Source organism: Aquarana catesbeiana, linkage group LG04 (assembly GCF_042186555.1).
Source record: "Aquarana catesbeiana isolate 2022-GZ linkage group LG04, ASM4218655v1, whole genome shotgun sequence".
In the NCBI taxonomy this organism is placed as follows: Eukaryota; Metazoa; Chordata; class Amphibia; order Anura; family Ranidae; genus Aquarana; species Aquarana catesbeiana.
The window spans coordinates 433631417-433883204 of NC_133327.1; the positions used below are offsets into that span (position 1 = coordinate 433631417).

The 251788-nt window shown below is 43.2% G+C and overlaps 1 protein-coding gene across 3 annotated transcripts; it reads right to left on the minus strand.

Moving 5' to 3' along the window:
• Positions 1–112248: 112248 nt before the first annotated feature.
• On the minus strand, positions 112249–222778 carry RSPH3 (radial spoke head 3). 3 transcript variants are annotated; one of them, XM_073629142.1, is made up of 10 exons: positions 189699–189835; positions 173628–173792; positions 168473–168560; positions 166157–166298; positions 164777–164922; positions 161868–162071; positions 161575–161737; positions 144690–144776; positions 129602–129687; positions 112249–112666 (listed from the first exon to the last, which is right to left on the minus strand). In XM_073629142.1, exons 2-9 carry the CDS (start codon positions 173738–173740, stop codon positions 129608–129610), a joined length of 1023 nt encoding a protein of 340 aa, XP_073485243.1. In that variant the 5' UTR covers positions 173741–173792; positions 189699–189835; the 3' UTR covers positions 112249–112666; positions 129602–129607. The 3 variants fall into 3 exon arrangements, with proteins under 3 accessions (XP_073485243.1, XP_073485242.1, XP_073485241.1); XM_073629141.1 differs by lacking the exon at positions 189699–189835 and adding an exon at positions 222627–222778 and having other exon boundaries at positions 112250–112666; positions 129580–129687; XM_073629140.1 differs by lacking the exon at positions 189699–189835 and adding an exon at positions 222627–222778 and having other exon boundaries at positions 112251–112666.
• Positions 222779–251788: the final 29010 nt, after the last annotated feature.

The window sequence follows — 251788 nt, forward strand, 5'->3', positions numbered from 1 at the left end:
TGTGGAGAGAATCACTCTATCCACAAGTGCCAACAATTGAAGGAGAAATCCCCAAATGAAAGGAAAAAGTTTGTACTTGATAACCAACTGTGTTTTAGGTGCCTAAGAAAAGGCCATATTACTAAGGAGTGTAAGAAAAGGGCCACATGCAGCATGTGCAAAGGACGCCATCCTACACCACTACATGAAGAACGTCCAAAGAAGGATAAATCCTCAATACCTAAAGATGCTGAGGAAGAAAAGAAAGCATCGGTATTCTCTTGCAGAGTGAGGGAAAGCAACGGCACATCAATGGTTGTACCAGTGTGCATTTCAAATCCTAAAAGGAAGAATAAGAAGGTATATGCCTATGCACTACTGGATGCCCAAAGTGATGTCACCTTCATTGATCAAGAAATCTGCAAGAAATTACAAGTGGCTACAGAACCAGTGAAGCTCAAACTCACCACAATGACGGGGAGAGACACATTAGTGAACAGTCAAAGGGTCAAAGGATTGAGAGCTAGAGGACTTCATTCAAACCTCACATTGGATCTACCTCCAGCTTATACAAAAGACGATATACCTCTAGATCGGGATCGCATACCTACCTGTGAAACAGCCAATAAATGGGAACACTTATCTGTCATATCCCATGAAATGTCCCCGCTGAGGGAGTTTGGTGTTGGACTGTTGATAGGTTATGATTGTCCCGAAGCTTTGGTGCCAGGAAGGGTAATCACAGGAGGAAAGGGTGAACCCTACGCTGTTCAAACTGATCTAGGATGAAGCGTTGTAAGAGGAAAATAGCAGACTGCAAACTCAAGACAGGCGACAGGATTGTGTCATCGAATATCTGTCCAAGAGTTACCAGCTGTAAGTTCAGCGGCAGTAATCAAGATCCTTGAATCTGACTTTGCAGACATAAGTTCTAAAGAAAAGAGTGTATCCCAAGAAGACATAAAGTTCGTACACATTCTAGAAGAAAGTATTCAGCAGAACCAACGAGGTTATCTTGAAATGCCCTTACCTTTTAAAGAACGACCTTGTATGCCAAAGAACAAAAATCTTGCCCTAGCGAGATTGAAATGTTTGAAGAAAAGGATGGGAAGAGATCTCAAATTCAAGCAGGATTATTTGAAATTCATGGAAGACATCCTTGAAGAAGGACATGCAGAAAGGGTTAATAACCAACCTAAAGAAGGAGAAGTGTGGTACATCCCACATCAAGGTGTTTACCACCCAAAGAAACCAGATAAGATTAGAGTAGTATTTGATTGCTCAGCAAAGTATGATGGTGTTGCATTGTCGATCATCTACTAAAGGGACCAGACCTTACAAACACTCTGCCTGAAGTACTCTGTAGATTCAGAAAGTATCCCGTAGCGGTCATATGTGACGTTGAAAAGATGTTCCACCAGTTTCATGTGAAGAATGAAGATAGAGACTTCCTGAGATTCCTATGGTGGGAGGACGGAGATACAGAGCCAGCAGAATACAGAATGAAAGTACACTTGTTTGGAGCAGCGTCATCTACAGGTTGCGCCAATTATGGTATGGAGTACATAGCCAATAAAAATTAAAAGAATTGCCCATCAGCAGTGAATTTTCCTAAGAAAAACTTTTACGTAGATGATAAACTTATAAGTTTAGAGTCCTTAGAATCTGCAATCAAACTAGTGAAAGAAAGCCAAGAGTTATGCGCAAGAGGAAACTTGCGCCTTCACAAATTCATCTCAAACAACAGAGAGGTACTGGAATCCATCAGTGACACTGAACGTGCATCAACAATGAAGAATGTAGATCTCAATTATGATCATCTTCCAGTTCAGAATGTACTTGGATTAGGATGGAATGTAGAGAATGACCTGTTCTTCTTTGAAACATCCTTGAAAGAAAAGGTTGCAACTAGACGTTCCATTCTTTCCGCAGTGGCCTCTATATATGATCCATTGGGATTCTTGGCACCAGTAATCCTCAAAGCAGGAGAAATACTACAAGAATTATGTAGACGGAAGTTGGGATGGGATGAACCCATACCTGAAGATTTGAGGCCAAGGTGGGAGGCTTGGATAAAAGACTTACAAAATTTGAAAGAAGTTCGGATACCTAGATGTTTTGTACCTCATGATTTCGGAAAGTACAAGAAAATAGAACTTCATCACTTTATAGACGCCAGTAGTTATGGTTATGGACAGTGCTCCTACATCAGAGTGATAGGAGAAGAAAAAATACACTGTGCCCTGGTTATGGGAAAGACCACAGTCGCACCTACCAGTATTCAGACAATACCAAGACTTGAACTGACAGCAGCTGTTGTTTCAGCATCAGTAAGCAAGTTTCTGAGAGAAGAATAATGCCGCGTACACACGATCGGACTTTACGGCATACTTGGTCTGGCGTACTGGATTTCGTCGGACAATTCGATCGTGTGTGGGCTCCAGCGGACTTTGTTTTCTCAAAAGTTTGACAGACTTAGATTTGAAACATGTTTCAAATCTGCCCGAAGGACTCGAGTCCGGTCGAAAAGTCCGCTCGTCTGTATGCTAGTCCGACGGACAAAAACCGACGCTAGGGCAGCTATTGGCTACTGGCTATGAACTTCCTTGTTTTAGTCTGGTCGTACGTCATCACATACGAATCGGATGGACTTTGGTTGATTGTGTGTAGGCAAGTCCGTTCATTTGGAAAGTCCGTCGTAAAGTCAGTCGAAAAGTACGCCGGACAAAGTCTGCCGTAAAGTCCGCTCGTGTGTACGCGGCATTAGAGTTAAAAATAGATGAAGAATATTTTTGGACAGACTTGCAAGTTGTCCTAGGATACATAAACAACAAAGCTTGAAGATTCCATGTCTTTGTCGCAAACAGAGTTCAGAAAATTTGGGAAATAACACTTCCGGAGCATTGGCATCACATTGATACAAAGCATAACCCGGCAGATCATGTTTCAAGTGGCCTGAATGTAACAGAATTGAAAAATTCAAACTGGTTCACTGGTCCAGAGTTCCTTTGGGAAAAGAAAATCATACCCAGTGAAAGTCACACAGAATTGTCTATAGGTGATCCAGAAGTAAAAATTGTACAAACATTGAGCACTGCTGCCAAGTGTCAAGATGACATACTTGAAAGACTAGCCAGATGTTCAAATGGAATACAGTCACAAATATGGTAGCTCAAATTCAACATTTGGCAAAGGGAATCAGAAAGAAGGAATCATTGAATGTAGAGGAAAGGATGAAAGCCGAAGAAACAGTAATAAGACTCATTCAACAGAGATTCTATAGTGAAGAGTTAAAAAGGCTTAGTCAAGAACCCAAAAGGCTTCCCAACAACCATCCATTGTACAAGCTTAATCTTGTTCTACAGGATGGTATACTGAAGGTGGGAGGGAGACTGGAAAATGCATCGTTACCCAGCAGAGTGAAGCATCCAGCAATTCTACCCAAAAATTCTACCTTCACAAGATTGATTATCGATCACTACCACAACAAATTCTTGCATCAAGGAAGAAGCTTTACCCAGAACTGTTTGAGAGAAGGTGGTTACTGGATAGTAAAGGGAAGCAAAGTTATAGCAAAGTATATAAGTAAATGTGTAATCTGTAGAAAGGCACTTAGACCTACCGAAGAACAAAGAATGGCAGATTTACCAGTAGATCGTTTAAACCCATCACCACCATTTCTTTATAGTGGAATGGATTGTTTCGGCCCATTCATCACAAAGCAAAACCTCAAGGAGTACAAGAGATATGTACTAATATTTACATGTCTAAGCTCCAGAGCAATTCATCTGGCAATGTTAGAAGATATGTCAACTGACACATTCATTAATGCCTTGAGATGTTTCATAGCCATTAGAGGTACTGTCAGAAAGCTTAGATTTGACCAAGGATCTAATTTTGTCAGAGCAAAGAATGAATTGAAGAAAGCTCTAAAAGAGATCGATAAAGAAAAAGTAGCTGAGTATTTGTCACAGAATCAATGTGATTTTTATATGAATGCTCCGCATGCAAGCCACACAGGAGGAGTTTGGGAAAGACAAATCAGAACTGTAAGAAATGTGTTAAGTTCAGTGTTGAGAAAGAACTCCGGAAGAATAGATGATGCTTCACTTAGGACCTTATTCTATGAAGTAATGTCTATGGTTAACAGTCGTCCACTTACAGTTGACAACATCAATGATCCAACAAGTTTGGAACCTTTAACTCCCAACTATCTACTTCACCTGAAGTCTGATTACATCGAACCACCACCTGGCAAGTTTACCAAAGAGGATTTATATGCCAAAAAGAGATGGCGAAGAATTCAATATCTATCAGAACAGTTTTGGAATATATGGAGGAAAGAGTACTTAGCCAATCTTACGTTAAGAAGTAAATGGCAAACACCCAGAAGAAATGTACAGGTTGGTGACATTGTATTAGTGAAAGAAGAAGATTTACCTAGAAGTCAATGGAAATTGGCCAGAGTTCTAGAAGTTCAAAAAGATAAAGACAGACTAGTAAGAAGAGCATTGTTACAAATAGGAGACTCAAAACTTGACAAAGAGGGAAAACGTCTCACTATTCCACTCAAGTTGGAACGTCCTATACAGAAGTTAGTTGTTCTGCTTGAAAGTGATAAAAGACACTTGGAAGTTGAGAATCTGATGGAAAATTCCCTAAATTCATGTTCAAACCCTACTATAGAGAACATAGAATTATAGGTAATTTGATGGGAGTGTAGCTGGCCAGCTAAGACCTGTCCTAGGTTGCTAATGTGACTTACATGCATATACAGCTAGACCTGCTAATAACCTTAATACAGTTTATATGCTCACATGTGAGAGATAAAAAGCAGAGTTATTTACTGTGACTTTATATATGGATGTCATATAACAGTTGCATATTGTGTTCACAGAAGCAAACCAGAAGGCATAGAGTTAAGTCTTTGTGACTCTCAGGAGTTTGGCCAGTCACAGCCAATCTCACACCGAGCAAGAGTTTAGGCCAATCACAGCCAGCCTTACACCTATTATTTTGTCTAGAAATTACCCAGCACATTGCTAGATCTCACTATATCAGAGAGAGTGGACCTGAACAGATTGCAGATCCAGCCAGAGTTCAGTTTTATGGAAGCAAGTGGCCAAAATAGGTATTTAATACAGTTATATATGTTACTATTGTTATATAATGTGATTAGAACTGTATACTTAACTAGTTATGTGTTCACTTGTAGTTCCACCAAACAAATCAAATCAAGCAAACAAACCAAATCAAACCAAACAAATCAAATCAAGCAAACAAATCAAACCAAACCAAACCAAACAAACGTTCAAACATCATAGCAAACATTCAAACAAGCGTGCAAACTGCAAATTGCAATATCAAACAAGTAAAACTATTTCTTAAGCCTCAGATATACCTTTCAGAGAGATCATAAAGTGTCTAAGGAACTTTAAAGTGAAAGTACAGATACTGAAGAGAGAAATACATCTACCATTTTATGTAAAATGACAAGAATGAACAGTTGAATCGCCATTTTGTTATACTTTATTCAACACGTTTGTACATGCACTGCCTGCTGCTAAATTGTCAGTGTTATATATGAAGAAAAGCTGAAGTTAATAAAGAAGATATCATAGAGGTTTGGTGTGCTCTTTAAACCTACTGCTTCCATAGAACGGCACTAGAGGAATTATAAAGTAAAAGATAGTCTTGTTTGGACTAAAAGGTCAGAGATTACAATTCTTCTAATGCCACAGCGCATAAGGCACTTCATAGTGCTGCGCCTGCCACAGGATGAGTCTGGCAGCAGCATTCATGATGGACTGAAGGGGGGATAGTCTATTTAAAGGTAAGCCAATGAGGAGGGAGTTGCAGTAGTCAAGGCGAGAGATAACCAGGGAGTGAATCAGGAGCTTTGTGGTTTCATTGGTTAGAAAGGAGGTTGAGGCGGCAAGCTTTGGAAAGTGATTGGATGTGGAGCCAAAAGGAGAGTTCAGGTTTCAGGATAACACCTAGCACGCTGACATGTGGGGATGGGTGGATGGTTGTGCCATTGCTCTTGACAGATAAGTCAGGGGAAGAGGCACGTGAGGGAGGAAATATTATAAGTTCGGTTTTGGACAAGTTGAGTTTGAGGAAGTGGTGTGACATCCATACAGATATGTCTTTTAGTAAGTTAGTGATGCGTGAGGAGACTGATGGAGTGAGTTGAGGGGTGGAGAGATAGATTTGTGTGTCGTCAGCATAGAAATGATATTGGTCAGCTGACCCAGGGAAGAGGTGTAGATTGAAAATAAAAGAGGTCCAAGAACAGAACCTTGGGGGACCCCGATGGAGAAGGGAAGAGGAGTGCAGGAAGTAGAATTGTAAGGGACACTGAAGGTGCGTTGGGATAGGTAGGATGAGAGCCACTGAAGAGCACAGTCATGGAGACCAAGGTAGTAAAGTTTTTTGAGGAGGAGGGAGTGGTCAACCATGTTAAAGGCAGCTGAAAGGTCCAGAAGTAGGAGTACAGAATAGTATCCGTTGGTTTTTGCAGTTAGTAGGTCATTTGTGACTTTTAACAGCAGTTTCTGTGGGGTGTTGAGGGCGAAATCCAGATTGAAGGGGATCAAGAAGCTTATTCTTAATGAGGTGGTCACTCAGTTGGTTGTAAACCAGGCGTTCATGGAGTTTAGAGGAAAAGGGGAGCAAGGAGATAGGGCGTAGGTTGTTAAGATTGGTCGGGTCCAAGGACGACTTTTTAAGTATGGGGGTGACCAGTGCATGTTTTAGAGCATTGGGGAAAATGCCAGAGGTGAGGGAGAGATTGAAGATGTGAGTTAGAGAGTGTAGGATAGAGTCAGAGGGCAACCGTAGTGTTTGAGAGGGAAGAGGGTCCAGGGGGCAGGTGGTTAGGTGGGCGTTAGAAAGGAGTTTAGCAACTTCGTCTGTAGTAGCAGATTTAAATAAGGGGAGTGTCAATTGTACCTGTTGGTATGGGGTCTTAACTGGGGGAGATACCTGTAGAGTGGAGATTTCATCACGGATTGTATCAATCTTGTTTTTGAAATGATTAGCAATCTCCTGGGCAGTGAGTGAGTCAGTGGGTGGAGGCGGTGGAGGACGAAGTAAAGAGTTGAAGGTAGAGAAAAGTTTACGGGGACTGGATGAGAAGGTGCTAATAGGAGTTGTAAAATAGGTCTGCTTGGCAGTGTGGAGGAAAGAATAGTATTTTTGGAGGGCAGGGTTGTATTGGTTGAAGTCTTTGATAGACTTTGTCTTGTGCCACAGATGCTCAAGAGCGTGACTACGTTTTTTGAGAATTTTAGTTAATTTGCACTGTTATACAACATGTACACTCACTACTTTACATTGTAGCAAAGTGTCATATCTTCAGTGAACACAAAACGAGGAAAATCTTGCGAGCCACAATAATCCAATGCTCAATGTGCATCAATGTGAAACGTGAAACTCAGAAAATCAAACATAAACGATTATATAAAATATATAAGCTATCTAGCCGCAAACGCAGTTCACGCATTCATAATCGTGCAAAAATATAGATAGAAAATGTTTGCTCTGCGCTTGATAATTTTATAAAATGGTGTCCAAAATCCCTAATATAGAAATAAACAAACATATAACCACTTAAGAACTTCCTATATATACTGTGTACATTAACTTTTACAATGTGCTTAAATATCGAACAATTAAAGTGCATGTACAATAACGCCAAATCAAAATTGATCAATTTGGCGTTATTGTACATGCACTTTAATTGTTCGATATTTAAGCACATTGTAAAAGTTAATGTACACAGTATATATAGGAAGTTCTTAAGTGGTTATATGTTTGTTTATTTCTATATTAGGGATTTTGGACACCATTTTATAAAATTATCAAGCGCAGCGCAAACATTTTCTGTCATATCTTCAGTGTTGTCACATGAAAAGATATAATAGAATATTTACAAAAATGTGAGGGGTGTATTCACTTTAGTGAGGTACTGTATATGAGCCCAGAATTTATCGACTTTTGGGCAGTTCCACCAAATATGGCAAGTTGTACCCTCTTGAGCACAACCTCTGAAGAAATTAGAAGAAATTCCAGAATCACAAGAAGATGGCTTTGACAGGACCATATACTGAACCAACGTAACATAACTTTGTAATTTGCTTCAACTATCAAGGTATATATATGTTTTAAATGCACAGGAAGCTAATTTATACCAGCATTCAATATCTATTTCTATATCCAGATCTCATTTGATCATTGAAGATAATTTGTGTTTATTTAGTATTCAATATGGAATAACATTTCAGAAATATGAGCGGTTATTTTATCTATTTTTCAGCATAAATACTCTATAGGTGTCCTAGTCATTGAATCTGACTGACATTGTAAAGAATTCAAGAAATTTTTTATTTGAGAATAATGAAGAATTCCAGTATTAGGTAATTCTTATTTATCTTGCAGGATTTGTTTTGACAATATATCTTTGTTATAAAACGTATTTACCCTATACTTTAAAGTAAATAGTGGCGCTTTAAGGTATAGGCTAAACACGTTTTATATTTGTTTTATTTAAAGTGGCAGCTTTCTTCATTTCATTTATTTTTCCTGGCACAGTGGTGGGACTTCAAGTGTGGGCATGGCAGTCTTGTAGACCATCAGTTTTTAATATTATATATTTGTTATTGCATATGTCTGCTATTCTTTTCAAACCTTTGTTAGTCCACCAAGTAAAACTGGAGAGAGTGAGACCATGAATAAAAGCTGGATTATAGCAATTATGGGGGATAATCATCGGGTTGTGGGAGGAAATTTGTGGGTTTTGTGGAATCTATCCCATAAACTCAAAGAGAATGATAGAGTCGGACATAGTATAGTAGGTCTATCTTTTGCCGATAACCACGGTAGGTGAATAATTGGTTTAGGGGAATAAGGAAAAGGTTCCAATTTCATCAAGTAGGGGTAAATAATTGTGTATATTTAGCTACCTGTCCTAATTGCACCACTTAAAAATATGAAAAAGTTTGATAGTCTTAAACCTCAATTTTTTTGGAGGTGTATAAGTGTTTATTCACTCGGGTGTTTTTTGACTCCCCAAATTAAATTGGGTACCTTTTTTTTAAAGGTCAAAAGATTACATGTGTGAATAGCTACTGGTAGTTTTTGAAATAAGTATAATAATCTAAGAAGGATACTCAGCTTTATATCATCTATTCTCCCAAACCAAGAGTAAAGATGCATTTTCCAGTTATTTAAAGCGGGGGTCCACCTATCTATCGTTTTTTGTTTTTTTGGGTTCATTCACAAACTTTTCTTCTCAGCATTACATACTCACACATCACATATTGTGTGTAATATGTCCGCCTGTCTCAGATTTCGTCGGAAAGAATAACTTATATTATTCACTGCAGGCAGTTTTCATCTTCATTGAGGGCATTTGAAGCCCACAAGCATTTATTTCCTGGATGTGGTGAATTCTGTGCTCCCAGCATTCACCGCTCGTTCCCGCACATGCTCAGTGGCATCCTGGGAAGTCTGACACTAGCTCCCAGGAGTCTGGGAGAGGCTAGAAACACGCCTACTCCCACGGGGGGAGAACCAGGAAGTGCAAAGAAGAATAGAAAAATAAAAGGTAATTACGGCGATTTAAATTTTTTTAAACGGCATGTCAGCATCTAGGCAAGGAAGAGAATACATACAGATATTGTTCAAAATTTGGGTGGAACCCCGCTTTAAACTGTTTGACAATGTTTTATATAAAGAAGAATAATTCTTTTTGTAGAATGTATGGAGGGAAGGAGTCAAATACATGCCTAGGTAGGGAAGAGGATCAGGTTGCAATTTGAATTGGAAAATTATTTGAATAGTTTGATGGATTTCAGGATCTAAGATGTTCAAAGCCTGAGATTTTGAATGATTTACCTTAAAGTGGTGTTCCGGCCAAAATTATACTTTTTAAATAAAAAATACCCATATAATACACAAGCTTAATGTATTCTAGTAAAGTTAGTCTGTAAACTAAGGTCTGTTTTGTTTGTTTATAGCAGTAGTTTGTTATTTTATAAAATTACAGCAGGCAGTGGCCATCTTAAGTCTGGGCATCTGAAACCAGACTGTATTTCTTCCTGGATCTCGTCCTTGCAGATCTCGCAGATGCTCAGTGCAGCACAAGCAGTGTAATAGGTTTCAGGTCAGGTTTCCATAGCAATGGCAATGTCAGAGGAAGTTGCCGCCCCTTCCCAGAAGGCATTGCAAACAGGAAATGATGCGATGAGCCACGGCTAGGGAGGAGGAAGTAAAAAATAAATACAGCAGATATACAGTAGGTGCTGAGAAAAAAATTTAAAAATATCCAATTCGTTTGCAGTGCACAGTTTAGTGAGGGATGCTGAAGAGTTGTCAAAGTGGGTGGAACTCCACTTTAAGTCCTGAAATCTAGGAGAACTGTTGTATTATACCATTTAAATTTTGATTTGTAGTGATAGGAGTAGAGATAAACATTGAAATATCATCAGAAAACAAAGCACATTTATGTTCATGTCCTCCACTTAATATTCTAAAGCCAATGTATATAAATCTGGGGATAACTGGCAACCTTGGCAAGTACTCCTATGTATAATAAAGCATTGAAACTGGTAACCTTTAATAGTCAACGATGCTATGGAGTCTTGATACAATGTCTGCAATAGGGAAATAAATCTAGGTCCAAAGTCATATCTCTTTAAAGCATACAAGAGGTAGGTCCATTAATAGGAATCAAAAGCTTTTTTCCAAGTCAAGTGATAGGACCATGCCAGGTCTCGGACCTTGCAGGTCCCAATTTGATTGTATTGCAGAAATAATATCAATAACCTGTCTGGTTTGATCTGATACTCGTCTGTGTAGGACAAAACCCACCTGATCAGAATAAATATATTGGGATAAAAAGGAAATAATTCTCATAGCTAGTATTTTTGTCAATATTTTAAGATCTAAATTTATTAAAGAGATGGGATGGTAATTTGTACAGTACCCATGATCCTTGCCTGGTTTTGGAATAACACGTATAAAAGCTTTATATTAATGCGGGTGTAATTTCATACTGTCTCGCAAACGATTAAAGAAAGCACATAAGTGAGGGGCGAAAATATTAGCTTTTTTTTATAAGAATGGAGTAGTTTTTGATAGCTATCATAATTTTACTAACTGTGAAATCTCTTTCTAGTAAATCAATGTATTCCTTTGAGAATATAAGAATATTTCCATTGCACATTTTTGTGAGTCTTAATTAAATAGAAAAGGGTACTTTTCTATGTTATTACATTGGTCAAGGCGCTTACAGAAGCCTGGAAAATGCTTTGTAAAAATGTTACAAATTAGTTTTATTTTAACTGTGGGATAAAACTCTTCTTATACACATGAGCGGATTTTCCGTCTGAAAAAACTTGGATGGTTTTTCCGACGGAATTCTGCTCAAGCTTGCCTTGCATACACTTTTGTGGTCACACAAAAGTTCTCTGAACTTTCGACCGTCAAGAACACATTGACGTACAACACTACGACGAGCCGAGAAAATGAAGTTCAATGCTTCCGAGCATGCGTCAAATTGTTTCCGAGCATGCATAGGATATTTGCACGTCGTCATTTGTACAGACGATCGCATTTTCGGATAGGAACTTTTTCCGACTGAAAAATTGAGAACCTGCTCTCAATGGAGCTTACGCACGGTCGCATTTTCCAACCGAAAGCTCTCATCGGTCTTTTGCTGGCCGAATTTCCGATCGTGTGTACGCGGCATTAGATGATATCCAAGGATCAGACACAATCTTGGCCTTACATATGATTCTCTAATATTATTAGCTCTAGGCAAACTCCCTGCTATCCCTGACATACTTTTTTAAATCCACCTTCACCTCTTTCCTTTTTCTAGTTTCTCATTGGAGAAAGGTGTTTGCTTTGATTCACCCACACCATATCTAGTTGTTAAAACTTTACTTCAAAGACAGAACTAAAGCACTATAACGGTATAGACAGGGCTCTTTTTCAGTGGGGATGTGGGGGAATGGAGTTTCAGAACTTCCAGCACTGAATGTTTGTAATGGCAAGGGGTGCTGGAGAGTCTATGATGCTGGCTGCTGGCGGATCTATTTTTGCATAGGGGTGTCTTTTGTTATTAGGACGTGTCATATTTTGCTGAGAGGTCAATTGTTGCTTGCTGCTGAAAGGTGGTATTTTGTAACAGGGGGCCTATTATTGCTGAGGGGGTATAATGTTGTGTGAGGGATCTATTGTGGTGGGGGATCTATTATTGATGGAGGGATTTATTGTTTCTGAGGTGGGGTCTTTTGTTGCTAGGTGGATATAGTGTTGTTACATAGCTAGTAAGGTTGAATAAAGACACCAGTCCATCCAGTTCAACCTGAGTGAGTGTGGGTGCATGTCTACAATTATCCCTATTCATTTAAGGTACCCATATAGCGCTGTCAATTTACGCAGCACTCCACACATACATTGCACACTCACATTGGTCCCTACCCTCAAGGAGCCCACAATCCAAGGTCCCCAACTTGCATTCATATACTAGGGCCAATTTTTTGAACAGAAGCCATTTAACCTACCAGCATGTCTTTGGAGTGTGGGAGGAAACCGGAGTACCCGGAGGAAACCCACACAGGCACAGGGAGAACATGCAAACTCCAGGCAGGTAGTGTTGTGGTTGGGATTCGAACCAGCGACCCTTTTTACTGCTAGGCGAGAGTGCTACCCACTACACCACTGTGCTGTGTTGGGGGATCTATTATTGCTGGGAGGATCTATTGTTGCTGGGACGGGGTCTATTGTTGCTGGGTGGATCTGTTATTGCTGGGGGGATTGAGTGTGGCTGGGATGGGGTGTATTGTTGCTGGGGTGGGGTCTATTGTTGCTGTCTGCAGGGGATTTTTTACTGCTTTTTTCTTATCATTAACAAATTGCATACAAATGACTTAACACCACAAAATAATACTTGGTTCTGTATTCTCTAAAAGGGTTGGTACTGGGAGGTGGGTGAGGGGTGGAACCAAGGCATGATGAAGACAAGGGGTGACTCAATCGGGGGAGTTCCTGCACCTATTCTCTGAGAAAAAAAGATGTTGTTGCATCCTCATCCATCTTTATTGCCTAGAGTAGTTTTTAGTTTTCACTGGAATCAGGACAGTGTCTTTCCTTTATTTTTCTAATCCACAGTCGGCAGGAGAAAGATTGCTACACACACTCTAGGGGTAGTTCAGGCGCTCAGGATCTACTTGAGTTGTTGGCACAGGTCAGGAATCCTGGTTTGTGCTGCTAGAAGAGCCCAGGAAGGGCAAGCAGCATCCAGGTTGAATATTTAGCATTGGATCTGCCAGTTTATCATTGATGCCTGTGGTTTAAAGGGCAAAATCCCATTTTATCTGGGGAGAGATTCTCTACCAGGTGTGTGGGAGTATCTTGGGCCATCAGGTGTCAGTGGCCCAGGTGTGCAAGACCACTATTTGGTCTTTGGTTTATACATCTCCAGAGTTTTTACCAAGTGGATAAAAAACGTGGAGGATAGTGCCTTTGGCCTCAGCATATTTCAGTCTTCACTTTTCGAGGGGGACACTTTAAAGAAGGGCAATAAACACTGCTGCTAGTGTGAAAGCTATGTTTCACATTGAGAAGCCCCTATTTACTGTAGTTCAGTCTCAGGCTGCCTTGGTCTATAAATGCATTGGAAGAAAAAATAAAATAAATGAGATCAGAATAATTCAGGAAGCACAAATTATATGAAACTGGCCTTCTAACCCTTTATTTTTTTTATTCCATCCCCCATCATACTATACCTAAAAAGAAAGTGCCTATGTGCAAATTCCCAGCAATGATTTTCAAACATAATGCACTGATTAGCCTTTGAATCATTATCAGCAGACTATAAAAAGGCCAATAGGGGAATAGCCAGCCCCTCACTATATAAGGGAGGGCTTAGAGCAGCCATAGGGGGTTATTTACGAAAGGCAAATCCACTTTGCACTACAAGTGCAAACTACAAGTGCAAAGTGCACTTGAAAATGCACTGAAAGTGCACTTGGAAGTGCAGTCACTGTAGATCCGAGGGGGACATGCAAGGAAAATAAAAAACAGCATTTTAGCTTGCACATGATTGGATGATACAATCAGCAGAGCTTCCCCTCATTTCAGATCTTCCCCTCAGATCTACAGAGACTGCACTTCCAAGTGCACTTTCAGTGCAATTTCAAGTGCACTTAGCACTTGTAGTTTGCACTTGTAGTGCAAAGTGGATTTGCCTTTTGTAAATAACCCCCATAGTGTCAGTGTGTTATAAAGCTGCTGTAGGGAGAGGATAGGGAAACTGCATATGGGGAGCTTAGTGCCAGTTACTAAACACTGCTTTACTTCTGATTACTATCTCTTTGGGAAACATCCCATTTACTGCTTTCTTTTTATTTTTTGTTTTGTTATTATTGATGGCTTTTTGTCGTTAACCACCTGCCAACAGCTCACAGTAAATATACTGTGAGCGGGCGGCAGGTACAGGCACAATCATGGGTTTAGGGTGTGCATGAGCGTGCACGCCTTATGATTGGACACAATATTTTACAGCGCACACAACTAGCAACTAGCCCTGCAGGAAATGTCATTCTTGTATGTGTGCGCTGTAAAATATTTTGTACTGTTTGTAAGTCTTATAGCAGCACCATCTTGAATTTAAATGCATTGTATGGTCTGCCCCCCAAATATGTTCTTGTATATTGTAATAGGCCCTGACCAGGTTTTTTGGGCTGGAGCACCCCTCCCCCTCCTCATTACCTCTTATTAGTGGCCACCAGTGTTTAGGATGTATCCCCTTCAGTTCTCCCACATAGAGGAGTTCAGCTCCCATGGTTGAGACAAAGGATCTTCCATTCTATTACTAGTGTAGGACCCACTAATTCGGGGTACTTTGTCGCAGTAAGTGGGCTTAGCACTATATGACCATATAGTGTGACCAAATTTTAGAATATGTTCAGGTGTTTTTAACTAGCCTTGCAGGAAATGTCATTCTTGTATGTGTGCCCTGTAAAATATTTTGTACTGTTTGTAGGTCTTATAGCAGCACCATCTTGAATTTAAATGCATTGTATGGTGTGCCCCCCAAATATGTTCTTATGATTGGACACAGCTTGAGTTTGGCAGCAGATTTCAGCCAATGGTTTTGGCTGAAATCAGCTGATAGGCTGTGTCCAAACACACACAGAATTCTGTGTTTACAAACACAAAGAGCTCTTTGTTCATAGGAAGAGGGATCTGGCTATTTCTTCTCACTAAAAATCAGAGAGAAAAACATCCAAATAGTAAAGTAAAAGCAGCGCATATTACACATTGTTAGGCACACAGCCAATCCCTTGATTGCCCCTGTATTAATGTCACTAGCAACGTCAGTGTCAGTTTACATTATAGTGTCTGTTAGCACCACCCTATCACAGTCCCACTATAAGTCACTGATCACTGCCATTACCAGTATAGCATCTATAGCTGAGTAAATTCCAAGGTATATATACGATAGTTTGTAGTAGACATGTGCAATACCTTTTGGTCCGAACGTAAATTTGGACAAATTTTTGGTTATTTCGGAGATTTAGATGTATCCGAATCTCCGAATTAAATAGTAATGAATTTTGTTTACATTTCTTTAACTTCATTTTCTAACGAATTCCAAATTTTCAGAACGTCGAAAAATGATCAACCGATTCAAATTCTGTGTACCCCTACCCATTCACCAAAAAAGTGTAAAAAGTCAATAAAGACACAAGACAAACCAAAATGAAGTGCTGTCCAAAACTCCAAATCCAAAAATATGAAAAACCCTTAATAAATACACAAGTAATACAAAATTTGACAAACAAAATAATACCCACCTTCCGCAACAAAAAAGAAAAAACACAAAAAAAACAATGTTGTCTAAGGAAAAAAAATACATCTAGATGTCACACGCACATTCATACGATCCACATAATAAATGTATGCCATAACTATATGGAAATAACAAGATGGATATGTATAAGGAATCCTCCCAATAGATTATACTCCACGTAACACTACAGGGCCATTGTATATGCCAGATTGATGCCGTAGGGTGTAAATCATTTACCCAGTACTAAAATTGCAACCATGGCACATGTTTCAATTGGTTACCTATTTGGATAGCCCACCAACAGTTCTCTTCATTCCTGCTCTCCCTTCCAGATAAGACCATATCGACTTCACCTGTTTTGAAAGTACTATTGTACATGATTCTCTGCCTTCTGATATAGTCTCACAACCAGAGGCGTCGCTAGGGGGTGGCTATTGGGGCTATAGCCCTGAATCTGGGGCCCATAGCCCCGAGTCTCTTGCCGCAGGGTCTCTGCCTAACCAGTAGGCCACATGAGAGAGGCAGAGAGGAAAGAAGTGAGTGGGCGGATGGGCAGAGATGACATCTTCTCTCTCCGACCTCTCCACATCAGCGCTCTTTACAGCTATACCTCTTCAATGTGGGAGCGAGGTGCAGAGAGATACCATCATCTCTCACTGCCCGCCACACATCAGTGTTCTTCCACCTCACAGGGCGGTGGAGTGGAGGTCACGTGCATCCTGTCATCGGTGGAGCTCCACTCTACAGCCAGACCCCCTTGCTTCAATGTCGAAGGTGGAGCCGGGAGCAGCGAGATGACATTATCTCTCACTACCCACCCGCATCACCGCTTTCCTGCCCTCAGTAAATGGACCAGTGCTGCCAGCCTGCCGCCAATGCAGCGACAATGCACATTTGGTGGCACTGGCTGGCATGGCAAGTGACAATCCACATCTGGTGCCAGATGACGTGGCAAGTGACAACCCACATCTCGTGGCAGGTGACATGGCAAGTGACAATCTGCAAATGGTGGCAGGTGATGTGGCAATCTGCAAATGGTGACAGGTGACGTGGCAAATGACAATCTGCAAATGGTGGCAGGTGACATGGCAAGTGACAATCTGCAAATGGTGGCAGGTGACGTGGCAAGTGACAATCCACATCTGGTGCCAGTTGACAGTGGCAAGTGACAATCCAAATCTAGTGGCAGGTGACGGTGGCAGGTAACAAGCTGCATCTGGTGACAGACGAAGGTGGCAAGTGACACACTGTATCTGGTGACAGGCGACAGTGGCAAGTGACACGCTGCATCTGGTGGCAGGAGATGTGGCAAGTGACACACCCAGGGCTCCCACTGCTTCTGCATTATGGTGAATTGAACCACTTGCTTACCACCAGTGTGCCCCCCCGCGGACCTGCAAAAAGGTTGGTGACCGCTGCTATGGGCTCTAGCCCCAGATCTTTTGCAGACCTAGCAACGCCCCTGCTCACAACTATATGATAGTTTGATTCAACAGGCCCACCCTGACCTACCTAAATACACTACAACCTGGGAAAGAGAGGTCAGGACTAGCATAGTTCCAGAAGACTGGATTATTTCCCATACACTATCTATAGCAAGCAAGGTGCAAGTGGAAAACTTTACAAAACTTACTTGCTAGTATAGATGCCCAGCTGTCCTTCATACTTTTTACTCCTCTGTTCCAGACAGCTGTTGCCAGTGTTTTGCCATAGTTAGTAATATGACCCACATTTGGTGGGCATGTGCTTCTAGCAAACAATTCTGGGCAGGGATCCTATAGATCTCTGCTAAGGTGACAGATACCAGGGTTCCAAATACCCCTGATGACCACCTTGTTGTTAATTACTCCACGCACAATTAATTTTATTACGAAGGACAATTTATGCCATTTCCTTACTGCTGCAAGAACATTGAAATTATCCCTAGGCATTGGTGATCATCCCAGACACAATCTCTAGCAGAATGGGCTATGAAATTGGATTGGGTGAAGGCGGGGGGCCACCCCCCCTGTCAGAACACAACAGCTTAGCGGTTGAGATCCTACATTAACCTTGCATGGTTAGTACAGTGACTCCGACTGGAGCTGACAAGTTTTTTTTATGCAACCCCACTTGGTTGCACGAAAAAAAACTGTAGTGTGTACCTGGCTTTACTTCTGGAAGAGACCATGAGGAAAAGTTGACTGCAGGGGGTCCATCTGAAGTTTGTGCACTTCAATTTTCTTTGATTGGAGAGAAGAAAGAGGGGAGAGAAAAGAGGGAGGAGAGGAAAGAGTGAAGAGGAGAAAAGGGAGTATGAGGAAACAAAAAAAGGGGGTGTGATCCTGTTTTTGACAGACTTTCACCGTGATTGATCACTCCCTGCCTAGCAGCTGAAAGCCAGCAAACTGGCCAGTGAGGCTGACTGACATCACTGACCAAATACAGTCATGAAAGGAAAGAAAGGAGGGCGCACCAACCTAGTGCATTACCACTGGTAACGTTTATTAAAAAAGTAAAACAGCAAATGGATACTCACAAATGAGCTTGAAATATCAGACATAGACAGTAGCTGCAGGTGAGCAAAATCAAACATCAAAAAACCCTGGACCGGACATCGGGTAGATGGGGCAATGGCTGACGCGTTTCTGGGGAGAACCCCTTTCTTCAGAGCCTAGACGGGTAATGGCTGCTCATATGTGAGAGCTCCTCTATATGTGTGTGTGTGCAACTGTGCATCCCAACCCCCACCTGCACCCGCCCACCCAGGATACGCCCACCTGCACAGGGATCACAACCTCCTATTGGGGAATGGTAGAGCACTCACTAGTGTCACTCAGTCGCCATAGTGACACCACAACGACATTCCCCCAGTGACCCCGCACGTCCATGGCCAAAATACACCAAAACTCAATTTAGACAGATGTATAAGATGAAGGAGCGGTTGCATCCTGATGTCATTTATGAGCTATATGGGCTGACCAGCGAAGGTGGTCAGGCAGAGACACTAACCGTACCACCTCCACAGTTGCCACATGTTGAAAAGTGTTCACTCAGTCACCATAGTGACACCACAGCAACATTCCACCAGTGACCCCGCACGTCCATGGCCAAAATACACCAAACTCAATTGGACAGATGTATAAGACAAAGGAGCGGCCGCATCCTGATGTCATTTATGAGCTATATGGGCTGACCAGCGAAGGTGGTCAGGCAGAGACACTAGCCATACCACCTCCACAGTTGCCACATGTTGAATAGGTGTTCAGGACATACAGCATACTAACTTACATGTCCTGGGGTCATCGGCTGTTGTCCACCACCGGTGGAACGCACGCCGCCTCGATACCCAGGAAGTGCAGGTCCGTTTGCGCTCCACCAGGGGCTTCTGGCTGGCCCAAAGCGTCACTACCGCTCGCGCATGCGCACAAGACGCGGCCCGGAAGTGCGGGTGGATATGCGTTCCACCCCCTACCTCCAGCTGCTGTAGCAGCTGCGCTCTCTAGATGCAATGCACATATGAACGCACACGCATCCATAATAGATGAAATCGTCCCAGGCACTGTGCGCATCACACTGGTCACTCCCCTATAGGGGTGCCCATAGTGGATGTAATAGAAATGGATGGGTAGGCTAGAGGAGAGGGAGGGACCAAAAGGGGAAAGGGGAGGAGGGGGCCAAACCCGAGAGGACTGATGCTGCAAGGCGGCAGGGACGCACAGAACCCCACACAACAAAACACACAGAGGAGACCAGCCTTAAAACAGTTGGTCATTAGAAAGTCCCCAAATTTAAAAACAGTGGTAAAAAGTGTTAAAAGAAATGTGGTCTTAGTGATCAATACAAACGTATTGGACCAAATTAAAGATCATAGCCGTATAGGCACTCCCCATATGGAGAATATACATATGTACATATATATATATATATATATATGTGTGCACCCCCCCAAAAGTACATATACCTATGGGAACCTGATGTCCACACATATACATATATAGATAAAAATAGGAATTAGAAATACAAATCATGATGATTCCCATTAGTAATTAATAATATCAATAAAACGTCATTATCAATAAAAATAAAAATAAAACGGTGAACCCACCTCTGGGGTGTCCTCCATTCTGAAACAGGTATCCATACAGAGTGGACTTATAAAAAATGGGGCACCTAAAATTAGGTGCTATAATAGCATCTTTCCAACGCCAAGTACCCGCTGAAATCCGATAAGTCGCAAAGAGTGTAAACAATGAACATAATGAAATTGAATATATACTGTTGCAAATACACATACACATATCCCACATAAAAAACGTCTACGCTAAAATAATTTAAGGCCTAACTCTATCTTAACCGGGGGATCCCAGTGAGGCAGGCGGGGACCCTTCCAATATAGCTGTAGGTGCTCTATCGCTCCCACAGCCATAGATGATATATATGATAAAGGTACCTCCATAAAGGGGGAGAGGGGGCCCAACTATCACGAACAATAAAAGAAATGCCAAAGTATCAATATTTTTGCAAATTTTGGTGGACCTAGATGGATCTCCCAGGGAAGAAATTGAGGGCTAGCAGAAATTGCACATGTCATAAGACACTGTGTAGTTCAATTTCTTCGTTCAGGCCTTTTGGGGCCAAAGTTCCCAAGGTGAAAATCCAATAAGCCTCTCTGGTGCACATTAGTTGGTACTTTTTACCACTATCTAGATCGTTGGGCATAGCTTCTAAACCGAACACCCTAAGGCCATCTATACTACTGTCATGGAACTCCAGAAAATGTCTTGGTAGGGAATATTTGTCCTTCTTTGTCAGGATATTGCTTCTATGTTCGTTCATTCTGGTTCTGGATGTACAAAAGGCCACATGGACAAAGGAGACCATACACCACATAAGGGGTGCCACAGTTTATAAATTGTTTGATCTTATAGATTTTGCCATCAACTCCTACTACCTCTTTCTTTCTATGGCACATATGAATGCAATTTCCGCAGTTGGAGCTCCCACATCTATAGCTGCCTTTTTGGTCGAAGATGGTTGTCCAGGTACTATTGAGTCCTCTATTTTTGATCTTCTTCACCCTACTTGGGGCAATTAAGCTCAAGTCTTTGGGTCTCCTGAAAACAAGATTAGGATGTGAAGGAAGGCTAGTCTTCAGAATTGGATCTGATTCTAAGATCTTCCAGTTCTTTTTGAAGATTTTGTGAATAAGGGGAGCCTTATTATTGTACCTCGTGCAGAACCGTACTTGTAGTTGTTGTTGTTGTAATACATCTTCATGTGGTCCACACCTTCTTTCGCCCTCACCATCAACGTTATCGTATAACTCTAGATATTTCTGGAAAGCTTCCTCAATATGTTCATCCTCATATCCCTTTTCTTTAAATTTAGTCTTCAAGACAAGGCTTTGTTCCTCATAATCCTGTTTCAGGGTACACGTCCGCCTGAGTCTGCAAAACTGACCATATAGAACATTGCGAATCCATCTAGGATGGTGGTGACTGCGGGCATGGAGGTAGGAATTCCCAGCACTTGGCTTAAAATGGGTTTTGGAATAGATACCTCCAAGCTCGTCTATTCGCAAACGTTTGTATTGCATACGTTTGTATTGATCACTAAGACCACATTTCTTTTATCACTTTTTACCACTGTTTTTAAATTTGGGGACTTTCTAATGACCAACTGTTTTAAGGCTGGTCTCCTCTGTGTGTTTTGTTGTGTGGGGTTCTGTGCGTCCCTGCCGCCTTGCGGCATCAGTCCTCTCGGGTTTGGCCCCCTCCTCCCCTTTCCCCTTTTGGTCCCTCCCTCTCCTCTAGCCTACCCATCCATTTCCATTACATCCACTATGGGCACCCCTATAGGGGAGTGACCAGTGTGATGCGCACAGTGCCTGGGATGATTTCATCTATTATGGATGCGTGCGCATTCATATGTGCATTGCATCTAGCGAGCGCAGCTGCTACAGCGGCCGGAGGTAGGAGGTGGAACGCATATCCACCCGCACTTCCGGGCCGCGTCTTGTGCGCATGCGCGAGCGGTAGTGACGCTTTGGGCCAGCCGGAAGCCCCCAGTGGAGCGCAAACGGACCCGCACTTCCTGGGTATCAAGGCGGCGTGCGTTCCACCGGCGGCGGACAACAGCCGATGACCCCAGGACATGTAAGTTAGTATGCTGTATGTTCTGAACACCTATTCAACATGTGGCAAATGTGGAGGTGGTGTGGCTAGTGTCTCTGTCTGACCACCTTCGCTGGTCAGCCCATATAGCTCATAAATGACATCAGGATGCGGCCGCTCCTTTGTCTTATACATCTGTTCAATTGAGTTTGGTGTTTTTTGGCCATGGACGTGCGGGGTCACTGGTGGAATGTCATTGTGGTGTCACTATGGTAACTGAGTGAACACCTTTTCAACATGTGGCAACTGTGGAGGTGGTGTGGCTAGTGTCTCTGCCTGACCACCTTCACTGGTCAGCCCATATAGCTCATAAATGACATCAGGATGCGGCTGCTCCTTCATCTTATACATCTGTCTAAATTGAGTTTTGGTGTATTTTGGCCATGGACGTGCGGGGTCACCAGGGGAATGTCGTTGTGGTGTCACTATGGCGACTGAGTGACACTAGGGAGTGCTCTACCATTCCCCAATAGGAGGTTGTGATCCCTGTGCAGGTGGGCGTGGCCTGGGTGGGCGGGTGCGGGTGGGGGTTGGGATGCACAGTTGCACACACACACATATAGAGGAGCTCTCACATATGAGCAGCCATTACCCGTCTAGGCTATGAAGAAAGGGGATCTCCCCAGAAACGCGTCAGCCATTGCCCCATCTACCCGATGTCCGGTCCAGGGTTTTTTAATGTTTGATTTTGCTCACCTGCAGCTACTGTCTATGCCTGATATTTCAAGCTCGTTTGTGAGTATCCATTTGCTGTTTTACTTTTTTAATAAATGTTACCAGTGGTAATGCACTAGGTCGGTGTGCCCTCCTTTCTTTCCTTTTTTGTAGTCTGTGAATACCCATTATTCTGAGGAGAGCTGCAAGACGGCAATTACCACTGAGGCATTCGGTCATACCACACATTGAGGAACCCATTACCTGAGCGCAGGAGAGATTTCTGTTTTTTTTTTCTTTTTTTTTTTTCAAATACAGTCATGACCATATTTGGTCAATAACATTTAACGGGATTCTCACTGACTTGTTTACTTTGTGAAACAAGTTGGTGGGCGGGTTGGAAAGTCATTCATTTAGTGGTGGTAGTGATACCGCCAGCAAATGAAGAACTTCCAGCTGTAGCAGCATCCAAAGGTTCCACGGGCATACAGGCCAAATCTAGCCATCTTGTTTGTCTGTTCAACAAACCTCAAACAGCTAAAGTTCATGTTGAACTCTCTGTCAACTCAAACCTAAAACTCATCCCTAATAATAACTTTCAGGGCCACAATTACTAAATCTAATAATTTTAAGGGGTAGTTGGTGACTAATATACAGTATGTGCATGACTCATGGTTATACCTCAGAACTGTATGCATAGATTAATTGTGAGCTTTGTTTTGCAGGCAGAGCAATACCATGCACACGTTGATAAATACACGCTTAAGATTGTGAAAGAAGACTATCTATAAATCTCCAGTAACCCACTCGAATCTATGGATTATGGGAGACTGAAGGGAAGAATCTGATCTGCTTTTTACACCCATTTGATAAATGAGCCCTTGTGTTTATATCTGCCTCTAGCCATACTACACCTTTTTTTTTTTATTCGATGCCAAATATCACATAACAAAGATTTAATTTGTTTTTCTCTCATTTAAGCATGCAGTTCTCCATGTGGGAAAAATTACCTGCTCAGTTAATCATGGTGGTAAGTTATCAGAGTTTAAAATCCTTTAAATCTGCATCATATAGATTGAGTATTTTTCAGAATTAAGATGGCAGATATTAAAATTTTGAATATGCTTAGAAAAGTTTTAATGCCTTCTGTAAGTACCAAGGCAATAACGTTACCTGGGATTTATCTAGCACCCCAATGTAAACTTGATCTCTATTGTTCCTCTTTATGCTAGGCAATCACCCCCACCTCCACTGGCAGAATTGGGACGACGGGCAGTGATAAACCTGAAAGGCTTTTGTAGTTTGTATACAAGGTCCAAGCGTCTGCAACTGCATACTATTAAGGCTCTTTACACTATTGTGCTGCGGTTTGACCACTACAGTGCAGTGTGCCAGCGTTTTTCGTGTGGGTTACTTGCGGTTTCCCATAGACTTTTATTGGATGGTGTGTTGTTGGTGCATTTTATGAAAGTGCATCAGAAGTCCTGCTTGCTGCATCATTGGCGCACAAAAATCACGAGTACACTGCACTGCACTTGCGCTGCAGCCAAACCACAGAGTAGAAGTGTGAAACCACCCATAATCATGTGTGGAGCACCAGCCCCAAGGCCTCATGCACTCAGGACTCCCCCCCCCCCCCCCCCTGGATGCCTTCACTGGAGGAGAAAGCCGTATAAAAAAGTCTCATTTTGCAATTGTGTTTAGGTACGACAAGTGTTTTGGTGTTTATTCATTCCATTGGCAAGAATGGTAATTTATTCCGGCCATAAGAATGAATGAACGCTCAACCACTAAACACACCCTTTGTTTAGGCGCGTTTAAATGCACTTAGGCGCGTTTAGGCGTGTTCAGCATTTTTTTCCACCCTGACCTATCCTGAACACACACATGATTGGGGTTTTTCTCAGCCTTTAAGCCTAGGTTCACATATATATGCTTTGCAGGAAACGCAGCGAATCCTGTGCGTTTCCCACACCACATTGAAATCGCGCTGTGTTCATGCGATCTGCTGCGGGTGTCAATGTTAAATTAACAACACGCCAAAACAGCAGTGCGATTGCCTGAATCGGATTGCAGGGCATGATCACCCCTGTGACCGATTCGGGTGCGGCACAAAAGAATGGTCCTGCAGATGCGGGACGATCTGAGCCATACAAAATAAATGGCTCAAATGGCACCGCAAAGACTGTGCATGTGATTTGCACAGGAATGTGGTACGATTCCCATCAATGTGAAAATCAAATGCGATGTGCAGCACCGTGGCAGAGTGAACCTAGGCTAAATGCTCTTATGTGTTTTCTTATGTGTGCATGACCAAATAGGCTAACATAGAGGTGTGCTAGCGGCTGAAAAAACACCCCCAAATGCCTGTAAAAGCGTTTTTTTTTTTACATCCTGTGTATATATTCAATCTACCGCTTATAGGTAAATTTAGTGGGTTACCTGTTCATAAATAGTCAGATTTAGCCTCTGTTCCAGTTTGGCTGTGTTGCATGTAGTTTCACACTGTGCCTGTGGGTGTCGTTGTCACCATTGGTCGGTGTTGGAAAGGCAACACGTTGAAGCGTATGAGTGCTCTTCTGTCCCAGAGATAACTCGGTGGAGGTGGTCCTCCGAGTTGCATTCTGGGAGAGGGTATTTATGGAACAGACGCCATGTTTTAGGGGTCTTTCGTTCCACCCGCTGGCCCTCCTGGCCGACAGGTATGTGTTAGGAGTACTACCTGCTGCAGCGTGTGGGTGGGCCCAGAAGCCTGTCTGGGGCCTACCACAGCGGCAAAGGAATGGTCCTGTGCTGTCTGTCCTACGGGAAGAAGCTGGACAACTGAGAAGATCCCAGGGGAGGACCCATCATGGAAGGATCATGCAGAGTGCTGGTCTGGAGAGGGGCCTGGTGACTCAGTTGGAGGACGCATCCTAAAGTTAACCTACCACATAGTACTGCCGGGTCGGCTTAAAGGTTCTAGTGCTGTGTTTGCTATTCATCGTAAACCATTACATCCTGTGGCAGAGGATCGTATGTGTTTCTATTACATTCAAGTCTGTGGCAGAGACTTTTGTTCGTGCTGCGTACCGGCTGCTAGGTTAGTGAGAGAAACCTATCCGGGCGGGCAAAGATTCAACTCTAAAAAAGAGAGTAAATTCATCTACAAGATTCCAATTCCTAGTGCTACACTAAGAAAAGGTATTTGAACTTCCCTGCAACTCTTCTTCTACCTCTTTCCTGCTACTTCCTTCAGTTACTCTTTATTAAAACCTTGGAAAAGATACTCAAGTGTCCAGTGCCTACATCGTCTGGTATTAAGCTCAACGGGACTCTAGACCCGGTTCTGGTGAAATTGAGGTAACGAAGGTGACGGTAACAGCCCGCTTTAAACCAGCAGCTCCACCGTGAGCTAATGCTACATATATAAGGCCTAAAGCAGGGATACTGTAGGCAACCTTAAAGAGGTAATCCATAATGTAGAGGTGGAAATCTACCTGAACAACATGGGAGAAGTCAAAATCATTGGGCACAGTGTCACCTCCTCACACTGTAGTACTGTGTTGCAATAACGTGCATTGCACGGCAATCATGGGTTTAAATCAGGTGGTGAGGAGGCAACATATCCTCACCACCTGTCAAACACACTCGGATCATTTTTCAGAGGAGCAGCAGTGTCGGCTGCACTTAAATGAGCCCTTAGTTGCATTTGGCAGCGGCACCCACAGGGCTCATTCACATGTAAAGTTGGGGGTGGTGAAACGCAGTTGAGTCACGGCTTTACCGCCCCCAATCCCTACCCCCTTTAGCCGCTGAAGCAGCAGCCAAAAGGTATACACATGCTGCAGCAGGAATTAAGCCCCCTGTTGCTTTTGGTGGGTGCTACCGCCTTCCAATTGTGACCCATTCAAATAAACGGGGCTTGCAAGTGCATGCTTCTGCGGGTTCCAAGGGGTTAAAGCAGGTGGTGAGAAAGCAACACAACGCTGCCTGCTTTAACCCCTTGTTTGCTGTACTTCATAAGGTTGCAGGGCACTTGCAGAGTGGCTTCATTCACTTGAATGGGTCATGCCTGGTAGGTGCTACATCCACCAACCATGAAAGGGTGTATAACTCCTGCTGTGGCATGTGTACACCCCTGGCCACTGCAGACAAAGGGGTTGCGTTTGGGACGGGGGTGATAAAAACACGGCTTAACTATGGGGTTTTTCCATCCTCCAAACTGCAAATGTAAATGAACCCTTATGCCGCGTACACAAGATCGCACATTTCGACAAAAAAATCCATGTTTTATATTTATTACAAATGTTGGCTCAAACTTGTCTTGCATACACACGGTCACACAAATCTTGTTGGAAATTCCAATCGCCAAGAACGTGGTGACGTACAACACGTACGACGAGCCGAGAAAAGATAAAGTTCAATAGCCAGTGCGGCTCTTCTGCTAGATTCCAAGCATGCGTGGAACTTTGTGTGTCGGAATTGATCCAGATCTCAAATTTTGTTTGTCAGAAATTCCGACAGGAAATGTCTAATGGAGCTTACACACGGTCGGAATTTCCGACAACAAGCTCCCATCGAACATTTCCTGTCGGAAAATCCAACCGTGCGTACGCGGCATTACTGTTCTGAGCCCCCTATAAGGCTGCTTTCACACTGATGTGCTGCAGTTTACCTGCACTGTAGGTGCAGCACAGTGCATCTGCAGCCTCCCTGGGTTAGCTGCGCTTTGCCATGGACTTTTATTATATCCTGCAGGTGTGGTGCACTTTCTGAAAGCACACAAAAACATCTGCATTTAGAAAGTGCACCCAACCTGCAGGATATAATAGAAGTCTATGGCTAAGAGCAGCAAACCCTCAGGAAAACTGCAGGAAAACTGCACCTGCAGTGTGGGTAAACCGCAGCACATCAGTGTGAAAGCAGCCATATACTATTATGCCCGGTGTATTACTTCACACTGACCTAAAGATCTCTTCTTTTGTACTGCTGGCACCACTCTGGAGACTGTTAGCCGGAATAAGAGGAGGAGTGCAGTTGGTATCACTCCACATGGGACAGGATAACTAATGCTGCGTACACACGAGCGGACTTTACGGCAGACTTTGCTCGGCGGACTTTACACTGGACTTTGTCGGCTCCTTGCGCCGGACTTAAAAAGGGACGGACTTGGACACACACGATCACTGCAAAAGTCTGGTGGTTTGGAACGCGGTGACGTACAGCACGTACGACGGGACTATAAAAAGGAAGTTCAAGCCCCACTACGGCACCCTTTGGGCTCCTTCTGCTAATCTCGTGTTTATCTCGTGTTAGTAGAAGTTTGGTTAGAGACGATTCGCGCTTTTCACACTTCAGCTTATTTCGATCTTTTCTGTGGTTCAGTTTAAGCTTGTGAGGTTTGTATCTTCTTTTCAGTGCATGTTGGTCAGTTCGTAACCTGCCTAGCAGGCCGTTCTGGTCCGCTCGTTCCTGATTTCAGGTTGTTCTTCATAGGCCTTGCTGTTCTTCAGTGCGTTTGTTATAAGTTTGTTTGTTTGACCAGCCGACCGTTTTGAAGCCATGTCGCGTGGACGTACTCATTCTCGAGTTCGTGCTGCGTGGGGACTTGGTGTTGGGGTTAATACTTTGACCCGAGTCCAGTCCATGAACAGGGTGAGGAGGAGTTCATGGATGAAGAATTGGTTGCGCCAGCCTGACCAATTCTCGCATATGCCTTTGCTCCGTGAGCTCCGTGAGAATAATCCTGAGGATTTCAGGAATTATCTCCGGATGACGGACCCCGTTTTTGAGCGTCTGCTGACTATGCTGACCCCCTATATCAGCAGGCAGGATACCTGCATGAGGCAAGCCATCAGTGCGGAGCAGAGGCTAGTTGCCACTTTACGTTACTTGGCTACTGGGAGAAGTCTTCAGGACTTGAAGTTCTCGATAGGCATCTCCCCCCAGGCTCTGGGGATAATAATCCCAGAGACTTGTTCTGCCATCATTCAGGTCCTACAGAAGGACTATATGAAGGTAAGTTTTATCCTTTAACATTACATGATATGTATTAAATGTTTGCTAATGTATTTTTAAAATGTTCTCCTTACCTAATTACCATGCTTGGAATATGCTGGGAATGTCCCCTTTATCTTCATGCATGCCTGTTTTTTGACATTAATCATGTTTTGCCCTACATGCATATTTACCTTCAGTAACCTCCCCACCATGCAATCCTGGGTCCATTTATATCTCTAGCCTATAGTCCCTTGAACAATGTATATTGTCAGCTCCATTGTACTGTTTGACCCTCCCCCACCCCCTCAAATGTTTGAAACTGTCAGGTGTGTTTTTGACCCTAATTAGAACCCCTCCCCCACCCCCTCAAATGTTTGAAACTGTCAAGTGTGTTTATTAACCTAATTAGTACCCCTCCCCAACCCCCTCAAATGTTTGACACTGTCAGGTATCTATAAAATTAATCACGTCATACTGGCTTGCTGCATACTCCATAACTTTTTACGAAGACATTCGGCTACATATATTACTTATATTCGGCTCCTTGCGCCGGACTTAAAAAGGGACGGACTTGGAAACACACGATCACTGCAAAAGTCCGCTGGTTTGGAACGCTGTGACGTACAGCACGTACGACGGGACTATAAAAAGGAAGTTCAAGCCCCACTACGTCACCCTTTGGGCTCCTTCTGCTAATCTTGTGTTTATCTCGTGTTAGTAGAAGTTTGGTTAGAGACGATTCGCGCTTTTCACACTTCAGCTTATTTCGATCATTTTCTGCGGTTCAGTTTGTGCTTGTGAGGTTTGTATCTGCTTTTCAGTGCATGTTGGTCAGTTAGTAACCTGCCTAGCAGGCCGTTCTGGTCCGCTCGTTCCTGATTTTCAGGTCGTTCTTCATAGGCCTTGCTGTTCTTCAGTGCGTTTGTTAAAAGTTTGTTTGACCAGCCGACCGTTTTGAAGCCATGTCGCATGGACGTACTCATTCTCGAGTTCGTGCTGCGTGGGGACTTGGTGTTGGGGTTAATACTTTGACCCGAGTCCAGTCCATGAACAGGGTGAGGAGGAGTTCATTGATGAAGAATTGGTTGCGCCAGCGTGACCAATTCTCGCATATGCCTTTGCTCCGTGAGCTCCGTGAGAATAATCCTGAGGATTTCAGGAATTATCTCCGGATGACGGACCCCATTTTTGAGCGTCTGCTGGCTATGCTGACCCCCTATATCAGCAAGCAGGATACCTGCATGAGGCAAGCCATCAGTGCGGAGCAGAGGCTAGTTGCCACTTTACGTTACTTGGCTACTGGGAGAAGTCTTCAGGACTTGAAGTTCTCGACAGGCATCTCCCCTCAGGCTCTGGGGATAATAATCCCAGAGACTTGTTCTGCCATCATTCAGGTCCTGCAGAAGGACTATATAAAGGAAAGTTTTATCCTTTAACATTACATAATATGTATTAAATGTTTGCTAATGTATTGTCTAAATGTCCTCCTTACCTAATTACCATGCTTGGAATATGCTGTGAATATCCCCTTTATCTTCATGCATGCCTGTTTTTTGACATTAATCATTTTTTGCCCTACATGCATATTTACCTTCAATAACCTCCCCACCATGCAATCCTGGGTCCATTTATATCTCTAGCCTATAGTCCCTTGAACAATGTATATTGTCAGCTCCATTGTACTGTTTGACCCTCCCCCACCCCCTCAAATGTTTGAAACTGTCGGGTGTATTTTTGACCCTAATTAGAACCCCTCCCCCACCCCCTCAAATGTTTGAAACTGTCAGGTGTGTTTTTGACCCTAATTAGAACCCCTCCCCCACCCCCTCAAATGTTTGAAACTGTCAGGTGTGTTTTTGACCCTAATTAGAACCCCTCCCCCACCCCCTCAAATATTTGAAACTGTCAGGTGTGTTTATTAACCTAATTAGTACCCCTCCCCCCACATTCAAATTGATCAATGGGCCATCAGAGGGGGTGATTAATCTTATAAGTGGGCCTTATGTTTTTATAATTAAAATTACAAACACACATTTTAATAATGTTTGACTGCTGTTGTTCAATAATGTTTTTGTGTAATCTGATATCCAAGTTATGTTTAAAAGTACTTATCTTAATTTTTTTATTTTTTTCACTCCACAGTTTCTTTCCAGTACACAGGAATGGCAGACTGTGGCCTCCCAGTTCGCTGCCTGTTGGGACTTTCCCAACTGTGTCAGGGCAATTGACGGGAAGCATGTCCGCATTGTGCCACCACCGCATTCGAGGTCTTATTTCTATAACTACAAGGGGTTCCATAGTGTAGTTTTGATGGCGGTGGTCTTGGCACATTTGGACTTTCTGTTTGTGGATGTGGGGAAGAACGGCCGGATGTCTGACGGAGGAGTGTTTGCACAGCCCGAGCTGTGCCAGCATCTCCAGACTGGTGGCCTGGGATTGCCACCTGATGACCAGAATGTGGATGGACTCCCCTCAGTTTTTATCGCTGATGAAGCGTTTGCTCTCGGTGAGCACTTGATGAGGCCGTTCCCCCAAAGGACACTCACCCCTGAGAGGAGGGTATTTAATTACTGGCTGGCCAGAGCAAGAAGAGTTGTGAAGAATGCCTTTGGGATTCTGGCCAGCCGGTTCCGTTTGTTCCTTTCAGCCATAAATCTGGCGGACTATAAAATTAGTCACGTCATACTGGCTTGCTGCATACTCCATAACTTTTTACGAAGACATTCGGCTACATATATTACCTCTGTTGGGCCTGGGGCCGGACTTGTACAAGATCAAACACTGACAGGCCTGGAAATTGGCCGTATTGGCTTGGCCCCCCAAACCGCAGGTCAAGTGCGTGAGCAATATGTGAATTATTTTAATGGTCGGGGGGCCATTGCTATTCAACAAGAGCTTTAATTTTTACAAAAAATAAAGAAAATAAATTTTGGATAAAATATCTTGTTTTTCTTCTTGTTTGCATTTAGTTTGGTCTGTCTCCTAGTGCACTTGTAGTAGTGGCAAGTGCATTTACCTTTAGTTAATAAGGCCCTTTGTCACTGTAACCACACAAAAATTTGCAAAACATATTATTGAGAAATAATCAGCCACACACATTGTAGTAGTAAAAACATTTTACTGTGTGCACATTGAAAGGTGCATTTTGTGATACTTTTTTTGTTTTTTTGTTTTTTTTTAATATTTTATTTTTTTGAAGGTTATTAAAGCCATATTTAAACAAAAATAGACCTTGTTTCAAATATTAAAATTCACAACAGTGTTTTGAAAAACATACAAAAAAATAAAAGAACTTACAAAGTTCAACATTTTAATAACGGTGCTGGTGATGTCACCCTTGTAAATCGTTAATTTTTAAGATGCTCAAAATTGAGCATTAAAAAAGGGTCAAGTCAACATGTGCTATCTCCCATCATGGGGGAGCAATGTACGTGTTTTGTGTGTGCAATCCCTTTGTTCCTCTCACCACAAAAAAATTTTGAGGATGAAGGGATTGCAAACACAAAACAAGTACATTGATATCCCATGATGGAAGATAGCACATGATGACACACCGTGTGCATCATCAAAAATATTTTTGAAGGAGAAAACTAAAACAAAATTGGAAGAAGAAACAAACTTGACAAGGAAATGAAGAACATGATTGATGTTTTTAGGCAAAACGTTATTATATTCTGCCCAAAACATCAATCATGTTCTTCATTTCCTTTATGCAACAGGAGTCCAGGCGAAGTTTCATGCTGTGAATTTGGTCACGCATTTGATCAATTTGGCCATTCCACAACATTATCTGGCCAATCAGTCTTTGGGCACTGTCTGTGCTGAATGGCTCTGCCGCTTGGCCTTCCACAACCAGAAGCTCACCTAAAATGTGTGTAAAAAAAAATGGGTTAAAATATGCACGCCTAAATACATTACCTTAAGCTGGGGTGTCAGTCACTCACTTGGTGGGGTTGAAAGCTCGCACACTTCCTCCACCTCTCCTTCCTCCAGCTCGTCGGGTGGGCGTGGTCTTGGGCTTGGGCTATCTTCAGCCTCAGGCTAGTGACTTGGGGGGGTCCTGGGATCCTTGGACTGTTGTCTGAGTCTTTTCTCCCCTATGATACTTCAACAAAAGGTATAGTTAAAACACAGTGATATTTTATATTTTTAAAATTAATATAAAACGTTGGTTATGAGTTGTGGACAATTGCCTTTTTTTGTCCTCAAAAATTTAGAAGACAGGATGAACACTACCTATGAACAACAATTATAAACAATACACATTTTCAGGCAAGTTTCACAGATGCAGACACCTCAATGATCTCCTATGTGTATTACCCCTCAAAAATTTTATTATGGTCACATAGTACACTAGTGCTGGTGAGTCCAGATGCGGAACCAGCAGCTGTGTCCTGTCCTTACATTACACTGAATCATTTTTGAAGAAGCATTATATTTTCCAACACATCTACACCACATCAACAAATTTTGGGAATACGAAAAATGATCAAGACCTAAATGTATATGTCCAACCCTGTACCATCGTATTTGGCAAAAAAACCCCGTCATTTTCTTTAGTGTCATATGTCTTTTACAAAGAACGGTCTTTACGAACGATGCTGTATAAACGAAAAAAATATGGATCAGCATGCAAGTTAAGTATCTCAATAGGAAAACACAACAAGTACTTACTTTTTTTAAGCAGCTTCTTTATTCGCCAATATTGTTCTGGCTCCCTACTTTTGATGTCAAACCACCGCTTCCTCAATTGTTCTTTCGAACGTTTAGTGCCAAATTTACTTTCTAGAGCGGTGACAACTGAGGACATTATTTTGTCCTTATGCATATTTGGTTGTGTGTATGGTCCTTTTTTGCCATCGTAGTCCTCCCTTCTCAATATGGACACCATCTCCACCATCTCTTCAAAAGCCATGTTGGTGGCCTTATATCTCCTCCGGGATGTGGATGGTTGTGGCTTCGGGCTTTCCTGCGCGCTACTTCCACTGATTCTCTCCGCCATCTTTCTCTATCTACTCCCACTGCGCAACGAAGGGTGAAGGGGCGGGGACAAATCGTACTAAAGAACGTCAGGGGCGGGCAACGCAGGCGGAGCATGACATATGCGCAGTGTATATAAAGCTATTATGATGGCCTACGTATGTCCGTGCGGAAGTAGTGAGCGTCAGAAACGAAGGTAAGATTAAACGTGGGTGTGTGTGTGTGTACATGTGTCCCCTAGATTCTTCACAAAATAATCCTGGGGGTTCTGACTGACATTACAGTTTTGATCTAGTGTCTTGTCTTTCAGCAACAATGAATCCCTTTAAAGAGGCTGATTTTTTGTCGAGATTTATTGATTTATATCAGGAAAACAAAAACCTGTGGGAGGTCAAACACCCACTATATTTCAATCGAGCTGTAAGGAAGGCAACACTGGGCACACTTTTAGAATTTGTGAAGACTCGAGTCCCCCAGGCAGACCTCAAGTTTGCGGACAAGAAAATTGGTATCTTGCAAAACATGTATAAGTGGGAACACAATAAAATCCAGGAGTCGCTCAGATCCGCAGCAGCAGCCGATCAAGTTTATGTACCCAAGTTGTGGTACTACCACAAAATGCGATTCCTGGATGACCAGACAGAAGCCAGGCAATCACTTTCGACCCTTCCCCCCCACCCTTTCCTCCAGCATTCCCCCACTCTTCCCTCCAGCCTTCCATCCACCTCCACCCCAGCTGAGGAGTCCCAGGAAGAACTGGGCCTTTTCATCCTTGATGAAGTGGATGCGCCCAGCTTCAGCCAGGTATCCTTTTTTGTGGAATTTGTGATTGTGTAAATGTTATTAATGATGTTAATGTGTCAAATTTGTAAGTGCTTCATAAAAAATGACTTCATCACAAATATTAATATGTAGACATATCACTAGACAGTAGTGGCCAAAAATATACTTCTGCATAGGTGTGCGCAGCCTCTTGCATTAGGGTGTGCACTAAACAGTGTATATATACATACTGCGCTGTCAGACAACAAAAAAACAACAAAAAAAACAACAAAAAAACAGCAGCTAGCATTAACAAGTGATCTGACTTGTGATATAAATGGAAAAAGGTGAATGCAGCGCTAAATAAAATAAAACATAAATAAGTGATAAACAGTGTCAAATTGTACACATATGATATGTGTATAGAAGAAAAAAGTCTGCATAAATTGTGTGCCCAAAGACTATCTGAGGAAGTGAGTCCATATAACCGAAACTATTATGTGTATGCCAATAGTCCGCAGGATTAACGTGTGTAATCACACATATATAAGTCCATAGGGGAATATGGAATAGTCCTACACCTAAGGTGTGGGAAACACTGTTCAAATATTGATAGTAGGTCCACGACCATGTTGAAAATGTGGGGGGGCTTACCAGAGACAGTGGACACAGGTGGGTATACACTCACTGTTTCGATAAGGCTGATATAACTGTAGATCTCTGCAGATGGAATGGTATTAGTAGAGATGCTTGTAGGGATGGTATACGGCAAAGGTGAGTCACTCGAATGTTCCCAACGTGTAAGGAGAAAACATGGAGGTACATAGCATAATACAGAACTCGTGGACACAGATGGGTATACACCCACTGTATCTATTGAGACTTGTATATCTGTGGATCCCTGGAGACAGGACGAGGACAGCCAAGGTGCTTGTAGGCAGTATGTGATAACGATACATAACATATCCACAGCATAAAAAAGAAGGGTATGAGGACACATAGTGTGATACTGTATAAAAGGCTGTAAAGCGTATTTATTGAGATAAAACACTCACATTTGTGTAGATAAAAACAGCGCTGAATCAAAGTAAAAAAGTGGCAGTGTAGTGGTGTCAACAAGCGTTCCCGACGCGTTTCGTCCTAGGGGACATCATCTGGGGTGCTGCACCACTCACACACTGCCCCTTATATAAGATAGGTGACCCCCATGTTCGAATGTGGCTCCAAACCCCGTTACAGAAAATACCTTGCCACTTCCGGGTATTCGGGAAGATGGCGCAGGTCGCGTGAGTTGCAAGCCTCATTTTGGTAAGGTAAATGGAAAGCAATCCTGTGCGTCGTCATGGTGACGCATCACGTGTTTCCCCTGTCGGCCCGCATAGCATAGTCCTACTTGAGGCTAGGAGGTACGTACTTTCCCCTAAGAGCCATAATCCCAATGAGGCCTTTAAATACTCTATGCTGACGTCATTTTCATCTCAACATAGGGATATTAAGATGATTATAGAGCGTCATTGGGGGATATTAAGAAATGACCACATATTGGGGAACATCTTCCCTGAAAAACCAAAAGTCATTTACAAAGGGGCACCTTCATTACAAGGTAAAATTGCTCCTAATGTCATCGACCCCCCCAACGTCCTACTTTTTTTCATAATTTAGTAGGTTACTTTCCATGTAAAAAATGTACTGTGTGCCACTACAACGTTAGTGGCAGACATAAAACTCTAGAGTTTAAATCTAATGTAACTAACAAAATTTACCCTATTAAGAAATTTTGCACCTGTACAACTAAAAATGTAGTGTACATGATTACCTGTCCGTGTGGAAAACACTATGTGGGTCGTACCACCAGGACTTTTTCCACACGAGTCGGTGAACACGTGGCCAAAACCCTAGGAGGTGACACTAAACATACTGTCCCGAGACACTACCGAGAGTATCATCATAGAGATCCTTCAGGATCACAATCTCTTATCATCGATCGTTATGTCCCCCCTTGGCGTGGTGGGGCAACAACTCGCGGGGTATCCCAACTAGAAACGTATTGGATATACGAGATACAGTCCCACAAACCATTGGGACTTAACGTCGAATGGGATATCAACGCGTTTATTAACCAATCTTAAATATAGTACCTCTTTCCTTGTCTTTTTACATATTATCATAAATTCCCTCTCCATTAATACCAATACTAGATTTACACCAGACTTAGCTATATAATCATGATTACTGTCAAGTTATTCTACTCAAATTAGAATACCATATGTACATTTTTATGTATTTTTTAGATCTCCATGAGACACTGTGGCTCCATTTATCGGAATATTTTCATTATAATTTTTTTTTTATTTTAACTCAAACTTTTTATTCTCTATAAAATTCTTCCATTTATTTGGATGAAGTTACCATACCACTGTAGTCCTACATCATAACATTCATATTCAGTATATATTTTCCCCTCCCCCCTTCAGCTGAGTAATTGAGCAGCACCGCTATTAGATGTCTTTCATCTCTCCCCTATGCGGTGCATCGGCTGGCCAGAGCGAGGCTTGATGCGCGGCGTCATGACGCTTGTCATGACGACACGCGACGCACAGCCTAGTTTGGCTATTTACCTCTTGCAGCAGGGTGTGATGCGCGGCGTCATGACGCGCATCACGTTTTGTGGCTATGTACCTCCTAGCCTCAAGTAGGATTACGCTATGCGGGCCAACAGGGGAAACACGTGATGCGTCACCATGACGACGCACAGGATTGCTTTCCATTTACCTTACCAAAACGAGGCTTGCAACTCACGCGACCGGCGCCATCTTCCCGAATACCCGGAAGTGGCAAGGTATTTTCTGTAACGGGGTTTGGAGCCACATTCGAACATGGGGGTCACCTATCTTATATAAGGGGCAGTGTGTGACTGGTGCAGCACCCCAGATGATGTCCCCTAGGACGAAACGCGTCGGGAACGCTTGCTGACACCACTACACTGCCACTTTTTTACTTCGATTCAGCGCTGTTTTTATCTACACAAATGTGAGTGTTTTATCTCAATAAATACGCTTTACAGCCTTTTATACAGTATCACACTATGTGTCCTTATACCCTTCTTTTTTATGCTGTGGATATGTGATGTATCGTTATCACATACTGCCTACAAGTACCTTGGCTGTCCTCGTCCTGTCTCCAGGGATCCACAGATATACAAGTCTCAATAGATACAGTGGGTGTATACCCATCCGTGTCCACGAGTTCTGTATTATGCTATGTACCTCCATGTTTTCTCCTTACACGCTGGGAACATTCGAGTGACTCACCTTTGCCGTATACCATCCCTACAAGCATCTCTACTAATACCATTCCATCTGCAGAGATCTACAGTTATATCAGCCTTATCGACACAGTGAGTGTATACCCACCTGTGTCCACTGTCTCTGGTAAGCCCCCCCACATTTTCAACATGGTCGTGGACCTACTATCAATATTTGAACAGTGTTTCCCACACCTTAGGTGTAGGACTATTCCATATTCCCCTATGGACTTATATATGTGTGATTACACACGTTAATCCTGTGGACTATTGGCATACACATAATAGTTTTAGTTATATGGACTCACTTCCTCAGATAGTCTTTGGGCACACAATTTATGCAGACTTTTTTCTTCTATACACATATCATATGTGTACAATTTGACACTGTTTATCACTTATTTATGTTTTATTTTATTTAGCGCTGCATTCACCTTTTTCCATTAGGGTGTGCACCCCAAAGCTCAAATTCATATGCATGTGTATATGTACTGATGGTGTCAGTAGGGCAGTGGACAGTGTCATTATTTTTATTTTATTTTTAAATAAATTATTGTATTTTGTAACATTTTTTTTGTGAATGAAATATCAGTGGTCTAAACAGGGGGAATATGCACCACACAAGGCGATTAGGGTGTGCCCAGGCACACCTGGCACACCCTGTGCGCACGCCTATGTACTTCAGATATTGTTGATCAGCTGGAATAATGGTGGGGTCAAATAGATAGCCTTTAATATTTGTTGAGAATTATATTTGCAAGTCATGAGCTGAAAATTGTGTGTGATTGCATAACACAAAATTACAAATATGTCCCTTTTTTTGACACAGGATGACCTCAGCGAGGAGGAGGCCTTGACCAGTGGGAGAGAGGAGGAGGCCTTGCCCAGTGGGAGAGAGGAGGAGGCTGAGGCTGGGCCGAGTAGAAGCCGCACGGAGTGTCAGGTGCCTCCCCTCCGCATTCTCACCAAAAGGCCCAGAAGAATGACCCAAACTGAGGAGGAATCCCTAGCCCTCATTCGTGAAGCCAGCCAAATCCTCAGCACACCATCCAATGCAGAGGAGGTGTATGGGACATATATGGCCACCAGATTGCTGGAATTGGAAAAGAGGCAACGCCTCCTCTGTGAGGGTTTGATTTTTCAGACCTATCAGAAGGGCTTGAGAGGGGAGCTTACTGCTACAACCTATCTAGCAGATGAAGCCACTCCTCCTCCTCCTGCCCCAAGTACACCACCAGAGGCCCAGCCACCGAGGAAGGCTGCAGAGAAGCGTGGAGGGAAGGCTGCAGAGAAGCGTGCAGGGAAGGCTCCACGGAAGACTTGAAAGTGATTGCTTGGTTTCTGTCTGGTCTGACTGTGCTCCCTGTGCTCCCTAGTCGCAAGATACCAATTTTCTTGTCCTAAAACTTGATGTGTGTCCTGGGGGACGAAAGGCTTCACAGATTCTAAAAGTGTCTCCAGTGTTGCCTTCCTAATTTTTGGGTAACCCAAATAAATGGATTTTTTAGTTACCTTACATTATTGACTATGTGTTTTGATTCCAAAACGACATTTTGTTTGGGAGTAGGCAGGTACAGGTCAAAAAGACTATGGGGTTGATTTAATAAAAGCAAATAGACTGTGCACTTTGCAGAGGGCAGTTGCCCTCTGCAAGTGCAATTGCTCCAGAGCTTCAGAAATGCGGTAAGGCTTGACTTTGCAAAGAGTACCCAATCCTGTGCAAGGAAAATTCAAAAATCAGCATTTTTGCTTGCACATGATTGGATGATGGAAGTCAGCAGAGCTTCTGCTCATTTACTAAGCTCTGGAGCAACTGCTCTTGCAGAGGGCAACTGCACTTTGCAAAGTGCACAATCTTTTTCCCTTTAGTAAATCAACCCCTATGTGTGTTTTTTCCAAAAAGCTAAATCATTTCTAAAATCAAGTGCAAAGTACTAGTGAAAAGTGCACTTTAGAAATTGCACTGCAAGTGCACTTGTTGAAAGTGCAGTCACTGAAAATCTGAGGGGAAGAGCTGAAATGAGGGGAAGCTCTGCTGATTTTATCATACAATCATGTGCAAGAAAAAGGTTTTATTTTTTTGGGGTTCCTTGCATGTGCCCCTCGGATCCACAGCGAAGGCACTTCAAAATGCTCTTTCTGTGCAATTCCAAGTAGAATTTGCACTTGTAGTGAAAAATAAATTTGCCTTTCGAAAATAAACCCCCCTATGTCTAATTAACAAGGGACACCAACCTCATTAAGGTTCATTAAAACAACACAAAATATTAAGGTTATTGTGGTAACTTGAAACTACAAAAAAAAAAAAAAAGTTTGTATAATTTAGCACACATTGTAAAATAGATAGTGTTTAAATCTAAAAAAGAAAAAAAAAAAAAAAGAGTCCAAAATCTAATTTAATACTTTATTTATGGAGATCTGGCTTTTTAAAAATATCATATTAGTCATGGCATGAGGATAAATCATGAAGAAAGTAATTTGTGAGAACTCTGTGTGAATAAAAAGCACCAAAACAACTTCATTCCTCTCGCATTATAAAGATAAAAAAAAAAAAAAAACGCTGTATTAAAAGATCACAGAAGAGGAATGTGCTAGCTTCAATACGAAGGCTAGTTTTACCAGACCGAGCGCTTCCGTCTTATAATTGCTTCAGATCATGCGTCAGTTTGAGTTCGTTGGACTAGCACACAGACGACCGATTTGTCCGCTAGAAAGAAGAGTCCGTCGGATAGATTTAAAACATGTTTCAAATCTAATGCCGCGTACACACGGTCGGACTTTTCGTCTACAAAAGTCCGACAGCCTGTCCGACAGACTTCCTGCGGACTTTCGGCGGACTTGCAGCAGACTTTCTAACGAACGGACTTGCCTACACACGACCACACAAAAGTCCGACGGATTCGTACGTGATGACGTACACCGGACTAAAATAAGGAAGTTCATAGCCAGTAGCCAATAGCTGCCCTAGCATGGGTTTTTATCCGTCGGACTAGCACACAGACGAGCGGATTTCGGGGTCCGTCGTAGTTACGACGTAAAGATTTGAAGCATGTTTCAAATCTAAAGTCCGTCGGATTTGAGGCTGAAAAAGTCTGCTGAAAGTCCGGAGAAGCCCACACACGATCGGATTACCAGCCAGCTTTAGTCCGTCGGCGTCCGTTGGACTTTTGTAGACGAAAAGTCCGACCGTGTGTACGCGGCATAAGTCCGTCCAACTTTTGAGCAAACAAAGTCAGCTGGAGCCCACACACGATCGAATTGTCCGACGAAATCCAGTACGCCGGACCAAGTCTGCCGTAAAGTCCGCTCATGTGTACGCAGCATTATTCTTACCGAACTGTGTTTGTCAGTATCCCAGAAAAGAATAATTGCAATTTGCAGACATGTTGTTTCATTGCAAGCCATTGGACAAGCATATAGTTTCATTATGTCTGCAGTAAAATAATCCATTACCTGTACCCAACTCTTGTACCATCCCTCTCCATCTATGTTTTACATATACAATATACATTTTATTACTTTATAGCACTTGGATTGCTACATATACAAAACACTTTAAGTGTGTTTATGAATGAAGTACAGTACATAACAATGAGAAGACCTTGAATCATTTGAAGTAAGACAGATTTGTGTTAGTAAATAATTTATATGCCTGCCCTGCTCATTTGCCTTTATAGAATTGAGCAGAGTTTTTTTGTGAGCGAATTGGTTGTACCCACTTACCTTGGGTCAACCTTTTTTTCCACCCTTTTCTTAGTTCTCCTAAGAGCAAAATTGTGGCAGATGTAGAATGCCACGGTGAATGATAGGTGTGGCTGAATTGCACTGTAAGTGTGCTTAAAGTGATTGTAAACCTTCACCTTGTAAACAACCCATTTTAAAATAGAAATGAAAGGCAAAACAATTGTGCATATATATAAAAAAAACATTATAGTACCTTTTTTGTGAACACATTCCCTCTGTTCTCTGCTGCATAAGAGCTGGGGGGAGGAGAAGCAGCAGTACACTGATCGTCCCAGTGAATGGCTATGCAGGGGGGCATGTCAGGACAAGTATGATCATTGGAGGAGAGCAGGAGTTCCCAGCATAGCTAGAGCACTGAACACGGTGTGCTCTCCTGCTCAGTGTGGTCAATTTTTAATAGGAATGCAAGGAGACTAGCAGGAACAACAGGGATTTCACATAAAGGAAGGAATTCAAAGAGAACAGAATACTTTCTCATACAAGTACATGGGACAGCAGGCACATATCAGGAATACGAGGTATTGGGGTAACAAACGCTTTAATGCATAGAGTGTCTCCCAAGCATGGATTACCCCCCCCAATACATTCTTCCTCACATTCTTCATTTAAATGTTACTTATGCAGCTGCCAGACAGTGGTAGGAACCCAGGGCGTACACATACAGCCCCCCCCCCCCCACCTGTACATAAACAAGACACACACACTCACACACACACACACACACACCCCCTCCAGAATGTATCCACAATGTACTGCTGCTGGACACACATCCTTAACTAAAATTCTTTAGTAGAGATTTATGCAGATATACTTTTGTGCTTTAATTTATCACCTGAAATGACCATACGGTGCTTTGAAAAAGTATTCACACCCCTTGACATTTTCCACATTTTGTCATGTTACAACCAAAAACATAAATGTATTTTATTGGGATTTTATGTGATAGCCCATCACAAAGTGGCACATAATTGTGAAGTGGAAGGAAAATGATAAATGGTTTTAAAAATGTTTTACAAATAAATATCTGAAAAGTGTGGCGTGCATTTGTATTCAGCCCCCTTTACTCTGATACCCCTAACTAAAATCTAGTGGAACCAATTGCCTTCAGAAGTCACCTAATTAGTAAATAGAGTCCATCTGTGTGTAATGTAATCTCACTATAAATATAGCTGTTCTGGGAAGCCCTCACTGGTTTGTTAGAGAACCTTAGTGAACAAACAGCTTAATGAAGGGCAAAGTTGTGGAGAAGTTTAAAGCAGGGTTAGGTTATAAAAAAATATCCCAAGCTTTGAACATCTCACGGAGCATTGTTCCGAAAAAAAATCCCAAAATGGAAAGTATGGCACAACTGCAAACCTACCAAGACATGGCAATCCACCTAAATTGACAGGCAAGGACAGCATTAATCAGAGACGAAGTCAAGGGCCCATGGTAACTCTGGAGGAGCTGCAGAGATCCACAACTCAGGTAGGAGAATCTATTCACAGGACAACTATTAGTTGTGCACTCAACAAATCTGGCTTTATGGAAAAGTGGCAAAGAGAAAGCCATTGTTGAAGGAAAGCCATAAGCGCATTTGCAGTTTGCGAGAAGCCATGTGGGGGACACAGCAAATATGTGGAAGAAGGTGCTGTAGTCAGATAAGACCAAAATTGAACTTTTTGGCCTAAAAGCAAAACACCATGTCTGGCGGAAAACTAACACTGCACATCACCCTGGTGGTGGCAGCATCATGTTGTGGGGATGCTTTTCTTCAGCAGGGACAGATAAGCTGGTCAGAGTTGATGGGAAGATGGATGGAGCCAAATACAGGACAATCTTAGAAGAAAACTTGTTAGAGTTGACTTGAGACTGGGGTGGAGGTTCACCTTCCAGCAGGACAATAGCCCTAAACATACAGCCAGAGCTACAATGGAATTATTTCGATCAAAGTCCAGACCTAAATCCAATTGACAATCTGTGGCAAGACTTGAAAATTGCTGTTCACAGATACTCTCCATCCAATCTGACAGAGGTTGAGCTATTTTGCAAAGAAGAATGGGCAAACATTTCACTCTCTAGATGTGAAAAGCTGGTAGAAACATCCCCAAAAAGACTTGCAGCTGTAATTTCAGCGAAAGGTGTTTCTACAAAGTATTGACTCGGGGGGGGGGGGCTGAATACAAATGCACGCCACACTTTTCAGATATTTATTTGTATTATTTATTTGTAAAAAGTTTTGAAAAGCATTTACCATTTTCCTTCCACTTCATAATTATGTGTTGGTCTATCACATAAAACACTATATAACACTATACTTGAAAAAGTATTCATAACCCTTGAAATTTTCCATATTTTGTTATGTTACAACCAAAAAAGTTAATTACATTTACTTTTTTGGTTGTAACATAACAAAATATGGAAAATTTCAAGGGTTATGAATACTTTTTCAAGTCACTGTAGAATACAGAATGCTCTGCAAAATACTCTAACCAAAAGTGGTGAAATGGCAGGGATTTTCAGCAAAAATGGCAGGGATTTTCAATAATATTATTATGTAGACGTAATCTTATAGGATTAGTTCACTTTTAAATTAGCCACCCCACTTGATTATTCTAAATTTAAAGCCACTCCCACCACCAACCAGAGGCTTTCTAACCTGGTCCCCTACAGTGGCAGCCTCCTCTGGTGTTGCATTCCTTGGCACAAAATCGTTCCCAATGCTGGCCCGCAGCGGAATGCCTCCATATAGATCTCAGTGGGGCCATACCCATTAAGTCTAGTGATAAATAGCGATAGATTATTGCTCAGGCATGGTTAGTGCAGATTTGGGGTTAAGAAGGAGTTTAAAGGAGTACAGTTAAATAAAACCTTTGCCTGTTCACTTTATAAACAGCACATATGCCACTGTCCTTCCTCAGGCTGTGTCATGTGAGTGGAGCTGAGGAAAAGCCCGGCGTAAGCCGGAGCCACGCACTCACGCTACTTCCGGTATATGAGTGGGGCACTGGAACGCATTTGGAGCGCACGCTGCGAACCGGGCCCTGCACACACTATCTATTTGTGGCAGTTTTTTAGGTCTTACCCACATGATTGGAAGCTTATTGTTTTTATTATTATTTTTAATAAACTACCTATACTGCACTATGGGAGCCCTATTTCTTTTTTATGAGGAGTAACCCCCGGATAATTATTTGGATTCTTTGTCCTGGATACTGACATTGGAGAACCCTGACTGGGAGGACGGACTAGAGGAGATACCGTGCCAGATGAATCGGGTGAGGATACATCAGGAATGACTAAACCCTTCAGCTACCTCTATATGCCCATTACCCCTGCAGGGGTGCAGAGAGCTGGTGAGTGGGAACCCTTGAGGGGGAGCACAAGAGTCACCTGATCTGCTGAGCACTGTGGTCACTTTGGAACTCTGACATCCTTTACAGCACTTTATGGGACTATTAATTAATTTATGTATTTATGGAAAACCATTTTTTTGCTCTTTATTATTTGTTAGCACATTTTTATGATCTACATTATTTGTTTACAGTACTTATGACACACATATATTTTTTCAGCACTGTTATATGATACTTTTCAACCTATCCCTGGTATCTATTGATACACACGAGTGATACAATTAGTCACTTTGCTTATGTGGTATTGTATTTTAACCTTCATTCACTGTTTATGTGGTGCTGCATCTTTACTTTGTAGATGCAGATACCCTTATAATCAGATGGTATCTGATAGATTGATGTGCTTATTTGCTATACTATTGTTTTAACACACATGTTTACACAGTGCTTTGGGTATAGTTTAGGTGTGGTAACACACTAGGGTGTGTCACTATTACCCCCCTACCTGCTTGCAAATAGGGTAGCGCCATTTACCCCACTTTTTGGTTTTATCACATTCAGTTTGATTTGCTTAAACAATGTTCAGTCTCTGGTGGAAACTTTTCTAAACACATATCATTGTTATATCAAGAAACGTGTTTGCACGTGACTAGTTGTGCTGTCCTGTAAAACAATGAGAAAATTGATACTACTGTGGTATATTTGGGCAATGTGCACTAGTAGTCAAGAAAGTATACATGTTTAGCTTTTGCTTCAGAGGAGCTCCTGTCAAACACTTGACCCAAGCAGTGTTAATAAAAGTCAACAATAGCCTAACTTTTGACCCATGGCATGTCTAATACTATCCTGTCATCTAGAGTTTGGAGTTACTTCCCTCAAAGAAGCCATGTAGAAATGGCTGCAAAACTTTCTAAATAAAAGGCCAGAAGCTCCAAGCTGAAAAGGGGACTCAACAAGACCAAGGAAGGGCTCTGCTAGGTGTATAACACTAGAAGTCACACTACAAAAGAAAAACAATACCAATAACCTTCTTTTCATGCAGTGGCTTGAGATGCCTAAAGTCCTGTTTGCTGCAGAAAGCGCATACCAGCTATACCTGAAGACTTTTTAATGTATCCCCATAGCATACAGAACATTGTCAATGTTCATTTATTAGCAAAGTTAAGTAGTGTGTGCATGTGTTTTGTATACATATTTGTAGCCCTATGTAAGTTTTATATTGTATTCCTGAATCTGTAAATAGTTTGTATAAGCAGCAGTCTTGTTTAGCAAATGTACATAAATACAACTATTGGGTCAGCGTCCTTGGCTTTACTGCAAGAATTTGACAAACATCAACAAACAGGATTTGCATTCATTTCCAATTGAAAACAATTATGGCTCTTACAGGAAACTTCAGGGAATACAGTTTTACATAACAAAGTACCTATCCCTGTGCACTAATGCAGAGCATTCCGTATGGGCAATACATCAGACTACGTCACAACTGCTTCTAAGATGGGAACTGTCAGGCCAAACAGTTAAAAAAAAAAAAAAAAACTCCTAGCAAGAGGTTACAGTAAAACCACACTCAAAAAGGCATACCACAAGGCTGTGATAGAAAACAGAACATCTCTATTGTACAAGGCAAAAAAATGGTGACGACCAGGTTACAGTTAAAATAAAAGTTTTCTTCATAAAACATTTACAAATTCGCACAATTATTTTGAAATACTGGTGTTTATTGACAGGTGATGATATTGTATCTACAACCCCAATTCCAAAAAAGTTGGGACACTTTGTATAATCTACATAAAAACAGAATGCAATGATTTGCAAATCTCATAAACCCATATTTATTTACAATAGAAAATAGAAAACATATTAAATATTTAAACTGGGAAAATGTACCATTTTAAGAAAAAAATAAGGTCATTTTGAAAGTGATTGCAGCAACATGTCTCAAAAAGGTTGATACAGAGCCATGTTTACAATGGTGCAGCATCTTCTCTTCTTCTAACAACACTGTAAATTTCTGGGAACTGAGGAGACCAATTGCTGGAGTAATGGGAGAGGAACTCCTTAACAGTCCTGGGTCTTCCTCGTCATATTTTTCATTTCAAGATGCACCAAATATATTTATTTGGTGAAAGGATTCTGGAATGCAGCCGGGAGTCTTCTACTACAAAGTCATGCTGTTGTCATAGATGCAGTATGTGGTTTAGCATTGTCCTGCTGAAATAAGGCCTGTCTTAAAAAATACGTTCTCTGGTGCCTTTCCAGGTATGGTATTGATTATGGGTGCTATGTACGAATATGCCAGTTTGACTTACCGGGACTGATCCAGATGCAATACCATTGAGCTTGCACTGTTTGGATATACAGCAGATAAGCAGTGGGGTCTCCTTCATCTGGTTATTCATTCAAACACTAGCCGACCTGCTGCCGTCATTATACTGCGGCAGGTTGGCTCTCCTAGGTAAATCCCCGTAGCTGTACATTGGCCCTTTAAATAGACTTAGCAGGCGCGTGCGCCCGCTGCGTAACGTCGGCGCTGATGCACATGCCCGGCAGCCTCGATATCCGCCAGGCACCCTCGATCGCTCCTGAGAGAGACAGAACGGGGATCTGTCAGTGTAAACAGACAGATCCCTCGTTCTGTCAGGGAAAGGAAACACATCTGCTGTTTCTAGACATTAGACACACTTAACCCCTTAATCACCCCTATTGTTAACCCCTTCCCTGCCGGGTGACCTTTTTACAGTAATCAGTGGCTATTTTTAGCTCTGATCAATGTATAAATGTCAGTGGTCCCAAAAAAAGTGTCAAAAGTGTCCGATCTGTCCGCCGCAATGTCGCAGTCCCGCTAAAAATTGCAGATTGCTGCCATCACTGGTAAAAAATAAATAAATAAAAATGCCATAAATCTATGCCCTATTTTGTTTAACTTTTGCGCAAACCCATCAATATACGCTTATTGTAGTTTTTTTTTCAAAATATTCAGTCTTTTTTTGTTTATAGTACAAAAAATAAAAACAGCAAAAGTGATCAAATATCACCAAAAGAAAGCTCTATTTGTGGGAAAAAACACGACCACGCAATTGTCAGTTAAAGCGACGCAGTGCTGTATCGCAAAAAATGGCCTGGTCATTAAGGGGGCAAATCCTTCCGGGACTGAAGTAGTTAAATATGTTTTTTTGTTTTACAGTTGTTATGCAGTACCTATCTACATCCTGGTGACATACATACTCACACAACTGTCCATTTTATTATAAGCTGCGGGAGGAGAAAGTTTAGACCAGTGGCCTCCAAACTGCAGCCTAGGGGCGGGATGCGGCCCTTTGCCTGCTTTTTTTTTCTAGCCTGTGACGGACCCCCGTACCCAACAGGACTATGTCTACCGTAAATGGTTTCTTTGTCCAGAACAGCATTATCCAAGACCCCTTAGCTCACCCAGTCATTAGCCATAACTCAATGTAGGGTGTAAAAGATCAAACTGTTTATTCAAACACAGGTACACAGGTATATACTCAGGTAACAACTCCCCCATCCCTTTGATTCAGGGTGGAGTAAACTGTCCAATCAGCAGGGAGAGTTGTTGGAGGAATTTGCCCCTCTCCTCTCCACCCTACCCCCAGTCCACATGCCAGGAACACAAATACAAAACATCCATCCCATAATACACTTCTTCTAAGGCAGACAGACACAGCAGAACAATGGGACACAGCCACACCCCAAACGATCCCAGCAAACAGTCCACAACAGCATGGGACAACATACAATATATACATATATACATTATTCCAGTGTGGCTGCACAGCCAGTCCGAGTAGCACAGATCACACTGGGAGTTTTCGGCCACCCTGTGCCCCTAATGGACCCAGGGAGATTTACTCATTGGAGAGACCGGGGGAGCTGGACACAGAGTTTCCAGAGCTCCCCAAGGTAAGCTGGGCTCCACAAGCCCCCCACCCAAAGTGACTCCTGTCACACATCTCCCCTTACGGCAGGGGACTAACACAGGAAGAGACCCCAGACGGGTTGACTCCGAAGTTAGTCAGTAGTTCCAGTCCCCAATGCCGTTATACACACAGTACCCCAAATAAATTGTCCCACACGTAAACTTCAATCAATTTTAAATATTTTTAGACAGTGATAAAATACTATAGTACATAGCAATATAACATGACATATATGTGCTTACCTAACTTAAAATACTGGATGCTTAACTGAACATTGGTGACATTGCTTGTCTAAAGATAACTGACACATAATGACCGCCCGCAGCAGCTGCCCTGTGGGAGTCAGGTCCACCAGGGTTGGTCAGTGGAGGTATCAGGTCGTGTTAATTACCAAGGGATTATTCAACACCGATGGTCTATGGAGTTAAAGATGCTAATATTAACTGATTTACAGTTAACTGGTATATGGCTCTTATCAGAAGACAAAAAAGCCAATTATACTTCAATATAATAAAATACCTACATACAGACAAGTAGGGTGGAGAAAAGCTCTTTACTTTATAGAGTTGGCCAAATATATTGAGTTTTATGGTGACATCTAATCCCATATTATAATACCCAGATACTGTGTAGTAGAATGCAAGGACTGAACCTTGGTGACACGCAGTACCTAGGTTTGGCCATCTGACTCCCTGCGGCTGGTAGTTAATTAGTGGAGCTATTCGCGTGCCCCTGGTGGTGAGGTGGGATATCGTTCCCCTCCTCAATCCCTTTGCACGCCTTCAGCGTGCAATTGTGGCGCCTGCGCACTGGTGACCACGTTTTGGTCTCGGTGCGCATGCACATCTCCAGGGGCCCCCTTACTGGAAGCGATGTCAGGGGTCAAGCCGGACCTATCAATTCCAGTGGGATCATGCAAATTTAAGATGGTGGTGACAGCTTGCACACCAACACACACATCTTATCATCACCCAGTAAAGTGCACTATATGCACCTGTGTATTGATCGGAACTGGGATGTGTCGACGCCTCAGTATATATGTGGAACTGGTAAGAACTATCTAGCCTTATGTATCCTAAGATGTAGGAATTTTTAGTTATATATGTGACAATATAGATCTGGTTGTTGGATACTCACTTTATGCGCTACATAATGTGCGCCTTTTCCTTCTCCCCTCCCTCCATAGGAAGCCTGGATGAGCAATAGAAATATGTGCTGTTATAATACATGTTTACTAAACTAATATACACAGGCCTTTATGGGCGTAATTCATATGCATATCACCTAATATCACTGTATTGAGTATCATGTTGACCAACTCATACTCATAAACACCCATGATAATTACTGCTATTTTAAAAGAGCACCATCAGACGCAGCATCCCTGCACCAGTATTATAATTTACTTCCACACTACAGAGGGAGTCGGAAATATTATACATCTTTAAACATAGATACACATATTTAAATAAGATTAATTATTGGTTCCTTGTTTCTCCCTTTTCTTCCTATTCTCCCTCCCTCTCCCTTTCTTTTTCCTCCCCCTCTGTCACTTCACTCTGTCTCCCCCCCCCCCCTTTTCCTTTCCTTGTCCTTGTTCTTTCCTCCCCTCCTCTCCCTCCCAATCCTCCCGTTCCCTCTCAATTTTTCCCTCAACTTACCCTCTGTTCTTCTCTTACCTCCTTCCCTTTTCTTTTCTACCTCTTTTCTCTTTTTCCCCCACTCTACTACACAGTATCTGGGTATTATAATATGGGATTAGATGCCACAATAAGACTCAATATATTTGGCCAACTTTATAAAGTAAAGAGCTTTGCTCCACCCTACTAGTCTGTATGTAGGTATTTTATTATATTGAAGTATAATTGGCTTTTTTGTCTTCTGATAAGAGCCATATACCAGTTAACTGTAAATCGGTTAATATTAGTATCTTTAACACCATAGGCCATCGGTGTTGAATAATCCCTTGGTAATTAACACGATCTGATACCTCCACTGACCAACCCTTGTGGACCTGACTCCAACCGGGTAGCTGCTGCGGGCGGTCATTATGTGTCAGTTATCTTTGGACAAGAGATGTCACCAATGTTCAGTTAAGCATCCAATATTTTAAGTTAGGTAAGGACATATATGTCATGTTATATTGCTATGTACTATAGTATTTTATCACTGTCTAAAAAAAAATTAAAATTGATTGATTGTTACTAGACTAATGATATGTTCTATGTAACCTAGATGAAACTGTAGATGCATGCGGTGCCTTGAAGAAGCAGGAATCTGCAAAACATGTCGGCCCCTCTGCATATCCAAGCATCTTGTTTCACGTATTAAGTATTAATTCCTGGTCAAAATGTTATGATGACTATGGGATTTTTATCTGATACTATGTAATAAAATGTAATATTTTTTTAAATCACATTGTGTGCGTGCTTACCTGGTAACAAACATACATATCTCCAATTAAAGTCCCATTATTCTTGGGAGAGCATTGCCTCTCTCTTATTTCCTCGTTTTATTCTTCACTAGGGATTGGGAGATAACTGTCTGTTTCTGGAAATTGTCCAACCACAAACCTTCTTTATATGTGTATTTTTATTCTGTTAAGTAAACTGTGGTGTTCTAAGATCATGAAAAAGCTTGTATCTGAATCATTTTTTTTTTGTTGCATATTTGCATATTTATTGTTCTCCCCTATTCTCCTGAGAATTATATCATGCGAAATATGTTGAGGAAATAGCATCCCTTGGATATTTTCAACAAGATAAATTTGTTTTTTTTTTCTCGGCGCCCGGTGATGACGTCACACGCATGCAACGCGTTTCAGAATAGGCTTGCCATTGGTGGACGAATGGCCGCATTCCTTTGTCAAGCATAGGGAGAGGAGGACACAGTGGGCTTATATAAGCTGAAAAGAGGGGGGGGCGGGGCCGGAAAGTCAGTGATTTGCATAAAAAATAGGTAATGGGCGGCATTAAATGGCAGGGGGGATAAAAACAAAAGGACCTTACAATGACATAGTGCAGAAAAAATAAAAGGGAGAATATATGTATATAATTTTACAACAGGGCTCCAATTAAGACAAAACATTGTGAATAAAACCAGATAAGGTAAGATAAATTCAGGAACAAGCATTTAAAACATCATGAGGAAATAAATCATAAGGTACAGTGCAATAAAATAGATCAAATAAATATAAATAAATATACAGTAAATACAATAGACTGCCATAAGATGTTATGTATAGAGAGTGGGAGATGACTGTCAAGGATAGGGGATTAATAGTTGTAGTCTGCACCGTCTGGTGTGCAATATGGAATAAAACAATGTCAATTTAATTAATAAATTATAAATTGATCCTGGGACTATGATTACAGAGAATATGGAAATAAACACTGATGGATTTTAGTATTTCAGGGTAAGTGGGGGGAGGGGGGGAGGGGAGATATGTACATATATAAATGTGTGAGGGGGAGATGCACATATATAAAAAAAAAAAAAAAAAAAAAAAAAAAGAAAGAAAAAATAGGGGGGGGGTAAAAAAAGGGGGGTAAAAAGAGGGGGAAAAAAAAAAAAAAAAAAGGGGGGGTAAAAAAAGGGGGGTAAAAAGAGGGGAAAAAATAATATAGCCTATATATAACCTTTCCTCTTACCACTTTACAGCTACCATGAAATTTTGTCTTTTTTTTTTTTTTTTTTCCTTTTTCCCTCTTTTTACCCCCCTTTTTTTACCCCCCCCTTTTTTTTTTTCCCTCTTTTTACCCCCCTTTTTTTTACCCCCCTTTTTTTTTTCCTCTTTTTACCCCCCTTTTTTACCCCCCCTATATATTTTTTCCCCTCTTTTTACCCCCCTTTTTTTACCCCCTTTTTTTTTTTTTTTTTTTTTAACCCTCTTTTTACCCCCCTTTTTTTACCCCCCCCCTTATTTTTTATTTATTTATTTTTTTCCCTCTTTTTACCCCCCTTTTTTTACCCCCCCCTTTTTTTTCCCCCTCTTTTTTTACCCCCCTTTTTTACCCCCCCCCCTATTTTTTCTTTTTTTTTTTTTTTTTTTTATATATGTGCATCTCCCCCTCACAACATTTATATATGTACATATCTCCCCTCCCCCCCCTCCCCCCACTTACCCTGAAATACTAAAATTCCATCAGTGTTTATTTCCATATTCTCTGTAATCATAGTCCCAGGATCAATTTATAATTTATTAATTAAATTGACATTGTTTTATTCCATATTGCACACCAGACGGTGCAGACTACAACTATTAATCCCCTATCCCTTGACATGTCATCTCCACTCTCTATACATAACATCTTATGGCAGTCTATTGTATTTACTGTATATTTATTTATATTTATTTGATCTATTTTATTGCACTGTACCTTATGATTTATTTCCTCATGATGTTTTAAATGCTTGTTCCTGAATTTATCTTACCTTATCTGGTTTTATTCACATTGTTTTAAATGCTTGTTCCTGAATTTATCTTACCTTATCTGGCTGTTTATTCACAATGTTTTGTCTTAATTGGAGCCCTGTTGTAAAATTATATACATATATTCTCCCTTTTATTTTTTCTGCACTATGTCATTGTAAGGTCCTTTTGTTTTTATCCCCCCTGCCATTTAATGCCGCCCATTACCTATTTTTATGCAAATCACTGACTTTCCGGCCCCGGCCCCCCCCCCTCTTTTCAGCTTATATAAGCCCACTGTGTCCTCCTCTCCCTATTGCTTGACAAAGGAATGCGGCCATTCGTCCACCAATGGCAAGCCTATTCTGAAACGCGTTGCATGCGTGTGACGTCATCACCGGGCCCCGCCACGCTGTTACTTTGCTCTCCAAGGCCTCGCTAGAGATCTTCGGAGCTCGGCCGGCCTTTTTCCCTTCCTAGAGGCTTCACACCATTCTATCAGTGAGCAGCAGCACGGCTGAACGGATGCTCTGGCGTCCTACACATCTCTCCCTTCCTTCCCTGGAACCCCTATCTGTGCATCTGGGACATAACCTGGCTCCCAACCCAGCAGGATTTGTGTTGGACTGTTCGCTGCAAGAGACTGAACCTGGCTGCAAGAACTAATCCTCTTTGGACCTGGCATGCCCTGCAGGAACCGCTGTGACCTGTAGTTCCACCGCATCTCTCCAGCCCAGGCCAACTGACCCTAATGCAACTTCTCCAACTTCCATGTGAGTGGATATTGTTGTTTTAATAAAATGTATTTATGATTTATACTCAGAGGCGCCCCTCTCCTTGTTGTTTCCTTGAATAGGAGAAAGTTATAAAATCTTTTAGTAGGTGTTGAAAAAGTTGTTAATAAATTTATAGCTGTTTTTTGACAATGTGTGTGTAGTCTTTGGGCACCTTAAACAAACATTTTCAAGTAGTACAGAGTGTTGTTCTTCAATTATTTCTCTTGTCTGAGATATCTACCCAAAATAAAACATGATATAATTGTTCCTACTGTAATTTTTAGATTTATCACGAGTGACAGTGGCATTTAGAAGACATTAGGAGGACAGATTTACATTACTGAGCTGCCTTGATTTTATGATTCCCAAGATGCTGTAAAATAAAAGCAAAGGTATATACAGCTACCTTATTACTGGGTGGAATTATTCTATAACCAGTTTCTTAACCTTAAGGCCCACCCCAGCTAAGCACAGGCCTACACATGTCAGTTTGAAAGCTGAAGTCCCAGTTTGTTTTGTAGAATTGCAATTGACATTTGTTTCAGCACTGTTTGGCAAAAGCATGCTTCTCCTCATCATTTGTTAAAATATAAACAAAAATTGATTGTGGTGTCTTTTTGTTAATGAACATGAATTTCTTAAAGTGTTTGTAAACCCTCTTTTTTTAAAAAAAATAACAAACATGCCTATACTTACCTGCTCTGTGCAATAGTTTTGCACTGAGCAGCCCCAATCCTCTTTTTCTGGGTCCCCTGCTAGCGCTCCAAGCCCCTCCTCTACATCGGGTGCCCCATGAAAAGCCGCTTTCCGTGGGGGCACCTGTGCGGGCTCACTCCCAAATCCTGCTGCTGCATCCATTGACACAGCCCCCTGCTCCCGTGTCACAGCTTTTGGCCCCTGATGCTATCAGTCTGTCCAATGAGGTGAGCAACAGCGGCTGGAGCTTGTGCACATCGCTCAGGTAATAAATAAATATATAAATAATAAAAAGGGGGAGGGGAGCTGCAGCACAAAAGGTTTTTCACCTTAATGCATAAAATGCATTATGGTGAAAAACCTTAAAGGCTTTACAACCACTTTAATTACTTGCTGACCACCCGCCATCGTTATACGTCGGCACTTTGAGGAGGGATATCGTTGTTATGGCAGCAGCTATCCTCTTCTTCAGCGGGCGGTCGGCTTTCAGATAAAAGTGGTCTCTGCGGCAGATTCGCCGCAAGATCACTTTTATCAGTGGCGGGAGAGGGGCCCACCCCCACCGCGTTCTGGTGTCCTCCGCCGCTTACCGGAACCGTTGGTAGCAGCGGAGGCAATCGGATCCTTCTCCCTGTGTGGTATGGAGCTGAGTGAGGGGAAGATGGCCCCCAGCCGGCTCCATACCATTGCAGGGCAAAGACAATGTCAAAACGTCACTTCCGCCCATAGCTCTTAAAGGGACATTTTTTTTTTTAATTTTTCAAACAACATTTTTTTTTTTATATTGCATTTTAGTGTAAATTTGAGATCTGAGGCTTTTTTGACCCCAGATCTCATATTTAAGAGGTCCTGTCATGCTTTTTTTCTATTACAAGGGATGTTTACACATTTTTTTTAAAGAACAGTGTAAATATAAATATATATATATATATACATATATATATATATATATATAAAAAGATAAATAAGAATTTTTTTTTAACGCACCCGGTCCGGCCGAGCCCGCGTGCAGAGGCGAACGCATACGTGAGTAGTGCCCACATATTTAAATGGTGTTCAAACCACACATGTGAGGTATCACCATGATCGTTAGAGCGAGAGCAATAATTCTAGCCCTAGACCTCCTCTATAACTCAAAACATGCAACCTGTAGAATTTTTTAAACATTTCCTATGGAGATTTTTAAGGGTAAAAGTTTGTCGCCATTCCACGAGCGGGCGCAATTTTGAAGAGTAACATGTTGGGTATCAATTTACTCTGCGTAATATCATCGTTCACAATATAAAAAAAAAATTGGGCTAACTTTACTGTTGTCTTATATTTTAATTCAAAAATTGTATTTTTTCCAATAACAAAGTATGCTTGTAAGACCACTGCGCAAATGCGGTGTGACAGAAAGTATTGCAACAACCGCCATTTTATTCTCTAGGGTGTTAGAAAAAATATATATATAATGTTTGGGGGTCCTAAGTAATTTTCCAGCAAAAACACTTTTTGAAACCAGTAAACACCAAATCTCAAAACGAGACTCTGTCCTTAAGTGGTTAAGAAAACCTGAAATTATTTTTTTAACAAATATCTTTCTTATTAAAGGATAAGTTCACTTTTGGAACATTTTAAATGCTCCCCTAATATCTATGGTGGAACATGTTCCAGCTCCTTCCCCCCCTCCCTGAGTCCCCCCTACCCTATGTGACAGCAGGCAGGGGTTCTTCTCCCACACCCACTGTGACTTTTTAAAAATAACACAGTTGTGCAGGGTTTCGCCCACACAGCCACATGATTGATTCACAGATTCCTGAGAATGAATAAACTGCAAGTACCGTCTTCCACTGCAGCAAACTTGTGGTGTCAATGGCCTGCGGGGGCACTGATGAGCACTCTCATAGTATCCTGACATGTCCTTCAGCTTTCAAACAGAAAGCCTGTACAGAGGAATGGGCTGAAAACCAGAGGATGTGTCTACAGGAGGACACATTGCACTCATGATCTACTAATTGCAGATGCAATGCTTTCTGGGCTCCTGCTGGGAAAAAATAATAAATGCACATTTTTTTTGCTCTGCAAAAATATGTGCATTGATTATTATTTCTGTAAGGGTGAACCTATTCTTTAATTAATTTTTGACCCTAATTAGTCTTAATTAATTCCTTTATTTCCCTTCTATCTTTGTGTTTTCATTGAATTCAAATGTTCATTTTTTTGTGGTGTAATGCCCTGTACACACGGTCGGACATTGATCGGACATTCCGACAACAAAATCCATATGTTGGCTCAAACTTGTCTTGCATACACACGGTCACACAAAGTTGTCAGAAAATCCGATCGTTCTAAACACGGTGACGTAAAACAGGGCAGTAGCCAATAGCTTTCGTCTCTTAATTTATTCTGAGCATGCGTGGCACTTTGTGCGTCGGATTTGTGTCGGAAAATTTTATAGCAAGCTCTCAAACTTTGTGTGTCGGAAATTCAGATGGAAAATGTGTGATGGAGCCCACACACGGTCAGAATTTCCGACAACAAGGTCCTATCACACATTTTCCGTCGGAAAATCCGACCATGTGTACAGAGCATAACTGTGAAAAAACATGCAAAGTTTACAAAAATAAAGCATTAAAATAATTTCTAAGTGACTTCATTGCTCTTGGTACCAAGCACATCATTTTGTTGTAATGGCATGAAAACTAGGACAAAATAAAAAATTGGAATTAACACTTTATATCTATATACAGAAAAAAATGATTACCCCTCCAGCTGGTATACTATGATATTAATCACCCTAAAGGGGAAGTTCCGCTTTATGCCCTCCTTCACCCTCCTCTTCTAATTTTGGCACTTTTTTAGGGGGTTGACAAGTACCCACTCCTATTTCTGGTCAGATCGCCACGACAAACCCACCAGAAGTTCTCCCCGACCCACAACTTTCTGGGACACATCAAAGGTCTCAGAAGTCTACGGGACCATTCACAAAGCACAGCGCGGCTTGCACACATGGACTGGACAGCCAGCTGTTAAGCCGCAAGGAGTCACAGACGACTGCCCACAGCAAACACACCGGTGCTGGAGACCTAAAGACCGCCGAAGAAGCGGTTTTAGGTGAGGACAATCCTGAATCCCTGGACAGGTAAATGTCCTTTTATTAAAAGTCAGCAGCTACAAATACTATAGCTACTGACTTTAATTTTTTTGTAAAAAGGCTGAAGAACTGCTTTAAAGAAACTGCAATGCATTTCAGACAACAATGCCCTTTATTAAGCAGTTGCATTTTGGTTTCTAAAATGTGTACCAGTTGTTGCCTTAAAAAAAAAAAAAAAAGTTTTTAGCACCGATATTATATTACACCAGTTTGAGTACTGATCAACTTAACCACTTCAATACAGGGCATTTTCACCCCCTTCCTGCCCAAGCCAATTTTCAGTTTTCAGCGCTATCGCACTTTGACTGTTTTTTTTTTGGTAAACACATACTTCTCTTGCGCGGTCGTGCGACGTTGTATCCAAACAAAATTGACGCCCCTTTTTTCCCACAAATAGAGCTTTCTTTTGGTGGTATTTGAACACCTCTGCGGTTTTTATATTTTTCGCTATAAACAAAAGAAGAGCGATAAGTTTAATAAAAAAATCTTTTACTTTTTGCTATAATAAATATCACTATTTTTTTTTTCCTCAGTTTAGGCCGATATGTAGTCTTCTAAATATTTTTGGTAAAAAAAATTGCAATAAGCGTATATTTATTGGTTTGCGCAAAAGTTATAGCGTCTACAAAATAGGGGATAGATTTATGGCATTTTTATTATTTTTTTTAGTAGTAATGGTGGCGATCTGCGATTTTTATCGGTACTGTGATACTGCGGCCGACAAGTTGGACACTTTTGACACATTTTTGGGGCCATTGACAATTATACAGCGATCAGTGCTATAAAAATGCACTGATTACTGTATAAATGTCACTGGCAGGGAAGGAATTAACACTAAGGGGCGATCAAGGGGTTAACTGTGTTCCCTAAGTGTGTTCTAACTGTAGTGGGGATGGGACTGACTAGGGGAAGAGAGAAATCGGTGTTCATACTTAGTTTGAACATACAATCTGTCTCATCTCCCCTGAGAGAACTGGGATGTGTGTGTGTTTACACACACACATCCCCCTTCTCGTTCTGTAACGAGCAATCGCGGGTGCCCGGCATTCATCGCACCCACGAGCACTCGCACCGGCTCCGGGGAAACGCGGAGGCGTCTTAAAAAGCCGATATACAGCTACGACGTTTCGCGCAGGGGAGCCAACCTGCCGCAGTATAACTGCGTTTGCTTGTCTGGAAGCTGTTAAAAAAATATTTCAATTCAGGGTGAATGCTAAGTTTTTAGCTGACTCTAGCGCAAGAGTGTATTGTTCTTGAATGCAAAAGCGGCCATGATTCACTTCCAGCAATGACCATGCTGGCCAAGGGCCTCTCCCACAGTCCACTTGCAACAGGATTGCCCGCACCTGTAATGTGTAGAACTTCACCATTAGGGATAAGCTTCGAGTTCGAGTCGAACTCATGTTCTACTCGAACATTGGCTGTTCGCAAGTTCGCCGAACAGCGAACAATTTGGGGTGTTCGCGGCAAATTCGAATGCCGCGGAACACCCTTTAAAAGTCTATGGGAGAAATCAAAAGTGCTAATTTTAAAGGCTTATATGCAAGTTATTGTCATAAAAAGTGTTTGGGGACCTGGGTCCTGCCCCAGGGGACATGGATCAATGCAAAAAAAAGTTTTAAAAACGGACGTTTTTTCAGGAGCAGTGATTTTATTAATGCTTAAAGTCAAACAATAAAAGTGTAATATCCCTTTAAATTTCGTACCTGGGGGGTGTCTATAGTATGCCTGTAAAGGGGCGCATGTTTCCCGTGTTTAGAACAGTCTGACAGCAAAATGACATTTTGAAGGAAAAAACTCATTTAAAACTACCGCGGCTATTGCATTGCCGACAATACACATAGAAGTTCATTGATAAAAACGGCATGGGAATTCCCCACAGGGCAACCCCGAACCAAAATTAAAAAAAAAAAATGATGTGGGGGTCCCCCTAAATTCCATACAAGGCCCTTCGGGTCTGGTATGGATATTAAGGGGAACCCCAGCCAAAATTTAAAAAAAAAAATTGACGTGGGGTTCCCCCTAAATTCCATACCAGACCCTTCAGGTCTGGTATGGATTTTAAGGGGAACCCCGCGCCAAAAAAAAAAAAAAAAAAACGGCGTGGGGTCCCCCTAAAAATCCATACCAGACCCTTATCCGAGCACGCAACCTGGCAGGCCGCAGGAAAAGAGGGGGGGACGAGAGTGCGGCCCCCCCCCCCTCCTGAACCGTACCAGGCCACATGCCCTCAACATTGGGAGGGTGCTTTGGGGTAGCCCCCCAAAGCACCTTGTCCCCATGTTGATGAAGACAAGGGCCTCATCCCCACAACCGTGGCCGGTGGTTGTGGGGGTCTGCGGGCGGGGGGCTTATCGGAATCTGGAAGCCCCCTTTACCAAGGGGACCCCCAGATCCCGGCCCCCCCCCTGTGTGAAATGGTAAGGGGTTACTTACCCCTACCATTTCACTAAAAAACTGTCAAAAATGTTAAAAATGACAAGAGACAGTTTTTGACAATTCCTTTATTTAAATGCTTCTTCTTTCTTCCTTCATCTTCTTCTTCTTCTGGTTCTTCTGGCTCTTCTGGTTCTTCCTCCGGCGTTCTCGTCCAGCATCTCCTCCGCGGCGTCTTCTATCTTCTTCTCCTCGGGCCGCTCCGCACCCATGGCATGAGGGGGGAGGCTCCCGCTCTTCTCTTCATCTTCTTCTTCATCTTCATCTTCTTCTTCATCTTCTTCTTCTTCTTCTTCTTCTCTTCTTCATCTCTTCTTCATTTCTTCTGCGGGCCGCTCCGCATCCATGCATGGAGGGAGGCTCCCGCTGTGTGACGGCGTCTCTTCGTCTGACGGTTCTTAAATAACGGGGGGCGGGGCCATCCGGTGACCCCGCCCCCCCTCTGACGCACGGTGAATTGACGGGACTTCCCTGTGACGTCACGGGGAATGCCACAGGGAAGTCCCGTCATGTCCCGTGCGTCAGAGGGGGGCGGGGTCACCGGGTGGCCCCGCCCCCCGTTATTTAAGAACCGTCAGACGAAGAGACGCCGTCACACAGCGGGAGCCTCCCTCCATGCATGGATGCGGAGCGGCCCGCAGAAGAAATGAAGAAGGAAGAAGAGATGAAGAAGAGAAGAAGAAGAAGAAGAAGAAGATGAAGAAGAAGATGAAGATGAAGAAGAAGATGAAGAGAAGAGCGGGAGCCTCCCCCCTCATGCCATGGGTGCGGAGCGGCCCGAGGAGAAGAAGATAGAAGATGCCGCGGAGGAGATGCTGGACGAGAACGCCGGAGGAAGAACCAGAAGAGCCAGAAGAACCAGAAGAAGATGAAGGAAGAAAGAAGAAGCATTTAAATAAAGGAATTGTCAAAAACTGTCTCTTGTCATTTTTAACATTTTTGACAGTTTTTTAGTGAAATGGTAGGGGTAAGTAACCCCTTACCATTTCACACAGGGGGGGGGCCGGGATCTGGGGGTCCCCTTGGTAAAGGGGGCTTCCAGATTCCGATAAGCCCCCCGCCCGCAGACCCCCACAACCACCGGCCACGGTTGTGAGGATGAGGCCCTTGTCTTCATCAACATGGGGACAAGGTGCTTTGGGGGGCTACCCCAAAGCACCCTCCCAATGTTGAGGGCATGTGGCCTGGTACGGTTCAGGAGGGGGGGGGGGCCGCACTCTCGTCCCCCCCTCTTTTCCTGCGGCCTGCCAGGTTGCGTGCTCGGATAAGGGTCTGGTATGGATTTTTAGGGGGACCCCACGCCGTTTTTTTTTTTTTTTTTTGGCGCGGGGTTCCCCTTAAAATCCATACCAGACCTGAAGGGTCTGGTATGGAATTTAGGGGGAACCCCACGTCAATTTTTTTTTTAAATTTTGGCTGGGGTTCCCCTTAATATCCATACCAGACCTGAAGGGCCTTGTATGGAATTTAGGGGGACCCCCACATCATTTTTTTTTTTTTAATTTTGGTTCGGGGTTGCCCTGTGGGGAATTCCCATGCCGTTTTTATCAATGAACTTCTATGTGTATTGTCGGCAATGCAATAGCCGCGGTAGTTTTAAATGAGTTTTTTCCTTCAAAATGTCATTTTGCTGTCAGACTGTTCTAAACACGGGAAACATGCGCCCCTTTACAGGCATACTATAGACACCCCCCAGGTATGAAATTTAAAGGGATATTACACTTTTATTGTTTGACTTTAAGCATTTTTAAAATCACTGCTCCTGAAAAAACGGCCGTTTTTAAAACTTTTTTTTGCATTGATCCATGTCCCCTGGGGCAGGACCCAGGTCCCCAAACACTTTTATTGACAATAACTTGCATATTAGCCTTTAAAATTAGCACTTTTGATTATTCATGTTCGTGTCCCATAGACTTTAACGGTGTTCGCGTGTTCGAACGAATTTTTTTCCTGTTCGCATGTTCTGGTGCGAACCGAACAGGGGGGTGTTCGGCTCATCCCTATTCACCATCTTGGACACTCACATCCTTCTAGCCCGAGGCCCATGTCTAGAAACAAGGAATGTCCACATGTTCAGCCTCCTAACCTTTTAATGTAGTAGAAACATAATGTACAGTTTTTTGCCACAACACCCTTTGCCTCTGGCTCCTTATTCCCAACATCAGTACACTACACATTTTAAGTTCAACCCTAACAAAGAATTGTCCACCAGCTCTTCCAGTTTCCTCACTGTAGGTCCCCAAAGGTGGGTTCTCCAACAGAGCCTACCCCAAAAGGTTCACTTCCTAAGGCTACAAGATTACATGACAGTATACTAAGTGTAGCCTCTTCCCATCACCCTCTGCCTTCTGACCCTTTGGCTCTTCTGATTCTAGATTATAAGGGACTGAACTAGTGCCTTCCACAATATCCACCCAGAGAAAGGGACTCCCTAAAAAAAGGGACTAACCCCTGCTAGTTGGCATTTTGGTGGGCACGCAAACTAGCACTTTTACCCAGTCCCAGTCTAGAGTGAGTGTTCCAAACCAAACCCGGGACCAGTTAAGCGTACCGTGCCAAGGACCACTTGGATCAGGTGGTCCTGGTGTGGTCCACTTGTGATCTAGTACAGTTTGCTGCAATGTGAGCACAAACCATGACACAGAAGTGAAACAGGAATCACTGGTTTCGTTAGCGGGTGGGGGGGGGGGGGACGTGCCTGGGAACACTTTTAACTGTTTGAGTGTGAGTCAGTTCTGTGCTGGAACTTAGCCTGCTGAACAGTCATTTGCTGAGAAGACTAGTGTACTGCTGTTTCTCTACCCTCACCTCTCAATGCAAAGAAAACAGATGGCATGTTATCACTTATATAAAAGGAAAAGAAAGGTATTTACGTATAATGTTTTTATATGTATACACATGGGTGTAGCATAAGGGGTTGCATGGGGTCACAATTGCAACCCCGCCCCTAGCTTCAGGGGGCCCCTGCAGCCTCCCTGTCATATTATCATATCCTCCACAAAATCCAGCTCCGATCTGCCCTAGGACCCCACAGACACGTTCCAGTACTGGGCTTCTACTTTACCTTCCACAGTCCACACCCCCCTGTTCCCATTGGCTGGGGAGAAGCTGTGAGCCATTTCCTGAATGGAGAGGAGCAGGAGGTGAGAACAGCCCAGGGTGGGGAAGTGTCTGTGCTGTGTGCTGGTAACATGGAATGGTAACCGAGCTCAGCGAGACAAGAGGAGGAGAGTGCCGTCCTGTAGCCATGATGGGACTGATGTCACTGGTGAGGTATGACACTGCTTAGTGTCTCCTAGTCACCGGCTGGGATTCTCTGTACCCCCCCACCCGGGGATGTCTACTTGCCCCACTTTCCTGACAACTGGGGAAAAGAAACACATATCCGGGAGGTGACCTTCCCCCAACACTGATAGAGAAACCTTCAAACCTTCAGGGGGCCACAAGAGGGCTGCAGGCTTCAGAATTTGTGTCACATTGCTTTGCCCTCCCAGATCTAAGTTGCCCCCTCAAAGCCCCCTGACCACCCCCTCCACCCTGCATGCTATGCCCGGCTGCTGAGCTCCTTTCCCAGTACAGCAGTCTATACTGTTCCTCTTCCACAGGGCTGAAATCACATTCCTTTACAACACAGCCAGTTAGCCATGATCTGCACAGGGTGTATCTGCCTACTGCAACTACACTGCCGTTCCGACCAGAGAATTTCACAGGTGAGAATGGTAACATAAAAGCCAGATACACCCTGTGAAGACTGACAGACTGTGTGTAAAGGAATGTGATTTCAGCCCTGTGTAGTGTGTGTGTATGTGTGGGGGGGGGGAGCTGTATACAGTGCTGGGATGGGAAAGTAGCTCAGCCAAGTGACCTGCAAGGGGTCCCTGTCCTCTGATTCTCCAGCGGTGATCCCTGTCCTCTGATTCTCCAGCGGTGATCCCTGTCCTCTGATTCTCCAGCGGTGATCCCTGTCCTCTGATTCTCCAGCGGTGATCCCTGTCCTCTGATTCTCCAGCGGTGATCCCTGTCCTCTGATTCTCCAGCAGTGATCCCTGTCCTCTGATGTAAAGAGGAACTCTGGGAACTCAAAACTCTTAAGCCACTTTGAATATCTTGGCGTGCGGTGGATGTTTCAGCACGCACGTTGGAAGTAGTGGGGGAGGGGGCGCAGATCAACTTTTGTATCAGGGCCCACAAGCTTCAAGCTACACCTCTGTGTATACATAAATGTTTAACGTTTCATTTCTATTGTAAACTGAATGAGTTGTTTTACAAGGTTTACATATACTTTAACCACATGCCGACCAGCCGCCGCAGTTGCACTGCGGCAGAATGGCATGGCTAGGCGAAACGATGTTATGTAACGTCGCTTCGCCCTGTGGTCCCCCCCCGCTCTCCACCCGAGCCAATGGGTTGCCCAGTGGTCTCGATCACCGCCGGGCTCCCGTGATCGCCGCTGAGACACGGAGAACTGGGATTTGTGTGTAAACACAGTTTCCAGTTCTCTGAGGGGAGAACAGAAAGATCGTCTGTTCATACAGAGTATGAACAGACGATCTGTTATCTTCCCTACACAGTCCCCTCCCCCCTTCAGTTAGAACACAAACTAGGACACACTTAACCCCGTCACTGCCCCTAGTGTTAACCCCTTCACTGCCAGTGACATTTTTACAGTAGTCAATGCATTTTTAATCGCACTGATCGCTGTATTAATGCCAATGGTCCCAAAAATGTGTCAAAATTGTCCAACGTGTCCGCCATAATGTCGCAGTCATGATAAAAATCGCAGAACACCGCCATTACTAGTAAAAAAAAAAAAATAATAAAAATGCTATAAATCTATCCCCTATTTTGTAGACGCTATAACTTTTGCGTAAACCAATCAATGTACGCTTATTGTGATTTTTTTTACCAAAAATATGTAGAAGAATACATATCAGCCTAAACTGAAGAAAAAAATAGTTTTTTTTATATTTTTTGGGGGGGATATTTATTATAGCAAAAAGTAAAAAATAATGTTTTTTTTTTCAAAATTGTCGCTCTTTTTTTGTTTATAGCGCAAAAAATAAAAACCGCAGAGGTTGTTAAATACCACCAAAAGAAAGCTCTATTTGTGGGAAAAAACAGACATCAATTTTGTTTGGGTGTAACGTCGCACAACCGCGCAATTGTCAGTTAAAGCGACGCAGTGCCGAATCTCAAAAAGTGCTCTGGTCAGGAAGGGGGTAAAATCTTCCGGGGCTGAAGCGCTTAAAGGTACAGGGTGGCTGGTCATGTTACATTGTATAATCATACATAGCGGTATGGCATAAAAATAGTACAAGAATAGTAACATATATTTAGAGAACTGTTGGCATATAATGTCCGGTGAATCATCTGTTTTAAAAATTAGTTGTGAAGAATCTCGGAGGATTTAGTTAGGGGAGTAAGATCAGAGGGGGTGGAAGAAATAGGGGAAGGGGGGATCCAGCCCAAGGGGTTACAGGAGAAAAAAAAAAGGGGGGTTGGGGTGGGGGGTTTGGTTTGCAGCTGGAACTATCCTAGGCACACATCAATATGTTCTTATTGATACTAGTAATATCCATAAGGTTAGGATACAGTAGAGGAGTTGTCAGTGCATGTATGCCCCGTACACACGACCAGAAAATTGTACCAAAAATACCGCTTTTGGAGCAATCATACGATAATCTGATCCTTTGTGCACAGCTTTTGAGAGCCGATCATGGCATTTCATCTAATATTATCTGATCGGACAAGCAGGAAAATATTTTTCGTATGATGCCAGATTGTACGACTTTCATTTAATCAGTACAGTTGTCGTTTGAAAATACAATACAAATACACTACAACACACTACATCACTTCTGAATTTTTATTCTGTCGTATGAGAATTCCTGTAACTTTAGTAAACTCTTCAGGTTCGATCTGAGATTAGCATGCAAAAAAAAAAGGACAATCATTCATCAGATAATCTCATTGTGTGTACCAGGCATTAGTTGAGCATTAAAATTCTTCCAAATAATAACATTTTTTGGTCTGGTCAGAAGTCTTGCCGTGAGAGCCGGGGTGAGGTCCTCCATGTCTTGGCATTCACTCGCTGTTTCCAGGATCTGGGGTTAAAAGCCCTGGCAGCATTTAATAAGTGAATTAACAAAGATTGCTTATATTTTTTTTCGGAACATGGGTGTAAGACTGAGGAGTACGGCCTCAGGTTTATCAGACAAGGAAGAACTTGCTGAATTACCTCCAGAAGGATTTTAGTGTAGGGCAGTCCCAAAAAAATAAGTATATATACATTTAATACACAGCATCCAATCAGATGGCGGCTTTTACAAACCTAAAAAAAGCAACCATAATTGATCATATAAAAAAAACGCTGGAAACAACTGTCCAGAGTGCCTTTTATTATGCATCAGATTAATATGCATACAGTACAAATTACCCAGCATTAAACTCTTCTAAGGGGGAACCCTTGCAGACATAATTTTGTGAGCCTGCTATTTCTTCTCCTGGAAATGCTAACCATCCTTATCTATTGGCTTCAGAACTTTACCAGTTCAGGAGTAGACATTTTTGACTTCACTCCAACCCATCTAGCTGGATGCCTGTTCCACGCATAGGCGTGTGCAGGGGGGTGTGCCAGGTGTGCCTGGGCACACCCTAATCACTGTGTGTGGTGCCGCTTCCCCCATGTTGGCCCCCCGCCCTGCAGTCCTGCTGTCTTCCCTCCTCTCCTCTACCCCCAGTTGCTGCGGGGGATGTTTCAGAATGGAGAATGGAGGAAGGGGCTAGTACATGTGTAATTTACCAGCACCTTTCTTTTCTAAATGAACACAGAAAACACACTCACTGTGTTCATTTATAACTGAAGCATAGTAAACTGTTTAATATGCTTCAGTTTGTGAATGAACAGGAAGCCGCTCAGCACAGAGCTCTGCCCATTTATTCACTGTCCCGTGCAGCTGAGGCTGCAGAGAAAGGCATGTGTGTTTGAGCTTTGGGGTGCACACCCTAATGGTTCCACGTTATTGGTTCATAAAGCCAGAGGCAGCCAGGCAACTAGCATTTTTAAAAGGTAGACCACAACAGCCTCATTTCACTGCTGAACTCCTCTAAAACAAAATACTGCTACCTTTTTCTCTTCTAGCAAACAGCAGATTACTTAACTGCATGTTAGCTATTCTGTAGCTTGGGGCAAATCTACTTATGATTAATTACTGGGGGGGGGGGGGGAGCCATCCTGTTCTTCATTGTTTTCCTGGTTCAAATGCAGCCTGACAATTTAGCCAGCTCAGGACTGTGGAGCTGTGGATGAGTTAAATCCCCAGGGCTGAGTGTGTTATTGCTGTGACACATTGTAGTAATCTGCACGTCGGGTATTACGGTAATCAATACACAGTTCAAGCTGTCGGTTTTGCTGGTGCTTTAGTGGATGATGTCAGAGTGACAGGCAACCAATTAGGGCCCAGGTTATATATAGCTCATATATAAAAGACTGCTGTGCCTCTAGTATGTGTCAGTGCAGGTAGAGCTGTGCTGGGCTGTGTACACTCCTACCTACATGGACAGGGCAAGGCTCCAACTTTCTTTCAGGGCAGGGGAAGAATGTTCTCAAGAAACACTCGCTCACTGGTGACGTCCTCTCTTTATTGGTACTTCAGAAAAACAATAAACACAAAACAAATAATGCAACTCAGTGATGGCGGAACAATTTGCTCTATGAAAGCTTATACTTAAAGACATCCTGATATTTTTTTTATTCTTTCTTCTGTCACCATAACATTGATCAGAGCTAGGACTGGAAACAAATTCTAATAGGTGAGTCACCTAAAGGCCAGGGGGCACGCAGGATATTTTAGTAGAGTGACACCGCTACTAAAATTGCTAATGATTAATCACTAATCACTAGAAGTGACTGATTTCTGCACATAGAGCACAGATGACTCCCCATGGAACACAAGTTGCATGTATTAACAGTTAGCTGCACACATTTAGATCATTTTATGATCATTATCGGTTTCTTGTTACTGCCAGGGCTTTTTTTTCTCAGAGAATAGGTGCAGGAACTCCCTCTTTCCAAATCACCCCTTGTATCTGCACTACCCAGCTTGGAGCATCATTCCCTGGTTCCCCTCCCTACCCACCTCCCAGGACCACCCCTTTTAGAGAATACAGAAGCACGAAAACATTTGTGGTACTAAGTAAGTTGTATTGAACTTGTTAAAAAGGTAAGTTCACCTTTACAGAACTTACAGGTGAACTTACACTCATCCCACCCAGTCCCGCTGTACCTGGAGTCCCGCGATCACTTGCTGTGAGGCATCGGATCGCTGCTTTAACTCTGCAAACTTAAAGCGGAGTTCCACCCTAAAAAAATTTTTTTACATTAAAAGACTCCTTTTAACCTAAAAAAAATCATTTGGAGCAAAAAATATTTTTATACTTATCAGAAAGGGCATGTTGTTATGTAGTTCTGGTAATCTGCCACTTCCTGGTCCGCGGAGCTCCTCGAGACTTCCTCTCTCGCCTGTGCTCCTGGGAAGTGATGACACATCATTTCCCAGGGGTCTGTGGGCAGTACTGTGCTGGTAATCTGCCACTTCCTGGTCCGCGGAGCTCCTCGAGACTTCCTCTCTCGCCTGTGCTCCTGGGAAGTGATGACACATCATTTCCCAGGAGTCTGTGGGCAGTACTGTGCTCGGCGCTACGGCCGCCGTTGAATCACGCATTTGCAAGATCGAGAGGAGCATGCTGGTTACCCAGCATGCACCTCTCCCAAGGTATTCCAGGAAGCAATCTAGATTGGGCTTCACATGCCCACATTAAGGATGGAAACGGCCACAAACGGGGGCATAAAAGATAACAGTAAGATATTTATATTTATATCTTTATATTTAAAAAGCAATCTTGATCATTGTATAGTCTTTTTGAAATTTAATTGTAATAATGCTAGGATGAAAAAAACAAAAACAAAAACATTTTTTTTCGCAGGAACTCTGTTTTAATCTCCTAAATGTACCTCTCTGCCTTTACGGATAGGAAGCATTATGATTGGTTGACACTGTCACATGGTCAGTGCTGACCAGTCAGAACTTGATTGGACTTGATGGACTTGTGTCTTTTTTCAACCTCACCTACTATGTAACTATGTAACCTGCCTAGCAAGTCCTTCAGCGCTGGAGAAGAGGAGAGAAAGCCGCAGGGATTTCAATTCCCCAGACCAGTAAAGCGGCGATCCGTTGTCTCATAGCGGGTGAACTCGGGACTTAAAGTCAGTGGGACGGGGGGGGGGGGGATACGGAAGGGGGTCCAGTTTACGTTCACCATACAGATTTTCTGTAAAGGTGAACTTACACTTTAATTATAATAACAGCAGTAAAATAGATCCCCATGCAGTCAGCAAAAATAGATTCCCTTAGCAATAATAGACCACCCACAACAAAAGACTTCCCCGGCAACAATAGATCCTCAGCAGCAACAACAGATCTGATCTTTTTATCAGACCCCTTCTGCTTTCAGGTATCACTGGGTATTGTAGTTGGTTTCCCTGTGATGTCCATGGTTTAGATGCTCCTCCAGACTACATCTCTCAGATTGCCACAGCTGAAGGTCAGTCACAAGCTAAATAAAGCACACTCGCTACTGGCCTCTTCTGGAAGAAAAAGAGTTCTGCAGTCAGTAACATTACCTCCTGCTGTACTACTTGTGTGCCTCACTTCATAGGGAGCTATTTATTCCATATGCATAACTACTGATGGAAATCTCTCCAATGGGGACACAGACAGTAACAGTACGTCTTTTAGTACAGTGGGAAAGAGTTGAAACTTCTGTCAAGCTTATTCCTGTTCCCTCTCATTCTGTGCAGTCGCTAGAACAGGAAGTGAGAGAAATCTCTCCAAAGAGGACACATTCAGAAAGGGTTAGAACCTCTGTCGGGTCTATGGCAGTCTTTGTTGGTGACTTCTTCACACCTTTTGTTCAGAGATTGAGATGGGAAATTAGGGATATTTCCCCAACAGGGACACAAAGTAAGTAATACAATCCCTTTTTGGTAGCGTGGGAAGGGTTAGAAACCTTTTCAGGTCATTCATTGTCATCTGTGTCCTTAGTGGGCAGATTCTAGTCAATATTTCTTTGCTCACATGGCAGTAAAGGAAGGAAAATCTCTAACAGAAAACATTACAGGGGTTTTAATATACACCCTTGCTATCCAAAACAAAAGAATAACAAACATGTCTATATGTGGCTCAGACCTTTAGCCATCAAATTGGCAAAAGGAAACCAATGGCTTATGTAGATATCTGAATTGGAATCCTGACTGTGGTTATATTGTTGGAATGTTTAAGATTTGCTCTGGCAGGTCAATAGAGTGTGTAGGTCTACTTGACTAAATATAGTTTAAATGAATTGTTTAGATAGATATGCTATCAAAAATGCTACCTTGTATGTAGAGGCGTAGTTTGAAGCCTGTGGGCCCTGATGCAAAAGTAGACCCCTGAAGTTTCACTTTTGAGACAGAGAAAGGGAGTTAGGAAAGACATTCCCTGTTTCCCTTCTGGAGCCTCAGTTGCACAGAACAAAAGAACAGATAGAGCTCTGCATAGCCTTCCTGTTCATTCATAAACTAAAGCTTCAGTTGTGAATGAACACAGTGAGTGATTACTACCAATATTCACTGTGTTCATTCAGAAAAAGAATGGGCCAGTAAATGACATATTTACTGACCGCTTATCCCTGGCCTCCACCCTGAAACATCCCCCTGTGTGGTTGATTCCCTGACAGCAGGTGGATAATGGACAGAAGAGGGTAATCAGTGTGGCAGGGTGGCAATTAAAGGAACTGGTCCCCTACAGCAGGATGGGGGGGGGGGGGTGTTGGGGCTAGAGGATTAGAAGATGGCCTTCAGCTGCTGCAGACCAACGTTTTCCATTGAACATATAGACAAACGCACAGGCATTCTAGAACAATGTGCTAAGGGCAGATGAATAGATATAACATTGTTTGGTCACAGTAACATTTGACATGTTTGGCACAAACCATAGAAAGCATAGGAGGGAAAATCTTCATGCCAACTGTGAATCTCAGTGGTGCAAATATTATTGTTAAAGGATGTTTTTCTGCTTCAGGGCCTATGTAGGTTGCAGTCAACTATGCATCACGTCAATGTTATTTTTGATGAGATTGAAGTCCATCCGTCCAAAAGTTGAAGTTAAACAGGAAATGGATCTTTTACTATTATAATGACCTTGCTCACACTAGCAAATCCAGCAAGGAATGGTTAAAAACAAACAAAATTAAAGGTAGTAGACTTTCCTAGTAAAACCCATTGAAATGTGAATTGAGATGGCAAGTTCATGCAAGGAAATCCAAAAAACTTTTGTAACTGAAAAAAATCTGTATGAAGGAGTCAATACAATATTGGAAACTGGCGAGCAGTTATGCAAGCTCCTAATAGAAGTGTCTGTTAAAGAGGCCAATAAAAGCTTCTGAGGACAAGGGTGTACTTACAGTTCCTGCACCATTTTTTAAATGTTTTTCTAATTTTCCACACCAGTTTACCACACCATTACATCTATTGACATTTTTGTCAAATACATGATTCTGTTTTATTGTAGTGTAACTCCCTGGGGTTTGGTCAGAGAGCTCTTCACCAAATTCCTTGTCAGAAGTAGCTACAGCAGTTAATTGTTAGAGATCTATTGATTTCTCCCTAAGTTTGACCTTGTTGCATTTTTCTCTTCTACCACTAGGTTGCCGGGAACTTCGTGGTATTAGATATGAGAAGGGCAACCCAAGGTCAGGTTATGGGGTATCTTGGCTGTTTTCTTGAATCTATTGGCCTGCCGGGAGAACCTATATATTCGGGTGAGGTCAGGTGGTCTAGGTTCTGTGCCACCTGTCTGGGTGGATGTGTGTCGTATGCCCCGGGCTGCTAGGCCAGAGATTGAGCTTATCCTGGGAACATCTGGCTACCAGGCTGTGTGAGGGTCTATCCAGAGGTAAAAGGGCAGCGCAGGGTTGGGACTGCGGCTTGCAGTCCAACCAAAAGTGACGGTTCTGCCAGCCGGAGAACCTGTCGTGGTCGTAGGTAGGAGGGAAGCTGTCGCCACTAAGGGACCAACCAACTTTACCAGGGACCACAGTGAGTAACTGAAGCAAGTACTGGAGCAGTATTCTCACTGAACGGGCATGGTGGAGAATCGGGAAACTTCAGGCTGTGATGCTTGCAGAGCAGCCTTGTGTGTCAAGCCAGGGAGAGAGCCAGTTAGCAGGGGTGAAGTTTGAGGAGTATCTGGAGTGCCAAGCTAGGAACCCAGCAGAGAAGCATAGGTGAAGCTTGAGGGAGATACCACCGCAAAAGCCTTGAGGAGCTCACGGGATTCAGAGTCAGTGAATCAGAGAGTCCAGTGAGAGACTAGGAGCTCAGGGGGCTGAAGAACTTCAAGTAGAAGTTATAGTGAAGCTGAGTGAACTGTTGAGCTTTGTGTTAGGAACTGTTAAAGTGGAGTTCCACCCATTTTTAAAACTCTTCAGCATCCCTCACTAAACTGTGCACTGTTATATCCAACGAATTGGATATTTTAAAATTTTTTTTCTCAGCACTTACTGTATATCTGCTGTATTCATTTTTTACTTCCTCCTCCCTGGCCGCGGCCTATCGCATCATTTCCTGTTTGCAATGCCTACTGGGAAGGGGCGGCAACTTCCTCTGACACTGCCGTTGCTATGGAAACCTGACCTGAAACCTATTACACTGCTTGTGCTGCACTGAGCATGTGCGAGATCTGCAAGGATGAGATCCAGAAAGAAATACAGTCTGGCTTCAGATGCCCAGACTTAAGATGGCCACGGCCTGCTGTAAGTTTATAAAATAACAAACTACTGCTATACAAAAACAAAACAGACCTTAGTTTACAGACTAACTTTACTAGAATACATTAAGCTTGTGTATTATAGGGGTATTTTTATTCAAAAAGTATAATTTCGGCCGGAACACCATTTTAAGTACTGTCACCAGTGGAGACAGCAATCCTGTACGTGCAGAAGTGGCGCCTTGCTGGGGCCTATCCCTGTACGGCTATCCTCCTATTGAAGTCTCAGAGTCTGCTAATTGAACTTACAACTACTTAAAGGGGTTGTAAAGGTTTGTGTTTTTTCACCTTAATGCATCTTATGCATTAAGGTGAAAAAACCCCTGGCAATCACCGGCCCCCCAGCCCCCCGTTTTACTTACCTGAGCCCCATCATCTTCTTCAGCAGGGACGTGCCGTCCTTCTCTCCACGGAGTCCCAGCTTTGATGGGATAAATTAATAGCAGCGCAGCCATTGGCTCCAGCTGCTGTCAATCAAATCCAATGCCCCGGGGGCGGGGTCGAGTCATACATTCGGCTTCTATGGACGCCAAATGAATGACTTGGGAGCCTGCTCGCAAGGTAACCCCCTCAGGAGAGCGCTTCTCCTAGGGGGTTATCTAAAGCAGGGAGGAGCCATGAGAGCTGCCGAGGAACCCCAGAAGATGAGGTTCAGGGCCACTCTGTGCAAAGGGAGCTGCACAGTGGAGGTAAGTATGATATGTTTGTTATTAAAAAAACAAAGCTTTAGTATTACTTTAAGGGTGTCCTGGCCTTAATCCGCTTTCCCTTCAAAATAAAACAGGGCTGTTAAAAGAAATAAAGCCTCTTTTGCATCCAAGAAGTGTCTGGCGCCCAATGACTTTCAACATCTTTGCACCAACTATGCGTCACAACCCACTACATATTGAAGCATGCCAGCTGTCTTTGGCCTTGAAGGTCCTCATTGGGCTGGAAGATGTTAAAGACTTTGCTACAGAAGTATAGCACCCTTGTCTTTAAAATAAGAATCTCATGTTTGCCACTATAAAACCCAACTGCACTTTCTGTTTAAAAATAGCTCTATAAATATATATATATATATATATATATATATATATGTATATATATATATATTACAGGTGCATAACAAAGCTGTGCAAAGTCTTACAGCACCTTTTCTTTCATAGAGGGTTTATTGAAAAATACCAGAGCAAAGTATACAGGACTTAAATGTTTGCAGATCAGAGCGGTTGACATTGATAAAATAAAGACGTCATAGGTCATCAAGTGCCATGGACAGAAGTAGATTGGCAGTATATCTAAATTGACTTAATGAACACATTATCATGGGAAACCAGAATGAGTGTATGCAAGGTGTACACCTTCAATTATGGTATTTAGTGCAAGTGGAAACATAGGTATTAAACATCCAACTAAAAAAAGCATACGAATAGGAAAAAAGACAGTAGGAGGGTAAAGTGAAAGGGGGAAAAGCAAAGAAAAGAGGAGAGAGAATATAAGAAAAAGAAAGGGGACAGGATGGGTTGGGAGAGGGGAGTAAAGAAATATTGAAAAAAAAGTAGACAGATGAAGGGGATAGTTCTGGGCAGGCAGCACCCCAGACATTCAGATGTATAGTAGATATCTATTAAAATATGGCGCTATTTAGGGTAGCCATACTTGAGGAATGTTTCATGAGTATCAGTCAAATTTGCTATCGTATTTTCATTGTTCATGATACCACTGAGTTGATTTTTGACTGCCTCAATGTTTTTCAGACTCTCACATTAATCATGATACTGCGGTGAGTGTTTGTTCTATACGGGAGCAAATAGGAACAGGTTTATTGAGCAGTGCTTCATAAGGGTTTTGTGAAGCTTTGTCATGTGAGAAAAGAATGAGGGTTTGCAGAACTGTAAGGATATTGTGCCTTATCTGTACATAATGGAAATGCTCGCTAAGGTGGATTTCATGTGAATTCCAGAGCTGCTGGAAGGTTTCGATTTCCTTCAAGGGTAAGTAGGGAGTGTACATCATGGAAACCGCATTCTTGCCACCAGTGAAAGTAAAAAAGATGTTCCAAAGAACAAAAGACTTATGCGGCGTACACACGAGCGGACTTTTCTACCGGACTGGTCCGACAGACTTTCTGGCGGACTTTCAACGGACTTCCGACGGACTTTTTAACGAACGGACTTGCCTACACACGATCACACTAAAGTCCGACGGATTCCTATGTGATGACGTACACCGGACTAAAATAAGGAAGTTGATAGCAAGTAGCCAATAGCTGCCCTAGCGTCGGTTTTTGTCCGTCGGACTAGCATACAGACAAGCGGATTTCTGGGTCCGGTGGAGTTACGACGTAAAGATTTGAAGTATGTTCCAAATCTAAAGTCTGTCAGACTTTCGACAGAAAAAGTCCGCTGAAGGTCCGATGAAGCCCACACTTGGTCGGATTGTCCGCCGGATTCGGTCCGTCGGACCAGTCCAGTCGAAAAGTCCGCCCATGTGTACACGGCATTACAGGTCTATTTCCTGAAAAAATAGACACTGTGGAAAATAGAAAAGGCTGTCTCCTGCCAGCATGCTGTAGAGAATGGGCCTTGCTCTGTGTGTGTGGAAACAGTGGTCTCTCTAAGGCCTTATTCACAGGGGCATACCTAACCTACACCCGTGCCCAGGGCTGTCTTTGCCCACGCGATATGCACAGGTGTTCCATGCATGGCAGTCCGGTTCATGTTTGTTGGGACGCATGGACACAGGCGCCAGTCCCAATTTCACAGCTGTGCAGGAACGTGTCCCTGAACGCACACTGTCTGTGTCCAGGGACAAGCATCCACATGGCTATCAAATTTGGACCAGCAGCTGTTGCATCCCAATAGATGTGAATGGGACTGCTTGCACTTGAATGCTCAGAGCACTTGTGCAGACCGCACAGGTGAAGACAGCATTTTGCACAGGTGTTCGGATGGGTACGACCCTGTGAATGAGGCCTAAACTGTAGAGGCTCATTCACACCATTGCATTGCAGTAACCACATTTGTTAACACGTGTGTCACTGCAATGCATTGTTGTGTGTTGAGGTGTTGTGTGCTGTATTATCAGAAATAGAGGGACTCTGATTTCCGGTTCATTGTGGTGCCTTGCCAAACCACTCACATGAATGGACTGCCTTAAACAATGCACATTAATGCACATTAATGCTCAACATAACACTTTTATGTGTATTTCTTAAATACACTGCAATAGATTGCTTTGGTGCGAATGAAGTCTTAAGGCCCGTACACACGGCCAGAAAATCTGAAGATAAACTTCGTCTGATGAACGATCTGACGATTTTCTGATCGTTAGTATGCTGCTTTTGACAGCCAATTACGAATTTTTGTCAGACAAAAACTGCATTTGCAGGCTTGAAAATTTTTGTCTGATGTGACCACAGCGTCCGATTTTCTTTTCATTAGTACGGTTTTCTGACAAAAAAAATCTGAAGAGCAAGACTAGGCATGCTCAGAAATGAAAGAACACATACAAAACAATTCAACACATTACGTCACTTCTGACATTGAATTCTGTCGTCAAAAAATGTTCGAATGGTGAGTACCCTCTTCACTTTCGATTTGAGATTAGCATCAAACAAAAAAACTGACGAAAATTCGTCCAATAATCTGACCGTGTGTACAAGGCTTTAAAATTTGTACACCTTTTTGGTATGATGCACCTTTAAAGTCTTGTACACAAGGTCAAATTATTGGATGAATTGTCATCAGTTTTTTGTTTGATGCTAGTCTCAAATCGAAAGTGAAGAGGGTGAGGGGGGCAGGAGGCGGAGCAGACATGCATTGTTAGAGCTCCACACCGCTGAGGAGAGAAGAGAAGGACAAAGCGGAGCCTGCAGACTCAAAAGGTATCCATTTGAACCTTTTTGCCCCTGGGAACAAACTGTGAAAGTTTGGGCAGGAAATATGGTACTGGGAGGAAACCGTGGCAGAAATAAAAATCACCTCACAAAGAGCTCACAGGCACTCACTGCAACTAAAGCAGCTCCAGTCACCTCACAATATACAGCATCAGGGCGCTCTCACAGACAGAAAATGTCACAGCAAGACTCTCCATTTGAGTCAGATACAGAACAAATCCTCTCACAAACTTCTCCACAAGCCTCCTCAGTATCCCCAGTAATATTATTACAATTTGAAAAGATGCTTCATAAGGCTTTAAAACAAACCTCAGACCAAATAACAAAAAGCCTAACCAAAGAAATAAGAGAGCTGGAAAACCGCACCGCAGCCTTAGAAATAAAAATGGATGAAATTGAAATTACAACCCAAGAAAATATAACAGAATTGGAACAATTAAAAAAAGAGAATTTAATACTTCAAACTAAGCTCGAAGATTATGAAAATAGAGCCAGACGTTCAAACTTGCGCATAAGGGGAATACCTGAAACTGTGACAGACCCGCAATCTACTATTACTGCTCTATTACAAGAACTAAAGCCAGATATCCCTATTGAACGTTTAGAACTGGACAGAGTACACAGAGCCCTCACAGCCAAAAAGAAAGATGGACCCCCATGTGATATAATCACAAAATTTCATTATTACAGAACGAAAGAACAAATACTAATTGCTGCAAGAGAAAAAAAGGAACTTAATTTTCATGGACACAATTATCAAATTTTTGCTGACCTATCCCAACTTACTATTACTAAAAGACGATCCATGAAACCCCAACTAATGGAACTGCAACGCCACAACATTATGTATCAATGGGGCTTCCCCTTTTCAGTCAGATTTAACTACCAAGGTACAATTTACAGAAGCAGATCAGCAGATGAACTACAACAAACCCTTTTAAAATTAAATCTGACAGAACCCACAAGCAGCAACACTTCCACACGCAGAAAAATGGCATCATCTTCACCTTCAGGCAGCACTCAGAAAATTTCAGAACAAAATGGGAATCATCATTCTCACAAAAGAGGCCGTTATGCCACATCATCCATGGACCAAGAAGATTCAATGGACTGACATCCTAATTCCTGATATCTCTTCATTTATTATACTAAGAGATGGTTCTCTATAAAAAAACTGTATTTATAACTGAATGTAACTGCATTCTGATAGTCACACACTGTGTGGGATCATGTTACATTCCAGTTATATTTCTTATTACTTCTGATTCATATAGCCTTTGAATATATAAGTGAAATAAGGAAATTCTTGTTCAGTTATATATTATCAGGTAATAATAATAGATATATTACTTTTTAGGACAAATATGTTCAATAATCCAGAAGTAATGGAAGCTTTTTCTTTCTTTTCTTAAAACAAATATATTATTACCTAACTAGTTCCTAGAATTATGTTTTTGTTTATTCTAATCTGAAGCAATACAACCTCAATTTTATGAGTTAACATATCTAAACAGTTACATATGAATAAAATATGTAATTATTTACTCTAAAAGGGTTAAAATCCCAAAATAATTCAAACTATCTTCATCAATACCAAAGTTATTAACAGTACCTTTCTAACTGAATTATTTAGCCTAGGGCAAGACTAACCATATACAACCACCCTGGAATAAATAATTTCAACAAAAACTATATTCTGCACTCCAATTATTGAAACATCATTTTGATGTCTTTTGACATAGCACTTCTCTCCTGTAAGCGGAAGATCCGTGTACCCCCATTAGCCCTCCTCATTCTCCCAACCATATTATGTGGGAGTGTGACGAAGGCACTTATTCCCCTGAGAGAGATATTTATTCTCTTTCACGGGTAAATTGTGATTACTTGCAAAAAATAATTTATACAATGTATCATCTAATCTCATATGTTTTTTGTTTACTCTTTACTCCAGAATTCACTGGTTTCTTTTCTATCTATTCATCTCTTCAGTCCACACAGGTTGATCTGCGCAGTCAGCTCTGCATAACAAAAAGTAAGTCAAAACTATTTGATCTATTGCCATGGCACCACTGAATATACTTTCCCTGAATGTTCAGGGAATAAATGTCCCTCAAAAAAGGACCAAAGCCTTCCGTACTTTCCATAACAAGAAGGCTCACATAGTATGCCTCCAAGAAACACACTTCACCAAAGATTCTACTCCAAAATATATTTCTCCTTTTTATCAACAAATTTACACGGCTTCTGCCTGTACCAAGCAAAGGGGAACTCTAATTGCATTTCACCGATCCACACCATTCACCTTATCATCAGAAATTAAAGACCCAGAAGGTAGATACCTGATACTCATGGGTTATATAATGGATACAGCAATCACGGTGATTTCCTACTACGCTCCTAACAAACAACCTACACCATTCCTCTCACATATATTACAAGTGATTAATACACACAAAATAGGAACAGTGATAATGTGTGGGGATTCGAACCAGGTCCTCCTCCCATTTCTAGATAAATCACCTTTTACACCATCCAAAATAACCTCTAGATTACCTTTTTCTCAACTTCTTTCCAAATACAATCTGGTAGATTCATGGAGAGAAAGTAACCCAATGAAAAAGAAATTCACTTATTTCTCGCACCCTCATCAAACCTTCACCAGAATAGATCATATTTTTCTAACAATAGGAATGATACCAGAAATTATTGCATCAGATATAATTCCGATTCCGTGGTCTGACCATAATGCAGTATACACTACTATAGCCTCAGCCATACCAAAAGCGCATGACCCAACGTGGTACTTACCGGACATAATGCTCAAACACCCACTACATCAGATGGCCATTGAACAAGCTTTAAAGGAATACATATCAATTAATAATACAACAGACATCTCCCCAATAACACTGTGGGAAGCTCATAAGCCTGTCTTGCGTGGTACAATACAAAGACAAATGGCACTATTTAAACGGGAACGCAAAAATCTAGCAAAAAAACTAGAACTCAATTTTAATGCAGCCTACATATCATTTCAAGATAATCCATCTCAGAGTACAAAATCTCATCTGGAAAAATCTAGATTGGAATACGATCTATTTCTCACTGAGTCAGTTGATAAATCCCTCAAACGCTCCAAACACAATTTCTACATGAATACAAACAAACCAGGTACATATTTGGCTCGGGCATTAAATTCAACTAACAAATCTTTCAAACCAATACGTTTGAAATTATCAAAAAATGTTTACACTTGTAATCCAGTTAAAATAGTCCATAAATTTCACTCACATCTCGCAACTTTATACAAGACAAACAATGAATTTAATCCTACAGAGGCTGAATCCTTCTTCTCAAAAATAACCTTACCTGAGTTATCTCAGAATCAAAAAAGCAGTTTGGATGAGCCTATAACTATAGATGAAGTTGCTAACGCCATAAAAGACCTAAAACTTAACAAAAGACCAGGCCCAGACGGCTACTCGGCTTTATACTATAAAACATTCTCAGAAATACTCTCTCCCATTCTCACTAAAACTTTTAACAAACTTCTAGATGGACATTCTTTTCGGCAAGAAACACTAATGGCAATTGTTTGTATGATCCCAAAACCCCTTTCTGATGATACTTCCTGTGTGAATTATCGGCCTATCTCTCTGTTAAACCTCGATATTAAATTATTAGCAAAAATAATAGCAAAACGCCTCAATAGCATTATAGGAAAATTAATACATAGAGATCAAGTAGGCTTCATGCCAAATAGACAGGCAGGCGATAATATACGCAGGGCAGTGTTATTGGCACATATTGCTAAAAAACGGAAAATCCCTTTATGTTTTCTATCTCTCGATATTAAGAGGGCATTTGACACAGTATCCTGGCAATATATGCAATATTCATTACAAAAATGGGGTTTTGGACCCCACTTTTTAACATGGATCAAAGCATTATATAATAAACCCAAAGCCTATATAAAATATGCTGGATACAAATCTGAAGCCTTTAATATCGAAAGAGGTACCCGACAGGGTTGCCCATTATCTCCCTTATTATTTGCCCTTATACTCGAACCCATGGCCCAATACATCAGAACAAACCAAACTATAACTGGCATTGAAGTAGGAGGTATTACACACAAATTATGTATATTTGCAGACGATATATTACTTTTTCTATCATCACCACAGGTCTCTGGTCCTAACTTAATACCAGCTCTTGATGGATTTGCAGCCCTATCCGGCCTTATGATTAATCCTAAGAAATGCCTAGTGCTTAATATTTCACTCACAAACATGGAATTGATCCCGGCTAGGGCTGCACTCCCATTCACATGGGCAGAAAAATCAATCCCATATCTTGGAATTCATTTAACAGCATCTCATTCTGACTTATTCTCAACCAATTATCCTCCTGTATTAAGACAGATCACAAATCTAATAAAACAATGGTCGCAACTTCCTTTATCCTGGATGGGGAAGATTAATGCAATCAAAATGACTATTCTACCCAAATTGCTTTATCTATTCAGAGTCCTCCCTATTCCAATTCCTTCCTATTTTTTGAGAATAGTACAAAAAAGAGCAACTTCGTTTATATGGGGCTCTTCTAAACCACGTATACCTATACACACACTACATCTTCCCAAAAATAAAGGAGGCCTGGGATACCCTAATTTTACTAACTACTACAGAGCAGCACATTTGGCCAGTCTGTCCAAATACCATGCAAAACAGGAAATCCCATTATGGGTATTTATAGAGGCTTCAGAAAATGACCCTCTATTAATATCAAATTTATTATGGCTTGATCCTAAAGACCGCTTTAAAATTCATAATCCCATAACTAAACACTTCTTATCTCTCTGGGATAAACTAAAAACCAAATATCAGTTACAATCTCCACACAATCCTCTCCTTTCTTTTATCAGAAATCCGGCCTTTTATCCGGCATGGATCTACCCAAATTCTTTTAAAGCTTGGACAACATCAGGCATTCAGACACTAAATGACTTCATAGCATCTAAATCATTCCTTTCAATCCCATCGCTTAGAGAAAAATATGATCTACCAAACTCTGAGATATTTAGATATCTCCAAATCAAAAATTTCTATACACCATTCCTAAAGGGGGATACACCATTATCCCAATTATCCATTTTTGAATCAATCTGTACAAAAGATCCATTTGCTAAAGGTACAATTTCATCACTTTATAATCAATTATATGGAGTAGCAAATCTTAATAGACCCTCTTACGTTCAGAGGTGGGAGGAGGACCTGGGACGAACTTTAGAAGACACGGACTGGTCTAACATATGGCTCACATCTAAGTCATCTTCACCCAACATCTTAGCACTGGAGACAAATTATAAAGTCCTGGCAAAATATTCACCTAATACCTCAGCTCTTTGTTTTCGAGGATGCCCAGAAATAGGCACATATTTACACATATGGTGGACGTGCCCAGTAATCCAAACCTTCTGGAAGGAAGTCTTCGTGATTGCATCTAAAATATTTCAAAAAATAATACAACCAGATCCATATTTAACTTTACTTAATCTAAAACCGGAATGGTTAACACTCTCTCAATTCAAACTAATGATCCAACTAATAACGGCTGCAAAACAAACAGTGGCCAAGGCATGGAAATCTCCTACATTGGTACTAGCAGAAACAATTCACAGAATGAATAATACAATGTCCCATGCTAAGATGGTAGCCATCGATCAAAATCAAATTCCAAAATTTGAAAAACTTTGGCATCCTTGGATAAAACAACAGTTCCTGTCAAACTTCAACGACTCTGTCATGTTGCCATGGTAACAGATTAAATGACTTACAGAGACACACATTCTAAGGCTTCAAAGAGAACTAAAAAGAATAATAAACTGACGAGCGGGACAACCTTGTGGACCATACCTCTACCTTTCAACCCTTTTTCTTCTTTCTCTTTCCTTTTCTCCACCTTACGATTAAAGCTCATTATCAGAATTTATTTGACCTATATACACTCTACTTGTAAACAATATGTATAGTAGATATAAATCATTTAAATACCTACAAAAGTAACTAAGGAAATTATATATATCTTTAATTTAGGTTTACGTGAACCCAATGTTTAATATTTGAAATTTCATGATATTTACCTATATAAACCCTACTGTAAAACAATGAGCTTACTTTATAGATCCTTGTAAACTTACTTTATGTATCTTTATAACATTGTATACTCAATAAACTTCTTTTGACAAGGAAAGTGAAGAGGGTACTCACCATCAGAAAATTTTCTGATGACAGAATTGAATTACGTCAGAAGTGACGTAATGTGTTGAATTGTTTGAATTCAGTTTTCAGTTTGAAATCAGTTTGAAATCAGTTTAAGTTAATTGGTAGGCTTTTATTTACAAATCATATAAATCTGGATGTTTTCTTTCTGATAACTTGCAATAGAACAAGTTGCCTTTGAGACATGTTTAGAAGAAGGTTTGTATTAAGCTGTGACTAATGTTTACTCATGAACAAGGAGTTACCACCTCGCATGTTGAGATTGCACTGTTTTCTGAATGAGTGTACCTTGGATGACATACCTTCAATGAAGTGCTACCTTATGTAAACAGAGGATACTTAAAAAAGTATGTCACTATGTTCTTCTATCAAATGTATATTCAAAACAAAAATGATGTCATCTGGTGTTATCATTCTATAAATTGCACAGGACCTTTCCCTGGTAACCTATGCGGCACCACCCTAACATATGTACTGCCCTGCAATATATCATGGAAAGATATGAAAGTAAATAGATTCTTAACACTGACTAATCACTGAGACACAACAACAAAATAAACATATGTGTGAGTTAGCTCACCATATAACAAAGTAAAGGTGCATTAGAAGGACAATGGTGGGAAGCGTGGCCTAGAAATGTAGGAGCGAGGTTCTCCTAAATTGGTCTTAAAGTGGTTGTAAACCCCCAATGTAGAAGTTGTACCTATAGGTAAGCCTATAAGGCTTACCTATAGGTACAGTAAATATCGCTTAAACGTGCACCGTTCAGGAAATATTTACCTTGTATTGTGCCAATGATGTAATCGGCTCATGCCCTCCATGCACGTGCACAGGAGTGACATCAGGTGACTCCAGCCAGTCAAAAAGTCAGAGTCCGTGGCCCCGGAAGGAAGAGGGGCAAAGATGGATGCGGCCTCCAGCGGGGACATCGTGGGCTTCGTTTGCAGGTAAGTGGCACATAATGGGCTAGGATACGATGCATACAAGCACATTATGCTTTTACTTTGCAGGGAACTAAAAAGGAAGTAAAATCCATCAGGGTTTACTTCATCTTTAATTACTTTACAGAATCAGCTCATCTGTTCTCACCTTTAGAGGAAACCCCAAGAACCTCAGTCCACCTCCAAAGCAGCATTCAAGTGACTTTTCAAGCCCACCATGCTGAGATGAGGCCTACTACATTTATGGTATTTAGCAGTACCCCTGTAGGTAATGTGGCCCACATGTCACACTGCTCAGCCCGGCATTCACTTCCCAGTCCCTTTGAGACAATGAACAGTCCACGTGCTTGTTTTTGTTTGTTGTTGTTTTTATTGAGGGATTTAACTTGAATGGGGATATCATTGATGATATCAATCAATTGGTGGATTGTATATCAATCAATTAGTGGATTGTATATCAATCAATTGGGACAACTATGTACACTTCTCTGTACAAGTTACTACTCCAGTCTCTTTCAGCACTTTCCTTGCTTGCAGACTATTCCTCTTCCTTTCTCCTGCACAACTCTTAATTCCCAGGAGCAGCTAGCACATGTTTAGGCCTGACACTGGGTCAGCCAGGCCTTAGCAATTGCCTTTTGTAGGCAAGGACCCCGGGCCCCTATGTATGTAGCAAGAAATTAAAAGTCTTTAGTGCTAGCTGTCCTACTGGTGGACTACTGCTCCCAGTCAGCCCTCTTCAGGCCTTGCTAGCCCTCCTGACTGCAGCTGCCGACTCCACTGCCCATGACATTGCAGTCCTCACTACTGGCTCTGCACCCATCTCTGACTGCATGCTGCCAGTCCTCTCAGACGTGCCTCCCCAGTCCTCCCGACTGCACATGCCACTCACCAGCCCTCCTAGCTGCAACCAGTGGTTCCCTCCTGCAGCCCCGCAGTACTAGCTCCTGCTGTCCTCACTTGCTCCTCCTGTGCCTCCTGTCCAGAACCTTCATGCTTTCCTGAAGGGCTCTGTCCTGCACCCAAGCTCCAGGCCCAAGGTCACCCCCCCAGACTGGGGAGCTCCCGCAAAGACCCAACAGCCTAGTACTCCATCTCCAGTTCTTCCACCCGACAACTCCCCCCCAGCTGGGCTGACTCTAGATAATTAAGGAGGCCTACCCCCTGCCAATCCAGGTTGGGGATTGGTCAGGGCTCCTTAGAACACCCCAGGCATCTCCACCTCTCCTCTCCTCCTCTCCTTCAAGAATCCTCTAGAAGAAAGAGGGAGGTCTCAGTGAGGCTGCCTGTGAGTCACAAGCTGCTAAAACTGAGCCACTACCAGCCCACACAAATCAAAACAAACAGCCAGGCCTGCTAAATTTACCTACACTCTACAGATCAAAAATCCTACTCTAGCACCTACCTATGTAGAGGGTGCTACAGGTATAAATCCAACACAGTGCTGCGCTACCAGTGAATATTCAAATAAGATATACATCAATTCATTAATAACAAAGAATTTATATTCAACAGTGGTATTAACTCCATAATAATAAGTCCATATGAAATCAAAAAATCTACAATGTGTATATATAACCAAAATTGATCACAAATGCAGAAAAAAATCCTCAGCTTGCTTCACCAACTAGTGCAAAAAATTTCTCAAAAAGTGCAAGTGCTCGCCTCCACCAGTGTGCTCTTGCTGCTCACCTCACAATCTGACCCCTGTTTCACCAGTGGGTCAGAATAAGCAGGTCCCTTTAAGGGTAATCAAGAGATTGCTCTGGTATCCTGCTGGCTTTACACTCCTCTATATGTCCCACTCTGTCCTGATGGTTTGCTCCGCCTCGAGTCTCCCCCAGGGATATCGGGTATATAGAGGAACAAAATACGAGATCTAGTGCTCTCAAATGTTATTGCATTGCGGGCTATCTGGGCAAAATAATTCAAATCTGTGCAAACGAGATGGCCAAGGGATGACGTCATCAAAGGCTCCGCTTAAGTGCTATGAGCGAACCTTCAGGACGTCAGATTGTAAAAACAGGCGTCAGATTGTGAGGTGAGCGGCCAGAGCACACTGGTGGAGGCCTTGCACTTTTTGAGAATTTTTTTGCACTAGTTGGTGAAGCAAGCTGAGGATTTTTTTCTGCATTTTTTACCAATTGTGGTTATACAGTATATACACATTTTAGATTTTTTAAATTCATATGGACTTAATATCACTGTTGAATATTAATTCTTTATTATGAATTAATTGATGTATGATATCTTATTTGAATATTCACTGGTAGCGCAGCACTGTGTTGGATTCATGTTTGTATGAAGTGTAGTGAGCACATTTATTTCAGTGACAGCAGCAATTGATTTTTCACATTTTTTTTCAATTTTTTTTACAATTATCTGAAAAGTGTGGCATGCATTTGTATTCAGCCCTCTTAAGTCAATACTTTGTAAAACCACCTTTCGCTGCAATTACAGCTGCAAGTCTTTTTGGGTATGTCTCTACCAGCTTTGCACATCTAGAGAGTGAAGTTTTTGTCCATTCTTCTTTGCAAAATAGCTCAAGCTCTGTCAGATTAGATGGAGAGCATCTGTGAACAGCAATTTTCAAGTCTTGCCACAGATCCTCAATTGGATCTAAGTCTGGACTTTGACTGGGCCATTCAAACACATGAACATGCTTTGATCTAAACCATTCCATTGTAGCTTTGGCTGTATGTTTAGGATCGTTGTCCTGCTGCAAGGTGAACCTCTGCCCTAGTCTCAAGTCTTTTGCAAAATTGGATAGGTTTTCTTCTATTGCACTGTATTTGGCTCCATCCATCTTCCCATCAACTCTGACCAGCTCCCCTGTCCTTGCTAAAGAAAAGCATCCCCACAACATGATGCTGCCACCACCATGTTTCAAGGTGGAAATGGTGTGTTCAGGGTGATGTGCAGTGTTAGTTTTCCGTCACCCACAGCGTTTTGCTTTTAGGTCAAAAGTTAAATTTTGGTCTCATCTGACCAGAGCACCTTCTTCCACATGTTTGCTGTGTCCCCCACATGGCTTCTAGCAAACTGAAAACGGGACTTTTTATGGCTTTCTTTCAACAATGGCTTTCTTCTTGCCATTCTTTCATAAGGCCAGATTTGTGTAGTGCACAAACTAATTGTTGTCCAGAGGACAGATTCTCTCACATTAGCTGCGGATCTCTGCAGCTCCTCCAGAGTTACCATGGGCCTCTTGGCTGCTTCTCTGATTAATGCTCTCCTTGCTTGGCTTGTCAGTTTAGGTGGACAGACATGGTCTTGGTAGGTTTTTAGTTGTGCCATACTCTTTCCATTTTCGGATGATGGATTGAACAGTGCTCTGAGAGATGTTCAAAGCTTGGGTTGTTTTTTTATAACCTAACCCTGGTTTAAATTTCTCCTTCTCTCAACTTTATCCCTGACCTGTCTGGTGTATTCCTTGGCCTTCATGATGCAGTTTGTTCACTAAGGTTCTCTAACAAACCTCTGAGGGCTTCATGGAACAGCTGTAGTTATACTGAGATTAAATTACAAACAGGTGGACTCTATTTATTAATTAGGTGACTTCTGAAGGTATCAGAGGAAAGGGGACTGAATACAAATGCCCACCACACTTTTCAGATATTAATTTGGAAAAAACTTTGAAAAACATTCATTATTTTCTTTCCACTTCATAATTATGTGCCACTTTGTGTTGGTCTATCACATAAAATCCCAATAAAATACATTTACATTTTTGGTTGTAACATGACAAAATGTGGAAAATTTCAAGGGGTATGAATACTTTTCCAAGGCACTGTGTATATATATATATATATATATATATATATATATATATATATATATTTATATTAATATTATCTCACAAAAGATACTCCCCTCACATTTTTGTAAATATTTTATATCTTTTCACATGACAACACTGAAGAAATGGCACTTTGCTACAATGTAAAGTAATGAGTGTACAGCTTGTAATAACAGTGTAAATTTGCTGTCCCCTCAAAATAACTCAACACACAGCCATTAATGTCTAAACTGCTGGCAGCAAAAGTGAAAATGTCCAAATTAGACCCAATTAGCCATTTTCCCTCCTCAGTGTCATGTGATTAGTTACAAGGTCTCAGGTGTGAATGGGGAGCAGGTGTGTTAAATTTGGTGTTATCGCTCTCACTCTTTCATACTGGTCACTAGAAGTTCAACATGGCACCTCATGGCAAAGAACTCTCTGAGGAAAAAATTATTGTTGCTCTACATAAAGATGGCCTAGGCTATAAGAAAATTTCCAAGACCCTGAAACTGAGCTGCAGCATGGTGGCCAAGACCATACAGCAGTTTAACAGGACAGGTTCCACTCAGAACAGGCCTTGCCATGGTCGACCAAAGAAGTTGAGTGCACATGCTCAGCGTCATATCCAGAGGTTGTCTTTGGGAAATAGACGTATGAGTGCTGTCAGCATTGCTGCAAAGGTTAAAGGGGTGGGGGGTCAGCCTGTTAGTGCTCAGACCATACGCCGCACACTGCACCAAATTGGTCTGCATGGCTGTCGTCCCAGAAGGAAGCCTCTTCTAAAGATGATGCACAAGAAAGCACGCAAACAGTTTGCTGAAGGCAAACAGACTAAGGACATGGATTACGGTAACCATGTCCTTTGGTCTGATGAGACCAAGATAAACTTATTTGGTTCAGATGGTGTCAAGCATGTGTGGCGGCAACCAGGTGAGGAGTACAAAGACAAGTGTGTCTTGTGTCAAGCACAGTGGGGGAAGTGTCATGGTCTGGGGCTGCATGAGTGCTTCTGGTACTGGGGAGCTACAGTTCATTGAGAGAACCATGAATGCCAACATGTACTGTGACATACTGAAGCAGAGTATGATCCCTTCCCTTCAGAGACTGGGCCGCAGGGCAGTATTCCGTCATGATAACGACCCCAAACACACCTCCAAGATGAACACTGCCTTGCTAAAGAAGCTGAGGGTAAAGGTAATGGACTGGCCAAGCATGTCTCCAGACCTAAACCCTATTGAGCATCTGTAGGGCATCCTCAAACAGAAGGTGGAGGAACGCAAGGTCTCTAACATCCACCAGCTCCGTGATGTTGTCATGGAGGAGTGGAAGAGGACTCCAGTGGCAACCTGTGAAGCTCTGGTGAGCTCCATGCCCAAGAGGGTTAAGGCAGTGCTGGAAAATAATGGCGGCCACACAAAATATTGACACTTTGGGCCCGATTTGGACATTTTCACTTAGGGGTGTACTCACTTTTGTTGGCAGGGATTTAGACATTAATCGCTGTGTGTTGAGTTATTTTAAGGAGACAGAACATGTACACTGTTATACAAGCTGTACACTCACTACTTTGTAGCAAAGTGTCATTTCTTCAGTGTTGTCACATAAAAAGATATAATAAAATATTTACAAAAATGTGAGGGGTGTACTCACTTTTGTGAGATACTGTATATATATATATATATATATATATATATATATATATATTTATTTATTATTTATTTATTTTTTTCTTTGTACACTTATTTAATTAGTTTGGTAGGCTTGTGTCGGTAGATCACTTTACTACATTTATGGTATGTTTGAACCCCGACTGCAACATTTGGCCCCCAGGAAGACATTCTTACATGCCTTACCTTCCCATCAGACCCACTACCGAACACTAGAATGACTGCTACCACACTTCGTTTACAGACGGAGAGCAGCTTACAGCCTTCACAAGTGGCAGATAGCAGGGCAACCTCTCCAGCTGATGCGATGGAACTTTGGACCATATTGCAACCCCTGGCTGAAGATGAAGATATGTGCAGAGCAAATGGTAAGATTGTAGTATCCACCAATGGTTAATCTTGGATGTAAACAGAAACTTTCGCGTGGATAGACAGTTAATGTCATTTATTTCAAACTTGGAAAGCAAGAATAGTTAACATGCAAATGAATAAAAGCAAGCAGTGCCAATATCACCGTGTCCGGGCTGTGATGAAAGAAAACTAACACTCGCATTTCAATGGGCCGCAAATGACACAGGAATCGGCCACTGGAAGGAAGCAGGGAGAAGCCACACAGAGCCGACTTAAACCACAAGTTCGGGTGGTTGCCATGATGACACGTTTCGCGCTCAAGTTATGGGAAAGACAGGCAATCAGCTTATTTATATGTAGAAGGATAAGGGGAAGGTGGAAATGGGCGGAAGGACTATGGAACCCCGAAATGGAGTTCTCATGATTGCCCTTACATATTTAACTATAAATATGAATATAAAACTGCTAAGAATTGCTTATTACTTTTGATCATGATATAGATAAATACCAATTAGACCTATACAAATTCAGCTGGATAACAATTCAAATTCATATTAATTGAAAATTCAAAAAAGTTTCTAAAAATGTTTTATATATATATATAGATATATATATCTATATATATATATATCTATATATATATAGATATATATAGATATATATATCTATCTATAGATAGATATATATATCTATATATATATAAAGGGGAAGTAAACTTTCCTCTATAACTTTTACCTATAGTTAGTGTAAATATAGACTAAAATTTAACTTTTTAACCATCAAAGAAAACGCTATGTCTGGCGCAAACCCAACACATCACATCACTCAAAGAACACCATCTCCACATTGAAACATGGTGGTGGCAGCATCATGCTGTGGGGATGTTTTTCAGCAGTCGGGGGCTGGGAAACTGGTCAGAGTTGAGGGAAAGATGGATGGTGCTAAATACAGGGATATTCTTGAGCAAAACCTGCACCACTCTGTGTGTGATTTGAGGCTAGGACGGAGGTTCACCTTCCAGCAGGACAATGACCACAAACACACTGCTAAAGCAACACTTGAGTGGTTTAAGGGGAAACATGTAAATGTGTTGGAATGGCCTAGTCAAAGCCCAGACCTCAATCCAATAGAAAATCTGTGCTCAGACTTAAAGATTGCTGTTCACAAGCGCAAACCATCCAACTTGAAAGAGCTGGAGCGGTTTTGCCAGGAGGAATGAGGAATGGCTCTACAAAGTATTGACTATAGGGGGGTGAATAGTTATGCACATTGACTTTTTCTGTTATTTTGTCCTATTTGTTGTTTGCTTCACAATAAAAAAGAAAAAAAAAAAAACCATCTTCAAAGTTGGGGGCATGTTCTGTAAATTAAATGATGCAAATCCTCAAACAATTCATGTTAATTCCAGGTTGTGAGGCAACAAAAGACGAAAAATGCCAAGGGGGGTGAATATTTTTGCAAGGCACTGTATATACACATGCACACACACTCATATGTGTTTGAGCTTTGGGGTGCACACCCTAATGCAAAATGCTGTGCACACCTATGGCTCTGCTGCTCCTTCTGCTCCTTCCGAGTCCTGTGCAATGCGCGGGAGTGATGTCATCAGTCACAGAGCCAGAGTCTGTGAACCCTGAAGCAAAACGGGTGAAGATGGGAGCCTGCTGCAGCTCTGAGATTTCGGTGTGGGAGGGCTTCGTTGTAAGGTAAGTTTAACCAAAAAAAATAATCCAGTGGTTTACAACCGCTTAAAAGACAATATATAATTAAATATATAAAGGAAAAAAATATAATGAAACAACGTAATAAAAGTAATAATATTGATGGTAGTAATATAGTGGATGAAAAATTGACAATATATAATTGAAAAGATAATAAAATGAAGTAAATTAAGTATTCATAATGCTGACATTCGAGTCAAATAGACAAAAGATCATACAGTAAATCATACAAATAGGGCTTTTTCTTTTTTTCTTTTTCTTGTTTAATATTTTTATTGAGGTTTAACAAGGTGAATAGAAAGAATGAACATACAGTAAATTGCAACAAAAAAAAAGCTAGTAAAAAGAATCGCATGAAAGGGTACAAATGACAAGTCTGTAGAAAACAAGTGTCTGTGAACATTGTAAGCCATTCCTGGGGCTGAATGTAAGGTGCAGAGTTTTGTCTAGCACCCTCAGGCACCCCATCTGGGAACAAACTGTGCCATGAGAGGAAGACAACACGTCCAACCGTTGAGTATTTATTTGAACAATTTAAATGAAAGGAACAATAGATTCCAGATTAGGAATGCAAGTAATACTGACGGAGTCTTTGGAACAAAGCAGATGTAATGTGTCTTTAACCACTTGCCGACCAGCCGCCATTTTTATACAGTGGCAGGTCGGCTCGTTCCCGCGAATCACCGTACTGGTATGTCGGCTCCTTTAAGGGCCATAGCAGGCGCACAGCAGGGGCACGAGAGCCAGAACGGGGATCTGTGCATGTAAACACACAAATCCCTGTTCTGACAGTGGAGGAGAGATAGATCTGCTGTTCCTAGTATTTAGGAACAGTGATCTGTCTCCTCCTCCAGTCAGTCCCATCCCCCCACAGTTAGAAACACGAGGAAACACATTTAACCCCTTGATCACCCCCTAGCGTTAACCCCTTCTCTGCCAGTGACATTTACACAGTAATCAGTGCATTTTTATAGCTCTGATCACTGTATAAATGTCAATGGTCCCAAAAAAGTGTCAGATCTGTCCGCTGCAATGTCGCAGTCCCGCTAAAAATCACAGATCACCGCCATTACTAGTAAAAAATAAATAAATAATAAAAATGTCCTAAATCTATCCCCTGTTTTGTAGACGCTATAACTTTTGCGCAATCCAATCAATATATGCTTATTGCAATTTTTACCAAAAATATGTAGAAGAATACATATTGGCCTAAACTGATGAAGAAACTTGATTAAAAAAAAAAAAATTGGGATATTTATTATAGCAAAAAGTAAAAAATATATATATATTTTAAAATTGACTCTCTTTTTTTGTTTATAGCGCAAAAAATAAAAACCGCAGAGGTGACCAAATACCACCAAAAGAAAGCTCTATTTGTGAGGAAAAAAAGGACGTCAATTTTGTTTGGGTATAGCATTGCACAACCGCGTAGTTGTCAGTTAAAGTAACGCAGTGCCGTATCGCAAAAAATGGCCTTGTTATCAAGGGGGCAAATCCTTCAAGGGCTGAAGTGGTTAACTGCAGGGGTGGGGAACTGGGGAGGAAGGGAGGGGGGAGGAGGGGTTCAGCTTAGACTCTCTGTGTCATGCCCAATCGTTAATATTGGAGGTATCAGTAAGGCCCCCCAATGGAGGAGCGTAACAACGAGCACAAGATATCTGGGAGACTGTAGACTATGATGGATGGTGCGGGCATGTAAGCTTAGTGAAGATTCTGAGCAGGAGTGGGGGAGCTGCAGGGAAAGGATTGGGAAGGAGTAAAACTGAAGAGAGTAAGAAAAGATGGGGGACAAGGGAGTAATGGGGGGGAGCGAGAGAGAGAAAAAAAAGGAGGGGGGGAAAGGATTGAGTTAAGGGGGAGGATAATGAAGTTATGGAGGAGGGGGTGGGGGGAATTGAGGGGTATGTTGGCAAACTTAAAGGGTAAGGTGAAGAGAGCATGGTAAAAGGGTTATGGGCACAATAGGGTCTCGTCAAAACCTTGGGGTAAGAAATGGGTCACCCGTGGGCTCCAGAGCTTCTCAAATTTTGAAACTTTATCTAATAGAGTTGCTTCTATCTTAGCATGGATCATAGCTTGGGTGATTCTATGCTTTGTTGGGAGTACACACAGGGAGAGGGATTTCCAAGCTTTTGCTATGGTCTGCTTGGCAGCTGCTGTGACTTGTAGCAGTAGCTGAAATTGACAATGGGTCAAGGCCATGGGTTTGTTGTTCAGGAGGGCCACTGTGGGATAAGATGTTAGGGATGTAGAAAAATGCTTTGATAAGATTGAGGAAATCTGGGGGTTTTGCGGTATCAGGGGCTACTAGGAAGGTGTAAAACTCCGAGATTAATCCGCGCCTGTGTGGGTCGGACTTACAAGCCTGTTCAAAAGGAGTAAAACCTGAGTCTGAGGTGTCAGAGGGGGTATATGGCGTAAGGAAATGTTTGATTTGTAGGAATAGGAAGAGTTCAGAGGAGGGAATGTTATGTGTCTCACAGAGTGTCTGGAAGGGTTTGAAAGAGGTAGAATTGATGCATTTTAAGTCTATCCCAGATAACGAGGCTATGTCTCGTAATCGGGTTGGTGATGGATCTGCGGTGGATTGGGGCCAACTAGAGGAGATTGGCCATTGAGAGAGGGTCACAGTCCACACACTCTATGGCTACCCATAATGGGGTTTCTGAGGTGGCATGATATTTCGGGAGCTGGGCCAGCTGCGCTGCATAGTAGTATTTCAAAAAATTTGGTACACCGAGCCCTCCCGTTATTCTACAGGTGTACAGAGTGGTAAGCTGGGTCTCAGTTTGTTCCAGATAAAATAAGAAGTGCGGCGCTGCAGTTCACAAGTAGTGTGAGGGTACCGTGATAGGGCGTGTGATAGACTCACCCAGGACAGAGGCTTTTGGAGGGGACTGAATGCTAGCCTCTTGCCTACTGATTATGGGCCCTGGATTTTAAGGGAACACTACTCTTTGTGAGGTGTATGCCTTAGGACCCTTGGAATAATGTTACTTTAGATTCAGGTCCATGTCTCCCCAAGACACACAGACTCTGGGAACCCTGTATAGGGCCTATATGCAATATTAGAAATAGTGACTGCTTCACACTGTTGGGACTTATAGCAGATGCTGATGTCATCAACTCCAGCCACCTGTCTGGGGTTGTCTGCTATAATGTGTTTATTGTAAATAAGTCTAGTGTGGCTTCTAAGGGTCTTTCACCCATTGTTGTTTGTGCTAATTAACTCTGCTATTGTGTGAATAAGTTCTGTGTTGATATTTATGATAATGTGTATTGTAGTTAGTGAGCTAGAAGACGACAAGGCTGACCTGAAAGGTCATATCGCTGAGTCACCTAGTCTGGTTAAATGACTAGTTAATTAGCTCATGTTAATTTATGTTTTTGGTTACAGTTGTATTGTTAGAATAATGTGATCAGGAGGGGGGAACCTCCTACTCAATTGTTTAAAAATCTGTATTTGTGTTCTAATAAACAGTTCTATTTCTGGTGTACTCCAAGACTGGCATTGTCTGGTTCTTGGGGTTACTATAGCCAAATCTATTGGTCTCATATTTCAGGATTTGGGAAGCAGCCTCTTGGCGGAAATACCCAAAAGGGTGACCAGAGTCCGTCACAGGGACTACTCAGAATAGGTAGAGGAGTTTCGGGAGGATGGACATCTTCACAACAGTGATACGGCCCATCCATTGGTAGCGGGGTCCATTTGGACATTAGGTTTGTGATGTGGGAGAGCATAGGGGGGTAGTTATCAGTATAGAGGTCTGAGGGATTGGTGGTTAGTTTAATACCCATGTAGGGGATGTGTCTGTTGGCCCAAGGAAAGGGGAGGACCTCACTGAGGTGGGATTGAAGAGAATTCGGTAAGGATAAGTTGAGAGCTGTAAATTTTCTAATGGGTTGACTATAAGGCCTGAAATTTGACCAAAACTAGAGAGTGTGTCTAACAAGTTAGGGCCTGAGATCAGGGGGGAGGTCATGAAAACAAGGATATTGTCCGCGAAAAGGCAGAGCTTATGCTGGTGTCCTCCAAGTTCTAGGCCTTGAATGTTGCGGTTCAAGTGGATAAGGAGGGCTAGGGGCTCAATAGCCAGGGCAAAGAGAAGTGGGGAGAGTGGGCAGCCCTGTCGTGTACCTCGTTCTATGGGGAAGGGATCTAAGCGAAAGCCAGCGTATAAGGCAAAGGCTTTGGGGTTCGAGTATAATGCTGAAGTTCATTGCATAAACTTTTCGCCAAACCCCCATCGGCGTAAGGTGAAGTTCAAGTAAGGCCAGGAAAGTGTATCAAAGGCCTTGTGAATGTCTAGGGAAATTAAGCAAGATGGAATGTGGCGTGTGTGGGCAACATGAGTCAGAAGCATTGCACATCAAATGTTATTGCTAGCTTGGTGAGAAAGAATGAACCCAACCTGGTCTCTGTGTATTGAAGAGCCAATGTAGGGATTAAGACGGGTGGACAGGATTTTTTCAAGGATTTTGACAGTTGACTAAGTTAAGGATCGAAATGGGTCTAGACCAGGCACTATCATCTTTTTTTGGGGTTTGGGGACCATAGAGATAGCCGCCGTTAGTGATCGAGTGCGAAAGGAGTGGCCATCCAAGAGGGAGTTAAATGCTTCTACTAGGAGAGGGAAGAGGGGATCAGCAAACTTCTTATAGTAGGTCGCAGATAGGCCATCAGGACCTGGGCGTTTGCACAGTTTTAAAGATTTGATCGCTAAAAGTATTTCTTTCGCTATAATAGGCCGGTCAAGGTTTTCTTGACGCGAATAGTTGAGAGTGGGCATTTGTAGGGAGGAGAGGAGGAAGTCTGTCTGGGCCTGGTTAAAGGTTTTGGGGTCTTGGTAGTGTTTAGTGAGGTATCTGGGGAATTCCCTTATGATTTTTAGGGGGTTTCTGGAGTATGTATTAGTAGATAATTTAAGCCTGATGGGTTTGGGGGTATGTTAAGCTCTGCAGAGAACTAGGGCCAAGAAGGTGTCAGGTTTGTTCGCTTTCATATAGAAGGTGTGCCTAGATTTTCATAGGGTTTTTTCTGTCAAAAAAAAAGGTCTATTTCTAGGCATGCTTTTTCATTTGGTTTCAGAAGAGGGAAGGGATTGGAAAGCCGCTGAAGTTTTAAAGAAGGTATCCTCCAAATGTTTGTGTTGGAGGCATTTCTCTTTATGTAGGTAGGAAGTTTGAATGATAAAAAACCCTTTGATGACTGGTTTGTGGGCTTCCCGTAGGCTTCCCATAGTGGACGTGTTATTTGTTATGTAGTACTATCATTGATATACCAGGCAGTGTGAGTTGGCCTAGGAATGAGAGAGAGTGACGCACTATGGTCTGTCCAGGTGTATGGGACAATAGAAGAGGCCAGGAGAAGAGGGGAGGAGCCGACTGTTAGGAAGATGTGGTCTATGTGAGAAAATACTTTATGTGGATGCGAGTAGTGGGTGTATTGGCGCCGTACAGAATTTTGTTCTCTCCAGGCGTTTAAGAGTTGCTGGAAAGAGAGACGGGTATGACAAGGTGTAGAATAGACTGGGGATTTATCTAGGAAAAGGTATAAAACCTTTAAAAAGGAAAACAAACAAAGGGCGCACCAGCCTTTTGCATTACCTTTGCGACGCTTTAATGTATATAGGATAAAAATTCATACTCACAAACAAGTATTGAGTCAAGCATAAAATATATACAGTCCATCGATTACATCCTCCAGCAAGATCAGCTGGCCAGTGGCAATGGTAGGATGTGTAGTCCAAAAGCAGCTGACATGTTTCAAGGGTGTCCTCAGATTAGGAGGGTGCCTTTTTTATGTGAGTCCACTACAGTTAGTAGATGGGAAAGAAATTAGATTGAGTGTTTGTTGGAGGCGTAGTATGAGACAATTGTAACCTCGCTGTCGAGTAGGTGTCTGGTCAGGACAAAGTAGCGATCTCTGATCTCCTCTAGGAGAAAAAGGGTAGTACGATAGAATGCAATGAGCACCTCTCTCTTTTTAGAGGAAGCTGAAGCTGCAAATGCTTGACAGTATTGGTGGCCGAAGAATTTAGGTGTGGACTGAGCAGTAAAGTGTGTCTCTTGTAAACAAACTACATGCGCCTTTGCGGATGCAAATGAAAGAAAAGCCTTGGTGGGCTTGTTGGGGGTGTTAAGACCCTGGACATTGAGTGTGAATATGTTTAGGGGGCCATAACCCAATTAGGGAAGGTCTAAAACCCAGGTAAAATAGAAAGCCTGAGGTCTGACAACACGCCCCTAGGGGGAGGAAAAGGAAGGAGGTGTGAGGGTAAGAGAAGTGCAGAAGTAAGAAAGGGAAGAGACAATAGTTGTAAAAGGGACCACAGCAAAGGGTCAAAGGAGGAGTGGGGGGGAGAGGGAGGGAAGAGTACTAAATAGGGAGAAGAAAGACCTGAGAGTCACTGAATGGGGTAGGAAAGATATCCTCTGGTTAGTCGGAAAAATAACTACCAAGGGCAAAAAATGGGTCAGTAAAATACCCTATTGGGGTATTCGTGGACTTAGTGGGGGCAGCAGCGAACAGTCTCTGATATATTTACAGCCCTCATAATGGGATAGGCAAATCTGTGAGTGTGGGGAACCCGATGATGGTATGTTGTAGGAGACCCAGGTAACTCTAAAGGGTTCCCTAGAACATATCTGATAATGGGTCAACAGTTAAGAAGAAAGATGCCTTTTAGGGCATGCTGTTACACTCTGTGAACAGATAAGAAGTTCAAAGGTCAGAGGGAGCCTTGCTGCATAGGCTGGGGGCAAATAACCATTAACCCAGCCTAGGCAGTAAGCACGAAATGATGAGCGCCAGTCACTTTCTAAAATGCCAGTCACTTTTTGAATGCGAACAAGAGATTTATTGTCCCTTAACAAGAACTGTGGGAGAGCGGGTTAGGGCCAGGACACCCTTAGGTAGATGCAATGGTAATTGGCAGACTCCAAAACACTATAGGTAGACAGCTATACAGGGAAAGGGCCCCAGCTGGATGCTACGTCTGTATAGATAGGACCGCTGTCTCCTATGGCAACTGAACTTGTAATAGACAGTCCCTAACAGTAGTCGTACATAACTCTTGGTAACACAGAACAGTTCTTCTCTTAACTCACAGTATCCCACTGTAGGTCTTCACTCACTGAGCTCCCAGTCTCTTACTAGACTTCCAGATTCCAGTCGTCACTGGATCTCCTGAGCTCTTCCACAGCTAACCCGCTGTATACTCCTCAAGTGTCACCCCGCTAACCCGCTGGTTCCCTGGCTTGGCACTCGCTGAAGCTTTCCCACTTCTTCACCATTCCCGGCTGGTGAGAAGACTGCTCTGGTACTTGCTTGAGCTTACACAGTAGTCTCTGGTAATAAGGTGAATGGTCCCTTAGTGGTGACTGCTTCCCCTTTACCTCCGATCACAACTGGTTCCCCGTCTGGCTGAACCTTCGCAACTCGGTTGGACTCCAATCCGGCAGTTCCCTACGCTGCTTCTCCTGCTCCTGGATAGGCCTCAGGCACCTTAGCAGCCAGGTGTCCTCGGGATAGGCCTCTGGCTTCCAGCCTAGCAACCCGGGGCGACATAACACATGTCCACCTAGACAGCCGTCCAGGTGGCACAGAACCCCGATCACCATGACTCCACCCAAATAAATAGGCTCTCCCAGGAGGCCAAGGGACTGAAGAAACCCCTGCCAATTGGTCAAGACGCCCATCCATTCATGATCTGACTTTGCTAAGCCCCTATCAATCTAAATGTCACCAGCCACAGTGCCACCAAGTGACAGAAGAGAAAAGGTGCAGCAATTCCAGAATTAGAGAGGAATCAGTGGATCTTCTAACAATTAGCCAGGACAATTACTACCTGGCAAACTACATTTGTTAGCATCCCTGCCTAAACACCAGGGTGCTACATCCTCCCCTGCCTAGGAAACTACGTCCCGGAGTTTGCAAAAAAAAAATGTACTCTCAAGCCTGAGAGTGGATTCCTGGCAAAACTGGGATAGGTGGGGTAAACAGGGAAAGAAAATAATAACAATACATGTGGCGTACCGCATGAAATAAACAACAGTATACATATACATAGGCAAGTGGCAGTTCACACAAGGGCAGATAAATAGCAGACAATGCATAACGTTTTACGTGTGACGTACCACCCGAACACATAAGGGGAAATACAAACAGTAATCTTATATCCTAACTGTCTATCTACTATGTATACTCAAAAGAATAGAAAAGGTTAGCATTGTTATACAAGCTGGAATCACTGTCTCACCTTAGCCAAGGAAGACACAATTGGTGCAGGAACACCTGAAAGAGAAAAATAGAAAGCAGAGAAATGCATCCTATTCCTACAATAACACAGTGCAATATATACATAAGTGACGGTTGATTAAATGTTAATTGCTCTCAGCCGCAGCAAAACAGCGAAAATGCACTCTATAGCATATCTTACTTTACAGGTATAATAACAGTGACTATTTGTAAACATCTGTACAGATGAAAATGGGCCACACCCCCTCGAGGGTGCCACCCCTTTTCCATAACAATCCTAGAAATAAACTTACTCTAGCAATTCCTATCAAATATTTGTATAATGTGAACAAGAGCTCACTCAGGGTGGCACTCTTCTGCCACCTGGTGGCCAATATATCCAGCGAACAGTCCTTGTGTGTTTATATAGTATTTTTTTCTTCATTTAGTCAATTATCAAGTTTAAGGTGAGAACTTGCCCTTTTTGACACAGCTTATCCTACCTATCTCACTAACACCCCAGTGTCCTTGGAGCCCCAAAGTCCATTAATATTTCACTCAGGGTGCAATCACATATCAGCAACATTCCCAGCAGTCTCCCTTCTTCACAGGAACAACTCCAGGGACAGAAGGCATGGCTGTAATCAAACAGCAATAGGCCATGCCATGGTGCAAGGGACTGTACTTTCCGAAGGCGATGTCCCTCAACAGTCCCCCTTGCATTTGAAAATCTGACGTCTGTCCACAACACAGCTGGGGACTGAGAATAGTTTCCCTCATTAATGAAGGATAGGACACTCTGAAGTCTCTCAACTGCAAATGAGCATGTCAATTTTCAGAGGGAGGCACACTGCCAATTTCAGAACACAGGCCAGTATGACTTAAGTGGGCACTCCTGGCTACTGCCAGCAAAACACAGTTCCAGCAGTACAGCCAATCAGGAATGTCCCCATGGCTACTTTCTCTTGAAGGCGGAAGTAGCTTTCATTAAAGCATCCTGACTCTACATAGCACACATTTGTAATCCACAGTGATTTCTGTAACTTGACACAGTTCAAAGTATTCACCAGTAATACCTGGGATCTGGTAACTGTAGGGTTTCCCCTTGGGCATTAACAGTGGTAATATAATACCGGACGTCTTTCTTATTAGGCCTGCGGATAATGACACAATCCGGATTAACTTGACGACCATAGTTCCAAGTTTGTAGGACAGAAGCATACTCCCCCAGCATATCTGGGTGACAACTTTTCAAATTTGAGGTGCAGAGGGACTCTGAGGAAACATCCACCCACCATGCTCTCCCCTCCTGAATCTCTTCCTCCAGCTGAGCCGGCGCATAAGGATACAAGCAGCCATAATCCTCAGCCACTTACTTAATGACTATACGCTGTAGCTTGGACAGCCTGGGCAGCAATTTAGGGTGTCCATATCCAAGTAAAACTCGTGCATCGGGTGCGCATTGAACTAGATGTTCAGCAACAACATCAGGCTTGCAACCAGACTTGTTCAAGTGAGTTGGCTTAGCTATAGTGACTTTAGGGACCCATCCTGTCCAGCAATCTTCCTCAAAGGATTTAGCGAGACACAGATGTGGAGCTGCATTGGTGGATAGCTCAATTTGGACACTGGCAGCTGGCACAAAAGGAATTTTATCCTCCTCCAAATCACACAATTGTTCCTCTTCGCTATCACTCCACTTCCCAGTCCATGATAAAGTATCTGAGAACAGTTCAGAGATCCGATCGGACGGGATATCCGAATCAGAGATAGTGGAGCACTCTTCTGCCAGGATCAGGTTGCGCTTTGAGCTAACATCAACAGTCAGAGCGACCTTTTCTCCCTTACTGGCATACTACTTTCACCCATTTCAGGCTTACCTGTTTCCGGCGTCTTTCCCCCAGGAAGTTCCATCATCAAGGAATGCAGGTGGGCCCGACCACGGCCCTGAGGGATAACTGGAGCGCGGGGCCCTGAAGCAGCCACAGAGATATGAGGAGCAGCTTCTTGCACAAGCTGGGTGATACTGGGGGGACTTTCGGTGCTCTCCCTAGCTGGGATGGCAACATTCTTGTCCCAATCTGCTTGTAGTGTCTGCGGAGGTTGGGCTGGTGAGACTACCTCGAGCAAGGGTTCCCCACGGGGTCCACAGATGATCCAATGCCCCAGATACGTGGCCAAGCTGGAGCACTTCCCGCAGATCAGTCCCAAGGCTTCGTAGCCTCCAGCCGTATACAGGGCAAGGCTGCCCTTAGGTGTGTTCCGCTCAAACCCGGGCCGATACCGGAACATGCATTTTCCAGTCTCCAAACTGCGCCATCTTCTCCATCCAACAATCGGATACACGTGGTAGCACTTCCTTATCCTCCTCTGCAGAGCGGTCTCTCCTCCCCCTGCCAAGGGAATGGTGTATATACTTTCTGAAAACTTCAGCGCCCGCCTCATTCTTCCCTTGCCACGCCAAAACTTTAATGGAGTCCATTTTAACCCCTGCAGTTCTGGCGTAAAGTGACAAAAGACCAGACTGACACTCTCCCATGAGCAATGAATTATGTTGGTTCTTCCCCACATTGTTGGAATGCACAATAACACAGTCTATTCAGAGTAAAGATGTTACTTGCCACCTTCCCACGGAGCCAGACGAAATCCTGATGTAGCTGTAGCCGGTTGCTAGGGGCGACCGCTGCTGGAATAACCCCTTTGCCCCATGTTGGGCGCCAAATGTAGCAGAATCCCGGGCCTCCAGAAGCCTATTGGCCCTCTAGAGTTAGGGAGAGCTGACATCCCTCCTTGTAGAGTGGGTCAACAGGAATTGTGGGTGTAATGCAAGATGAAATGATGGGCGCCAGTCACTTTTTGAATGCGAACAAGAGATTTAGTGTCCCTTAACAAGAACTGTGGGAGAGTGGGTTAGGGCCAGGACACCCTTAGGTAGATGCAATGGTAATTGACAGACTCCGAGACACTATAGGTAGACAGCTATACAGGGAAAGGCCTCCAGCTGGATGCTTGCCCTATATTTGTTTTGCATTGATTTTAATTGTTCTGTGTCCTTCCAAGTTTGAAATAAATTACATTAACTGTTTATCCAACGGAAAGTTTATGTTTACATCCAAGATAACCATTGGTAGATACCACAATCTGACCATTTGCACTGCAAACCCTGAGCGCTGTCCTGACCTTTTAAACTGTTCCCATCACAACTCCCATTGTACCCGTGACAGCAGCTTTGGACTACTCTTTAATGATTTTATTTATATGTACTTATGGGCCTCTGGCTATAGCGCTTGGAATACATGTGTGTTCTAGATGAAGACACATGGATCCCAGCACTCTCATTCTTATGCACAGGAACCCCTATTGACTATTTCACAGCTCCCCCAGGCTCCAAACCGTTACCCCAATTAAACTAGATAGAGTCCACCGGGGACTTAAACCATGCTCATTGAACCAATCTAGACCCAGAGTAATTGTGTGCAGGGTTAATTGCTACAGGATTAAATAGGAAATTCTGAAACAAGCATGGTGGTAGGTCTCTTTGAGTTTATGATGGGGCACATGTCCAGCTGTACCCTGATATTTGAAAGCATACTCTTTAAAAAAGGACCTGATGAAACTTCTTCTAGGTAAGATTAGGGAGGCTGGAGAGTCCTACATGTAAGCGGTTTGCAAATAACCAGTTAGGTGCTGTCCCAGACGGTAGAGTAAGAGTTAATACTTTTCGGGTTCTTTGGGTTTTTGGCAGGTTTTTCTCTGGGTCTGACCCACTGCTTCTGTGTTATAAAAGTGTGACAGTGGTCCAGAGCTGTGGTGGTTGGGTATGTGGATGGAGAAAGAGAGCCCCCAAGCAGAGGGGTCAAGGGAAAGATACAGAGAACAGCACCCGTGGGAAGCAGAAGAATATTCCTTACTACTACTGGAGTGTAAGAGCTTGGGGCTCCCCCACGAAGAAACCAGCTGCTGGACTCTGTATTTTACATGGACTCAACCTTTGCAGGTATGCTGGGGCAGCACACAGTCTGAGTTAGGCTTAGGGATATAGGAAAGAATAATGTCTTTGTATTTTGGACTTTGTAATGTCTATTGTCCTTTTCAAGTAAAGTTTTAAAACCTTGTTCCCGCCTGGTCTGAAGTTACTAAAGGGGTCTAATGCAAGTAACCGGTACCATTCTACAGTTCAGGTCACTTTGGGGTATGAAGACATCAGTACAAGAATTAATACTTTGTGAAGACACGAGGGTCACCTAGGGTAACAGAAGTTACAAGCAACTTTTTGAGAAGCGTGTGCCTGAGATAGGTGGGATAGACTCTTGCAGGAGGTAGATGTTGTTGGTATTCTCTAGGTGAGTGGTCGGTCTCTCAAAGCAACAGGAGCAAACTCGTGCCGCAAAGTTCCCCGGCCAATGCCCGGTTAAGGAAGAGTTAAGTGAAGTGATGTGCACGGCGGGACCCCATACCATTACTGGGAGTGAGGTAGATACTCTGGATAGAGAAAAAGGTATTGTTGCGCAACTAAGAAATTTTCCTTTTAGGATAAATCAGCAGCCAGCATCACCAGTATAATAACCGCGTAAAAGTGAGTATAGACAAAAAATAAATGCAGCGCTAGGTGACATCTAACATGTGTTTGGTGAATAAAGGGATATGTCACCCTTCATACATTAGTGATATGTGTACTCATCAAACAAGTGTATGGTGATATTTAAAAATCACAATAAAACTCATAAAACATAGTAAAGTCCACAAGTGAAAATAAAGAATCTTTGACAGCAACACTGTGTTATATATGACGAGGAGGAAATCCAATATATGTTGCTACATCGAGTGGGTAATCCTCATACATTCAGATTCCATATAGAAATGGAGGGGTAAATGTGCTTACTAGAAGGAGTGGACACTCTCACCATATGGCGGGGTGTCGTACGGGCTTACGGATCCACTGATCCTAGGGGTGTTCACTGGAGACTTGCTGGGGCATGCCAATGAAGGATACCGATGAACGCATCCAGAACAGCCTCAGGAGCGGGATGGACCGTGAATCTTCAGGTGGATGGATGGATGAATTCCCCTCTTACAATACGCAGGTGGCCAAAAGATGTAGTTCTCACTACGTCATACAGCATCCACATAAGGAAAAAAAGGGAATCTCCACATGGTGCATGAACCAATAAAAGCAGGTTTATTTGAAACCACCAACAGCAGAGAAGATGTTTCACAGACATCAGGTAAAAAGTATAAAACAAGTGATCACGAGTCGGATAAAAAGATAGCTAGCGTGGTAACGTGGTAACAGCATTCAGCAACCGGTGTTACCACGCTAGCTATCTTTTTATCCGACTCGTGATCACTTGTTTTATACTTTTTACCTGATGTCTGTGAATCATCTGCTCTGCTGTTGATGGTTTCAAATAAACCTGCTTTTATTGGTTCATGCACCATGTGGAGATTCCCTTTTTTTCCTTATGTGGATGCTGTATGACGTGGTGAGAACTACATCTTTTGGCCACCTGCGTATTGTAAGAGGGGAATTCATCCATCCATCCACCTGAAGATTCACGGTCCATCCCGCTCCTGAGGCTGTTCCGGATGCGTTCATCGGTATCCTTCATTGGCATGCTCCAGCAAGTCTCCAGTGAACACCCCTAGGATCAGTGGATCCGTAAGCCCGTACGACACCCCGCCGTATGGTGAGAGTGTCCACCCCTTCTGGTAAGCACATTTACCCCTCCACTTCTATATGGAATCTGAATGTATGAGGATTACCCACTCAATGTAGCAACATATATTGGATTTCCTCCTCGTCATATATAACACAGTGTTACTGTCAAAGATTCTTTATTTTCACTTGTGGACTTTACTATGTTTTATGAGTTTTATTGTGATTTTTAAATATCACCATACACTTGCTTGATGAGTACACATATCACTAATGTATGAAGGGTGACATATCCCTTTATTCACCAAACACATGTTAGATGTCTCCTAGCGCTGCATTTATTTTTTTGTCTATAGATACTCTGGATAGATGGATGTGTATAAGGCTCAGTGTGTCCCTCCAAAATGCAAACTACAAAGTATATTGTCATGGGGACCCAAGTGTTAACTGGAGAACAGTTACAGTGCAAGTATACAGTGGGGATGGAAAGTATTTAGACCCCCTTAAATTTTTCACTCTTTGTTATATTACAGCCATTTGCTAAAATCATTTAAGTTCATTTTTTTCCTCATTAATGTGCACACAGCACCCCATATTGACAGAAAAACACAGAATTGTTGACATTTTTGCAGATTTATTAAAAAAGAAAAACTGAAATATCACATGGTCCTAAGTATCCAGACCCTTTGCGCAGTATTTAGTAGAAGCACACTTTTGATCTAATACAGCCATGAATCTTTTTGGGAAAGATGCAACAAGTTTTTCACACCTGGATTTGGGGATCCTCTGCCATTCCTCCTTGCAGATCCTCTCCAGTTCTGTCAGGTTGGATAGTAAACGTTGGTGGACAGCCATTTTTAGGTCTCTCCAGAGATGCTCAATTGGGTTTAAGTCAGGGCTCTGGCTGGGCCATTCAAGAACAGTCACAGAGTTGTTGTGAAGCCACTCCTTTGTTATTTTAGCTGTGTGCTTAGGGTCATTGTCTTGTTGGAAGGTAAACCTTGGGCCCAGTTTGAGGTCCTGAGCACTGTGGAGAAGGTTTTCGTCCAGGATATCCCTGTACTTGGCCGCATTCATCTTTCCCTCGATTGCAACCGCCCTGTCGTCCTGTCCCAGCAGCTGAAACCCCCCCCCCCCCCCACACACACACACAGCATGATGCTGCCACCACCATGCTTCTCCACATATACCCCTTAGAATTAAGGCCAAAAAGTTCTATCTTGGTATCATCAGACCAGAGAATCTTATTTCTCACCATCTTGGAGTCCTGCAGGTGTTTTTTAGCAAACTCCATGCGGGCTTTCATGTGTTATGTAAATTCTAATAAATGTGATTATTTAAACTATTCTTTCTCTCCATTGTTTTCTTAGCCTATAAAGTCCGCCGTTTTGGTAATACTTAGTACTACCTTGTTTTTGTCTCCACTATATTCTCCTCTCCTAATCCACCTGAAAAATGTATTTCCCAGTCCTACTATGGCTTATTAAGTACTGATACTTAGCAGTACCTGGACTACCTTTTTTCTTGGAAAGCAGATCTACAAAACACACCATCAGAGAACCAGGAAGATATTATCCTACAAATGTCACACATATCATCTATATCATATAAACTTGAGGAGGTAAACTACAAACTCTTGACTCGATGGCATTTTACCCTGGCAAAACTCCATCACCTGTTTCCTGATTCATCTTCTTTATGTTGGAGAGCCTGTGGGGTGGAAGCAACTTACCCACACATTTAGTGGTACTGCCCTAACATCTAACTATTTTGGAAGAAAGTATTATCCCAGATAGTTGCTATTCAAGGGTCTAATGGTGCAGAGAATCCCTGGTCAGCATTATTTCATTGTATGTGCAATCCAGCTGGCTAATACACACAATCCATCACCCCACACCTGCTCAATGCGGCCAAATCCATTACACAACAGCAAGCACCAACTGAACCCTTCCATCAAACAATGGTTTCAAAGAATTGAACATATCAGTCTCTTAGAGGAACTTATACATCTCCATTCAATAGTGTAAGGTATTGGCTTGCTGGATTGTCATGTCCATCCCACCATAGATTGCATTACTGGTTAGGCCACTCACTGCATAAACTTGTCTGTTCAACATTTATGTTGGCATATAGTTGAAGTCAGAACCATACCCCCACCCCCCCTTTTTTTTCTTGTTTTCCCCTCCCTCTAACTCCATACTCCCTCTTTCCCTTTTCACTTAACTCTTTGCACTATGATTACTCCTTCTCCTTTCTCTGTATCTGTTTTGCCGATGTTCACATTATTATACTAATACTCTCTTGTACTGAGACTTGCTGTACTGTTATCAACATGTCACCATTGCCATTATGGCTACTTATGCCAACATTATTACGCAGACTATAAGTACAGCCAGATTTTGTCTGGTTATATGTACTTTGTTTTACTCACATGAAAACCTTACTAGTGTAGCACCATCTACCTAGTGTAGGTGCTAGAGTTAGAATTTTTTGGCCTGTGCAGGTAAATTTAGGCAAGCCTAGCCTAAAGCTGGGCCAGTTTGTTTTGATCTGTGGGGCTGGGAGTGGTTTAGAGTAGGCTGGTGATTCACAGGCAGTGTCACTTCTTGGTTACCTCCCTCTGGCCTCTAGAAAATTCTAGAAGCAGAGGAGGGGAAGAGAGGTGGAGTTGCCTGAAGTGTTCAGGGAGCCCTGACCAATCCCCAACAAGGATTGGCAGGGGGCTGGCCTCCTTAAATAGCTAGGGTCAGCCCAGCTTGGGAGGATTTGTTGGGTGGAAGAACTGAGAGATCGAGTGTTAGGCTGTCAGGGCCTTGGAGGGAGCCCCCCAATTTGAGGGGGGGTGACCTTGGGCCAGGGGCTCAGAGCTGTGAAGGAACCCCACACAACCCAAGGGGTGTCCTGAACAGGAGCAGGAGAGGACAACGGGGAACACTGCCAGGCAAGTCTTCAGGAGGGATCCACCAGGTGCCGGTGAGTGACAGCACAGTTGGGAGAGCTGGGAGGCATGCCGGAACAGACTGGGAGTCTGAGATGGATGTATAGCCAGCGGGAAAGACTGTGATGTTACTGGCGTTGAAGTCAGGCTGTCAGAGTCTCCACAGAACTGACTGGGATCAGTAATCCACCCCAATTCAGCTAGCACTAATGACTTTCTTTTACCATTGGTTGTTACTCAGTTCCTGCCAGCAAATGGCAATTCCTGAGGTTTTGGCCCATTTCAGAGTTGGGCCTAATATGTGCTAGCTGTGAGAGGAGCCAAGTATTGCACAGGAGAGAACGTAACAGTCTACAAATAAGAGTTGTGCTGGAGCTTTAGAGAATGTGAACAGAGGTTCCAATCAATCATCGATTAATACTATTGATTCTGGGCATCCCATATTTCCTTTACCCCATCCAAGTTTAATCCCTCAATAAAATAAAAAAAACAAAATAACAAAAACAAAAACATTGTCTGGAACTGAATGCCAGGCTGGGCAGGGTGACAGGTGGAACTACTACACTCAGCGGCCCCACAGGGGTACCACTAAACTAATAAACAACTATTGCAAAGAAATATTTCAAAAAACAAATCTGAAATTCAAAAGGAACACTTAATTCTACTAGATCAACTTTATACACTCTGATAAAGGGAAATCTTTAAGGAGGATCCCTTCTTTTTCAGGTAGGAGGGAGATTGCTTTAATTCTCCTCGTTTCTCCTCCTCTCTAGCACCTACCCTCCTGCGTTCACCCATACTCTCCCCTTAATTCACTTTGCTTCCCCCTTTTCATTTCCTTATTTTACCTTTGCCTCAATACCTTACCCTCCCCTGCCCCCTTTACGTGCAGTATTCCAAATAGAACATTTTATCATTGTTCAACATACAGTATGTTATGAAACTTCCTGCACATTTACCCTTCTACTGTGGTTCCGCAACAGAGTTTATTCTGTGCTGTACATTTTCTCGAAGTTTTTACAAAAATATTTAGGGAAAAAAAAAAGAAGAGTGCTGGCACATACCCTGTTCCATCTAGAATTTTTGCTGCTAAAGATGTTATTCCCAGTGGCTAGAATCTATTAATTCCTGCAGATGGGACTGACAGCTGTGTCTGGATAGCTGTGGCATACAAAGTGCATCCAGCCCGGGACCATCACAAGTAATCTCTGGCTCTGCTTTTTTTTTTTTTTTTTAAATTTGGGATTTGGGAAAGTGTGTGGTGTATTTATTTACTGCTTAGACCTCATTCTCACTGGTACTGTCAAACCTGTTTATATGTGTTTAGAGGACATTTCTAAATGCATATAAAATGCATTAAATGACTTTTCAATGGTGCCATTCACACTGTGCCCTTACCTGCATTTAGGTTTGGTCAGTTTAGCTGCGTTTAGAGAAAGTAGAATTGTGTGTCCAGGATCTGATTAGAAACTCCAAAAGTGGCTAAACACACAAACACAGCTAAACCTTCTTTAGAGGATAAGTTCACCTTTGGGAACATGTTATATGTTCCACCCGGTTTTAGGGTGTAACATGTTCCCAATGCTGCAGCAGCTCCCCGCTGCCCTCTCCCCCTGTGACAACAGTATGGGGAGAAGTTCCCTATACTAGCTGTCACTTTTTGAAAACAGCTTGGCAGTGCAGGGCGTCACCCACAGCACCACGTCATTCATTCACACAGTTCTGTGTATGAATGAACTACAAGTCCTGACATCCTTTGTGGCTGTCGGCTTGTAGTTCCCAATGAACTTTCACGGCATCGTTGAGCGCTCTGGTAGATCACTGAGTATTCCTGTCAGTGTGAAACTACCTGGCCATACAATGTATGGAGCAGACAGCTTACACTGACCATCTGCAGGAGTCCTGCATGGCATCAGTGATCTGCTGATTTCTGGTGCAATGCTTTCCAGGCTCCTAAAAAATAAAAAAAAATAGGAAATGCACATTTTTTTACCTGCAAGTGAACTTATCCTTTAAACCAGGAACATCTACACACAGGAAAAAGTGATCTGGAAAGCATAAATGGATTATACTTCCTAGATGACTTCTCCTGCGTTTAGAAAATCTAAACGCGGAAGTTCCAGTGTGAATAAGACCTTACAGTTTTTTAGTGCATGAGCGGGGGCACTATGTACACAGAAAGAAGGTGGTTAAGGGGTTAATGTATAGGTCACATACATGGAAAGAATGGAGATGAGGGGTCAAAACACAGAAATGCAAGATAAGAGATGAAGGGGATAGCATACAGGCTACATACTGAGATGAGAGCTGAGATGTACAGGGGGAGTGTGGTGAAAGGATTAAACTGCAGCAGATCAACCATACCACAATCAAATGATGCTTGCCTGTCTGAATCCACTACTAATGAATGATTCATTCATTCATTAATTCCACCTTCCTCCATTATGAGAGAAAGGAGAAGGTTCTGAAATGTAAACAGTTGTATTGTTTACATTTGGGAATGCTGCGATTGGCCATCACAAATTACAAGGCACAGAGGCACTCTGATTAACTATGCTCTCTGCTGTCCAATGACAGTGGGAGCACAGACATTGTGTGAGCTCAACAACAGTGAAGAGAAGGACATTTAAGAACATTCACTCAGAGTAATGCCCTGTACACACGGTCGGATTTTCCGACGGAAAATGTGTGATAGGACCTTGTTGTCGGAAATTCTGATCATGTGTGGGCTCCATCACACATTTTCCATCGGAATTTCCGACACACAAAGTTTGAGAGCTTGCTATAAAATTTTCCGACAACAAAATCCGTTGTCGGAAATTCCGATCGTGTGTACACAAATCTGACGCACAAAGTGCCAAGCATGCTCAGAATAAATTAAGAGACGAAAGCTATTGGCTACTGCCCTGTTTATAGTCCAGACGTATGTGTTTTACGTCACCGCGTTTAGAACGATTGGATTTTCCGACAACTTTGTGTGACCGTGTGTACGCAAGACAAGTTTGAGCCAACATCCGTCGGAAAAAATCCATGGATTTTGTTGTCGGAATGTCTGATCAATGTCCGACCATGTGTACGGGGCATTACAGCTCCCCCTAGCAGCCTTTTTACTTCCATGACTGGTAGGACAGTAGTTAAAGGAGCTGCAAAGGTAGAAGGTTTTTTATCTTAATGCAGTCTATGCATTAAGAAAAAAAAAAAAACTTTGTGTGTAGCAGCTCCCCCATATTACTTACTTGAGCCCCATCTCTCCCCAGCGATGTCCACAAGTGTCTTAGCCATCCGGGACTCTCCTCCTGATTGGCTGAGACACAGCCGCGTTGCCATTGGCTCCCATGGCTGTCAAAGTCAGTTAGCCAATCAGAAGAGAGAGAGGGCGGGGTTCGAGTCTCCGTGTCTGAATGGACACACAGAGCCGTGACTCGGCTCAGGTGCCCACATAGCAAGCTGCTTGCTGTAGGGGGCACTCGACGGGTGGGGGCGCAGCAGCACAGAAGAAGCACCCAAGAAGAGAAGGATCCAGACTGCCCTGTGCAAAACCAATTGAACAGAGAAGTCGAGTATAACATTTTTTTTAAACAAAAACAGAGACTGTACAATCACTTTAAACCAATCCTGTCACCAGGTAGGAGAATTTACATCTGAATCTGAAGGTAAAGCTATTCGTACTGTCTATGACAAACTAATTCTGCCTTCCAAACATAAGAAGAAATGAATGTGGCAACACAGGTAGTTCTTTTTTTTATTTGCTGACAAACGCTTTTATATTACTTTTTAAAACCTGTAGAACTGTGCTTGTTGCCCTCGGTAAGTAGATACTTCCTTTCAGCCTGTGAACAATGAAAAAATGCAAAGGAGACTCAAAAATGACCCCCTTTTCATAAACCAATAAAAAAAAAAAAAAAACACTTTCTTATCACTTAATTTCTTCAACTGAATGAAATAAGACATACCAGAAGCAATTTCAGACCCAAATGAACCTATCAATTGGTACCATATATTTCAAGAATATTAAATACATTAGGCAAACAAGTACAAGTCAATAATATAGTCACAGTTAAATAAAAAGTTATTTCCACTGAATTTTCATTGCCGAAGTGGACATTAATTCTTCCCAAACACTTGTTCAGTTTTATATTTGCTGTTTGTTGATGGAATATAATTGTGATGTCAACTGTTGCTCCTGTAAAAAAAAAAAAAAATCATAATTATCAGCCCTGGAAGTTATATACTTTACAATGTTATTCATACATACACTATGAATAAGCAAGCAGCTAACTTCTATTTTTCTGTCCTGGCTATGGTCCTAACACAGCATGTTTCATAGATCTTAGAAGCACAAGTGGCTTAGTCACTAATCCATACAAACCGATGTGCTCACGTTATTCTGTAGGAAGATCTGTAAGACCAACCAGTGTAGCATGGTAACTGCACATAACAGAACCTCAATTCTGAATGAACACCTTGTATGCATGCAATCAAACCCACAAATCCCATCAAAAAAGAACCAAAGGTTTTGGAGTTTTGCATGCTTTTGACTGTATGCATTCCAAGCATGTCAACACCGTTGACGTTTCATTAGAAACATGTACGTCTGTAGCTGATGTCTGTAGTTTGTAGCTGCACGTGTCAGTCACATAGCCTGATGGGCCTACCCGCCCTACATGTGGGGGTACCTTTTGTGCTAATCAATGCCCAGGACCAGGACAGGGACTGCAGTCATATGAACATTCTAACATTAGGGCAGTTCCCAGACTTAGAGATGAGCCCTCACTGTGTGCAGGAATTAAAGTAATACTGTATGTCCTCTAAGAAGTTTCTTGTCCCATGTCACTACTACACACTGCAATTTGGTAGATGTTGCATTAGGAGGGACGTGTTAAGCCTGCGCCCACTCCATCAGTCCAGCGTACCTCTGTTACCTCACTCCCAGTAACAGAATTGGGTCCCACCAAGCACATAGCGTGGATCTCATACGTGCTCATCAACGCCTTCCTTCCCATATCTTGTGACCAGGTAATGGATCTCCGTAATGCGTGTTCTGATATGGTTGCTACTGCATACCAACCACTAGGGAGGGAGCCAGACAATGACCCCCACACTACTGGAGGACCTGTCACCTTACCAGTTACCACGCTTAACAACTAGTTGCTTGGTGTCTCAAACTTGTGCTTGGTTACTCACAGAAGCTACACTCCTCCTTGTCTTGCCAAGTTAACCCTTCTGCAGTGGTGTTGCTTTATACCCTCTGTGCTTTACAGACCCTGGTTCTTTAGATACACCAGAACCTACATGCCTCCCTTTGAATAACTTCAGACCAGGCTCAGAATGGTTAATGTTACTTTACTGAACAAGTTGCAGCATAACAGTTTAATATGAATAATGTTTTTGTCCCTAATCTAACTACAGTTGTGTGGCTGCCCAGGCATACCTCCTTGAGGTGAGTCCATCTTGATGATATTCTCCATGACTTGGACGTCTTCTGAAAATCTCAATACCTTCAGAAGACTGCAAGGCGCAACAGCCCTGATACCATGAGCCATGAACATGAACACAACCAACCAAGAACCCTGGACCTTATCCTTTTCCCTTTTTATAACACAGGTGGGTGGCTGGGACCAAAAAGCTTGGGAACTGAACTCATCACTTAACCCTTTCCCCCGGCCTGGGCCAGCCGCTGACTCACTAAGGCCATATTTCAATCTGCTTACAGACCCCGGGAGGTTGATTTACTAAAGGCAAATATACTGCGCACTGTGCATCATTCAATCATTTGTAAGCAAAAATGCTGCTTTTTTATTTTCCTTGCATGCGATTGACTATTCTTTGCAAAGTGAAGCTTTGCCTCATTTGCTAAGCTCTGGAGCAAGTCCACTTGTAGTGCCCAGTATATTTGCCTTTAGTAAATCAACCCCCATGATTAAAAATTAAACTGAGCATTAATAATGCTCAACACTGTGCAAAAGATGAACTGAATTCATTAAGGGTCAGCAATGTAAAATTCACATGCTATGCTGAGGGATAATTACAAAGTGGTAACAGATGTAAGTTTTTAATTTATTTTAAGGGATACAGAGTTTTTAATGAAAGGTAAGCACTTGTATCTGAGCCCTTGTCAACATTACTAATGTAGTGTTACTGCAGCTTTGGCAATGGAGTTTCTTTTTTTTTAGTATGTGCTTCTTTTTAAATACTAGCAGGACACACGCTGGGGGTCTCCCCATAGTTTGTTTTCCAGCTATTGGGAGGCGCTGGTCTCCCCATAGCTAGAACACCAATGAACAAGTAGCCATCATCATACTGATATCAGCATGTATGTTCTCATGGGATGCTCTGAGGTCCCCAAAACACAGGCACCCCTTTGGTGTTAATGGGCACTGCAGCATCTCCCAGGCCCGAAGAAAGTTCTGGCATTGAGTGTAGCCCCTCCCCCCTTTCGCCATGAACTAGAAGGGATGGGGACTGTTAGATGTAGCAGATTTAAATATACTAGTGTAGCTGCCCTGTCCTTAACAGGAGCTGCTAGTCAAATTTAGTTCTGCTGTGTGGTAGACAGCCTAACTAATTTATAATCTACTTATTCATTAGCTTTTTCCCCCTAAATTCAGTGGAGTTGTGGTTTCTGCCTTTGGGCAGTAGATGTCACTGGTACCTCAGGTATTTGCATAAGAAACTGCAGTAAAACAGATTTATGAATATTCATACTTCTCTTAGCCAACCGTAGTAGGTATGTGGCCACTGATGCATGTTGGGGGAGAGTATAAATATTTGTGGGGGGGCAAGTGAACTCTCACTTCCACCCAGGCTCTGGGTCTGGTGTGGGTATATGAGGTGCAGCCAAGTGATTAGGCCTAAGGCCTTAGGCCTGTACATGTGCTTGGAGAAGAAGAAAACTGCCTGTCCAGTGTGTTCTGGTGCTTGAAGCTCTGTGGTCTCGGAGCCTGGCTGAGGACAGGAGAAGAACATGATATTTGAGATGAAGTACCAGAGGTCACTCTGCCACATGAGGACCCCGGAGAGGAACTTGTGGAGAACCTGGGAAAGCATTAAGATGGGATCTCTGAGACTACTGCTGCTGCCACCAGAAAGATGTTCTTTCGGCCCCCTGACTCTGAATAAGACGAAATGCTAATCATGCATACTGCCAGAACTTATTAAAGTAGAACTAAGGGCAAAACATTATTCATTTTGAATAAAACCTTCTGTGTCCCATTGGGGAGATTTCCCTTTACTTCCTGTTCCACAGCCAAAACAGGAATTAAAAGGAAATCCCTATAAAGTGAAAAAACTTCTGGTTGTCACCAATGTCCCCATTAGCAGATTTATAACTATTCTGGGATAACCCAAAAATCGGGGTTTTCTTCCACTTCCGATCTTAACAATAAATATGACAGAGAGGGTGAATCTCCCTAACTGGGATGCTGACAACTACAAATTTCATTAATTAGGTCATACATACCGTATATATTCGAGTATAAGTCGTTCCGAGTATAAGTCGAGGCCCTAATTTACCACATAAAAAATGGGAAAAACTTATTGACCCGAGTATAAGACGAGGGTGAGAAATGCACAGCTACTGTAAGTGGAAAAGAGGGTCAACAATGCCCATTTGCAGCATCACTGTGCCCATTTGCATGCCTCACTGTGCCCATTTGCAGCCATAGGTCCCCTGAACTTCAAACTCAGTAGTTAGGGGTTCCTAGATGCCCCCTAGCTGCAGCCAAAATTTGGGGTCTCTGAACCCAAAGGGTCCCGAAATGACATTGCTGCAGATGGACACAGTTGACCAAATTTGGGGCCCCGTATCTCGGGGCCACTTAGTGCCAAGAACCCCAAATTTGGTGTGCAAACCCAGTGGAACTAGCACCATAAAATTTCCAAAGCTGGGGTTTCTAGCACCAAGTGGCCCCAAGATACAGGGCCCCAAAAATCAGTTCAGAAAATGTCAAGCACTTTTCTGCAGCAGACAATGACATTTTCTGAACCGGATTTTGGGCCCCGTATCTCAGGGCCACTTGGTACTAGGAACCCCAGCTTTGGATATGTTATGGTACCGGTTCCAATGGGTTTGTACGCCAAATTTAGGGTTCCTAGCACCAAGGGGCCCTGAGATACGGTGCCCCAAAGTCGGTTCAGAAAATGAAATTTTTTGCTGCAGAAAACTGCTTGACTCGAGTATAAGTCGAGGGGGGCATTTTCAGCACAAAAAAATGTGCTGAAAAATTTGACTTATACTCGAGTATATACGGTAATTTTTCTTTTTGAGGAAAAGTGGATTTTGAGACCATTGTTTAACATCTTATCTATGTACATCAGAAAACACAGCCCTAAAGATGCGGTATACAGTGAAACATGCAGACAAGGGTTTCTTGAAAAAATAATTTATATCACTGATGTATTACAGGATCTTTTATGGAAATTTAACTGTACACCATATGTGAATGGTACTACATATTGCATCTCTATAAACAGACCATGTTTGGTCTTTTGCTTTATTTAATATATTTATGCATTTTGTATTTTATATACAGTGTATATATTTTGTGTCTGTATTAAAGTTACCGAGTCTTGCCACATATAGAGTCCTTGTTGGTCTATGTGCATTTTGTTAGTGAGAACTTATCTATGAGACATAAATTGCTCTTTGTTGAAGGAACCCCTAGAAACCTATGGAGCAGCCATTCTCAACTAGGGTTACATCATGGAACCCTAAGGTTCCTCCAGACATTGTCACAGCAGTTCCTAAAGCTAAGGCTTCCCATTTTATGGTGCCTGCATAGTTCTGGGTCTAACTCCCGTTGGCAGGGCCAGCTGCAAGACACCAATAATCATTTTAGTTGTGTGTAAGGGGTGCATTTTGACCACCACTGTACAGGGACATTCTTCCCAATGGCTACATGTTAGGAGGCATTTTCCCCATCAACTCCTAATGCATTGGTTTTGGCAAGATCTGAAAATGATTTTAGGGGTTCCTCTGCGGTAAAAAGTTTGAGCAGTACTTCTGCTTTGCACACAGAAGTTTTGTTGTCCTATGCTATACCTACTTCTGACTGCATACGCTATACTTGGAATTTGTTTTTTCTTTTAATAAATCATTTCTCAAAATAAAAAGGTTGAGAAGTATGGTCTGTAGGAACAACAGGGTTCCACACAATCGTGGTAGAGAAATGCTGTTCTAGATGGCCAAGTTCAAAAGTTATTTGAACATGTGCAAGCATCCTCCATGTTTGTTTAGTCCGTCACACACAGCTTTAAGATGTTGTATTTTAATGTCAGTCACTATGTTCCTGAACATTTCTTAACCTCCCTGGCGGTATGATTATTTCAGATTTTAGGTGCTGAAAGCGTTACAATTATTTTGCATAGAAATTTGGCGTTTTATATTGTAGGCCTGTAATTCTTAACAATAACACACTTTTATATCTGTCCGCCAAGAGTCTAGTAGATATCCCGGGTATGATGAAGTTTGAAACACAAAATCATAAATTATAATATAATAAATAAATAATTAAAAAAATAATAATATAATAATAAAATAAATACATTTCCCCACGATTCACTATCGCTCAATTCTGCAAGTGTTCTAATTTATTATCGCTGTTTTCTAGCTGGTCTAAAGCCACTTTTGACGTAAAGGGACACTTTTTGGTTTCTATGGACAATCTCAAGTTTCCAGGCATTATATAATATAAAACTGCATGCAGGGCATGGGCCAAAGCACTGGGGACAAAAGAGAAGTGAAATGATTTCATACAGTTCTGTAATCTGTAAGATTACAGTACTGTATGTGTTATGATTTTTACTTTTTTTTTAATTTGCCGCCAGGCTCCGCCCCTGTGCGTCGCGACGCTCGCAGGGAATGGAGCCTGGCACAGAGGGGCTTCAGGCAGAGAACAGAGCCCGCAGACAGTGCGGGGGGACATCGCAGGATCCTGGGGACAAGGTAAGTATACCGCACCAGGATCCTGAGATGTAATCCAGAGTGTGGCTCGGGGTTACCACTAATGGTGCTGAAATTTAACCCCGAGCCACACTCGTGAATACCGTCAGGGAGGTTAAACACATTGGGGTTGACTTACTGACTTACTAAAGGCAAAAAGACTGCACTTTTTGAGTGCAACTGCACTTGCAAAGTGCACAGTCTATTTGCCTTTAGCAAATCGACCTCATTATTCACACTAAAGTATTATTTAATGCAGAACTTTATGATTTAACCACCCCCAAGCCAGCTGGGTTCACAAGAAATGGGCAGAATGTTGCCAGTGTTGTTGTGCCTAAAGAGGCTTCTTTAAATCTAGTAGCAACAGAGTTGTGTATTAACCTTGGTCCTTTTTATTTGCACTAATTGTTACATTTTCAGGACAAGCTTTCAAGGTATACCCCCCTTTTTAGGATACGTTCACACTGGGGCAGGAGGGGGCATTAGCAGTAAAGTGCCGCTAATTTTAGCAGCGCTTTAACGCTGTAATAGCGGAGCTTTTTGGCCAATAGCGGCCAAATAAAGGGTTAATAGCACCTGCAAATCGCTTTGCAGGCGCTTTGCAGGCGCTTTGGCAGCGGTGCCCATTGATTCAAATGGCAGGGGCGGTGGAGGAGCGGTGTATTCACCGCTCCCGCACCGCCCGAAAGATGCTGCTTGCAGGACTTTTTCTAACATCCTGCAAGCGCACCATGCTCTCACACTGGGGCTGCAGGGGAGGCATTTTTCAGGCGCTTTACAGGCACTATTTTTAGCACAAAGTGCCTGAAAAACGCCCCAGTGTGAAAGGGGTTTTAAAGTCAAAGAAATACTTAACCTTAGAAGAAGGGACTATACACCAAAATCTTGCTCTAAATATGTAACTGTTTGCGCAAATAAAAAAGTAAATCAAAAAGGTGTCCAAAACTGGACCTAATATTGGTAATGAAGTGGGTTAGAAAGAAATGTCAGCAAATGACTTTCACTGATTAAGTGATGGGAAACAATAGAGAGGTAGACTTGAAGTGATACTAAACACACTGTTTAATTTACATTGTCCCTTCTATTTCTGTATGTGGTTGATGGCACTGTAATTATTTTAATAAAATAAAAAAAACAAAACAAAACAAAAAAAAACACATCTACTAGGTACCTTTTTACTAATCGATATACAGCTGTCACATGACTCAGATCTCTCCCAGCCTGTCTGCGGGAAACATAAGCAGGAGGAGCTTCTAGTCCTCTGCTGATGGTCACATGTTCAAAAGAAAAACTCTTTGGGATACAGAGTAAAAATAAATAAATAATACCAATAAACTGTTTAAATTCGCATACAAATATATGTTTGAAATCAAATCTTTATTATTTTTTGGAAAAAGCATGGTGTAGGCGGATTTCTGCCAGTCACAGGCTGTGTCACGCCCCTCCAGCCTGTGTCTTAGAATTATAGGGAGGTGAAGTCACCATTATTCTATGTATCTATGTAATATCCCGCCCCCACTGTGTTTAGCTGGTTAGTGGGGATGGAGGAGGAGGGAGGGAGTGGGCTGTCATTTACCACTGTGTATACGCCTACATGTGTAACTTTATAGTCACATGGGCTGCTCAGACCTGATAGGGAGGAAATGCTCAGCATAGAAACTCACTAAAAACTCACTAAAAACTGAGCACTAAAAACTGAGCACAGCAAAATCCCTAGCTGAATTAGGGACATGAACAGAAGGTGAAGATAGATTTTTTTTTTGCAGACTACAGAAAACAAATCCCATGGTTGCTGCTACAGGAAATGATGCAATCAGAAAGCATTTTTTTCAAAATTTAAATAGGCCGGTGAAACTTCAAAACCGCCTTAGATGAGGAAGGGTTCTCTCTAAATGCAGCAAAAACCTGGCTAAAGATTGGAAAGAACTCTGATCGTCTTCTCTTTGGGTTGAAAACACAAGTATGAATTGGAACACTATTAACTGAGCAAGTTGGAGGTCAGCACCTGCACACCATTTAGAGCCCAGGAGTGGCTCCCAAGCGTGATTTGACATAGTTTGGTTACTGTGTCACACGCTCTGAGGTGAGCGCATATGCTTTTGGGGGTCACCGGAGAGCACTGGAGCATGATATTTTTTACACTTCTTGGATGAGCATGATGGATATCACTGTTGATGGACACTGTATTTGTGCACTTTGCATTCATCATTTATGAACTTTTATTAATCACTTTATGGAAAGAGTGAGCACTCTTTTAAACCTGAGTTTGCACTTGGATTGCTAACATTTTATATGCACGTTGCACTTTGTTTATTTTATCACTAATTAATTTATCACAGATTGATATTTATGAAATATTGTTTTAGATATATTGGGATATATTTTTTATTTTTTCCATACACTGATTTTTACTTTTACTATTATAATTTCTCTAGCGCAAACGCATTTATTTCATTTTATGAACAGTATGTAATATAGCATTTATTGATCATTTTTTATGATGTGGGTTTAGTGACACTTTAAATGTAATGAACAATGATTATTTGAGGTTATGTTAAAGTAGTTGCCATCACACTATTATAAAACAGAAAATAAAGTATTATTTTTAAAAATCTATACTTTTGTTGTGAGTAGGGATGAGCCGAACACCCCCCGGTTCGGTTCGCACCAGAACCTGCGAACGGACCGAAAGTTCGCACGAACGTTAGAACCCCATTGATGTCTATGGGACTCGAACGTTCGAAATCAAAAGTGCTCATTTTAAAAACTAATTTGCATGGTATTGTCCTAAAAAGGGTTTGGGGACCCGGGTCCTACCCCAGGGGACATGTATCAATGCAAAAAAACTTTTAAAAACGGCCGTTTTTTCGGGAGCAGTGATTTTAATGATGCTTAAAGTAAAAAAAAAAAAAAGTTAAATATTCCTTTAAATATCGTACCTGAGGGGTGTCTATAGTATGCCTGTAAAGTGACGCGTGTTTCCCGTGTTTAGAACAGTCCCTGCACCAAATGTCATTTTTAAAGGAAAAAATCTCATTTAAAACTGCTTGCGGGTTTAATGTAATGTCGGGTCCTGGCAATATGGATGAAAATCAGTGAGACAAACGGCATGGGTACCCCCCAGTCCATTACCAGGCCCTTTGGGTCTTGTATGGATATTAAGGGGAACCCCACACCCAAATTAAAATAAGGAAAGGTGTGGGGCCACCAGGCCCTATATACTCTGAACAGCAGTATACAGGCGGTGCAAACAAGACAGGGACTGTAGGTTTGTTGTTAAGTAGAATCTCTTTGTAATTTTGAACGGGTACATTTTTAACGTGTTTAGCTCCAGCCAAAAAAATCTTTTTTAAGCTTTTTGGAAAACATAGGGAAGGGTTATCACCCCTGTGACATTTGTTTTGCTGTCTTTCCTCCTCTTCAGAAGATTTCACCTCACTTTTTGTCCCAATGGATTGGAAAGCATCAGTGGAAAGGAGAAATGTTTTTCCCATATTAACTCTTACAGGAGAGAATTTCCCTTCCTAGGGGTAGATTTCATCTCACTTCCTGTTGTCTCCTTCCGTTTGCAAGTAGGAGTCGTTTGTAAGTTAGTTGTTTGAAAGTAGGGTCCTGCCCTATATACTCAGCAGAAATTTGGGCCTTAGGTGTTGCTGTGGCCACAACACTGTAAGCCCTCACAGGGCCCTGCTGTGAAATATTAGATCAAGAATTGTAATTACATGCCCCTGTTGAACAGGAGCTGAAAAATTAGGCCTTAGGCACTGGTGCTGGTGCCACAACACTGCAACCCCTCACAGACACTTTAGTTGGAACGCAGGAACGAGCTCTGCTGCAAAGTATTGCATAAAAAATTGTAATTACACGCCCCTGTTAAACAGGGGCAGAAAAAATGGGCCTTAGGCACTGGTGCTGGTACCACAACACTGCAACCCCTCACAGACACTCTAGTTGGAACGAAGGAACGAGCCCTGCTGCAAAGTATTGCATCAAAAATTGTAATTACACGCCCCTGTTAAACAGGGGCAGAAAAAATGGGCCTTAGGCACTGATGCTGGTGCCACAACACTGCAACCCCTCACAGACACTCTAGTTGGAACGCAGGAACGAGCCCTGCTGCAAAGTATTACATCAAAAATTGTAATTACACGCCCCTGTTAAACAGGGGCTGAAAAATTGTGCCTTAGGCACTGGTGGTGGCGCCCAGAACCAAAAATGTTCTTACAAGCTATCAGCGTGATGATTGAGGAGGAAGAGGATAATTACTCAGGGATAGTCACTCAGCATCAGCATAGGCAGTCTTTGAAGGGATCTGAGATTTCAAAAAAAATTATTCGGTTACATCAGCATCAGGTGCTTGGTAGCTGGTGGTGATCCAAGACTGATTCATTTTTATGAAGGTCAGTCGATCGACCGAGTCAGTGGACAGACGCACCCTGTGATCGGTTACCACGCCTCCAGCAGCACTGAATGTGCGTTCCGAAAGAACGCTGGATGCAGGACAGGCCAGTAGCTCAATTGCATACTGTGCAAGCTCTGGCCAGTGATCCATCCTCAAGACCCAGTAACCCAGAGGATTTTCGGTGGGAAAGGTGTCCAAGTCTGATCTTGCCCCTAGGTATTCCTGCACCATGTAAAACAGACGCTCGCGATGGTTGCTGGAACCGATCATACCTTGGGGCTGCGGACCAAAAAATTGTCTGATCGCATCGGTCAGACGGCCACCTTCTCCACCGCTCCTTCTTTGACTGACCGAAGCCTCAGCAACACGTTGTCCAGAAACAGGAGTTTGTAACCTCCCAGTCTCTGGAAACGCGTTGCACAGACCTTTCTGCAAGGCCTCCCGAAGATGTTTCATCCTCTGCTCCCTCTGCAATGGCAAGATAAGGTCCGCAACCTTACCCTTGTAACGTGGATCAAGGAGGGTTGCCAGCCAGTATTGGTCCTTCTCCTTGATACTACGAATACGAGGATCCTTACGCAGGCTTTGCAGGATCAGGGAGGCCATGCAGCGTAGGTTTGCTGAGGCATTCGGTCCGGAGTCCTCTGGGTCACTAAGGACAACATGGTCCGCAGCCACCTCCTCCCAGCCACGTACAAGTCCATGTGTTTCTTGGGACTGATCCCTTAAAGACTGCTGCTGATGCTGAGTGCCAGGCTCCACCTCCATACTGACACAATCTTCCTCCTCCTCCTCCTCCTCCTCGTCCTCTTCCTGTGTGATCGGCGGGCACGCAGGAACACTGTCTGGATAAAGGGGGCCTTGAGAGCTAAGGAAGTCCTCCTCTTCCTGCCTCTGTTCTGCCTCAAGTGCCCTGTCCATTATTCCACGCAGCGTGTGCTCCAACAGGTGGACAAGGGGGACAGTGTCACTGATGCATGCACTGTCACTGCTCACCATCCTCGTGGCCTCCTCAAATGGTGACAGGACAGTGCATGCATCCCTGATCATGGCCCACTGGCGTGGGGAAAAAAAACCAAGCTCCCCTGACCCTGTCCTGGTGCCATAGTCGCACAGGTACTCATTGATGGCCCTCTGCTGCGTGTGCAGCCGCTGCAGCATGGCCAACGTTGAGTTCCACCTGGTGGGCATGTCACAGATTAGGCGGTTCTTGGGCAGGTTAAACTCCTTTTGGAGGTCCGTCAGCCGAGCACTGGCATTATATGACCGGCGGAAATGCACACAGACTTTCCTGGCCTGCCTCAGGACATCCTGTAAGCCCGGGTACCTGCCCAAGAACCGCTGCACCACCAAGTTAAGGACGTGAGCCAAACAGGGCACATGGGTCATTTGTCCCTGTCGGAGGGCAGAGAGGAGGTTGGTGCCATTGTCGCAAACCACCATTCCTGCCTTAAGTTGGCGTGGCGTCAACCACCTCTGAACCTGCCCCTGCAGAGCTGACAGAACCTCTGCCCCAGTGTGGCTCCTGTCCCCCAAGCACACCAGCTCAAGCACCGCATGGCATCTTTTGGCCTGCGTACTTGCGTAGCCCCTTGAACGACTACGGAGCACCGCTGGTTCCGAGGAAGAGACCATGGAGGAAGAAGAAGAGGAGGGGGTGGAGGAGAGAGGTGTGTCACAATCATTAGCATTTTGGAGGCGTGGTGGCGGAACAACCTCCAACACTACTGCACCTTGTCCTGCATCCTTCCCAGCTGCCAGCAGAGTCACCCAATGCGTTGTGAAACTTAGGTAACGTCCCTGTCCATGCCTGCTGGACCATGAGTCAGCGGTAATATGCACCTTACCGCTGACCGCCCTGTCCAGCGAGGCATGGACATTGCCTTCCACATGCTGGTAGAGAGCCGGAATCGCCTTCCGTGAGAAAAAGTGGCGTTTGGGTACCTGCCACCGAGGAACCGCACATTCCACAAACTCACGGAAGGGGGCAGAGTCTACCAACTGAAAAGGCAGCAGTTGAAGTGCTAGCAATTTTGCCAAGCTAGCATTCAACCGCTGGGCATGTGGATGGCTGGGAGCAAACTTCTTTCGGCGGTGCAGCAGCTGGGGCAGGGAAATTTGCCTGGTACAATCTGACGTCGGTGTACCAAAATCAGATTGCCCACAAGTACTTGGCTGTGACACACCTAATTCTACACCTTCATTCCTCTCAGTGCAGGTCTCAGAGAGGACTGAAGGTCTAGTGGGGTTGGAAATCTCAGCTGATGAGGAGCAAGGAGAGGTCCTCTTTGTTCTTTGGTGTGGGTCTTTTAGATACGCTTGCCAACGAACTGCATGGCAGGTCAACATATGTCTGGTCAAGCATGTGGTACCCAAGCGGGAGATGTTTTGGCCACGCGAGATACGCTTGAGACATATGTTGCAAATAGCAGCGGTGCGATCTGATGCACTCGTCTCAAAAAAGGCCCACACCAAAGAACTTTTTGAATAACGCGCAGAGACTGCAGCGCCCTGCACATGTGGAGCTTTGGGGTGTGATGCAGTCAATGTGCTGCCCTTAGGCTGGCCCCTGGAGGGCATCCTGCCTCGTTGGTGATGTGCCGCCTCCTCCTCCTCCTCCTCTCTCCTATCAGGCACCCACGTTGAGTCAGTGACCTCATCATCCCCTCCCTCCTCATCACTGGAGCAAACCTGGCAGTATGCTGCAGCAGGGGGAGCATGACTGCCAGATTGCTGTCCTTCTTGGGCACCCCCTCTGTCCGTGCTCATGTTACTGCCTTCATCGAGCTCAGTATCATCATCAGAGCCTTCCAAACGCTGGGCATCCTCCTGGAGCATGTACCCAACACTGTGGTCAAACAGTTCGAGGGACTCCTCAGGAGGACATGGTGGGGCTAGGGAAGGAGTCACTGATGACATTGAGCCGAGGGAAGAGGCCGCTGCTTTGCCAGACAAAGTACCCTGGGCATGGGTGAGAGAGGATGAGGAGGATGAGGACGGCTTGGTCATCCACTCGACCAAGTCTTCCGCATGTTGCGGCTCAACATGGCCAGCTGCCGAAAAAAAGGCCAAGCGTGTCCCATGGCCACGTGCTGATGAGGATGCACCGTCTCCACGACCAGCACTAGACACAGAGCCTGCTTGCCCTCTCTTATTGGCTTGTGACTGTCTGCCTCTCCTTCTTGGCCTTCCAGACATACTAATGGCCTGTAGCTTCACTAAGCTGGGATATATATATATATATATATATATATATATGTACTGATACTGCAGCTAGCAAAATCAATCACTAACTTGTAGGTTTAGCTGAACACTGTGAGCAGAACGCACCCCACTAACTTGTAGGTTTAGCAGAACACTGTGAGCAGGACGCACTGCACTAACTGTAAATAGTCTAGCTGCCTGACTGTGGTACTAATAGGATCAAAAGAACACCAGCAATTTTCTTCAGGTAGCTGTATTTACTGTAACAAGACAAGCCTTCCTGTCAGTAAGAAGATAACAGAAACGGATCTAGCTGAACACTGTGAGCAGGACGCACCCCACTAGCTTGTAGGTTTAGCTGAACACTGTGAGGTGGACGCACCCCACTAACTTGTAGGTTTAGCTGAACACTGTGAGCAGGACGCACCCCACTAACTTGTAGGTTTAGCAGAACACTGTGAGCAGGACGCACTGCACTAACTGTAAATAGTCTAGCTGCCTGACTGTGGTACTAATAGGATCAAAAGAACACAAGCAATTTTCTTCAGGTAGCTGTATTTACTGTAACAAGACAAGCCTGCCTGTCAGTAAGAAGATAACAGAAACGGATCTAGCTGAACACTGTGAGCAGGGCGCACCCCACTAGCTTGTAGGTTTAGCTGAACACTGTGAGGTGGACGCACCCCACTAACTTGTAGGTTTAGCTGAACACTGTGAGCAGGACGCACCCCACTAACTTGTAGGTTTAGCAGAACACTGTGAGCAGGACGCACTGCACTAACTGTAAATAGTCTAGCTGCCTGACTGTGGTACTAATAGGATCAAAAGAACACAAGCAATTTTCTTCAGGTAGCTGTATTTACTGTAACAAGACAAGCCTGCCTGTCAGTAAGAAGATAACAGAAACGGATCTAGCTGAACACTGTGAGCAGGACGTACCCCACTAGCTTGTAGGTTTAGCTAAACACTGTGAGGTGGACGCACCCCACTAACTTGTAGGTTTAGCTGAACACTGTGAGCAGGACGCACCCCACTAACTTGTAGGTTTAGCAGAACACTGTGAGCAGGACGCACTGCACTAACTGTAAATAGTCTAGCTGCCTGACTGTGGTACTAATAGGATCAAAAGAACACCAGCAATTTTCTTCAGGTAGCTGTATTTACTGTAACAAGACAAGCCTGCCTGTCAGTAAGAAGATAACAGAAACGGATCTAGCTGAACACTGTGAGCAGGACGCACCCCACTAGCTTGTAGGTTTAGCAGAACACTGTGAGCAGGACGCTCTGCACTAAATGTAAATAGTCTAGCTGCCTGACTGTGGTACTAATAGGATCAAAAGAACACCAGTAATTTTCTTCAGGTAGCTGTATTTACTGTAACAAGACAAGCCTGCCTGTCAGTAAGAAGATAACAGAAAAGGATCTAGCTGAACACTGTGAGCAGGACGCACCCCACTAGCTTGTAGGTTTAGCTGAACACTGTGAGGTGGACGCACTGCACTAAATGTAAATAGTCTAGCTGCCTGACTGTGGTACTAATAGGATCAAAAGAACACCAGTAATTTTCTTCAGGTAGCTGTATTTACTGTAACAAGACAAGCCTGCCTGTCAGTAAGAAGATAACAGAAACGGATCTAGCTGAACACTGTGAGCAGGACGCACCCCACTAGCTTGTAGGTTTAGCTGAACACTGTGAGGTGGACGCACTGCACTAAATGTAAATAGTCTAGCTGCCTGACTGTGGTACTAATAGGATCAAAAGAACACCAGTAATTTTCTTCAAAATACTGTAACAAGACAAGCCTGCCTGTCAGTAATAAGATAACAGGAACGGATCTAGCTGAACACTGTGAGCAGGACGCACTGCACTAAATGTAAATAGTCTAGAAGATAACAGGAACGGATCTAGCTAAACTGAATACAGTGTATATATATATATATGCAACACCTGGGATGCATATATATAGACAATACACTTTAAGTGCAGCTAACTGACTGACTGTCCTGCCTAATCTAGCTAACTCAAATCAAATGTCACTGTCTGTCTCTCTCTCTCTCTCTCTCAATGAACGCCGGAACACACACTACACAGGGCCGCCGTGCAGGCGGCCTTATATAGTGTGGGGCGTGTACTAAATCCCCTGAGCCATAATTGGCCAAAGCCTCCTTGGCTTTGGCCAATTACGGCTCTCTGTTAATGCGGCGCTGTGATTGGCCAAGCATGCGGGTCATAGTGCATGCTTGGCCAATCATCAGCCAGCAATGCACTGCGATGCCGCAGTGAATTATGGGCCGTGACGCGCCACACGAATTTGGCGCGAACGGTCCATAAAGTTCGGAATTCGGCGAACGACCGAACAGCCAATGTTCGAGTCGAACATGGGTTCGACTCGAACACGAAGCTCATCCCTAGTTGTGAGTTAATGCAGCTTCTGTGTTATCAGACCTAAGTGTGTAATACACTACTCAATGTTCCTCTTTTTAAATGTATGCTTTGCATTTGATGAAGTATATTTGAACTTTTGACTTATGGTGTTGCATGAGCAACATTGGCAATAGTTCAAGTAATTTTAGCAGATCATATATTCTTGTTGTATTAATTCACAATAGTGTAAAGAACCACATTAATTCACGTTAACGTGGTAGCAAAGTTTGCGTGTTTAAAATCCGCTGACAGGCAGGGTTTCTATAACAGAAGAGACCGCAAAGGTCTCTTCTGTCATAACTGTCCCCCTGTCTGTCAGCTGGTAATGTGATCTGAGAAGCACATGCGCAACTCCGATCACATTTACAGACCTCTGTTTGCAGCGCTCCTGTGCGTATGCGCGGGACTGATGTCACCGCAGCCCGACCACTCAAGCAGCCGGAGATAGGAAACCCAGAAGAAATCACTGGGGAAGATGAAAGCACTGGGGGAACCGGGATGGTTCTCCACTGGAGGGTTCCGTTTGAAGGCAAGTCTGTCATAAAGTGCTAGTATGCGGTGCATACTAGTACATTATGACTTAAACCTGCAGGGGGACCAGCTTATTTTTTAGGACTAGACTTTACTACTGCTTTAAGGACAGAACTGGACAGTAGTTAACCATTTGTAGTTTGAGGATTTGTGTGAGATACTTATATTTCATTTTAACTATATTTTACACTGAATGTAGGTATCATGTGTCTGAGTAGAAACGCTTATGAATGCCTTTTCCAGACTTCTGCATGGGAAAAATATGGGAACACTATCATCTATTATACATATCACATATACACTACTCTACATACATTATTGTCTAACACAAAATCAATTGGATTAAAACATATACCCTACACATAACCCTACATGATATCCTCACTGACTGCAAATGATAAATTAATCAATACATGAATGTTTCTCTGTCCTGGCACTTAGGAGTCCTTAAACAGCAGTTTGGACATACAGACATACAACAGCTTTAGAAAAAAAGCACAGTGGTGTCCTGAATTCAGCAAAGTACTAATAAAATGAAAAAGAGAAAATGGGGGGGAAAAAAAACATCACACACCCCTATCTTATAGTTTTTACCTTCTCTTATGCTCTCTTTTACCTTCTCTTATGCGGGTTTTGTAGATTCGTGTAACTCCAATCTTTTGAAATCATCATTTCTCTTTCCTAGGACGTCTCTTATTAACACTGGAAAAAAATGAAAACTATCAGTGCATTGCTCTTACGTTCTCTCATTATGAGGCAACTGTAGATGTTGCTAACAAATGCAGTAAAACATTATTTATTTATTGCAGAAATTTTGCAGTTATTTGTCCTATAAAACTGCGTGTACATTCGTTCTAGGGGTCAAAATCAAAATTTATTAGGCTATTTTCTCTCTAGGTCAATTGTTTTTCATTCCCATAGAATACAATACTGGCATTTACTGCAGTGATGTTCCACTTCCACAGGAATCAGCCAGTTAAAGAATATGCATACTTATATTGGTCCACAACGGACCAATGTTACAATGCAAAAATATGCATTCCTGGAATTCAGCTTTAAAGGTATGGTTGAAGTCTTGTGGGCTAAGTCACAATTTGCTTTCCTAGTGAATCAAGCCATATAAACTTCCTAACAAAGTCCCTGGCTTTTTCTCTACCTAGTTGCTTTCTGCTAAAGAAATATATTTTCAACTTCCCTTTTGGATTTTCACAATATAAAATATTAAATAATAAGCCTAAAAGCCAACAGGGAGAGAGTGACCACAATAGGTTTGCAGACCTGGAAACTTCCCTGGAGGGATCTTAACATGGGAGTACATTGCTACTTATCTTTACTAGTTTTCCTACTGTCATGAGGTGGTACACATGCTCCTGTCACAAAGTATTTTCTATAGTAATTATGTATGTAGGAACATACTGTATACTAATGAGGAGGAACTGAAGGTGGAGGCATTGGCTACAATATTGTGAAGTGTTGCGTGGGTCCCTAGGTTCTTGGATTCTTTGTGGAAGAGAACTTTTGTAACCTATGGTTTGAAGATTATTCCTCTCCCAGGCACAACTTTGAGCAAATGATCACACAGGATGTCCATCAAATCCATCTCCCTGGGTCCCATGCTGCCCTGTTTACTCCAGGCTTGCTATGAAAGTTGGCATCTGACTCAAATCCGTCCTTTCAAAACCATATTGTCAAAGCCATATTGTTCTCATGTCCCATCTGCATTAATATTATTTTTTTTCCAATATTACAGCTACAATGCACAGCTGCACCAGATTCTGCACTCTTCAGTTTTAGTAAATCAACCCTATATTGTTTTTTGTTTATTATCATTCTTCATAGAGAAATATGTATGTATTGCAGAGATTTAATGCAAATGTTTTTTTTCCTGACAATTTAAGGTAAAAATAAAAGAGAAAAATCTTATTTCCCCACAGATATTAAACAATGTCTTCTACCTTTTTAAAAAATTATTAATGCCCGCTTTCTATTTACAATCTGTAGTAGAATATTGGTCCTGTCCCTTTACAAATAGACAATACCAGGACATGGAAGCTTTTCTGCTATTGTGCCCATTTACCTAATTATGTTACCAAAGACCTGCACTATAATGTTTAAGGTCAGCCTGTAAACAGGTACTTATAGGTTGTGTGTGTGTTTTAAACCCTGCTTGCACTGCAAAATTCCTGTGTTAATGGCAGTTCTGTGATTGCACTAAGCAGTTAACCTGCACAGGTGGGAAGGGGTTAAGCCAGGTTCTGCATTCTCCCAGATTTTCTGGGCTCTGCCCTCCTCCCTGTGCTGCTAATAAAAGGGGAGTGGGCTCTGCTCAGAGCCCTGAGCCATGGCCTGGATGGGAAGGAGAAGAGGCAACATTCTGAGCACCTTTGGGGAGATCCCCCTGGAACCAGGACTCCTCCACACTATGGACTTCTACCTTGGAAGGCATGCATTGTGCAGCCTACAGTTGTGCTCAAAAGTTTGCACACCCTGGCAGACATTGTGAAAGATTGGCATTGTTATTGAAAATATGACTGATCATGCCAAAAAACTGTCTTTAATTTAAGGATAGTGATCATGTGAAGCCATTTATTATCACATAGTTGTTTGGCACATCTTTGAGTCATAATGAAAACATAAAACACCCAAATGGCCCTGATCAAAAGTTACATACCCTGGCATTTTTGGCCTTGGTATAGACACACAAGGTGACACATACAAGTTAAAATGCCATTTAAAAGGTTAATTTCCCACATCTGTGGCTTTTTAAATTGCAACTAGTGTCTGTATAAATAGTCAGTTTGTTAGCTCTCACGTGAATGCACTGAGCAGGCTAGATAATGAGCCATGGGGAGAAGAAGAGAACTATCAAAATGCCTGCATAACATGGTAATGGAAATTTATAAAAATAGAAAAGGATATAAAAAGATATCCAAAGCCAACTGCCAGAAGAATTGTTCAGAATACAAAGAAAAACCCACAGGTGACCTCAGGAGAAATACAGGCTGCTCTGGAAAAAGAGACAGTATGGTTAAGGAACAGAACGCGACAATACTTGAACAAAAATGAGCTGCACAATGAGGCGTGTCAATATGTTGTCAGACAAATTGTAACCAGGCTTTTTTGTGGCATTGGTGCAGTAAAGGCTTCTTTCTGGCAACTCGAACATGCAGCTCATTTTTGTACTTCTGTTTAAAGAAATGGCCCAAAAAAGGTTTCCTTACATGATAGTAATATCACAATTATGTCCTGAATAAGTGTGAAAGAAGCTCTTAGTAACAGTTTGAATGGAGGTCTAACAGGGAACAGTGTGCATAATTCCTGGTATAAAAGTATGAATCAGAAAATGAGTAACAAGAGGATATTGAAAAAGAAGTGCAGTGCAGACACCATGTAATACTAGGGGCCAAATGTAGTTCTACTTCAAATTGGTCAACCAAAAAAGTACTTGGAGAACCCCTTCATATGTCAGCATGGTCAGGATTAAGGGTTTAAAGCCAGTGACTGAGAAGCAGGCTTACGTATTTCTGTGTATCCTGCTCTTCTGGGCCAATTTTGTGTGATGGAAATCATTGGAATCCTTTCCCTTCTCTATTTTGTGTAGCAGTTGAGAGACGATCTTCATCGGAGGAAGGGCATACACCAGCAAACATTGAGTCCAAGGAATCACCAAGGAACAGAAGCACTTGGAGATCCAAGTATTGGATTTTCTTGTTCCACATTGCAAGTATGCTAGACTAAAGCACTTGGCAAAGAAAACTGCATTGAAGGAGGCTACCATCAAACCCAGAACCCTCATGAGTGTCATTTTGACCAAGATGTAGACTGTTTAGTATCCAAAGGTTTGAAGGAACTGAATTGTTGTTTGAACATGGACAGACAGGGTTGTGGCTGTCGAGTAATTCAGTAGGAGTCATCCAGATAACCTGTGACATGAATGCTTTGGGTTTCACAGAAGAGGGGCAAGCAATTTTGTGAACACTTGGAGTGCAGAGGAGAGTGCAAATAGTAGTGTTACATATTGGAAATGTTGGTCTTTCACATCAAAATGCACAAAGTGTTGATGTGGGGGGAAATGGGGATTTGTAGATAGGTGTCTTGAATTTATCAGGGCATTCACAGTCAAAAAGCTGTGGGTAAGAAGCCATGTGAAGAAGATGGTTTTTACAAGTCAGTAGACCAAGCTTCGGACCACAAAATCCTGCACACATGCACAGGGATAAGGGGCATTTTAGAAACCTGGCATATTACATTCTTTAGAGCAGGGGTCTCCAAACTTTTCAGTAGAAGGGCCACATTTTATATTTTACAAATATTTACAGGCCAAAAAAAAAAAATCAATTTTATGAAATAATAAAATTTAAATTAATACTCTTTACTTCAATAAAACAAAGCAAAGCCATTTAAAACAAAAATATCTGAGCTCATCAGGAACCCTCATGCAGGGGGGGGGGGTTCTGATAGGGTTTTCATGTATGGGAGGACTCTGATCTGGACCCTGATGTAAGGGGAGTATTCTGATGGGAAATCCCGTGTACGGGGGGAATTTGATATGGATTCTGATGTAACAGGGGGGCTCTGATGGGGACTCCCATGTAAAGGCGAACTATAAGGATTCTAATTAAAGGAGAGACATTAATGGGGATTCTCATATAAGGGGGAACTTTCATGTAAGAGGAAGTTGCATACGATGTAAGTACAATGACAGAGCAGCCAGTGGATGTTGGGGAAATCACAGACTGACCCTAGCTGTGGCCCAGATAAAATCTTGCAGCGGGCTGGTCTTGGCCTACAGCTGTAATTTGGCCCCTGGTCTACAGCCTCAACACAAAACAATGCTGAAAGCATCAGTTCCAAGAGCAGGGTACTCAAAATCAGGTTCCTAGTTTCTGTTTGTCTTGTACAGTTATCAATAGACTGGCACACAGACATTGCAGCAATAGCTCGCTGCAGGGCAGGACCTGCAAGAGCACAGACGACCCTTAAGAAGGCTTTCATTGCCTAACAGAAGAGGAAACATCCCCAATATGAACTGTAAGGTGTTTACTGATAACTGAAATGGCAGTATAGGATCCAATACTGTCCATTTCTTCTTGGGTTCCCTATAAATGTTAGCAAAAATATATCTGAATACCCCTTCAGGTTTGGGCCAGTCCTTATAAAGTGCACAATTAATCTGTGTGTGTATGGGGAAAGCCTTTCTTGAATTAGCCAGTTTTTTGTGAAAAAAATGCCACATAGACAGCAGCCATGAGCTGGCCAGCCACTCACAACAGTGGCTCTAGTCCTGATATGCCCCGTACACACGGTCGGATTTTCCGACGGAAAATGTGTGATAGGACCTTGTTGTCGGAAATTCCGACCGTGTGTAGGCTCCATCACACATTTTCCATCGGATTTTCCGACACACAAAGTTTGAGAGCAGGCTATAAAATTTTCCGACAACAAAATCCGTTGTCGGAATTTCCGATCGTGTGTACACAAATCAGACGCACAAAGTGCCACGCATGCTCAGAATAAATAAAGAGATGAAAGCTATTGGCTACTGCCCCGTTTAGAGTCCCGACACACGTGTTTTACGTCACCGTGTTCAGAATGATCGGATTTTCCGACAACTTTGTGTGACCGTGTGTATGCAAGACAAGTTTTAGCCAACATCCGTCGGAAAAAATCCTAGGATTTTGTTGACGGAATGTCCGATCAATGTCCGACCCTGTGTACGGGGCATTACTCTTCAAGGACTCACCAGATATTCTGGTCAGACCTGAAAAGTCGAGCCCAGTGCTACATGGAACACAAATAAGTAGTCACTGCTGACTGGAGAGCCATTACAGAAAGAACAACTGTGTGAACTGGGAAAACCTGAACAAGTTGGCTGACACGAGAGACTTCCAGGATTTCATATGTACCTCAATGAATGATGGAGCAAAAAGAAAAAAGAGTTTTGGCATTAAATATACTTTAACTGGAAAGCTAGAAAAAAAAAATAAAAAAATAAAAAAATCAGGAAGAGCACACTGTTATCTTATCGTTTTCTCTCTTCTTCCAGTTTGGTTGCAGATCTATACATATAACCCACTGGAGTTTTATATCTCTGGGCCCTCTGCAGGTTTATTGAACAGAGAAGTTGAAAAGGAAATATGAAGTAGAGAAAGTGGTATATGGACTTTTGCTTTCCCTAAGGACATTATGTTGCCGCAATAAGCCAGTAACTTTTGTCTTCAGAACTTTATTGAGTTGTCATGGAAGCATTGTTTAGGTTTACATTATACGACTGAAGACAAGGCTGCTAAAATCACAATGATAACTTTGTTTTTTGTGATAAACATTTAGGTGTCCTGGTTCCCAGTTAATCCCCTGAATATCACAACTGGTGCTAGGACAGGAACAAAAAACAAAAACTGACATTTAAAAGGGCCAGTACCTCTTTTTGTTGTGTTTGTTTTTAGATTTAGGATGGAAGCTATACTAAAACAATTGGTGGTGGCTAACAAAAGCCAAGCTATCTGCCATGGCAGCACTGATAACAATGTTGACTGAAGCAGTAAAACCTATGTCACAAGACAAGAAGTAAATGGCTGCCACTCCTGGCAATCAATCAACTACTAGGGAGAGACATTTTCTGTAGAAGTTAACTCCTACAGATGATGTTGGGGAATTTCTCACTACTTTTAAAAGAATTGCAGAGAGTGAAGGGTGGTCCTGGGACAAATGGTGGTTTAATCGCCCCCCCCATGTCAGGGGACCCTCAAAAGGCATATTTAGACCCCAATTCTGAGGACACTATGGTCTATGACTGCATGAAGTTGGAAATCCTAACTTAAAGCACACGTGCATTGTTGAAGCTACAGAACAAATTAGCAAATTCAGAAATCGCAGGTGCATGAATTAATACAGTTGGTAACTAAATGGTTGCAACAGCATATTTAACAAGCTCTCAGATGGTGTAGAGAGTTGTGATAGACTGGCATCTTCAGTCTGTGCCTGTCAACCCGCCTCAGAGGGTTTGCCATGGGGATCCGAAAATCACTGATAAGCTGGTTGAAAAGGTATGAGCTAATTGAAGAGCTACTTACTCCAAAGAGTAAAAGTCCAAAGAGTCCTATGTCTCAAGCCGAGGGCAAAATTCTTCCCTCTAGAAAAGTAACCACAAAACTCCAGAATCACCATGAGGCAACACAGTGAAACATTGACTTCAGCTTCCCCTGAGAAGCAGGGCAGTTCTCCTGTGCCCTTAAGAGTCTTCCACTGGGGGGGATATGCTTGTATATTTCCAGCTGATTACTAATGAACCTCTCTACTGCTACAGCCACTGGCCCTTGAGCTTGATCCCAGACCATGACAAGTTGTCATCGATGGGGTGTCCCAGTTACTGGGGGCAGATAAATGATAACCCCACTTTGCTTTCAACAGGGACCTACTATATCAGGTCTCTAAGATTTGAGAGGAGATTGTTGAACAATTACAGGTACCACAACTATGCAGAGGGATGGTGCTTAACGTAGCCCATAATAATCTTCTAGGGATATACCTGGGGGCTAAGGAAACACAGACGTGGATTATTGACTGGCTTTACTGACTGAGTTTAAAACACATTGCAGGTCCTAATACAACATGCCAGTTAACCACACCACTTCTGTCACACTTTTGTAATTTCCTGGTGTCCCTACCTGTGATTGAAGTTGCCTTTGAATGAATAGCAATGGATTCAGCAGGTCCTCTGGTGAAATCTGCTTGAGGGCCCGAATATATTTTGGTCATCCTCTTTGACTGCCATCTGATATACCTAGGCAATACCCTTAAGGAATACCTTGTCCAAAATGTTATTTCAAATGTGTACACATACAAGCAGATATTCATTGACCAGAATTTTTATGTCAAGGGTCATGACAGACATGTGCATGCAGTTGCAAATTAAGAAATGTTGCACTTCTGTATACCATCCACAGACCAACGGCTTGGTCAAACAATTCAATTAGACCTTGAAATCCATGTTGAAACAGGTGGCATAAAGAAACTGAAAGGATTGGGACTGCCTTTTGCCAGCATTGATGTTTGCTATACAGGAGATTCGTCAAGCATCCATGGGGTTCTCCTCTTTTGTACTGGTCTATGAGCAGAGACTCCAGGGCTTGTCTGACCTGGTAAACAAAAGACCCAGGAGAATGTGTCTTCCCCCCACAAAATTTATTTTGGAGTTTTTCTTCTAATTACAGGAAAGGATTGAAAAGGTTATGTTGTTGGTTAAGGAACGCCTGCAATGGCAATGTGCCCAGGAGGCACAATGTCGTGTATTTAAATGCTCAGCGAAAGTAAGACACTTCCAGGTAGGGAACCACGTGGCACTACTTACCCACACTAGAAAGAGTAAGTTGCTGGCTTGATGCAAAGCCCTTTTGAAGTTACAGAATAAGCTGAAGTGGTGATATATAAAATTTACCAACTCGGTAAAAGAAAACCTTTCCAGACTTACCTGGCCTCACTGATGTCAAACTGGGCTCCAGGGTATGCTTTAGGCCTATTACATCCCAGAAGGAAGGAGGTCTCAAATTAAGTAAGGAAAATGTTGGCGCTGGGGGTCAGAGGATTTACAGAGTGAGTGGTCAACGCTCAAAGTATTGGTTAGCAAGCACAATGGAACCCTACAATACTGTAAGGATTTAGGGAAACCTAATAAAATGTGACCTCTATTCAATGCCTTAAGTGTATGAACTTATGGAACGACTAGGCCCCCGCCTGTTGCATCACCACAAAAGGGTGTTGGAAACGCCCCTAGCTAAGGAACCAAGGAGGAAAAACGCATTCTTCACTATATATGGAAACTTCCAATATTGAAGAATGTCTTTGGCCTTCCTGCAGCTCCAGCCACATTCCAACGGGCAATGAATGGGTTATACACTGATATTTGAGCTATGCCTCAGTTTAATTAGATGTCATATTTAATAAAGATTGGGAGTCTCACATACCAAAGGCTAGATAGTATTGGATTTCTTGAACAAAGCGGGGTTCACTGTAAATCGAGAAATGCACTGTAGGGATGTAGGTAGCAAAGTACCTCAAGTACATTGTAGAAAAAAGCTTTTCTAATCTGGCCCCACTGCGTTAAAAAAAAAAAAAAGACAGGTATGTTCATTCCTAGATATCATTAGGTATTACTGCCAATTTGTGCCAAGAGAGGAGATGTGCATTCCATGTATTTTCTCAGTCGAAGCTAACCAAGGCTGAGAAAAACCAATGCCATTGTGAAGCGAAAATGCCTGACAACAAAACGGGGTCCGGATTCCAGGATTCTGATATTATCTGTTGAAAAGAAAGTTTACGCTGCTTTCCAAAGATGCTTCTTTGACACGGATGCGCAAGAATAATGAGGCTAATGCTTAGGAGACTTAGTGGCTTCTAGCACTTCTGGAGTTCAGGTTTGTAGTCAAACACAAACCCGGGAGACAGCATCAAAATGCAGATGGTCTTTCCCATTGTCTAGACCTCGGAGTTGGGGCTGGGAAATTGGGTATTGTGCCAGTCAGTAGGGACATATCCTGGATGGTAGGTAGCTATGCCTTTTTTTTTTTTGTGTACTTACAAATATAGGCAAACGTTTGTTTTTTGCTGTTCACTGTGCTCCAATGTGGACACTAGTACTGATGAGGTACAAACAAGGCCAAGGATAAATCCAAGGGAAAAAGCAAGCTTAACTTACCGACCAGTGCTCCTTACAGCGATAGCCAGCTATAGATGGGAGCAAGTGGCGTCTTTTTTGTATCATGGTCGTGTTCTTTGGTCAGGCAACGCACTGACACCTTTGCAGCCATTGTGCTATATGCTGGGTGTTCAGTGTGCCCCTGTACCTTTAAAAAGGGGTGGCTCCCCTTCAGTTCACCTGCTCTCACCTATCCATCAGAATGCATGTGCCTCCACTGTGGGGACACTTATAAATTAGTGTTAGGTACCACAGATACCAGGGTGCCTTGACGAGGCTCTGTGGCTTACGCATGCATTTGCAAATGTGTGCAGGCTAAACCCCTGATTTTAACGCATACTGTTAGACAGGTTATTTGGTTGTCTGCGGGCTGGTCGGTAAGTTAAGCTTGGGGATGGGCCAGGACGGAGAGACTGACACGGACTTTACACCAGCGCTGTCCCAGCACAGCATACCGCACCAAACATCCAGTGATTGTGCATAGAAAGCCGTTATAGTATGGTGCACTGACGCACCAGTGCCATGTGAGTACCCCGGTGTGGGGAGCATTTTCTTTTAATAAAAGTATTTTGACTATATTACACTATATAGTTTCCTTTTCATTTATATGTATGGAGCCACATTGTTTCCAGCTGGAGGAGTGCAGCAGACACTGAGATTGAGCCCAGGGGTGGCTCCAAAGCCTATTTGGACTCGGGGTAGAAGCTGAGTCACACGCTCTGAGGTGAGCACATTAGCTTAAGGGGGTCACGAAGGAGCACAGGAGCATGTTTTGCAGCACTCAGGATATCTTCGGCATGATGTTGGATTGTTGTCACAGCTGAACACCACCTGCACACATTGTTTTATTATCACTGTTGGACATTATTTGCACGCATTATTTAGAGTGCCAAAGAGAACTTTTTTTTTTTTTTCTTTTCATGATTTATTATTTATTAATTTTTCCATTTAAAATAGCAGGAAACTTTATATTGAGCACTAAGCACTTTTTATGTTGATTAAGACACTATGTATGGTGTAACAAGCACTATTAAGCACTAATTTATGGTGTAACAAGCACTTGTTTTTTCACACCTTGTTTATTTATTCAACATTCATATTATTTGTATTTAATATTATCACACTAGTAAGCATTATTTGTATTTAATATTATCACACTAGTAAGCACAATTATTATTAATTTTGTTTTTGGGGTCACCCAAGTGCAGCGCATAACTTGTAAATGTATCGGTAAGTTAAGCTTGTTTTTTCCCTTGGATTTATCCTTGGCCTTGTTTGTAACTGTTAGCCTTCCAATGCTTCTTACTGCAATAGCCAGCTATAGATGGGAGCAAGTGGCGTCTTTTTTGTATCACTAGTACTGATGACTCTGGTGACAACCAGAGACTTCCTCACTTTGGAGGGATTTCCTCTCACTTCCTGTTTTAGCTATGGGACAGGAAGTAAGGGGGAATCTCCCCAATGGGACATAGATGGAAAAAAAACTGACAGGGGGCTATAACCGCCCTTACTTTAACTACTCTGTCTGTACCATGTTACCAGATCTTATTATCAGTTGTGAACTAGATTTTAACACTGTCTGTCCTAACAAAGTGTTAAAGATCTAGAAGCTAGGCTTTTTCATTGTATGTTAAGGAGGGGAAACTCAATGTGTCCCTATCTGTCAATGGGGACACAGAGTTACCTTTCATTTCATATTGTTCAGAGATAGCTTGGAGTCTGCCTTGGACCTTCTCTAAATAAATACCTAGAAAGGTAAGATTTAAAAAAATATATATTTTTAGGTATGCTCCGTGCATGGGAACATAGAACAAATTTGTCAAAATTGGACTGCAAAAATGAAAATACACTTTAAGAGGCAGTGCAGGGTTAATGAACAGGGAAGGTGAAAATTAATAAGAAAAGGAAATCTCTGGTGTATGTAGCTGCCCTGGATTTAGCACAGATAGGTGGATGTTTATTCCTGCGTTTTTAGATGAAATTGCTGCTATGTCTTTGGACTTTCATTTTCTCTATGGACATTATGCCACTGAAGTAACTTTTGTGTTCAGGGCTTTATTGAGTTGTCATAGAAGCATTACATAGGTTACAATAGGTGAGGTTGAATAAAGACACAAATCCAACCTATGTGTGTGATTATATGTCAGCATTACATTGTATATCCCTGTATGTTGCGGTCGTTCAGGTGCTTATCTAATAGTTTTTTTAAACTATTAATGCTCCCCACTGGGACCACCACCTGTGGAAGGGAATTCCACATCCTTGCCACTCTTACAGTAAAGAACCCTCTATGTAGTTTAAGGTGAAACCTCTTTTCTTCTAATTTTAATGAGTGGCCACGAGTCTTGTTAAACTCCCTTCCGCAAAAAAAGTTTTATCCCTATTGTGGGGTCACCAGTATGGTATTTATAAATTGAAATCATATCCCCTCTCAAGCGTCTCTTCTCTAGAGAGAATAAGGTCAGTGCTCGCAACCTTTCCTCATAACTAATATCCTGCAGACCCTTTATTAGCTTAGTTGCCCTTCTTTGTACTCGCTCCATTTCCAGTATATCCTTCCTGAGGACTGGTGCCCAGAACTGGACAGCATACTCTAGGTGCGGCCAGCAGTGTTGCCAACCGCCCGTATTTTTACGGGCAGCCCGTAAAAACAGGGCATTTTTTTACCGCCCGTAATTGTCCGTAGCACGGGAAAAGTGCCAGTAAAAATGGCTGTGACCAGCTCAGCTTGGAACTGCGCATGCGCAATTCCCGGAGATGCCCGAGAGCCAGCTGCCGAGACAATCCGATCTGCACCTCGGAGAATTGCTCCGCCCACCACCGCCTCTCAGCCAATCAGCATCACTGTAACCAGCCCTCCTCCTGCAGCCCGCCACATTTGACAAGAAGATGCGGCCAGCCGAAAGTGTGGCTGTGCTGTATTGAGGCGGGTGGGAGTCTGCTCTGCTCCCTGCACTTCATATTACCAGCCCAGGCAATGGCATCACCCTCGCTTGTTCTCCTGGCCACACTGTGACAGAGGAGAGGCACGGCTGTGGGCTGCATGTTCTAGAGAGCCTGCTTCTCCTCTGTCAGGACCGGAGCAGCTGTGAGTCTGTGTCTGTGACAAGCAGTGAGCCAGAGCAGGCTCTCTGTGATGTCCTCCCTCCGCCCCTCCTCCCCCTTCTCCGGTCAGCAGAACGAGCACGGAGATCAAGGACACACAGACAGGGCTGTGTGCATTCTTCCTCACCCTTCTACCAGCAGTGGGGGTGGTGAATTATAAAGCAGCAGCAGGATTTAGCAGTTTTCAGAGGGGGACACGGAGTTGCAGGTAATCATTGTGCAGTAACCCCTAGCAACCAAATGATGAGCAGTAATGTATGGTAACCAAATAGTGCTGGGCAGTAATGTACAGTAACCAAATGGGCAGTAATGTACAGTAACCAAATGGGCAGTAATGTACAGTAACCAAATGGGCAGTAATGTACAGTAACCGAATGGTGGACAGTAATGTATAGTAACCGAATGGTGGACAGTAATGTACAGTAACCGAATGGGCAGTAATGTACAGTAACCGAATGGTGGACAGTAATGTATAGTAACCGAATGGTGGACAGTAATGTACAGTAACCGAATGGTGGAGAGTAATGTACAGTAACCGAATGCTGGAGAGTAATGTATAGTAACCGAATGGTGGGCAGTATTGTACAGTAACCGAATGGTGGGCAGTATTGTACAGTAACTGAATGGTGGACAGTAATGTACAGTAACCGAATGGTGGACAGTAATGTACAGTAACCGAATGCTGGAGAGTAATGTATAGTAACCGAATGGTGGAGAGTAATGTATAGTAACCGAATGGTGGACAGTAATGTACAGTAACCGAATGGTGGAGAGTTATGTACAGTAACCGAATGGTGGAGAGTAATGTATAGTAACCGAATGGTGGACAGTAATGTACAGTAACCGAATGGTGGAGAGTAATGTATAGTAACCGAATGGTGGACAGTAATGTACAGTAACCGAATGCTGGAGAGTAATGTATAGTAACCGAATGGTGGGCAGTATTGTACAGTAACCGAATGGTGGGCAGTATTGTACAGTAACCGAATGGTGGACAGTAATGTACAGTAACCGAATGGTGGAGAGTAATGTATAGTAACCGAATGGTGGACAGTAATGTACATTAACCGAATGGTGGAGAGTAATGTATAGTAACCGAATGGTGGACAGTAATGTACAGTAACCGAATGCTGGAGAGTAATGTATAGTAACCGAATGGTGGACAGTAATGTACAGTAACCGAATGGTGGACAGTAATGTACAGTAACCGAATGCTGGAGAGTAATGTATAGTAACCGAATGGTGGACAGTAATGTACAGTAACCGAATGGTGGGCAGTATTGTACAGTAACCGAATGGTGGGCAGTATTGTACAGTAACCGAATGGTGGACAGTAATTTACAGTAACCGAATGGTGGAGAGTAATGTATAGTAACCGAATGGTGGACAGTAATGTACAGTAACCGAATACTGGAGAGTAATGTATAGTAACCGAATGGTGGACAGTAATGTACAGTAACCGAATGGTGGGCAGTATTGTACAGTAACCGAATGGTGGGCAGTATTGTACAGTAACCGAATGGTGGACAGTAATGTACAGTAACTGAATGGTGGAGAGTAATGTACAGTAACCGAATGCTGGAGAGTAATGTATAGTAACCGAATGGTGGACAGTAATGTACAGTAACCGAATGGTGGGCAGTATTGTACAGTAACTGAATGGTGGGCAGTATTGTACAGTAACTGAATGGTGGGCAGTATTGTACAGTAACTGAATGGTGGGCAGTATTGTACAGTAACCAAATGCTGGAGAGTAATGTACAGTAACCGAATGGTGGACAGTAATGTACAGTAACCGAATGCTGGAGAGTAATGTACAGTAACTGAATGTGGGAGCATTCTCTCTCTCTCTCGTTCTCTTTGGGGACAAAAATTAAGGGGAAATCTCTCCAGTTTGACATAGGTGACAAAATACTGATGGGTTACAATAATCCGCCTTTACGATACTCAAAATAAGAAATATGTTTTTCGACCTAATATCTACCTTAAATCACATTGCTAATTGCACATGTAACTTGTTTGTTGCCTAAACACTGAAATTCCCACTTAAAACTGTAATTTTTTACACTTTTGGAAGTGCCAGTAAAAACGTGGCGGTGCCAGTAAATTTTAGGTGTTGTGCCAGTAAATTTCAATCTGGTAGGTTGGCAACACTGGCGGCCAGACCAGAGTCTTGTAGAGCGGGAGAAATATCGTTTTATCTCTGGAGATGATCCCCTTTTTAAAGCATGCCAATATTCTGTTTGCTTTGTTAGCAGCAGCTTGACACTGCATGCCATTGCTGAGCCTATCATCTACTGGGACCCTCAGGCCCTTTTCCATCCTAGATTCCCCCAGAGGTTCTCCCCCCAGTTTATAGATTGCATTCATTTTTTTGCCACCCAAATGCATTATTTTACATTTTTCTACATTAAACCTAATTTACATGTAGTTGCTCACCCCATTAATTTGTTCAGATCTTTTTGCAAGGTTTCCACATCCTGCGGAGAAGTTATTGCCCTGCTTAGCTTAGTATCATCCGCAAATACAGAGATTGAACTGTTTACCCCATCCTCCAAGTCGTCTATGAACAAAATAAATAGGGTTGGTCCCAGCACAGAACCCTGGGGGACCCCACTACCCACCTCTGACCATTCCGAGTACTCCCCATTTATCACCATTGTTAATAAGCATTGTTTATGTTTATTTGATGTGACTGAGGACAAGCCTGTGGAGGTCACAATAGACTTTGTATTTGTAATGAACATTTATTTTGATGTCCTGTGTCCCAGCTAATCCCTTGAACTTCACAACATACTGTATTATAACATACCCTACAATTAGGTAGGTACATACTGTACACTGTATTTCTCTGAGTTTTTGGGTTTGTACTAGGCCCCTTAAGGAATTTTCTGAATATACTTACTGTCCAGAATAGCTCTTCCCAGTTCATTCTTCTTTAGTGTTTTCTCTACTTCATCCATAACCCATGGTATGAATACGGTCTCTACATCTAGCATATAAGCAAGAAATGTTAAAACAAATTAAACATGAATGTTTTAAATGATTAGCAACAAACAGAAGGTGAAAATAACCATATCAGTAAATGCTGTACAGTATATTTCAAAAATTCTGGAAAATACATGAAATTGATTTATAAATACTTTGTGAGTCTGTTTTTGGTACCATTTGAATTTATCGCTCATAGCAAGCTTGGTCCAGCAACAATTTCAAAAGCCTTTTATGAACACTAGTAGGCTGTTTTACTAAAGAAGTTGAGAATCCTAACACAATAAATTGTGTGAATATTCACTTCAATTACCCAGTCATGTGAGAAGCAAATCCCTGCATGGTTTGGATGCCCAATCAAGTGCAGATGAAATAGGTAATCAAGCATTTTACTTTTCATGTGACTGGATACGTAAGCTACATTTACACTTGACACTTTGGTCATTTTACAGGATTTTCTTTAGCATTTGTAAAGCCGTCGTTTGAGAGTTTTTGCGCACTTTGTAAGCATTTCAATTGAAGTTTATTGGGACCAAAAATTCTTGAAGCTACAACTCCAAACGACACTACACTCACATGTGAACAGGCACAATTGAAAAACATAGGATTTTGGATGTTGAATAGTTTGGAGCTGCTCCTGCACGCCTTTCAGTTTAGGATGTGTGCCACTGCTTCCCCATAGAGTAACATGCGGTGTAGACTGGCTAAATGTAGCTCCACATGGCTCCAGATACATAAACATAGGATGCTGTACAGGCCATAAAGCTCTTGTAAACAAGATCTTAACTACTTGAAGATGAGGCATTTTCTGGTACTTTTTGTTTCCAAGTGAAAATATGTTTTGTTTTGCTAGAAAATTACTTAGAACCCCCAAACATTTTATATTTTTTTTAAAAGCAGAGGCCCTAGAAAATAAATTTGTGGGTTTTGCAGTTTTTTAGGTCAAATGCAATTTTTGGTGAAAAAATACACCTTTTTACATTTTTATTGCAAAAAAACACAATGCATAACCCAATTTTTTTGCAAAATATAAAAGATGATGTCACGTTGAGTAAATGGATACCAAGTTTTAAAAGCCTTTACAGGTTATCACTTGTGGAACGATTGCTGTTTACGTACATGCATGCGGGACTGAAGCACCTGTTCATCTTAGCACGCTAGCACGGGGGCGATGGGGGCACTTTAATTTTTTTTATCATTTTTTTTATTGCCGTCACCAGGAATGGAAACACCCCTTGTGACAGAAATAGGCATGTAACAGGTACTCTTTATAGAGAGATCTGGGGTCAATAAGACCCCAAATCCCGCCTTTGCACTTGAAAGCATTTAAAAGGCCAAGATCGCTATTTTGAATACTTTTGATTTTCAAAAAATGGAGTCGTTAACATCCAGGTAAACTGGAAGTGATATCATGTCAATGCTCCTGGGTTATCATAGCAAAGGCCCAATCAAAGCCGATTCCGACTTTGTATGCATCTCCGACTAGCAGGTGGACGTGCCGGCTAGTAGCGCAGGTCTCCCAGTGGGATGGGAGAGCCCGAGAGAGCCATTGAAGGGGAGGGGGGGATGACAATAACTCTTACTGCTACTTGTAATAGCAATCAAGCGACTAGATAGCTGCCTAGGTTGCCATTTCAAGAGAGCCGACTGTCAGCTCTAAAAAGCAGTACATCACTTGAACTGAAATGACGTAGCAGATACGTGATTTGGTGGCAAGTGGTTAAAGATTTAAAACAAGCCCTTATTGAGCTCTATAGCTGCATATACTTTGAAGTAATTCACCCTCAAAGACTTCAATAGGTTTCCAACATCTTCAGAACCTAGTTTACATATGAAGACTGGCCAGCTGACACATTTTTACTGGGGGATACAGCAAGTGGATAGGAGCTGCAATTCCAATACTTCTTTAAACATTGAGAATGAATTTCTCTATAGTGGCTGCGCTACAGAGGTCAGTAAGGACTTGTTTTAACTACTTCAATACAAGGCACTTTCACCCCTTTCCTGCCCAGGCCAATTTTCAACTTTTAGCGCTGTCACACTATGAATGACAATTACATGGTCATGCAACACTGTACTTATATGAAATGTGTACAATTTTTTTCACACAAATAGAGCTTTCTTTTGGTGGTATTTAGTCACCACTGGGTTTTTTATTTTTTGCTAAATAAACAAAAAAAGACCAGAACTTTAAAAAAAAGTTCTGTTATAAAATTTAGCAAATAATCTTTCTTCATAGATTTAGGCCAAACTGTATTCTGCTATATTTCTTTGGCGAAAGTAACCCAAATTAGTGTTTATAATTTTCCTACAGACTAAATAATAGAGTCCACAAACTATGGTATATATATCTGAAAATCAATCATTACTCATGTACTGATGGCTAATTTCTTGAGGCTCGAAAATGCCAGGACAGGACAAATAGGTCCAAGGTATTTCAATAAAAAGAAAGGAGTGGATGCATACCCAGTATCTGTAGTTGTAAAACTACATCATTTTGAGTTGTGATTTGATGGGCTTATATTTCTTTTCTTGTTTGTGAGTACGTTTTTGGCATTTTAATAAATTGACTTTAGTGTTGAAGGTAATGCACTAGGCGTTTGTGCCCTCCTTTCTCTTTATAGTAGTGTTTTGGAGCCTGGAATATTGCCACACTATTGGATGTGAGACTTAGCGAGTGCTGAGGTTTGACTGAGTATTTATTTTGACGTATTTAGTAAGGGGCATGGCGAGCTTTTTGAAGTTGTAATTTTTTTGTCACAATTTTTTGGAAATCGAAGAAACTAAAAACAAAAAAATACCATCAGTCCACACCAGTGCCTGACCTCACAAATGTGCTTCTAGAAGAATGGTCAAACATTCCCATGGACACACTCCTAAACCTTGTGGACAGCCTTCCCAGAAGAGTTCAAACTGTTATAGCTGCAAAGGGTGGGCCAACTCAATATTGAACCATACGGACTAAGACTGGGATGCCATTAAAGTTCATGTGCGTTAAAGGCAGGTGTCCCAATACTTTGGTAATGTGTGTGTGTATGTATGTATGTATGTATGTATGTATGTATGTATGTATGTATATATATATATATATATATATATACATACATACATATATACACACACACACAGTGGGTATAGAAAATGCTAGGAGAGTACAAATATCCTCCAAATGACTCCTTTTTGGAAAGTAGACAGACCAAGGTATCTAGTAAGAGGCACGGCAAGTTTTTTGAAGTTGTAATTTTGTTATGTTTCACAATTGTTTTTTTTTACATACTGTCACCAGTGCAGTACAGCGTCATCATATATCTGGTGTGGCGGTGATCAGGGACACTGACTGGTGACAGTATTTAAAAAAAAAACAAAAAAAAAAAAACAAATAAATAATAATATTTGTTACAATTTTTTGACAGTGACAGTATTTAAAAAAAAAGTAGTGACAGTATTTAAAAAAAAAACAAAAAAACAAAAACAAATAAATAATAATATTTGTTACAATTTTTTTGGTTTTATTACATTTTTTTCTTTTTTTTTTAGAATTTTGTTTTTTAAAACACACGGTGTCCAGAGCAATACAGTGTTACCATAGTAACACTGTACTACTCTGGGGAAGTTAACAGGATTTTTTTTTTTAATGCTTTTTTTGACTGGTATAAGCTGCCATTTTTACTGAATGAAACTGATTCATTCAGTGTGTATTGTTGTGATTAGCTGTGGTATGGTACAGATGGGCGGTGACTGACCCTGTGTGTACCATATGACTACTGCGGGCCGGTACACTGATCAGTTTTGGGCATATTACACAGTAACATTTAAACACCCTTTTTTCCATAAGTGCCCATTTTGATGTTTATACTTCTGGTTTTTATAGGTTGCAGTACAAAGTTCAGCAACCCATAGTGCTCTTTCAGCAACCTATTTTTAACTTATTAAAATGGATAAAAGCTGAAATCGGATTACTGACCTGGCCAGCTCTCATCATGTCATACAAATGCATAATATATATATAATATATATATATATATATATATATATATATATATATATATATATATACACACACACACACACGCACATAGATATACACACATACACAAGGAATGGAATGTACTATTTACACAATAAACTATTTTATTTCTCCAATTAAATGGAACGCACATAAACAATATGTCAGGTTTCACTGCCTTTCGACAATGCAAAGTCTTTGTGCCAGGGCTTAGTTTCATATGGACAGCTGTAGAAATGATATATTGCTTCCAAGGCACATACTCTGCATTGTGCGTGAAAGTACACCTCAATTATCAAAGTCAATAAGGTGGGCAGCTGATAATCATATATTTCAATAAAAGTACAATGTTTATAACCTTGTGTTAGGCTGATACTAGAAATAGGACTTATTTGAGTTGTTACTGAATCCAGGAGATCAGCTTGGCAGTCCAGCTACTAGTACTTTCAGAGGGAGAGGTCAGTTATTACAGCCTAGATAGACACGTCACAGGCCCCAGAAGTTTGCCTGGCCACTAGGAGAGCGCAGCGTGACTCACGCATGCGCAGTGTGCACCCGGCTGTGAAGCCACAAGCTGTCACAGCTGGGTGCCCACACTTGCAATAACAGTGCTGCTGAAAGGAGCGAGACTCCGGGCAGCTGCATCACTGGACCGTGGGACAGGTGAGTGGCTGTGCATTAAAAGTCACCAGCTACACTTTTTGTAGCTGCTGACTTTTAATAAATGTACAAACGAGTGGAACTCTGCTTTAAAAAGCCCTGATGCAAACAGTGGGCTGGATCTTTGGTGGAGTTATGCAGACATCAAAACCCCTTTAATGGGTTGATATCAGTCTGGAGCAGTGGGCATTCCTAGGCAGAGTGCATTTGCCTGCAGAATGACTTAGGTAATGCCCACAGCAATGGTGAGCCTCCATGATTAAAGGTACTGAAATCTAATGAATGAAATGGGATGGGCCAGGGACAGTCAGGCTGGGGAGGAAAGTGCTAGATGATGTTCCAATCAGTAAATTAATATAGCTCTACAGTATATGATATGCTGCAGCTTCTAATGTAAATTGTGAGAAGCTCAGTCTGCAGTGAAATAAGAATAAGCATTTTCAGTACAGGAGAGGACATGACAGGTAGATGACAGTATATATACACACTGTATATGTCCATACATGATCCATGCTGTTACATTCTATAAAAATATCCATGGTTCCTGGTCTTGATTTTACAGTCAAACCCCTTCCACTTTTTTGTTCTTTAGCCTCCCTAAACACATTGGGGGTTATTTACTAAAGGCAAATCCGCTTTGCACTATAAGTGCACTTGGAAGTAAAGTCACTGTAGATCCGAGGGGGACATGCAAGGAAAATAAAAAACAGCATTTTAGCTTGCACATGATTGGATGATAAAATCAGCAGAGCTTCCCCTCATTTCAGATCTACCACTCAGATTTACAGCGACTGTACTTCCAAGTGCACTTTTAGTGAAAAGTGGAGTTGCCTTTCGTAAATAACCCCCATTGTAACACTCCAGATTTGTTATCTATGTCATATTTCCATTATGCTCAGGATATGATCAGATTGCTTAAAAATGGTATCTTTAGCTCATAGGTATTATTTGCAAAAAATGCTGCAATTATATATTTTGCTTACAATACACCCACTCTGTGGATGTGGCAGACTGAGTGCAACTTAGTCACTTTTTCAGTCACCTACACAATTTTCTAATGGTTCCACAGACCAGCACAAGAAACAGAAATGCTGGAAGCCTTATTAGTAGACTTTCCATTCCATACTTTGACAGATAAAACACTGCCACCTACTGCTGAATACAGACATGATTTATTATAAAAAAACAAAACAAAAAACGATATAAGTGTGTGTGTGTGTGTTATTTTTACAGTGTTTTTAATCTATTAGTCTGTGACTGTTTCCAATGGTTATAACGTATGCAAAGCTAAAACATTTTATAATTTTAGGATAGAATAGGGAAGGGCAGAACCCCTGCCAGGTTTTTGTTGTTTTCTACTCCTCCACCCTGGAGATTCTTCCTCTGTCACCAGAACTGAAAGTAAGGGAAAATCCAAAACTGTCACAGGAACAGAAATAGAGGGGGAAAATTCCAATGGGTACACTTCAAGTGATAACTGTCTAAAATTACATTTCCTTCACCTAAAGCCAGCCATAGACGGTTTGATTCAAACAATGTATGGGCAGGCTGAATGTACACAATTGGATCAGTCAACTTGGGTAAAACCAGTCGTATTTTACATGTTAGTATTGCCAGCAGCTGTTATAGCCACTAGCAATAATCATTGTGTTCTCCCGGTGGGGACGGCTTCCCCCCACCTCCCTGCCGGGAGAACACAATGGCAACCCATGGTTGCAGGAAAGAAGATCTCTCTGTCTATGGCCAGCCTATGTTCATGTTGAGTCTACAAAACAGGAAGTAAAATCCCCCCTATGAGAGACACAACAAAAAACCTGACTGCAGATAAAAGTGTTACTTTATACAAAATGAACCACTTGCTGCCCCACAACAGTACATTTACTGTGACGGAACCGCACATGCAGGCTCAGTCACGAATATATAAGTGATTGAGCCTGCCGTGGTTTAGGAGAGCACCCCTCCTGTGACTGCTGTGCCCTAACAATTTAAACAATCTGTCACGAGTGGCTTTCTATTTATGAACAGCTTGCTTACTGTTTTGACCTGTGATTGGCGCACAGCAATCATATGGTACCTGGCTACCCGTACCATGTGATTAGCTTGGCCAATCACAGATCAAATCAAAATCAAGCTGTTCATGGGAATCCCATTCATGACAACTAAAGCTATTGCTTATACACTGATGGGGGACAAGATGTAAAAAAAAAGTTAAAAAACAAAAACACAGTTTACAAAATTGAATAACAAATTATTTACATTTTGTTTTTTTTCTACATACTGTCATCAGTCAGTATCTCTGATCACTGCAATGCCAGTACTGCACTGATGACAGTATGTAAAACGATAAATATTTTTTTTTTTTTATTTAATTCCTTCATTTTCCAAAAAACTGACAAAATATTACATCTTGGAAAAACCCGCCATGCCTCTTACTGAATACTTCAGACTGTCCACTTTCCAAAAAGCGGTCATTTGGGTGGTATTTGTACTGTCCTGGCACTTTAGGGCCTCAAGAAATAATAGTACATCAGTCAAAGAAGAAATGGCTGCACACCATGGCTAGTTCCAAAGTCCTTTATTGGAAATCCCAAAGCAACACTACAGGACACCAACAGGCTGCACGGTTGACGCGTTTCACACACTATAAATGTGCTTAATCAATTAAGCACATTTGTAGTGTGTGAAACGCGTCAACCATGCAACCTGTTGGTGTCCTGTAGTGTCACTTTGGGATTTAGAATAAAGGACTTTGGAACTAGCCGTGGTGTGCAGCCATTTCTTCTTTGACCATCACATACAGAGGCAAGCCGGGGTGGGCACCCACATGCAGTTTCCATTAGGCTTCTTTGCCTCACCTAGGGTGGCGGGTCCTCTTCATTCACTCACGTCAGTACATCAGGATTGATCAATTTTTAAATACAGTATATACACCATAGTTTGTAGACACTATGGGGTTGATTTAGACTGTGCACTTTGCAAAGTGCAGTTGCACTCTGCATGTGCAGTTGATCCAGAGCTTAGCAAATAAGCAGCTCTGGTGACTTCCATCATCCGATCATATGTAAGCAAAAATGCTGCTTCTTTTATTTTCCTTGCATGTGATTGTGTATTATTTGCAAAGTGAATCTTTAGCTCATTTACAAAGTTCTGGAGCAACTGCACTTGCAAAGTGCACAGTCTATTTGCCTTAAGTAATTCAACCGTATAACTTTCACACAAACCAATTAATATACACTTATTGGGATTTATTTTCTTACCAAAGACGTGTAACAGAATACATTTTGGCCTAAAATTATGAATAAATTTGGCTAATAATTTTCTAATAAAGTACAAAATATTGGGGTTTTTTTTTCAACATTTTTGGTCTTTTTTCGTTTCTATAATAAAAAATAAAAGACGCAGTGGTGATCAAATACCACCAAAAGAAAGCTCCACTTGTTTGAAAAAAAAAATGATATAAATGTAATTTGGGTACAGAGTTGAATGACGACGCATTTGCCAGTTAAGGTAGTGCAGCGCTTTATAGGAAAAAATGTCCTGGTCATGAAGGGGATTAAATCTTATGGAGCTCAAGTGGCTAAATAAAAAGTTTTGGCTTTATTTAGATTTTAAAGAGCGCTTCAATTTTCTAAACTGTAACCCATCAAATGTATATGTAAGATACCAGTTTCTGTTTTATTTATATAATGTAGATTATTAATTTTAGCTGTGTATGACAGTATAGGTTGCAGCAAATAGCAGAAGGATTAATGTTTCTCATGACAGCACATTTTTTATTTTGTCTGTTCAGTACCACCATTATCAAATGCATATTGGGTGAACAGTGTCTTACCTATTGACAAGCAGATCACTTACTTGTCCATTAAAAGTCTGCCTACAATGTGCATCATTGTAAAAAATAGCTTGCAGTTTGGCTTCAAGCACATTAGTTAAATAGCACATACTGTACACCATTTATGTAACAAACTATAATGGGTAAACTGCTAAAGCATAATCGAAAATCTTTGTCCAACTCCTCAGCTAATTGCTAACAAGGTTCAGGTTGGTTATATGCCTGGTATTAGCCGCATTATGCATGCCTGCAGTTAAGTGGAACTCTACTCAAATTGGATTCTAATTTTAGGTGGAGTGGGGCAGGGTTCAAACCCAGTGAGAACTCTCCACATTTGTTTTGAGGATCTGAAAGGCCAACATAATTTTTTTAGCTAACCTATGAAGGTCAACTACTAGAGTGATTGATTTACATATTTCTACAAAGTATTCCCCAAAGAAGCGCTATAGAAGTTATCCTCTAGGAATCTATAGGAATACATAGAGAATTTTTAGTAGGTGAAAAGCCAGGCTCATCCTGTTATGACCATGGTAGAGTTGGGGGGAGCTAACTCACAGAGATCCAAATAAACTATAGGAGGTCAATCTCTGATTCATGCCACCCAAAGCTAGTATAATAAAGAGACAACAATAATAGCATTTACCAAAGATCTCCAGAAAAGTAAACCTACTAGCAGAATTTGTTGATGGCCAATATTCAAATACAGCAGAAATGTCTGCTCGATGCAGGCCTAGAAAATCCAGTGATTGCCTATTTTTTTTTTTAAAGTGTCTTTTCTTTCCAATTGATAAGTCCAAAATAAAACTTTTTAAAGAGAAAAACAATGTAATGCTTTAACCATACAGCAAACTTAAATCTTAGACACAGCTCTAAAACGTTTTAAAGACCAAACTGAGCTATGTTTCTTACCAAATTCTATACCACCAGAAAATATTCTTATAATACTTCATACACACTTAAATATACCAGTGTGTGCTACTAAATACAAAAACCCCACTGGATTTATAAATATAGATCTAGTAAGTTGATATAACACAACCATATAAAGTTATAAACATATAATGGGCTTTTCTAGGGTTGCCATTAAAAAGCACTCTGATAAAAGAGCAGTCTGTTGTAATGCTAGTGATCATTTAAAGAAATGCTGCTATGGTATTCTAAAGACTGAAAGCTGATTAAGGTTTTACCATGACATAATGCTAAAACACAAAGGAGGAAAGTAGATCATTAATTATATTATATGATAATCTGGAATAAAAGCATATAAACTACAGGAGATAGGCATTGGGTGACTTTGTTAGCTCATGATATGACTGAAAGGCAAATAGCAGTCAGCAGTCTTAATCCTCCGGCTGCGGAGTGCTATTTGTCTTTCAGCCATATCATCACCTATGATATGGTTTGCTAAGAGGTAATCTTGATCTGCAAAACATTACTTGCCCTCCTGCGTACAAGGTGACCAGTGGGCACACATCTAGAAAGCACTGTGCAGGATAATTGTTTTAAACAAAGCTAGCGAAATCATTTTTTGTCTTCTTAAATGTGGAAATGATTAGCCCTTGCTAATAGTCTTTATTTTGACTATATAAAGGATATTTTTATTTTAAATGATACACCAGAATTCAAATGTGTAAACCATGCAAGTTTTTGAGCATTCCTATTCAAAAGGAGTTTATTTTTCATGCACTAAAGCGGATTTCCAACCGTTTTTCTGTTTATTAAAAGTCAGCAGCTACAAAAAGTGTAGCTGCTGACTTTTAATACACAAACACTCACCAGGGACGTGCGGTGAGTGGCTGGTAAGGCACTGGCTAGTATCAGAGCCAAATACACACAGGTTACATACACCGCAAACGTTAGAGCAAGAGCAATAATTCTAGTATTAGACCTCCTCTAAAGCCATGTATACACGAACGGAATGTCCGACAGAAAAAATCCGATGGAAGCTTTTCATCGTCTATTCCGATCTTGTGTATGTCTCATCAGACTTTTTTTTTTTTTTTTGAATTCTGACAGACCTAGAAATAGAACATGTTCTAAATATTTCCGATGGAACCAATTCCTATGGGGAAAACCGCTCGTCTGTATGCTGTTCCGACGGATAAAAAACGACGCATGCTCTGAAGCAAGTACGAGATGGAAGCTATTGGCTACTGGCTATTGAACGTCCTTTTTCTAGTGCCGTCGTATGTGTTGTACGTCACCGCGTTCTGGACAGTCTGACTTAGGTGTGACCGTGTGTATGCAAGACCGCTTGAGCGGAATTCCGTTGGAGTTCCGTTGGAGAAACCTTCGGAGTTTATTCTGACAGCAAAACCAGTTGTGTGTGCGCGGCATAACTCTAAACATGCAACCTGTAAAAAATTTTAAAGCGTTATCTATGGAGATTAAGTACTGACGTTTGGCAGCATTCCACAAGTGTGCGCAGTTTTAAAGCCTGACATGTTATGTATCTATTTACTCGGCATAACATTTTTTTTAACGCGTTTGAAAATTTCCTGCGCAAATACTGTGTGACATAAAAAGTTGCAACGACTGCCATTTTATTCCCTAGGGTGTCTGCTAAAACAATATACAGTGGGGACGGAAAGTATTCAGACCCCCTTAAATTTTTCACTCTTTGTTATATTGCAGCCATTTGCTAAAATAATTTAAGTTCATTTTTTTTCCTCATTAATGTACACACAGCACCCCATATTGACAGAAAAACACAGAATTGTTGACATTTTTGCAGATTTATTAAAAAAGAAAAACTGAAATATCACATGGTCCTAAGTATTCAGACCCTTTGTTGTGACACTCATATATTTAACTCAGGTGCTGTCCATTTCTTCTGATCATCCTTGAGATGGTTCTACACCTTCATTTGAGTCCAGCTGTGTTTGATTATACTGATTGGACTTGATTAGGAAAGACACACACCTGTCTATATAAGACCTTACAGCTCACAGTGCATGTCAGAGCAAATGAGAATCATGAGGTCAAAGGAACTGCCTGAAGAGCTCAGAGACAGAATTGTGATAAGGCACAGATCTGGTTTTCCAGTGCCCAATTTATCCTGTGAACACCAATATAACCCATTTGTCTAAGAATAAATTAACCCTGTGTCACTTAATGAACTCCAAGAAACAGATTTCACAGTAAGTACAAAAATTGTGTTTTTTACTTTTTAAAAAGTGGGTACTACAAACCAATTTGCAGTACAAGTCTAAAAAGTTTGAACAAAGAAGTTTAAAAACACCAGCTCATCACTAAACCCCGGTATCATCCACAGCATGTAAGCTTTAGACATTTTGTACTTCATATTCTGCAATATGTTTAAAGTGAATGAAATGTATAGCCAAAATGTATGTCTTTATGTTTGGATAGAGTATGTAAGTGTTAAAATGCCTATTAGGTTATTTTTTTGCTGTCTGTGTCTTGCTGGGAAGATTTCTCATTGAAGTACATCTAAACCCAAAAACAAATTGCAATATACTGCAGCTTACCAGTTCTTAGATGTGGTGACTGCATTAGTTCTTATACACTATTTTCACGTGGGGATCCTGCCAGTAAGACACTTCCTGTCCTAGGGTGACAACACTCACTGTACGGTATTCTATGCAAGAGCAGTATTGTCACTGTTCTGCCTCCAGCAGGATAATCAGTTATGTTGCCTGCAATATCAGATTTGACCACACGAAGGAGCAGATGGTGAATATACTGTTTTTGCAGAAACTAGAAACTGTTCGGCTTTAATAAAAGTTCCCATCATTCTTCAGTCTGGGAGAAAGAGACAGGTGCATCCTGGGAGCTCAAACTCCATCTAAGGGACTGAGAGAGAAGGAACCAGCTATCAGAGCACATGTTGTGGACTAAAACTTGCATCCTGTTGCATCTTCTAAATGCAGCATGGCTGGTATGAATCATTTACTGCCAGGCACAGCCTAACTGTCTATTGTATTTCCTATAGATTTCATATACTGATTATATGTACTTTGTTTTTTTCCAATAGTTTCGCCCATCCTGCTTTGTTAATTAAGCTTCAATATTACATCCAGTCTGGCTTATTGCAGAATAGGAGGGTTTAGTTGCATTTCGAGTCACACACAGGGAAACTGATGTCAACTACAAACACTTTCCCATCTCTAACACATAGGGAGGAGGTAATGTATAGTTAACAGAAGATAACTGGGAAAGCTGATGACATTGTTTGAGATTTTAGTTCAGTTACAAATATATTTGGATTTCTATCAGGATGAACAGATATTTTCCTGTGCTTGCAGAAAACGTTCTTAGACTGGTAACATAAAACCAATGCAGCCACCACATCCAAAGACTGGTAAGCTGTATTATATTAAATTTTTGTTCTTGGGTTTAGATATAAAGTATTTAAATTTCCTGTCCTGAAGATGCAACATGAACTGAGAGGAAGTGAGGGGAAATTTAATTTAAGACAGTTATAACATTTACCCTTATCTGTTGAAAACTCCAAAATGTTTGATCTCCCCTCACTTTCTGGTGGATCTCCCCAAGGAGGGCTCAAACAATGCAAACTTGACAGAGGATCTAACCCTACCCCAATCTGTCTAAAACTGGGGGCCTAGGAGAGGGAAGCCATGTGGCCTAGGGCCTGAGAAGGACATTATGGGATGTTATGATGTGAGTAGCATCACAGCACCCACAACTGTCTAGTTAGGAGTACTTTAATGCTATGGTAGCCAGAATGTGAACAATCTTTTATTATACACCTTTCTGCCACTGTTTGGGAACAATTCTTACCACATTGGATTGCAACACCAGCTTGTGGAAGTAGTTGTAGTACTTTGGTTATTTAAGTAAAGTTCAACGAAAGGCCACTTTGCCTCTTCTTGTTTAAAATAGAACTATAGGCAAAACTTTTTTTTTTGTTTTTGATAGAATAAAGGAGGGTTATAACCCCTGTCAGAGTTTTTTTTGCCATCTGTGTCCTATTGCAGAGATTTTCCTTCACTTCTTGTCCGATAGCCAAACAGGAAGTGAGAGGAAATCCATGCAAAATAAGAGAATTCTTTGAGGACTCTCAGATCACCAAAACTAGTGTTCCCATTGGAGGATTTCCCCTCTATTACTTTTCTGGGGACAACCAAAAATAAGATATCTCTATTTCACTTTCAATGATAATGGTAAACAGAACAAATAGAAAGGGTGAATCTCCTTACCGGGGCACAGACAGCAATAAAAACTAACAGGTCTCCCAATCCATCTCTACTCCGTTCAAAACTAAAACAAAAACCTTTGCCTTTAGTTATACTTTAAGCTTGCAAGTACATGAAATGTGATATGATGGGCTCATCCAATACCTGGGAGAAGCATAAATACGTATATTTGTGCATACCTGTGTCTCAGGAGCAGGTGGTGATTAGTGTAGAGGAGTTGCCCTCCTGGTGATGACAGTTAACCCCTTCACATGTAAAGGTAACCCAGGCTCCAGGTGTTCAGTAGGACTTCCAGAGCAATAATCTAGACCAAAGTAAATCTCAGAGCCCTGTGTGAGTTGTGCCCGTACACATGGTGTTGATATGGCCTTCTATGAGGGGATGCTGCCCGTTATCAGGCCGTGGCCTCTCTGCATCCAGGCCATGAGTGCAGCTGGTGAGAGAGAGCTGGCGGGGGGAGAGAGTAGAAGGGCGACAGAGTGAAAGACAGAGGCGGGGGGGCGGGCGGCCAACATCATCTCTCACCACCCGCCCTGCATCACTGCAGTTCCGTGAGAGAATCCTCTTTCTCTGCTGTCACTGTTGCCTGCCACCAAATTGCCTTACATTTAAAAAGTGACAAGCTGCATCTGGTATTTTTTGGTGGCAGGCAACAGTGACAATCTGCATCTGATGGCAGGATTGTGACAATCCCCATCTGGTGGCAGGCGACATGGCAAGTGACAATCTGCTTCTGGTGGCAGGTGACGTGGCAAATGACAACCTGCATTTGGTGGCAGGTGATGTGGCAAGTGACAAGCTGCATCTGGTGGCAGGTGACGTGGCAAATGACAAGCCGCATCTGGTGGCAGGTGACGTGGCAAATGACAAACCGCATCTGGTGGCAGGTGACGTGGCAAATGACAAACTGCATCTGGAGGCAGGTGACGTGGCAAGTGACAAGCTGCATCTGATGGCAGGCTACGTGACAAGCTGCTTCTGGTGGCAGGTGACTTGGCAAGTGACAATCCGCATCTGGTGGCAGGTGATGTGACAAGCTGCATCTGTTGGCAGGTGACGTGGCAAGTGACAAGCTGAATCTGGTGGCAGGCGACGGTGGCAAGTGACACGCTCAGGGCTCCCACTGATTTTGCGTTATGGTGAGTTGAACCATTTAATTTTATATTACAATATAATAATAGAAATAATGCGCTTCAATCATCCTGACACCATATCAAGCATGGTGCTGTGATGATTGAAGCGCCAACACCAGCCATTGCCCCACCAAATTTCCTGCGAAGAAAAACGCAGCAACCCCCTCCCAGGCCTTGGCATAATTTTCTCCAATGCGGCTTGTGCCTAGTGCCAAAAAGGTTGGGAACCCCTGCTGTAAGTGGTCTGGGATCAGCATCCATTGCACATATTGCAAAGTCTGCATGGGTTTGGGTGGTGTAAACTATTGAAGTAGTCCTGGAAAACTCTGTTTGTAAGACTACTTTCACACTGGGGCAGGCATCGGTGGTAAAGCGGCGATATTTTTAGCTTCGCTTTACCGTCGTTTTAGCGGCGCTATTCGGCCACTAGCGGGGTGGTTTTAACAGTGTGAAAGTAGCCTTAGTGAAGCCCCATCTGCATACATTGGCCATGTAAGTCAAAGCCAGGCAATCTACTTACTTGCTAATTCATTGTCCAAGGAGGCTGGAGGCAGCACGAGATATTGAAAGCTAAATTATTAACCTAAGAGGATAAATTACCTAATGGATAACTACTATAAACCCAAGAACAAAACATGTTGCAGCTTACAGATCCTTGGATGTTGTTACTGTATTTTTTTTCTATTTTTAAGGCCAAGAACATTTTTAACAAGTACAGAAAATATATGTTAACCTTGCCAGAAATGTCACTCATTTCCTGTTAGCTGCACTGAAAGGAAAGACAATGTAATTTTCCTTCTGAAAACAATTTTTCCCACCCCTCATGCAAAAGTGATCAACAAAGGAATACATGTTTAAAGTTCAGCCTGGGTAACTCCCTCCACAGATACAGTGGCGTGAGTAAGCGTAGCCATTCTAGGACAGGAAGTGTGTTATTTACAGGTTTATTGAATCAAAATTAAGCAGAAAAAAATGAACGGTGCCACCTTTTCTAAATACTGGTACTCTGCAAGAAATTACATTTTGTTTTTAAATTTAGATATACTTTAATCAGGAACTACATGCATTACAAGACCTGCTATACAGAATTATAAATCCTTTGGAGGGTAAACAGTGTGTTGAGTTAACAGTATACCCAGAGTTTCTCTTTAGCATAGAAAGTAGAAAACTCCTGCTTCCATGACTTTCATTTACCATTTACATTTTCATTTCAAACACATACATTCAAATACAGTAGGCTGAACTGGATGGGCCTGTGCCTTTTTTCAACCTTATACGCTACTGTATGTGACTATTGTTATAGAATAAAAATCACACACACATAAGTTGACTTGGATGGACTTGTGTCTTTTTTCAAACTTATAAGCTACTGTAGCTTATAAGTTTGAAAAAGACACAGGTTCATCCAAGTCAAATTATGTGTGTGTAATTTTTATTCTATAACAATAGTCACATACAGTGCCTTAAAAAAAGTATTCATACCCCTTGAATTTTTCTACATTTTGTCATATTACAACCAAAAACATAAATGTATTTTATTGGGATTTTATGTGATAGACCAACACAAAGTGGCACATAATTGGGCACTGTATGTGACTATTGTAAAAAACACACACACACGTGGACTTGAATGGACCTGTGTCTTTTTTCAATCCTATAAGCTATGTGACTATTGGTATAGAATCAAAATCACACACATAAGTTGACCTGGATGGGCCTGTGTCTTTTTTCGATCTTATATGCTATGTAACTATGGGCACTAAGGGGTGGCAAGATGGCTGCAGTTCTAACAAATGTAATTAGCACAAAAATTTAGCTGAACTCACACACTCAAGGTCTGCAGGCAGTTTCTGTACTTCGAATTTACTCAGTATAGATATGTTTGCTAACAGTTTTACAGAATATGACAATGACGCATGAATGTCATGAAGTCCTCAGGTGTGTTTTACATTTATAACCAAGATAGATAGTTATACATGTTTGAAAATACAAACCTCTTTCCACTGGGTCATAGAAATATCCATTGTCCCTTAGGCTGCTGAACACCGATGGAATAAGGTCAGCCAGGTACTGCTGTGCAAAAGCTCTTGCTGCCACCTTCTCTGCCGTCTCCTTTTCTTTCAAAAGCTTTTCTCTTTGTTGCTGTTTGCGTCGTTCCTATACAGAAAAATGAATGTAATAACTGTCAACTTAAATTACATATTTAAACTTTGTGTCCATTGCAGTGAACTCATTCCCTGATCATCACTTTGAAATAACAGAGCCCCTAAATACAAAGATTGTATACCTTTTCTTCTCTGTGTCTTCTCTCCTGTTCCTCAAGACGTTGTGCCTCGGCAAGTTCAGCATTGCGCAGCTCCTCAAAGGCACGCTGTTGTGCTCTTAAGCTGGCAAGTTCTTCTTCTTCCATTACCTCAAGTAAAGCCTGCTCAACTGTTTTGCCAATCAGCACCTCCAGCAGCGGTTTAACCTCCAGATCAAAGTCAAAAAGCTGCAAAAGGAAATGAGCAAAGATTACTGGTAACCATTTTGGTTATTTTATTTTAGCCTATATACTTTTGTTGTAGGACAAAGTTTGTCAACCATAGAGAATAATTTTTATATAATACCAGTACTCGTGGTATCTTGCAATATTGGAGGGTGTTTATTGAAACACGTAGCACAGTATTTGTACACCACTGCACAAATACCGTGACCTTATGTGTAGGCACTAATGTGCGAAATGCCCCAAGGTGTGATTCTGTATGTATGCTGCGCTTCTTGTATGAATAAGCACCCACCAGTGTTGCAAAATACTACCAAGGACTTTTTGTATTATATAAAGTTGCTTAATTGGACCAGACAAGGTTTGGGGACTAATGGTATCTAGCAGCAGCAGAGGATTATTTTATGCATATCCAAAATCATCTACGGTCTTGCGATTGTCCAGAGACCAAAAGCTGTAGCACTATCCTTATTAGTAGCATTAAAAAATTATTTTTTTTATTTCAGTAAATGCACTGAGAATTTCATTTTGTTTCAACCAAAACTATTTAGGCACCATCATCTAAGTTATGTGGTCATTTTAATGCAGGGTTCTGGTAGCAGCTTTTGATGACAGCATTATGGCAAATGCAGAAAAAAAAGTGGGCTTACAGAATGATGGCACATCACTTCAAATCAAGAGAAACCATTTCTAAAGTTTCAAAAACAATCCAATGACTCTGAAAATAATAGGCCAAACCCAAATCACTCAATCATTGTTGTACATATTATGAATATTGGTCAAGCACTGTTCAGCATAAATTTTTTTAAGTTACCATTTCTGCCTTTTTTTTTTATGTGAGCACTGCCTTCTTTTAAAAAGTAATATTTAATGATCAAAGTACGATGAATAATGTTTGTGTATTTTTTTATAGGCAAAAAGTGTTCTCTCTTAAAAAGTTCCATCCTTGAGGGAATAATTCGACTTGTGGATGACACCTTCCCCGTACAACATGCACATCTGCTGGGCAGTATAGGAATGGGCAAAACCATGATACAGGAGTATTTCACTGGAATATTTCCACAGGAATCATCAATGATTTTTCTATCAAGTCTCTCTGCTGTGACCGTTTCCATTGTTTACTAGGCCAGATTACTACATTAGTGCACAAAAATGTTCTTGATTTTGTTTATGGTTTGGGGTTCATTTTACAAAACTTCTTGTAGATTTTCTTGTTCTTTTTGAAAGTCTATATGGCCAGTATAAACAGGCAGTTAAAGGGGAAGTTAGGTGGATGGTTCACTTATCTAATTATTCAGCTGTGTCTTTGGGGTTTTTATGTGTCTAGGAGATTCTTGCAGCCAAGTCTGATTACAGTTCTTGGCATTGCCCAACAGCCAGAAACTTTACTAAGGGGTCCCTCTTTCCCTAGTTAATTTCATATGGAGCAGGGCTAAGGGGGTACCATCGATCCTTTTGTACGGGGCCCAGGCACACATGGGGGCCCAGACAGCAGGGGAATTAGAAGTGGGCAGGACACGAAGGGGAATTGGTGGGGTAGGGGATGGCAATGACAGGAACGATGTCCGGTGTGACTCAGCAGCAGCTGAAAGCTGGTTTCTCATCCTCTCCCTCCTGCCAGCTTTCAGCTGCTGCAGGGAGAGACACACAGGGCATCATTCCTGAAATTGCTCCTTGCACCAATCCCCCTCCCTGTCCTGCCCACATCTTATTTCTCCCTGCTGTGTGCTCCCCCAGCAGCACTGCCAGCTTCCCTCTCCCGCCTGCTGCTGCTGGTACACAGAGGGATGTACTGGCCCCTTTCTTTAGTGAATAAACACAGTGAGTGATGGTTCAGTTTATGAATGAGCAGGAGCCTCTGGCTCCTGTTCTTTCATTTTTTGTGCACCTGAGGCTGCAGAAGAAGGAATTGAAGAATCTTTGTCCTCAATTCCTTTCTCTGTCTCAAATGTGAAATGTCAGGGGTCTTATTAGACCCCCTGATATTTCACCCAACACCAACAGAGTTGTAAAAAAAAATCGTAAAAAAAAATACCAAATTGTGAAAAGTAATTTTAAAAATTAAGAGCTTATTCAAACAGGTTGTCTGGCCCATGCAGTGTGAATGAGCAGTGGTTTGTTTGTGCAGCTGGAATCGCCTGTTACTCTATAAGGATGCAGCAGCTGTGCAAACACAGCTGCAGGTCCTAATTTGAAAGGTGTGGGTGAGTGGCCCCAAATACACCCCGTCAGGATTTGGAGGCCATACACCTACATCCACATGCCTGTCAAATTAGGACCTTGCACCTGTGTTTGCACTGCTGTTGTGTCCTCATAGAGTAACATAAGCTGCCGGTGCACAGCAATAGCCAAATTTAAAAAACACTGATTCACACTGTATAGGCCCACAGCACCTCATGTGAATGAGTCCCAATACCTTTACACACAGAACTTTATTCATTAACTTAACAACGTTTTGATATTTTTGGGTGGCTGTCAGGTCGGCTGTACCGGGCCCTGTGATTTCTAACAGCAGCCTTGGACTTGGAATGAAAAGTGAGAAAGGAAATAGGTCTAATGAGGATATCTGATCACTTAATCCTCTGAGAAAAAATGTGAATGATCAAACGCAGCAGCATCCAGGAAATGTACACTTGAGGTCAATATTATATTTTATCACGTATTTTCAGCACTATGAACCTAGACAAGTTTTTTTTTTTTTTTATAATTACTTCTCCTTCCAAAATCTGAGTGGAAACATCAACTCCTGTCTTTGCTGGAATAAACAGAGGTGTAGGTGGTCTGTCCAAAAAGGCATCTGTCTGGCATTCCATATCTTTCTCTTCGACATGGTCACTTAGCTCTTCCAGGTAAAGCTCTGTTTAGGATTGTAACAAAGATTACATTACAACATTGAAAGTAGCCAGCAAAAAGAGATAACCTTAAAGGGAATCTGTACTCAAAAAACTATGGTGGCTGCCATTTATGACTTTTCACATCATTATTGTTCCAGGTTGGTTATTATAACAAAAGTATTGAGTTAACAGGACCAGAACAGCAAGACAACTAGCATTTTATGAAACAGGGCAAGGATAGGCAGATCCCTTGAGAACATGCACAAGAACGAAACACGTCAGAAGGGGCCTACCTGCTGAAGTCATTATCACTGCGTCCTCATGGCAGAAGCGGTGACTGATTATGTGAGTTTTTTGGCCTCATTTGTTTTATGCTGCAGCTTTTGTACTTGATTTTATATTTAATAAACTACTACACTATATGAGTTTTTTGGACCACCATCCTACCAACATACCAGGTGAGATGTCTCTTGGCTTCAGAGTAATGACCTAAAAGGCACATTATCATTTAATATCTGGTCATTGTACAGATTGGTTGAGGTGCACGTGTGTGACGAATTGCTCCCAAGAACATTGGGTGATGTTTATTTCATACTGGATGCTTATCTCATGCTGGATTTCTTTTACTTTCTGGTGAGTGGTTAGACATATCACGCACATCTTTTGTGTTGGCCTTGGTCGCTGAGTAGCTTAAAGCAACGAAACGCGTAAAGCTACCAGATTCCGTGTCTTATATTAATCATGTGTAGACAAGATTATTTATGGAATATGTTTTTATAGGATTTTATACACTGATATAAATTTTGGATTTTGGACACTGATATACATATATGTAAATTTTTATATTGTATATGAATCAATAAATATTAATTTTGTTTACCAGTTTACTTAATTGCAACCGCATGCTTCATATAAAGTCCTATTTTTTTTCTCCCCTTTTTCATATCATGCACATTGTCAGAATTATTCTGGGTGATACTGAAGATTTGGTGAAATCAAATCACGGATTCATATATTGGGACTTTATATATACTATACGACTGGTATGTATGTACTTATTTTCTTATTACAGGAAGCGCTGCACATTTCTTGTTGTTTTAGGGCAATAACAACCCATAAATGTCTTTCAGAACTAGGCACACAGAAGTAGAACTGCACGCTGACTTTTTTCATTCAGTCACTCTCCATCATTTAAACCCTAAATTACTAGCAAGAATCTTACATGAGGTTACATTTTTGTGGACCTATTACTCTCACCTGTCTGCACCTCAATGTTCTTCCTGCCTTCCACTGGCTCCGGGGTCCTGGGCCTCAACAGATCTTTGGCACGTTTCTTTGCCAGTGCTCTTCTGCGTGCTTCTTGTGCTCTCTGAATCTCCACTGGATCTGGCTGAGCTGTCTAGAGGCCAATCACACAATAATCAGTGATTATATTCAGTCATTCAGTCATTATATTATATCACTTATTTGTCAAGTTTTATTCTAAGGAAAGTAAAGGTGGCCATAGACAAGCAAAAGGTGGTCAGTCGTGTCGGTATAATCCAACTGCTCTGAGGGATGTCTATTAGTTAGCCCCTAAAGTTTGTTCTCCTGGCCTGCCATTCATAGTGTAATTGTAAATATGAGAAGGGTGGAAAAGTCTATCACTTAATCCAATATCTCATGTCTGTGGTCTTGACAATACTGCAAGTTTGTTCTACGCACACAGCTTTACACCTTTTCGTGTCTTGTGAACATATGGGAATGTATACTAAAATACACATTGATCAGTATAAACAGATGAATAAGAAATCCCCATACATTTTTAAGTTACATTAAGATCAAGCCAGGATTGCATACTCAAAAATAAGCACAACATTTTCACAGGTTTGAGATTGCTAAAACTGTAACTGTTCATTGGTGGAAAAATTGCCTAAGGCACCTTTCACATGGGCCAGATTCTTTTTTCTCACGAGGGGGGATCTCTCTGCTGAGCGGAGCGGGCAGATGACAGGTCCAAGTCCGCTCCGCTTATGCAGAGCAAACACGGACACAGCCTGCACTGCTATATGCATTTTAATAGGATCCTGCAACTGCTTCGACCATGCTACATTTTTGTGACTGTACAGTAGAGGAGTCACAGGATCCTATTAAGGTCTAATTATAACTCTTTTTGTCCCCATTCAGAGTCTGGGGCTGATTTAATCACTCTCGTTTTGGATCCTTGATACAAGTGAAGGATGAAAGCAATTACGGGGCATTTTCTTAGATGAGGGGTAAACACGCCAGAGTGGCCATTATTATCTTCAATATGATTTGGACTCCATTTGCATGGATAGGCTGATCTGATTTTATGAGAACAGAACATAAACCCCTTTCATTCCCTGAAGAAGCCCATCAGGGGGGCAAAACGCATTTTTGCTTTACGGCCTGAATATCAATATATAGTGTGATCTAATAGCCCTCGTTAGTTTCTTACTAGGCATTACTTTGGTAGTGTGTGATTTGAATCTAAATGTAATTATCTAGGAGCATATATATTGGTGATAAGATTCTGTAATATTCTTGTTGCTGCTTTGCATACTTTTGTCATAGAGGTTGACATATTCCCCAGTTTTTAAAAATTTCTGGAATAAAGATGATTTTAAAAAGTGCCTTTATGTTCTTCTTTAGGACCATCCATCTTTAAATTCTGTTTTTGTGTTAGGTGGTTTTTCCACCAACAAATGGTTAATTTTACATTAGGAGATGGTTCTAGGCCCAAAAAGTATATATATATATATATATATATATATATATATATATATATATATATATTTATATATATATTTTTTTTTCTTCAGTTGATTTTATTACCATTTTGTTACCAATGATGTCAAAGCCCTGTAAACATAATATGAAGCATTGTGTTGCAACATGATAATAAGGAACACTCTCATAGGGTACCCTGTAGTAGGATTAGCATTGGAACTGATCAATTTAGCTTACTACTAGATGCAGCTGGGATTCAAAGTTAGAGCTGCTAAGACTGGGAAACCATATGACACCACAGGGAAAAATAAACATAATCCCAGAGGCATTTTAAAACTGCAAATTAAATCCTAAATTAAATTTATATGCCTAGCTTAAAATTTTCACAGGAATAAATAAAAAAAAAAATAGATGTATTTAAAACCTCTTGGTTAGTAGAAGAAGCTTTGATGAGTGACCAACACAAAATGAGCATGTGAAAACATAGGTTATTTTAGAGCAATACATGTTTCTGTTTGGAATACACATAGCATAGTGAGGTGTGTCCTGTCTTACATTTTATTTGGTGCATTTGTGGCACATTCTTTAGTGGTATTTTTGGAACGTGTTAGGAGAAAATGGCCAGGTCAGCAAATAACACTAGGTGAACTGTCACATAACCTCTGTTTCCAAGAAGGTAAGTAGTATAAACTGCAGGGGATATGCTTTCAAAAACTAGAACTGAACCCCTGGAATACAGAGGACAATCAGGTTGGTAATGTTGTGAAGTTCTATGAAAACGTAATACCACATATAAGCCAGAAAAAGTTATACAAAAGACGAGGAAAACTTTGTCTTCCTTACCAGGGGTAATATCAGCTGTGCATATGTGTTACCACGCACCACTCTTCTATCATACATTATATTTCCATAATGATAACTCTCTTCAGACCTGGAAAGCAAAACACAATATTTTTATGTATATTCACAAGAAGATTATGAAGACAGTGAAAAGTTGGTCAAAGACTTTAGAAAGTGGTTATATATGCATATATGATTCAACTCTGCTAGTGTCTAGAAATCTACATTCTATACTTGGCCTTGGAGAAACAACTTTATTGAGCATACTTGGCCGCAAGAATGTGCACTGCCTTGAAAAACTGCCATAAAATGAAAGGGTTAATACTGCATATTGATCATAAGATAGTAGACCACCAATGGAATGGGTTCTGTATTTACCAGTCGTTGCTGAATATTTTATAATATGCTTTTCACAGGAATCAGCTCTGTGAAGACCCATTATGCTGGAACAAAATGTGTCATTTATTTTATAAAATGTTGAATCACTGTTCTCATTATATTTCGTGTAACTATCACTGGGGATGATAAGGTTTGCAAATCAGATAAGAGCATCAGGGAGCCTAATGTTTTTGAAATTTAAAAAAACTGAATGACGTGGCAGGCCTGAGGTCATGGTACTAGTCACAATGATTTAATACAGACATCTATGTTCTTTCACATTGTTTTCCTGTAGCATACTACAGTATATGTGCCTTCCCATTGCTGTCAGTTCAAAGCAAGAACATATTCTGGTGCTCCATCAAACCTAATTTCAACTTCAACATTAGACCATATGACTTCCAATAAACTATCATACTTATGATTCTACATAATACTTTGGCTTCTTATAGTTAATTACTAATGGGAATATTTCATAAAAATTGTTCATAAACCAGAACAAACAATCACCTATGATGTTGCTATATTCTGATTATTCTAAACAAACTGCAACTGGATGCAGTTATGTTATAGTGTATTTTCACTATATACAGTATCTCACAAAAGTGAGTACACCCCTCACATTTTTGTAAATATTTTATTTTACCTTTTCATGTGACAACACTGAAGAAATGACACTTTGTTACAATGTAATGTAGTGAGTGTACAGCTTGTATAACAGTGTAAATTTGCTGTCCCCTCAAAATAACTCATGCTGGCAACAAAAGTGAGTACACCCCTAAGTGAAAATCTCTAAATTGGGCCCAAACTGTCAATATTTTGTGTGGTACCATTATTTTCCAGCACTGCCTTAACCCTCTTAGGCATGGAGTTCACCAGAGCTTCACAATTTGCCACTGGAGTCCTCTTCCACTCCTCCGTGATGACATCACGGAGCTGGTGGATGTTAGAGTCCTTGCGCTCCTCCACATTCCGTTTGAGGATGCCCCACAGATGCTCAATAGGGTTTAGGTCTGGAGACATGCTTTTAGGCAAAAAATATTTAAATGGTAGTGCTTGGTTTCTGTAGTTTAGAAAATGATACATTAATATTATTTTGCATTTATTATTCATAGCATAAAAGTTTTAGCTGGACCTCCTAAAGAAAAAAACATATGACTTGTGGAATTGTGTGGTTCAGGAATTAGAAATTAGGAATTAGGCATTAGATGTTAAGGAAGCGCCACCTGAGTGTAGTATTAACAAATGATGTTTAATGACACCAGGTAAAAACACACTTACAGGATAAAAACATATAAAAGGCTCATCTGTATGAGTATGTGGTCCTCAGTGTTCCCTCTGATCCTGTGGTGGTGACGCTGCAGGGATGCTGGGCTGCAGAAGGTGGATTAGCAGCCGGGAGCTCCTTCTGTGGCCATCAGGAAGAGACTAGGGGCCGGCGTGGAGTGCACGTGAAGGCCTATTGAAGGAGCAGTGTCTCCGAGCGCGTAGCCTTCTCTCAACCTCTCTGCTAGCCCTCCTCCCTGGACGATCCCTCCCCTGGATACCAAACCCAGAAGCAGACGGAGGACCTGTGACGTCATGCATGCTTCACGTGCGCTCCACGCCGGCCCCTAGTCTCTTCCTGATGGCCACAGAAGGAGCTCCCGGCTGGTAATCCACCTTCTGCAGCCCAGCATCCCTGCAGCGTCACCACCACAGGATCAGAGGGAACACTGAGGACCACATACTCATACAGATGAGCCTTTTATATGTTTTTATCCTGTAAGTGTGTTTTTACCTGGTGTCATTAAACATCATTTGTTAATACTACACTCAGGTGGCGCTTCCTTCTCTACCCCTCTCTCATCCATCACAGAGCCAGCTCTCTGAGGAAACAGCAGCCGCCTAGCCTACCAGCCTACTTTAACCATTACATTACCGGTTACCACTTAACCCTTGAACTTCCAGCCTGTCCTCTATGGACTAAGTTGCCCAGCCCTTTATATCTCCTGTTATATATGGACTTGTGTGTTTGCGCTTACAGTTACCAATACTCTGTTAGGCATTAGATGTTGACTGAACTACTTACTGCCTGCAGTATATTGACTGGTTGCATTGTATGCCTATAAATATACAGTAGCTCACAAAAGTGAGTACACCCCTCACATTTTTGTAAATATTTTATTCTAGCTTTTCATGTGACAACACTGAAAAAATTACACTTTGCTATATTGTAAAGCAGTGAGTGTTCAGCTTGTATAACAGTGTAAATTTGCTGTCCCCTCAAAATAACTCAACACACAGCCATTAATGTCTAAGCCGCTGGCAACAAAAGTGAGTAGGTGAAATTTTTTAAATTGGGCCCAAAGTGTCAATATTTTGTGTGGCCACCATTATTTTCCAGCACTGCCTTAACCCTCTTAGGCATGGAGTTCACCAGAGCTTCACAATTTGCCACTGGAGTCCTCTTCCACTCCTCCGTGATGACATCACGGAGCTGGTGGATGTTAGAGTCCTTGCGCTCCTACACATTCCGTTTGAGGATGCCCCACAGATGCTCAATAGGGTTTAGGTCTGGAGACATGCTTGGCCATTCCATCACCTTTAACCTTAGCTTCTTTAGCAAGGCAGTGGTTGTCTTGGAGGTGTGTTTGGGGTCGTTATATTGGAATACTGGCCTGCGGTCCAGTCTACGAAGGGAGGGGATCATGCTCTGCTTAAGTATGCCACAGTACATGTTGGCATTCATGGTTCCCTCAATGAATTGATGGAAGGAAAAAGCTGCGCTATATACGATGTGGGTCAACAATGCGTTATGTGATCCAAAATGTTGAAGTGCAGTTAAAACATGCGACACCATACCACATTGTAAGCAAGGAAAAGCAGATGGCTATAGCCCAGCCAAGGCCTTTGTATAAACGGCAGGAACCTCCAGGCAGGGGTAGTCACTGAATTGAATACGTGCTCCAATCCCTTTATGCCATAGATAGCCCACAGACCTCAGTCAGCTCCTGAAAAGTTTTAATATCTTCACTTGACTCCTAGTCGAGCAGTCAAGTATAGATATTAAAACTTTTCGGGAGCTGACTGAGGTCTATGGGCTATCTATGGCATAAAGGGATTGGAGCACGTATTCAATTCAGTGACTAGCCCTGCCTGGACGTTCCTGCTGTTTATACAAAGGCCTTGGCTGGGATATAGCCATCCGCTCTTCCTTGCTTACAATCTGGTAAGCGAGTCTTTTATTAGGTGGTGGCACTGATAAGGATATAGCTCACCCGGGTGTCGCATGTTTTAACTGCACTTCAACATTTTGGATCACATAATGCATTGTTGACCCGCATCGTATATAGCGCAGCTTTTTCCTTCCATTTATCACGTGCATTTTTGCTTATGCTGCTGCTTTTTGGACTCTTTTTACTTCTGATTATTATCAATATTTTTTATCTCAATAAGTTTGTTATATATATATCTAAGCGCGGTTTTCTTTCCCTATATATCCCTCAATGAATTGTAGCTCCCCAGTGCTGGCAGCACTCATGCAGCCCCAGACCATTACACCCCCACCACCATGCTTGACTGTAGGCAAGACACATTTGTCTTTGTACTCCTCAGTTGGTTGCCGCCACACGCGCTTGACACCATCTGAACCAAATAAGTTTATCTTGGTCTCATCAGACCACAGGACATGGTTCCAGTAATCTATGTCCTTAGTCTGCTTGTCTTCAGCAAACTGTTTGCGGGCTTTCTTGTGCATCATATTTAGAAAAAGCTTCCTTCTGGGACGACAGCCATGCAGATCAATTTGATGCAGTGTGCGGCGTATGGTCTGAGCACTAACAGGCTGACCACCCCACCCCTTCAACCTCCGCAACAATGCTGGCAGCACTCATACGTGTATTTCCCAAAGACAACCTCTGGATATGATGCTGAGCACATGCACTCAACTTCTTTGGTCGACCATGGCGAGGCCTGTTCTGAGTAGAACCTGTCCTGTTAAAGCGCTGTATGGTTTTGGCCACTGCGCTGCAGCTCAGTTTCAGGGTCTTGGCAATCTTCTTATAGCCTAGGCCAGTGATGGCTAACCATCACTGGCCTAGGCCGTCTTTATGTAGAGCAACAATTCTTTTTTTCAGATAGTCAGAGAGTTGCCATGTTGAACTTCCAGTGACAAGTATGAGAGAGTGAGAGTGATAACACCAAATTTAACACACCCGCTCCTTATTCAAACCTGAGAACTTGTAACACCAACGAGTCACATGACACCAGGGAGGGAAAATAGCTAATTGGTCCCAATTTGGACATTTTCACTTAGGTGTGTACTCACTTTTGTTGTCAGCAGTTTAGACATTAATGGCTGTGTTATTTTGGAGGGGACAGCAAATTTACACTGTTATACAAGCTGTACACTCACTACTTTACATTGTAGCAAAGTGTCATTTCTTCAGTGTTGTCATATGAAAAGATATAATAAAATATTTATAAAAATGTCAGGGGTGTACTCAGTTTTGTGAGATACTGTATATATTTTTCACAGTGACTACTGGACACAGCAGTTACGGGATCGCGCTGCTGCGCACCCCAGGGGGCGAGCTAGTGCGCATATGCTAGGCAACATACAAGTACGTTGCCTAGCCTGACTGTCCCGCCTGTCTACAGGAAATATACTGTGGGTGGGCGGCAATCGCTTAAAGAAATACTATGTGAATTTGTTCAGTCATTTAAATTATTTTGATTATGTTTTCCAGAATACGGTATATAATATACAACATTTGTAGTTAATAAATCATTCACTTACGTAGGTGGTTGTATTGTCCTGTATTTATGGCGGTTTTGAACCACCCTGGGTTGGCTGGAGAATGTATATGTTCCACTTCCCATTTCTTTCTGAGATGGTAATAGAGATGCCATGGCTGTAAAGAGCTTAAAGATCTTTGTAGTATGCTTGGGATATTACAAGATGCTGTAAGAAAAAGAAGTTGGAGTTATGGTACGTACAAGACAGCACACACAAATCAAGGCTATCAGTCTTAGTATAAAGCAGGCAAACTTTTCCTAAATTTTATTTGAATGGTGCCGATTTGTGAATCCGATTCCCCAGATCCCGTCAAACTTTTGTTCTGGGTTCCAAAATATCAAATTAAAGGAATGTACTTTCTGGCAGATGTCCTTGCGGGATGATTGATCCCCGTGTATGGTTGTTGGAATGTTAGTACTGTTATATATCACCCTATTGTTCTCATCAATACTGTCCTTTAGAAATATGAAACTAATGGTTCAGAAGATACAGCCCCATGTACTGGGAGTGACTGAATCCAGGGTTCCACATTGTAGTTCTGAGGCTGGGTTCACAGATGTGCGAATTGGATGTGGATCTCACCACATCCAATTCACATTACAGGCGAGTGTGACCGGCACTCAATAGAGCAGATTCCAAAAGGGTCCTGTGTGTGTTTGGGTCTGGTTCAGGCAAAAATTTGGACCTGAATTGCACCTGAACCACTGAACAGACGCACACCGGACCCCAGGCATGAACCCACGGTCGCCCATATGTGAACTCGGCCTGAAAGTGAGCACCGATACACACCAGAATATGGTGCGGGAAACCCTTGTTCAGTGCATGTTTCCTGAACCACGTTCAAACCGCACTGCAGTTGTGATCTGCAGTGGAGGTCAATGTTAAATAGGAGCTCCAGGCCCCCCCCCCCCAAAAAAAAAGTTAGCAGCTACAAATCTTGTAGTTTCTGACTTTTAATCTAAGGACACTTACCTGTTCAAGGATCCAGCGATGTCCTTACCCAAGCCGATTCTTCAATCAGCTTCGGGTGCAGGCGCCAGCATCTCAAGTACGGGAAACAGGAAATGAAGCCTTGCGGCTTCACAGATTATTTCCTACTGCACATGCGTGAGCCACACTTCACCTTGTGAACTGTCCCGTAGTCTTCTGGGACCTGTGATGTGTTCCAGAAGACTGTGGGGGGAAGGAGGAGGGGCCCAACTTTCGGCTTAGATCGCCATTGCATATCTGACCGAAAGTGGGAGCGGGTATCTGTCAAAACCAGGGCAGCACAGTGGTTAGTACTTTCGCCTAGCAGCAAAAAGGTCGGTTGCTCAAATCCTAATCACGACACTATCTGCATGTTCTTCCTGGGATTCCTCTGAGTACATGTCCAAAGACATGCTGGTAGGTTATTTGGATGCTGGCTACATTGGCCCTAGTACGTGTATGTATGAATGTAAGTTAGGTACCTTAGATTGCAAGCCTCTTGAGGGCAGGGACTGATGTGCAATGTATATGTAGAGAGCTGCGTAAATTGACGCCGCTATACAAGTACCTGAAATAAATAAAAGTAGGTATCCGCTCCCCCCCAAAAAGTGCCAAATGTGGCAGTGCAGGGGGGGGGGGGGATGCAAACAGGCTGAACTTCCCCTTCTGAAGTTTTGCTTTTAGTAAATTATGCCCCAAATACAGGTTGCAAACGCAGTGCATTTGCCTGCACCAGATCGCATAGTACAGAAGTACCATGTGATTCGGTTGCAGTGTGTTTCCAAAAGCAGTGCATGCACTACTTTTGATGCAGTGCAGTGTGATTTGAGCCCATTCGATCGATTTTTAGCATGCGATTATTACCAGCAGCTATAGCCACTAGCAGTAATTACTGTGTTCTCCCAGCAGAGATGTCTCCCCAGACAGTGTTGATGGGGGAATAGACGGATTTGGATTGCAGAAAAGACAATCACATAATCTATGACCGGCTTTAGTCACTTACTGTCATATTAGAAGTTCTGACTCCATGTGTTGCATGTTTGATTGAAAAAGAACTGAAAGCAGAGACAGTTGGGCACCTAGCACATTCATAACGAAGTTAGCTAGGACAAACCAGGTGTTTCCCCCATGACAGGATTCTTTTAATGTAAACCTGTCAGTGCCATATTGGTACTGAACAGGCTGGAGCACCACCATGCAGACATCAAAAGGTTCCTTCACATAACTTCAGATGTTTTGCTATCTGAATTCTGAGATTTCCCGGTAGCACTGAGAACCGGGAGAGGTGTGGAAGGACTGTGGGGAATAATGGGTGGCCAACTCTAAAAAGTTGCACATTAGAGCTCCCTAGGAGTACTGTGCTCCTTTTAGTACTATTGTGGAACTTGTGGAACTTTTGCTTTAATACTTACAAAATTAAAGACTGAATTAGCTCTACAGTGAATCCAACCGATTATGAATTTAAAAGCACACACATCAGCTAACAATTGGATCATTGGGTAGGGGAAACCTGATAGTCCAGCATATACTGGGGCTACAAGGCAGTTACCATTTACCTGGCTTGTCTCCAGCTACCTAAACACAGCCTCATCCACCATTAATCTTTATTGTTGGAGTACATATGGCTTAGTGTCTGGCTTAACCAAAACATGAATTATGCTGCTCTCCAATCATGGGAGCAAGCACTGTATACTTTACTGAATATAAACTTAGTGTTTTTATTTTAATACAACGCAGCACAAACCCTTCACCACATGTCTATATGTTGAGCCATAAGGATCCAAAACGTTTTCATCCACCAGAAGTACCGTCAATACAAATGAGTAAAGTTTTGTAACACGTAACAATCAAAATTCAATTTACTTTAGGTGGCTATTACTATTTGAGAAAGTTGACATGCATTTACTGAAGGAAGGTGCAATGCCATACCCCCCAACCTTCTGAGATGGGAATGAGGGACACCTGTTAGCAAAAGTATGTAGGCATAGGACACACCCCCTTAAAGGAGAATTATACAAAAACAAAATGATAGATTAAGCCCACAAGTGCTTTACCACTATTATTACTTTATACTGGCTTTTGGATTTTACAAATGCAGCAAATGTGATGTAAGGTTTAGCACTGGGAAACACTTTTTGAAAGATAAATAGTGCATTGTTTACACAACTATGTAGATCAGACCAAAATGAGGGACAAATGAGAAGGAAAGAGGGACAGAGGGACTTTGTTCCAAATCAGGGACAGTCCCTGGAAATCAGAGACCGTTGGGAGCTATGTAATTGTTTGACTCCCCTAAATAGTGCTAGTACACCTTCGTAACATCACTTGCAGTGTGTGTGATTGTCCTAAACCTAGCTTGGTCTTCAACACCGCATGAGAGCTCAGCTATGTCAGCCATCTTTACAAGTTCTGTATTGAATTAGAAGCTTTTATTGTCATTACACAAAAGGTAAAGCAAATTTCATTTAGGCCACACTGAGAATAAAAAAATCTTGCTTATACAGGCGTTTGGATTTTTTTTTTCAGCCTATAGAAGCAACTCTATGCTGGCCTACAGGGTATCCTGAAAGTATTCTCAGCGCTTCACTTTTCCCACATTTTGTTATGTTACAGCCTTACTCCAAAATGGATTCATTATTTTCCTCAAAATTCAACAATCAATGCCCTATAATGACAACGTGAAATACGTTTATTTGAAATCTTTGCAAATTTATTAAAAATAAAAAAAGGGGAAAAAAATCCCAAAGTACACAAGTATTCACAGCTTTTGCTCAATACTTTGTAGAAGCACCTTTGACACCAATTACAGCCTCAAGTCTTTTTGAGTATGATGCTATTGGCTTGGCACACCTATTTTTGAAATATTCACCCCTCGAAGGGGTTTTCCACATTCACAGTGTATGCCACTGTGCAGCAAATCCCAGATCCACACCTTTAGATAACTTTCCTTTTCATTCATCCCCTCCCTCTCATCCACATGCAGAGAAAAGGTGCTCCCATAGCATGATACCGTTTTCAAAAGTTTTATTGAATGTACACAGTTGTAAACATACTCACATCCTCTCAAAAAACATTTAAAATTAGGAAGTCTGGGACGATTCGCATTCCACGGCTTCAGACCAAAATTGACGCAAAGCCGCTAGAAAAACCTCCCTACGCGTTTCATCAAGGCGTCATATCACCCTGGAGGGATCACTCCTGCCTGCACCACTCACACTGCACATCATGTGCTGTAAATTGTTTACAGCACATGATGTGCAGTGTGATGTGTGAGCGGTGCAGGCAGGAGTAATCCCTTCAAGATGATATGACGTCTTGATGACGAAAATGTGGAAAAAGTGAAGCACTGCGAATACTTTCCAGATGCACTGTATAGTGTTCATGCACATTTGGGCATTTACAGGCTGAAAAAAGGAGAGTGTTTGTTTAATTTATCTATTTTTTTAGCCTGTAAACAATCACAAGCACATTTTTGAGATGAGCTTCCAGGCAGAAAAAAAAAGGTTGACTCAGATAAACTCTGCGTTTACACACATTTTTCAAGTGTAAATTGATTATAGCGAAAAATGAGCGGAAGGAAATGTTTTGGAAAAAATCCTTATAAACGCATGTGCAATACGAGCCATTATAAGCGTTTTTTTTATGTTGCTTTTTTTCTGCCAGAGTTTCTGGCGCCTAGTGTGCATGGACCCTTATATTGCTAAAACCAATGTCTAAGGCTGGGTTCACACTGATGCGGCCGTGGTTCACAGCAGGGGGTCTGGTGCGTCCCTGTTCACCTATTCAGGTGTGAATCAGGTCCAAATTTTCGCCTAAATTCGTACCTGAAACAAAGCCAAAGACACACAGGACCCTTTACCAGTGTGAACCGCGACCGCCCCAGAGCTGTGTGAACCGCCTCCATTGAGAGGCGGTCACAGTCTCCTGTCATTAGAATTGGATGTGTCGAAACAACCAATTTGCATAAATTTGCATAAATGTGAACCCAACCTTAAAGAGGAACTTCACTGTATTTGAGCACCACAAACTGAAAATGCAAATTAATTCATTTTTAATGTTCAAAGCAAACTCACCCAAACTCCATGCTTTATTTTGTTGAGAGATCATATTGAAAAACACCCCCTAGCATTTCTATCTGCTGCCATCTTGAGTAAGCGCAGATGATTCATGCAGTATTAACCTCCTGTAATCCATCTGCCCTTGTGATGACGCCCAAGAAAATCTCATGTATGCACGGTACAATATACAAGAGCTGCCAGTACACTTTTGCAAGCTAAGGCATGCAAGCAGGAGGGCGTGCTTAGCTGAGAAAGCCCCTCCTCCCCTACTCCCCTCCTCCTCTCCTCCAGACGAAAGGAAAAAAAAAATGCTCATGAAGACTACTAGGATGTATGACATCATTTTGGCCCTAGGCCAGAAACCAGGAAGCAACTGAAATAATGTTAAAAAAAAATTTAAAAATGCATAAATAAAATATCCTTCCTGTCTATTTCCCAAGGCTAGCAGCATAATGATTAAAACTAGTTAAAGCTAGTTGTAAAGGGTATTTTTTTAAAATAAAATAATAAACATGTTATACCTATCTGCTCTATACAATAGTTTTGCACAGAGCAGGCTGGAACCTTCCTTTCTGGGGTCCCCCATTGGCACTCTTGGCTCCTCCTCCTCTTCTCTGTGTGCCATCATATAAAGCCGTTTGCTATGGTGGCACACCTGCAGGCTCCTTAGTGCATCCATCAACACACACAGCGAGGTTCGGCCCCACCCCCACACTCTCAGAATTTGATTGACAGCAACAGGAGCCAATTACTCCCACTGCTGTCTCTGAACCTGTAAGGAGACAGAGAGGAAAGCTGTAGGTGGGCGTAGTGCTGGATCAAGATTGATTGCAGGTAAGTATAAAGTAAAAATGTAAAATGTTTGTGAAACCCACAGTCAGTATTTACTAATAGTAGCAGCATAGGGATTAACATTAGTCAATGCTGATTAACCTCCCTGACGGTATGATTATGTCAAATTTTTGCATCTTACAGTGGTACATTGTTTCGCATGGAAATTTGGCGTTTTATATTGTAGGCCTGTAATTCTTAGTAATAACACACTTAAATCTGTCCAAGAGTCTAGTAGGCATCCCAGGTATGATAAAGTTTGAAACATGAAATCATAAAGTATATTACTATTTTTTATAATTAATTTATAGTAATAATAAAATGAATTCCCCCACGATTCACTATCGCTCACTTCTGCAAGTGTTCTAATTTACTATCACTAGCTGGTTTAAGCTTTTCTAGCTGGTCTAAAGCCACTTTTGACATAAAGGGACACTTTTTGGTTGCTATGGACAATCTCAAGTTTCCAGGCAGAAAGAACAGTATATATAACATAAAACTGCATGCAGGGCACTGGACAAAGCACTGGGGACAAAAGGGATGTGAAATGATTTCACACAATAATGTAATCTTACAAATTACAGTGTACAGTATGTGTTATGAATTTTGTACTTTTTGAATTTGCCGCCAGGCTCCGCCCCCGCGCATCGCGATGCTCGCAGGGAATGGACCCCGGCATCGGGCGGAGGACAGAGCCCACAGACACAGTGGGGGGACATCGCAGGATCCTGGGGACAAGGTAAGTAACACTGCACCAGGATCCTGCAATGCAATCCCGAGTGTGGCTGGGGGTTACCGCTAATGGTGCTGAAATTTAACCCCGAGCCACACTCGGGAATACCGCCAGGGAGGTTAAGAGATTGCAGTTCTGCTTTAATGGCCCTGTAATCTATTTTTAATGAAATAGTTTCTTGTATTTTTCTGCCTTCTTGTAAGGTCTTCCATGAGCTCCCAAATCTCTCTCTTTCCTCCTCACTTCCTTTTTGTTTGGAATGAGCAATGTTTGTTAGTTGCTGTCATGTACAGTGCTCTATGTACACTACAAATCCCATAGTCCATCTCAGGAGCAAACAAGAGGTGGGGGCTACATTCCTACACCCTCTAACAGCAAGCAACTAGGTACACTTTATTCTTCTAGTCTCACAGCAGAGGTTATCCGGAATTACAGACCTCGGTTATTTATCCTAAGTTATCTGTTACTCATCTGTGAGGGGTTTCAGTCTAGTAACCTTCTCAAACATGGCTGCTGACCTCTCTATCACTTAACCACTTGACCTCCGGAGGTTTTGCCCCCTTCATGACCAAGGCAACTGGCAATTGCGTGGTGAAAAATTTAAAACAATAAAATAAAATCACACAAATAAGAGTTTTCTTTTGGTAGTATATGATCATCACTAGGTTTTCTATTTTTTGCTATACAAAAGGAAAAAAAGACTGAAACTTTTAAAGAAAAAAAAAACCCAATATTTTATACTTTGTTATAAAACATAGCCAACAATATTTTCTGTAGAAATTTAGGCCAAAATAAATAAATAAAATGCCAATAAATGTACTTTAAAGCGGAACTTCAGTCATTTTTTCAACTTGCCATCTATTAAATCTTCTGCCCTTGTTGTTTTAACTTTGGATAGTAAGTCATTAGCCTAGGCTTATGACATCATGAACATCTCTCACTCTCGTGAGAGTTTGTCAGGAAGGGGGGGGGGGGGAAATGAGTCATATGAGGGCCAATGAGAGCTGCAGAGCTGGAGGTGTACCTCTGTGTAAATCCAGGAAGTGAACAGGTAGCAGCTTCAACTGCCCACAGTTAAAATGGATGCAGCCAGACTCAGCGGAGGGAGATTTCTGCAGCATATTTGGCAAGTACAGAGTTACAAATCATGTGAGCAGACTGCAGTTCCTCTTTAATTGGTTTATGTGAAAGGTATAGGGTCTACAAACTTTGGTATATATATTTGAAAATTGATCAGTCCTGATGTACTAACTGCCCATCTCATTTCTTGAGGCCCTTAAAATGTCAGGACAGTACTACAAATACCGCCCCCCCCCCCCCCCCAATGGAAAATTAAGAAATCAAATAAAATATTTTTTTTTTTTCACAATTTTTTTTTTTCTGCAGTACAGCGTCATCATATGATGGTGTGGTGGTGATCAGGGATATTGACTGGTGACAGTATGTAAATAAAATATAAATAGGTAATGTTTAAAAAAATATTTCATTAACATTTTATTTATTTTTTGTTAACATTCATGAACAACTTGTTAATAGTTGTGATCTGTGATTGGCTACAGTTAATCACATGGTACAGGTATCCAGGTACCATGTGATTGCTGTGGGCCAATCACGGATCAAAACTGTAAGTAAGCTGTTCATGTATGGAAATCCATTCATGACAGTTTATTTACATTGTTACCATGCGATCGCTATGACCAATCATAACGATCACATGATACCCGGAATGGTTATCAGTAATTGTAATTTGATGTGTCCGGTGGACACAGCGGTCACAGAAGCAGCACACCACATCCCTAACAGGCTGGACGACATATAGGTACATGATCCACCCTGCCCAGGATACCCACCTGCAGTAAATGTACTGCGTGCAGTCCAGAAGCGATTAACATGGGAACCGTTTTTCTCCGTTGTTCTTTTACTCTGAGCCCGATTTGTTATCACTGCCTTACACTGTCCATGGTGAGAATAGGAATCTCCATACACAGTGCTGAGGTCTCCCTCGTACTATTTATTCTTCTGGTCAAATGTTTTTAGCCTATAGTTTTAGGGCCCATTCACACCGATGTGGTGGGACTGTGCTGGGAGGCTTATCCAGTGCAGTCCCACCACATGACAAGGCAAAATGCCTTGTCTCCTGTGTGCCTGGTTCACACCACTGCGTTGCGGTGGTGTGCGGCATGATGCACTGAAAATTACCAGTTACACTTACCGGTAACTGTTTTTCTAGGAAATCTTCCAGGACGGCACACCTGAGAGATGACTGGTCTCACCTTACAGGAAACACAATCAACAACAGAGTTTAAAAGGCCCCACCCTTCCCTCTATCCCTCAGTTTTGACAAAGTATTAGCCCACACCAGTGCAAGAGGGTACATTTTGTGAGAACTGAACATCCCTGACAAATAAGGGTAGGGAAGTAGGCCTGTCGTCCTGGAAGATTTCCTAGAAACACTGTTACCAGTAAGTGTAACTGGTAATTTTCTCCAGTCATCTTCCAGGATGGCACACCTGAGACGATGAACAACAAGCTCAGGCCTACCTTAGGGTGGGATCACCACCTGTAGGACTTTCTGCCGAACGCCAGGTCCTGAGGTGACAACAGCTCCACCCTGTAGTGCCTCAGAAAGGTGTTTTGGCTTGTCCATGTGGCTGCCTTGCAGATCTGGTCAATTGATGCACCTGCCCTCTCTGCCCAGGAAGTCGCCAATGATCTAGTTGAGTGAGCTTTAAGGTGAGCTGGGATTGGCCTACCCGAGTACTCGTAGGCTACTGAGATAGTCTGTTTTATCCACCTTGCTACAGTCGGTTTGGAGGCCTGTAGATCCTTTCTCTGGCCACAGAAACGAACCAATAGATGGTTGGATCTCCTAAAGCATCTCTCTCCAGATAGACTAGTAGACACCGTCTAACGTCTAGCAAATGACATTTTTCCTCCCTATCATTCTTGGGGTTCTCACAAAATGAGGGAAGTACAATTTACCTGTGACCTGTGGAAATTTGAGGTCACCTTAGACAGGTACAGGGGGTCCTATCTGAGGGTTACCCTATTTCTAGGAGCAACAAAAAAGGCTATTTAATCGTCAGAGCCTGTAAATCACCAACTCTCCTGGCTGTCGTAATTGCCAGAAGGAAGGCCATTTTAAGGCAAAGGAATTTAACTGAAATCTGAGCCACCGGCTCAAAAGGCCCTTTAGTTAGGGCATCCAGTATCAGGGACGAGTCCCTGGTACAAGGCCGCAACCTGGACCCTGAGGGTATTAATTGCCAGGCCCTGGTCAACCCCCTCCTGGAGGAAGTCCAGGACCGTCGGGATCATTTGGAAAGCGCCTTCTATAGCTTTGTTCCAACGAGAGAAGACCTTCCAAAACTTTGTGTAAATCTGCCTGGTTTCCTGCTAAGCAAGAGGGTATCAATCACCTTTTCTGAACACCCCCTCTTCCTGAGGATCTCCCTCTCAAGCACCACCCTGTCAGGGAAAGGAACCCTGGGTCGGGATGTAAAACTGGTCCCTGACAGAGGAGATTGCGTCTGGACGGGAGATGTAATGGATGGGCGACCGAGCACCTCTTTGGGGTGGGGAACTATGCCTTCTAAGGTGGCCACTAAGGTGCAATTAGAATGAGACAACAGTCTGTTTGAGACAACTTCTGTAACACCCAGGGGATGAGTACCAGGGGAGGGAACGCGTATGCCAGGCCGAACCTCCAGCTCTGGGCAAAAGCATCCACCCCCTGGGAGCCCTGGCGAAAGAAAAGAACTTCCAGACTTTTCTGTTTTTTCTGCAAGCAAACAGATCTATTTCCGGTCTGCCAAAAGTGTTAGCTTATCAGCAAAAACACCTCGCTGTTTAGCTCCCGCTCTCCCTGATGGATGGTCTGCCTGCTGAGGAAGTCCACCTGTGTATTGAGGGTCCCTCTTATTTGGACCGCTGAGATTGAGGGGATTCTCCTCTCTGCTTCATCTAGGATTACATCTCCTGGGTTAACTCCATTAGCCTCCGGGACCTTGTTCCTCCCTGGTGGTTTAGGTAGGACACAGCCACCGCGTTGTCCGAGAAGACCTGTACTTCTCTCCCCCGGATCTGGTCCTCGAAAAACTCTAAGGCTTTTCCGACCGCCAGGAGTTCCCTGAAATTGGAAGAGGCCCTGCTCTGACCCTGGTCCCAAGGACCCTGGGCGCAGAGATCTCCTAAGTGAGCTTCTCATCCCCAGGCACTCGTGTCGGTTGTCACGCTCAACGGATCTTGTTGGGCCAAGATCAACCCACCCGACAGGTTGCTCGGACTGAGCCACCAGTCCAGAGAGTCTCTTACCTCCCCTGGGAGGGATACCCTTACGTCCAGGGATTCCCTTCTCCCGTCCCAGGACGAGAGAAGGAATCCCAGAGAACCCGAAAGTGGAGCTGGGCCCAGGGTACCACTGGAATGCATGATGTCATTACCCGCAGTATTCTCATGATGGTCCTCAGAGAGACCCTCCCGGGTTCGTGGAGAACGGACAATGCCCCCAGCACCCTTGTGATCTTTTCCTGTGGAAGGAAAATGCTTTGAGCCACCGAGTCCACTAGGTATCCTAAATACACCTTGGACTGTGAGGGGTCCAGGGAGGACTTCTCCCGGCTGATCATCCAACCTAGAGATTCTAGGGTGGACATCACCTTGTCCCGGTTTGACCGGAATTGTTGCAGGGCCAGATTGTAGATTTGCATATCATCCAAATAGGGAATCAAGGCTACTCCTTGGAGGTGAAGGAATGATACCTCCTTGGCGAGAACCTTCGTAAAGATTCTCGGACTGGCCACCAGGCCGAAGGGGAGTGCCCTGAACTGCCAATGTTGGACGCACTTACCTGACTGAACCGCGAACCGCAGAAACCTTTTGTGTTTCTGGGCGATGGGGACATGGAGATACGCACCCTTCAGATCCATTGAGACCATAAAGACCCCCCCTGGAGGTGCCTCCTGACCTTGTAGATGCTTTCCCTATGGAATTTTTTGTACTGCAAGTACCTATTCAGTTTCCGTAAGTTTATAATCAGTCGAAACTTGACTGAGGGTTTCAGAGCCACAAATATGTGGGAATAAAACCCCCTGCTGATCTGATTTGCTGGAACAGGGATGATGACCTCCTGTTCCACCAACTCCCGGAAACTCTCCAACAGGCCCCTTGCTTTCTGTGGGACTTTGGGGAGATGGGTAAGCACAAAGCTCAGAGGAGGGGTGGACAGGAATTCCAATCTGTAACCCTCTTTTACGAGGTTTAAAAAGTATGGGCTCTGAGTGATCTTTTCCCATTGAGGGAGAAACCACGAGAGCCTTCCACCAACCTTTAAGCTGGTGTCATTTTGCTTCCTTATTGGAAGGTCCGGGCCCGGAAAAAAGGATTCCCCCCTTTTGTTTGCCCTTCCCGAACCCCCACTTTCTACCCGTCTCCCTCTTACCCTTAAAACGGTCTTTTGAAGGGGGGGCCTCAAATGTTTTTTTAACCTTGTCCTTCTTGGGTTTGATTGGGAACTTTTTGCCCTTCTCCGCCGACCAGGATAGGACTTGATCCAAGCCAGTCCCAAAGAGCAGAGAGCCCTCAAAGGGTATACCGCAAAGACGTGACTTAGAGGTATAATCCCCATCCCACGTTTTTACCCAAAGAGCTCTCCTGGCAGAATTCACGAGGGCTGCAGATTTGGCAGTCGTTCTTACAGTTTCTACCACTGCATCTGCCAGATAGGCTACCGCCTTTCCGATTACCTCCAGGGAAACCAATACTTGCTTGGTCTTGGACCCTCGCGAGACATGGTCTCTCTGAAGGGACATCTGCGCTTCCACGTCTTGAGCCTTAGTACCTTTCGTTTGGGTTCCTTCCATTCTCTCAGGATTATGTCCTTGAGAGGTTGGTGGACCGGAAGGGACTTAGCCTGAGGTCTGCCCAGCCCCCTATACATTCTATCCTGAGCCGAGACCTGCGTGGATGGCTGCTGAATATCCTCAGATGCATAGATTGCTTTGAGAAGACCCTCCGTGTCTTCGGCTGAGAAGATGTGCCTTCCAGGCCTAGCTTCCTCGCTCTGGCTATCCTGGTCCGGATCTTCCCCCTCCTCTGTAGAGCTCTGCTCTGAGGCCTCTGCCTCCTCCTCATCAGAGTTACAAGGAGCAAGCATTCTTTGGAACTCCCCTGCATTACTTGTCGAGTTTCCCTCCTGAGAGGGGGAGCCCTCCCTACAGGAAGGGGCCTCCGCCTGCCCACTGGCCCCAGCTGTAGACTTGAATGACTGGAGAGTCTCTAGCATCTCGGACTGCAGAGCAAGGCACTCTTTCATGGTCTGTGCCGTTTCCTTGCCTGCTAAATTAGGGATGCACTTGAAGCAAAACAGCTTGGTGTGGTCCTGCAGGAGTTTCTCATTGCAGTACCCACACCGCTTTGACCTAGAGGGGCCCTTGGACTTGGATCTACTGGCAGTCCCCTGGGCAAGGCATTCTGTTTCTGTAAAAACAAAAGATAAATCCTCATTAGCCTAGCCCCTTCAAGGTGTCCTGCGGGGGTGAGGAAATAAGGCCACCCCTAACCCTACCCCCACACCAGCTGGGTAGACTAACCCCCTGTGGTCTCCTCAAATGCTGTGGCCGCACTCGGCCTGTCCACCTTCTCTATCCATCCCAGGCTCTCCGACCGTGCAGGGAAGGATCATCTTAGGCAGCTTTAGAAGGCACCAGGACGTCAGGCCCCCTCTCCACTACCGCTATAGCACTCGCTTATCAGCGCCGTTCGCCGCCATCTAGCCAGAGCCTCCGTCCCCGGAAATGACCTGGCAGAAGCGACGCCATGCGTGCCCTTCGCTCCTCTGCCCAGCATCAAGACCTGCGCAGTAGCGCCGGAAGATGCCGAACATGCATGCCAGGGATCCCGCACGGGCAGGGGCCTCTCGCCCCCCCTGGGCAGATGGGGTGTGCAGAGCTACTCCTCCATCCCGTCCACCACTATCAGGTAGGAGGAGAGTGTGGGAGTGTGGTCCCTGGAGTTCTGGACACACCTTCACTGTGTCCAGGGCCTCCAGCTCTCAGGGGGACTCTTCTGAATCCTGCTGCTCCTCCTGAGTACTCCTTGGGGGCAACATCCTCCCTGGGAAAAGCAAAGTTTTATCAGACCCCGCATCCACCCCTGATCTGCCCAGGGGGGGGACCTGCACTGCAACACCTCGCAGCCAATTGAACTTTAGGAAATAACAGTGTGACAATTCAATAAAGTTTGTTTAAAAAAAATAAATAAATAGTGCGACATTATAATGCAGCAGCTGGTGTGATGGGACCCTTAGGCTATTTTCTTTATTATTGTTCTTTAACTCTTCAGATGGAATGTTCCTAATGCGATTTTTCTTTGGGATTACTGCAAGGCCTCGTGCACGCAGGGCGTTTTAAAAACGGAGCTGCAAAGCCAGTAATGACGACCAGGAAAAAGTGGCTGTAATGCGCTTTTAGACCTCATGCACACAGGATGTTTTTACAGTGGCTCCTAGGGGTGTCAGGCATTCCTAGGGGCGTCAGGCATTTTTTTATTACTGCTTAAAAACTCCTCTCCATGTTATTCTGTGTCCATGCACACATAGGCTTTTAGGAGCTGTAAGTGGCATAGGCATTTTCAAGCTGCAAAAAAACCATGGGCCAGTGCGTTCTGGAGCAGCAGTGTTACAGCTGAAAATAGAAGAGGGCAGAGAAACGCTGATTAATTTTATTGCGGCTAAACACGCAATAACGCCAATGCAAAATGCTTCAAAAATCGTGTTTTTCCAGCCACTTTTTCCTGGCATTGGTATGGATTTGCAGCTAATTTTTTAAAATGCCCTGTATGCATAAGGCCTTAGAAGCATTTTACATTGGCGTTAGGGCCAGTTCACACCACATGCAGTCAGTGCGTTTTTTTTTCTGCATCAAAAACGCATGGATAGTAGTTAAATGGTTTTCAATGACATCAGTGTGGTCAGTTCCAGAAAAAATTAGAACGTGCTGCATTTTATCTGCACTGAAATGTACTGGAACGTGGTAAAATGCATCAAGAACACATTGAAACACACCTAAGTGCACCAAAAGAACTGAAACACACAGGTGAAGTAAAAAGAGGGGGGGAAATGCACTGGAATGCATTAAAAACACACCAAAAATGCATCAAAAACGCACATGCAGAAAAGCATCCGGAATGCGCTTCTATAGTGTGAACTGGCCCTTAAAGGGGTTGTACACCCTCAAGGTTTTTCACCTTAATGCATTTTATGCATTAAAGTGGAGTTCCACCCACTTTTACAACTCTTCAGCATCCCTCGCAAAACTGCGCACTGTAAACAAATTGGATATTTTAAAAAATTTTTTCTCAGCACCTACTGTATATCTGCTGTATTCAGTTTTCACTTCCTCCTCCCTGGCCGCGGCCCATCACATCATTTCCTGTTTGCAATGCCTTCTGGGAAGGGGCAGCAACTTTCTCTGAAACTGCCGTTGCTATGGAAACCTGACCTGAAACCTATTACACTGCTTGTGCTGCACTGAGCATGTGCGAGATCTGCAAGGATGAGATCCAGGAAGAAATACAGTCTGGCTTCAGAAGCCCACACTTAAGATGGCCACGGCCTGCTGTAAGTTTATAAAATAACAAACTACTGCTGTAAACTAACAAAACAGACCTTAGTTTACAGACTAACTTTACTAGAATACATTAAGCTTGTGTATTATAGGGGTATTTTTATTTAAAAAGTATAATTTCGGCCGGAACACCACTTTAAGGTGAAAAACCTTCTGTAGTGCAGCTGCCCCCCAGAGCCCCTTTTTAATTCCTGAACCCGATCGTTCCAGCGACGGGGGACAAGCAGAGCAGCTTCAGCCGCTATCTCGGGTCCTCATTGGATAGACTGATAGCAGCAGGAGCCATTGGCTCCCGCTGCTGTCCACCAAAGCCAGCGACACGGGAGCTGCGCCCCCCCCCAGTCCTGCTGTCTGTATCAATGAACGCAGCAGAGCAGGACACGGGAGTGTGCCCACACGAGTGCCCCCCATGGAATGCAGCTCTCCGTGGGGACACTCAAGAAGAGGAGAAGCCATTAGCACCGCTGGGAGACTACAAAAGAGGATGATCGTGGGCCCCTCTGTGCAAAACCCTTGCACATAAGTGGTAAGTATAACATGTTTGTTACTTTTTTTTTTTTAATTGAACCTTTACAACCTCTTTAAATATCTCCAGCCTCAGAACTATAATTCACCTAATAGATAATTAGATTTATTTAAAAAGAAAAAAGGGGGGTGGGGTTATGGTTAGAAAAAAAAAATTCTTGAAAAACAGGAATCTTTTCATCTTTTCTAGACAGTACAGAAACAGCAGAAGTATGGAGAAAAACATAGTAGTAGTGGAGCACATCTCCCATCAGAAGGAAAACACTCATGTATTCAGTGCAGGGAAGAAGAGGCAGAAAGTCAAATACTGTTAGTAAGCATACAATGTCACCTCTAATAGCAGAGCTACATGGGGCTTCCCAGAGATCTCACCGGCCCTCTTCAGTGATCAGATGTGCTCTGAGGAGCTGTGACAATTCCTGACTGTGTACTATGGTGACCTGTAACTAGGCAACACAGCTCTTCCTTAGCAACACCTTCACTGCACATTCTCAGCCCTCACTGGAGATTTTGTTCTTCCTCAAAGCTTTATGTAGACACAACACAAACCAGTCTCAGATTTTATATATTTATATATATATATATATATATATATATTGATTGCATAGATCACAAACCAGTGTGCGGGGAGATCTGGATTGATAGAGTGATCCTAGACCCAAATAAAACTAATATTTTGCAACCCTTAAATGTGATGGCTGTATTTGTTTGTTAATCTTTTTTGCTTTATTTTATCATGGTTATCCAAGTTAACACAAATGTTTATATTCCTTGTGGCAGCAATAAAATTGATCATAAAAATAAAATAAAGGAATAATAACAAAATTTAGAAAAAAGTGCTTCCACCCCTCCGTGCTTGCACGCAAAAGTGAACTTAGTCCCACACACACCCAAACAACGATCATTCCACACATGTGAGGTATCACCACAAACGTCAGATCATGGGCAGTAATTCTCATACTAGACCTTCTATCAAAAAATAAAGTGGTAACCAGTAAGGATGAGCTCCGGCGTGTTCGCGCACTCCACGCGCAGAGCCCGACAGGAAGTCAGCACGGCCCGCGCTAATCACAGGCAGTGAGACATTTACCCGATGTGCGGCTGCAGAAATCGGGAAATGTCTCACTGCCTGTGATTAGCGCAGCGCCGTGCTAACTTTCTAATGGGCTCTGCACGTGGAGTGTGTGAACACGCCGGAGCTCATCCTTAGTAACCAGTAAAGGCATTTAAAGCATCACCTATGGATAGTAAAATTTATGTCGTTTGTCGTGTTGCACAGGCATGCGCAATTTTAAAACGTGACAGGTTTGGTATCTGTTTACTTGGTGTAACATCATCTTTTATATCTTACCAAAAAATTGGGTTATGTATTGTGTTTTTTGCATTGAAATAAAAAATGATTGCCTCTGCTTTAAAATATATAATGTTTGGGGGTTATAAGTATTTTCTAGCAAAAAATACTGGATAGTCATATGTAAACAAAAAGTGCCAGAAAAGGCCTGGAGCTAAAGTGGTTAAGGTAGGCCATAAACGGTGCAAATTTCTTTCCTGTAGTCACCGGCTGCAGAAAAGAAATTTGTATGATTCCCCTATCAGCATAGACAGTTCTGACAGCGCAATCCCTCCTGCCGAGCTATTGTTTGCTCCTGATGGAGGGGCTGTGGAAGCTGCCCCCACCGGGAGACGACAGTGATCACCACTAGTGGCTATAGCAGTCGCTTGCAATAATCGGAAGAAAATTCGGCATGCTGGTTGTACCCAAGTTGATCGATGGATCATTCAGCCTGCCCATTAATGGTTTGAATCTTGTATGGCCATCCTAACTCTCTACTTTGGCCTCCACTGTCTTCACCCACTAACTCACTGCCCAGAAGATTGCTGATCATTTCAAAAATAAGACTTTAGCAATTAGTGATCTCCACTGTGCAGGGATTTCCCCCATCTAACATGCCATGTCCACCTCCACATGTAATATTTTCCTCTTTTAGCCTGTTACCATAGAGGTTGCTAAACTTCTTTCTAACGCACCCACCTAGACACCTAGATCCTGTTCCCTCACAACTACTATGGTCATTCTCTTGCTTTATCCTACACTCTCCAACTAACATCTTAAATCTCTCCTTCTCTACTGGCATCTTCCTTAACCCTCTAACACATGCACTGGTCACCCCCACATTTAAAAAGCCCTCACTGGAACCCCACTTGTCTTAACAACCTAGGACCCATCTCTATGCTCCCATAGAAATAATTAAAGTGGATGTAAACCCAATGTCATCCTTTCTAAACTACTGCCATAGGGGTTATCTGTAGGCCCCTTTCACACTGGGGTGATAGGGGGCGTCGGCGGTAAAACAGCGCTATATTTAGCGCTGTTTTACAGCGGTATTCGGCCGCTAGCGGTGTGGTTTTAACCCCCCGTTGGCGGCCGAAAAAGGGTTAAAACCCCTCATATAGCGCAGCTATCCCATTGATATAGCCGCGCTGTCCCATTGATTTCAATGGGCAGGAGCGGTTTAGGAGCGGTGAATACACCGCTCCTTCACTGCTCCAAAGAAGCGGCTGACAGGAGATTTTTTCTTCTCCTGCCAGCGCACCGCTTCAGTGTGAAAGCCCTCGGGCTTTCACACTGAACAAACAGCGGAGGCTGTTTAGGGGCGGTTTGCAGGCGCTATTTTTAGCGCAATAACGCCTGCAAACCGCCCCAGTGTGAAAGGGGTAGTAAGGATATACATGCCTCCTGCATGTATCTTTACCTGTCAAATGTCTCCCTCAGTCTGTTATTAGACCCGAAAAACGTCATATTCTGTGGGTGGGTCTGTTGTCTGGAGCTCAGTGGGTGGAGTCATGATGTCAGTAGACTCCCCGCCCACCTCTACACTCCCCTTGTCAATATGCATTTTCTCCTGTGTATTTCTAACACTGAACTTCTGCTATGATCTCTAACATCCAGTGAAAAGACAGGAAAGTAACCACATGACTTCAGCATGCTAAATCATGCTGAGGTGTGGAACAGCCAATCCTTGCAGAGCTGCTGAAGAAAGGAGTGGGGGTGGGAATTAAAAAATAATGCATGTCTTAAGCTAGTGCATGAGATATGTAAATCACCTGTCACTCACAGCAAGGGGGAGGATTTGACAACGTTTTTCTCAGTCAAGTTTTATCTCACTGAACAATAAAAGAGGATTGCTCAGAGCTGGATTAACTCTTTGTGGCAAGACTGAGCTCAAATGATAAGAAATCTTATACTCTACATTATGACATCAAAAAAAAAAAAAATTGAGGTTTACATCCACTTTAAAGTGGCCACAATGTGGGCCCACCATCATGGTCTTGCGGCTGCAGCTCTGATTAAAATTTTACTGTTATGTGGTTTGTCACCCTTGAATCCAGGAGGGGACTTGTAAGTAAAAGACTGTTGTGTTATCTGGCTTGAGTTCTTTGACTAAGCCTAAATAGAATACGTTATTTGTATTTGTTGTCAATCTAATTAAATGTATCTTATTTTATAACCAATAAAGTGCCACGGCCAATTTTCACCCATTTTCTGGTCTGTGTCTATTTTCATTAAGGCTACTTTCACACTGGGGCGGGGGGCGTTAGCGGTAAAAGTGTCGCTAATTTCTATCGGCGCTTTACCGCTGTTATAACGGCTCTTTTCACCCCCGCTAGCAGACGAAAAAAGGGTTAAAAGCGCCCACAAAGCGCCGCTGCCGAAGCGCTTTGCACGGGCTTTGGCAGCGGTGCCCATTGATTTCAATCATAGGGGTGGTGGAGGAGCGCCCGAAAGATGCTGCTTGCAGGACTTTTTCTAATGTCCTGCAAGCGCAAGCACTCGGACTCTCACACTGGGCCTGCAGGGGAGGTGTTTTTCAGGCGCTTTACAGGCACTATTTTTAGCCCAAAAGCACCAGAAAAAACGCCCCAGTGTGAAAGAGGTCCTATGGTATTTTATTGTATGTGAGCATACAGTCTGCAATCCCATTCCTATTCTACAACCACCTGAGCTACCATCTCACTGATAACAGCCTTCTTGACCACTTCCAGTCTGGATTTCACCCACAACACTCCACAGAAACTGCTCTCTTAAGGCTTAATGTACACGGACATTTTAAAACCTCTCCTGAATGATTTAACTTGACAGATAGTAGCGTTTAGCCGCGTTTGCATTTAGAAGCGTTTTTTGATTATTTATTTATTTATTGCAAATAGTCAAAAATTAAAAATGCCTGTAAACTAAACGTGAGTTACCACGTTTACATGCTATTACAGGCATTTGGCGTTTCAAATTTGCCTCTGAATAACCGTCCTGAACGCATCACCCTGTGTCCATGTACTGATAAGATAATATACAGTCCCTGACAAAAGTCTTGTCGCTTCTCTATTTTGTAGAAACTCCTGCTATTAACCTGACTTTTAATTAATCAATTGGTATTAGAAATAGCTCATATGAAAAGCTAAAGCCCTCACAAATGATGTTTAATGCACTGAAATAAATTAGTTTCACTGAAAAAAGATTTATCATTTAATCAAGACAGACAGGTCAAATTTTGGCAAGACAAAAGTTTTGTCGCCTATACAGAAATTGAACAACTTTACTGAAAATCCAAAAATATGTCAGCAAATTAAGTAGTGGTGCTGTGAGATCCAAATTTAATATCTTGTATGACTTCCATGAGCTTGAAGGACAGCATCCATGCGGTTTGGCAAGGATTCATACAATTTATTGATGAAGTCATCAGGAATAGCAAAGAAAACAGTCTTGCATTCCTCCCAGAGTTCATCAATATTCTTTGGTTTCGTCTTCCATGCTTCATCTTTCATCCTACACCACACCACATATGCCCAATGATTCTCATGTCTGGTGACTGGGCTGGCCAATCCTGGAGCATCTTGATCTTCTTTGCCTTAAGGAACTTTGATGTGGAGATGGAAGTATGCGATGGTGCACCCTCCTGCTGCAAAATTTGGCCTTTTTTATGGTTGGGAATATAAGAAGTAGCTAAGATTTCTTGGTATTTTAGACTATTGATGTTGCCTTCCACCCTGCAGATCCCTCGCACACCCCCATACTGGATGTAACCCCAGACCATGATTTTGCCTCCACCAAACTTCACTGTTTTCTGGGTAAATCGTGGCTCCATGCGGGTTCCAGTAGGTCTCCTGCAATATTTGTGGCTACTGTGGTATAATTCAACAGAAGATTCATCTGAAAAATCCACCTTCTGCCACTTTTCCAGAGTCCATCCTTTTAGCAGGCTGTGGCCCTTGGCAAATGCCACACGGTTTTTCAATTGTCTTTTGTTTAGTGCTGACTTATGGGCACTGATTCGACCATGGAGGCCATTTCGAGACAGAATCCGACAAACTGTACTGGTTGACACATGGACTTCAGGTGACCAGGTCTCGTGGAGTTCTGCTGCAGTGGAAAATGGGCTGGCCTTGGATTTTCGAGCCAACAAACGGTCCTCTCGAGCAGTTGTCTTGCGGGGTCAGCCTGACCTGGCCTTGTCCAAAATGTCTCCAGTCTCTTCAAATCTTTTTTTTTATCCTCTGAACTTGATGCTGAGACACATTGAAGGTGTCTGCCACATCAGCAGTGGATCTGGTCTTCAGCCTCTTGATAATCAACACTTTAGTCTCCGGGTGAATCTTAGGCATGTTTGCAGAGGTCTAGTTTCAGTTGAGAAGGTCTAGTGTACTGGTGTTCTTTTTATACACACCTGAGACCTAATTGATCCATTATTAGTCACAGGTAAAGCTCATATAACAAGGCGACAACACTTATGTCTTGGCAAAAACTGACTCAATGGGCTTTACCAAGCTATGAATATTAGAATACTTTTTGTCAGTTTCGTTTTGCACTGAAACATTATTACAAAAGCTGTTGGGATTAAAATGACCCATTTCTTGTAACAAAATCTTGCTTAGAAATATATTTTAGCGGCACTTCAGGTCAATTTGTACACAAGCGACAAGACTTTTGTCAGGGACTGTAGAGGAGAGTTCAGGGGCAGCTCAAAAAAATGCCCAACTGCTCCTAAACCTCTGTTTACCAGCTGCAGTATACATGAAGCCTGAAACTCACTAACGTACTAAATATAAAAACAAATGATCACAACTCTGTATTCTTGCAATTAGACCACTTCATTCGTTGACCTCCATGACTCTGCTGTTGTCTGGGTCTCCTCTTAAGCCTGCTTCACACCTATGCATTTTTTAATGCATTTTCGGTTTTGCAGAAGCGCTCTACAGTCCATTTAGCATGGTTTTCTATAGATGTAGTTCACATTTTTTCTTTTTTATTTAAAGGGCCAGGGACTTTTTTTCTTTTTTTTCTTTTTTTCTTTTTGGTTCCATAGACTTAAATGGAGAAAAAAAGCTGAGTTAGACTTACCGGTAACTCGTTTTCTGAGAGTCTTCCAGGACAGCCATGAGACCTAGGGCTCCTCCTACCTGGACGGGAAACACATTAACCCCCACCAGATAAAAGGGCTGTCCTCTAGGCCTCATGTCAGTATGTCTCAAGAACCGTAGGACGTACCTGTAAAACATATGCATAATACACATAACTTCAAGACAAAACCGGGTGAGAATCCGGCTGTCCTGGAAGACTGTCAGAAAAGGAGTTACCGGTAAGTCTAACTCAGCTTTTCTCTATGCGTCTACCAGGACAGCCATGAGACGATGAGCCAGAACTTACCATTCTAGAGAGGGACAACTGCCTGAAGGACCTTACGACCAAATGCATGCTTCTGCGCAGATAGGAGATCCAGGCGATAATGTTTAATGAAGGTCGAAAAACTGGCAGCCTTGGCAAATGTGGCAGCCTTGCAAATTTGTTCTGGTGAGGCTCCAGCCCTTTCAGCTCAAGACGCAGACAAGGCCCTTGTTGAGTGCGCAGTGGCAAAAGGCAGAGGAACTTCCCTAATTTTGTAAGTTTCAGAAATAGCTTGCTTTATCCATCTAGCCAAAGTGGCTTTAGATGCACTCTTTCCCCTGTGTGCTCCTGAAAAAAGGACAAACAAAGCGTCTGTTTTTCTAAAGGTCTTGGTGACCTCAAGGTAGACGAGAAGAATTCTTCTAACGTCTAAAAAACAAAATTTCCTTTCTTGGTCGCCCTTTGGCGAACTACAAAAGGTTGGCAGTACAATATCCTGAAATCTGTAAAATGTACTGGCCACCTTAGGCAGAAATCCTGGATCTGTCTTCAAAACAACTCGATCCTCAAAAATTGTGAAGAAAGGCTCCCTCACTGAAAGGGCCTGTAACTTACTTACTTACCCTACGTGCTGAGGTAATCGCCACAAGGAAAAATGTTTTTAAGGTAAGTAACTTAACTGAAATATCCCCCAGGGGCTCAAAAGGGAATTCCACCAGACTTTGAAGCACCAGGGACAGGTCCCAGGTTGGACAACTTCTAACCACTACTGGCCTGGATGTAGAAATTGATTTAAAGAATCTAGCTATAGTGGGATTTTCCAAGAGAGAAAATTAGAGAAAATCACTGATAGCTGCCGTCTGTACTTTTAAAGTTCTAACTGAAAGACCTTTGTCAACACCCTCTTGAAAAAAAATCCAAAATTGATGGAACATCATGAGTTAATCTTTGATTTTCAGATAACCATTAATGAAATTTCTTCCAGACCTTGGAATATATGGCTCTAGTGACCGGTTTTCTACAATTTAGCAGGGTACCTTGTCAGAGAACCTCTGAGCGCTTAGTATCTTTTCTTCAGATACCAGGCCGTCAAGTTTAAGGAAGCCACCTGTGGGTGCGAAACTGGACCCTGCGAAATAAGTCTTGTCTCTTCGGAAGACCGAGTGGAGGCTCTGAGACCAGAATCTGTAACAGGGAAAACCATGGCCTCTTGGGCCAAAAAGGGGCTATTAGGATAAGATCTGTTTCGATCCAACGATTGATCTGCTGGTTTCTGGGAAAAGAACTTCTCCGACTTGCAATTACTCTGATTTGTGAATGGATCCGCTTCGGGACATGCCCATCTGTCGTGAGACCCGCAAAGATTTCCAGATGAAGGGACCAATTGTCTCGACATACCCAGTAGCGGCTGAGATAATCTGCCAGACAGTTTTTTGTCCCCTTTAGGGGCACTGCTGTAATTGAGGCTAGAATTCCTTCTGCCCATGATAAAATCTCCTGGGCGATAGATTGAAGTATCTGACTCTTTGTACCTCCCTGTTTGTTGAATATGCAACAGTAGCGATATTGTCAAATAGAATCTGGAGATTGTGACCCCTGATTTCCATCTGAAATGCCTGCAAGGCTCTCTGAACCGCTAGAAGCTCTCTCTGATTCGATGAAGCTCTTGCTTCCCTTGAGGACCACTCTCCCTGCGCCATTGTGTTGCTGAGATGGGCTCCCCATCCCCAGGCACTCGCATCCATTGTGATCCTCTGGGATATTGGAATGGACCATGGTACACCTCTTATTGGGTGAAGGTGTGTCCTCCACCACCACAAGATTCTTTTTACCGTGGAGGGTAACAAGGCTCTTGATTCTAGGGAACTTGCGTCTCCATCCCAGTTCCTTAGCTGAAACAGTTGTAATGGGCGTTGATGAAATCTTGTCCAAGGCACTGTGGGAAAGCAAGAGGTCATCAGACCCACTGCTCTTAAGAATTCTCTCAGCGAGACCACCTGATTGGACTGTAAGGCTGACATTGTTTGCATCATCTTTGAGACCTTTTCCTGCGGGAGAAAAACTTTTTGGTCTACTGAGCAAAATTCGTATCCCAGATATGTCACTTTCTGGGCCAATATTAAGGAAGACTTCTCTTTGTTTATTAACCAGCCAAGAGATTGAAGGAAGTCCTGTACGGTTTGGAGATCCGCTAATAACTTTTGGTATGACTCTGCCACCACTAGTAGATCGTCCAAGTAAGGGATAATAGTTATCACTTTTAACCTTAGCAGAGCCAGCCCTCCAACACCTTTGTAAATATGCGTGGGGCTGAAGACAGACTGAAGGGGAGGGCTTGAAATTGAAAGTACAGGATCTCTGTCCCCATCTTGATGGCTAGTCTCAAGAATCTTTGGAAGGCTGGATGAATAGGGATGTGCAGATAGGCATCCCTCAAATCCAAAGTGGCCAAGCTTGGGTAAAGCAGGTTTTTGATTGAGAACACTGTCTCCATACAAAATGATGTGGACACCGCCAGATCACTGAACCTGAGAACGGTGTACCTGCCTCCCCTGGCTGCCTCTCCTTTCTGGAACCATTTAACTGGTATAACAGATAAATAACGCAGCAACTATATAAGCCAACCTAATACACAATCCTCCAAGGATGCAGGCCTAAACAATGTTGGTTTACTGCTATGCAATGCCTTACATATGTAAGTATGCAGGTACCCAGGCATGCCATTATGTAGGAACCCACGTTATGCAAACATGCAGGTATACAAGTATTCTTGCCCTTAATGCATTTATGTATGCAGCTCAAGGCAATAAGCACATCTGTATGTATCCCAAAGCAAATAAGCACGTGTGTATGTAGTCCTAGGCAAACAAGCACATATGTATACTGTTTAATGCAACTAAGCACATATGTATACAGTTTACTGTAAATAAGCACATATGTATACAGTTTAAACCAAGCATATATGTATGCAGTATAAATAAAAACCTGCCAGCATGCGTTTAAGCAATATGTATTTATGGAGGCATGCGTTTATGGAAGCATGTTGGTATGTTTTTAAGCAAATATGCGTTTAGGCAAAAACATGAAAGAGCGTGTCCATGCAAACATGCACTTAATACGTGCCCATGGAAATCTGCATTTATGGAATAAGCAAGTATGCATTTATGAAACGTGTTTATGCAACATATATTATGCCACAGGCATCTATGCAAACATGTATCTATGCACCATGTGTTTATGCAAACATGCATCCACGCAAACACGTATATTTATGCAACATGCATACACACGTATGCTTCTAAAAACCTGCGTTTACACAACATGCGTCCATGCAGTCGCACCGTCATGGCCAGCCTTGGGGGGCTGTATGCTAAGCGCCGCCCGCTTGTCAGTGCGGGGGCCACGGGGCGGGGCCCTCTGCGAACATGTGCCTATGCAGGCTTGTGTTCTATGCAAGTAAGCAAGCATGTATACTAAGCTTCACATGCTCAACTGCACCTGGGCCCATACTAGTTATAGTCAGGATTAGCCAAGTACACGGGCATCCAATGCAGCCTCTATGCTGCTTCAACAGTCTAAGGCCACTTCCACACCTATGCGACCTGTCCTGCGACTTGGGACTGCAAGGTCGCCTGAGAAGTTGCACCCCATGATTTCCAATGCGTACCCTTCACATCCATGCATACCCTTCACATCCATAAAAGACCTTTAGAGACTGGGCCCCCCTTAATCTGCGGTCCACTCCCCTGGACCTGTATAGCACCCTGCAGGAAAGCACCTTGGTCAGAACAAACACTGCACAAGTTTCCATTACGCAGGGTCCAGCGCCATACGGCTGCATTACAGGCAAAACCTCAAAGAATCTTCTCTCCTTCCAATGAGGCTCAGGTACCATCCATTTTGGCTGATTTTTTGAATGGATCCGACTGAAGTCCATGATTCCAAATAGAATCGTCCAGACCTCCGAGTATGCTCCAAGGAGCACATGTCACATCAGTGACCATCCACCTAACAGACACTGGCTAAAAAACTGAGGTACTTCCTGTGTAGGAGGGCTTATATAGGGGAGGACTTCTTGTTTGATTGAGTTACCAGTGTCCATTCACCAATAGTGTATAATAGGGATGAGCCGAACACCCCCCGGTTCGGTTCGCACCAGAACCTGCGAACGGACCGAAAGTTCGCACGAACGTTAGAACCCCATTGACGTCTATGGGACTCGAACGTTCAAAATCAAAAGTGCTCATTTTAAAGGCTAATTTGCATGGTATTGTCCTAAAAAGGGTTTGGGGACCCGGGTCCTACCCCAGGGGACAGGTATCAATGCAAAAAAAACTTTTAAAAACGGCCGTTTTTTCGGGAGCAGTGATTTTAATGATGCTTAAAGTAAAAAAAAAAAAAGTGAAATATTCCTTTAAATATCGTACCTGAGGGGTGTCTATAGTATGCCTGTAAAGTGACGCGTGTTTCCCGTGTTTAGAACAGTCCCTGCACCAAATGTCATTTTTAAAGGAAAAAATCTCATTTAAAACTGCTTGCGGGTTTAATGTAATGTCGGGTCCTGGCAATATGGATGAAAATCAGTGAGACAAACGGCATGGGTACCCCCCAGTCCATTACCAGGCCCTTTGGGTCTTGTATGGATATTAAGGGGAACCCCGCACCCAAATTAAAATAAGGAAAGGTGTGGGGCCACCAGGCCCTATATACTCTGAACAGCAGTATACAGGCTGTAGGTTTGTTGTTAAGTAGAATCTCTTTGTAATTTTGAACGGGTACATTTTTAACGTGTTTAGCTCCAGCCAAAAAATCTTTTTTAAGCTTTTTGGAAAACATAGGGAAGGGTTATCACCCCTGTGACATTTGTTTTGCTGTCTTTCCTCCTCTTCAGAAGATTTCACCTCACTTTTTGTCCCAATGGATTGGAAAGCATCAGTGGAAAGGAGAAATGTTTTTCCCATATTAACTCTTACAGGAGAGAATTTCCCTTCCTAGGGGTAGATTTCACTTCCTGTTGTCTCCTTCCGTTTGCAAGTAGGAGTCGTTTGTAAGTTAGTTGTTTGAAAGTAGGGTCCTGCCCTATATACTCAGCAGAAATTTGGGCCTTAGGTGTTGCTGTGGCCACAACACTGTAAGCCCTCACAGGGCTTTGCTGTGAAATATTAGATCAAGAATTGTAATTACATGCCCCTGTTGAACAGGAGCTGAAAAATTAGGCCTTAGGCACTGGTGCTGGTGCCACAACACTGCAACCCCTCACAGACACTCTAGTTGGAATGCAGGAACGAGCCCTGCTGCAAAGTATTGCATCAAAAATTGTAATTACACGCCCCTGTTAAACAAGGGCTGAAAAATTGGGCCTTAGGCACTGGTGCTGGTGCCACAACACTGCAACCCCTCACAGACACTCTAGTTGGAATGCAGGAACGAGCCCTGCTGCAAAGTATTACATCAAAAATCGTAATTACACGCCCCTGTTAAACAGGGGCTGAAAAATTGTGCCTTAGGCACTGGTGGTGGCACCCAGAACCGAAAATGTTCTTACAAGCTATCAGCGTGATGATTGAGGAGGAAGAGGATAATTACTCAGGGATAGTCACTCAGCATCAGCATAGGCAGTCTTTGAAGGGATCTGAGATTTCAAAAAAAATTATTCGGTTACATCAGCATCAGGTGCTTGGTAGCTGGTGGTGATCCAAGACTCATTCATTTTTATGAAGGTCAGTCGATCGACCGAGTCAGTGGACAGACGCACCCTGTGATCGGTTACCACGCCTCCAGCAGCACTGAATGTGCGTTCCGAAAGAACGCTGGATGCAGGACAGGCCAGTAGCTCAATTGCATACTGTGCAAGCTCTGGCCAGTGATCCATCCTCAAGACCCAGTAACCCAGAGGATTTTCGGTGGGAAAGGTGTCCAAGTCTGATCTTGCCCCTAGGTATTCCTGCACCATGTAAAACAGACGCTGGCGATGGTTGCTGGAACCGATCATACCTTGGGGCTGCGGACCAAAAAATTGTCTGAACGCATCGGTCAGACGGCCACCTTCTCCACCGCTCCTTCTTTGACTGACCGAAGCCTCAGCAACACGTTGTCCAGAAACAGGAGTTTGTAACCTCCCAGTCTCTGGGAACGCGTTGCACAGACCTTTCTGCAAGGCCTCCCGAAGATGTTTCATCCTCTGCTCCCTCTGCGATGGCAAGATAAGGTCCGCAACCTTACCCTTGTAACGTGGATCAAGGAGGGTTGCCAGCCAGTATTGGTCCTTCTCCTTGATACCACGAATACGAGGATCCTTACGCAGGCTTTGCAGGATCAGGGAGGCCATGCAGCGTAGGTTTGCTGAGGCATTCGGTCCGGAGTCCTCTGGGTCACTAAGGACGACATGGTCCGCAGCCACCTCCTCCCAGCCACGTACAAGTCCATGTGTTTCTTGGGACTGATCCCTTAAAGACTGCTGCTGATGCTGAGTGCCAGGCTCCACCTCCATACTGACACAATCTTCCTCCTCCTCCTCCTCCTCTTCCTCCTCGTCCTCTTCCTGTGTGATCGGCGGGCACGCAGGAACACTGTCTGGATAAAGGGGGCCTTGAGAGCTAAGGAAGTCCTCCTCTTCCTGCCTCTGTTCTGCCTCAAGTGCCCTGTCCATTATTCCACGCAGCGTGTGCTCCAACAGGTGGACAAGGGGGACAGTGTCACTGATGCATGCACTGTCACTGCTCACCATCCTCGTGGCCTCCTCAAATGGTGACAGGACAGTGCATGCATCCCTGATCATGGCCCACTGGCGTGGGGAAAAAAAACCAAGCTCCCCTGACCCTGTCCTGGTGCCATAGTCGCACAGGTACTCATTGATGGCCCTCTGCTGCGTGTGCAGCCGCTGCAGCATGGCCAACGTTGAGTTCCACCTGGTGGGCATGTCACAGATTAGGCGGTTCTTGGGCAGGTTAAACTCCTTTTGGAGGTCCGTCAGCCGAGCACTGGCATTATATGACCGGCGGAAATGCACACAGACTTTCCTGGCCTGCCTCAGGACATCCTGTAAGCCCGGGTACCTGCCCAAGAACCGCTGCACCACCAAGTTAAGGACGTGAGCCAAACAGGGCACATGTATAAAATAAGGTGCAGCGCTCAAATAATAATAAACTAAAAAGAAAAAATGCAAAAATAACAATGAAACAAATAGTCCCTCACAGGGACATAATGAACAGTCCTGTGGTAATTAAAGCACTATAATTGTCCAAAAACGATTTAGTGAGTGTCCTTCACACGTGACAACATGCCAAAATATAGTGACTGATGGATGTGCCCAACACCGGTGAACAGAATGGCCTCTCACTTGATAAACAGGTTAATAATGCGTTCCCAGAAAGGGTCAGTCAGCACGAAATCCTTATCCGTCAGGAAAACCCTGGGGCTGTGAGTCAAGATGGCTCTAGGCTGAGCTGTAGGTGAGGGTGGCTCTCACATGGCATCTCTATGAGGCTCCCGCCAGGAAATGTTGATTCGGCTATGTTCTCTCATTGGGTCCTGAGTGGTTTTCTCTTCATTGGTCAGCAGATTCTCATCATCAAGACAATTTTCAAGACAACATTCCCAAACAGACAATATCCAGGCATACGCCCAAAGTTTACCCAAAGAGTTCTTGCTCCGTTTGTGATCCTTCACCACCGGCAAAGGAACAAATCCTAAAATGGTTGGACACCTTACTATAGTACAACAGCTACTATAGTAAGGTGTCCAGAATGATTTGTGCCATTCTGTTCACCGGTGTTGGGCACATCCATCAGTCACTATATTTTGGCATGTTGTCACGTGTGAAGGACACTCACTAAATCGTTTTTGGACAATTATAGTGCTTTAATTACCACAGGACTGTTCATTATGTCCCTGTGAGGGACTATTTGTTTCATTGTTATTTTTGCATTTTTTCTTTTTAGTTTATTATTATTTGAGCGCTGCACCTTATTTTATATATTTTGATTAAGGGATTTGATTGTGTTGACCCTGGTGTACAGCTGCTTTGTAGTTTTTTGCATATATGCGCTGATTTATTCAACTTTTTTCCAAACAGGGCACATGGGTCATTTGTCCCTGTCGGAGGGCAGAGAGGAGGTTGGTGCCATTGTCGCAAACCACCATTCCTGCCTTAAGTTGGCGTGGCGTCAACCACCTCTGAACCTGCCCCTGCAGAGCTGACAGAACCTCTGCCCCAGTGTGGCTCCTGTCCCCCAAGCACACCAGCTCAAGCACCGCATGGCATCTTTTGGCCTGCGTACTTGCGTAGCCCCTTGAACGACTACGGAGCACCGCTGGTTCCGAGGAAGAGGCCATGGAGGAAGAAGAAGAGGAGGGGGTGGAGGAGAGAGGTGTGTCACAATCATTAGCATTTTGGAGGCGTGGTGGCGGAACAACCTCCAACACTACTGCACCTTGTCCTGCATCCTTCCCAGCTGCCAGCAGAGTCACCCAATGCGCCGTGAAACTTAGGTAACGTCCCTGTCCATGCCTGCTGGACCATGAGTCAGCGGTAATATGCACCTTACCGCTGACCGCCCTGTCCAGCGAGGCATGGACATTGCCTTCCACATGCTGGTAGAGAGCCGGAATTGCCTTCCGTGAGAAAAAGTGGCGTTTGGGTACCTGCCACTGAGGAACCGCACATTCCACAAACTCACGGAAGGGGGCAGAGTCTACCAACTGAAAAGGCAGCAGTTGAAGTGCTAGCAATTTTGCCAAGCTAGCATTCAACCGTTGGGCATGTGGATGGCTGGGAGCAAACTTCTTTCGGCGGTGCAGCAGCTGGGGCAGGGAAATTTGCCTGGTACAATCTGACGTCGGTGTACCAAAATCAGATTGCCCACAAGTACGTGGCTGTGACACACCTAATTCTACACCTTCATTCCTCTCAGTGCAGGTCTCAGAGAGGACTGAAGGTCTAGTGGGGTTGGAAATCTCAGCTGATGAGGAGCAAGCAGAGGTCCTCTTTGTTCTTTGGTGTGGGTCTTTTAGATACGCTTGCCAACGAACTGCATGGCAGGTCAACATATGTCTGGTCAAGCATGTGGTACCCAAGCGGGAGATGTTTTGGCCACGCGAGATACGCTTGAGACATATGTTGCAAATAGCAGCGGTGCGATCTGATGCACTCGTCTCAAAAAAGGCCCACACCAAAGAACTTTTTGAATAACGCGCAGAGACTGCAGCGCCCTGCACATGTGGAGCTTTGGGGTGTGATGCAGTCAATGTGCTGCCCTTAGGCTGGCCCCTGGAGGGCATCCTGCCTCATTGGTGATGTGCCGCCTCCTCCTCCTCTTCCTCCTCCTCCTCCTCTCTCCTATCAGGCACCCACGTTGAGTCAGTGACCTCATCATCCCCTCCCTCCTCATCACTGGAGCAAACCTGGCAGTATGCTGCAGCAGGGGGAGCATGACTGCCAGATTGCTGTCCTTCTTGGGCACCCCCTCTGTCCGTGCTCGTGTTACTGCCTTCATCGAGCTCAGTATCATCATCAGAGCCTTCCAAACGCTGGGCATCCTCCTGGAGCATGTACCCAACACTGTGGTCAAACAGTTCGAGGGACTCCTCAGGAGGACATGGTGGGGCTAGGGAAGGAGTCACTGATGACATTGAGCCAAGGGAAGAGGCCACTGCTTTGCCAGACAAAGTACCCTGGGCATGGGTGAGAGAGGATGAGGAGGATGAGGACGGCTTGGTCATCCACTCGACCAAGTCTTCCGCATGTTGCGGCTCAACATGGCCAGCTGCCGAAAAAAAGGCCAAGCGTGTCCCATGGCCACGTGCTGATGAGGATGCACCGTCTCCACGACCAGCACTAGACACAGAGCCTGCTTGCCCTCTCTTATTGGCTTGTGACTGTCTGCCTCTCCTTCTTGGCCTTCCAGACATACTAATGGCCTGTAGCTGCACTAAGCTGGGATATATATATATATATATATATATATATATATATATATATGTACTGATACTGCAGCTAGCAAAATCAACTGCCTGCCTGTAGTATGAGAACACCACCAACCTTCTACAGGTAGCTTTAGCTGAACACTGTGAGGTGGACGCACCCCACTAACTTGTAGGTTTAGCTGAACACTGTGAGCAGGGCGCACCCCACTAACTTGTAGGTTTAGCAGAACACTGTGAGCAGGACGCACTGCACTAACTGTAAATAGTCTAGCTGCCTGACTGTGGTACTAATAGGATCAAAAGAACACCAGCAATTTTCTTTAAAATACTGTAACAAGACAAGCCTGCCTGTCAGTAAGAAGATAACAGGAACGGATCTAGCTGAACACTGTGAGCAGGACGCACCCCACTAGCTTGTAGGTTTAGCTGAACACTGTGAGGTGGACGCACCCCACTAACTTGTAGGTTTAGCTGAACACTGTGAGCAGGACGCACTGCACTAACTGTAAATAGTCTAGCTGCCTGACTGTGGTACTAATAGGATCAAAAGAACACCAGCAATTTTCTTCAGGTAGCTGTATTTACTGTAACAAGACAAGCCTGCCTGTCAGTAAGAAGATAACAGGAACGGATCTAGCTGAACACTGTGAGCAGGACGCACCCCACTAGCTTGTAGGTTTAGCTGAACACTGTGAGGTGGACGCACCCCACTAACTTGTAGGTTTAGCTGAACACTGTGAGCAGGACGCACCCCACTAACTTGTAGGTTTAGCAGAACACTGTGAGCAGGACGCACTGCACTAACTGTAAATAGTCTAGCTGCCTGACTGTGGTACTAATAGGATCAAAAGAACACCAGCAATTTTCTTCAGGTAGCTGTATTTACTGTAACAAGACAAGCCTGCCTGTCAGTAAGAAGATAACAGAAACTGATCTAGCTGAACACTGTGAGCAGGACGCACCCCACTAGCTTGTAGGTTTAGCTGAACACTGTGAGGTGGACACACCCCACTAACTTGTAGGTTTAGCTGAACACTGTGAGCAGGACGCACCCCACTAACTTGTAGGTTTAGCAGAACACTGTGAGCAGGACGCACTGCACTAACTGTAAATAGTCTAGCTGCCTGACTGTGGTACTAATAGGATCAAAAGAACACCAGCAATTTTCTTCAGGTAGCTGTATTTACTGTAACAAGACAAGCCTGCCTGTTAGTAAGAAGATAACAGAAACGGATCTAGCTGAACACTGTGAGCAGGACGCACCCCACTAGCTTGTAGGTTTAGCTGAACACTGTGAGGTGGACGCACCCCACTAACTTGTAGGTTTAGCTGAACACTGTGAGCAGGACGCACCCCACTTACTTGTAGATTTAGCAGAACACTGTGGGCAGGACGCACTGCACTAACTGTAAATAGTCTAGCTGCCTGACTGTGGTACTAATAGGATCAAAAGAACACCAGTAATTTTCTTTAAAATACTGTAACAAGACAAGCCTGCCTGTCAGTAAGAAGATAACAGGAACGGATCTAGCTGAACACTGTGAGCAGGACGCACTGCACTAAATGTAAATAGTCTAGCTGCCTGACTGTGGTACTAATAGGATCAAAAGAACACCAGTAATTTTCTTCAAAATACTGTAACAAGACAAGCCTGCCTGTCAGTAGGAATATAACAGGAACGGATCTAGCTGAACACTGTGAGCAGGACGCACTGCACTAAATGTAAATAGTCTAGAAGATAACAGGAACGGATCTAGCTAAACTGAATACAGTGTATATATATATATATATATATATATATATATATGCAACACCTGGGATGCATATATATACACAATACACTTTAAGTGCAGCTAACTGACTGACTGTCCTGCCTAATCTAGCTAACTCAAATGAAATGACACTGTCTCTCTCTCTCTCTAAGCACACCGGAACACACTGCACAGGGCCGCCGTGCAGGCGGCCTTATATAGTGTGGGGCGTGTACTAAATCCCCTGAGCCATAATTGGCCAAAGCCTCCTTGGCTTTGGCCAATTATGGCTCTCTGTTAAGGCGGCGCTGTGATTGGCCAAGCATGCGGGTCATAGTGCATGCTTGGCCAATCATCAGCAAGAAATGCACTGCAATGCCGCAGTGAATTATGGGCCGTGACGCGCCACACGAATTTGGCGCGAACTGCCCATATCATTCGCAATTCGGCGAACGATCGAACAGCCGATGTTCGAGTCGAACATGGGTTTGACTCGAACACGAAGCTCATCCCTAGTGTATAACCCAGTTAGTTATTATGGCTGCTCTGTGTCCCGTGATGTACGATAAAGAAGAAGGGTTTTCCTTTTGGATTTTCCCACTCCAGTTTCATAGTATCAAGAAGGGAACTATGTACGGGAAAAACTCTAGCCTTTTTCTTATGCAAACCTTTGTACATAAAGTCATGTTTAAACAATTGTACCTTCTCCTCTTCTATATCAAGTGTCGTATAGATAGCCTTTAATAAGTCATCTACATCTTCCAATGATAACTTATACCTCAAGCCCTTTACGGATTCTCTATCCCTGGGCCCTGTATCTGACCCTGATTCTTCCAGAGAAGAACAGGTAGATCTGGCTTCAGCCTCAGAGTCTTCACTCTCCGCACTCTGCTGTGAAGCGCTAGGACTGGCTGGAGTCCTGACTGGAGATGGACCCTCTGAGGAGTCTTGGATTTTAGCAATTAGAGTTTTAAATGAGCTGAATGTAGATGTAAGCTCATCTCTAACAGAAGTCAGCATTTTCTGACAGGAGACTACCAGGTCATCCTTAACTAGGCTGTCTATACAGGTGCGGCAAACTGCTTTGCTCCATGAGGAGCTCAATTTGTTTCTGCAAACCGTAAATTTCCTTTTTGGTGGCTGCGCTTGGGCCTTGTCCTGAGTCTTGGCCTTCAAGAAAACAAATGGCCCTGATGTAATTTATGCCACATACACTCCATAACACCCAGTGCAGGAGGAAAAGAAATGTGCCCCCTTCACCTAGTCCCTACTGGTTACAATGGGGAGAACACTCACAGGATGTGCAAGCAAGTAAAAACACTTCAGGCTTACCTGTGAGGTGCCGGTGTTAGGGCCTGCTTCCGCTGCCTGTGCAGGTATCGCAGAGGAGTCTATCCTGCCCCTGTAGTGGTCCGCAGCCTCTGCTGGGTTTTACTGTTTTAAACACCAGCCTCCCAGAGTCCCTGTTCGTACCGATTAGAGACTGAAACTAGCTTCTCCGGCACTTGCTGATGACGTCACATGCCCCAGAAATGACCCCACCAGGTACTTCTTGTGGGTCAGCTTGGAACACATAAGTCCCGCCCCTCCACACGCATGGCTTCCAGCCAGGCTGTCAGCAGGTAAAACAACCTGTCTGCCGCCATGCGGCTCGCAGTCAGGAGCTCGGATATACATCGCGGTGCTGGCATTCCCCATGCACTGAGAAGCATGGGGAATGTCAGTTTCCATTCTGGTGGCTGCTCTCCCATAAAAGTGTGTGTTTCCCTCTCATCTAGTCTGTGTATAACATTACAGGCTGATGCCTCATTGGTTGGCATAGCGTGGCTAGATTGGTGAGCTTCCCTATTCCTGGTTAAGGACTGGCTACATCTCCAATCCCTATACTTTGCATAAGTCAGCCCCCTTTATTGCAAATCCTTGTGACTATTCTGAGCAGGAGATTAACTTGAATTTTCCCGGGAAGTTAAGTATTGATTATGGGTTGGCCTCCCTCCATTGCATATCCCAGCATGGGATCCTTTGAAGTGAGTATGTGTAAAACAATGAGGTTTGGATCCCATTGTTTGTATACACAAGCCTAGGCACCGACTTGTTTGGTCTACCAGAGATTTCTGTGAAGATAATATGTTCCGCCCTACATAGATACAAGCTAAATTAATTATATTTATAATTACAATATTTTACAGCTATTAATGGAGATTTCACATCAACTCATAAGGCAACAACTTCCTCAAATAAAAAAATAAAAAAATAGTTAAAAAAAAGTTCTGCCTTATATGTACATTTTTACTATTGTGACAACAATACAATATTGTGTCTATAATGTGTCAACTTTAAAGGGTTTATTTATATAAAAAATGTGCATAGGTATTTGTCCAGCGAAACTGAACGGGCAGTCCTTCTATGAAAACTAACCAGCTGTTGTATGAATAGGGCAAAATCTGGTGGACTGCTTTTCAAATATTATGGGCAGTAGTAAAGGTTCATTTATTCATAAATTGGAAAAATACTGCATTTTGGCCACTAGATGGAGCCTAGGATCATAGTAAATAAATACATCTTAGTAAGAAAAGATCCAATAAAGAGATTCAAATCATTGACAGGCTGTAGCAGTACACTGGTTACCACAGGATATGTGTACAGGGACAGGTGAGTGGTCCTGAACTGTCTGCATCCAGGGGCACACATTAATCCTTGTATCGCAAGTGTACAGACGGTGGTCCCCTCAGTCCCGGGTGCAGAGAAAGGCTTATTTTTCATGGTGTACTCAGTGCTTTTGTGCATTAACCCCAAAGTGAACAGAATAACCATCTTTAAAAGAGGTGTCTCAATTACATTTTCCCTCACTTCTTGCTCTGGTGACAACACAAAAAATTAGCATTTCCCATCATTTTCTCCTGTCACCAGGACAAGTAGAGGTCTGAATCTCCCCAATGGGTATGGACACAAAAATAAAAAATAAGACTGACCCTTTTCCATTAAATTCAAAACTGAAACAGAAAAAAAAAAATATTTGCATTCACTTTAACATGGCACATGCGTTGCAGTAAGGAATAGGTACATGCATTACAGTAAAGACTAGATACATGCGTTACTAAGGACTAGATACATGTATTACAGTAAGGACTAGATACATGCATTGCACTAAGGACTAGATACATGCATTGCAATAAAGACTAGATACATGCGTTACTAAGGACTAGATACATGCATTACAGTAAGGACTAGATACATGCATTACAGTAAGGACTAGATACATGCATTGCACTAAGGACTAGATACATGCATTACAGTAAGGACTAGATACATGCATTACAGTAAGGACTAGATACATGCATTGCACTAAGGACTAGATACATGCATTGCAATAAAGACTAGATACATGAGTTACAGTAAGGACTATCAGGGGTCTCAAACTGGCGGCCCTTCAGCTATTGCCAAACTACAAGTCCCATGAGGCATTGCAAGGCTGACAGTTACAAGCATGACTCCCACAGGCAGAGGTATGATGGGACTTGTCGTTTCGCAACAGCTGGAGGACCGCCAGTTTGAGACCCCTGGACTAGATACATAAATTGCAGTAGATACTAAATACATGCGTTGCAATAAGGACTAGATACATGCGTTGTAATAAGGACTAGATACATGCTTTGCAATAAGCATTGAAGTAATGACTACATAGTTACATATAACTGGTTGAACCTCCTTTGAGGACTAGATATGTGCAATGCAGTAGGGACTACATACATGCGTTGCAATAAGCATTGAAGTAAGGACTAGGTACATACATTGCAGTGGGGACTACATACATGCTTTGCAGTAAGCCTTGCATTGAGGACTAGATATGTGCAATGCAGTAAGGACTACATACATGCGTTGCAGTAAGGACTAGGTGCATGTGCTGCAGAAAGGACTACATATGTGCAATTCAGTAGGAACTAGATACATGCGTTCCAGAAAGACTAGTTAGATGCACTGCAGTAAAACATGTAACTCCTCAATGCCTCCGGTATGTTTACACCACGCGCCTTGGGTCTGTGTTGGACAGCCTTGCCCCAGTGCAGTTCCAATGCATGATAACACAATTTGCCCTGTTGCCTATTGGGTCATTTCTGCGGGGATGTGTGCTGAAAGAGAGTACAGCATGCTGCATTACATTACAAGACGCACTACACAGGAATCGCATGCGCTGCGGTGAGTAAAGATGAATGAAATGTTCTTATGAGTTCTTGAATCCTTTGCTTCTTGTCATAGCAGATTCTCAATAAACCTGACCCCTCTACAGTGCCTGTTCTGAGGTCAAATCATGTCACAGATGATATGATCTATTTAAATGGTTAAAAGTCATTTTGGTGTCCAAAAGCCACATTTGAAAAATAAAGATATTTGCAGGTATATGCTTTGTCTGCTCTGCCATGTGACTGCAGATAACACAAGTATGATGAAGAAAAGCAACTATCATCCACTATTCTAGGGAGAAAGCCATTACTTGTGTGCTCAGTCTAATGCCTCGTACACACGGTCAGATTTTCCGACGGAAAATGTTCGATGGGAGCTTGTTGTCAGAAATTCCGACCGTGTGTAGGCTCCATCGGACATTTTCCGTCGGAATTTCCGACAAACAAAATTTGAGATCTGGATCTCAAATTTTCCGACAACACAATCCGTTGTCGTAAATTCCGATCGTGTGTACACAATTCTGACGCACATGCTCGAAATCAAGCAGAAGAGTCACACTGGCTATTGAACTGCATTTTTCTCGGCTCGTCATACGTGTTGTACGTCACCGCGTTCTTGACGTTCGGAATTTCCGACAACATTTGTGTGACCGTGTGTATGCAAGACAAGTTTGAGCCAACATCCGTCGGAAAAAAAACATTGATTTTGTTGTTGGAATGTGTGATCGTGTGTACACGGCATAACGCTCACCACACACGTTACAACCTGATTGTACAATCTCCTTTAGATCTACAGTCAACTATGTAGTGCAGGGGCCTGCCTGATTGGATACAGGACTGATTACCCACTTGCCAACAGTATTCTGTATATATACGGCAGCTCTCCTGTGCAGGATCATGTTCCTAGTATGTGATCCTGTACTTCCAGGTCTGGGGCGCACGCCACTGCTGGCCCGCTCCCACTGTGATTAGACACAGCGGGAGCTAGTTGGTGGGTACGGTAGGCTTGATGTCTGCTGGCACCCGTCGATGCTTCTGTAAACAGGCAGAACGGCTGTCTGCCTATGTAAACAAGGCAGACCGCTGTTCTGTCAACACAGAAGACATGGATCCTGTGTCTCTGCTAAGCAGGAGCACCGATCCATGCCTTCTCCTAGTACAAGCACCTCCCCCACAGTAGTAAAGCACTTGTCAGGCACACATTTAACCCTTTGTTCGCCCCAGATGTTAACCTCTTCCCTGCCAGTGTCATTAGTACAGTGACATTGCATATTTTTTTTAGCACTGATCACTGGTGCCCAAAAAGTGTCAAAAGTGTCAGTTAGTATCCCGATTGTCCATCGTAATATTGCAGTCCCGCTATAAGTCGCTGATCGCCACCATTACTAGTAAAATATAGAAATAAATAAAAATATCCCATCGTTTGTAGACACTACAACTATACGCAAACCAATCAATATACACTTATTGGAATTTATTTTACCAAAAAAAAAAATGTAGCAGAATACATATTGGCCTAAACTGATGAAGAAATGAGTTTTTTTTCCATTTTTTTTATTGGCTATGTTTTATAGCAAAGTAAAAAATCTTGTTTTTTTTTTTTTTTCAAAATTGTTTGTCTCTTTTTGTCAATAGCAAAAAAAACAAAAAAAAACAAAAACCTGCAGAGGTGATCAAATACCACCAAAAGAAAGCTTTATTTGTGGGGGAAAAAAGGACATCAATTTTATTATGGTACAGCGTGGCACTTGTCAGTTAAAGTAACGCAGTACCGTATCGCAAAAAATGGCCTGGTCAGGAAGAGGGGTAAATTTTCCGGAGGTCAAGTGGTTAAATAGAATAGGTAGGTGATCATATTACAATGTTTTGGTAAATCTAAAGTTTATTGTAGCATTGTATTGAACGATCAGATAGTAAGACCCCATACACACTATTAGATTTTCTGCAGATTTTTGTCTTCAGATTTACCAAAACCATATAGTGCAAGGGCCTGCCCGATTGCATACAAATTTCAACTCTTAAGCCTCGTACACACGGTACGATTGTTGGCCAACCGAGCGTCTGATTTTTGTCAAAAAGGCGTGTGCCAGGATTTTGTCTTGCATACTAATGCCGTGTGCACACGAGCAGACTTTCGACGGACTGAACTCCGAAGGACTTTTTGACGGACTTTAGACGGAGTTCCAATGGAGTTCCGACGCAACGGACTTGCCTACACATGATCACACCAAAGTCCGACGGATTCGTACGTGATGACGTACGACCGGACTAGAATAAGGAAGTTCATAGCCAGTAGCCAATAGCTGCCCTTGCATCGTTGTTCGTCCGTCGGACTAGCATACAGACGAACGGATTTTTCGGCCGGACTCAAGTCCGTCGGAAAGATTTGAAACATGTTCTATTTCTAGTCTGAGTCCGTCTGATTAATCGACAGCAAAGGTCCGATGAAGCCCACATATGATCGAATTGTCCGACGGATTCGTTCTGTCGGACCTTTGCTGTCGAAAAGTCCGGTCGTGTGTACACGGCATTACGGTACACAATTGTTGTGCAACAAACACAAACGCAGTGATGTACTACGAGGAATTTCAGCTCTGGGCCCCACCCTTTGGGCCCCTTCTGCTAATGTCGTGTTTGGTGAGCATTGATTCCGAGCATGCGCATTTGTACTTTCGACTTTTGTACTGACCATACGAAAATCAGACCTCAAACCGTTGTCTGCCGAAAATTTACTGCCATCCAACATTTGTTGGAAGAAAGTTGGACACCAGTTGTCAAAAGGAACGTACTAACGGTACGATTTTAGGACAACAGTCTGTCAACAGACAATTCCCTGCCAACAATCGAACCGCGTGTATGAGGCTTTAGGCAATTTTGAAAAAAAAACACAATATTCTGTACTTTTTGCTATAATAAATATCCCAATTTTTTTTTTTAAAAAAGCTAATTTTTTTCTCAGTTTAGGCCGATATGTATTCTTCTTCATATTTTTGGTGATAAAAATCGCAATAAGCATTTATTGATTGGTTTGCACAAAAGTTATAGCGTCTACAAAATAGGGGATAAATTTATAGCATTTTTATTTATTTATTTTTTTTTACTAGTAATGGCAGCGATCTGATTTTTATCGTGACTGCGACATTATGGTGGACACATCAGATAATTTTGACACATTTTTGGGACCATTGGCATTAATACAGCGATCAGTGCTATAAAAATGCATTGATTACTGTAAAAATGTCACTGGCAGTGAAGGGGTTAACACTAGGGGCGATCAAGGGGTTAATTGTGTTCCCTAGTAGTGTGTGTTCTAACTGAAGGGGGAAGGGGACTGACTAGGGGAGATGACAGGTCACTGTTCATACTCTGTATAAACAGACGATCTGTCACTTGTCCCCTCAGAGAACCGGAATCTCTGTGTTTACAGCTACCTGAAGAACATTAGTGTTCTTCTGATTCTATCAGTACAGTACCGCAGGTAGTTATAGTATTTACAAGTTAGTGTAGTGCGTCCTCTGCACGGTGTGCACCCAAAGCTCCCTGAAGAAAATTAGTGGTGTACTTCTGATCCTATTAGTACAGTACCACAGGCAGCTGTAGTATTTACAGTTAGTGTAGTGCGTCCTCTGCACAGTGTGCACCTAAAGCTACCTGGAGACAATTGCTGTTGTTCTGCTCCTATTAATACCACAGGCAGGCAGCTACAGTATTTACAGTTAGTGCACTGTGTCCTCTGCACAGTGTGCACCTAAAGCTATGTATGTATGTATAATGTACCTATTTGGGCGTCGTATAAAAACTCTATTAACATACAATATATTTGATTTGTTTGACCATCAATGGTCATCGTTAGTACTATGTATGATCTATTCTGAATCAGAGGAACTTATGGGTTTCCCGTCTTTGTTTCAGTACGGGTTACCAGTCTATATTGCCCTAAGTGTGTGGTCCAGTCCTCCTACTGGTATTGTCCGTCTGGGATCTGGCACCCAGGGACAATCCGTGCCGGTTGGTTCAGCGGTTGATGTCCGGTGAATGGTGGTAATAGCCTTACTCTTTTCAAAATTTTAATAGTAGGTGAGCAATAACTCTATGTAATTAATGTTTTTCTATTGTTATGATTTGATTTTATGTATGACCATTATATAATTTGAGACTGTTCATTGTTTACACAGTTTAAATGAATCAATGACATCGTGTCTAGCCCTGATGAAGCGAAAATCCTTTTGCGAAACATGTTGGCTTTAGTCACGTATGAATCTTGAAGTTTACTACTGGATGGTCATATGTCTGTATATGTTTTTGACAATGCTATTTTTAATTATATCTCAATAAATATTGTTAATTTTATATCAAACTTGTTTGATTTTCACCTACTAGACTCAGTATTTTCCTCTAAAGTCCCATTTATTTGAGGAGGGGGTATCCCTATTCCCCCCCCCCCTCTCTTTGTTTATGATATTCTTCTGATCCTATTAATACCACAGGCAGGCAGCTACAGTATTTACAGTTAGTGTAGTGCGTCCTCTGCACAGTGTGCACCTAAAGCTACCTGGAGACAATTGCTGTTGTTCTGCTCCTATTAATACCACAGGCAGGCAGCTACAGTATTTACAGTTAGTGCACTGTGTCCTCTGCACAGTGTGCACCTAAAGCTACCTGAATAAAATGGGTGGTGTTCTTCTGATCCTATTAATACCACAGGCAGGCAGCTACAGTATTTACAGTTAGTGTAGTGCGTCCTCTGCACAGTGTGCACCTAAAGCTACCTGGAGACAATTGCTGTTGTTCTGCTCCTATTAATACCACAGGAAGGCAGCTACAGTATTTACAGTTAGTGCACTGTGTCCTCTGCACAGTGTGCACCTAAAGCTACCTGAAGAAAATTAGTGGTGTTCTTCTGATCCTATTAATACCACAGGCAGGCAGCTACAGTATTTACAGTTAGTGTAGTGCGTCCTCTGCACAGTGTGCACCTAAAGCTACCTGGAGACAATTGCTGTTGTTCTGCTCCTATTAATACCACAGGCAGGCAGCTGGCCGTGTTGAGCCGCAACATGCGGAAGACTTGGTAGAGTGGATGACCAAGCCATCCTCATCCTCCTCATCCTCTCTCACCCAGGCTCAGGGTACTTTGTCTGGCAAAGCAGCTGCCAACGCGGCCTCTTCCCTCGGCTTCCCTAGCCCCACCATGTCCTCCTGAGGAGTCCCCCGAACTGTTTGACCACAGTGTTGGGTACATGCTCCAGGAGGATGCCCAGCGTTTTGAAGGCTCCGATGATGGTACCCAGCTAGAGGAAGGCAGTAACGTGAGCCCAGAGAGAGGGAGTGCCCAAGAAGGACAGCAATCTGGCAGTCATGTTCCCCCAGCTGCAGCATACTGCCAGCTTTGCTCCAGTGATGAGGAGGGAGGGGATGATGAGGTCACTGACTCCACGTGGGTGCCTGATAGGAGAGAGGAGGAGGAGGAGGCACATCACCAATGAGGCAGGATGCACTCCAGGGGCCAGCTTAAGGGCAACACACCGACTGCATCACACCGCAGAGCTCCGCATGTGCAGGGCGCTGCTGTCTCTGCGTGTTATTCCAAAAGTTCTTTGGTGTGGGGCTTTTTTGAGACAAGTGCATTAGATCTCACCACTGCTATTTGCAACATATGTCTCAAGCGTATCTCTCGTGGCCAAAACATCTCCCGCTTGGGCACCACATGCTTAACCAGACATATATTGACCTGCCATGCAGTTCGTTGGCAAGCGTACGTAAAAGACCTACACCAAAGAACAAAGAGGACCTCTCCTTGCTCCTCATCAGCTGGGATCTCCAACCCCACTATACCTTCAGTCCTCTCTGAGACCTGCACTGAGAGGAATGAAGGTGTAGAATTAGGTGTGTCACAGCCAAGTACTTGGGGGCAATCTGCTATCGGTACACCAATGTCAGACTGTACCAGGCAAATTTCCCTGCCCCAGCTGCTGCACCGCCGAAAGAAGTTCGCTCCCAGCCATCCACATGCCCAGCGGTTTTAATGCTAGCTTAGCTAAATTGCTAGCACTTCAACTGCTGCCTTTTCAGTTGGTAGACTCTACCCCCTTCCGTGAGTTTGTGGAATGTGCAGTTCCTCAGTGGCAGGTTCCCAAACGCCACTTTTTCTCACGGAAGGCGATTCCGACTCTCTACCGGCTTGTGGAAGGCAATGTCTTGGCCTCGTTGGACAGGGCGGTCAGCAGTAAGGTGCATATTACCGCTGGCTCATGGTCCAGCAGGCATGGACAGGGACGTTACCTATCTTTCACCGCGCACTGGGTGACTCTTCTGGCAGCTGGGAAGGATGCAGGACAGGGTGCAGTAGTGTTGGAGGTTGTTCTGCCACCACGCCTCCAAAATACTACAAGTGGTAATTCTGCCACACCTCTCTCCTCCACCCCCTCCTCTTCTTCTTCCTCCATGGCCTCTTCCTGTGCTGATTTGACTTCGGAACCAGCAGTGCTCCGTAGGCGTTCAAGGGGCTACGCAAGCAGGCAGGCCATAAGATGCCATGCGGTGCTTGAGCTGGTGTGCTTGGGGGACAGGAGCCACACTAGGGCAGAGATTCTGTCAGCTCTGCAGGGGCAGGTTCAGAGGTGGTTGATGCCACGCCAGCTTAAGGCAGGTATGGTGGTTTGCGACAATGGCACCTACCTCCTCTCCGCCCTCCAACAGGGACAACTGACCCATGTGCCCTGTTTAGCTCACGTCCTTAACTTGGTGGTGCAGCAGTTCTTGGGCAGGTACCCGGGCTTACAGGATGTCCTGAGGCAGGCCAGGAAAGTCTGTGTGCATTTCCGCAGGTCATATAATGCCAGTGCTCGGCTGGCTGACCTCCAAAAGGAATTTAACCTGCCCAAGAACCGCTTAATCTGTGACATGCCCACCAGGTGGAACTCAAAGTTGGCCATGCTGCAGCCATGCACAGATTAGGCACATGCAGCAGAGGGCCATCAATGAGTACCTGTGCGACAATGGCACCAGGACAGGGTCAGGGGAGCTTGGTTTTTTCCCCATGCCAGTGGGCCATGATCAGGGATGCATGCACTGTCCTGTCACCATTTGAGGAGGCCACGAGGATGGTGAGCAGTGACAGTGCATGCATCAGTGACACTGTCCTCCTTGTCCACCTGTTGGAGCACACGCTGCGTGGAATAATGGACAGGGCACTTGAGGTAGAACAGAGGCAGGAAGAGGAGGACTTCCTTAGCTCTCAAGGCCCCCTTTATCTAGACAGTGTTCCTGCGTGCCCGCCGATCACACAGGGAGAGGACGAGGAAGAGGAGGATTGTGTCATCCTGGCACTCAGCATCAGCAGCAGTCTTTAAGGGATCATTTACAGTCCCAAGACACCCATGGACTTGTACGTGGCTGGGAGGAGGTGGCTGCGGATCATGTCGCCCTTAGTGACCCAGAGGACTCCGGACCGAATGCCTCAGCAAACCTACGCTGCATGGCCTCCCTGATCCTGCGAAGCCTGCAGAAGTATCCTCGTATTCGTGGTATCAAGGAGAGGGATCAATACTGGCTGGCAACCCTCCTTGATCCACGTTACAAGGGTAAGGTTGCGGACCTTATCTTGCCATTGCAGAGGGAGCAGAGGATGAAACATCTTCAGGAGGCCTTGCAGAAAGGTCTGTGCAACGCGTTCCCAGAGACTGGGAGGTTACAAACTCCTTTTCCTGGACAACGTGTTGCTGAGGCTTCGGTCAGTCAAAGAAGGAGCGGTGGAGAAGGTGGCTGTCTGACCGATGCGTTCAGACAATTTTTTAGTCCGCAGCCCCAAGGTATGATCGGTTCCAGCAACCATCGCCAGCGTCTGTTTTACATGGTGCAGGAATACCTAGGGGCAACATCTGACTTGGGCACCTTTCCCACCGAAAATCCTCTGGGTTACTGGGTCTTGAGGATGGATCACTGGCCAGAGCTTGCACAGTATGCAATTGAGCTACTGGCCTGTCCTGCATCCAGCGTTCTTTTGGAATGCACATTCAGTGCTGCTGGTGGTTTTGTAACCGATCACAGGGTGCGCCTGTCCACCGACTCGGTCAATTGACTGACCTTCATAAAAATGAATCAGTCTTGGATCACCACCAGCTACCAAGCACCTGATGCTGAAGTAACCGAATAATTTTTTTTTAAATGTCAGATCCCTTCAAGACTGCCTATGCTGATGCTGAGTGACTATCCTGTTATGCTGAGTGACTATCCTCTTCCTCCTCAATGATCATGCTGATAGCTTGTAAGAATATTTTTGGTTCTGGGGGCCGCCACCAGTGGCTAAGGCCCAATTTTTCAGCCCCTGTTTAACAGGAGCGTGTAATTACAATTTTTGATGCAATATTTTGCAAGGAGGGTTTGTTGCTGCACTCAACTAGAGTATGTGTGAGGGGTTGCAGTGTTGTGGCAACAGCACCAGTGCCTAAGGCCCAATTTTTCAGCCCCTGTTTAACAGGGGCATGTAATTACAATTTTTGATGCAATACTTTGCAGCAGGGCTTGTTCCTGCGCTCCAACTAGAGTATCTGTGAGGGGTTGCAGTGTTGTGAAGCTCCCACCATCCCTGTGCTGAGTTCCCAGGTCTGTACAGCCACGGTGCCCATTATGAGGGGCTCCCACCATCCCTGTGCTGAGTTTCCAGGTCTGTACACCCGCTGTGCCCATTATGAGGGGCTCCCACCATCCCTGTGCTGAGTTCCTGGGTCTGTACACCCACTGTGCCCATTATGAGGGGTTTCCACCATGCCTGAGCAGAGTTCCCAGGTCTGTACACGCGATGTGCCCATTATGAGGGGCTCCCACCATCCCTGTGCTGAGTTCCCAGGTCTGTACACCCGCTGTGCCCATTATGAGGGGCTCCCACCATCCCTGTGCTGAGTTTCCAGGTCTGTACACCTGCTGTGCCCATTATGAGGGGCTCCCACCATCCCTGTGCTGAGTTCCTGGGTCTGTACACCCACTGTGCCCATTATGAGGGGCTCCCACCATCTCTGTGCTGAGTTCCCAGGTCTGTACACCCGCTGTGCCCATTATGAGGGTCTCCCACTATCCCTGTGCTGAGTTCTCAGGTCTGTACACCCGCTGTGCCCATTATGAGGGGCTCCCACCATCCCTGTGCTGAGTTCCTGGGTCTGTACACCCACTGTGCCCATTATGAGGGGCTCCCACCATCCCTGTGCTGAGTTCCCAGGTCTGTACACCCACTGTGCCCATTATGAGGGGCTCCCACCATCCCTGTGCTGAGTTCCTGGGTCTGTACACCCACTGTGCCCATTATGAGGGGCTCCCACCATCCCTGTGCTGAGTTCCCAGGTCTGTACACCTGCTGTGCCCATTATGAGGGGCTCCCACCATCTCTGTGCTGAGTTCCCAGGTCTGTACACCCGCTGTGCCCATTATGAGGGGCTCCCACCATCCCTGTGCTGAGTTCCTGGGTCTGTACACCCACTGTGCCCATTATGAGGGGCTCCCTCCATCCCTGTGCTGAGTTCTCAGGTCTGTACACCCACTGTGCCCATTATGAGGGGCTCCCACCATCCCTGTGCTGAGTTCCTGGGTCTGTACACCCACTGTGCCCATTATGAGGGGCTCCCACCATCCCTGTGCTGAGTTCCCAGGTCTGTACACCTGCTGTGCCCATTATGAGGGGCTCCCACCATCCCTGTGCTCAGTTCCTGGGTCTGTACACCCACTGTGCCCATTATGAGGGGCTCCCACCATCCGTGTGCTGAGTTCCCAGGTCTGTACACCCACTGTGCCCATTATGAGGGGCTCCCACCATCCCTGTGCTGAGTTCCCAGGTCTGTACACCTGCTGTGCCCATTATGAGGGGCTCCCACCATCCCTGTGCTGAGTTCCTGGGTATGTACACCCACTGTGCCCATTATGAGGGGCTCCCACCATTAGGGATGAGCTCCGGCGTGTTCGCATGGCGCACGTGCCGAGCCCGCCAGGAAGTCGGCACGGCGCAGCGCTAATCACAAGCAGTGAGACATTTCCCGATGTGCGGCTGCAGAGATCGGGAAATGTCTCCCTGCCTGTGATTAGCGCTGCGCCGTGCCGACTTCCTGGCGGGCTCGGCACGTGCGCCATGCGAACACGCCGGAGCTCATCCTTACCCACCATCTCTGTGCTGAGTTCCCAGGTCTGTACACCCGCTGTGCCCATTATGAGGGTCTCCCACTATACATGTGCTGAGTTCCCAGGTCTGTACACCTGCTGTGCCCATTATGAGGGGCTCCCACCATCCCTGTGCTGAGTTCCTGGGTCTGTACACCCACTGTGCCCATTATGGGGGGCTCCCACCATCCCTGTGCTGAGTTCCCAGGTCTGTACACCCACTGTGCCCATTATGAGGGGCTCCCACCATCCCTGTGCTGAGTTCCCAGGTCTGTACACCTGCTGTGCCCATTAAGAGGGGCTCCCACCATCCCTGTGCTGTGCTGACTTCCTGGGTTTTGAACTTCATCATAACGGATAATCGTAATTAACAAACATTCTTATTTTGTCCGATTCTGTGGTAACGGAATTTGGATCCGAACTTCGTACACGAAATTTCGTATTTCATATAAAATTTGTATGCATAGAAAATTTGTATTTCGGATTCTCACTAATGTACGAATTTCCGGAAATTCGTCCGAATTTTTGATTAGTACGAAACTAATTGCACATGTCTATTTTCCCCTGCATGAGGGAGACTTCCCAGAGATCCCTCCACTTACCTCTACAAACAACTCTCACCAGCTCTCTGCAGTAATCAGATGTGCTCTGAGAAGCCGTGACAGTCCTGAATGTGTACTATAGTGACCTGTAACTAGGCAACACATCTCTTCCTTAGCGACACCTCTTCTGCACATGCTCAGTCCTCACTGGAGTTTTTTTTCTTCCTCAAAGCTTTATTTAGCCACTTCACAAAGAAAGCAAAAACACACTGACTGCAACGAGTCTCAAGTATATTCTATTTTACACCCTATAGTTATTGTAAAACACAAATATAGGGAGTAAAATTAAGTTGTAGTTTCCCCCTTAGATCCAGCTAGATTTAGAGCATGTTTAAAAAAGTAACATAGGCGGTTCAATAGGTATTATTATTATTATTATTATACAGTATTTATATAGCGCCAACAGTTTACGTAGCGCTTTACAACTTTAGGGTAGACAGTACAAATACAATACACTTTTATACAGTAGGAATTAGAGGGCCCTGCTCCTTATGGTGGACAGAGGATATAAGTGGTAAAGAATTTGAAATGAAAAAAAAAATGTTTATTTAGGCTCCATTTACATTAGCACATCTCCAAAGTTGCACAATTTCCATTGCGACTTTGGAATGCGACTATGATGTGACTTTTGGTGCGATTTTTGATCTGGCTGTACATTCTATGGCTCAAAGTCACATGAAAAGTCGCACCAAAGTAGTGCAGACACCTTTTCAAAATCACTGTGACTTTAACTAGTTAACCACTTCAGCTCCGGAAGAATTTACCCCCTTCCTGACCAGAGCACTTTTTGCGATTTGGCACTGCGTTGCTTTAACTGACAATTGCGCAGTCGTGAGACGTGGCTCCCAAACAAAATTGACGTCCTTTTTTTCCCACAAATAGAGCTTTCTTTTGGTGGTATTTGATCACCCCTGCGGTTTTTATTTTTTGCGCTATAAACAAAAAAATAGCGACAATTTTGAAAAAAACAAAACGCATTATATTTTACTTTTTGCTATAATAAATATCCCCCAAAAATATATCAAAAAACAATTTTTTTCCCCCGGTTTAGGCCAATACGTATTCTTCTACATATTTTTGGTAAAAAAAATCGCAATAAGCGATTAGTGATAGGTTTGCACAAAAGTTATAGCGTTTACAAAATAGGGGATAGTTTTATGGCATTTTTATTAATAATTTTTTTTTATGGCGACGATCAGCAATTTTTATCGGAGGTCTAGTGCTAGAATTATTGCTCTCACTCAAATGATAGGAGCGATACCTCACATGTGTAGTTTGAACACCGTTTTCATATGTGGGCACGACTTATGTATGCGTTCGCTTCTGCGTGCAAGCTCGGCGGGACGGGAGCTTTAAAATTATTTTTTTTTTTTTAAATAATTTTACTTTTTGTTTTTTAATGTTTGCACTGTCCTTTAAAAAAAAAAATTGGGTCACTTTTATTCTTATTGCAAGGACTGTAAACATCCCTTGTAATAGAAAAAAGCATGACAGGACCTCTTTAATGTGAGATCTGGGGTCAAAAGACCTCAGATCTCACATTTACACTTAAATGCAATAAAAAAAATAAATAAATTACTTTTTTTTTTTGCAAAAAAAAAAAAATTCCCTTTAAGACCACTGGGCGGAAGCGACGTTTGATGTTGATTCCGTCATCAAATTTTATGGAGCAGGGGCCATCTTTCCCTCACTCCGCATCAAGCCTCACAGGGGAAAGAACCCGATTTTCTCCGCCACTACCGACGGCTCCGGTAAACAGTGGAGACGACCAGAGCACGTTGGAAGGGGAGTCAGGAGGGGGGGGCCCTCTCCCGCCCCCGATAAGTGATCTTGCGGTGAATCTACCGTGGAGACCACCTTGATCTGAAAGAGGACCGTCCGCCGTTGAAGAGGATACCAGGGTTATGGCAGCTATCTGCTGCCATAACAACAGTATTCCACTTCAAACAGCCGCCATATAATGATGGTGGGCGGTCCGCAAGTGGTTGAAGAGGAAGTAAACCCTGGTGGGTTTTTCTTCCTTTCTTCTTCCCTGCAAAGTAAAGGCATAATCCATCTTTGCCTGTCTTCCTTCCAGGGCCGCAGACTCCAGTTGTGTGACCTATGGCACAGGCTCCTGAAGAAACAGCACAGGCGGCCGTTCCTTCAGAGCTCATGCTCCGATTACATCATCGGCGCAGTATACAGTAAATTTCTCCTAAACGGCGCACATTTAGGAGATATTTACAGTACCTTTAGGTAAGCCTTATTCTAGGCTTACCTATAGGTACAACTTACACAGGGAGGTTTACAACCTCTTTAAGCCACAGCAATTTGAACGGGTGCTATTGAAAAGAATGGGGTGCAACTTGTCATGCGACTTTGATGTCCAAAGTCGCATGACACACTGCACAAGTGTGATTTGAGCCCTAAAAGCAATGCTGGCCATGCAAGAAATGATTTTATATACAATCGCATTGTCGATTGATTTACCCCCCGGTAAAAATGTTTGTTTGATGTGCCATTGATCATACACAAACCAGCCAATTTAATGTCTGGAAGAAAAATACGATTGGAAGATCGATCAGTTACCCATGCACTAATTACGATCAGAACACATGAGTTTGGATTAGCATATTAAAAAAACAATCCTGTTCCCAGAATCTGCCTCAAAACGTGAGAAGGGGATTTTCCGTTTCTTTCTAGTGGCTGCCAGGGCGATAATTCCGAGACACTGGAAATTTCAACATATTCCTTCCATAATAGAATGGATAACTCAATTAAAAAAGCTTATGAGAACGGAAGCGTTGTCAGCGCAGTTGTACGACCGATACCCCATTTTCAAGACGTATGATTCCCTTACTTTTTAAGGAAAAATCTGATTTTGCGACCCTATTAACCTAAAACTTTCCCATGCGACACCCATTTTTCTTATTCTATATTATAGGACGTTCTGTCGATAGGCCCAAGTCAGCCCTTTTCTTTTCTTTTTTTTTTTTACTTTTTTCCCTTATTTCTCTTCTGCTCTTTTTTCTCTCTTTATATTTAATTATGGTCATTATTGTTCAATCATTAATGTACACCTGTAAATTATTCCTAATGTTTTGCACGTTGGCGTACAAAGGGCAGCTCTCTAATTGCTGTATGCTTAGGGTATCAATGGGCACTTTTGTACATCTATACGTTGTTAAAAGTGATTTTTTCCTTTCCTTTTCTCTTTTATGTAAACTCCTATAAATGTTTTCAATTAAAATCCCAATAAAAACATATTAAAAAACAAAACAAAAGAAACAAATCAACCATTTTCTCTACCCCGAGGGGGACTTACAGTGAGGCCCGGAACGGAGAAGACAGAAAGAAAAAGTAGTGCAGGGCCGGGCATGACAGTGTGGAAAGGGGAGACAACGCAGGGGTTAATATGTAGAGCTAAGAGGGGAGGGGATAGTGATTAAAGTCTGGGGGGGGGGGGGAGTGGTATTATATAAGAAGGAGGCAGAACTGGGCTGGAGAACAAAAAGTGTGGAGAAAAAAAGGAGGAGGCAGATTTTTCCCTCACTGCTCCTCCATCATGGCTTCTCAGTGATTTTTCACAGTTTGGAACGGCGGCAGCGAGCAGGGGACCAGAGGACGGCACAGCCAGGTGGCAGCAGTGATGGATGAACAGGCGGGCGGACCGCAGAAAAAGTGGAGGTGCCCATAAACATGCGACGGTCTAGGCTGCTGGAGCGTATTTCGCTGGGGCCTTCCCCCCGGGATTGTGCCATCCCAGGAGCCCTCTGTGGGGAACAATCCGCTCACCAAGTAAAACGGAATCGGCAGAACGCCACAGCGGGGCCCGGGCGGACACATCAGCGCCAGCCAAGCTCAGTGGCGGGGCCGTCATGGCGCTGCTTCCCCGTCCGTGCATCGTGGGACTGAAGATCACTCGGCCCCCTTCCCTCCCCCCTCTCTGCCTCAGTGCTACTAGGGGGAGGGGCGGCAGGGGGTAAAAGAAACCACCACAGTCACGGCTTTCGGGCCGGTAATGGACGAGACCGGCAGTTCCACGAGTGGGCAGGGTAGCTGGGAGCAAGTAAAAAAAAAATAATAATAAATAAAATAAATAAATGAGAAAAAAAAAAAGAAATGGCGGAAGTAAGCTGGGGACAGTCTGGCCAGGGCACAACATAGACGGGGTTGCGTGGAACGGAGCTTCAGAGGCGAGGCCCTACAGCAGCGACACCTGCGATATGAGAATAGGCAAAAGGTTTAGTGTCGGAGGAAGAGGTGCCGGGGGGACGAGTGCCAGCGAGAGAAGCACGCGCGGTGGTGGTGGGGGGATGCTACATGTCAGCCCGGTGAGTCCACTAATGTTTATATTGTTTTTGGTAAGCTGTATGGTGGGATTTGTTGGGGGGCTAAAAAAGGGGTGCAAGGACGGTAGCGGTTGCCAGGGATAGCGGCGGTAGTAGGCTGGCCCACAAGTGGCGGGCAGTGTGCCCGCCAGTTTAGGGACAGGGGCGCAGCGGTGGGGTTGTCAGGCAGCGATAAGGCGGGAGAAGACGTGCTGGTAGGACGGAGGTGGTAAAGATTGTGGACGCAAAATAAACGTGAGATGTACGGGTGCTTTGAGGGTCCGCTGGGGTGCACAGTTCAAATAGGGGGTCTGGGATATGAGTTGCAAAGGTGAGTAAGTGGAGATCTTCTCGGTATGGCCCTTTAAAAAAAAAAAAAAATGTTTTAGATTTAAAGTGGAATAGGGTCAAGCAGGAAGATTCCAAGATAGGAATTAGGAGGAGAGGAGGTACAGATTTATTTCGCTGGAATTTGTTAAGGGACTGCAAGCGTTCGCCAGTACGGCGAGTGTCATTGACGTGAAGAACCCTGGTTATATGGATATCGTTGGTGAGGTGCATGGGTTATAAAGGGGGATTGGCTTGGCTACGGTGTAAAGAGCAGTTTATACAGTGCAGGGCGGTACGACTGTCTCTTCACTGGGATCAAACAGATATCGGCCTATGGATGCAGTTATGTAGTTGGCGAGGGCCCCGTATCAGTTTCTTCAAGGGGGGAGGGGGTACACTCTCCTCAGGATTGACGGCCAGAAAGAAAAGGGGGTGGGTTGGCAGTACAACGAGAGCTCATGTAAGTTCGGGGGGTCTTGTTGTTTTTGTTAAACACGAGTATTTAAGGGGTGGGGGGACCCCATCCATTGTCTCGTGGCTGCAAGAAAGGACAATGGACGGACGAGCCTAGTCACATGAGGGATGACTTTGGAAAGGGGGGGTGGAAGAGGTTGCAGACTTTTCCTATTTAGATACTCGGTTAAGGAAATAGTGAGGCTGCCTGCCACCAGGTTTGTTAAGGGTGTATCCAGTGGGGGTGGTGCAGGAGAAGGAACTGAACAAGTTTCGGCTCATTCACCGATTATCTTTCCAAAAGGGGTTTCGGTCATAACTCCGATGTGGTGTACTGTGTCCTATACTTAAGGTACACAGCTATAAGGTGGGTTGGACATGACGAAAAGGGCGGCTATGGCGTAATCGGACATAGAATCCGGGTTCCCCTTGCTTACAGTTTATTCGGAGAGCTTCGGCTGCTGGATAGATGCTGGCAAGAGGAGTTTTTTATTTGAATCGGTGCCTGCCCATGGGTTGCTCAATTTAGTCGGCCATGGATAGACGTTTAGTTTTTTACTGGAGTGGGGGGTTAGAGTCATGTTGGTCTCTGATTCAATCATTCATGGCTTGGACGTTTTTTGTGTGTTGGGCCGCCTTCCTCAAGTGTGTGTGCGATTATACGTTGCAGCACATTGGCGGGTAGGTTCGTAGTGCCATTGGCAGCCAGAAAACAGGGGGCCCGACGAGGGATATTATATTATTTTGTTTTGGCATGGTGATTGTTTCAGGGGATACGGAGTGTCGTCTGCCTGCGACCAAGTTGGAGGCACTATAGAAGGGGATTCGAGAGGCCCAGGGACGGCGCTAGGTACAGTTGAGGACTTTGCATTCGTTGCTGGGTAAGTGCAAATTTGCCTGCCGGTTTTATTCCACTGAGTGGGTTTGGGCAAATGGCTGCCGTCTGCTACAGTGGGGGTTTCGGGCCCCGACCCATTTTAAACGGTTGAATGGGGAATATAGGGAGGGTTAGAAGGTTTGGTGCGAGTTTTCGGCCGCATACAACGGACAATCGGTGTGGATGTCGGCCCGGTGAGTGAGTTCGATAGGGAAGGGGTCACGAACACGGCGGGGTCAACGGGTTTGGGGGTTTTTTCTCTCAGGGGTAATGGGGGGCGGAACCTTGGCCCAATTTTGTTGGGTGGTAGTGGGGTTTTCATTCGTAAACTGGTGCTATTGGAATTTTACAGTGGTTATGGCTCTGGAGCTGGGGTATAGGTCATGCAGGGACCTGACACGGAGCTGAATTGTGATTATGTGGGTGTGGTTCATGGGGGATACCGCATGTCTGCGTTGTCACAACTGGTCATACGGCGGCTGCGCCGTTTAGTGTTGCACAGGGTGCGGTTGAACATTTTCTATATGCTATTCATTTTACGGGCATCAACAACACGGGGGCTTACGCCTTGCCCCAATTTTCAGTGGGACAGGTTCAGAGAGTTAGCCGGCCACAGAGGAGGGAGGAGTTCCCTACTCGAGCGGGATATGGGAGATGGCATTGGAGTCACCATGGGAGGTACCCGGGTAGTCAGTCAGTGAGTACACTTGGGCAACTTACGTGAAGGTATGCACGGAAGGGTGGGTTTGTCGGTGCAGGAGTCTGAGGTCGAACATGGCTGTGTGGGGGGTAAGGTTGTTGGTTGGGAATGTGGTTCCAGGAACTTGGTTAAATGGGGGTCGGTGTCTGCCATTGAGTGGAAACTGGTGGATTTTGGTTTTTGTTTAAGCGGCTGGGCAGGGTGGATTGGAAAAAGGATTTTGGTTGGACAGTTTTTAAAAAATAAAAAAAAAAGTTTAGAGGGATGGAGGTGCTGAAGTTTGTGTTATCAGGCTTCAGGATAATAAAAAAAAAAAAAAAACTGGAAAAACGGTAAGGGTGTTTCTAGGGTTTAGAACAGATGGCATGGGCAAAAGACTGGGAAGTATTGGCGAGGTTCCAGTTCATGTGAGTGTTCTGAAAATACCGCTGGGACGCAAGGTTGGATGGTGCATAATACGCTTCACACTCCTTCCGCATCGGGGTGGCTGTGGAAGCTGCCAGATGTGGGTTGGATTTGGCGGTGGTAAGGAGGACTGGTAGGTGGGAAGCGAGGAGATTCCGCACTTACAGATGCCTTCATGGGGTGATGGCAGGGCTTTTTTTCTCAGAGAATAGGTGCAGGAACTCCCCCAGTCTGAGTCACCCTTGTCTCTGCCCCCTACTCACCTCTGACCACCGTCCCTTGATTCCACTCTCCCTTTTAGAGAACACAGAACCAAGTATCATTTTGTGGTCCTTAATCATTTGTATGGAACATGTTAATGATAAAAAGAAAAGCAGTAAAATAGATCCCCTGCAGCCAGCAACAATATAATCCTAGCAATAGATCCCCACACAACAATAGACTCCCCCAGCAACATTGGACTCCACCACAACAACAATAGATTCCCCGCAGCAACAGTGAACCACCCACAACAAAATATCACACCCAGTAACAAAATATCCACCCAAGCAACATTAGACCCCCCAGCAGCAACAACAGATCTCCCAGCAGCCAGCATCAATAGATCCTCCAGCAGCCAGTAAAAATAGACCTCTCCCTCAACAGTAGATCCCTTCCAGCAACATAAGACCCCCCAGCAACAATAGATTCCCCGTCAGCAACAATAGACCCTCATACAAGATCAGATCCCCACCAATGACAATAGATCCCTGAGCAGCCAACATCAATAGCCCCTCCAGCACACCCCACACCCCTTGAATATATATATAAAAAAAAAGAAAAAGTAGAGGGTGGGGTGGGCTGTACGTACAAGCCATGTGGTTTGTGGAGTGGGGTACGTTGGTTTACTTTAAAGTTGGTGCTGACTTTGGAGGTTTTATCATCCAGATGGAGGACTCATACGCCTTGTCTGGATTTCTTCATTATTTGTATGTTTGTTGGGGGGCCAAGAGAGCAGATGCGAGACCGGTTAGCAGACAGTTGGGTATCTAGAGGAGGGGGAGGCATGTGTTTACTGGCTAGGGGTTTACGGGTTGAGGTGAAGCAAGGTGATATCGGAAGTGGAACGGTAGGCGCCGCGGGATAGACCGCCAGTCGTTTGGGTTATGCATGCAGGGGTAATGCTTTAGGGTCCGGACGATCAGGGAGCTGATCTCGGACGTCGAGTCAGATATTTCATAACTTCGTACGGTTGCCTAACCCTCAGGTGGTGGGGAGGTTTGTGGCTCAGAATGGGTGGCATGGTGATTAGGCAAGTAGAGGTGGAAACTAACGTAGGCCTGTAATTGAGGGTGATGGAATATACCTCTCGGTAGTGGGGATAGCTTTGAACAGATATGTCTAGATGGAGAAAGTTTGAGACACTCCCTATCGTATTTTTATGAGGTACTAAGGAGATTGGAGGCACCTCAAGATCTTAATTTTATTCAAGCCTGGGAAAGAGACTTGGGGACTACGTTCTCCCAAAGGCAGAAGGATAAGATTTTAAAATCTATTCATAAAACATCAGTGGCAAGCAGATATCAGGAGGGAGGATATAAAATCCTCACCAGATGGTATAGAACACCATCTGTACTACATAAAATATTCCCACAGGTTCCAAGTGTATGTTGGCGCTGTATGGAGTCAGAGGGCACGATGCTGCATATATTTTTTGGAATGTGATAAGATTAGGGGATTTTGGAAAATGGTTGAGGAAACGGTTAAGGACATTACAGGTGTGTCTCTTGGAGAAAATCCGGCAGCATTTTTATTAAACGATGTCCCCATGACGGTGGAAAAATATAAAAAAACTCCCTGCTTAAACATCTCCTCATGGCAGCGAGGGCCTGTATTCCGGCCCTGTGGAAAAGTACAGTCTCGCCGACTAGAGCACAGTGGTGGGTCAGAATTGTAGAAATCCAACAAATGGAGAATTTGACTTTGATGTTGCAAGAACAGGATGAGAAATATTGGAAGATATGGGCCCCCTACTTAACTTATAGAAGGGGAGAAGAAGAGAGGTAGGTCATGCTTGATCGAATGGGAAAGGTAGGGGGCGCCCCCCCCTTTTTGGGGGGTTTTAGAGGGTGTGGGGGGGGGAGGGCTAGGAAAAGAGAAAAGGAAATTATATATATATATGTTTATTGAGTAGACTAGATTGAGTAGCACCGAATATGTAATGTATAATGATATTATAATTTGAAGATATGGGGATGTGATAAGGTGTATGAGATGTTATGAAGAATATGATAAATGCTCTATGTGGAGTGTAATATATAATATGTGAAAAATAAAGAAAGTAAAAAAAAAAAAACATTCCCATAGGCACACTCCTAAGCCTTGTGAACAGCCTTCCCAGAAGAGTTGAAGCTGTTAAAGCTGCAAAGAGTGGGTCAACTCAATATTGAACCCTATGGACTACGCCTGGGATGCTATTAAAGTTCATGTGCCTGTAAAGGCAAGCATCCCACTTTTGGTAATATGGTGTATATACAATATATATATATATATATATATATATATATATATATATATATATATATATATATATATATATATATATATATATATATATACACAGTGGGTATATAAAAGAATCACCCCCCTTTAAAATAATCACATTTTGTTGCTTTGCAACCTGAAATGAAGACAGACACAGTTTTTATTTTATCCAGCTGTATTTACTAGTGCAACTTATAATATCCAAGTGAAATTTATAATACCAACATGTCAAAAAAATAAATAAATAAAAACAGAAATCACTGAGTTGTAAAAGGGATCACCCCCCCCCCCTTATGTCAGTATTTTGTTGAACCACCTTTTGCTTTAATTACAGCCTTTAGTCCACTGGGATTTGTCTCTACTAACTTTGCACAGCTAGACTTTGCAATATTTGTCCACTCTTCTTTGCAGAACTGCTCTAGTACAGTTAAATTTGATGGTGACTATTTGTGGACTGCAGTCTTCCTGACAAGTTCTCCAGTCTCTGCTGCAGAGAAACACCCCCATGATAAGATATTACCACCTCCTTGCTTTACTGTAGGAATGATGTTATTTAGATAGTGAGCTTTATTGGCTTTCCACCAGACATATTGTTTGGTATTGAGGCCAAATAATTAAATTTTAGTCTCATCTGACCATAACACTTGTACAGCTACACCTGTGAGGGCCACTTAAAAATGCTGCACCCCAATGGTTGCCCTGACCTTGCAAGTCTTCTGACACTCTGGGTTCAGACATTTTTTTGTAGGCAAAGAAACTTGAATGCAAACACATGATAATTCTCAGTAAACCAGTTGGATTTGTTCATTCAAAGTTCTGCTGTAAATAAGGTCAACAGTAAAGAACATGCAGCAGGTAAGGAGATGTGGTTATTGTTTCCCTTTTTGTTAAACACAGTTAAATGGATAAACAGCTGACATCTCTTAGTGGTATGTAGCCAGCTGAGTTTAACTAATTTGGCGTCAGTGACGGCTCGTTCTGCAGCCCCATTAGACTGCGGGTGATACGCAGAGGAGAAAGCAAGCTGAATTCCCAGCTGTGCACAAAAGGCTCGCCAGAACCGGGACACAAACTGACTACCCCTGTCAGAGACAATCACCTTGGGTAGCCCATGTAAGCGAAAGATCTCCCGAGCAAAAGCCAGAGCCAGTTCCTTAGAAGTGGGTAACTTCTTAAGTTGAATACAATGACACATCTTTGAGAACCGATCAACCACCGTAAGGATAACTGTGTTGCCTTGGAAGTTGGGCAACTCCACAATTAAATCCATAGACAGGTGGGTCCAGGGCCTCTCTCCATTGAGTATGGGTTGTAGGAGGCCCACTGGAAGGTGTGGTGGAGTCTTACTCTGAGCACACACGGAACAGGCAGCTATGAAGGCAGTTATATCAGCACGTAGACTAGGCCACCAGAATTGTTGGGAAATGGCCCAAACGGGTTGATTCTTCCCAGGGTGGCCAGCTGCCTTGGGAGAATGGTAAGTCTGGAGCACGGCAGTACGGAGACACTCTGGGACAAAGCAGCGGTCACAAGGTTTCTCAGGAGAAGCATCGACCTGAGCAGCAAGAATTTTGTCACCCAAAGGAGAAGTACTACTGGTGCGAACCGTAGCCAGAATACGATCAGGAGGAATCAAAGGAACCGGAACCGACTCCAACTTGGAAGTGGAGGAAAATTGTCGTGACAAGGCGTCAGCCCTTACATTCTTAGTACCGGGTAAGAATGAGACAACGTAATTGAAACTTGACAAGAAAAGAGCAGATCGCGCCCTTCTGGGAGAGAGGCGTTTAGCCTCAGACAAGAATGTGAGATTCTTATGGACAGTAAGAATGAGAACCGACACAGTGGTACCTTCGAGGAGATGTCTCCATTCTTTCAGGGCTAAAATGATAACCAACAGCTCTCTGTCACCAATCTCGTAATTGCACTCGGCAGGTGACAATTTCTTGGAAAAGTAGCCACAAGGATGCATAGCACTCTCAGAAGTATGACGTTGAGACAGAAGGGCGCCAACACCAGTGTCAGAAGCATCAACCTCAAGTATAAAAGGTAACAGGCTCAGGATGTGCCAACACAGGAGCAGAAACAAAGGCAGCCTTGAGACTTTCAAAGGCTTAATGGACTCCGGAGACCAACTCTGTGGGTTACCGTTCTTTCTGGTCATATCGGTCAGGGGCTTGACCAGAGACGAGAAGTTACGCATAAGCTTCCGATAATAGTTGGCAAAACCCAGGAAACGCTGCAGAGGAAGTAACTCCATGGGTCGAGGCCACTGTAGGACTGCCGAAAGTTTCTCTGGGTCCATTGAAAAACCAGCAGTGGAAATGACATTGAATGACATTGAATGACAATGAATTTAACCTGTTCCCGATGGAACTCACATTTCTCCAGTTTACAATAGAGATTGTTTTCTCTTAATTTCTTAAGCACACAACAGACATCTGTGTGGTGGCTCTCCAGGGACTTGGAAAATATGAGGATATCATCGAGATAAAACACCACACATAACTGCAACAAATCTCGGAGGACATCGTTAATAAATTCCTGGAAAACTGCCGGGGCATTACAAAGGCCAAAAGGCATTACGAGATACTCATAATGGCCTGTTCTTGTATTAAACGCAGTTTTCCACTCGTCGCCCTCCTTAATCCTCACGAGATTCTAAGCCCCTCCCAGATCAAGCTTAGTAAAAACCGTTGCTCAATACAATGCTTTAATCAATACAAGGTCTCAGTTCACCGCTCCTCTTCTTCACAAAGAAGAAACCAGCACCAGCAGGAGACGAGGATTTGCGGATGAAACCTCGAGAACCTCGAAACCTCGTCTGCAACATACTCCTCCGTGGCTTTATCCTCCAAGACTGACAAAGGGTAAACCCGGCCACGAGGGGGAGTGGCACCAGGTTGAAGGTCAATTGCGCAATCATGCGTCCGGTGTGGAGGCAAACTACCGGCTTGACCTTTGTCAAAGACATTGCTAAAATCACGGTACTCCTCTGGCAGGGAGGAGAGTGAAGAGGTACACAAGACCTTGGCTACCTTCTGGAAGAATGTTTCACTGCATTGTGGTGACCAGGAGAGAACCTCAGCATGGAGCCAATCAAAAGAGGGGTTGTGCCTCTGTAACCAAGGATAACCAATAACCAGCGGAAACTTAGGAGAGGAAATCACTTGGGATTGGATTATCCTTCTGGATAACTGGGGATGACACAACACCACCTAAGGTCTGTCAGGACCTCAAGGTTCGGGTGTTCCCAGGACGGGTAGGACAAGACTTCAAAAAGTGACCTGCCTGGCCACAATAAAGGCACAATCTCTCCCTCCTCCTAAAGGCACTCTCATCCGCAGAGAGACATGTGAAGCCCAAGTGCAAGGGTTCATCTTCACTGACCGACTCGGTACCAGGAGGCATGGGAGGTGAGGGAGGCACGGGTGGGACTGCAAAGCTCGGAGACAAACGTACAGGAGGCTTCCGCAAGCGCTCCTTAAAGGGGTTGTAAAGGTAATTTTTTTTTTTTTTTTAAATAACAAACATATCATACTTACCTTCACTGTGCAGCTCGTTCTGCACAGAGTGGCCCCGAACCTGCTCTTCTGGGGTCCCTCGGCGGCTGTTTCAGCTCCTCCCCGCAAGCATTTACCACCTTAATGCGAGCTCCCTCGCATGGTGGTGAGTGCTTGCGGGCGCGCTCCCGTGATACAGCCGGCGGCTATAGCCGCTCGCTGTATCACTCGGCCCCGCCCCCGGCGCGCCGCGTCATCGGATGTGATTGACAGCAGCGCGAGCCAATGGCTGCGCTGCTTTCAATCCATCCACTGCAGCCAATCAGCGACCAGGCTGAGCTGCAATGAGGACGAGCAGCGAAGATTCGAGGCGTCAGGTAAGTAAAACGGGGGGGCTGGGGGCGGCGGTACTGTCAAAAGTTTTTTCACCTTAATGCATAGAATGCATTAAGGTGAAAAAATTTTTATCTTTACAACCCCTTTAAAAGAAAGTCTTTCTCTGAGTCTGGAGTCAATGAGGATGGCAAACAAGATCAAGCTCTCCAGCTCAGTGGGTATATCTCGGGCTGCTATCTCATCCTTGATGGAATCTGAGAGACCATGAGAAAATGCAGCCACGAGGGCCTCATTGTTACAAGCAACCTCTGCTGCCAGAGTATGGAACTCAATGGCGTAGTCGACAACAGTTCTCGTACACTGTTTGATGGACATGAGGCACTTGGCAGCAGAAACGGAGCACGCGGGAACGTCAAATACCCTTTTAAAGGAGGCCACAAACACAGGGTAACTCAAGACAGCAGGTTTTTGCGTCTCCCATAGAGGGTTAGCCCAGGCCAAGGCTCTCTCAGAAAGCAAAGATATCACGAACCCTACTTTGCTTCTGTCCGTGGGAAACGCCTGGGGCAGCATCTCAAAGTATATCTCAGCTTGGTTGAGAAACTCTCTGCATTGAACTGGATCGCCCCCAAATCACTGGGGAAGCAGGGAGGAACAAGACATACCTATTATAGAGGTAATACTCAAGGCGGGTGCCTGCACAGAGACTGGCACAGCAGCAGGGATGGCCTGCAACTCAGGTTGTACCGGAGCAGCCACAGTGGGGGATTCCAGGTGAGCCGTGCGACTCAGGAGCGTTTGTAACGCCATGGCAAACTGATCCATGCGGTGACCTTGCTCATCCAATCTGGAAAAAATATTACCAACAAGTGGATTGACTGTGACAGCGAAATTTGGCTGCACACAGCCAAATCTCTTGTTTCTAATAATAATAACAATTTCGTCTAATGGTATAAATGCATCTCACCTTTTGATCGTATGCCATCCTCTGGTGTGTGCCCCATCCTCACAAATAGACACAACACATCCTTACGTTACTAGCTCCAATATTGCTCTGCCAGCCAGCCTCCTTCAGCTGTCTGAGTGAGTCCCTTTATTAACATAACAGGAAGTCCCAAAACTCGAGGGTTGGGCTTCCAACAGCTAAACACCTCTTACAAAGCTTGTGACCTCACAGGAAATTAACATATAAGGACATGACCAAATAAAGACATGACTTTCAACACAGGAAAATACAACAATCAGTTAACCAAATGATGATGACTAGAGTTCCTCGTGGATGGGAGATTATCTGCAGGTGTATGTCACGGCACCCCAAACATGTTGATCAGGCATACCAGGGGTGACAAGAGCAAACAACCACTAAACCGATAATGTCTTTGCAGAGCGAACACACCCCCACCAGACGATCGTTCTGTGCATTGCACAGGGGCCCTTTGCTAGCGGACATGTCCTCTCTCCGCAAACACCTCTCTCCAAACACCAGGAAATTTTCCACTACCTAACAGGTCTCAATCAGCGTCAGTCTGCCCCAGTCAGCTCTTCAGAGCGGGCTGCGAGAGGACAGACTGGGAGACTCTTATGACAATACATCAACATAAAATTTTCCACAACAGTCCCTCCTCTTGTCATATGATCCCATGTGTCCCTCGATGAATCCTGATCTTCTTCTTAGTCCTTAAAAAGTAAAACACGGCTTGACATTTAGACTCTGTTGGAGATGACGTGGTGAGCTGTAGTAGTCGCCGGTCGTTCTGGGATCCCCTGTGTCTTGTACGTGGCTCGGGCTTCGGGGCATCTCATCAGGGAAGATGTGGTCATCTGCTCAGGCTCTGGTTACGCATCCAATCAGGCAACAGGAGCACCTCATCATGGCATATAGAAGGAATAGAAACAAAAACAACATGAGTATATATACCCCTACTTCCTTAACTATGATCCGCTGCAAAATAAAAATTAAATCCCCAACGATTCCCAAACCCTTGAAAAGGATTCCAACCTTCACTAGCTATAGCTCTGGCTTTGCCTGGTAGGGATCTAAACCTTATCCATATGGGCCTGAACTTTGTCACTACTATCCCCGATCCAGATATAACAATCTTTACTTATGAATTCCCAGAAACCCCCTTGGACTGTGGGAACTTCCTTGTAGCTTCAACAGTTACATGCAAGTGTTTCATAAGCTCAAGCCCCCACCGTGTACAAGCAATTTCCTTCCAGCTGTCCCTGTCATTCTTACCTTCTCTCGCACCATCAGATCCTCACAATCGGCCGCGACATAAGATGCTGCGACGAGTTTCACCAGCACACATGAACCTCTTGCCTTAAGGGAAATTACCTTATAAGCTGTAGATCCGCATTAATACCAAACTAGAGTTGAAGCACACTTGTGAGCTACCTAGTTATCCCGATACCAAAGCTGGCAAGATCCAGAGCTATTGTTAAAATTATAACTAATTTTACCCTCTAGAAATGTTCTGTTAAGTTCTAATGACAGGTGTCTGTTTGGATTTTACTAGTCTGTCAAAACTCCTCACACCAATATGAACGTCACATATAGCATGTACCACCGTCATCGCCGGGGCACTAATACCCGACCATGTGTCCTGTTCTCTTTCTTAGCTAGTTGGGATGCTTTTCATCGTTACCCTTGCCAAAATGTATTAAACAAAAAATATAAATTAACGAAGATACTTCTCTACTCTTTGTGGTTGATCCGCTTCTTGCAGTGGCTGGCGTGGTCTCATCCCTCAAGCTTCTTTACAATGACCCAGTCACCTGGTTGGAAAGAATGTAAACTGGTTATTGTGTCAGGGTCCAGGATGGACTCGTGAACCCTGTGGTGGACCTTTTGAAATTCATGTTACAGTGATTGCACCTACCCCATCAGCTGAGAATGTAGGTGACAGCTAATGAGGAAAGTACAATTCTGTTTTTGGTTGACCTCCAAACAAACCTCATATGACAATAACCCAGACATCGGGACTGTGGTCACTGCATAACCTGTGTGTGGCTTACCATCTGGGGTGTAATACCTGGAACCAGTGACAAAAAGGTTCTTAGCATCTGGGATGGGAGCCTACTTCACCAGACTGCTGCTTGCTGATTCAAATTCTATCAAAGAAAGACAGTCTTGGAACAAACTTGGTTGGAATTACAAAGGTTAGTATTGTTGGTTTGAAAATGTGTCATTCTCACCACTCTCATCCCCCCCTTTTCTTCCCTCCTCATTACAAACTGGAGGAAGACATGCAGGGTTTAGAATGGTGCAGAATAAAACAGTGAAATAGCCTATGATACTTTTACCTTCTTATACACCTGTACACACACTTCCAGAAACTCTTTGGACCTGAAAAGATACTTATAAACAAAAGTTATTAACTCTATCCTTCAAAGAATGGTAAACATAACAACATTCATGTACGTTGGTAAATTGTCACTGACATTCCACAAAACCGATAATAACTAAACCCTCTGTAAATCTTACTTTCACTTTTTTTTTTCTAAAATAAAACAGCCGCGACACGCAAGAGGTCTGTCGCGGTAGGTTTAACCACTTCCCTACCCGCCCATAGTCATATGACGTCCACAGATGGGATCTCCCATCCTGGGTTCCCGTTCCTCGGGACCCGGTGCGTGTGCCCGGCGGCCGCGATGTCCGCCGGGCACCCGCGATTGCCCATTAACCGGGCCGGCATGTGGATCTGTGTGTGTAAACACACAGATCCACAGCCTGTCAGCTCTGAGGAGAGCGATCTGTGTTCCCAGAACGGAGGAACACAGATCAGTCTCCTCCCCTAGTGCATCCCCTCCCCCTTCAGTTAGAATCATTCCCTAGGAAACATATTAACCCCTCCCCGCCCCCTAGTGGTTAACCCCTTCACTGCCTGTCACATTTACACAGTAATCAATGCAATTTTATAGCATTGATCGCTGTATAAATGTGAATGGTCCCAAAAATGTGTCAAAAGTGTCCGATGTGTCCGCCATAATGTCGCAGTCACCAAAAAAAAACGCGATCGCCGCTAAAAAAAATAAAAAAATATTTTTTTTTTAAAAAATGCCATAAATCTATCCCGTATTTTGTAGACGCTATAACTTTTGTGCAAACCAATCAATATACGGTTATTGCGATTTTTTTTACCAAAAATATGTAGAAGAATACGTATCGGCCAAAACTGAGGAAAAAATGTGTTTTTTAAAAAAAAAATTGGGATATTTATTATAGCGAAAAGTAAAAAATATTGTGTTTTTTTCAAAATTGTCGCTCTTCTTTTGTTTATAGCGCAAAGAAATAAAAACCGCAGAGGCGATCAAATACCACCAAAAAAAAGTTCTATTTGTGGTGAAAAAAAGGACGTCAATTTCTTTTGGGTACAACGTCGCACGACTGCGCAATTGACGTTTAAATTGCGACAGTGCTGAAAACTAAAAATTGGCCTGGGAAGGAAGGGGGTGAAATTGCCCGGTATTGAACCGGTTAAACATCTTGTTACCACATACAAACAATGAAACAAAGACAAACATTTAGATAAAAATGTGGGGGAGATATTTCATAGTTCCCAAAAACGAACATGAAAAAAAAATAAAAACGACCAGATGTAATGCTGCCTTCACTCTTTTAGCGATAGAAAAAGAATACAATTTGAAAGGCACGAGAGCATTTCGAAATCTTTGCATGGACCAGCCACAAAAAGTTCAAAAACAGGCCTGTGTATTTTTAATCACACAAACGTGTACTACGCATCCATCAACTCACTCAACATTACAGATTTTTGAAGCCACAGTTAAACTACTTCCTACTTTCATTCTGGGGTCTCGTACCTCCAGACATCAAAAGTACCTTCCAAAGGAATACACCTTACTGTACCCTCTGACCATATCTGCCAATCTTTAAGGGGTCTCATGTCCGGAGCCCCAGACCCAGATCTCATGTGAGGTGCAGCCCTCTGACTGGTGTGGAGCCTCATTTTTTCCTCCAAACGCATGGACGGCACATTACCCATGACGATTCGAAACGCTTTTTTGGCAAACTCTGCGTCCAGAGAACCCTGCGCTTTATTTTCGGAGCGATTATGGTTTGCGCCTTTATCACCATAATCGACCCCCGCATTCCGATTATCATACACGGCCTGAGCGGGGCTTTTAGCATACTACTCCTCACATTTACATGCTCTACAACCGGTTATCGGCAGCCCTATAAATGTGTTGTCAGACAAACTACAAAGCGCCATGAAATCCTCCACTATTCAAAACAATATTATGGCTTCTATCTGTACCTAGCTATTACAACAATAACTTGGATGCCTCCTGTTTGCTCTCTACCCAAAACTGTATTACAGTATAAACCTTAATTTAATTTAAAAATAAAAATGATTTTGTCCTTCCAAACACAAGTCAAAAGACTCCAAGCCCCTCCCACCAACTTCCTGTTGCACACCTGAGTAGGAAGAGGGAGGGGAGAGGAAGCCTTGAATAGCTTCATATTTTGTCTATCAAGACATTAGAAAAATTTATGGCTAACATCAACAAATAAAAACTTTTGTCCAGGAGTTGGTGGAATAAGCCCCCATATTGCAAATGGGAGGGAATCCCCCTTGACTCACATATCCCCTGGGAAGTCAAACCACAAGTTTTGAGACCGAAATACCACACAACAGTGTAACAAAAGCCAAAAACTGAAACTCCTGCAAAAAGACGGCTGAAGGAGTTCAACCAAAGTCTTTCCCTTCCACTGCAAGCCACAAACAAAATGGCGCCATTAACACATGAAATTTAGTTGTTGATCCCGCCAAAATCGAGATTTCTTCACTAGAAACATAAATGATTCTACTGGAAATGGAATTTAGTACAAAACCAGAGATATTTCGCTCAAGACTAAAATCAGCAGAAACAAAAAGGCAGTTGCAGCAATCGAAAATCGGTCCACGGCAAAATGGTGAATGAATCCCGGACTACAGAAAAATGGCCGACATTAACAAATGACAAGACAAACCAGGATTTCTTCCTACAAAAACTGACTATACAATAGAGTCAGCAATTTTAACACTTATCCCTAGACAAACACTTTAGGCTATGTCACATAGGGCCTATACTGAAATATAGGCGTATATAACTGAACAATATTGGGTGGCACAGTGGTGTAGTGGTTAGCACCCCCGTCCAGCAGCAAAAAGGACAGCTGGCTTGAATTTCAACCATGACACCACCCGCCCGGTCTCTGCATGTCCTCCCTGCGCCTGCGTGGATCTCCTCCGGGCACTCCGGTTTCCTCCCACACTCCAAAGACATGCTGGCAAGCCAATTGGCCTCCGTCCAAAATTGGCCCTAGTACATGAATGCAAACCGGGGACCCTGGACTGCAGGCTCCCCGAGGGCAGGGACCGACGTGAGCATGCGATGCACGTGTGGAGCCCTGCGCAAACCAATGGTGCTATATGAGTACCTTTAAACAAATATGAGCATCTCAATGAGACACAATGCACAGGGACAGGGACAACCGCAAACACACACACACACTCACTCAGGCTGAACTGGTGTATCCACCCAACCATGCAATTATGTAATATATCCAAAACGCCAAAGTTACATAAAACATGAAATAAAACGTCTTAAACAATACACTCTATTTGACTCAGAGAGTTAGAACTCCCCCCATGCTATTACCTAGAAACCTGAGATCCCCCCCGGGTGTAAACAGCTCCTATTGTGATGTCCCAACAATGCATGGGCACTTGGATGTGCAACAGGCATTTCAACTTAAAACCAATATTCAATACAGAAAACGCAATAGTTTCCTTGTAAAGTATGTAAACAGTACAAAAATAGAATTCACAAAATGGTGCCTAGAAGCCAGATTGTAGCTTAAAGCACATGGCTTTGCACACACAAAGCAATACACAATGGAGCTGCTTCCCCTGTAGGAAGACCCACAGGTCTTTCAAAATGGCCACCGATGCACATGGTGACCACAATAAAAGCCAGACCCCAACAAAATGGCGCATTTTCCCGCCAAAACTGAAATTCAATACCAAGATAGATAAATATTTTAAAGTTCACACACAAAGGAATGGAAAATGGCCGACCGTAGTCACATGGCAGACAACAACAAAAGAACAAAAAGAAATAGCAGATAAGAACCATTTTCCTGCCAAAACCAAAAATTTCTCCCCAAAAAATTACACATTTGAGATACTAAATGAACACTTATGCTGCGTACACACGAGCGGACTTTACGGCAGACTTTGCTCGGCGGACTTTTCGCCGGACTTTGTCTGCCAGGTGCGCCGGACTTTAAAACGGACGGACTTGCCCACACACGACCGGACTTTCTGGCGGGCTAAGTCCGCCCGTCTTTCCGACGGACTTTCGCCGGAGTTACGGCGGACTTTCAGAATGAACGGACTTGCCCACACATGGACAAGTCCGTTCATTTTGAACATGACTCAGGTGCGACAGGACTAGAAAAGGAAGTCAATCTTGCCGCGAGATTGACACCTTGCGAGCCCCGCCGCGGGTCATACCAGGCCCTTAGGTCTGGTATGGATTTTAAATGGAAGCCCCCCTACACCGAAAAAACGGCGTGGGGTCCCCCCTAAAATCCATATCAGACCCTGATCCGAGCATGCAGCCCGGCCGGTCAGGAAAGGGGGTGGGGACGAGCAAGCGGCCCCCCTCCTGAACCGTACCAGGCCGCATGCCCTCAACATGGGGGGGTGCCTTGGGGAGGGGGGCCCTGCGGGGCCCCCCACCCCAAAGCACCTTGTCCCCATGTTGATGAGGACAAGGGCCTCTTCCCGATAACCCTGGCCGTTGGTTGTCGGGGTCTGCGGGCGGGGGGCTTATCGCAATCCGGGAGCCCCCTATAATAAGAGGGCCCCCAGATCCCGGCCCCCCACCCTATGTGAATGAGTATGGGGTACATGGTACCCCTACCCATTCACCTAGGGAAAAAGTGTCAATAAAACACACTACACAGGTTTTTAAAATAATTTATTAAACAGCTCCGGGGGGTCTTCCTCCGGCTTCGGGGGTCTTCTTCCGGCTTCGGGGGTCCCTCCGGTTCCTCTTCTCCCGGTGTTCCAGTTCTTCGGCCAGCTCCTCCGCTGTCTTCAGGCCGCTCTCTTGCCAGCGGAGGTCCGGACTTCTGGGCTTCTGGGCTTCTTGGCTTCTTGTCTTCTTCCCTCTTCTCTTCTCCAGATGTTGACACAACGCTCTCTCCGGCTGGACTGCTCTCTGAGGGCTCCGTTGTGACTTATATAGGCGGAGACCCCGCCCCCTTATGATGTCACAGTCCCTGGGCATGCTGGGACTGTGACGTTTTAGGGGGCATGGTCACCGGGTGATGTGCCACAGCCCCACAGCCCCATTAAAAACACAAACACTAAATGCAATTGAAATAAGCAACTTATTGGGACTTTGACCCTGGTCTCTGAAAAAGAGAGTACTTGGTTGATACAGACTTCGATAGGTACCAAATGTTCCTGTCCCTTGTGAGAGGGGGAATGTGTAGTAGTCCTTTGAGGTAGTAGTCTTGTGTCTTCAGCTAGCTCTTTTAAATGGGCCCAATGTGACTTGGCAAGTTTGATGAATGCAACTTTCCATCAATGTAGAAACAAAATGGTTGTAAGTGTCTCCTTGTAGGGCTTGGTAAAGTGAATAGGGCAATGGTGTCTGCATGCAGTGTCCTTGGGTGTAAAGTGGATGGGCAAATGCCTACTTACCAATCCTAGCGATATCCAACTCAAGAGAAATGGCTTGGGGATTCTGTAGGGGGCCCATGCAGAACCTGAGCTCAAGGGAACACGCTCGACCCTGCGTCGCTCCGTGCTGTAGTCCAGCTGGTTCTGGGATGTAGGGGATGAGGGTGACCTACTGGCTGTTACCCAAAAAACGGATGTTGCTGACAGCAGGTGCGCCCACACCTGCTCGTGGTGACTCTCTCTCTCTCTGTATTGGCCGCAGCACAGCCTCGCTCTCCCGACTGCTGGAGTCACTGCTTTCAGATCCAGGCCGTGGTCCCATGAGACCGGCTCCTCCTCTCTCCTGGCTATTTATCTTCTCTCCCAGCATTCTTTCTTCTCCCTCCAGCCAACTGGAACTTGTAGTCCACAATGATCTGTCTCCCAAGCAAATTAGGCTTACCAGGCTATATTAAAAGAAAAATAGAATCGTGCTAAACCTAATAGATCATGAATGATAACTTAATCTATACATCTTAGACCAGTGTTCAAACCTAATATATAAATTGTAATTGATAATTATATTAATGTGAAAAAATTAATTGATCAAATAAATACCACTAATAAACAAACTTAAATACATAAATACAAAGAAAAACAATAAAGTTCATCTGTAAATAATCCACCGGTGCTCAAATCTTAATCAATAAAGTCCTTCTTTATGTGCAGTGACAACTCCAAATGCTAATAAAAACGTGCTGAAGCCACCACCAAGTTTATATGGAATTACTTCTTACCAGATGACCGTGATCCCCCTGTTACAGAGGACCAAGGAAAGCATATATTGTAAGACACAGCTTAATTCCAATGTACAGCATGCACGCTCAGGGTTCCTCACACCGGAAGCGTTCCTGGAAGCAGAATCTATGGTAAGGACAGCAAGCCCTGCACACAGAAGGGACGGGTTGTCTGTTCGTGCGCCAGCCCGGACATCAGACTAAAGGCTTTTATTGATGCGGATTGCTGTAAGTGCAATACTTTGTTTTTTATAATAAATTTATAAAGGTTTTATACTATTGGAGCATGTTATCTTATATGTACCACGTGCATCCATGCATCGGTCTGAATGGTGTTGAGGCAGTCTGAGGAACCCTGAGCGTGCACGCTGCACATTGGAATTAAGCTGCGTCTTACAATATTTGCTTTCCTTGGTCCTCTGTAACATGAGATCACGGTCATCTGGTAAGAAGTAATTCCCTCTAAACTTGGTGGTGGATTCAGCATGTTTTTATTAGCATTTGGAGTCATCACTACACATAAAGATGGACTGATTAAGATTTGAACACTGGTGGATTATTTACAGATGGACTTTATTGTTTTTCTTTGTATTTATTTATTTTAAGTTTGTTTATTAGGGGTATTTATTTGATCAATTATTTTTTTCACATTAATATAATTATCAATTAGGATTTATATATTGGGTTTGAACACTGGTATAAGATGTATTGATTAAGTTATCATTCATGATCTATTGGGTTTAGTGCAATTCTATTTTTCTTTTAATTTATTTTCACTGTGTTGGTGTTATACAGGAGAATTGCAGCTTACGATTTATCTTGGGTACTTTGTACTCAAGTCAAGCATGTTTTTCATAGCACAGTTTTTTCCATTTTTCCATTTACCAGGCTATATGTCCCAAGATTCTTTGCTCTATACTTGCAAGTCTTAAGCCCCATACACACGATAGGATTTTGTACAAACTTTCCCTTGGATTTTTGTACAAAGGGCATTGCCCAAAAGTTTGTCTTGCATACAGACGACAGGACTTTTCCAGCCAACTTTCACCATATCACGTGGTTTTTCAGCTCTTTCCCACCACCCTTTGGTCAACTTGTGTATTGTTGTCTGATATTGTGTCAATCTCGTCACTTTTTTTTTGGCGAGATTGACACCTTGCGAGCCGGGTTGACACTGGTGCTGGGATCCGACTTGGATCCCCGCCAATGCAAGACACTGTGTTTGGTATGAATCTTGAGGGGGAACTCCACGCCAAATTTTAAATAAAAAACCGGCATGGGTTCCCCTCCAGGGGCATACCAGGCCCTTAGGTCTGGTATGGACATTAAGAGGAACCCCCTACGCCGAAAAACGGCATGGGGGTCCCCCCCAAGTCCGTACCAGACCCTTATCCGAGCACGCAGCCTGGCCGGTCAGGAAAGGGAGTGGGGACGAGCGAGCGCCCCCCCCCCCTCCTGAGCCGTACCAGGCCGCATGCCCTCAACATGGGGGTTGGGTGCTTTGGGGGAAGGGGGCGCCCTGTGGGACCCCCACCCCAAAGCACCTTGTCCCCATGTTAATGAGGACAAGGGCCTCTTCCCGACAACCCTGGCCGTTGGTTGTCGGGGTCTGCGGGCAGGGCGCTTATCAGAATCCTGGAGCCCCCTTTAATAAGGGGGCCCCCAGATCCCGGCCCCCCACCCTATGTGAATGAGTATGGGGTACATCGTACCCCTACCCATTCACCTAGGGAAAAGTGTCAATAAAAAACACAGTACACAGGTTTTTACAGTAATTTATTAGGCAGCTCCGGGGTCTTCTTCCGACTTCGGGGGTCCTCTTCCGACTTCGGGGGTCCTCTTCCGACATCGGGGGTCTCTCCGGCGTCTTCTCCCGGTGTCCGCATCTTCTGCCGGCTCCACCGCTATCTTCTGGCGCTCTTTTGCCAGCGGTGGTCTGGACTTCTGGATCGTCTTCTTCCCTCTTCTCTTCCAGAGATGTTGACACGACGCTCTCTCCAGCCGGAATGGTCTCTGTGTGCTCTGCAACGGACTTATATAGGCGGTGACCCCGCCCCCATATGACATCACAGTCCCGAGGCATGCTGGGACTGTGAGGTCATAAGGGGGCGTGGTCATATGATGACATGACACCCCCCATGTTGAGGGCATGCGGCCTGGTACGGCTCAGGAGGGGGGGGGGCGCTCGCTCGTCCCCACCCCCTTTCCTGACCGGCCGGTCTGCGTGCTCGGATAAGGGTCTGGTATGGACTTTGGGGGGGACCCCCATGCCGTTTTTTCGGCGTAGGGGGTTCCTCTTAATATCCATACCAGACCTAAGGGCCCGGTATGCCCCTGGAGGGGAACCCATGCCGGTTTTTTATTTAAAATTTGGCGTGGAGTTCCCCCTTAAGAGTCATACCAAACAAGGTGCCTTGCATTGGCGGGGATCCAAGTCGGATCCCCGCACCAGTGTCAACCCGGCTCGCAAGGTGTCAATCTCGCCAAAAAAAAAGTGGTGAGATTGACACAATATCAGACAATACACAAGTTGACCAAAGGGTGGTGGTAAACAGCTGAAAAACCACGTGATATGGTGAAAGTTGGCTGGAAAAGTCCTGTCCTCTGTATGCAAGATAAACTTTTGGGCAAGGCCCTTTGTACAAAAATCCAAGGGAAAGTTTGTACAAAGTCCTATCCTGTGTATGGGGCTTTACTTGCTCTGAATTTAGGAAACTGCAACAGAGTCTATGCTGAGCACTAAAGGAAACAATCTCCCTGTGGCGAATATTGTCCCCCTGTCACGGTAGGTAACTTAGCCAGCTCCTGGCTACACACATTTTTCCATGTGTCTTCAGAATCTTTAAGGTGCGTTTAAGGTGGTCAGATGAGACTAACATTTAATTATTTGTCCTTAACACTAAACCATATATCTGGCGGAAATCCAATGCAGCTCACCATCCAAATAACACCATTCCTACAGTAAAGTATGGAGGTGATAATATCCTGTTATGGGGGTGTTTCTCTGCAGCGGGGACTAGAGCACTTGTCAGGATAGAAGAAAAATGGATGGGGCAAAACACCATTAAATTCTTGAGGAAAAACTGCTGTCCCCTGCCAGAAAGTTATCATTGGGAAGAAGGTTTATCTTTCAACATGACAATGAACCAAACCACACAGCAAAAATGACCACAGAGTGGCTGAAGGAGAAAAAGGTGACTGTCCTTGCATGGCTTAAGGCTCCTACACACAATACGAAAATTGGAAGTAAAAGTTCGTCGATTTTTGGATCGTTATTATGGTGCTTTAGACAGCCGATTCCTGTTTTTCGTCCGACATTTTTGTCATACGTGAGCCCAACGTCCGATTTTTGTTTAATTAGTATGGTTTTCGTCCAAAAATAATCATAAGAGCAAGACTACACATGCTCAGAAACAAAAGAATACATACAAAACTATTCAACACATTACGCTACTTTTGAAGTTGAATTATGTCATATGAGAATTTTCATACGGTGAGTAACCTCTTCACTTTCAAGACACACACAGGACTATGACAAAGCGCTCATGCGCGAAACGCGTCGTCAAGGCAACCCCAGTTCAGTGGCCCCAGCCAGAGCCATTTCACAGTGAGCCTTGATCCATCCATCCAGCCATCTTTTTTGTGATACCGCCCCATCAACCAGCAGTGGCTTTCCCTCAGCATCATTACTTTCACCACTCCTTCCTGGTCTGGCGACTTCCGATCCAGTTTTCCGGGTTGTTCCATTTTTCATTTTTTATTTTTATTTTTTACCCTTTATTTTTCAGTTTTTTATTTTTATTGATTTATTGCATTTACGTTTTTCTGATGAACCCCAGGCCGTGTAGGCAGATGAGAGCTCCATCAGCCTGCTGGCATCATCATTTCCCCCTTGACTAGCCTCCCAGTTTCAGTACAGATCCCGGTGCAGTGTCACCATATTTCACTGAGGAGCTTTTACCCCTGTGGAGACACCATCTGGCAGAGCAGCGGTTCGCTGTCCATCCGCTGACATCCCAGCGGCTCCCCCGTGCTGACGTCATCTCTCAGCGTCACGGAGCTCCAGCTGGGCTGCTCTCCTCACGGCGGAGCTCTGTCACCATCCATGCTGGGGTCTTCTCACAGCCTGTTGGAGCCGGTGAGCCGTTCTGAATGATGCCAACCTCCCCAACGAACGGGGTAGCTGTGAGTGTTTTTCTCCTGCTGTGAGTACTCTGCTTCGCCCCCACCACTTCACCCACTGCCTCCTGCTGTGAGCACTGTGTTCCGCCCTGACCACCTCACCCACCATCTCCTGCTGGGGTAGTTTTTTGGCAAGGATCTCCTGTGATGGTCTCCTGTTGTTCCAAGGCTGACTGTATCCCATTTCAAGTGCTCTTCATATGTTGAAACTTAGAGCAATACCTATTAACTTTTTTATTATTGTGAGATTGTGGTTCTCAATACTGTGTTACTGTGGTTTTTCTGTAACAGTGCTTTTTAACTTAATTTTTTTTTTTTTTTCAATCAGTAGCTACTACTGTCACTTTATAATTATTTATTACTGATTTATTAAATTACTCAATTTTTATGACCGTTGCAGGTTGCTTTTAATACAGCCTATATACCCTAATATATACCATGAGCGCTGGGCTGCATTTGTGTTCTTTTTGTTCCTCTTCACATTCAACATGAGACTAGCATGCAACAAAAAATGAACGAGCAGCCGTCCGAAAATCTGATCATGTGTACGAGGCTTTAGTCAGAACCCAGACTTAAACCCCATTGAAAACCTGTGCAATGACCTGAAGACTGCAGTCCACAAACGGTGACCATCAAATTTAACTGAACTTGAGCAGTTCTGCAAAGAAGAGTGGGTAAATATTGCAAATCTAGATGTGCAAAGTTAGTAGAGACATATTCTAACAGACTAAAGGCTGTAATTAAAGCAAAATGTGGTCCAGCATAATACTGACATAAAGGGGGGTGATCCTTTTTCCAACTCAGTGATTCTGTTTTTTATTTATTTTTTCTGACATGTTGGTGTTAAATCTTTCACTTGGATGTTATAAGTTACACTAGTAAAGACAGCTGGATAAAACAGAAACAGTGTCTGTCTTCATTTCTGGTTGCAAAGCAACAAAATGTGATTATTTTAACCCTTTCACTGCCAGAGTAATTTTTGCGTTTTTTGCACACGTTTAAAAAAATAATTTTAGGCCTGAAGATTACATAAAACCCACAAATATTATATATTTTCTGAAAGCAGATACCCTAGAGAATAAAATAGTGGTAGTTCCAATTTTTTATGTCACACGGCATGCTTCAAAAGCCCCCTATAGGTATCAGTTTAGTGTAATATGTAACATGTGTATAGCAATCAAAGTTTTCATGCGTAGGAGCCCCGATGCATGCGTTTACGTTCGTATGTATGTGTGGGGGTGGGGCTCAACATTTTTTTTGGGTGGGGGGTTTTGTGCTTGGGTGTAACTTTATTTTTTTTTACTCAGCTTTTTTCATCACATAGGGGACAAAAAGTCTGCTATGTGATGTTTTTTAGGTGACAGGTACTATTTATTGAGATATGCAGGGTCTAAAAGACCCTGCATGTCTCCCCTGTACTCCACTAAATGTTTTGCAATGCACTGCAAAACATTATTCCCCGGCTGAGCTAGCTATGGACACCAAGAGCTTGACCTGGAAGTGACGTCAGATACTTGGCTTTCCGGATCACACAAAGAAGGGGAGGAGAGCGGATGTGTGTCCACCCTTCCCCTCTACCCGTCGGCACCCGCCATGAAGCTCTTGGGCCCGCCGATGGGCAAGTGAAGCCCAGTAAGCATGGTGGGGCGTGGCGGCAGGAGGGTGCGCCGGTACCGGGTGTGTGTGTGAGCGATCGGGCGGCAGCAGAGTGATGCTCTTGGGTCACCTAGGTGGCTAAGCACTTGACAAATCAAGTCCACAATATTTGCAGTGAGTATACAGTGGACCTCATCCCCCTTGGTGCCTGTGTGCACACAACAGGATTAGGTAGCTTTCTTCGAAGAGGCAGGGGTTGTATAATTTCTTATATAGAGAATTCAGAGACTCAGCCCAATGATTTTTACATATTGTATTAATGTAAGAAAAGAAAAAAAGGTGCAATAAATTATTTGCAAAAAAAAAAAAAAGAATATTACAAAACAAACAATAACAGCAAAATAAAAATAAATAAATAAATGGGATTACAAGTGAAAGGTATTTAACAGTCAGTGACTTTCATAAA

What these genes read in the sequence shown, in the direction of transcription:
- RSPH3 (XM_073629142.1), bottom strand. Translation starts at nt 173,740, where the DNA reads ATGGCATCTCTATTACCATCTCAGAAAGAAATGGGAAGTGGAACATAT. An exon ending in CACAGCTGATATTACCCCTG is followed by an intron (nt 166,299 to 168,472) that starts GTAAGGAAGACA and finishes ATTGGCCTCTAG; the next exon opens with ACAGCTCAGCCAGATCCAGT. An exon ending in GAAGACACAGAGAAGAAAAG is followed by an intron (nt 161,738 to 161,867) that starts GTATACAATCTT and finishes TTTTCTGTATAG; the next exon opens with GAACGACGCAAACAGCAACA.